Here is a 288,358-nt window from a genome sequence, read left to right as displayed (position 1 = left end):
CCTTTATTTTCAGGACAGAAACACCTTTACTAGTCAGCCTCACAAGGGATTCTGAGACTGTCTCAGAACTTTTCTATAGATTTTCCCATTCCATACTTTTTATTTCTTCTTGAGGAGGATTCTTAAAATTATATACCTTTTCTCGATCTCAGAAAGATAACCTGGGATGCTTAGAGTCTATCTTTCGTTTTTCCTAGGGCAATGCCTTATTTGTGTGTCTTCTAATCCTGCAGAGCCAAGTTGGTTGTGCATGCTCATAAACTGTCTGAAGAGGCTCACTCACTGTCCATGGAGCCATATGCACAGGGCCAGCCACCACAGTGGTACAATGAGATGCAAAGAATGTTGAGAGTGCTCATGGGGGAGGGGCCCATAAGTGAGGCCATCCAAGCACGCCAGAATTCCTAATGGGGCCTCTTATCTGTTAGTAAGATCTGTGACCCTTGGTTGAGTTCTAACTCCTGATTCTTGTGAGTCTCTGCCTCTCTTCCAAGCTCAGAGTTTCTCCTAACCACTAGCTGTACTGCTCATATCTATTTTCTGTGTGAGGATAGAAGTGGCCCTCCTGAGCAGCATCCTGTATGGCTGGGAAGCAGGTTTGCTCAGTAACTGTGTTGTCACTGTCCCCTTGTGTGAAATAATGGGCCCAAGAAGGTCTCTCTTGGCATTGAGCTATATGACTTTGGGAGGGAGTGGCACAGGTAAATGAGTCAGCATCTCTCCGATTTGCCCCCCACCCCCTCTCTTCAGTGGCTTAGTGGTGGGCTGAACCTGGGTATTATCATCCCCATTTTATGAATGCAAGAACTAAGATTCAGATTCACTAGTTTGCTCAAGATTGCACATCTTGAAAATAATGAAACAAGACTAGAGCCTAGGTGTTCTGATCCCAAGTTCAGGGCTCTATACACCAACAAAAGAATTAATAGGAAACAGAATGAACCTCCACTTTTTCTGTATTTCCTTCTATCATGACTCTGACTTTCTGGCACTCTACATAAAAGGGAAATGACTTCTTATGAGTACTAAACCATTTCATGCAGAAATAATCAATATTATCTGCGAATGATTGTATGATCAGGCATCCAGTTGCATTTGGAATTTTATGAAATAATGCAAAAGATTCTTTTCATATTCAATTTTCCAAATTTAGTATCTTATCAGAACAGAGGATTATAATAAGTTTGGTAGTGAGATAATAAGAAGGCCACAGCCCCTGCCTTGGAGAGTTTGAGCATGTAGTTAGGAGAAGGCACAATTAAATGGTCCTGGGCAGGGCAACACATAAAAAACCCACACACACACACAAGCTAATGAACTCTGTATGTGTATACTGAAAAAATGGAATAAAAAGAAAAGGTGGAAGATTTCTAAAATTAAGTTAGTAAAAGAGATTAACTTTAATTACATGGGGAAGAAAATGGGCAAATATTCTAGTATGTGAAATGTCAAGGAAATAGAATCAAATGCCATATCATTGTGCACTGAATAAGGCATACATTATTGGTGATTTGTATTAATATTTCCTTATGATTATGGGAGATGGTTACATATTTAAATCAACTTGCCCCAGTGAGTGATTGGTACTGCTAAAATAAGTGATATTTTGAAGACAGTTTACATCATGAAACACTAAATCAGTATATTTTTCTATAATTACAAGCATTTTTGGATTCTTCTTGGACAAAGAGTAGAAACTAAAATATATTCTTAATGCTGGCTTCACAAATAATACCATAAGTAAGGCAAGGGACCTTCTCATTCCTCTAGTAAAGAGTACTTATTAGGAGGAGGAGGAGGAAGAAGAAGAAAAGGAAAAGAATTATTAACAGTATTTGCTGAAGGAGAATATGTAGTTCCAATTTGCACAAGACTTCCAAATTTTTCTCAAATCAAAGATTAAGGGTGTTATTTTGCCCCACACCATAAATTTCAGGGAACATAAAAGCTCAGCCATTATGTAAGATCTACTGAGAAGTAAGGTAACTCTTTTCTTCAAAGGTGAGCCCTTATTTGACCATATGTATACATATAGTTTTTAAATATATGGGCAAAGAGTAGAAAGTAAATATATTCTTAATGCTGGCTTCAATAGTCCACTAATATATCTATATCTATATCTATCTATCTATAGATAGATAGATAGATAGAGGTAGATAGATAGATAGATAGATAGATAGATTTTTTTTTATTTTTTTTAACCAGGGAATGAATCCAGTGGTACTCAACCACTGAGACACATTTACAACCCTTTTTATTTTTTATTTTGAGACAAGGTTTCACCAAGTTGCTGGTGGCCTCACTAAATTGCTGATCTTATGATCCTCCTGCCTCAGCTTCCCCAGCCTCTGGGATTACAGGCATGCACCAATGTGCCCAGTTTTATATATATATATTTTTTAAATGCATCTAGTCTACTAGCACATATGTATGTGTGTGTATGTATATATGTATATACACACACATATTATATGCCATATGTGTGTGTGTGTTTTTAAATGCACCTAGTCCACTAGCCAAGATGACAGACTATCACTCAGATTACCACGCATATATTTTTCCCTACAACTACCACCTCCTATAAATGGTAGCATTTACATGAGACAGAAGCATCTCTTAGAATGACCAGAATACTTGTTTCAATAATCCACAAAGCCACAAAATGAGAAAGACTCTGAAGAGAGGAGTAGATTCAAACACTATTTAACTTTTCTCCCAGATCACTCCTGGGAGCCTAACACACTACCATATAGCACGGGCCTTTGTCCAGGCTTCTGTTTCCCACCTGTACTCCTTTTTCTTTTTCCAGCAACAGTCTGCCTTTGTGCCAATTCCTAAATAACCATAAATTTTGCTCTTATAAACCTTAATGAATGCTTGGCCAAGATGCTGTAACTATTGGCTTCTACATGGGAGCATAAATGGAATGGGGGAAAAAATGTGCACTGTGAAAAACTGGATAAAATGGAAAAAAGATCACAGCAAACCCAAAGTCGCAATTTGCCTTTAATGTGAAGGAGGCCTTGTTTTCACGGTGTGGCAGCTTTCAGGGGTTTTAATCTCAAAGTGGCTGATCAATTTAAGGTAAGTGGCAGGCATTTGGCCTGGTTCCCAGGCTTTGCTTTGCTGCTCTGAGAAAAGAAAGGATTCAGTCAGACACACAGACAACAGGCATCATCAGCGGCTCCCACATTCCAAGCATTTTAACACAGATTAGGTTGGCATGATTCTACTGTTTACTGAAATCTCCTAGGTGTTGCATTTTCCCTTCTCCTGGCCGTGGTTATGGTTATCCACGATGGTTTTCTCAGGTCGAGACCTTCATATGCCAAATAGCTTGCAGGGCTGTGAAGGGAAAAGAAGAGCAGAGGTCAAGACTTCTGACTATGATGCGATTTCACTTACTCCCTGCAAAATATGAGACTTCAGTCAGCAGGTAATTGAGCACTGAACTTTTAGTCTGAGGCATACATCAAGACAGGAACTGTTTTACATGCATGCCTGAGGGGGAAAAAAAGAAGATAATTTCTTTAACAAGGACAAACTTAATTCAGCTAGGAATGCCCAGCGGATTAACAGGGTGATTTGTAGTTGTTTTCTCTTCAGATTTCAGAAGCAGGAGTCTTACACATATGTTAAACAAGATTATAACCAATATGGTCCTTTTTTTTTTTGAGGAACATGTTCACATCATACACTCTATTTTTTCAAAACAGCTAATAATAAATGAGTTCAAACAGGCCCCTTATCACTGTTTCATGTGCTTAGCAAAAAAGAATTTTCTTAATCCATTTGACCTATTACCTAAGTTAAATAAAATATTCATTCCGTTGATCAGAACCAAAAAAAAATGTATAAATTGTCTCGTGTATTTTGGCTATATCATTCTTTATGGAAATTTTATATTTTTAAATGTTTTTTTTCATAATTTTTAAAAATACGTTGTCTTACTTTAATATACTCATGTACATATTTCTCTAGTCATCTTCATGACAGATTTCCTATTTTTTCCTAAGAATTTTATCAAAAACATGAAACTACTGTAGATGTTTAAAATAATTTTTCATCTATTAAACTTTTCAAAAGCAATGTCGAAATTATTATACTTACTATAACCATAAATGCCTTCTTAACATTTCATAAATTTACATTGACATACTTTCTCTAAAACTAACACATTGTTGTGTTCAAGCAATTTATATTAACAGTACATATTCTGTTTTGTAAGGGTTGATTTAGAAACTAATTATATGCATTTCTTTTCATTTCAGTTTTTACATATTCAAGTGTGACTTTAAATCATATATATATATATATATATATATATATATATATATATATATATGTTTAGTCAGCAAAGATATATATATATATCTTTGTTGACTAAAGAAAACACGGAGGTAGGTGAGAAGAAGCCAGCAGCAACCTTCAGCGGCAGCAGCAGATGTCAACATGTGATGTCTGGAACTCCAGCAGCCATCCTGCAACCATTTTCTTTTTATGTTGTTAGAAACACATGTTGCAATACTACCATTCCCTGGCCTTAAGATCCTTACTTGCTTAAATATTCTTAATTATTTGTTTGTTAACTCACTTTCTCTGTTCCCTATGGGTACTCTCTCTTCTCAAGTCTACACACTACTCTAAGCTCTGAAAATACTAAAATGAATAAGTCCAAATAGAATTCTGGCTTTACTGCTTACTTAAAATAATATTACCAAAATTATAATTTAGCTCCATTTGTGTACACTGTGTCAAAATGTATTCTACTGTCATGTATAACTAATTAGAACAAATTTTTTAGAATTTATAATTTATTGTGCCCCAATATGGCAAGATCTTGTATATCTCACTGAATTCTTGCAACAATCCTACAAGGTATTCTTAATGTCATTTTTACAAGTAATAAAAGGGTAGCTTAGGAAGATTCATTTTCCCCTTCTACAGATACAAAGGAGTGAAGCACAGATTTGAACCCAGATCAAAGTCTGACCTCTTAATTCTTAGCTACTATGTCTGTTTTATATCCTTAGAGCAATAACAGAAATAGCACTGCCATCAGACTGCTTGCAAAAGAATTAACTGAGACTTGAAAGTGATATTAACTATATATATTACCTACTTAAACATAATACCTTCATAAATTTTTGCTACTCATTATCTTAATGTCTCCCAAGTTCAACTATAAAGTATAAATATCACCTACTTTATAGAGTTGTTACCAGTATTACTTGAATTATGGCCTCAATGTAGGTAAAGTGGTAGTAGACACCCAACATATATTAGCTCCCTTCATGATTTCCTAAGCTCCCCCTAATCAATTCAAATATTTGCTGCAACATCTGGATTGTTTTCATGTAATGCTCTCTCCGTGGGTAACCTCTTCCCCATCGTGGTTTCAACTATTGTCTATACACTGACTCAAAAATCCACATCTCCTGCTCACATCTTTCTCCCAACTTCAGCTTCCTGGATATGTCTTGAATGTTCCATCAATTAAAATGCTTTTTGTTGCCAGAAGACAGAGAATTCAATTCCAACTGGCTTCAGCAACTAAGATTTTACTTTCTTGCATTAATGCATCACTGAAATGTCCAGCGCTACAGCCCCATTTTTATTTATTCATTTGTTTTTTTAATTTTTCGGTGGTGCATTGTGCTGTCTTCCTATAACTTAGGGTTTCACTGTTAGTCCTGTTTTCCTCAAGGCCAGAGGAGAGCTGCCAGCAGACACTGAGTTCTATATTGCCTTATTCACAGGTAGAGAAAACTGCTTCCCTCACCTCTGGAGCCCCCGATATTCACTGTCTGAACAGCCCTGTATCAATCATTGTGATGAATAAAAAGGAAAGGGGAGAGAAGGATAAGATAACATCAAGAACCAATCAAATACAAATTAATAGACAAGCAAAAGAAGTCTAGTAGAGTAGAAGAAGGAGAATGGGAGAGGGGCTTGAGGACTGGACGGAAAATGAGGAGGGAAAAGTGGGGGTCATGAACTGAAATCAATTTCCATGCAATGTATGAGTTTGCTGGGATGAACACAACTACTGTGTATAACTGGAAAGCTCTGATAATACTTTCAAAAAGAAAGGAAGAAAATGACAGATACTGATTGGCCTGGTTTTCTTCTTTTTAATGTTATGGTATTTTTTAGACCTTTATTTTATTTGTTCATATTTGTGTGGTGCTGAGAACAGAACCCACTGCTTCATGCAGGCTAGGAAAGCACTCTCCCAACTGAGCTGCAGCCCCAGCCCTTTTTGGCCTGGTTCTGAATCGCATGATGTCCCTGAACCTATTGGGATAACTGGGAAATGAGATTATCCTGATTGACTTAGCCCATCCAGGGCTGGCCTTCCATACTGAGAGTCCCCTAATTCTGTTGGTCTAGAGAGTTCCTTCCCTTAGATAAAAAGTAAAGAAAAATCTCTCTGTGCAAGGTGGGATGTTCCTTCTATTTCAGGAGCACAGACTGTGGCCCTCCTGTTTATATATTTATGAGGTTGCTTCCTAATTCCTCCTAACCACTGTAATAACCTAGCTTATCTGCAGAACTTTTTTTTTAAGATGGACACAATATCTTTATTTATTTTTATGTAGTGCTGAGGATCAAACCCAGTGCCTCACATGTGCGAGGCAAGCTCTCTACTGCTAAACTATAACCCCAGCCCAGAACTTTTTAATAAGAAAGAAGGAAATGGAACTACCACCTCTTTTTGCCCCCTTACTGTTAATTTTAGCAAGAAGAATATATGTATAGGAGCATATATATATATATATATATATATATATATATATATATATATTTATATATGTATATGTACATGTATAATGTTATGCATATGTATAAAATTATTTCATTAATCCCCAAAACAACCCAATGAATTAGGTGATATTATCCCCAGGTTACAGATGAGGAAACTGTCTATGATAGGATAGATAAAAGTTGAAAATCTTTTGCTAAAGGAAACAAAGAGTAATTATTTTAGCCTTTTGACCACACATCCTCTGGCATGACTACTAAGATCTGCCATTATAGCATGAATACAGCCACAGATAATATGTAAATTCCTGTGTTTCCTTAAAACTTTATTTACAAAAATAGATGACCATGGACCTTAATTGCCAATCCCTCACATGGTTAACTAGATTTTTTTAAAAATCTTACTAAGAAGATAATCATTAAGCTATAGTTTACCAAGAAAAAATGTCTAATTAAAAACCATTGTTGATTTTAAAGCATTTTAATGAATTATGTTAATGGATTCCCTAATATTTAAACACATTTTTTTCTGCAACAAACTTCATTTGGTTGCATCATATTCTTCTTTTAATATATTTTTATGCATAGGAGAGAAATTAAGGCACAGGATTAAAAGATCTAGATGCAGGACAAAAGGGAATTGTAAGTAATACTCTGCATGTGGTTTTGCTATGGAGCATTTCCTGATTTCTAAATGAGCATATATGGGCAAGAGGGCAGAAACGAAGCAGAGTGTAGGTGTTAAAAGGCGAGAAAGCTAAACAGAGATTTAGGCAATCTCAGGGAACCAAGGAAACAAATATTGGCATTCAGGGACCATCAAGGAAAAGAGGGGCTAGGAAACTCCAGGCTTTCAGTTAAGGCAGTAGAAAAGATACACCCTAAAAGTGGGAAACTCAGAAATAGATTAAGATGCTAGATTAAGGTGTTCTGCACATTCAGTATCTTCTTTTCAGAAAAAAATTAAATCTACTCTGGAAAAGATTACATCATCCAGAGAATCCACAATTTTTATATAAATTTCTGATAGTAAATTGCTTCCATGAATACCAGGAATCAGGCCCCCCTCAAAAAAAAATCAGGGAAAAAAACCAATAAAAATAGAATCATAGGTGATTCAGACAATGCAGTTATTAGACATTGATTTCAAAATCATAGCTATGATTAATATTTTGAAAAGGAAAGAGATGAGAAGATAAAGAGTTTCATGAGGGAATTAATTGAAACCTATTTTTTAAAAGTGTCAAACACTGCAACTGAACTTAAGGAGCTACTGCTTTGTGTACTTCAATGTAGTATCAAAGATGAATATTCACCATTTTCTGAAAAGACTATTAAAGCATTCTTCTCTTTTAAATTACACATATGTCTGAGACCAAATTCTTTTTTCAGATACCTCAATCAAAACAATCTAATCATGGCAGATTGAATACAGAAGATGTATGAGAATCCAGCTGTCCTCAATTAAACTGGGCAATAAAAAGATCTGTAAAAATGTAAAACAAGGTTACTTTTTGCACTAAATATTTTTTGCTTTAGAAAACAGTAGCGATATTTTCACTTAAAATACATTACTAAAACACTTTAATGTATGATAGTTTGTTATTTTTTAATGAATTAATAAACATTTTTAAAATTTTTCTCTGTTTCCAGTTTCATTATAATAAATATCAAGTGGTGTCACACACATTCATAAAATCTCCTTAAAGTCCTCAATATTTTCTAAGAATATCAAGGGTTCCTGAGACTAAAACTTTTGAGAACAGTCATCTACAGATTTAAGACATTCACAATGGAGTAACAGCAGGTTTGGAGCTTGTTTGTGTGTGTAGATCAGCAAGCTGTTTTTAACTTCATATGGAAATGCAAAGGATCGAGAATAGCCAAGAGAATTGTGAGAATTAGTTAACAGCTATCAAGTTTTATTTTAGAGTTACAGAAACAGAAAGAGTGAAATATTGATTGACACAAGAAATAAAAACAGATCCAAAGGACAGAATAGTCCAGAAATAAACTATAAATTATATAAACACCTAAAATCCCAGCTACTCAGAAGGTTGATGCAGAAGAATCACATATATATATGTTTGTTTACATATTTATTTATCTGGATTTTCAATAACAATGCTACTATAATACAGTGGAGAAAGGATGGGTTTTTCAACAAATTATACTAGATTAAATTGGTCTACATCTTTGTCAGTCTCTGATGTGTTCAATGTTTTGAATTTTAACGGTTCTAACAGATGCATAGTGATACCTTACTGTAACTTGAAATGTTCTAGTAACATATGACATCCAATAAATCTTTTTGCATTTTATTTGCTATGTGTACATTTTGTTGTTGAAGTGCCTGCTCAGATCTTTTGCTTACTTTATAATGGGATTTTTGTTTTCTTATGAGTTTTTAGAGCTCTTCTTATATTTTGGATTCAAGTCCTTTATCAGATGTTGTTTTACAAATATTTTCTCCTAGTCTGGCTTATCTTTTCGTTTTCCTTAAGCTAATACTTTTTTAAAAATCTTAAACAGGATATTCTCCTATGTGATTTTCTGGAAGTGTTAGTGATTTACCTTTCAATTCATCTGGAATTAATTTTTATATATGGTATGAATTGGGTCAGGTTTCATATGTATTTACGTAGATCTCTCATTCATTGCTGGTAAGTGTACAAAATGGTGCTGCCACTTTGGAAAACAGTTGGAATTTTATTACAAAGGTAAACATTGTCCTACCACATGATCCTGCAATCACACTCCTAGGTATTTTGCCTAAATGAGTCAAAAATTTATGCTCCAACAAAGTCCTGTATGTGAATGCTTAGCACAGCTTTATTTCTAATTGCCAAAAATTGGAAGAAAATTAAGCAAATGGATTAATAAACTGTAGTATATGCCTATATATATGGAATATTATTGACAATAAGAAGAAATCAGGCACAAGCAGATGTAGAAGAAACCTCAATACATATTGCCAAGTGGATGAAGCCAGCTTAAAAAGGCTACTTGTTATACAATTTCAACTATTTGACATTCTACAAAAAGCAAAACTACAGGAACAACACAGTCAGACCTGTGGCACACACCTAAAATCCCAGGTACTCAGAAAGTTGATGCAAAAGACACAAGTTCAAGGCCAGTCTGGGCAATTTAGTGAGACCTTGTTTCAAAAGAAAAAATAAAAAGGAATGGAATGTATCTCAGTGGTAGAGCACCCCTTGACTCAATCCCCAGCACCAAAAACAAACTATGGAGACAGTAAAACGATCAGCAGTTACTGGGGTATATTAGCATTCTCCAGGGAAAAAGACAATGGAATATTATATATGGGTTTATTATGGCAATTGGCTTATGCAATTATGGAGCTGGGGAAGTCCCATGATGTCTGTAAGCTAGAAAACCAGGAAAGTCAGTGGTGTAACTCAGTGTGAGTTCAAAGGCCTGAGAGCCCCTGATGTAATTCCCAGTCCAAGTCCAGGCCTGAGAACTGTCAGGGCTACAGGGTAAGTAAGTCCTGCAGCTTGGAACTCCAGCCAGGAACTGCAACATTGGCAGCAGAAGAATTTGGATGTCCCAAATCAAGAAGTGAGAAAATGAATTCACCTTACCTCCCGCTCTCTGTTATATCAGACCCTATACAGATTGGATGATGCCTTTCCATATTGTTGAGCACAGTTCTTTATTCAGTTTATGGATTCAGCTGCAATCTCTTCCTCCAAGCATCCTAACAGAAATACCCAGAAATAAACCAGGCATAGTAGTATGCCTGTAATCCCAGGGACTCAGGAGGCTGAGGCATGAGGATCCCAAATTTGAGGCCAGTCTCAGCAATTTAGTGAGGCCCTGTCTGAAAAAAAAAAAAAAAACGAACTAAAAAGAAAGGTCTGGATATGTGATTCAGTGGTTAACTGCTCCTGGGTGCAAAAAGAAAAAAGAATGAAACACACAGAAATAATGTTTTAACAGCTGTCTCAGTTTCCCTTAACCCAGTCAAGGTGACACATAAAATTAAGGATTGCCCAGGGGTTGGGGACGTGGGGGAGGAGTGACCAATATGTAAAGCTCAAGGAACTTTTAGGACAGTGAAAATATTCCCTAAGATACTATAATGGTAGATACATTATGCATTTGTCAAATCCCAACAAAACCATAAAACACAAAAAGAATCCTAATGTGAACTATGGACCTAAGTTAATAACAATGTGCCAATATTTGTTCTTCAGTTATAATAAATCTACCACACCAATGCATGAGGTTAATAACAGGAGAAATTAGAAAGAGAAGGAGTATTTGAGGATATCTGTTGTTTCTCCTCAGTTTTTACCTTAAACTGCTTTAACAAGTCTATTAATTAAAACAACATGTACTAACCATAATAGGAATGATTGATCATTTTACCTTCTTAAAATGTGAAGCTTCTATTCTCTGAAAGACACTATTAAGAGAACGAAAGGCAAGATGTAAAGTGGGAGAAAATATTTGACATGTTTAAATCCCATGAAGAATTCATATCTGTACCATGCTTTATAAATTAATAAGGGAAGACAAACTCAATATTTTTCCTAAAAGAGAAAAAGACTTTGGGTTGGGGTTGTGGCTCAGCAGTAGAGCACTTGCCTAGCACGTGCAAGGCCCTGGGTTCAATCCTCAGCACCACATATAAATAAATAAATAGAATGAAAATATTGTGTTCAACTACAACTGGAATGGTGACCATTAAAAAGATTGATAGTGAGGCAGGGATGTAGGTCAGTGGCAGAGTGCTTTCCTAGCTGCACTAGACCTTGGGTTCAATCCCCAGCATCATTTTTTTAAAAAGAAAAAGAAAAGTACCAAATGTTTGTGAGAATATAAAGCAGCAGAAATTCATAGAATATTTGTGGGAGTGTAAATGGGTAAAACCACTTTGGATACTTTGTTACCAGCAAAGTTTAAGATACACCCCATGACTTAGCAATTCAACCCACAAGTTTATGAGTTAACCCCAACAGAAATGCATGTTTGTACACAATGGATAGTTACAAGATTCTTAGCACATTATTACTAATAGCACCAAAATGAAAGCAACCCAAAAGTTCATTGATAAAAGAATAAGGTATGATATATATATATATATATATATATATATATATATATATATATATATGGAATGATTGATCATTTTACCTTCTTAAAATGTAAATATATATATATATATATATAGAGAGAGAGAGAGAGAGAGAGAGAGAGAGAGAATTGAATACTATATAGCAAAGAAGAAAACTATTTCTACATGTAACAACACTGATGAATCTGAAATATAGAACATTTAGCAACAAAAATAGTGCATACTATGTAATTTTATATATAAAAGTTCAAAAGCAGACAACACTAATTTATGGTAATAGAATATATATATTATATATTGTATAGTGGTTACCTTTGGAGGGAGTAACATCAGGGTCAAAAGTTTGAGATTGGTCTCAAACTTTTGTAAGTCTTCCAATAAATACTATCAAACTGCTTTACGGTTAAAAAATTGAATTTTCCCAAGATTACATTATCAGTCATGTATTAGTATTCTCTCCATCATCAATAACAAAATACCTGAGACAATTAACTTACAAAGAGAAGAGGTTTATTTTGGCTCACAGTTTTGAAGCTTCTACTCCATGATTGATTGGACATGGCTTTGGGCCAGAGGTGAGATAGCACATCATGGCAAGAATGTGTGATGGGAAAAAAATCACTCACCTCATCAGTGAGGAGGTAAAAGGGAGGAGGAGAAAAGGGCCAGCAGGGTTCCACCATCCCTTCAAAGGCATTCCCCCAAGGACCTAAGGACCTCCCACTAGGCTCCACCTCATACAGGTTCTACCACCTCTCAGTTACACCTCACTGGGGACCAAGTCTTTAACCTGTGGCCCTTTGGGGGACACTTTTCCAATCCATAGCATGATCTTTATTTGCACTTAAAAGAAGCTGATGGTTTTATTAAAGCAAAAGGGAATGTATTTAAAAGGGCATTGGATAACTTCCAGAATTGCTAGGATAGCCTGGTTGAGAACACAGCAATTGTGAACACTATTTCAAATCAAGTCATGGAGTTGTCCAGCGGGAAAATGCTCTTTTGTTATCCCCCTTGGGTGGTGTGACCCATTCTGCCACCCTATCTCTGGAACCCAGATATGACCAGTAGCAGAACTGCCCTGTTCTGTAGGAAGTGTCAGTAACTTCTGCCATTGGCACCACCAGCAAGGATGACACTCAGTCCCCACCACACCAACTATGTTAAGGGCATGGGATGCATGCTGTGGGCCAAAGAAATAATGATAGACACACTTAGAAACCCAAGTTAGAGAGGTGGTTAGAGGGATTTCAGCCCAGTTGGCTTGGTTCCAATATGCAGGGACCCAACAACTAATCAAGCTTCTCTCCAAGCTCTTGGGGTTACCTTACAGTATCAATAACCAGGTAAGACAGGCAAGCTCATCACCACCTCATGCCACCATGTGGTTTATCAGAAAACTTCAAAAACTTCATCACTTGGCTGATTGAGAGAGACTACTCATATGACAAATTGAGTTTCTAAAAATCACCAAGTGCTCTAATGAGGGCAGACAGGGAGGACCCGATGGATGTGACAGCTCATCTGAGAGCCATAACTGCACCATGTGGGGCCATGTGGTTAATGCTGACTCAGAGGAGCGGGGAAGGGGGGCCACTTCTGAATCACCAAGACCACATCCTGCCCCTCCCTCGTCTTTTCCCCTGGAAGCTGCCAGTGTCCTTGATGAGCTCTCCACCCGAAGCACGAAGCACGGCAAAGCTCAGGGATCTGCAGCAAATGTCTGTAGACTTTAAAAGTCCATTTTCCAGGAACATTTGGCCCTGCTTCTTTCGGTGGCATCTATGTGTGAAGTTGACTGTGACTAAGCGTGAAGGCTGTGTGCAAAGACCCGGTGCTCGATTCAGGCCGATTACTTTTCACTGTGTTTGGTGGGTACAAGCCACTCTGCAGCGTCACACACACATGCCTTTAAAAGAATGGTGTTGGCTCGTTTCAATCAGAGAGAACATTCTTACACACCCAATACCTGCTAAGTAACGACTTGGGAGAAACGTGCTCATTCTGAGAATTGGGTTATAGACACACATTTCATGATCATCAAAGACTAAACAGTATTTCATCTTGCTCTGATTCATCTTAGAAAAATGTGTGGTAGGCTATTCAAAATCCTCTCCGTTTACCTTCAAATCAAGAATAAGAGAAAAGGTCAATTCTTTTCTTGGTTAAAGGCAATTTAGTAAAAATTGCCTCTCTTGGGGATTTCTTTTCTATCCTTTCCTTTTTCTTTCTTTCTTTCTCTTTCTTTCTTTCTCTTTGTTGTTTCCCTTCTTTCTTGATTTCGTTCTCTTTTTAATTTCTTTCTTTCTCCATGGAAGACAGTAGGGGAATTTAGGAATAGAAAGTCTGTGGTAGTCAGAATAGTATAGAGAGAAATTTGAAATTCAGACTAGACTATGAACTTCATTTTGTAGGCAAGGAGTAATTCATAAAGGTTTTCAATCTAATTTATTTTTAACAATTTTTAGTCAAATGTAACAAAAAACCATGAGACACATAAGTACATTTAGTAAATAAATAAACAAAGCAAAAATTATATGACCACTGTTCATGTCAAGAAATGGAATGCTGCCAATACTTCCAAAAGTTGCCTGGTAATACTTTTAATTTTCTTAAATTATGAACTATAACAAAATAGAGACAAACCACAAAACATGTACCTTCACATTAGCATGATAGTATCATCAAGTAGATTTTGATCAACAGTACCCTCAAAATCTCTACAGTTTCCCTTTTTCTCTCCACTTCCCACCTTAATATCTGGGGTAATTCTTCCTTATTTTTCTTTAGGTTTTACCAACTAGTTTAGCTTAGCCTTTTTTGAAATGTGTTTGAGAGCAAAGTTGATGTTTTCTTCTCTGGTTTACTTCTTTGCCCAACAATATTTTCTGACAGTCCTCCATGTTGATGCTTATAGCTAATAGTCTATTCACTTTCATATTGCCTGAATATGTCATAAGTTATTTGTGCAGGCCACAGTTGTTAGGCATAGGGTTGTTTCAAGATTGGGGATGTGGCAAGCAATACTGAGGTGTGTGGGGGAGGGGGAGACAGAAAGAGGGTAAGATTGAGAATTAGGAAAAATCTATCTAGCAGTAGTATTCAAAGTGAACTCAGAGAGAAGAATCAGGAAATGTAATTGGAAGACTCCATCATAAAGCATTGAACATTGGTAATCAGCAGTAGTTTGCTGAGTGAAAGGCATACTAACTTAAAATTTTCATAAATACTGATGAATTTCCTTTCTAAAAGATTTGTTATTATACACTGTCACCAAGGTTTATGTGTATAAATGAGAATGCCTGTTCCTCTGCATTTTTGCCAACATTTGATATTACCCACCTTCTTAAATGTTTACTAAAATGAACAGGAAAAAAAGGAGCTATTATTTCAAATTCCACTTTTCTACTCTTGAGTTTTAGCATTTTACTTCATCATCACACTAATTTTTTAAATGAATTACCTATATTCTTTGCCCATTTTTCTATCAGCTGTTTCTTATCTTTCTTGTTGATTTGGGGAAACTCAATACATGTTGAATATTTATCATTTGTCTATTACCTGTATTGTAAATCTATTTCACCCGTCTGTAGATTATCTTTGTGTCTTTTGCTATACATATATTTTTTTTTATTGCAAACTTTATTCAAGTTGTTTGAACAGTAAAATTCTCTGCTGACTAGAGTGTTCAAGAACACATCTTGGTGATATAACTTTTGCAGAATTCTTCTGACATTTCCTTCTTTTCTTCTTTTTAAATTTATTTTTAATTTGTTCTAGTTAGTTATACATAACAGTAGAATGCATTTTGACACACCATACATAAATGGAGTATAATTTATCATTCTTCTGAGTATACATGATGTAGAATCATACTGGTCACATAATCATATATGTACTATATAGAGATTTTTTGAATTTGTACGTGTGATAGCTTTTTTGATGCATCAACTGGGTGAGGCTACAATATCTAGTTATTCAAACACTAATCTTGGTTCACTTGTGGAGGCATTTTGTAAATGAAATTAAATCCCTTAATATCCTTTTAGGTTGCTTAGACAGCCCTAGCAATCACATAAGCCAATCCATATATATAAATTTCAAAGGTCTATGGGACACATAAGACCTACCTACAGGCCAAAGGTGTGTTACTCTTAAAATGGTAAAAGATGGGGTTGTTTTTGAACCAAAATTTGAACCTTAGAGAGATTTTAATAGTCTAATAAAGCCAATAATTTAATAAAAACACCAGCAAAACTATAGATCAATGGTATTGAATTATAATTCCAGAAATAAGCCCTCAGATTTACAGGCAATTATCTGCAAGGGTTCAAAACCACTCAATGAGAAAGAATAACCTTTTCAACAAATAGTGATAAGAGCTTGCCTCGTACCATACAGAAAAATTAACACAAAACTGACCAAACACCCAAATGTAAGAGCTGAAATTATAAAACATAAAAGAAACATAGGCCTAAATCTTTGGGACTTTGAATTAAGCAATGATTTCATAGATATGTAACTTAAATAATATGTAACAAAAAAAACAGATAAAATTGAATTACATCAAAATGAAGACATTTGTGATGCAAAACTTACTTTCAAGAAAATGAAGAGATCATCTGCAAAACAGGAGAAAATATTTGCAAATCATATACCTAATGAGGAACTTCTACATAGAACATATGAAGACCTCTTACAATTTACTTACAAAAATTCAACCTAACTTTTCAATTGGAAAAGGTTCTATATAGACATTTCTGCATAGACAGAATACATATATATATATATATATATATATATATATAGATATATATATTCTGTCTATATATATATATATATATATATATATATATATATATATATATATAAACACAAATGGCACATGAAGAAATCTTTAAGATAACTAGCCATGAGGTAATATAAATCAAAACCATAACGAGCTATCACTTTACAATTCTAGGATGGCTATAATAAAAAAGGATAAACAGTATAAGTACTGGTGAGAAGGCAGAGATACTGCAAGCCTCAAACATTGCTGGTGGGGATATAAAATGATAAAGTCATTTTGTTCAACAGAATGGCAGTTTCTCAAAAAGTTCCACATCCGAGTTATCTCTTACTTGGCAATTCCACCGCTAGATATATGCTCAAGAGAAATCAAAGCATATGTTCACACAAGCTCTTGTACAGCAATGTTCATAACAGCAATATTCATAATACTCAATAAATGAAAATAACCCAAATATCCATCAATTGATGAATGAATCAATTAATGTTATGCACATACAATGGAATATTATTCAGAAATTTTAAAAATGGAGTACAGATACATGCTTTAACATAAATGACTGAAAACATGCTAAATGAAAGAAGGCAATTATACAATACCACAAATTATATGGTTCCATTTATACAAAATGTCCATGAGAGGCAAATCTATAAAAACAAAGTAAATTAGTATTTTCTTTGGGCTGGAAACAGGGGTTGGAGAGAAGTAGGGAATGGCTGCTAGTAAATACAGAGTGTTGTGGGGGTCATGAAAATATTCTGCAATGAGCAATATTGGCTGCCCAACTTTATAAATATACTTAAAACCAGTTAATCATGCATGTTAAATAAGGGATGTGTATGAATGTGAATTATATCTCAATAAAGCTGTTATTTTAAAAACACACACACACAATTAACTTAAAAACTGGATGACAGAGAGACTGCCCAGCCACACCCCCATTCATTCAGTGAGCAGAATGGGGTAACTACAAAGGTGCACTGATGTTGGATATATGGAAAATGGTTAATCCTTACATCCTAGATTTTTCTTTAATTTTTTTGCATTTAAATTTTTATTTTTTGATTGGCATTATTATATATTTTCAAGGAGTAAATGTTATGTTGTTATATATTTTCAAAGAGTAAATGTGATGGTCTTATGTGTCCCATAGACCTTTGAAATTTATGTACATGGATTGGCTTATGTGATTGCTAGGGCTGTCTAAGCAACCTAAAGGGATGTTAGGGGATTTAATTTCATGTGATATGAATGGCATTATTATATATTTTCAAGGAGTAAATTTGATCTATATTACCTGATGGCTAGTGATCTTGTTTTCATTGTAGAACAATTATATCAACTTAATTAACATATCCGTCTCCATGGGTGCCAATTATTTTTTTTTGTAATGAGAATATTCAAAATATATTATTTTAACAATTTAAAAATATATAAGACATTATTATTAATACAATGTGCAATATGTCTTGAAAACTTATTCCTTCTGCCTAATTTGGATTTTTTAATCTTTAGCCAATTTCTCCCCATGCCCACTCATCCCCATCCCCGCCCTCAGACCCTGTTAATAACCATTCTACTCTCCACTTCCACAAGTTCAATAGATTACAGGTTCTATAGATTACAGGTAAAAGTCAAATCATGCAGTATTTGTCTTTCTACACCTAGCTTATTTCATTTAGTATAATGTCTTCCAGGTTCATGCATATTGTAGGAATGACAGACTTCCTTATTTTTTTTTAACTGGTGTTTCATTGTGTGTGTGTGGTGTGTGTATCACATTTTTTTTCTTTTCATATTTTATTGGTGCATTATAGTTGTAATAACAGTGGGATTTGTTGTTACATATTTGTACATGTACAAAATATGACAATATAATTTAGCCAGTATAATTCCCCAATATTTCCTCTTTCCCTCATCTATATGGAATTTTCTTCACCCATTCATTGAATAGTTGGCCATTGGTGTACACTGACATTAATTTCTTATCTTGGCTATGGTGAATAATGATTCAAAGAACATGGGAATGCAGATATCTCTTGTACATACTGATTTCAATTATTTTGGATATATACCCAGATGTAGGATTGCTGGATCAGAATTTTAATTTGTTTTTTGAGGAACCTCCATACTATTCTCCATAATGGATATATTAATGTATATTCCAGTAGAGTGCTTTGGGTAAATGGGCATTTTATAATATGAATTCTTTCAATCCATTAACCAAGGTATCTTTTCATTCATTTGTGTTTTCTCTTATTTTCTTCATAAATATTATATAGTTTTTAGTTTACAAATCTTTCACCTCCTTGATAAAGTTTGCTACCAAGTATTTTCATTTTTCTGTTGCTACTATAAATGGGACCTTATGTCCTTTTTTTTTCTTTTTGATAGTTTGTTAGTATACATTAATGCTAGGATTGAATGTTGATTTCTGACCTGCAACTTTACTGAATTTGTTTATCAGTTCTAACAGTAGTTTGGAGAAGTCTTTAGAGTTTTCTGTATGTATATATAAACTGAAATCAGCAGAGGAAGCTTCACTTCTTCCTTTCCTGTTAGAATACCTTTTATTTTTTTCTCTTGCCTAATTGCTCTGGCTTAGACTTCTAGTACTATGAAAAGAATTGATAAGAGTATGCATCCTTGTCTTGGTTATATTATGGTTTAGATATTAAAAGTCCCCCAAAAGCTCGTGTGTGAGACAATCCAAGGTTTAGAGGAGAAACAAAACAATTGGATTCTTAAAGTCTTAACCCAATCTGTAAATTAATCCTCTGATGAGATTAATTGAGTAGTAACCAAAGGCCAGTAGGACCTGGCTGGAAAAGGTGGGTGTTGGGGATATGCCTTTGGGGTATAGGTATCTGGAGAGTGAAGTCTTTCTCTCTCTCTGCTTCTTGATCATCACATAAGCTTCTTCCCTCTGCCACACTCTTCCACCATCATGTTCTGCCTAATCTCAAGCCCCAAGGAATGGAGGCAGCTGTCTAGGGACTGAGACCTCTGAAACCATGAGTTCCCAAATAAAGTTTTCCCGCCCTAAAATTGTTTTGGTCAGTCTTTTAGTGACAGCAGCAAAAAGCTGACTAAAACAGAAATTGGTACCAGGAATGGGGTCATTGCTGTCACTAACCTGACCATGTGTTTCAGAACCTTTTAGAGCTTTTGGATTTGGTGGGAGGAATTTTGAGATGCTTAGCAGTGCAAGCTAGAAATGCTTTAGACTGTTTTAAGCAGAGTTTAATGGCCTTTTCTGATGGGAGCTTAGAAGACCAGAATGCCAAATAGGTCCCTGGACAGTGAAGACAGGGCTCAAGAGGGTTTAGAGGAAAAGGAGGATACTGCTGGTAATTGGACTAGAGGCAATTCATGTCATGTTCTGGCTAAGAAGTTGTCTGCATTTTTCCTATGTTCTGAGACTTTCTGTGAGGCTGATTTTAAAAGCAATGGATTTCTTAATCTAGCTAAAGAAAGTTCTAGGCAGCATAGCATTCAGAGGATGTCATGGATATTGCTGAAGGCTTTTAGCCAAATTTATTGTGCTATTCAGAAGCAGAAAGTGGAGCAGAAAGACTTGAAAAACTTGAACTTTAAAGGCAAGAATAAAACTGGAGCTAAAGAAGTTGCAGTTGTTAAAGATATTACTGCCACTAAAGAAATATTAAAGACTTCACAATAAGAAAGATGGCTTGAGGTTATCTCTGGAATTGGCAAGATCATATCCATCTCAGACTCAAGGAAGTAAAAGTAAGAATTCTCTTGAGAAGGATCAGTAGGATACCTTGCACAAGGAGACCTAGGAAGTTTTTTCAATGTGTTCAGCTACCCATGCACTCAAAGGCTGATGCGGCAAGGGTCCCTGGAGGCTTGGCTGCTGGTCAAGATGGCGACAGACCTTGGTGCCAACCACATGATGCTGGTTCTGCAGGAATGCGGGAAACTGGAGTTAGAGTGTCATGGATGCTTCCACTAAGATTTCAAAGGAAGGCCTTGGAGGTCAGGCAAAGTGCAAGAGGGTTAGAGTCCCTGAATACAGCGCTTGACAGTATGATGCATAGAGATATAAGGAGGAAGAAAAAGCTACAGTGGAGACCCCTGAGATTAAGAAATGCCAGTACTTTGGAACACCTACTGAGGAAAGCTACAGAAATTGAGCAGAGACAAGCCAACAGAAAGGCCACTTGGGTCACAACAAACAAGGCCACAGGGGCAGAACTACACAAGCTTTTCGGACAATATATCACCTTGCCATGTGCCCCAGATGTCAGACATGGAGTTACAGGACTTGTTTGCCCAGCTGGATTTTGGTCTTTCTTTTTCCTATCCCTTCTTTCTATGCCCTTATTTTGTGAATAGAAATGTTTCTGTGTACCTTTACATATTGGATACTTGTAAATCACATTTGATTTTTATAGGATTTGACTTTTACAGGAGCTCATGATATGAGCTTGCCCTGAGTTTCAGAGGAGAATTTGAACTTGAATTTTCACGCAATCTTGAAACTGTTGAGATTATGGGGACCCTCAAAAGTGGACAAAATTTATTTTGTGTTGTGAGATGGTCATGAGCTTTTTGGGTGAAATGTCCCCCAAAAGCTCATGTGTGAGACAATGCAAGAAGGTTTAGAGGAGAAACATTGGGTTATGAGAGTCTTAACTCAATCTGTGGGATTTTTTGAGTGGTAACTGAAGGATGCTAGGCTGGAGGAGGTGGGTCACTGGGGGTATGCTTTTGGAGTATTGGGTGAGTGGAGTTTCCCTCTCTGCTTTCTTACCAGGATGTGAATTGCTTCCCTCCGCCATGTTCTTCTGCCATCACATTCAGCCTCATGTCAAGTCCTAAAGAATGGAGCCAACTGTCTACAGACTGAGACCTCTGAAACCATGAGTCCCCAAATAAACTTTTCCTCCTTTAAAATTGTTCTGGTCAGTCTTTAGTCACAGAAGCAAAAAGCTGACAAAACAGTTATGTTCTTAATGAAAAAGTTTTCAATTTTTCACCATTGAATATGATATTATCTGTGAGCTAGTTATAGGGTCCTGCTTAGCATCTGGATGGCCATCTTAAGTGACAGCTGCCATTTTAAGGGAAAAGTTTCACTTTCCTGCCCAAGGGTGCTTCTGAGAAAGGCTCACCACTCTCTCATACCAACCCAACCCTTAACCACCCGCATCAGGACCCACCTGGCTCTGATTCTTGAGCCTTCCCCATAAAAGTCTCAGAACTCAAGCCTGTTTTGCCTCTCTCTCTTATAGAGAGATGGCCTTTATTTGTCAGCTCTGACAAATAAACTCTTATGTGTATCTCTGCCTGGTCTTCGTCTTTCATTTCTCACTTACCCATCTTTCATTCCTCGCTTTCCCTTCAGGGCTTACTGTTGAGTTCTCTAGTTAGGCTTGTCTTTGAAATCAAGGGGGACTGCTGGCTGGGCTCTGCTGTCCAGTGAGACCATTTGCTGGCCTCTGCACTCAGGCAGAACACCTAGCTAGGCACTTTAATTGTCTCTGGTCAAGCAGGGTCACAGGTGTATTCTCCACTAGGGTATATAGCTATTTGGATTAGGCTGCAGACTAGGCTCCAGGATTAGGCAGAATGACTGCTTGGGACAATAAAATCCAGAAGCTAAGCAGCATAGAAATGCACAACTGTGACTTGCCTCCCTGCCTAGGTGGAGTCTTTGAGTTGTTTCTGATAGTGGGCCTCATTGTCATTTGGACTCTCAGGTCCTATGCTCTGCAGAAATTGCACTGCAGCAGGCATCTCCCTGCCTGATCAGAGCCTTGGGGTGGGCTCTGAGCCTGGTCAAGGTGGTGTCTAGTGTTTCAAGACTGGTAGAACTTTCTGCTGTGCTTCTGAAAGTGACCAGTTTGGCTCCACGGTAGGCTGTGTTGTTGGCTGACTTCTCTGATCCAGCATCACCTCTGGCAGGAACAGAGCTGCCTCTCAGATCTTCATGTTTCTGGTTGTAAACCCTGCCCTCTTTCTTCCTTTCTACCTGACCCCAGGAGGTCCATCCCTGCCATTACCCTCAGTATTTCCCCTAAGACAAAAGTGAGCTTCTCCAAAGCACTCAGTATGCTGGGGGGGGGGGGGGGAAGGAGGACTGGATGTCTACTCAGGCACTCTTTTCCCACCATAGAAGCTGGAGGTCAGGGGAATCCTCTCTATAGCACTGTGCTGTCTTGAGGGAGGAGCAATGTGGTGGAAGTGATGCCTTTTTTCTTTCTATGTGGTTTTTTGTTTTGTTCTGTTTTTAAGTTCTTGGTCCATGCACGCGTCCCACTCTCATTCCCAAGTTTTGTGGTTTTCACAAACACATTCACTGTGGATAAGTTATGCGTTTTAAAATGGGGACTGGGAGCTTCTATTTAGTCATATTTTTGCCTGTGCTTCTGAAAAGTTCCTAGCTTAGAGAGAAGCAAACAGTTTCACTAGAATGATAGATAAATGCTATAGAAGAGATCCAAACTAAATGCTATGGGAAAGGGGAATGGAGGAGAGAATGACTACATGAGTCAGTAAAGCTAAGAAAGCTTTCTGTAAAGACTGCATTTTTTTTTCCAGTTTGGGGATCAAACCCACGGCCTCATGCCTAGCTAAGTGCTCTACCACTAAGCTACATCCCCAACCCTACAAAGGTGATTTTTTTCAGCTGAGGCCAGAAAAAATGAACAGAAAATGCCTCTATGCCTCCAGGCATTTTTTCTACTTGAGTCAAATTCTTGTTATGTTATTAAGCCAGTGTTTATATATATCCTTGTCTAAAAGCAAAGCAGAATCAAATAAATGCCAAAAAAGGGCATTAAATATGCTATAAAGCTACTCACTGAGAAAATAATAGACATGAATATGTAGTTTGAGACATTTATGGGCATTTTTTTAATCCTGTGTTTTTTATAAGAACACAAATACTTAGGAAAATAATCTACCATTGACCCTAGTTTATCTGGTAATAGTTATGATTTTTTTTTCTGTTTAATTTTGCTCTTTCAAAGAATAGGTTTGTTCTTGCACAAAATACTGGGCTTAACAACAAAATTGTTTAATTATAGGGATTGAAGTGACCTTAATATACAGTCTGTACACCTTGACTTTAGGCTGACTGCTCTTAATTACTACTAATTTAAAATTTTTCTTCTCTTAAAATAGTTTAGCTTTTCCACAACTTCCCTTGGTAATCTGTCTTTTGTCATCCATCGTCCTAGACGTCATGTGTTATGTGAAACAAAGTAGAGTTTTAATGTGCAATTACTAGTAAAAACAAACTGGCAACCCAAAAGACTAAGAAGGGATTTCTCAAAAGCTTGAATTCCTCTGAAGCAGGAGCTTATCAGCACATGGTCTATGAACCAGTTTTGGCCCCCAGATATTTCACTCCATCTCGGAATGAGCAAAGTGCTTTTATCTCAGTATGATTTATCAAGGGATTACCAAGACACCCTACCATTTGATTTCCAGTCTGACCAGCCATTGCTGTGATAAACTGAAATTTCTTCTCTCAGCTTCATGGGAAAGGGGCAGAAGCAAGATAACAGGAAGAAAACATTTATTTTAGGAAAAGAAAGGAAGAAACTCACAGAAGAAAAAGTTCTCTACTCTACCATCCTTGGATTTTATTGCTTATGTCTGAGGAACAAAATACCTTTTCCCACCTTCTATGCTTTTTTATCCTCCGAATTAGCCAAATAGATTTGCTACTTACATTTATGCAACTAACAGTGTTACATGGTTTTGTTAAAAGCACGTTTGCTGTTCACTAAATATGGCTTTTGTTTCAACTCCACTCTAAAGACCTTCTTACAATTTAGTTTTTGCTTTAATTCCTTTAAATTAGAGCTTTCCAGCTTCCCCCACCCACCCAAGAGGATTGGTTTTTAGTATGCTTAATTTCATATCCTTGAAATGTAGGATGAAATTTGAAGGTATCCAGAGGTACTTGGAAGTGTTTTCTCAGAGGAATTTGGCCACAGAAGGGGAGCAGAATATCTTGAACTTAAATTAGTAGTGAAACTTTCCAGATCTTCCACTAGTTGTTTTAGTTATTACCAGTTCATTGAACTCTCAGAGTGGTATAAAATAATTGTTTTACTGGAGGCAACCGAGTCACTCGTTTTGTGTAAGTACTTTCCTAAAAGGCACAAAGCAGAATTTTATTTCTTCTCAAATGAAAGGTTAACTGCATATGACAGTCTAAGCATTGAGCAGAGGATTGGGGTGGTGGTGCAGTATAATTGATATTAGGGATCATGAAGCCCCCATCCACGGCACATCTGTCCCTACCTTCAAATTCTAGCCATCTCTATCCTGACCATTTCTTGGGAGACTTGAAATCAGAGCTTCTCCCTGAGACTCAGAAAATCTCCAGGAAGAAAGAAGAAAGGTAACTATATGAGATGATGGATATGTTAATTTGCTTGACTGTAATAATCATTTTAATATATACATATCTCAAACATTGTGTTGTACCCTTTCAATATAAAAAATAAAAAATCTACATTATTGGTATTTTTGTCATTTTGCCTTGAATCAGAAAAAGTTTCTTCGTCTGTCCTTCGGGAGTTACTAATGTATATAGCAGCACAGGAACCCTGTCAAATTAACCCTAACTATTTCAGATTTGATTTATTTTGAAAACGCTTTCTTCTTTCTTACATATTAGCCCCACTGGTCACGATTATGAACCAGCTGGAGTTATGGAGTATCATCTATACGCATATGGTATTATCCATTCTCCCTCTTCAGTTATGGAGTATTATCACGTGCCAGAAAGTTAGTGCTTTTATACTGCCGGAATGTTAGGAACTCCGTGAAAGTGGTAAGAAAGGGGCAGAGGCAACATCAGGAGCACACACTGCCCTGTAAAGACATCTCCACGCAGCTCTGGGCATGTTCTTCAATACTACCTCCAAATCCTACGGAATCCCCTGGAGTGATGAAGGAACCCCTTCTCTCAGACTCTTCTGAAAGTACACAGCCTTTACCTAAAGAAGACATACCTCTCCCTTGGGAAAGCTACACTTTTTCTACAGGCTCTCAAGTAGAGGTTATGTATTCCCTGTACTCTCTCTGGGATAGAAGGAGAGACTTATGTCTTTATTCCCCAAATGCAATTCCCAGGCCCTTCCTGCTACACCTTTGCATAAAAAGATGATTGAAACACTATCTTCCAAGAGTTCAGGAGCACCCCTCCTCTCTTGGTCTTTCTGTTTCTTTTCAGACTCTTTTTCATAAGATCCTTTCTTCACTATCCTTTCAAACACTGCATTTCTTGTTTTGGCCTCAGACCCTACTTTTTCTTACTTTATAGTCTTTCCTTGATAATTCTCACCCAACTCCATAGTGTCAATTACCATCTACTTGCTATTTGAGAGTTTGCTCAAACTCAGGCCCTTATACCTTCCTGCTTACCTCCCCGCTTCACGTCCCACAAGTCCCTCAAACTTACACAATCACCACTGAACCTATTTTCTTTTCCCCAAACCTGTGCTTTCTATTTCAGAAAATGCACCATCATCTGTCTACTCAATTTTAAAACCTAATGTTCACTTTCACTCTTCTTTTTTCTTTTATCTTCCCTAGTTCCCAGAGGCAAAAGTCTCGTTTTTCCTTAAAGTCAGTCAACTTTGCTTTCTAAACATCTCTAGAAACCGACCATCATTTTTTTTTCTAATCTGACCTCAACTATTATGCAAGTCACTGTCATCTCTTGCCTGCATAACTGGGACTCTAGGCCCACCCCCTAAGGAATTTTTCAACTCTGAAGAACATTCTTTCTAAAACTCAGATCTAAGTACAACATTCCCAGGCCTAAAACCCTCCAATAACTTACACTACCCAGACCTGTAATCATGGTGGCAAGATCCTTCATGATCTGGTGTCTTCTTAGCTCTGCAGCCCATGCTCTCTATCCTCTATCCATGACCCTGAAGGTATTAAGAAAGCCACACTCTCTTGAGATCCTAGGGTTTTCCACTCTCTTGTCTGAAATACTTTGTACCACATACATAGGTCAGCCACTATACACCAACATTTTCCTGGATCATTCTTTCTCCTACTTCAGACCTCATCTTAGGTACCTCATCCTACAGGAAGTTTTCCCCAATGCCTCCACGCACTATTAGCTTCAGAACACCTACCCTGTGCTCTCATGGCTTGCTATCCTACCACACAGAACAATAATTCTTTACTTAATTATCTATCTCGCCATAAACTGTAAATTCCCAAAGACATGGACTCCATTGTTTTCATTAACCACCACATCTCTGGACTCTTGGCCAGTTCTTAATAGACACTCAAATATATTTTGAATAAGTAATTTATTTGATGATTGTCTTGGATTTCAAGCATTAATTACTGGACATATAACATGGATCCAAAGAGGAAATAGTACATTCAAAGCAAAAAAATTCAGGGACAGCTGACTCATAGAGGGACTATGTACAAATACAGAATACAGGAAGACTACTAGTAATGGAACAGTAACTAAAGTTGTTACCACCCATAGGCTTGAGGCAGTTACAAAACAAAGGGAGGGAGTCAGGTAGAGTCTTGAGAGGAGCATTGGCCTTTGTTATGCAACACAGTCAGCTCAAAGCCACTCTACTGGTCAGGGTTCAAACAGAGAATCAGAAACAGTAGGAGCTATGTGTTAAGAGAGAATTGGCTTATATGATTATAAGAGCTGGCTAAATAAGTCCAAAATCTGTCTGGCAGGCCACCATCGGGAAGGGCAAGCTGAAACTCTCAGGCACAGGGTAAAGCAATTGTTCACAGCTGGAATTTGTTCTTCTTTCAGGTGTGCTCATCAGACCTTTCAAATGACTGAGTCAGATCTACCCAAATTAGCTAAAATGATATTCCTCAAAGTAAATTGACTATGGGCTTTAATCACATTTATAAAACATTTTCAGAGCAATACCTAGATTACTGTTTGATCAAATGTGGAAGACTATAATCTAGCCACATTGACACCTAAAACTGACCAGGTCAGCTACCTTGAAGAAGTGAGCCAAGGAATATACATCCTGACCTCACTCTTCTCTTTCCATCTTGCCCCCATTTAGGGCTCTCCCTTGACTGAGCCCAACCAGTAGTCAGAAGCAGAGAGCCCCTTGATGGAATTCTTACAGGGATTGGACTCTATGGAGTGTCTGGAGTATAGGGAACATAGATAGAACCAAGCTCCACACCATAGTCTATGGGGTGCAGGTGAGAATTCTCAAAAACATAAATGAGGTTTCACACTGTACAGTTTTGAAGAAGCTCCTTGAAGAAGAGTCCTCAAATTAGGAGTGTGTAGTAGTCAGTTTTGCATTACTACAACAAAACACTGAGCTAACTTTATAAAGACAAAAGGTTTATTTTGCTTAGTTTTTGAGGTTCAAAGTCCAATATCAGGTGACCTCATTGGTTTGGCCTCTGGTACAGATGGTGGCACATCATGATGGTAGCACATGCAGAAGAAGATGATCCCATCTTGAGCAGGAACAGAAAGAGAAAGGATGAGTGGGCCAGGTTTACTCCTTTGATGACAACTCTCTCAAAGATTACCAAAGGTGTTGCCTGTGAAATGTTTCACACCCTTAATGACCTAAGGACCTCCCAAAAGTCCTACCATCTCTCAACAGAACCACCTTGGAGCCAAGCTTTCGAACACAATGAGTCCTCCAGGGACACGAATTATATTCAAACCACAAGAGAGAGAGAGAGAGAGATTCAGGGATGTGTCCACCTAAGACTTCCCTTTACCAGATTTGTCTTTTAGTGTGTAAGTTTCCTTTGGGCATTGTTGAGTAGACCCTTGCAGTGTACAGTTTCCAATGTTGCTCTTTAAGTCAGAAATCTCATTAACCACACCAAGACTTCTTGATAATTTGGATTTATCTCTACAAGCTCATGTGATATGTTGTGAAAAACAAAAAGCCAGAGCATTATAGAGATGTAGCCTGGCTCATATCTTCTTTCCTATGGCTATTCATATGGGGAAGCTGAAGCATAGTGAATTAGAGCCAACCAGTCACGAAGGGGCAAACAAGCATCAGGTAGACCACGCAGGTCCTATGAAGTAAACCCACCTACCAGTCTTTCCTAAGTTGAGAGGAGCATTGGCCTTTGTTCTGCAACATTCTCTGCTTCTGACTACTGGTTGGGTTCAGTCAAGGGAGAGCCCTGAATGGGGGTAAGATGAAAAGAGAAGAGGAGACATCAGGTAGACAACACTGGCCCTATGAAATAAACCTACCTACCAGTCTTTCCTAAGTTGGAAATTAATAAGGCGACAGTATAAAAGGGCAGTTTGTTGCTTGGTTGACATATACGTTTTACAGTGAAGAATTAAGACTGAAACTAGGCCATTAAGATACACATCTCTACTTCAATACTTGTTGGCTATATGATGTTAGCCTGGTTACTTAATCTATAAAAATAGCATTGGGGCTAGGTTGGGTATTAGATGAATTAATAAAGATTATACAACAATACTTGACACATAATGTTTCCAATTAATGCTAGTTGTTATTATGATAAAAAAAATTGTTTTCAAGTTTTCTAAATATAACAAACTACAAAATCAAATCTAGTCACCTGCTTTATAAATAAAGTTTTATTGGAACACAGTCACACCAAACCATTTACACATTGCTATGACTACTGAATCATTGTCAGAGAAAAGGTATGACCCACAAAAAATAAAACATTTTCTCCTTTATGAAGAAAGCATGCTGATCTCTGATTTAGAAAACAAAAGTGATAACTTGAAAAAAATAAAAAGAAAACATTTTACATTCACAAGAACGACTGTTAATTCAAAGCATGAAAGTTAATTTTTCCCAAAGAAATCTTATTACTCATTTTACAATATTCAGAAACAAGTATAAAGAAATTTCTCCTTTATTCATATCTTTTCATCCTTTTGTTGATTGATTGACTAATTGATGGATTCATTACTTGGGCTAAAAAGGGAAGCCTGAGATAAAATTGTTAAACTGAATTTTGGAGACAGTCTGACAATTTCCTTCCCTTTGACTGAGTATGCACAAATTTGATCACTGTCTTTATCACATTAATTCAATCGATTAGAGAGGGGTGTTATTTGACACCAAAGTCAAGATTTTGACTCCTAATTGGTTTTGCTGTATACAATGACCTTGAATACAAACCCAAATTAATTCCAATCAGCTATTTCATCAAAACATGGTAAAATAATATCTCTGACGAGACTCTGGACTCTTAAAAATTCATTATCATTTTTGGTGCAATCATTCAAGAAACATTTCCTTAAATGGTGGTTCAGAAACATTCTGTTTACCTATGATAGACAACTTGTTTTTATGGAACACATTATTAGGTACATTCATGAAAATACATGAGTTGACCTAAGAGGGGTGTTTTAGTTAACTTTTCATCACTGTGACCAAAAGATTGGACAGGAAAAACATAGAGGAGTAAAATTTTATTTTGGCTCACAATTTCAGAGGTTCAATCCATAGTTGATCAATTCCATAGCTCTGAGCCTCAGATGAGGCAGAACATCATGGCAGAAGTATGTAGCAGAGGAAAGCAGCTCAGTACACAAAGGTAAGGAGGGAGAGAGGTCCGCTTACCAAGGACTAAATATAAACCCCAAAGGGACAACCCCAGTGACCAGCCACACCCAACCTACCTCCTGCTTAGTTAATTCATTTCTGTGGATTCATCCACTGATTAGGTTATGTCTCTCATAATCTAATCATTTCATCTCTGAAAATTCTTGCATTGTCTCACACATGAGTTTTGGGGAGATACCTCATATCTAAACCATATCAAGGAGGTCATATGGAGGAAACTTTCTATCCTCCATATATTGTTTCCCCCTACTTAACTAATTAGAATTTGTTTCTGACCTTGATATGGCAAATCTGCTTTGTTTTCTAAATTTTGACTTAAATATGCAATCTGCGTCTCATCTCCATCTTTCCTAAATGCTCCCCTGGGTTTTTATTTAAACCAGGTAATTGAATGTCTGTTTCTTGATTTAGGAGGGAGGGATGAGTACCTCCCATATACATGAAGAAGGCTTCCAGTGAAAACAGCCTATAGAGCAAAAAGGATCAAATGTGGAAGAGGTCAAATACTCCATATTGCATTTTCTAATATCACATTGCACTCAGTATCCCATCTATGGTTAATCTGTAATAAAAATCTTCATATAGATTATCTTCCTATAAAGTGTATTGAAGAAAATGCTTTCTTTAAAAAACACAACGTCTGTCTCCTAGCCAAGCACACTCATTTTAAAGAGCTGGTATGCAATTAATGAATTTGGAACACATGACTGATTAAAAATAGCAGCACTCTTAAGTTCTAACTTTGTTCTTTTGCCAGTTATAAAACTCCACGAGAGCAAAGGATTTAACAATCATAGCAACCAGATAAAACCAATGCATATGTAGGTTGGTCTGTTTTGTCTTCTCGAATATGTCCAAATCTGAATATGGATTCAAATCAGGTACTGCTACGGCATACATGGTTCCTCAGTAGATCATCCGGACCTCACATGGTTTTCTAATGTAGCTGACATATCAATTTACCTTATTAAATAAATACATGTATTTTTAATAGAACTGTACTTGATGATAAAACAAGAGTTGGTTAACAAAGTCAACCTTTACTCTGTAAGCTCACCACATACTAAACTTTTTGTTTTTCCAAATTTGTTTTAAATGTTGTTCTCTAGAATAGATTTCTTTGTTTCAGAAAACAAGATTCTTCATTGGTTAAATTTTTTATGTATTTTACTTATTTGGGTTTTTTGCCCAGTCTTCAAAAAAAAGTTCTATCTGGTCCATTTCCAAAAATAAATGTATCAAAATATTATTTCCTTTGCTTTTGAGATCCTTGAAAATTTAAATAATTGGTCAATTAAACACTTAACCAAATGTGTTTCTCGTACCCTTAGTCAGCTCCCGATTACACTGCACAGCTGCTCTCTTGGCTGAACGACTGATGGAAACTCCTGCAGAAAAATGTACTTGACATTGTCTCCAACCAACTCCCGACCTTAGTACCTCCAGTCTCCCTTCTCTCTTCAAACACTCCCTCACCAGTCTCTTCCTTCAGGCAATAAATAGACCTTAGTTTCTCTGATTCTATAAAACAAATTTTTTAAAAAATAAAATAAAAATCGAACCTTGTTTCCACTAGGCATCCTTTCAACTTATAATCCTTTTTCTTACTTCTTAACTGCCAAATTTCTTAAAAGGGACATCTATGAAGATCATCTCTACCATCCTACTTCCAGTTAAGTCTCCAAATCTGATTTCTTCTCCACCATTCCACAAGTATTATTTTGGCACTCTTCCTAGCTGATCTTCCTATGGTATTTAACATGATGGAACACTTTCCAACCTTGTGGGTACATTCATTTTTTTTCTAGCTTTATATTTGCATATGGAGCAAGGGTCCCTAAAGTAATGCTTCTTTACCCTCCACAGAGAAGTAAATTTTTGATTGATAAATTTTGGATAAGGAACAAGCTTTCCTTTGCTTCCTCAGTCTCTTCCTTGCAATGAATATATTCTACCTTGCCTTTCCTTGCTGAAGGTAGTTCAAAGACTGCCTTTGTAGAACCATCTAGTTCTCTTCACAAGCCGGCTTAGTTAACAGACCTAAAGGCACATCCTATAATCTTTATTAATAATAACAGTGATTGTTTTTGCTTGGAGCAGAGAGGAAAGTTTCTTTAGAGTAATGTAATCATCAATTTGAATTGTCAACTTGATCGGATTAAGAGATGCCTAAGATTAAGAAGCTTCTTGCTGTGTCAATGAGGGTGTGTCTAGGAATGATTGTATGTGAGATAGCAACTGGAGACCCTCCCTAAGTGTGGGCAGCACTGTCCAATAGGTTGGAGGCTTGGGTGGAATAAAAACTGGAAGAACAAGAAAGCAACAGCAGATGCAAGCTGGATTCTTGAACAGGTTCTTGATTGCTGCTGTGATCATCTGAGGACATCAGATTCTTGCTCCTTCACTTTTCCAAAGTGAACTCTGCCAGTGATTCTCCAGGAAGTTTCCAGAAGCCTTCAGTCTCAGACTAGGATAGCATTGTTGATCCCTCTCATTCTGAGCCTTCAGCATCTTGGACTGCATGGCTACTGGTTCCTACATCTCTCTAGCCTGCAGACAGCTATTGTGGACTATATACTTCTGGCTGTATAAGCCAATCTAATAAATCCCCTGTTTTATAATCATACCTCTTATTGGTTATGTTCCTCTAGAGAATCTGACTAATACAAGCAATGTGTTTAAATTTTTTTTTACTTTTTAAAAATTAGTTGTTTTAATTAACTAATCATAATTGTATGATTAGTTATGGGGTTCAATGTAATCTTTATACAATTGAATGATTAAATCAAGCTTATTAGCATTTCCATCACTTCATTTACTTACTATTTTTGTGGTGAAATATTTGAAATTTACTCTTAGTGATTTTGAAATAGACAATATATCATTAGTGACGATAATCATTCTGTTGTGTTGATCTCAAAATATATTCCTTTTGTCTGACTGAAACTTTGCACTCTTTGACCAACCCTCTCTCTCTCTGTCTCTTTCATCCAGATAACAGCCATTCTGCTCTCTACTTCTCTGAGATCATTTTTAGATTCCATGTCTACGTGAGATCATGCAATATCTGTGCTCCTAACTGTGATTGTATGATTGTTTTGATCTCCATTTGTGTCTCGGTTTAGTACCAAAGTCCATGGTGTAGACAGATTTTTTATTTTATTGGCCCCTCCTCCCAAAACTCCAAAATCCACTTCTTCAAACTCCTTCTATGGTTTTTGTGCCTTTCTCCTCCTTTTGCCCATATCTGCAGGTACTATACTGTGGCACAAATTACACAGATTTTATAACATTTTAGAAATATTTAGAAAACAAAGAGCAGACTAAGACAAACAACAGAACACAAAAACTATTTCTTCAACTCAATTAACAACAATCTAAGAGAAAAATGGGCAGAGGAAATGGAATAGACAATTTACAGAAATAATAAAAATGACACATATGAAAAGGAGTTGAACCTCGCTGGCAATCTAGAAAATTTATAACATTTTCTAATTATAAAAGCAAATCAAGAAAATTTTAAATGAAACAATTAAAAAGATAAAAAATAAAAATGTGGAAGCTTGGAACCCAGAGATATCCATTATTAACATTTTGGAGACTTTTCCTTCTTTGTCTTTTTCTTTTAAAGACATAATAAAAATTACATATATAATCACACATATTTTTCAACACTGAAATGAAACTATATATTTTTGTAAACTGCTTATTTTAAATTTATGGTGATCATTATTCTATGTCATTAAATAGTTTTCTAAAATATGATTTTCAATGCCTGCATAATATTCCATTATATGGATTTGTCATAATTTATTAAACCCACTATCTATTATTGAAGAGTATTCTTCCTTTTCACTATTCATATACTATTATGTATTCATGTTTGTTACATACTAGGAATGACCTTTTGTCATTTCACAAAGGTTGTGGAGTTATTTATCACAACAGTTCAATGAGGAAGTCATCTTATCTCCATTCTATAGAGGAGAAAACTGAGGCTCAAACCTTATTCAGACTCACACAGCCAGGAGAAGAGTCTTGATAGATGCAACCTACTTAAAAGTTAGAAAACAAAGAGCAGACTAAGACAAACAACAGGACACAAAAACTATTTCTTCAACTCAATTAACAACAATCTAAGAGAAAAATGGGCAGAGGAAATGGAATAGACAATTTACAGAAATAATAAAAATGACACATATGAAAAGGAGTTGAACCTCGCTGGCAATCTAGAAAATTTAAGTTAAAACAACATTATGTAATTTTAAAATATAATTAGCAAACGTTTAGGATTAGTGAGATTCGGTATTCATAAGAATATGAGCAATCTCCTTTATACTGTTGGCAAGAACATAAACTAACAAACTTTTTTTGGAAAGGCAATGTGACAGTTGATTCTTTGAAGTTTTAGATATATGCACTCATCAATCACAGATTTCTACATCTAGGTATCTGTCCTTGAGAAACACCCACATATATACCCAAAAACAAATATAAAGATATTTTGCTATAGCATTGTTTCCAGTGGCAAAAATCATGAAGAGTTAAATAAATTATGACAAACTTGTGCAATATTTTAAAAAACTGATGTAGATCTCATATGCTAACTTGGAAAGATATCCAAACATATATATGAAATAAAAACAGATACTTGCTGAATTATGTAGATGTATAGAAATATCCTATTCACATAATAACAAAGACTATTTATGTTGGTAAATACATGTACCTATATTGGAAAAGATCAGAAACAGACTCCCCAACTCTCAGCAGGGGTTGCATTTATTAACATCAAGAGGTCGGCAAAGTGGTATATTCATTTATGACCCTGCACCTTACAGAACATTCATAGCATTTTATCCCCCTCTCCTGCCGTTTTCTACACATATATTACCCAAATATGTCCAGGATTCACAGATTCATAGGACTGTGGCTTCCATTACCTTATTAGTACCATGTGAGAGAATGTAAGAACAAGAAAAAGAGTTACCTTAGTGCCATCTTTGCCCTAGGCCCTCCTGCACTGTGGAGGTCACTAATTTTTGCAAAGTTCTGCTCAGGCCTCAGCAGCCACAATGCAATCATGGCCTCAAGTTTGAGCGATAGTCTATTGCTGCAGACTTGCCACCATCCCCACCTTAGTATCACCTCTTCAACAGCTTTAGAACCACTTCTCCTCCTCCCATTGAAATTATAGAAATGTGGCTCTTTTTCCTGGGCTGGGCTCCCTTAAGGGTCTGTGTTACAGGGTGACTTGGACCCTATGATGTCACAGTTTTTTTTGCTTAATACAAACACATTCTTTCTCCTACCAGGGTGCATCCCCACAGAGAAGACAGCCAAGTGGATGCTTTCAAATAATGAAAGGTACTAAAGTCTCAGAATTACCTATGGAGGAATCTGTCCTGCAGATATTAATGCACAGGTAAAAAGTGGCTTTTGTGCAAAGTTATTCATTATAGTCTGTTTATAATAGCCAAAGACTGGAAACAACTCGAGTGTCTATCAACAGGATCTAGTTAAATGAATGATGATAAAGTTATACCATAGAACATATAGGCAACTTCAAAAAAAAAAAAAGGAAGATTCCTTTATGCTGATAGGGAAAGCCCAAAATATATTTTTTAAAAAAGCAAGGTGCAGAATTGTATATGCAATATTTTACCTTTGTAAACAAATGAAGAAAAATAAAATCTGTATTTTTTTGCTTATAAGTTAGAAGAAACAATTGAAATTCACATAAGATGGTAAGCAGAATAGTTAATTTATTGGGAACTGATCAGAGGAGGACAAGAATAGTAGGGAGGACTTTTATTGTAAACCCTTTTATACTCTGGTTTTTAAATCCTATTTATGTTTTGCCTATTCAATTCCCCTTATGTTCAAATTTCCTTCTCAAAGTTGAATCCTTCCCATGAAGTATTTGCAAATGAAATCTTGCAAGTTATCCTCCTAGCCCAAATCCTTGGTCTGGTTCTCATCACCACCACCACCACCCTGTAGGTTACCCTAGGGTTTTATAAATTCAATCTTTGCAAATGGTATGGTACAGAATACTGTCCTTTAACTTCTGATATTTCCTTTTTAGAGATATACCTAATTTTTTTAAAAAAAGAATATTTATTTTTTTAGTTATAGGAAGACACAATATCTTTATTTTATTTTTAGGTGGTGCTAAGGATCAAACTCAGTGCCTCATGCATGCAAGGCAAGCACTCTCCCTCTGAGTCACAATCCCAGCCCCACTATACCTGATTTTATCTACCCACAAAGACATATGCATATATGATAACATGATCATGTTTACATAAGTGAATGCTCTTTGGGTACTCACTTATACTGAGATATTTCCTTAGACACTAAGGGCAAGAAAACACTTAAACTTCTGGAACAAACTGAAAGCAGAGTTATTAAGCTATCAGGCTGTCTCCAATATGTACTTGTTTAATTTTTCTTTTTCTATTTGGCTCCCTGTGCTTCTCTGATCCTTATGATGATTGAAAGGTTGCAAACATCTCTTGGTGTTTGTGTGTTCCTAGTCATTTACACACAGAGAACATAGTGAACATGGTGTCTCTTTCTTTCTCATGCATACCACTGGTTTTTGTTCTTGCTCTTGCTTTTTTTTTTTTTTTTTTTAAGCTTCCCAGGTGATGGTCTCAATGAGGTCAATCAGCTCTGGTCTGCTACACAATCACATGCCAGCCCAAAGTAGAAAGAGGTAGGTGAATGGGTGGTTTTGAGAAACAATTCATTTGGCATCCAAATCAGAAGGTAGGTGTATGTTATGATACTACGAAACCTATTCAACTTTGGCTTTTGCTAATTTTATAGCAATGAAAACCTTTATTAATGCATTCCTGCATCTTTATCAGATAATTTCTTTGGGTCAAACATATTGAAGAATTTTGACTCATGAGTAAAAAATTATTTCCCAGGAAGGTGGTTTAAGTTTGCAACACCAGAGCAAGATATAAACCTGCCTACATCACCATTCTCAGCATACTTGACATTGCTAATTTTCTTTTTTTTTCTAGTTGCAAATTCAGTTCTAACTTTCATTATTTTGTATTTTTGGAGCTTCTACCTTGTTGGTTCTGTGATATCTTTTAAGTCCCTGATATCTTATAAGTATATAATTATATTATTATTAAGATCTTTAAATTCTCTATAATTTGCAAAGCCCTTCTTTAATAACCAGTTCAGTTCCTATTATATTATTTTCAGCTCAGAAGTTAAGTTTTAATCAGCTCTGAATTCTTTGTGACACTATACTCAGAATTCTGCATGTAGGCATATGTTCCATAAATATTTTGTTGAATGTAATTTATTTAGATTGTGTCTTAGTCTATTTTGGTCACTATCGCAGAATATCTGAAATTGGTAAGTTATAAAGAACAGAAATTATTTCTTACAGATCTGAAGGTTTGGAAGTCCAAGTTCAAGGTTTTGGTGTCTGGGGAGGACCTGGTCTTTGCTTCCATGATGGAACCTTGAGCACCACATCTTTTGGAGGAAAGGAAGGCTATTACCATATGGCAGAAATGCCAAAAAGCAAAGAGGCAAAGGGGGCTGAGTTTGTCTTTCTTTATCTGCATTAAACTCACTCATAGATCAGATTCCTCATTGCCCAATCACCTCATAAAGGCCACACCTATCTATCTATCTATTTATTTATTTATATTTGTTCCGATTATTGTTATACATGACAGCAGAATGCATTTCATTTCATTGTACACCAAGGGAGCACAACTTTTCATTTCTCTGGTTGTACATGACGTAGAGTCACACCATTTGTGCAATCATACATATACCTAGGGTAATGATGTTCTTCTCATTCCACCATCTTTCCTACCCCAAAATCCCTTCCCTAAGGCCCCACCTCTTAATACTGTGGGAATGAAATCTCAACATAAGCTATAGAGGCAACACATATTCAAACCATAACAGACTGTGAATAAAAATTCTGAATCTTCTGTTTAAGGTTCTTAACCTCCAAGATCATTTCTGTAATAGCAAAGGATAGTAAGTGCCTGGCCTAAGAGCAGCCCAACCTTTAAGTGAAAGAAGGTGATTTGTTAGAATCTACCTAATCTGTAATATTATCCCCACCAGTATACAGTTGTCCCTCAGTGTCCCTTGGGGATTCATTCTAGGACTACTTAGGAATATCAAAAACACCTGGGAAAATCAAATGCCTCATATAAAATGGCACAGTATTTGAGTATAACCCATGTATGACTTCTCATATACTTTAAATCATGTCTAGGTCACTTATAATACCTAACACAATGTAAATGCTATGTTAATAGTTTTTATACTGGATTATTCAGGGAATAATGCCAAGAAAAAGTCTGTACATGTTCAAGACAGATGCAATTTTTTCAAGTATTTTGAACCTCAGGTGGTTGAATCTATAAATGCAGAAGTTGCAGATACGGAGGGCTGACTGGAGATAATGTTTTGTGTTCATAGTATTACCAATATGCAATTAGTCCTTGAAATTTCTCTGCTATCTAGCCCTTCTTTTTTATTCTACTCTTATTGTCATATTCTCCCCCAGGTTCTGATGACATTCATCTACACATTGAACGGTGTTTGAGTCAGCTTTTTCGCTGCTGTAACTAAAGGATCTCACCAGAACAGCTGTGAAGAGGAAAAGTCTATTTGAAGGCTCAGGGTTTCAGAGGTTTTAGTCCATAGAAGGCTGGCTCCATTCCTCAGGGGCTCAAGGTGAGGCTGAACATCATGGTGGAAAAGTATGGCAAAGGGAAACAGCTCACATCACGGTGATCAAGATGCAGAGAGAGGGATCTCTACTTGCCAGATACAAAATATATACCCCAAAGCCACGCCCTAATTTCCACCTCCTCTAGCCAAACCCTACCACTTCAGTTACCACTCAGTTAAGCCCTATCAGGGGATTAAATCACTGATTGGGTTAAGACTCTTACAATCCAATCATTTCTCCTTGGAACCCTCTTGCATTGTCTCACATGTGAGCCTTACATCCAAACCATAACAGAAGACATAAAAATGATATACATTTATATGTTACACATAAATTGTATATAATCCACAAAATCATTATATTATAATATGCCTTATTATATTTATATGTCTTATGTTTATTTATGCTTGTGTATTATATATTCACATCTTTTCGTATGTGTAGAGGGATTACATGTGGAGATGTTAACCAAGACTTCTGATGTTGTCCTGGTGATCACCCGCTCCAAGTGTAAATATTATTCAGTAGTACTCAGGGGGACAGTTATTTCCCCTAGAGAAAGCAAGGCAAAAGTTAACCCAGGGAAGACAAGAGGCAATAATATTTAAAATAGCCATAGCAAAGGCTTCAGTCTTGAAAAATTTTGATTTGGGGCTTTTGATTTGGTATAGCCCAGTTTCTTTAAAGAAAAGTATTTTTTGAGTGTTAAAAGCTTGACTTTGAGGGCTGGGGATGTGGCTCAAGCAGTAGTGTGCTCTCCTGGCATGCATGGGGCGCTGGGTTTGATCCTCAGCACCAGATTAAAAAATAATAATAATAAAGATGTTGTGTCCACTGAAAACTAAAAAATAAATATTAAAAAAAAATTTTCTCTCTCTTTCAAAAAAAAAAAATAAATAGATAAAAATTTAAAAAGGTTGACTCTGAATATAAAAAGTCAAAACCCTAAAGGACTTGGTTCATGATATATATACCATCAATAGAGATAGGAGTGTACCTAATGATTAAGGCTGAGTTCTCCTTCCCTGCAGAAGAGATTTTGGTGGCTCTAGGAAGGATAGGTGAGTAAAAAGCTAAGAAGGAGCCATGCCCAGCTCCTCTTTCTCATCCTGAACAATGAAGCAATAGTGAGGTAGGATTTAGGAACAGCCTCAAGCACCTCCAACATGGTACCCAGGAACAGCTGACTATCCCTGTACTCCAAAGAAAGGTGTGGATGCCACTGACAGAAAATCATCAGATCCCAGAGTCCTTATGTTTAAAATAAGGAGGAGACAGAGTTGGTAGTCTTTGTTATCAAGGGTTCCCTGGGCTTAGGGTCTTGTGAGCGGAGGCCAAAGGGATAGAGGTGGACAACAAAAGTCATACAGAATTTGTCTTCCCCACAGAGGCCAGCAGAGGGTAAAGGACAAATGAGGAGCAAATACCCTCTTACTGCTAGTTCTGTGATATAATCCAAACCTCCAGAAACTGAGAGGTAACTTAGGGAAAAAGCAAAGGAATAAATCCTGATTGAGTTTAAAATATTAAATAACTGAGCTTCCTTAAAATCAATAAGATTAAGTTTTCTACCAGTAGGCAGAGTGGAGGTTTACAATAAAAATTAAAATAATGGCAAAAGGCTACAAATTTAAGTATATAAACATGCTTGATATGCTTAGATATAATTGTATATATATTAAGTATAAATGTAATATCATAAGTATATACTTAAATATTTTATATACTACACTTCAATCTTTGCAAATATCTCTATTTATGAAAAAACAATCAGGGGTACATGTTCTCAATACCAAAAAGTATAATTGAGACCAAAAGACTAAACATAATATGAGATATATATATAGTTGGTAGGGATTCATCTTCTCGTGAAAACATGATATTAAATAAATGATACCTTTGATGGTGGCTTAGAATCAAGATGCATAATAGTATTTGTTTTATCAAACTCACTGACATACAGAAAGATATTCTTGGTTAGGCAGAATGACAAAGAAAGCAGGAGTGACACTAGAAAATCCCACTTCGCCACTTTGAACTAACTAGGACAGGATCTGTAACATTTTGGGGACTTACATTAAAATTTCTAATGTCTGTGGTTAATGAAAAGATTAATAAATTACTGCACAGGAAGAACTTAGTCATGTACCTACCTCCTCCTGTAAATAGAAAATAAATGTCAGTTATTATTATCACTGTGGACATTCTAAAGCATAATATTTGCTTTTCTGTGCCACGACTGGATATTATTTATAAATGTGCGCAATCTATTATACAAGTTACAAAGAAAGTCTTAGGTTTTAAGGTTAGCCTTTTATTTACACATGAAAGTCTCTATAGAGCAAGGAAAAAAGTTCACAACCAATTCTGAACTCTAAATTTTAGAGTAGTTAAATAAACTTCATTCAAACTGCCAAGTGTAATTGAGACTAAGAGTCTCTGAAAATGCCAAGCAAGAGAAAATAGGGAATTGTACACTCCTTCAATACCACAAATACGTATGGGGGGGAAGATGAATGATTTGATTGGGCAGCAGTTATTGTTAAAGGAAAATAAAGTGAAAAAAACTGAAATATTTATCAAGAAGTGATGAAAGCCAGCTGTGGAAAAAGATTCTGTAAGGGAGAGTTTCTGTATTACAAAGGAAATAGCTGTACAATGTCAAGAAAGGAATCGGTGAGACAGAAAGCTAGGAAACCCGCCAGAGTAGGATGTCATATTCACAATAGCAGTGTTCACATTGAAACTTGACATCTTGCTCTGTGGTGGTTTGAAAATTTTGCTCTGTGACTATTAGGAATTTCCTGCCAAAGTTTTGTGGCTGTCCCATTAATGGTACCATTTGTCTTTTAAAATATCTTGTGGAAGTCCATAAAGTACTGTGCTGTGTGTGTTTGATTCCATGTGCTGTCTTTATTTCACTCGGATGAGGATAGGGGAAATATCTATGGCAATTTTGAAAAAAGAATAATACTTTGATGCTCAAAGCTGAATGTCTGCATTCCCATGCACTTATGACAACAATAAATCAACAATTCTGAATTAGTCTGAACTCTTAAATGCTGAACAGTATTTATACACTGGCAGATAGACCTGTTGGCACCATCTCTCTTGGTAATAGAACTAATAAAGGTGATGATGTTGATGATGGCAACGTTGGTTATCACAGTCTAAAATGTTTCTGTTTTTAAAACTTTTATTGAGGTTTAACTCTAAGAAATCCACTGAAATTTTTTGCTATAAAGCGTATAAAACTGGAAGAGGAAACTGACTACACACGTAGCTATGGTTGAGATTTGTGTTCCTTGAAACTTCAAATGTTTTAAAGCAGCACTGTGGCCTGGAAGGCCAGTGATAAGCAAATTGAAAGTAGCTGATTTCAGATGTTCATCAACATGAAATACTTCAGGGTCTTAAAATCAGGCTAGACATCTTAAAGGAACAGAGAATCTTGCAAGATTTCCAGGACTTCCTGTGTTCAGTTAACCCAATGATGCCACGAGATGAGCCTTTCTTGTTTATTTTCGTACTTCCACTTCCTGCCAAGTGCTGTTAACCAGCAAATTCAAAGGTGGATGAACATTTAAATAAACTCAATGTGCACATAATTACATGCTTAATACCCCCACCCCCAAACAAGTTCAATTTCTTTGGAGATTTCTGTGGTTTGCACTGGGCTCAAATTGGTTGGCATAATTTTTACTTTAATTCCAAGGTGATTACCATTGCTTCTCCATTTCTCTAAGGGCATGTGTAAAGGTACTGTTCCTTCCTGGAGAAAAACTACAGTGCCTATGGCTTACATGGTGTTTCTCAAACTCTTTTCACCAGACTGGCAGCATCAGTTATTTTAGGAATTTATTTGAAATACAAATTCTTGAGCTCCATTCCAGAAATTCTGGGCCTGTCGAGTTCAGTATTTTAACAAGCTCACAGGTGATTCAAATGCATGATGCAGTTTGAGGACCAGTGATTGACACAATCACTTTATTATCTCATTAAATCCTCAGAGGATGGATTTGGTATAATTCTTTCCATGCTCAGAAAAGCTAACATGGCTTCCAGTGACCACACTGGTAAATGGCATGACTGAGGCTTGAACCAATTTCTTGCAACCCAACGTCCTTCCACAAAATTGTTACCTTCTCAAATAACTCAGGTGTGTTCCTCAAACACACACCCACCTCTGTATAAACTTTGAATACTTTACATACTGATGCCACAGAAAGGAAATGTGCCTAACCTAATAAACCACAGTAGGTGGCCCTCTCATGGATCTCCCCATGTTTACCTTTTATTTATCCATGACACTGAGGCACAGAGAGAACCGAAACCTATAAAGTTTTGGTTCATGTGAAAACAGTGGTTCATTTGGCCCAACCCTGCTTTGGCCCTCCCATCAGAAGCTCTTTACCTTGTTCTCTCTGCTCAATCATGATGCAGCTCCTATAGCAGAAGAGGGCAATCTAAATATCAATCTGAAGAAAATGATTAATCAAGTTTTGCTGTCAAAATACATCCCCATTGTAAACACATTTATTTGTATGTGTTACATATTAGGCAATTCTGAGCTCCCAAACATCCCATCTTCCCTAAATAATCAGTTATGGTTTCATTTCCAGGAAGCTTCTTATAATTTTAGCCTAAATCACCTCTATGTAAACTTCCAAATTTCATCTCCTTGGGTGAAGCTGAGTTTGTTCTTTTTAAATAACTTAAAGCACTGCTTCCTACTTCCAGTTCACTAGGAGTGCATAGGAAGTTGTTCTTGGGTCTACATTTCATGATGTTACAGAATGCATAAGAAAATCTACTATTTCATTAACAGCACCTAGTACTTCACTGTCTCCTTTGCCTTCCCCTGTCCCTGAAAATAAAAGGAAAGTCTTCACTTCCTGAGCATCAGTGAGCAAGGATGATTCTGCTAAATAAGGAGGTGATCTGGATTCTAAAAATACCCATTGAATTGATTTTTGTCTGTCTACCAGGATGCTCCCTTTCCCCACCTCTCTCAGCTGTGAAAACCAAACCCTCTAGCAGGCCAGTCATCTGAGCCTAGGGCTCTCCATCTAAAAAGTAGACAAATTGCGTCCCACCCTGGCTCTTCCAATCTTGCACCTCCATCTGCCATTTTTTTAAAAAACTGGGGATTGACCCCCAGGGGTGTTTTACCACTGAGCCTCATCCCCAGACCTTTTAACTTTGAGTCTTACTAAGTTGCTTAGGGCCTCACTAAGTTGCTGAGGCTGGCCTTGAACTTGCAATCTTCCTGCCTCAGGAGCCACTGGAAATACAGGCATGCACTACCACACCTACCTGCCTAATACTCTTGAAATGAGCTAATGATCAAGAGGTAATTAACGAACTATGAAGTGCCCTCACAGCCAGGTGCCGCCTTCTTCCTATCAGACAACTCTTCCCAACTCCTCATGCTCTGGGAGAAGTGAAAAAATGAGCAAAGGAAATAGAGTACAGATGATCAGTCAAATTGAGATGAGCAATGGCGAGCTCATCTAGCAGGGATGTTAAAAACATTTCAAATAAGGGAGGAAGAGTAGCTGCTATATACTGAAAAGAAAATGTGTAATTTCTGAAATATGTAAAATTTTGAATGATTCATAAATGAAGCTTAGCAGGGTGTAGGAAGCAGGATATGGGCTAAGTGGAGATATATACACATGGGTTGGTTAATATTGGGAAATACCCACAGCACAGCACAGCATGACTCAAGGTTAAAAAAGAAAAGAAAGAAAGAAACAAAAAAGTGAAGGGGAAAATACAGAAATACAGTAATAGTAGGTGTATTTGGTTGACTGAAGCAATCCTCTTTTGAGAGAGCTCACCAACCTAAAATGTAGAGTTATTTAACATAATTACTAATTAATATTACTATTTAAGTCAGCTAACTAGGTAATGAAGAGTTCACAAAATAATTCTACTTCTTAGCACATGGAAAATGGGGGCTCTGAGACTAGATTCACTCAGATCAATATTCTAATTGATAGCCAAGGGGAGTTATCTGTACTGATCCACTCCTCTACAATGGACCTGCATTACCTGTGCAAAACTGCAAGGATAGGGAAAAGTAGGGGAAGAGGGAAGAGCTGGTTCTTCTGATCTCTTCCCCTACAACTTTTCCCAGCTTACCCTGAAGCCCACCTTTGCTGATCAATACAACCATGTTTTCCTTTGTCCCATAACTCGATGGCTACAAAGAGAACATCAGTAGAAGATACTCTACAGAGACACTATGGTTATTGGAATAGAGGGGATTTTCAGTGTCATTTTCTCTTGGTTCTTAGCATAAATTTGTTAAGCTACTTCAGTTGCCTTCTCTTTGATTCTCTTTTCTAATAAATGGGGTTAATAATTATAACAAACTCCAGGGTGTGGGATGTTACACATTTATTGGCATTCCAATGCCATGAGTTAGCACCATATATCATTCTATGTATTCACTCCTCTCCTTTTAATTCTCTCAGGCTTGGTTTCCCACAAATCAAGATGGTTTTCTGCCAACTTAATATGATCCTTCTCTAACAATAGCAATTTTCCCATTATCTATACAGGTGGTGGCTACTGTGGGTGGAATGTTCATAGCAAAATAATAATCAGTTAATAAAATGTATCCTACTTATCTATCCAAAAGGAAGCACCATTTGACATGTAAAAATAAATAGTAAAAGTAGTTAAAATTACAAATAATGGAGGCTTAAGGGATTGACAGTTTATTTAACAGACATTTAGTCTCTTTTGGGTGCTGGGACACTAATCACTTGGATGGCAATGATAAATAAGGTAAACCCCTGCTCCTGGGATGCGCTCATTCTAGTTGGAAGAAATGGAAAAGTAAACAGATAGCCTTAATAGACTAAGTGCTAAGATAGACAACATAAATAGAAAATTGTAACGGATCTGGGACTACTAATTTTATCCAAGGTTAAGTCTTTCTATCTTATCTTAAATACAGTGTTGAAGCTTAGGGATGCATTCTTCACAGGGGAAAAGAGAAGTGGTTTATAGTACCTAGTGATCTGGAGACAGAGGAAGAGGGGCACACAGCCATAATACAATGAGACAGGAACTTTAAGTGAAAGCATGCATAAAATTCTCTGGGGACAGCAAAGACAGAACAATTAATTTTGTGAGAGGTGTGGGAGTGGAGTGGGGGCAGGGAGCAGTGAAGACTGGCAAAATAGAAAGAGGTGACCTCTGGGCTCCGATTAAAGGGGGAATAGAGCTATGGGGGTGGGGGGGACAGAGAAATAGAGAGGGAAAAGGAGCATCTTGAGCCTAGCTGTGAAGGCTCTGATGATGAACATTCTGGAGTGTGTAAGTGTGTAAGGGGTAAGAGACCAGAAAGTAATTAGAAAAGTGGGCTTGTCCACATTATAAAGGTGATCATGTGCTACACTGAAGAATTTGGGCTACAGAAGATCCTGCAGGCAGTTGGAAACCAAAGGTCTTTAATCCTGGAGATGACATGATCTGACCTCAGAAAGAAGATTAAGGGAAAGCCCATATGCAATCTTGCAGATGATGAGTTCAGATCTAGATGGAATTTATGGAATAAAGAATGGAAAGGCAGAAGAAGACTTCTCAGGAGGTAGGACCAAGAGGAAGGATGGTCATGGTTTACTGTTGGGCATCTGGAAGGGATAGCAGGGCTCTGACTGAGCCAGGAGAATAGGAGAAGGAATTCGTGAGTAGTCCACCGACAGGGTATCTTGCCAATTCTTTAAGCATGTTGAATTTTGAGGTGCCTTAAGGAGAATTCCTATGAGCAGTGGGAGATGTAGATCTGTAGCTGGAAGAGAAGTCAGGAGTGTATGAGATTTCCTAGGGATGAGGAGAGGAGAAGGAGGAGGGAAGGGTGAGGAAAATCCCAGGGAAACCCAACTTCTAAGGGATGAATCAAGGAAGAGAAAATAGAGGAAGAGACAGAACACTTAAAAGGACAGAAGGGAGAAGAAGAGAAGGAAGGAAACAAAACTCAGAAGTGAAGATATTTTTCTGGTGGAGGGATTAATAATCATTAGTGGGAAATGGAGAAGGGGGGAAGCAGAAGAATGGGAGATTGTCCATTGATCGGTAAATCAATGTCCTAACTCACCTTGGGGAAAGCAGTGAGATGGGAGCAGAAATCAGCCAGGGGTGAATTAATAAAAGAATAGGAACCCATGAATGGAATAAATCATGCAAATGTCTCTTTTAAGAACTTGATGGTGGGGCTGGGATTATAGCTCAATTGTAGAGCTCTTGTCTAGCACATGTGAGGCACTGGGTTTTGATCCTCAGCACCACATAAAAATAAATAAATAAAATAAAGGTATTGTGCCCATCTACAACTAAAAATTTTTAAATGATTTAAAAAAAATTGATGATGAAGAAAGGTAAGGTGTTAGCCCAGTAAGAAAGAACATGAGCTAAAGGAAGAGGGATTGTTTTGGTTGGTCACGGCTCTTTATTTCTTTAACATCTTGAACACATGCTTAACCAGAAGAGAAAGGATAATTCAAAAACAGGAGCACATAGGAGATATCTGAGGGATCAACACCTCTTGGGTACAGGTTAAAAGCTGTCCTAGTAGCGGGTAGAACTTTTTCTCATGGGATAATAGAGAAGTAGGTAAGAATATGTTTAAACCTAGAAGTCTGAAGATAACAAGAACAGTAAACTCATGGAGTTTATGTCTGATGGCCTCGTTTTTTTTTCTTTTTTTTTTTTTCAAAAAGCAACTGGCAAGATATCTCTGAAAGTGAATAGGGAGGAAATATGCTAAGAGAATGTTGTTAATAAATACCGGTGTCTTATTTGTTCTTTTTAAAACACTGCTTCACTCTCTTAACGAGATAATAAAAGTCTTAAGAAAGGTGGTTCAATATGGCTGTGGAAAACTTAGGCTAGAAACTTCTAGATATAAAGTTCCTAAATAGGAGAACAGTGGCTGATGTGGTTTTGCACAGTTGTTGGGGCACAATAACTATTTTTGACAATGTTTCCTTTAAGCAATTTTGGGATGAATATTGGGAATAAGATTTAGCATTTATTTGGTATATTCTAGTACTTTGTGTGAACCCTACAGAACAAAAATTAAACAAAGAACAGCAACAAAAATAACTAATGGGGGCTGGGGTTGTGGCTCAGCAGTAGAGAGCTTGCCTAGCACGTGCGAGGCCACTGGGTTTGATCCTCAGGACCACATAAATAAATAAATAAAGGTATTGTGTCCAACTACAACTAAAAAAAAAATTTTTTTTTAAATAATTAGGGTCTTTCTCTAGTAAAGGAAAATGTCAAATGAGGAAAAAATTGATGTGTCTCAGAAGCCTTATTAGAAACCCAAACCACTGATTATCAGATCTGGTGTGTGCTGCATGGTTGCCCTGAACAAATGAGCCATAGACACAATCATTGAAGAAAGACTTCAGACTAGACAAACTATCCTGTAGAAAGAATGAAGACAGCCATGTTGTATGCTGACCATGAGCTCCTCTACCTCCTGCCTGGTGTCTCTCCTCTCCAGAGGCTACTTAATCTCATTGAGACAAGACAGCCAGCCTAATTGATACAGAAAATGGAAAGCCCTTTGATCTCATATCAAACAGAGTCAGGCTAAGAAAAGAATCCAGCAGGCAAGATGACCATCTTCCAAAGAAGAATTAACACCGCAGGAAGGAAAGTAGGAAAGCTGCAGTATCTTACTTTGGAATTTCATGAACTCAATTTGCTTAAAGAATGATTGAAAAGAATAAGTTCATCTCAATGAATGAATAGGGTTTGTTTGCTCTTGAGTGATAAAGCAAAAACAGTATTGCAGCTATGAAATCTTTCAAATGATCAATTTTCAGATAAGCATTATAATAGTGATGGAAAGCACAACAGAAGCATCATAAATGTAAGAACACCTGCCTTTTAGCACCTAACTATACAGGACAGGTGTTTGTTAACGTCGGTTTTTACTGCTACTATATACTGTGCCCCTAAAGTATTTTCCTGGAAGGGACTTGCTGTATTGTGATTTAAAGGGCATTTGCTGTGCTTTAATTAAGTACTTACAAGGGCACAAAACTGGCACTGCAGTAATCAGAATATCGGTGAATATACTGGTATGTCTATGAAGTTAGAGACCATTATTTATGTTAGGGGAATTTATGTTCCCCATTCTAAAGCAAAAGGTAATTCAATAATTTTATTAGTTACTGCTTACATTTTAATACAAGGGTGGTTTTACAAACTAGTTCAAGACTATGATTATATGAGTAAGATTAAATAAATAAAGTATGGTCTTCAGGGGAAAACTATTAGCCATGCTTTCCTTTTAGATTCAGAGGATTACTTTGAAAAATAACATGTTCTCCAGTTGAGCAGTTCTGCCAAGTAGATCTCATACTTGATGTATGTTAAACCTAAGGCATATGATATTTGAGTAAGTGTATTCTCCCACTATTTAAAAATTTTAAGGTTAGGAAACTATGGAGAAATACTTCAAAAACAGTGTCAGAAAGAAATTGAGACAGAAATTTTTATTAGAGATTGAACTGTAATGAAAAATAATCAAATCAACAACAGCAAATTAACACTGATTTCAATGCACATAGGGAAAAAATTATGGTCTTTTGATTATATAGCATATGTGAATATCTTCAAAATAAATTTTGATCCATTTAAGATTCATCTTCCAGTCATTTACAAGCCTAGACTTTAAAACTTTGGGCTACTCAATTGCAGACTTCTTTCTCCTTCTCCTTGGAAATTTATACCAGTTCTGTTCCATCATCTTCCAGGTACCATGACTGCTGTTTACTGAATTCTTATGAGACGCATTTCCACTCTTCTGAATGAAAACGGCACCTGGCTTATGTTTTGATTCCACATCTTTATTCTCCATCATCGCCTCTGTCAATTTCAAAATTCATACTAAGAAGCCATGAATACTTCAAGGGTGTGTTCCCATAATCCTGACACCTCCTGCCCCCGCTACTGTAGCCAGGCACTAACATGATCACTCCTGACTTTAAGCATTGCAAGTATTCAGAATGTCCATTCTCCACTTACAACCCTCTTATTGCTGCATCCCTCCGCATTCTCCCCTCCCTCCCTTTTCTGCTTACCAAATGAACCCTGAATCCCTTGCAGTTGAATGGCTCTATTAGTTCTCTTCTCATTTCCTGGTATTGCCCTTTCTGACTCCAAGACTCTAGCCATGTCAGTAGTGGGCAGACCCACACCATGCCCACTATCTTTTTGTATTTATATCAAGAACATTGCCTGAGAAAATCTGGGGCTACTCTGTCTCCCTGGAACTCGCTCATGCCAACTTCACTGTGTTGGAAATACCGACAACAATCCCCTGATCCACTTCTGGAAACACTCTAACTGCTCTACATAAATAATTTTTGTCTGTGTACCTCAAAGCCTCTCATAGCTTTCCTGTACCATTGTGGCAAAAACTTGAGGGAAATATAAAATATAACTGGTCTCATCTCCCCTTCATTTATCCTCAATACACACCTGTCTTTTCACTTCCCTCCATTTCCAACTGCCTAAGAGGTACTATCCTCACCATTCACCTACTTCCAATGTTATACTTTCAACTTCCAGCTGGCTGCAGAAGCTCAATACCACATTAACAATTTATAACATGTCTCAATGCTTAGTCTAGGGCTGATACATTGTTGGCCCTTCTTAGATATTTATTGATATTTATTGAATATATGAATAAATAAACGAATATTTATATTCATATAATTATATGATTTTTATATAATTATATGATTATAATTATATAATCATATGATTATATAGATATTCACATATACTATATAATCACATACATTCATATGCATCTTCCAATTCAATTTTATATGAGTGGAGTTTCTAGAGAAGAAAGGAAAAGGATCATTGAAAAAGTCTTTTCTTTTAGGATGGAAAGGAGCTTTCTACTTTTCTACTTTCTACTGTTAACCTTGACTGTACTTGTTAGGTATTCTATTGATTTTTCAACAGACTTTCTCTTTTTTTTTTCTGGATGTATCTGGAACATGAACTCGGGTACACATAAAATTACTCTAACTGAAATGAAAAAAAAAACTTGATTCTATACACATTGTTTTTAAAGGCAAGTTATTAGTTTAAAACACAGTATACCTAAAGTTAGATGCTTATAAAATCAGAAGGGGCATAACATCACCCCCAGATCTTCCTGACCACAAGCATTCTTTTTATTATTTTTGAAGCCTGGTGGCTAATGTACTTCTTGTGTTCTTCAGTGCATAGGATCTTGATGATAGTATAAAAATGTCCTTACCACATTGTCCTCTCTGCTGTCCCACATGTTGTTTCTATTATGTATATGATTTTAAAATTTCTTATGATCTTGTTTAAAATATGTGTTTATAAATTGTAAATTCTATGTTTCTGGTTTCTTAATCTATGATTTCCCCCTCTAATGTGGATGAATTCCAAGAAATTCAGAAATAATATCTAACAAGATCTGAGCAGAGGAAAGAGAGGAATGGCAAATAAACATTTTCCAGTGTCAGAGAAAGATATTCAATCTTTCAATGTGTTCAACAAATGGGTTTAATAATGCACATTTCAGAATAAAACAGTTCAGAACAGAAATATTTGCTACTCAGCCCATTTATCCTGGGAATTACACAACATGGACCATTTTCAATAACTCTTTTCATTATAATGATTTCCTCCTGCTTAGGCAACAGAGATGTGCAAACCAGTTTCATCTAGAAATGTAATATGTGAAGATACAAATGTATTAAAGAAATATTAAAACAAAAACATTCTCATCACTTTGGCTCGGCATTATAGCTTCTTTCTTGAGGTAATTGAGCTTTCTGAAAACTTCCAACCAGAATATAAAATTGCTTTTTATTCAGAACTCATACAACTAGAGAACTTGAAAATGCAGCTTTCTTTTAAAGGCATGGTAAAGTGCTGGTAGATCAAAACAGAAGATGAAAATTTATTTTTAGGAAACCAGATTGTTTCCTAATTTTGTAACTTAAAAATCTTGAGGTGTCTTTGGAATCATAAAAGATCACTTTATTTTTCAATATAATATCGTATTTATTTAATTTTATGATATGTTGATCTATATAAATTCCATACTTACTTTTACTTAAAAAGGCACTTCACTTATATAAAACCTTTTCTACCATTCTGAATGATATAAATATAATGTCATCTATTTAACTATTCTTTCATAAATTCAGCAAATGGGTCTTGAAGGTATCCATAGTAATAGCTAGTTTCCCAAGTAATAGAGAAAATTAATATAATTTCCATATGACTATAATTTATAATAATAGTTGCCACAAAATAGAGGTCTGTGATAATTGTTCTACTAGTACAGGAACTTAGTACTTAGAATTAAATATTTTACAAAGTGCCTGAATTACAATAGCATAAAACACTGCCCTTATTCATGATTTAAGGCTTTATATTTTCAGGATTTTTTACCATGTTTGTGTAATTCTTGAGAAGCAGAGCTTCAGGGAGGGTTTATTTACTGAGAAAATATTGTAAGGTACAAACCTGGGCACCAGCTGTATATGTTAAAAACAAATACAGCATACATGTTTCCTTCAGTCAGGGAATCCCTAATCTAATAGAAGAAAAGAAAAGCCCCAACCTATTTGCATTGAACATGTCTTTCATTCCTTTCTACTTTCTCACCACCACAGGAGTTGAACCTTATTAGACACCTGAGCAACCCTGTTATTTCATGGATACCCTCTAGGAGCAATAAGCATCACAATTGGTTCTGGCCAATTTTTCGGTTAGCCCATGATTGTTGATAAGACAAGTCAGGGTTTTCTAAAGCAACAGAGGCTACTGGTATAACACATGGGTTAGAAGTGCTGAGATGCATTTCTGATGCACTTGAGCAATGCAGTCTTTGATAAAATGACCTCTGATCTCTAAAGTAGGAGCTGCTTGAAAGAGCAAAATTCTACCCAGAAACAGAGCTATGAAAGACTTGTTCTGAGGTCTCTTCCTGGTGACAGGATGGGTTGTTTGCCTCCAACTCTGACTCTGTGAATGAGGCAGAAATAATAGAAGGAGGGGAGGACAGAGAGAGCTAATATACAAGAGACTGGCGCATATGAGAGAGGAAGTAGAGAAGAGAGTCAGGGAAGGAGAAGTTTATAGAAGTGAGGGAGGTGAAGAGGGAGGAAGGGAGGGAGGGAGGAAATAGAAGGAAAAGACTGAGCATATAACACAGTGAGTGCTAGAAAGGTGTGGTGGCTGTACCAGGTAGACACAGAGTATCATGCAGTAAATCTTGGGCCAGGAGCCCAGGAACCAGGATAGTAAAATGCTAAGAAGCAACAGCTGTTTTGTTAGAGGGGGGTATTAGTAATAATCAGAACTAATGTGTAGTCATTCCTCTAAGTGCCTTACATGCATTAACTTATTAAATTCTCAGGACTCTCCTATAAACTGGGGAAGCTTATCAATTATCAACTCAGATAAATAGAGATTCAGATAAGTTAAGCAACTACTCAAGGACACAAAGCTAGCAAGTGACAGAGCCTGGATTTAAACCAATGCAATCCGGTGTCCTTAATCTTAGGCAACTATGCTACTCCTCACTGGCTCTCATCAGGCCTGAAAGAACCTGGAGCAATAAAATGATGGACTGAGTCTCGAATCTGATCCCTTCTTGTTTCCAAACTGTTTCCTGCTCTTCATCTGAGGATAGACAAATGTTTTAAACAAAACTGAAACTTGCTACACACACACATTGTAGTATAAGAATAATTTTAGTGAACTGAATACTTACTTTGTAGTCTTAGTCATTTTAGATCTAATTTTTACCTGTACAGTGGGAAACAAATTATCCTTAAGCAATACCCTTAATAATCCCAGCTGAAAGTCACTAGAAGGAAATTGGTTGGATATAAATATACCTAAATTTAGGAGGACTCAAGAAAGCATATAATATCTTATAGCTAGTTTTCTTAATTAATACACTGTCACTCAGCCAAGGATAGGCTAGTTTTAAGTTTTGGTAATAGGAGGAGAGTTCACTCATTCATTTATTCAACAAATATTTATTTAGTGCCCACTATGCTCCAAATGTTTGTTTTAATGATACAAGAGTATATAAAACAAAGTTCCTGCTCCTCAGTAGATTACATTCTAGGGAGGTTGGGTGGAAGCTGATACTAAACAAATAAACAAATAAGCCTATAATGTGTCAGATGTTGATAAGTGCTAAGAAAGAAAAATAAAGTGAAGTAAAATGAAGCAGATGCAATTTATGTAGGGTGATCAGAGAATGTCCCTCTGGTGACTTTTTTCTTTTTTTTTCTAAATGCTGGAAATCAGACCAAAGGACTCAAACATGCTAGGCAAGCATTCTATCAATAAGCCACATCTCTAGTTCCCTCTAATGACTTTTCAGTGAGACCCCAAAGAATTAAGAATGACTGAAGTTGTGTGGGTGAAGAGCATTTCAGCCTGAGAGAACAGCAGTGCAAAGGCTCAGAGGCATGATGAGCTTAGTGGGTTTGAGGGACAGCAAGGAGCAGTGTGGTTGTAGCAGAAATAAGAAGGAGCATGATGAGAAACATCAGAGCAATGGTGGAGTAGGGTAAGAGCATGTAAGGCCTTGAAAGTTGTGGAAAGGACCTAGATTGGACCCTGAAACTGGAGGATCTTGACAGTGGAAGGAATGAGATGATATGACTTCATTTTTTTAAAGTATCACTTCCACTACTGGGTAGAGAAGGCAGAGAGACCAGCTGGGAGTCCTTTGCAATAGGTAACTAACTGGTGAAGGTGGTTGCATTAGTGGTCCATCTGTGACTGTAGGGCTGGCAGGATTTGCTGGAGGATTGCCTATAGGGTAGGAAAACAAGACAAGAGTCAAACTTGGTTGCTAGATTTTTGGACTAAGTCACCAGACAAGGCAGTTTATTATGTAGTAAGGTGGAGAAAATTGTGGGAGGATCAGACTTGAGAAGAAAACAAAGAGATCATTTTTAGATGTGTTATATTTGAGATGTCTACTAGACATCTCAGAAATACTTTTGTAGGCATTTGGATACCTGTCTGGAATTCAAAGAGTATGTCTGAATGGAGATATAAATTCTGAATTACCTACATGTAAATGGTATTTAAAATTACAGTACTAGAGGAACTCACAAAGAGTTTGAGAGTGGAGAGAGAGAGTAGATGAGTCTAAGGACTAAGTCTCTGAACACACCAACCCAGAAGTCAGGAAGATGAAGAGAAACCAACAAGGAGTGTGAATAGGAGTAACTGTGAGGGAGGAAAAGCAGCCCAAGAGTGGAGTCCAGGGGCAGCCAGCGGAGAAAGCAGTACCTGAAAGGTGAGCAGTGAAAGAGTACAGACTTTTTCCCCTGGTTTCTTCTGTTTTCTCAGTGAAACCAAAGAAGGCATGTCATGACAATTAGCACAGGAAGATGTTGGAGATTTGAGAGGGCGGGAGAAGGTACAACATTATCTTCCAGAAAGCAGGATAAAGAATGACTAAGGAAAGAGAGTAGCACTGTCCACAGGTAGTGGACTGTTCAAGGAACCAGCTCTTTTAGCAAAGACATGATGAGAACCCAGGTGGATAGGATGGCCCTGAGACAAAATACTCAATGTCACACTTGCTCAGCTTCAGTATCAGGTGGACATAAGTAGGGGAAAGGACACTAACAAAGTTAAAGAAAATTTCACAGAGCATCAGTCTCTAGTACCTGGTCAAGAAGAAAGACCAGGGAATAGGACTGGATTAAATAAAGGATTTCTAAAGGAAGCCTAAAACAATTGGATTCGAGAAACTCCTTATAACTGAGTGGTGGTTGAGTAGAGAAGCCAGAGATCAAGGGTATCCAGAGTGAGAAGGGCCCATAAATTTCCAGAAAAGAGTTCTGAAGTAAAGGAAAGATGAATGAAACATGGTTTGTGGTTAAGGTAGAAGCAATAAATACTACAGGAATAATGGAAACTCATTTTTTAAAATGTTTTTATTAATGTATTGTATTATTTTATTAATGTATATTTTATTAATATATTAATACACATAATAATATGGTTCATTTGGATATATTTACACACATTTGTGACATATTTATAATCTAATTCTCTCCACTTCAATCCCCTATACTCTGAAAACTCATTTTTATGTGCCTAAAACAGGAGATGGTCTGATGACTTTCATGGAAGTAAATGGGTCTACAGAGCGATTCCATTGCTGATTGTTGAATCTTGGAAGGTATGTGCAGATGTTGGGCATGACCAAGAGGAAAAACTGGCAATGCAGGACAAAAGAACATTAAATCAAGAAGTGGCAGAAGCCATGTGTCATGACAGCTAAGAGAGGAAGAATTTTGAGGGGAAAAAAAAACAGTGTTAGAAGTGCTGTCCCTAACAACTATGGGAAATCTGGCACAAATGTCATCAATAACCATGTTGGAAAGAACAGTTTCACAGAAGATGTCTTCCCCAGACCTTCCTTAGGTAAGCATGGCCCAGTTTAAAAAAAAAAAATGTGGGATTCCTAGTTCAAAAATCATTGAGATTGTATCTTAGTCTGTTTGTGCTGTTATAACAAAATACCTGAGACTGAGTGACTTATAAAGAACATAAATTTATTTCTCAAAGTTCTGGAAGCTGGGAGTCCAAGATCAGGGTACTAGCAGTTTTGATGTCTGATAAATGGATTAATCTCCACTTCCAAGATGACCTATTGCTGCACCTTCTAGAGGGAATGGTTGCTGTGTCTTCCCATGGCAGAAGAGTGGACGAGCAAGAAAGATGAACTCTCTAAAACCCCTTTTATAAGGGCATTAATTCATTCATAAGTGAATTAATCACTTCCCAAAGACCCTACTTCTTAATGCCACTGCAATGGAGATTAAGTTTCAACATGAATTTTAGAGGTAACAGACATTTAAACCACAGTAGATGGCAATGATAGAGCATTCTACCAAACCCAGGGCCCTTTTGAGCATGGAGCCCTGTGCTGCTAAAGGACCCATGAAGCTGCCCTACCAGTAGGAAAGAAGAAAAGCAGAATGTCATTTCAAAACAGCAGTGAGCTTCTCTAGTATGATGGGTCTATCTTAAGGCAGAACCAGACAGCAAGTGAAAAGTTCTCTAAACCATCTGCCATTGGATATTTTAATTTGGCTGTCATCTCAAATTCAGAAGTGGAACTCTTAGCCTTCTCCAAGTCATCTTCTTTTGCCATCTTTCTCTCTCTTATGGGCTGCAACATGGCTTTTTTAGCCTTGGACCCAAAACCTGGTAAGAAGCTAGGTGCTATGCCTCAGTTTCATTGTCTGAAAAAGGAAAGTAATTAGGAGATTTAAAGAGGCTAAATAATGTAAAGTGTGTACAGATATCTTAACAGGCTATATGCATGTTAGCTTTCTCATTATTCTTTTTGTCTCGTTATTAACTAAATCCTATCAGATGTTTACTTTGAATTGTCTCTTATAGCCACTCTTCCTCCCACCCCACCTTTCCTAGACTATTAACTGAGGTCTTTTCACCACTGGTAGGAGGCATTGGCCTCCCAGATTCTAGACTCTCACCCTGCTACTTCCAAAGTCCTCTTTCTTGCACCAGCTTTTGCCCTATGACTGCTCACTGTTCCAAGGACCACTTTCTCTGCTCCCAAATCTTAAATCAGTTTTATTTTTTGCATAATGATCAAACTTAAAACTTCCCTGTCATGGCTTTTCTTAACCTAGTATGAGCCCAGCTGGTCAGACCGACTCTGCTTTGTGAGCTTTCCATCACCATTCTTTGTGTTCCTTTTGAGGAAAGCCATGGTATTGCAACCCAGAGATGAAGACTAGGAACACTGGAACAGCCAACATGGAGGCTTTTATTTGCCCTGCTTAAAGGTTCAACCTTCAAGAGGATAATATGGAATCCAGGACAGGGAAGGGAGGACGTAGGTGAGAAAGATGTGGCCTAGAAGAGTACCAAGTGACTTCTAAGGTAGAAATGATCTGATGACACCTTTGTTTCTCAGGACCTTTCATTCAGGAAACACTTCTTCTTTACTGCTCTGGACCAGGACTTATATATTAAGAAATAAAATCCCCCAGACCCTTCTACAAGGAGTCTATCATCTTTTCTACTCTGAGACATGTAGTCCTTCCCTTGCACAGTACCTCACAGTAGGAGACAGTGGAGAACAGAAGTCCAGGAGCCCTGCAATTAAGGTAACTGAGGGCAAGGCTAAGGAAGCCGTGAGAGAAACAGCTGGAAAAAAAAAAAAGTCTCATAAGACAAGAAGCCATGGAACTGCGGAGATAGATCTGGGAATCAAAAATGTGGGTGTGGAGAGTGAGCTAGCTCCCCTCGAGTGTTTCTAGGGAGAGAGTATGGGGTAGGAAATTGTGATGCTATTCTAAGCCAAGAAGATAAGGCAGAAGGCTAGGGAAGAGACTGACTTGATGACAAACTGGGAGACAATCAGACTCCAAGCAAGAAAAAACGGGAGGGGACCTGGGACTGCAAACGAGACCTTGCAGGGAGGCAAACAAGTGCAGGGTTTTAAAGACAAACATCAGCAAATACTGGGGTTATAGATAGAAAGGGCAGAATGGGGTAGTCCCTGGGAAGGAAGAACAAAGCCATGTGGAAGGAAAAGGGTAAGGAAAACAGTGAGGAACAGAGTAAAGGGATGAAGTGCTACTGGGTCAGATCTGAGCCAAAAAAGAGAAGTCTCAAATGAGACAACCCACCCTCTATAACATTCCTCACACACCCAGAGACATCAGTTGTTTTGCAAAGGCCCAAGATAATTTGGGTGTGTTCTGTTTCTACAGTTGCTCCTCCTGCAATGTGCAGATGTTCCAACCCAGCTAAAAAGAAAGGCATGTCCATGAAAGAATTGCTGTCCCTAGAAAGAGAAAGAACAGGCAATGTGATTTTGTGAAAGGGATACTGATTGCATACCAATACTCAATAAGTGTCTGCTAAATGCAAAATGTATAGTAGGCACTCATTTATTTGACTTTCATGCCAATCTATTGTGGCACTTTATAGCATACCTATTTTATGGATGAGGGACACTGTGGATCTGTAAGGAAACTTCTAATCCATGACTATCTGTTTCTAACTCCATGTATTTCCCTTCCCTGTACATCTAGGTAGGACCTTAAAATCATGTGCATGGCCTGATGTGGTAGGAAAAAAGAACACAGAGACACAACCTCTTCCTCTACCTGTTTCAAAAATGGCTTTTGGTCAACTCTAGGAATATCTGATGTTACTGAAGTCCCTCAAATTCAAATCATACTATCTTTGGCCATCCCATCCATTGCCCTTCCAACTGCCTCAGTGGAATCTTGCTGCCTCTGATACATTTAATGATTTAGAGATACGTCACATCTCCCTAAGTTATGCTTGATGATGTTTGAAGAATTCCTTGATTACCCAAGAGTTATAATCTGGGATCTGGATGTGGTATTATAATTTACTTATCATTTTTTATTAATCAGGATTGATTAATTTACCATATTTAGCCTTAGCCAAATAATTAAACCTGGCTCTTCCCTCTCTATCTCCAATGAAAACACGTTTCCTAATGCTTTTCTAGAAGTCTTTCTATTTCCTTTTTAAAATCCAGAGACTTGAGCTAGAGAGAACCCAATATAATTTGCTTTTGAAATGCAGACACCTCTCTGGGTTACTGACATCAAGAGTCTCATCCCTGGTATTATTTGAGTTTGGGGGATTTATTAAAGCAGATGCGTAATGATGGCATTAGGCATAACATGCTGGACAGGACCCCAGCATTTTCAAGCTGCAACAGCTATAGAAATCATTCCAGTCTAATCATCTCTTTTATTGCCAAGGACCTTAAATCTTGGGGACTTGAATGTGTTGCCCAAGCTCACACAAATAGTTTGTGGCCAATTCCAGATTAAACTTTAGGTCTTCTGATAGTGAGACCAGCAACCTTCATTATACCTTCATACTTCCTTTGCAAAGATGAAATTATTTGATGCTTCTTTCCAAATAATTTTCATTATATCCTTCTGAATGATTAGCAAACCCATTTAATAGGCATAGACACTGAGTCCGAAAGGTTAAATGACTGGTCCCTGAGGGTACAGTGAGTGTCACTGACAAAGAACTAAGAATAGAATCACAAGTCTACTAACTTAGAAGTCAAGGTTTCTATCTTTTAGGATATACTCATATAGATATTAAGGATACTGGCAAATAAAATGAGCAATATTTCCAGATTCTGGGCTACACAGTGTTTAATTTACCTCTCAGAATTTTGTATCTGCTTTTGTTTAAGAACATTGAATTGGAATTTTGAAAAGTAGGGAATAGAGAAATTTATCTAAGAACATTTTCTTTCAGACAAAAATGTTTTAAATGATCAACATCTATAATCCAAAAGAAAACATACCTAATCCACCCAAAGTAGCAGGATGACCTGGTTCTCTCCTGTTTAAGCGACTTGCAACACTGATTTCTCATGTTTCAAATGTTATTCTGGTTATGTCACAATGGCTCCAGTCTATTCTGTGTCTGCTTGATTCAGTAACACTCCTGGAAGATGACAAGAACCATTACTGCATTCACCGGCCACCTATTACAGGCAGGGGACAAAGCCAGAAGTTGGAGGACTGTTAAAGGGAACAAGTCCTGGTAGGTGCTCTAGGGGGGAGCTCGGGGTGGTGAATAGCAGGGCATCAAGCTTTCAATGAGGTGGAAAGTGAATGGTCTCAAGATATTGGAGCAAAGAGGGGTATCTTCATGCTGGGGGAATTCCAAATGTTTTATAGGATCTGGGCATTAAAAAGATGATAGGATTTAGAGAAGAGGATTAAAAAGGAGAACTGCAGATAGAGAAGATGTGCTTCTGAGGTCCTGACATCAGCACACTGATCTTTAAACTTTATCAAAATTCTCTGCTGGCATACATTTTAAAAATTCTAATATATCCCCCTGAAAGAAAGAGAAAGAAGTTGTCCCAAAGACAAGGGACTGAAAGACACAAAGCCAATTTTTCCATACACAAACATTTGTTGGACATAAATTACATGCCAGTTACTATGCTAGGTACTGGCAATACAAAGAGAAGAGTAACTTTGTATGAATTTATAATAGAGTTTAAAAATTAGATGTCTCTGTAATCGGTGGTAAAATGTTTGCTCCACAAACATATGCTACTGTATACTTTCTTCTAGGAATTTAAAGAATTCTGCAAAGAATTCCATTCTATATTATTTTCAGGAAAAATCCAGAATAAGACAACATAAAATAGAATGACATGAATATGGACACACACACCCTATACAATCTCATTCAATAAGTCAGATTTAATTGCATAATAGAAGAGACACAGAATGCCATTCACTCTGAAAGAATCAGGTTGCCTGGATACACCATACCTAGGGCACTGGGGCTGCATCTCTTAGCCCCAGGACCTCAGCATGCACCTCCTTCACTTGCCCCTGCTGCCAGGCCATTCACAGAAGTTTCTCCCCAGGTGGCTTCTTTGTCTCCTCCTACCTCCCAAATCCCACTTTATCATTATTCTCCCCTAGTTTGTTGTACCTTCCCTGCTCCATCTGAATGGTCTAAGAAGTCTACACACCTTTTAGCTCAACCAAAAGCAACTATAGCAACACAATTATTAGGCCATGTGTGCAGTATCATCTCAGAAAAGAAATGTTAGATGCCAGTGAAAATGATAGGTCTTTGTAAATTGGAAGGAAATGTAGGTATTTCAATATGATCATCACCACCTATTTCCAGAGTTATTTTTCTGATTACTCAGAATTCTAATATAGATGACGAAAGGATCTTTAGGACATGTTTTGAACATGTCATAACAAAATGCCAAGAACATACAGGTATTTGCGCACAAACACATACACGTACACAAAGGAAAAAGAAAATATGGGTATTTATTGAAAGGAAAAAATAGAAAAGATTATGACAATTATACAAATATGAACATAGTATAGACATGTTGCACAGAGTTAATTATAGAGTAGAAGAACCCATGGAAACAGAATGTTCCAAAAGATAATAATGTCTGGTTTTTTTTTCTCCTTATATTACTATATATTTCTTTCCATCACAGCAAACATCAACATCTTTTCAACTCTCGGTGTTCAAATGCAATGCATTAGACCACATGCAACAATAAAAAGAGAAAAACCCAGATCATTTCCAAATCAACTGGCAGCAATTTATTTAGAAGACTGAGCTTTAAAAATTATTTGAAGTTCAGAAATTTAAATTTGAAAAAGTTGATAATATAATTGATTTTTCCTAGGGTATTTAGAAAATTTTCAATATTATATTTTAGGAGAAAACCCAATAAAATATCTTGGAAATGCCTGGGGAGGGTCAGAAGAATGCACTAAAATGCACTGTACAATATTATACTGTTTCTACCAAAAGTGCGGTTTTTTGTGGTAATTATTCAACATTTTTCATATATATACAAATCAGTTTAAAACACAGGGTAACTTGTTTTCAAAGTTATTAAAACAGAAATACTTTTATCAAAATAGCAAACAGGAGAAATTTATAAACAAAAATCATATGAACCTCCAATTAAAATAATTATAAATTATAGCAAAATTTCATTTCTGAGCTTTTGAAAAGGCATGTTAGAAATTCAAATAGCCAAATAAATCAGAGATGATGTAGAATTAGATATCCATTATATGATTCCTAATTTCTAAAATTACTCATTTCTTTAAGAAGGTTAAAATTATAAACCAGAACTTTACATTTAATTTCCATGTAATGGAAAACATTTACAGGTATTTGATGTAAAAATGTTCCCACATGAAATACATGTTATATGACACTAGGGAAACTTTTGTTGTAAGTCACAACACAATAGAGATAAATCCATGAACTCTAACTTTAAAATACCTGTAAGATTATTTTGAATTGTAACTACAGAATATCTGATATGTGGTATGAAAATACTGGGTCCCGTCATTACTCTCGAATACTGTATTTTTGTTCATAGAAGATTCCTAAACAAAGGAGTCGGAATTTAGTTCACAGTTCATAAACTTTGTAGAAATTTTGTTATGATAACCTGTATCCACAGAGGAAGTTATCCATAAACAAAAACCATCTGATATTTACTAATTTTGTACAATCCATTGTAAAACTTCCTTGAGTCTGAATTTTTTACCAACTGGGATTTAAAGTGAACCATAACCAGGGAGAGAGAACAATGATAAATTAGCATAAAACATAAACTATGCCAGGAAAAGAAGAGGACAGAGAGTTAACACCTGCTATTACATACATAATTAAATAAAATGACATTTTTTTACATTGCCCAAGAGATGTAAAACCTAACTCATCGAAATTTTAATCTAGTAATGATTGTTGTTAAATCCAGTAATTAAAAATACTACCCAGTGTAGAAAAGACACTCTTCTGTTAATTTTAAAGATTTTTACAGCTTAATGTTTTTAAAACAAGTTATTTACTCAAATAAATTCTTGCCATCATGTGTTGGTTCCTGTAACTATTTATTGGTCATTATTTCTTGATATATAAACATATTAATTACTAGCAAGCAAATCTTGTTTTAAAAAGCCTTAATAAGTGGGCACAATTATCAAAATGGAAGATTCCTATCTGTATCTCTAGTTTGAAGTCCAATTAGTGATTTGTAGTCATTCAATATTTTATGTAAAGATAAACTCTAATTTGCTTTCTTAAATGTATAATATAAAATGATAGACAACAAATGCAAAATTTATTCAGAAACTGGATTTTATTTTAGAAGATATGCTCTTAAACACAAATGTATTTTATAAACTTTATAACTCTTAAGCTTAAAGATATAATTATTCACCTTTATTATTTAAGAAAAATTATTATAATGCATTGCAAAATGTTTGTTAGTGGAAATGCATCAATTCTTATTTCTGTAACCTTTCTTCACACTGCAATACAGAATTAATTTTATAAAGGCAAAAATTTGATCTACAATGAAATTGGTGATGTGGTTTATAATTCAAAAAAAGCAAAAGATTTATACAGAATGTTTCCAATTCAAACAAAATTTTGTTGGGTTTTTGTTTTTCTATAAAGCACCAAAATATTTCTATTTTCTTCTTGCTTTTTTTTTTTTTTTTTAGTTTTGCTTTAAGATGTTTAAAAAGGGTTTCAAATATTCTACAGATACAGATTTTGGAGAACACTGAATTATTTCCCCAAAGATAGCTATTTTACTTTATTGTAGAATGTTTTGAAGACTTTTCCCCCCTTCAAAATCTCATTTTCACCTGAAATAATTGCATTCAGGTCTTCTCAGCAGGTACAATATACATTTTTACAAGGTTTCACATTTCAAAATTTCAATAATGCACTTAAACTAAGCACTCCTCTTTGTGTGTGTACACGTGTCTATTATCTTGCAGTTCTGTTATTTACACTAAATTTTAGTCTTTTTAGCTCCTCAAAAATACCTTAGTGAACCCTCAGCAGTTGCTAACCACTTAATAATTGTGACCCCGCCAGCCCCTTCAAGTAGATCGTTAACCACAAGAGTCCTGATGATTTCCAAACCATAGCCTCTGTCCAAAAGGAAAAGATAGGGCTTTGTGAGGCCGAAAGGAAGCGAAGGAAAACAAAACAAATGTAGTTCATGCTGAAAGTGAAAAGTGCTTGGACAGATTAGTATTTTCTTTTCTACAAGGCATCCTGCCAGACTTTTTTTTTTTTTTTTCTTAATAGAAAAGAGTTGTTTTTTGGTCTGATTTTTCGGTTTCTTGGAAAGTGTTGGTATTTACCACCCCCACCGGCTCCTCATAATTATTGTTGGTTGTTTTGTGTTTTTTCCATCCGTCCACATCGCAGACCGCCGATACCCCCGCCTCACCCTGTCAAAACTCCAACTCTGGGCGACCCTGGGTGTGGAAACTCTGCCGACTCCCGACGACACCTCCCACCCTTACCCACTCACGCCGCTTATTTTAGTCGCGGGATCCCCCACTCCAGTTGCAGTGAAAACCGGAAATTTTCATTTACCGCCCCCCCCCCCCCGCCTCCCTTCTCGCCCCCTATTCGGAGCGGACTGCTGGGGAGCTGGGAGGCTCCGAGCACGGCCGGGGCTCGGCCGCCTCCCCCCTCTCCGGAAGGCTTTAATTTGCACACTTGCTTGCCACCGCGCCGCGAGCCCCTGGCCCTGCCGCCCGGTGGGTCTCGGGCAGAGTACGCGTCGCGGGTCCCCGCCTCCGCCCCTGCCGCGCGGCCGCCCCCATCGCCTCCCCAGCTCGGGCCCCCAGCCCCGGCCGCAGCCCCGAGGCCCCCGTCCGCCCCCAGCGAGCTGCGCGGGCGGCGCCCTCCGCGGTCCCTCCGCCCTCCGCCGTTGTGCCCACCCCCTCGCCCTCGCCGGAGAGAGTGCTGGTAACTCCTTCCCCAGTCTGGTTACCTGCTCCGCGCGCGGTGGACACGTGCGGAGGTCTGAGTGACACTCGTAGCCCCCTCGGGAGGCCCGACGCGCCTGGGCCCCTCAGGTGAGGAGCTTTGGTCTCTGGTGGGTGGGCTCGGGGTGGGGGGTCCCAGGGGACATCTGGGGGATTGCTAGGGTCGGAGACAAGAATGTGGGTGGGGGCGAGTGGGGGGTGGGGGGAAACCGTGTGTCCTCGAAATCGACTTTGGTTAACCCCTTACGAACTGAGATGGGGTAAGTTACGGGGGCCGGGTTTAGGGAGCTAAAAGGAGTTTTATCTAATCTGGCGGGAGGGGGACATCCCGCACTAGGACACCCCGATACCAAGATCCTGTGCCAGCTCCCACATATCTGTGCGCACAAACACCCACACATACACTTCTCATCCAACTTCTCCAAACGGAACTTGAACTCTACTCGGACATTCACATAATAATCTACATTCACCGTGTAAAATGCACTGCCTCTGGGGACTCCATGCTGGAGAACGTGTTTCCGTGCCCCCCAATTTATTTCCCCAGGAAAGCTCTCTCTGCAGCTTGTTGAGGTGTGGGTGTGGGCTCCATTTTCCCCACCATGAAATAAATGTTAATGCGGGCTTCCTGCTGGCAACCCCGCGGGCGTGTTATGCACAGAGGAGTGCTCGCAGCCGACCAGTGCCCAGGCTTTCAGCCCCGCGAGGACGCACGTTTGCTTTAGTTTCCAAGTTTATTTTTATTAAAATATCGAAGTTAAAACGCACGCCGGCAGCGAGCAGCTCTGGGCCCCGCAGCGCGCTGGTCGGTGTGCACGTGGGCGCATCTGCATGTGCGCACACGCGGGAGTCGCGGTCCCCGGTGCGGCCTCTTCTCGCTGCGCTGGTGGCGACCCTTGCGGTGCTTGGCAGGCTTCGGGAGAGGCACATGAAGGATTTCATTGAGTGTGAAGACAGAGAGCAGAGACAGAAAGCAGAAGGAGGCGGCTGCAGCCTTTGTAGTCGCGGAGGAATGCGGAAATGTTGAAGCACTATGTCAAACTTTTTTGAAATGGGGTCAAGTCACATTCAGCCAGCGTGGGAAAGCAACAACAACAACAAAAAAAAGTGGAGGAGAGGGGGGGAAAAGGCATTGCTGCTCCCGTTTCCCTCTGCTGAAGCCGACCGTCCGCGAGCGAGGGGGGAGAGCAAGCGCGGGTGGTGCGGGGTCGGGCGGGGGCAGCGGGCGCAGTTCCCTGCGGGGGTGGGACGTCCCCGACGCTTCCTTTGCGGCGGGGCCCAGGGCTGGACTCGAGCGGGAGGGGGAGGGGGACGTGGGAGGGGAGGACTGGGCGGCCGCCGGCTGCTCCCCCGCTACCTGTGTGGCCCTCGACCTGGCTCATACCCCGGGGCAGGCTCTGGGGGCTCTTTCCTCGGCTTTTAAGGAAAGTTTTGAAAAGAGTAAGTGTTGAGAGGCCCTGCCCTCGCTGCGGTCCGCTCCGCCCGCACACCGTGGGGGTCGCGCTATTTGTTGTTTCTTTAATTCCTGGCAGAAAGCGAGCGGCCCGCGGTTGCGGGGCAGGTAACTCCGAGGTGTCCTGGGAATTCTGGACACGTTGCTAGCGTGGCGAATGTCCGGCGGTGGCTGAGGCGCCCGTGGGGGAGGGAGTTTCCTTACGTCCTGTATAGGGGAGGGAAAGTTAGGGTACCCCTTTCAGGCACTTTCTTGTGCAGAGGGTTCTGGGGATTGGGGGCGCCCAGCTGAAGATAGGACCTGGCCCAAAGGGCAGTGGAGCAGCCACCCGCGCTACTTCTATCAGGACGACCCTGGCAGTGGGGAAAGGTTCCTGAGTCCGGGTACCCTCGGCACAGCCCCCTCTCCCTCACCCTAGGAGCCATAGCCTTTACTACCTCCACCCCCACCCTTTTTAGGGAGGTGGCGTTTTGCTCTGGTTGAAATCAGAAAACTTCAAGTCAAGACACGGTTATGGTGTCTTCTTCCTTAAGTTACTCTTTTAAGGACACGACAAGCGAAAGTGTGGCGAACATCCCTTTCTCCCACTCTTGGGCTCCCGTGGGGGACTCCCCCCCTTCCAGGGCCTCTCGTCCTCCCACCCCAAGTAGCCCCAGCCCTCCCCAACCGGATGGTTGTCTTCCCTGGGTTTCCACCAGGGAGGTCCTCCGAATCAGAGGAGAATTCCATTTCCCACCAAGACTCCTTTACCCCCCCAAAGACCATTTGCGTGTGCGAATCGTTTTTAAATGTCTCCTCGAGGAAAAACTGAAAGTAGAAAGAAAGGAAGCAATTTCCAAGCAGATGTCTGACCACCCCTTCTCGCACACTCCTAGCATCGGATTACAGGGTCCCGAGAGCCCCCACCCACATTCTGCGGCCCCAAACGGGTGGACCCTCAGTCCGTTCACACCACATTGTGCACGGTCCCTGAAGGCACCAGGACCCCCACCCCCTGTACGTCCAGGTCCCAGGAGGCGAGGAGGGTAGCCGCGCATACAATCATGAAGGTATAAATATTAAGCCGTGACATTGACGTCCCCGGCGCCTCCCTCCCCCCCGCGCTCCCAGCACACTCTGGGCTGCTCGGCACGCCCCCTCCCGTTCCACTGCGTCCCGCGCGGCGCGCTCATCCCCGAGGGGCCCCTGCAACCTCTCCGCGCGAAGACGGCTCCAGCCCTGCAGGGAAAGAAAAGTAACTTCGCTTTTCTCGGTGAAACCAGGAAGGATTAGGAGGCTTGGAGAAGGCCGGAGCTCGCGGAGGGTAGCGACTCGGGCTTCATGAAGGAGGAGGAGGGGAATCTAGAGGAACCCCGTGGAAGGCTCTTGGGATGTCTGATTGCACTTTCTTGTCTTCCCGTCTTCTCTTTTAGGTGCAAAGATTGTGGACCGAGACGCGTTCGGACAGAGACTATGTAATCGGTGCGGTGTCTGTGTAGAGGACTTCGCTTCGGGGAGGGAAGAGGAGGGATCCACTCGCTCCTCCGGCGGCGACTCGGCAGGCGGAGTTTCGCGGCGGCACCAGGGTTACGCCAGCCGGCGGAGAGGTCGCTCCATCCAGTCCAGCGACTGCGAGAGCCCCTGAGTCGGAGCGCCGGAGCCAGCGGGGGCGAGGGCGAGCAAGACCGAGCTCCGGGAGCACCGGAGGAGACTAGCAAACCAAGCGCACACCCGCCCGCCCCAGCGGCGCCGTTCCGAGAGGCGTCCAGGCGACATGGAGAAGGACGGCCTGAGCCGCGCGGACCAGCAGTACGAGTGCGTGGCGGAGATCGGGGAGGGCGCCTATGGGAAGGTGTTCAAAGCCCGCGACCTGAAGAACGGAGGCCGGTTCGTGGCACTGAAGCGCGTGCGGGTGCAGACGGGCGAGGAGGGCATGCCGCTCTCCACCATCCGCGAGGTGGCGGTGCTGAGGCACCTGGAGACCTTCGAGCACCCCAACGTGGTCAGGTGAGCTGGGTGCAGCGCCCGCACTGTCGGGGGCAGCGCTTCTAGTGAGGCCGGGCCGGGGATCCTCGGACTTAGGAAGGTTCCAGGCAGGGGGGCTGGGGAAGGCCAAGGCCACCCGTCGATCTGACCGAGTAAGTTTTGTTGCCAGAGCCGGTGACCTTACCAGCCAGAAAGACCAGTCAGAAAAAGAGACCTACGCAGGCTTCCCCCGCTGCTGGGCAGTTGCGAAGCCTGTCCTGAAGGAGTTGGGTGCCTTTTAGGGACGTGGAACCTACCAACTCGAGGCACTCCGCGCCAGCCCCCACATATTTTTCTCTGCCATGGAGAATTTTTGAGAAACTGAAAATGAGTGAGAAAGATAACAGGTTGCAGGTGATAATTAGTAGGACGGGACTTTAAGGGTGGAGCCTAGCGTAAGTACGGCTTTAAAGAAAATGAAGAAACTCAAGAATATGTTTACCAATCACACCCAGTTTCTTTTTGTTAAAGTTTCATAATAAAAGTGGGTTCTGGTGGTCTAAGGAATTTCAGTGTTGATGATCAGTGTCAAGCAGCGTCATTTTAAAAATGTCTTCCAAAAACTGTTACCTGTTTGTCTGACTTCATATCTCTGGGCTGACACAGTCCTTAGATTCCCTTTCCCAAGGGTTAGATGTGAGTCCATGTTATGGTATCTTTAAATTCCTTGCTTTCCTTGGACTGGTCCTGCAAGTTGGTGGGAAGACAGCAGTTAACAGTCTCTCTTGTGAGTAGTAACCAGTATTAAAAGAAAGTGTGTGGACTTAGTATAATGGTGTTCTCTTAGTGATCCTGGAATTTCCCCATTGTGTGGTTGTGTCATCCCTTTCTTTTTAAACAGATGCATAGCTTCATAGCTTCAAGTCGAAAAGAAGTGGACAGAAGCTTCTTCAAATTGGGTTGTGATTTTACCTTTTTCAGCTCTTTACCTTCAGTGTGTTGGAGAAAGGAGATCCTGGGATCTTCTTGTCTACTCATCCATCTAGGTATCCTGTTGAGCGACTGCATGCCTACTGTGTGTCCTCCATGAAATTATGTAAATAAACACAGCTAAATATTCTTGTAAAAAGTCAAACAGTTTAACATTAGTCCTCAAAATGGAGAGACCCAAGTCTGACCTTTGAAATACCAAGCCCTCTGTGGACTTAGGGAGACCAAGTGTCTACGGAATCTCCCTGGGAGGTTTTAACTTGTCTCCTCTTATCCTGGGCTGGGTGATTTGTGTGGTGTTTTGTTCCCCACACAGTGAGAATCAGGGGGAAGGACAGCAAAGAATCATAAATACATAAATAAGGTAGTCAAGGGCAATAGAGAGAGGACCCCCATTATACTATATTTTAGCTAGTCAAGTGGTAGGAGGCAAAAGATAATGAGACTGGGAGGAGTGTTTAGGAAAATGGAATTTGTGTAAAAGCAATAATTACCTTTTGTATATTTGTTAAAAAGCAACAATAACCCTCTGGGGGGTGGTCTTTGTGCCATTGGAGGGAAAGAAGAAGGGTACCTTTAGCTCCCTATAACTTAGTTATCTTCCCACAGGAATCACTGGAGCACTCTCAAAGGATGAATTCTACCACTAGAATTTTAAAATCAAAGTTCTCACTTTATTGCCCGTTATCTATGGAGTGTTCAATTAAAGTCAATCATCATGTCTACAAATAAAGTACACCCTACCATGAAAAGCGATTAAAGAGGCATTCCTGTGTATTCCTATAGTTTACAAAGTGCAGTCCATTCTTATAACAGAGGAAGGCTGCTTTTCTATTGTGCTGGTAGATTTGGCTGATCTATCCCATTGTGATTTATCCAATTTTAAGTGTGGCTTTGTTTTTAGAGAGTTCTGACTGACCCATGACTTGGATTCTGAATTGTGAATTTTGGAAGGATGTATTTATAAAGGCATATTTTTCTAAAAATATGTTTACCTGTTATGTGATAATGATGACTGTTACTTCTTGGAGTTGGGAGGATAAAATTGAGATAATGTATGTGAAAGCACTTTATAAATTTTAAAGTACTTTGAATATCTGAGCATTTGTATTCCAGTAGGTTAATAGGACCCTTACCCTTAAACAGATTCCCAAGAAGGCCTCAATTTACCTTTTTTTTTTTTTAAAGAGTAAATCATATTCAAGCACAGACTTTATGGGCTTTGGAACCAAGAAACTACTTAGCCTGAAGCTTTTCAGAAAAGGCCATCAGTCATATGCTATGAAATCAGTGACACTTGAAATTATTGATGAGGTCACTCTCACGAGCTACAGATCTCTATTCCCTTTTTGTTTCCTTCCTGTTTCTTCTCTTCTGCCTTTGCCTTGGGGTAACCACTGTCCCCAATGACTTGCTTGGCCAGACTAGGAATTCCGAATTTTAGAGGTTGCTAATATATTTTCAGGCAGGCTCAGGAAATCAAGAACAAGTGACAACAGTCCTTTTCCTTCCAAGGCAGAGTGTCAAAGTTGGCCTCCAAAACTGTGATTTGTTGTTGTCCTAGGATAAGTTTTACAGCCTTATACTTGGTTCTTTAAATGTTGCTTAAAAAGGCAGATGCCTTTTTAAGTGCCTTCAAGTCATAAGTAATTGATCATAATTATAGGCCCTTCCCACAGATAGTTAAGCCTCTAAGCTTGAAGGAATGCAATAAACATATTAGCTTTTTTTTTTTTTTCCCAAAAGTTTAAGATTCAATTTTGGTGGATTTGCCAGAAAAACTGACTTGTTATTGCTGGCACTGGTACTCTGCGCATGCACAGGGATAGTGATTTGAAATTTTTGCTTACCTGCACTTGATGTCTCCCAGGTCCATGCTTGATCAGCCAGTGTCTGAGATGTAAATTTATTCTTAATTTTATAGCTGATAGTCCCTAATTCTGGAGCCTTTGCCAGAAGCAGACTTCAGTCTGAACTTATATTGAAGCCTCTGCATTCCACAAATGAGTTCTATTTTCGATCGTGAACTAAAATATATAAAGAGATAAAAACAATAGTATGTTTTATCAGCACTCTGTTTATTCACCCAATATTTATTTAGGGCTTACTGTGTGCCGGACACTTGCAGAAGCTGGGGGTATAACTATGAACAAGTCAGAGGAAGCCTCTATGTTTGTACAAGTTGCGTTGTAATGGATGAGAAGCTCTTTTTTTCTTTAAAAAAATTTCACTTGTCTTTATTTCAGTTGCTTTGTTTTGCTATGTTTAACCTAAACAGTTTTATAAAGCAACTAATATTTGTGATAATTTAGCTACCAGAAACTGCTGATTGAGTAAGCAAGTTAACAAGTTAACCCTAATCAGAATCAAACGCTTTTTGAAGATTAAATTTCAGCCTACAGATATACAAATGAACTTATATAAAGAGGCATTGACATGCAACTAATATAGGTGAACATTTGAGCTCCATTTATTCAACAAGTGTTTAGGAAGGACCTTGTCTTTAAAAACCATGGGTCTAGGTGCTGGAAAGACACAGAGTAAATCACACCTGGCTGTCCTCCTCAAGTTTCCCCTGTTGGAAGAAATAAAAAGTTCATCACAAAATGGATACATAATAGCATCATGTGCCATAAGTGAGGTACAGGTAAGTGCTACCTGTATTGTCCTCAAACATTAAGTCTATTAGTGTAACAGCCAAATGATTCAAGTTCAAGTATTGGTTCTAGAAACTAAAGGTTACTACATATTAGTGGTTAGAGTGTAATATTTAAATGTCTAAATATGTTAAATTATCTTTCTTAGAATATTTAGTCACTGCTTTAAAACAAAACAAAGAACAAAGTAAAAGCTGTGCAGCACAATGATTATTCAAGGAAATTTTTCAAAATTTATTTTTTTAAGTATCTCAATAATATATTGTGTAAAAAGAGTAATAATATATTTTTTGTGGTTTTGTTTTGTTGTTGTTGTTGTTTGTTTTTTAGAAAAAACTTGATCATTAACAGGGTAGAAGAAATATGACATAATTTGACTCAGAGTAAAGACAGGTCTTTGGGTCTTTGGGTGAATTAGTTCATAAGACTCATGAATTAAAATGTTATTTTTGTGGGTAAATAATAATTTTATTAGATTTTATTTCAGTGAAAACGGGAAAAGCAGTTTAAATCTCCCTTTAAATTCTAATGTTAAAAGTATATTTGTTCCTTCATTCTCTGAGTTTCTTGGAAGTTTCCCAATTTATCAAGGTTGCTTAGTAAATGAACATTTTCACAGTGAATGGAGTTCTTCTCATTCCTTGTTTCTTCAGAGGAATTTGATAATGCTGAATATTTTTACTTGGCAGTTGTATCCTTTTTATGTAACTATTAACATCATGGAATTATTAGAATTTCTCAGTGGAATCAAGGAGAAAATAGTCTATCAGAAGAAACTTGAATATCTTCTGGGACACTTTCCTGTGTTTAAGACTTGGGTAAATGACAATAGAAATAGACTCCTTGTTAACAGTACATTATTCTGTTTTTTGAAAAAAAATATGCCTTGCTATTAATGATTCCTTGGGAATTTTGTTTTAAGAAGGAAACACCTAGTACTAGACTATATCATTGTAAAATCAAGGATATTAGGGTTTAGAAGACACTTGGTAGATCTTTTAGTCCTTTCATGTTACAGATAGGAAACTAAAGCCTTAGAAGTTTAAAGCCTTAAACTTTTCCCGACTAACCATTTTTGTCTTTAATACTAGCATTTGTTTTGGTATTTTCTTGTGTTCTTTGTGTACCCTATAGTCAAACAGATTCCTCCATGTCCCCAAATGTCCTTCTTGCCTTACACTTAACCTCTATGATTTTCATTTGGATCGCACTTGAAGCCCCTTCCTGCACCACTGTTTCCACCTATTGAAATGCTACCTATCCTTCAGGGCCAAAGTTTTATGCCACCTTGTAGTGCATTCTTGGGTGCCTCCATTTGGATGATGTTTCTGCTTCCTTTGAACCTGTCAACTTTGGACTTCCTTGGTGGCACTTAGTATATATATGCTCTTTTGTATAAAATCTGTTATGTAAAATATAGTATTAATCCCCTTCCCTCATGATTACCTTTCTCTGACTCGCTGCCCTTTCACACCCCTGTTGTAAGCTCCTCTAAGCAGGAAGTGTCTTGAGATCTTGTTCATCCATTGGCAATAAAATGAATGAATAGCAAATGAGTGAAATCATAAAAAAGGGTCCAGTTATTAAGGAGGGAACCATATGGGTTATTTCCATTACATGAAAGAATGTTGATATTAAGGAGTGTCAAACAAAGAGGGAGAACAGATCTGTGTATTGGATTACACTTATAGGTTTCCTGGGAAATGATTTTAACAATACTGAAAAAAATAAAGTTTCATTTTTGTTTAACTGCAATCTATATAGTTTATGTCAAAGTGAGTTTTGGAGTTTAAGTAGTTTATTCTCATAGTTAGCTTTGCAGATGAACTGAATTTATATTCTGTGAAGAAGATATTAACTTTAGGAAGTGAGCACATATTCAGTAAAAATTGAAAATGCCTTGAAAAATGTTTAAATGTAGGAATGTAAGATATTATAAACACATTTTAATTAATTGCTTGAATTTTTTTTACATTTGTCTTTTCCCATTAATTTAAATTTCTTTGACTTTCTGTAGTAGAAAAAACTGTTAGAGCAGAATTAGGTAAATCATCTTAATAATTTCCCAAAGGTGATGATTCTGGATTCCCTTCAGACCTTGTCATCTACTTCTCCACATAATTTATGTCAAGAGAATTTGGATTTCACCTTGACATATCAGTAGGTTTAGCTAAGAACTGTTCCTCCATCTTGAACTAATTCCAGTTCCTTAAGACACATATGGCTGGTGTGTGTGTGCAAATGTGCATGAGATACACATGCAGAACAATTGACTGCAAAGTTTCTGGAAGAAGAAATTGTATTGTGTTGTTGGTTATTGTATCTCAAACACTTAGCATGGTGCTTGGCATTTTGTAGCCCAAAATAAATATTTGTGAATGGAAAAATGAGTGTATTTAGGAATTCAGAATTTAACTTTTTTATTCAAAAATGGATAATGATGTCTGAAAACATGGAGTTTCTAGCATTCAACAAGTATTTATTGAGCATCTATTATATTTGATTCTTTGTTAAATTAAGGTAATTATCACAAAAGTATCTGCACATTGAAATGTCTGTCCAACAAAAAGGTTAGGAAGTCTGTAATTTGTATATGTTTAAAATTTTTTCATTATAATAATTTTCGGGGGTGGGAGTTACTGGGGATTGAACTCAGGCGCACTTTACCACTGAGCCACATCCCCAGCCCTATTTTGTATTTTATTTAGATACAGGTTCTCACTGAGTTGCATAGTGCCTTGCTTTTTTTGTTGAGGCTGGCTTTGAACTTGAAATCCTTCTGCCTCAGTGTCCCGAGCAGCGGGAGTTACAGGAGTGCACCACTGGACCTGGCTCATAATAACAATTTTAAAAAGTGTACCTACTGGTAGACTAGGAATCAGGAAACTTTGATTGTATTCTGACTCTACTTATTAGCTGTGTGGTCTTGGTTCAATTCCTAATGACTGTTGACTTCCATTTCTCCACAGTAAAAAAGGAATTATTCCTACGCTTGGACCTTAGTAGGTTATTATGATCAGATGAAATTATGAAAACGAAGATAAAATAATATACAAATACAAGGAACTATTTAAAAAGCCAATTCCTCCCCTCCAGGAGTTTAATGTAATTTTCTTAAGGAAACTGGAGTATAACAATATCTCTATTATTAACAGTTAGTATGTATTTTCTTTCCCCCCAACTCATGTAAAAGTATGAATGGAGTTAGGTATTTCTGAAAAGATGTATTGAATTTATACTTGTTATAGTAAAATATAACCTTTCATCATGGTATTGGAAATTGGTGTCAGGTTTACTTAATGCTGCATCGTATTCATTAATGAATTTTTTTGTGTGTGTGGGAGGAGTTGTGAACCAGATGCTCCTGAGAACACACAGGAGCATGATTTCTTTTTTATTTCACTGTCCAAAATAACTCAAAGACAAGTTGGAGTCTTTGCTTGTTCTTTCTCTCTCTTTTTTTAAGGTCAAAATCTCAAACGGAATTACTCATTTTTGTGCCACACATAGGAATTTCTCTATTTTCTGAGGCTATTCTTATGGTATGTCTGTTTTTATGACATTTAAAATGTACTGTGTTTAAATAACTAAGAAATTCTATCTGAAGGAAGGAAGCTGTTCTCTTTCAGGGGCACTAATCTCTAGTGAATCCTCTCTTCTTCTTTGCTTCCTTTCATTGCTAAGTAATCTCATAATTTCTATGTTAGGTATTCCTAACGGTTAGAATAGAACACTTACTTTTCCTAAAATGCTTTTATTTTTAGAAGGCATAAAAGTATGAATTTGGGAGCATTGATATTTATATTTATTCAACAACAGAACAAGGAAAAAAAAAGACTGCATCTCAAGCTCAGACTTTTAACCTTTAGGACTTTGGCTTTGACCAATATATGTAAAAACGTTTTTAGTGGAAACCAAGAGATTATCTGAGTAGTTCCAAGTTGGGAGTTTTAGATGATGTAGTAAACATTCCAACCATGTAGAATCACTTAGAGAAGTTATTACAAAATCTTGAGTAAAAACAGGGTATTTTCTTGTTGAGCCATGAAAAACCAAGAGACAGATTTGGCAAAGAGACACATTTAGAAGGGACCCTAAAGCTAATTATGAAGTCCATGTAAATTATTTCCTTCAGGGAACCTGTAGAGCACAGGTTCTTCTAAATAACACCTTTTTTTTTTTTTTTTTTTTTTTTTTTGGACACAAAGACACAAACAAGTGAGATGCTGTGGTGCTTACCTGTAATCCCAGTGACTAGAGGCTGAGGCATGAGGATCACAAGTTCAAGACGAGCCTTGACAATTTAGCAACTACTTCAAAATAAAAAATAAAAAGAACTGAGATATAGCTCAGTTGTAAAGTGTCCTTGAGTTCAATCCCCAGTACCAAAAAAAAAAAAAGGCACATAAGAAAAGTTGTGACATTCCAATAGTCATTACAAATGATTTTAAACCTATGAGATTTAATCAGTGGTTTTTCAATAAACTACTAGATTTTTCTACTGTAACTGATGTTAGCTGGATTCTCAGATATACCAGCTAGTTTTGCAAGGGGTAAAAGCCTTTTTCAGAGGCATTACTCTCTACTTTTTTTAAAAAATATATTTTTTAGTTGTTGATGGATCTTTATTTTATTTACTTATTTATATGCAGTGATAAGAATTGAACCCAGTGCCTCCCACCTGAGGGGCAAGTGCTCTATGCTGAGCTACAACTCCCACCCCTACTCCACTTCTAAATTGTTGGCTGACTGAAAGTGATGGGTTTGATCTCATGAACCATGAATGTGGTTGAATCAATGATGTCAATTCTAGTCCTAGAAACACAGGCTTTTGAGATGGATCAAGAGAAATATCTTGGGGCTGGGGATATAGCTCAGTTGGTAGAGTGCTTGCCTCACATGCACAAGGCCCTGGGTTCCACACAAAAAAAATAAATAAATAAAGCTGGCCCTGGACAGTGGCACATGCCAGTAATACCAGTGGTTCTGGAGAATGAGACAGGAGGACCCCGAGTTCAAAGGCAGCCTCAGCAACTCAGCAAGGTCCTAAGCAACTCGGTAAGGCAAGACACTGTCTCTAAATAAAATGCATTGAGAGAGAGAGAGAGAGAAGCATCTTTGTTTATGAAAGACAGCATAGGGTTTTATTTTTATTTTTTTACTTTAGTTGATGAAATAAAGAGATGATTCATCATTAGGCAAATAGAGACTGGTTTAGGATATATCCATGTCTCAGAAAAGACAGCAAGCACATTCATGTACTTGGAATAGGAGAAGATGAGCTAAGTTGAGGTAGAGGTGAGAGAATCTGAGATAGCAAGTAGGTCTGAAGTTTCTTGGTAGACTTCAACATCTGAAACCTGGTGATCTGAAAAGAGGTGAAAATTCTAGAGTATTTAGAAGGCCCTAAAGCCAGTGTTCTTGAATGAATAAATTCAGAGTATCATTCTTAGAATACCATTATGATAAATGGCACAGTTTTTCTTGGGAACTTTATTTTAATCATCTTTACTTTGCCCACTCAAATATTTATTTTCATGAATTAATAATGAATGTCTGCTTCCAATTAGAGTAGAATCTTCTTCAAGGCAGGGATTTTTGCCTGTTTTATTCACGGATGTGTTTTTGGTATCTAGATCAGTACTTGGCATGTAGTTGGATAAGTATCTTTAAGAAGTCAACTGAATAAATGTAACTGATCACTTTTCTTTTTATGGTAATTTTTTTTCAGCAATCAAAATGTAAATTAACACCAAAATTTAGCAGATGTCTTTATTTCTCTATCCACACATTGAAAGTGTTTTAATAATAATTATGTAGTGAATTGAATTTTGACACGAGTTATTTTAATAACATGAAGATTAACAAGTAGATTGGACCCTGAGAGAGATCCCTTCTAAGCTATTTTTTCCAATACTCTTTTCATTAAATTATGAAAATAGTTTTTTATATCAGTAATATTAGTGATATTTAATGATATTTTAGGTGGTCAGATCAATTTTTGCAGATTTGATTTAGATATTTTGCGGGAAATTTGAGGATATGGTTTCAGATTCTCTGGGCTGTGGATTCATTTAAAAATATTGACATACATTCTACTAAAGGGTTTAACATAAATTATAAACCTTTGTAAAAATGTCTATAGCTTTCCTTACAAGTAGTGAGGCTCAAGTGGCCAGTCCCACGATGAATCTTGACTCAGTACTCCTATTTTGTGTTGCCATTCCTTCTCTGATTATCTAATGGGTTGTGACATCACTTGGTCGTGACTAGCTATAATGTGTGTGTGTGTGTGTGTGTATATATATATATATATATTATACATATGTGAATATATAATACACACACACACCTATGGAAGAAGGAAGGAAGGGAGGGAAAGAAGGAACAATAGACTAGAAAAGAAAAATGTGTGGTGTTCCCAGTCAATTGTCAGATACTTAGCAAGGATGTGGTTCCTAGAGTACAGTACCAAAGTTTGCAGGGAAGGAGAGTTATTTGCAGTTTTTTTTAATTAAATTTTTCTGTTGAAGTAACTGTTCTGGTTAATATTGCTATATAATGTCACCCCCAAATTTAGAGGTTTAAAACAATGACTTTCTTATGTTCATGGTTGTAGTAACTGGGGAATTCAGACAGTACACAGTGAGAATGGTGTATCTCTCTCCAAGATGTGTGTGGATTTTTAAGCTGGAAATGACTCAACATCTGAGAATGTGATTGATCTACAGGTGTTTTCAATCTTGAGTCTCATGATTGATAGATGTAGGACAGAACCTGCACTGGAGCTCTTGACCAGTGCATGTACACTTGGCCTGGGCTTCCTTTCAGCATCAAAAACTTCAGAGCACTTGTATTTACCAGGTAGCAGCTCATGGCTTCAAAAGTCAGCATATTAGGAAACAAGGAGTGTTAACCTGTGTCACATTTTGTTGGTTTCAAGTAAGTTCAAAGCCCCAAAAATTCAAGGGGAGGGGACAAACACCATACCATAATGGAGGGAATGTTACAGAATTTGTACCACCACTACCCTCAGCATTTTTTGTAATCATGACATTAATACTTGTTGATCAATACAAAGCAACTGATAATTTTTAAAAAGCAAGATTTGTGCCCTGACTACCTCTATTTCCAGTACTCAACTTCTTTTGACTGTTTTTAGTCCTGCTGGTAGTTACCTCTATAAATCTAGATAACATGCTATACTCTGTTTCATGATATTTAAATTTCATACAATATCTATTTACTTTCTACTCACAAAGATGAGAATTTAGCTCATTATTCATTTCCTTCACCTTTTGCTTTTTTGGATGTCTTTATTTCATATAATAATTTTAAAAGCATTCCTAAACATCAGTTTTATGTTCTTTTCTTGGACAGTATCTCCTGATTTAGTAAGAGGAGCATATTTTATCTTCTTAACCTTTCCTCCACCTTTGTCTTTTCGTTAACAGCACAATGTCTTTAGCTAATTTGCTGAAGTTGTTAAATATTTGCATTCTGTTCAACAACCATAGCAGAACCTTCCCTGCTTTATTTAAAGGTTGACTCTTTGAAACCAAATGCTAGTAAACAGTGCTTACATTATTCTAACTATAGAATTCAGTGCTGGATCAAATAGTTGGTTTTACATTTCTTTCCTGACCGACGCTACCAAAAAAAATAAAAACAAAAACAAAAAAACAACCCTATGAGGCTTATGGAGTCCTTCTTTCTTAAATATAAATATTTTATTTTTTTATTCTTCATCACTTGTTTAAAATTATGCCCTATTTTAGTGTACTTATTCGTGCCATGATTTTCTTGTACCATTGTTTTTCCTGGAGTTTATAATTGCCTTTTTTTTTTCCTTGTCCTGTTTGCCTTTTCCTAGTCTATGTTTTTCAGAAATACTGTCTAGGTTCGATGTTTTGTTTTGTTCTATTCACTCTGTTGGGCATTCTGTGAAATATTCCTAAGTGCAGATGGCTTCATTTTACTTGTAAAAATAGCTTCTTTCTCTCTGTTCTGTTCTCTTTCTGAAGTTCTCCTATTAGTCAGATACTGTCTTCCAGTTGGGATTGCTGTGTTTCTAAAAGATTCATCTTTTAGGTCATTATTCTCTAACTTATTCTTTTCCTCTATTTTCTAATTAATTTATTTTATTTGACTTTTTTCTCTGTGTACTAAAGAAATTTATATATTATTTTCCACATGTCTCTAGAATTCACTCTTTTGGCAATTGTTTTTTGACTTAAAAGCATCTTTTATGTTGTTTTTCTCTGCCTTTTTTTTTTTCTTGTCTAAGTTGAGTTTGTTGACATACAATATATAAACAGTACAATGCATTCATTTTAATTATGTAAGATTTATGAATTTTGGCAAATTTATACATCCATATAACCACCACCACAATTAAGATCTAAAATATACTCATTATCCCAAGAGGTCCTTCAGTCAGTTGTCTTCCCTACCTAAACTCCTAACAACCTAATCTCTCTGTTGTAATCGTTTAGATTTGTACTTTCTAGAGCTTCATATACACAGTATCAAGCAGTGTTGTGGGTTGTTTTTTTCTGGCTTTTACAGATAATATTGTTGATTCATTCATGTTGTTGACTATATAAGTAGTTGATTCTTTCCTATCTTATGGATTTACCATAGTTTGTTTATTTCTCTACATGCTGATGTGTTTCCAGTTTGGTGCTATTATAAATAATGCTGTTATGAATATTCATGTATAGGTTTTTGCATTGATATGACATATGCTTTCATTTCCAAGGTAAGTACTTAAAAGTGGGTTACTGACAGGTATGGCAAATGTGTTTTCCAAACTAGTTATACATTACCACTAGCAATGTATGAAGGTTCCATTTGACTTTCATCCTCTTCAATCCTTGGTATTGTGTCTTCTTCATTTGTGAATTGATTTCACAGTGTGGTTTTAATTTGCATTTACCTGATGACTAATTTTGTTGAACACTTTTTCATTAGCCATTCTAATACCTTCTTTGGGGAAGTATTAATCTAAATATTTTGATCATTTTTATTAACCAAGTTACTGTATTCTAAAAGTTTTTTTTATATATTCTAGAGAAGGGTTTTGTAGGTTATAAGTGTTTTGTAGGTTATATTTGTAAATATTTTCCCTAGGTCTTTGGCTTACCTTCATTTTTCTTAATGGCATATCCCAAAGAGATGATTTTAATTTAATCAAAATATTATTTAGTTTGTGCTTTTTGTGTGTGTGTGTCCTAAGAGATCTTTGTTTACCCCCAAAAGCACATAGAATTTTTCCTGTTTTCTTCTGGAATGTTATAGTTTTTGCTTTCATGTTGAGAGTGTAAAATACTCAAGTTCTTTGCATGGCCTGGGTTAACCACTGAGGTTCTTTTTCCTAAATAGATATTGAGTCGTTCCAGTATCATTTTGTTGAAAGACAATCTTTTCCTCATTTGAATTTCCTTGGCAGCTTTGTCAGAAATCAGTTGACCATATAAATTTGGGTCTGTTTTTGAATACTGCTCTGTTTTATTGATCTGTGATTTGTCCTCTAGCCAATGTCGTGACATTTTGATTACTATAATTTTATAGTAGGCCTTGAAATCAGGTGTAGTGTAAGTTCTTCAACTTTATTCTTCTTTTTCAAAATTGTTTTGAATGTTCTTGTTCCTTTGCATTTCCCTATGAATTTTAGAATCAACTTGTAAATTAGTATAAAAAGTCCGAGATTTTGATTGGGAGACGTCGATATTGATACTGTTGAGACTTCTGATCATGGATATGGTATGTATCTCCCATTTATTTAGGTCTTTAATTTTGTTCATTGTTTGGTAACTTTTAGTGTAAAAAATAAATGTTTCCCTATGCATTTCATGTTTTATTATGCTAATGTAATTGAAACTGGTTTCTCTTTTTAATTTCAATGTCCAAGTGTCCATTGCTACTACATAGATATTTAATTATTTTTTGTATATTGATCTTGTATGTTGTATCTGAAAAATTCATTTATTAGTCATGTAGCTTTTTTTTACATGTTTTAGTATTTTTACATATATCATCACATAAGAATAAATAATTGTCTTTTTTTCCCCTAGATGTATGTCTTTTATTTTTTTTTCCTCTTTTGCAGTGTTGAAAACGTGGCAAAAGCAGATTTATTGGCCTTGTTTCCAATAATGAGAAAGCACTGTCTTTGCCCTTGAGACTTTAGGTTTTCCTAGGCATACTTTATGTTGGTTGAGTTCCCTCATATTCCTAATTTGCTGAAAGTTTTACCATGATTGAGTTTTGAATTTTGTCAATATTTTTATCGGCAACATCAAATTGGTTTTATGGTCTTTCTTTTACTCTGTTAGTATGAGGTAAAGTACACCATCTGAATTTTGAAAGTTAAGCCAAGCTCGCTTGGTTAGGATGTATATTTACATATATTGCTAAAATTTTGCTAAAGTATTTTTGCATATATGTACATATAGGATCTTGATCTATAATTTTCTTTTTCCTTAATATCTCAGATTTTGACTTGGAGATAATGCTGACCTCATAAATGAATGGAAAAGTATTTCCACCTCCTTTATTTTCTGAAAGATTTGTGTGGGGTTGTTATTATTTCTTTCTTATATGTTTCATAACGTTTACCAATGAAGTCATTTTGGGCTTAGCATATTCATTATGAGAAAGTTTTTAACTATGAATTTTATTTCCTTAATGGATATGGGTCCCTATAGGATGAATCACATTTTATAATTTATATTTCTCAAGGAGACTATGTCTATCATCCAGGTTTTTTAGTCTAGTGATATAAATTCCTTATTCTTATTCTCATCTTTTTAATGTTTATAGTCCCCTCTTTCAATCCTGATATTGAAATTTGTATGTTTCCGCTTTTTTCTTTGTTAATACAAATAGAGATTTATCAATTTTAGTGCCATTACACCAGCTTGAGTTCATTAATTTCCTCTATTGTTTGGTATCTCTTTTATTGACATTTACTTTTATCTTTATATTCTTTTCATACTTACTTGGGGTTTAATTTTATTTTTAGTTTATTAAAATAAAAGTATGAGTCTTCAAATATAAGCACTTATGGTTTTCATTGATTTCCCACAAATTTTGAATATGTTATGGTTCCATTTCTAGTCATTTAAAATCTCTTAAGCCTTTTTAAACCTATTTCTTCTTTGACCTGTGGATTTTTAAATTTCTGAACACATAGGGGATTTTTCAAATACCTATCTAATTAAATTCTGTAGTAATTAGAGAAAACTCTATATGATTTTAGTCCTTTTAAAATTTAGTAAGAGTTGCTGTGGTCCAGCATATAGTCTGTCTTATTAGTTGTTTTGTTTGTTTGTTTTTTTTATATTCCTCATTTTTCTCCTCATTCTGTTCATGTTTTCCTTTAAGTCTTTGAACATATTTGTAATATTTGTAATAATTGCTTTAATGTCTTTGCTGTTCCATAAACTGTCATTTCTGAGTCTATATCTATTGACTGATTTTTCTTCTGCTTATGAGCTAGACTTTCCTATATGCCTGCATATCTGGTAAGTTTTTATTGAATGCCATACATTGTGAATATTACATTGTTAATTGCTGGATTTTGTTCTATTCCTTTAGAGAATGCTAAATTTTGTTCTGGTAGGCATTAAGATTACTGGTGGTTTAGTTTAATCGGACCAAGGCTTATTTTTAGTGTGGTGGTGTTGTTAAGGAAAAGATGTAGTGTCCTGTTTAAAGACTAGCTTAGCCTCACTAACGTTATTCTTTTGTGGTTTTTCCTCTTTGGTAAGAACTTGAAAAATTCTCTGTGAACTCTAGGAATTGGTAAACTCACAACTCCTTAGTGATCTTGCTTCAAAAACTCTTCTTCACATGCCCTCATTCAGTTCCACATGCACAGTTTGATATTCAGCCCAGATCTTAATAGATTCCATATAGATTTTTGAAGCTTTTATTATAACTTTCAGTATTCTGTTCCATGAATTTTTAGCCACTTTAGCCTCCTTTTCTTTTCAAATCTTATCTCCATCTACTCAACTCAGTGAGGCTGTGGACCTCTGTTTGAGTTCCTCCTCCCCATGCCTGTGTTCTAGAAATTGCCTTCAAGGAGAAAGTTGGGGTTCAGCTAATTTGTTTTCCCTATCCCAGGTATTACAGTCCTACACTGCATGAAGTCAACATGCGAAAGCAATTGTTTCATATATTTACCCAGATTCTAGTTCTAGATGAGAAGTCTTGACTCTCTTGCTTTCTTCCTGCCTTGTACATCCATTAGTTCTTATAATGAGTATCTGATGTGGCTGTTAAATAGACCTTTTCCTCCCTGCTACCTCTCATTTCTGAGTAAGATTTCTGGGAAGCTTGTTTGGAGTAGGGAACTTGGTATGGCAATAGACTTTGTAGGCTTCACTTTTGGGTGAGTGGGAAATTTAGCTAATCTCGATGTAGAACTTCCAAATGCCACAGTAAGAAAGGTTTTACTCCAAAGTGCCGGGTATGGGGCTGGCAGTGGGGCTGTTAACCAGCTCAGTTATCCTATATCAGACCTACAACTGACTCTCCTGTGTAGCCTGCACTTCCTCCTTCTCTTTCCCATTGCACCTGCTAACTCTTGGCCCATCTCCTCCTTCCTCCACAGCTTGTTCCATGGTATTGGATTCCCTTCAATAAAAATATTTCAGCATGTCACAGACACTCACGATTTATAAAAAATTACATACACAGATACAATACACTAAGATGAGCAAAAAATAATGATGTTGAAATGAGGAGATAAAAAATACCTATCAGTAGATATTTTCGGAATACATCTGACGATATGTTCTCCCCTTTGGTGATTCCCTTTTGGTGACTTCCCACCATCAACTTGCTGATGTTTGTTTTCATATATGCAGAGAATTTACTAACTCCTTGTCTTTTTTTTCCTTTCATTCTGATGATACCTTTCTTTTTTGAGTTATGAGTTTATTTCTTTGACTTAATCGATATCCTAGAAAGATTGGAGGTAAATATTTTTGATGAGGCTGCTATTTTGCAATTAATTTTGCTTTCCTGGTGGGAGTAGAAGGATGTGAATTGCTTATTACCTGCAGGAAATTTTTTTTTTTTTATGTGGCAGTCCTTAAATTGGGGTATGTCAAAAAAAGTGTAAAGGAAGGAAATAGTCTGCAGATTTCTTCAGGGAAAAAAAAGTTTAAGAACATGTGCTCTGGAGAAATATGGGGATCATGCAAGATACACTTTTGCCCTGTTTACTCCACATTATTTAGTTTGGGGAACAGTAGAATCTTCTTGAAAGGGGCTATAAAGAGAAAGTACATTCTCATTCTTTACATGCACCTGGCTATCTGAATTCATTGTCCTGTGCTAGCCTTTCATACTGTTAATATACCACCCCTAAAGACAACAGCTGGTATAAACTGTAACATGCAGAATCTGATTTGACATCATATTGAGAATGTTAGCCAACTGATTTTTCTTGAGGGAAACAAACTGGAAAAGTAAGCCCACTATAAATTAATTCTTTGCATGGATTTCCCATGTCTGATGATTTAAAAGAATAAATTCTTCATGCAAATGAATCATTCCATACTTAATTGAAGCTTGTTGGATACTCAAGTTTACTCACTGTGGTGTGTTTTTGATGGAGACAGGAAATGAAAAAGCAAAGTCTATGAGATTTTTTTTTTTCTGTGAAGTCTCAACCAGTCTTTTAATGTTTCCCATTGAAGCTTCAGTCGCTAGGGTAAATGACTCAAGGTATCTATTGCTGCCTAACTGTTTTTACGGGGGAATTTCCCCCCTACATTCTCCCCTCCCCAAAATAGCTAATTATATACTGGAAGTTTCAGTACATTGTTCAGAGTTTGTGAAGTCAGCATATTTCTGGAAGCTTGCTGTGAATGTAATTCTTAGCTGTACTGATGCTTTTGTTTCTCCATCTCTGCAGCTAGCACTGTACTGTAAGGACACAATTCTATCGCTATTTTTTCCCCTCACATTTGATGTGGTAGTTTGCATACAGCTGCAGAGTAGACAGTTACCTTTGAAAGGAACATTTGGCTGCTCTAATTTGATTAAAGAAAACCACCTCAATCATTTCTAGACTGAGAACGTTTTCATTTTAACTTGGCAGGAGGAGTTGGGAATGTACTCACTGCACTTAGATATGTAGGGGGAGCAGTTAGGGAACAAAACCAACTGCTTGAATGAAGAAAGCTTTGGTGGGTTGTTTTTTTTTTTTTAAGACAAGCAATATTATATTGAACTGGTTCTTTTTTTCCTCCCAACCCTGATTTTCACCTCCATCTCCTTTTCATAGTTATTTACTTAGTAATTCCAATAAATGGATTTTGGCAGGTATAGGTTACTACCCTAATGTAATCTGAAGGACTATGAGGTCCTTAAAAATTATCCTGTTTTTACATGGAAGTAAAATCCCAAATCATAAATTACATGTGCTTTCTTGGCCACCATTGGGAGAGGTTAAAAGGGATTTTATGGCTACACAGACCACAATTGGGATTTTGAATGCAGCTTGCATGGGATTATATTGCTTCCTATCACAAGCCTGCAGTTTTTGTGCTAAGCATTAGCTCACATATGTGGACTCCATTCCCAAGATAGAAAATCTGATCATCCAGTTAGTGTGACAATTAAGAATATATTTTGTTGATTGTGGGTTGGCATCAACTTCATATATATGTTATTAAAAATGATTGAACGGGGAGTTAAGGTCTGTCGGGTAAATTATGAACACGTTCACATTCAGTAATTCACACACACAGTGTTCATGTGAAGAGAACTATTTCTGGCACCTTAAAGTTGGAGTGTGGAAATTTAAAAGTTTGAGGGTGCATGTGGGGCCCCAGAAATAACAACTACAGTATTATTTATTAGTCATTGAATATTGTGGATTATCTCAGAGTGGAAGTCAAACGTGGATTTGCCTTCTACTTCTACTATGTGCTACAGCTTGGCCACAGTGTGCTTGCTCCTTACCTCTAAGCTTCAGTTTCCACACTTGTACTAAGTGATGTTTCTGAAGCCAGGTGCTTTATACTAGGTAAATATGTAGTGACCTAATTGCCTCTTCTTCTCCTCCTTGGTGTACCCTCTCAAAATTAGTGATTTGAAGCGGGTAGTTTGTTCCTAATACTTGACAAAGTCCTGTTAAAATGCCGATTTTTTTTTTTTGCGTCTTTGTCAAACTATTTGATAAAATGATTAACTCCAGAAGAAATCTGTGAGGTCTGCCTAGTTTTTTCCCCCTGATAGGCATGACCCTGTGTCATGTAGTGGCTGCCAGGCGCAGGCACCACGGACATAGGAACTATCCGATAAATGTTTGATAGAGGTACATTGTCATCTTGAATACTTTGCAATCTTCAGGTACTAGTATTATTCCCACATATAATCTCAAGATTTATGTACTAGAAACCTCTCTAATCTGCAGCTGAGAGTGAAGGGTCAGAAGGAATTTTTGCTTTTACACACAGTAGACAGAGTGTAAATCTTTTCACATCTGTGTCATCGAAGTGTTTAAGGACGGTAAAGGGACTGAAAAGATGATTGCCCAAAATGCCCATTATATATGGAGGTTAGGAGACTCCCGATTTCTAGTAGAAACAATAGTGTAATTATAGGTGAATCCCAGGCTAGTTTACAAGGCTTATTTATATAATAATATATGAATAATATATGATGAATAAAATATTGTAGTAAGTAATGCTTGTTATGACTTAGAAATTAAATGCTAATGATTGAGTAAAGATTGCATTAATTTTGAATAAAGGGGATTTCGTAGGAAATTACTAGGTACTGATTCTTTATGTCACTTAAAACTTTCTTTTTCCCTAAAGAAGTATTTTTGTGATATCTCTCATATAAAATTGCCTTTTTAAAAAGTATGCATTTACATTGCCCAGTACTAGTGAATTCAGTCTTACTAGTACTGTTCCCAGGTGTATCTTCTTGCATTGCTCCTAAAATAAGTGACAGAGATTCATTCAAACCCCAGTGAAGTTGTTTCTAGTGAAATTCATAGAATGCATTTTTTTAAAAAAATAATTAATAGATGTGACATTCTTTTTTTTTCATGGCAATTGTTTATTGAGGTGCTGTTCTCACAGCAACAGAAAAGGTAACTGGATTACGGTTTCCATCTTGCAGATAAAGAAATAGATTTCAGAGAATTTAAATGACTTGCTCGAGTTCATCTATCTGGTGGCAGAGTCAGGACTGGACCACAAGTCTTGACTCTAGGGTGTTATTTTCCCTATTTTATTTTATTTATATATATTTTAATCCTACAAGTGTTTTAAGTCATGCAAAGATCATTTGGATTTCACTTTTTTTTGTTAAGGTCTATTTGGAAAATTAAATGCATATAAAATATGTATAAACTGCTGACAAAATCATGCTGAATTATTTGAGATAGAAACTTTTTTTCCTTCTGTTACTGAATACTAGAGGTATAATTGCTCAGTTCTGGCAAGTATTAAATACTTTATTTACTTATTTATTTAGGGACTGGGGATTGAATTTGAGCATGTTAAGAACCTACTATACTAGTAGCCACACCCCCAGCTGTGTGTGTGTGTGTGTGTGTGTGTGTGAGTGTGTTGAAACAGTTTATTTTAATAGATATATCTAGAGACATGTACATGAAATCCAAGTGTTATTTGGCCATGCTGCTCCTCAACTGGGTGGCATTCAGCCTTCCATCACCTACCCTAGGCCAGTGAAAAAAGGAAGTAAGAGTGGCAGGTTAAGGGAAGTAGGCTCACCTTTGAATCTGGCACCAAAAGTGCTGACCACAATGTTGCACGTGCTCCTGATGACTCAGCACTTCCTGGTTGCTCTTTGCAGACACATGGGATAATATTATCAAATGACCTTGGTACAAACTGAGGGTTTCAGGGAACCTTTGGTTTCTTCATTATCAAAAATTAGTGATCTTCTTTTATGTTTCTAGTTAATCCATAGTACTAAGGATGCACCATTTTATTTTGTGTTAGATCAGTTACTTTTTTGTTTTTGAGATGTTCACAGTCTTAAGGAAATAGCTTTGGTCCTGGACTATAATAAATGTGTCTTTACCTCTCAAGTTGAGGCAGTCCTGCGGTAATTCATTTGGTCTTTGCATTGTTTCTGTGAAATCCCTTAACTAAGGCCAAAGTGGGAGATGGTAGAGTCCAAACCATTGTGGCCACATTTGCCACTTTACTTTCAGGAAAGTTCAGTGACCATTAAGGCCAAGTGAGCAAGGGGAATCACACATCTGCTCCTCATGTCCTTCATCACTTTCTGAATGATCCAGAGTAGGCCCACTATGTGAGTAAAACCAGAGTACTTTAGCTCTATGTTTAGGATTAGCCACATTTTCCAGACCCTTAAATTATTAATATGGAGCCCAGATGGAAACGAAAAATGCCAGAAAACCTTGACACTTCCTTACCTGAGCTCTTCTAGGTTCTCATAACATTAATTTCAGGACATGGTTGAGAGTTTCTCAATGCTGACAACTAATTTATTTAAAAATTCATTAAATAATCTAAAAAGCTATTTTAAAGCTGTTCCCAGGTGTATCTTCTTGCATTGCTCTTTTTTTTTTTTAATGCTTAATGATTTTTTTAAAAACTAAGAAATGGAGATAATGGTTTCTTTAGAAATATATTTTTTTTTGTTAAAGAATATCTTAAACTGGTAGTTTACAGTGAAGAAATAACTGTGTTATAGCAAGAATATGCATATACTTAAAACCTAAATAAGCATGTATCATTAAGTATATTTATGTGTTTTCCTCTTTGCAGCGCTCTAATAACAAGAATGTCTGGCGCTTTACTTCCAAATAAGCAAAAGTACAAATTCCTACAGAAAACACAGCCTTGATTTTTTTGCACATGTAATCCAAATGAAAGTTAGCTTTGAAGTGGAGTGGTGTTACATAAGCACACTGAAAATATGTGGTAATATGTATTCCTTTGAATGTCTTTCATTCAGAAACATATTTTTGTTTATTTGCATATCCTACTAGCTGAAAATGGATTATGTTCTGGTTGTTCATCTAACCACCCAACCTCAAAATACTTGAGAAATTACATGAAGATTTTCATTCCAAAGCATAAGATTTTTAGGCAGTGGGAAATTGAAATTTCCCTCCATTGATGATTAAAATTTTAAAAAATAATGATAATGGGTGAAAATAAACAGAATTTACAGACCCAGTTTTTTAATAGGCAGAATATCTGTCTGGTCAATAGTAAGATATTTAAACACATCTACTTTCTTGAAGCATCTCAAATCACTGAATATAATGATGACCTGTACATGTAAAACCAAACAAACAAGAAGAAACCTTTTTTCTTTTCTTTCTCTGAGACACTGCTATAGAAAGGTGACACTTTGTACCATGTGTGTGAGACTGCAGACTTTTGAGGCTACCCTGCAACATCAAAAAGCTGACATTCTGAATCATTTTGGGTTTTACTTCTCTTGTGAGTAGTCTTGTGTATTGAGCTATAGCAGAAATGTCTACTTAGCATTGCTAAAAAAGAAAGATATAAGTCCTATTATCAAATAATTAGAATATGATAAAATACATTTAATACTAAAACTCGTAATTTAAGTTTTTGTTGAATATTCATTCTTCAGGATTTAGCCTTTACTGTATTCTTAATAAAATGGCAGTTGTAATGAACAATACCTTGCCTGCTACTAGAGAATCACAGTGCATAAGTTTTCACTCGGTGATACATTTTGGTTATTCACAGTAGGTGAGCGGAGGGCTTCTGTCCTGTTGGAAAATCAAAATCAACTGCTATGTTGTGTTTTGATTAGTTAAAAAAGTTTCACTCCTTAAATCCTTTTATTGAGGGAAAAGTTACAAGATTGAGATAGTTGTAAAAGGCAACCAAGAAGTTTATATGGAGAATAAAATAATGAAAAGTGAGAAGAAAAATAAAATATTTAGAAAGAAAGAAATGACCCTCTCAAAATGAAGGAAGATCAAATTTTTTAAAAAACAACACATGATTTTAGTTTTTAAAAAAATCATTAAGCGTTTAAAAAAAGAAAACCAGAATGGCAAAACTTTCTGATTCTGAGAGTATCTCTAGACTCAACAGAAGAAATGAAGTTAAAAGGAAGAAAAAAACCCCAAAAAATCCAAAGGAGTAATACAGAATTAAAATGAGTTTGGCCCCCAAATTGGTATAAAGTACAACTGTAGTATGGTTTATCTTAAATTGTTGACTTGTGGCACAAAATCAAAATAAACATGCATTCGTTCTCATCCTCTGTGTCTCTTGTGGGAAGCATAAGGTAAATTCATATTGCATTCATCCAGTTTTGGGTCTTATTGTAGGAAAAAAATATGGTTTAAAAGAGTTGTACTTGACATGCCAAAAAAGAGTTTTTGGTCAGTTCTACATATTTCAAATTTTCTGTTGGTTTTTATCATTCACATTATTATACAAGGTATACTATGCCCATTATCTAGTTAGACAGACATTAAACTGACTACATTAAACATAGATAATTGGTAATCAGTTTAGGAAATTGGGTTCTTCATTCCTCCCTCACATCTCCTGAAAACTACCCCTCTGGTCTTCTTCATATGGGGACATGTGCATGTCTATTTTGAATTTAATTACACATTTTAATAAAGTGGTAAGTATGACAGGAATGGTGGGGGCAGGGAGACCATAAAAACAGAAGGTCACTTCGTAGCCTGCAGTTGTCTACCTTTAACAAAGGCATTTTTAAAAAACAGTCCTAGATACATTTTCAAAATGCTGACTTTTGAGAGAGTTTGTAACATATTTTCACGTGTGTGTGTGTGTGTGTATTTTGTAAGCATACAGGGAATCCCCAAGGTTTATTTCATGTTGAGGATTAAGAACCTTCTGTAAATAGAATATTTCATTATTCTTTTTTCAAGAACATAAATTTGTTTTTCTTTTTTTTAAATTGTGGTAAAATGACCATAACATAAATTCACCATTTTAATCATTTCGGAGCATATAATTTAGTGACATTTAAATACATTAATATTGTTGTGCAACTGTCAGCACCATCCATCTCCAGAATTTTTCTATCATCTCAATGTATGTGATCCCCACCTCTCCCTTCCCCACAAGAGATTTTTAAATGGCATTTTAAGGCCAGGAGAACAGAACGAGTCTGCCATAGCCAGCAGACTGTCTTCAGATCGCAAGTAACAGAGACCCACTGAAGGTCACTCAGGACAGAGTGATCTCATTGTAAGAGAGCAGGGCTCTCCTGAGAATCATTATACATCTGGCTTCTGGGACAGGGCTTCTGGACTCCAGGGCTTCTGTCTGTGTTGCTCCAGAAAATTGTCCTGAGATGTCCACTGCTGCTTCCTGTGTTTCCCTGCCCAAGACTCCCCCATGACCTCCTCCTTCCCTGAGCCCACTGTGGTCTTCACAGCACTTCATGATCTTGATGTGGTACCCCACAGCAGTGTGCAGTTGCTTTTAGTTTTTAATGCTGAAGCTGAGATATGGTGTGGTGAAAACATCCCCTATCTGGGAAAGACTGGCCTTTGGTTCTGGTTTTACATGGTTAAGAAAGTTGGTTGACATTCGTAAAACTTCATTTTCAGCGGTAGCTCATCTTTAGAACACTGAAGAAGTTCATGATGTGTAGGTGGCTTGGATGAATATTACCAGTTCTTGGCCACATTGATGTCTTGAATTCACTCATTTTGGTGGGAAAACCTTGTTCTTCAAAGTGAAAAGTTGGAACATCATGATAGATAACAGATTTTTCTTTTAAACCATTGAGAGGAAATGCTACTTGGCTTTATAATGGCTGGAAGACACCTTACATATAATTAACTCACTACCGGATGCTTTTACCAACAAACCCCAAAGCAGCATGTCTTTGACCCGAATGATTTGAGCCAAGGGAAGTGGCAGCATGGTTGGGATGGCTGAGCGGACCGCTACATGATTCAGCCTCCTACTCACCCCACATCTAGCCATGCCACCCTTAGTTTGCCTACTCAGGGGACCTAGGTTATGTGACCAGTTTTCTTTCCTTGGGACTTCAGGCACTTTGAATCCAAAGAAGGTCGACTTAGAGGTGGAGAAATCATAGGGCTTTCAGAACTACTATATTATCTAATCCTTCTACTTATTTGTTCAGCCTTTGAATCTGGACTGATACTAGTACTGTATGACCAGTGTTTGTCCCCTGAGATCACATTACAGGTGTGGTCTTTGAACCACAAGTCATTTTATCACCCCACCCCCAATCTCTGGATACATTTTGCTTGTCACAACTAGGAAGGAATGCTGCTACTAGCATTTGATAGGTAAAGATCATGGATGCTCTTCAGTATCCTACATTGCACAGCACACAGCTCCCTACAAGCAAGATTCAAAATGTTGATAGTGCCGTGGCTCAGAAATTGTACCGTAAAAGAATACTCTTTAATATCAATTTCTAGAAGGCAAAAAACATAGGAAGGCCTGTATCATAAATTGGGGAAAATGCACAGGCCCAACCATCTAGCATTAATAAGCAAATATTCATGTAGTTAGCACTCACAGTGTTGGTACTTTGCATTACCATCAATAGGTGAGAAGAGAAAAACCCAGAGCAGGGAGAATAATTTTTCCCTAATTGTTTAACTGATAACAAGGTGAGATGACTGAGATGGAAAATTTGAAATTTCCTTTGTGAGTCAAAAGGTTGAATTTTTTGTTTATTGAATTTTTGAATTAGTTGAATTTTTAGTTTGTCGGGTTTTTAAATTTGGACCCTCCTTCGTGAAGGGAACCTGAGGTGATTTCAGGCCGTGAAATAGAGCTCAGATCAGAGCTCCCTTCACATCGTGGGTACATTGCCTCATCCCTGTTCTTTATTGCCTTAATGTGTATCATGGTGGTTGGTATATCATGTTTTTATTGTTTTCCTTTTAATGCCTCCATTTATAAAATGTCATTAATCTATGTGAGATAAATAGAAAAATCAAAAAATGGACTTACAATTAATTAATGTGGGTAATACAGAGATCTATGAATGTGGTAGATGGTTTACGTAGCTTGAGGCTTCACTTGTTTTTCTAGTCACCCTGGCTTGAACCTTGAAGATTAGTTTCTCTTCTACTCAACATGCTCTGGTATTAACCAAGTCTGATGGATATTCCTGTTGAAATGTCCCTGATGCCCATCTTTTCTTTTTCATTGTCATTGTTACTGTTCTAAAGTCCCATCAATATAGAGCTATGAGACTTTTGTTTTCTATCTTCTAGTTCGTATTATGCCTTCCTCCCATATCATGTATTTGCTCATAAATGTTCTGTTATATCTACCACCTCAAGTCTAGATTTTTCCATCTGTTATCAAGGGCTCTGGGTAATCTGGATCTGTCTTTCATGTTCATCTCTGCCATCCTTTAAGAGAGTAAGAGTACTCTTAGAGGGCCAGAGTCAGATTGTTCTCTCCAGCCATCCTGCTCATGTGACTCCCTCTGGAAAGCCTGCTCATCTCCTTACCTAGTTGAAATGTACTTACCTTTTTTTTTTTGTTTCTGTTTTTTTTTTTTTTTTGGGGGGGGGTACTAGGGATTTAATCCAGGGGTGCTTTACCACTGAGCCACATCCCCTGCCCTTTTAAAATTTTTGTTTCTTTCTTTCTTTATTTTTGAGACAGGATCTTGCTAGGTTGCTTAGGGCCTTACTAAGCTGCTGATGCTGGCTTTGAACTTGCCATCCTCCTGCCTCAGTCTCCCAGGTGGCTGGAATTACAGGGATGTGCCACCATGCCTTAGCAGTACACACTTATCTTCAAAGTTAAGCTCAGCTCTCATCATCTCCATAAGAGCATTTCAGGAACCTTGAGAGCTAACATTGCTCTCTTCTTCCTTGAGAAGCATGTATCACCTGGTTTAGCTCTGAACTATATCTTAGCCTTCAGTGCCTAAGGTTATTGGGTCTTCTTTATTCAACTATGGTGAAAGTTCTTTATAAGGAGAATCCACATTATTTAGTTGTAGATGGACCGAATACCTTTATTTTATCCACTTTTTAAAAATATTTTTTGGTTGTTGATAGACCTTTATTTTATTTATTTATATGTGGTGCTGAGAATCAAACCCAGTGCCTCACACATACCAGGCAAGTGTGCTACCGCTGAGCCACAGCCCCTGGCTATTCACTTATTTTTATGTGGTGCTGAGGATTGAACCCAGTGCCTCACACATGCTAGGCAAGTGTGCTACCACTGTGCTACAACCACAGCCCTCACGCTTTTCTTTCTTTCTTTCTTTCTTTGGCAATTAACATAGTGCTAACCAAACTTCAATTATTCAATATATGGTAGATTGTGTGAGATAGTCTGGTTCTTTTTTTTAATTGCATTGGGACACTATGCACAAATAAATAACAATTGTAGTTGAAGACTAATTACTACCAGTCATCTGATTGCATGGGAAAACTTTTTTTTTTTTCAGTTGTCAATGGACCTGTATTTTATTTATTTATATGTGGTGCTGAGAATCGAATCCAGGGCCTCACACATGCTAGGCAAGTGCTCTATACCACTGAGCCACAACCCCAGCCCGGAAAACTGTTTTTTAAAATTATATAAGCAAATACCCAGAGTAAACTATCTTCTCCCTCAGTAATAATAATACTCCACTAAGGGTAATTTTGCCCCAGGGGACTTTTGGCAATATCTGTAGATATTTGGGGTTGCCACAAATGGATAGGTGCTATTGGTATCCGTGAGTAGAAGGTAAGGAAGCTGCTAAGCATCCTACAGAGCACAGAACAGAACCCCACAACAGAACCATCCAGTCTTGGGTGGAGTTGTGCCAAGGTTGAGAAACACTAATTTATAGCCCTGTGTGGGCACCACCATTAACATAACTTCACCACCTAATGGAATGAGAACATGCAAAAACTTAGTGCATTTTTATATAGAGGAAATGATCACACATTTAATACACTCCTAAACTGTGGGAACTGCAGCTATGCACACAAGCCAGGATAATCTGACAGTTTAAAAGACATGTGATATAATGCTGCTTATATAATAAACAGGCACTTCATGCCTTTAGACCAGCCTTTGGTAGTAATGGATGATCAGAAGAGAGAATTCTCTTAATGCCAAATGCATGTAGCCCATGATTTTTTAAAAAATGAAAGGCATTTGCTAAACCAGGAGGTCATATTGAAATATTGGGTTAAATTTTAATACACTGTAATTCCTCCAAAAGGACTGATAAGAGATGTATAGATGTATATTTCAGTATTTTAATTGAACTGTTCACCCAAATATTTATAAAACTTTCTTGAAGAATAATTGACAGTTTTTAAGGTAAAAGCATGCTTTAATTCTTGAAATTAAGTATGGGAGGTACCTTTGCTGCATTTGGTGGCAGTGTGGTATAGTAGAGAGAACAGTTTGAGGAGATGATCCTAGGGAGGTCATCTTAACCACCTGCCTCACTTTCCTTATTTCGAAAAAAGGACTAAGAGCTGATGATCTCTAGCTCTAATATTCTGTGTCCTTGTAATTTCAATTTCAAAAATATTTATTTATTCAAGGTTGATGAATCTTTGGAGGCAATAATTATTCTAGTTTGTTTCTTAGAAATGTCAGAAATATCCCTTTTAATAAAAGCTTAATTTCAGTGTTTAAAGAAAGGAATTCCTGTTATAAGCAAAAGTTGTTCCCTACAAAAAGTTAATGAGATTTATAACCAATTCAAAAATGCCATTGTTAGCTAATTTTGAAATTTTTGTCTATTTTCTCATGTATTTATTATGAATAAAATCTTAGTAGTACTAATAATACCAAATTTTTTCACACAATTAATTTTATGCTAGATGCTTCCAAATATGAGAAGTTTCCTGTTTTTAGGGTAAAACAGATTTAGAAGTTTCATTAAGGCTTTAAATCCACTATTTAGTTAAGTGTTGGACTTTGAACACATGATGAAGCTTTCCTGTTTGCTAGATGGAAAATTAATGGAGCTTAAATATCTGTTTCCTTTTCCCATTCTCCAAAATGGCAGTTTGGATATGTATACAAGGGTGAAGATATATCCCAAGAAATGAAACTTGTTTCTGTGGTGCCTCTATTCTGAAGAAACTGGAAGATTGGTTCTGGCATATTCAAGGTTGTTTCCCTAATGTCCATTCTAGAACTTGGGTAATGACATTGCCTTAATGAAGATGTTTTTAGGAAGGACCCAAAGATGCTAAAGGAGTCCAGCTGTAGTGTGAATCTTCCTTCCCAGAGTTAATATTTCTATAGGGAACAGCAGTATGTGGCATGGGTCATGTTCATAAATTAGTGTCTTGGTGACTTATCATTTAGTGGGTGTTGAGTCAACCAGTGTGCGGGAGAAGGAGAGGAATGGAGAAATGATCAAGTGATGGGGTCAGAAGAGTTGCAGAGGGCAAACCAGCTTGAAATAGAAGGAATCTAGAGATGGAAAAGATGGACCAATCCCTGGAGAGAGAGAATAAAATGGTGGCTTAAATTAGGCTTGAACCCTTAAAGTGAGAGGAAAGGTTGACTCTGGGAGAGTTGAGTGCTGGGTCTTGGTAGCTGGTTGGGTGTGTGAGTGAACAGAGCTGTAGGTCAGGACATATTGTGATTTTAAGCTCAGGTGAGAGGATGGTGGCGCTGCTGTTGAAAATAGGATTCACAGGGGAAGGAGTAGGTTTGATGGGTCAGTGATGAGCTCAGTTTTGAACTTGTCCAGTTATATGCTCTTTCAAGAAATAGCCAAGGCAGAGTTATAGTCAAAGTTTAGCAAACTGACAGCTTGAGAAGAGTCCAAAAAACCTATAAGACATTTTTTTGACTCCCCCTCTGCAGTACTAGGGATTGAACTCGTCAGTACTCTACCACTGAGCTACATCCCCAGCCTTTTTACTTCTGATTTTGAGACAGTGTCTTGCTAAATTGCTCAGGCTGGGCTCAAGTAACTTCTATCGTCCTGCCTTAGCCTCCCAAATATGTGGGATTACAGCTATGTACTACCACCCAGCAACTATGACTTTTTTTTCGATAATGGGGACTGGAACCAGTGGTGCTTTACCACTGAGCTACACCCACAGCCCTTTTTATTTTTGATTTTGAGACGGGGTCTCATTAAGTTACTTATGGTCTCATTAAGTTGCTGAGCCTGGCTTTGAACTTGTGATTCTCATGCCTAGTCTCCCAAATTGCTGGGTTTATAAGTGTGTGCCACCACCCATGATATCCTTAAAGGAGACATATAGAGATCCTTGAGTCCCACATTGGAAATATCACTATTATACATAATTTGTCCCAATAAAGACCAAACACTATGCTGACCATAGATACTGAGCCCAGGACTAGGCTCAGTTTCCAGCTAAAGACTTGTTCACCCACTCCACCCAGGCAGCTCAGGTGGTTCAGATTGTGCCTCATAGTTGCTGTCTTGAGGTAGATCTTCTGGGTCACTGGCAGCTAACCCCATTTGTTAGATAAATTAATGAGCAAGACCCTTTATATTCTGAGAAGAAGAACATGGAATCTTTGAGATTACCTGCATTTAGGATTGAAGCAGGGAGAAGAGAGAACAGCAGAGACATGAGAAGTAGAGGAAAAAGTAGAAGAAAACCGTGAGGGAAGCCACGGAAGGGAGCCTTTCAGGAGGTGGCATCACATTTGTGGGTCCCAGGTGCCGCCAAGAGGTTGAAGAAACTAGAGGAAAGGGATCGTCCATTACCACTGAGAGACAGACTGTGATGGAAGAGAGGGAGGGGAAGAGATGGTTTATCATTTTTGTTGTTGTGATACAAAGGAAATATGAGCTGTATGAGAAGAGGAGCCAGTGGGGAGAAGCAGAAGGAGTAAATAGGTATGAAAATGAGGACTTAGCAGAGAGAGGAACGCCTAAGTCAGGCAGAGGAGGATGCATCCCGAAGAGGACACCTCTGTGAATCATGAGGGATGCAAGATCCATAGAAGGAACGAACTGCTTGTCTTCTATTTTCTACAAGAAAAGACCATTTGCAGAAAGAGGAAAGGAATTGGGAGACCTAAAAGTCTGAAAAAAAATGTCTGGAATAGACAGAGAAGGTGGAGGAAAGAAAGCCAGATGCTGAAGGCAAAGAAATGAGGAAGGGACCGTCCCAACAGGGAGAATCTGAGGTGGTCAGTGCCCTGAGGTCCCTCAGCCCGCGGAGACTCTCCCTCATTCATCAGCAAATGAAGATTTTATAGAGTGCCAATGGCATGCGTCAGGGGAAGTCTTTCGCTTTCAAATATATAGCTCTAATAAGTAAAAATTAAAATTCTTAAGATTAAGTTGTAAATATCATCTTAAAAAGGATTTTTAACTGATCACTTGACTGGCCTCAAGCCCTGGTTTGCCTGGGGTGACTCATTTTTTGGTCAGCAGCCCTACTATACGTACGTGATTTACCTTAACATTAAAGAACTTCTTTGTCTTGTGTTCTTTGTTTATTATTTAGAAGCCATAATATGTGTGTGTGTGTGTGTGTGTGTGTTTTAACTTCTTTGGCATATACTAAGAGTCGATTACTCCACTGGTGTGCAGACATTTAAAATTATTAGGATGATGTCTTATAAAAATTAAGAACCCTTTCATGTAGCTGTCTGTAAAAACCATTTTACTTAACTGAACTTATAAAACGTTGGGCACACCTTACCTAAAATACAGCTACAATTTGGTGAATTCTTTTTTTGTCAAAATGTTAATTTAGCCCTGAGATGCATAAGAAGAGATTTGATACAGCATTTTTATGTTTGACATTTTTAAATAATTTCATTAGATCATCCAGCTATGAATTATTGTTCTACTATAAGCAGTTTTTTTTAAAATTATCTTTCTTTCAGTTAGAAACAAATTGCAGGCCATTTGTTTAGAAGAAGATGGATATATTATGTGCTAAAATATACAAAGATTTGACACTATTTTCTCTGCTTTATATTAATGAATACTCTTGTTTAGTTTTACATCAAATGAATAGAACAAATTTGAAGTCTGAATAGCTAAAGCCAGGAACAAAATTCTCTTAACAGTGTTGACAATATTCACTTGAAAAGTCAAGTCATCATTCAGGATGAGTCATTTTCGGTTTTATTTCCACCCCAACACACTTGAGAAAGGAAGTGGGCTCATCAGAGTGGCTTCCCCCATAACAGCGATTCCAGTAACTTCCGGAGAGGACAGTTTTGCTCACTGGAGTATCTCCAGGTGTCCAGGAAACCCTGTTGCCTGACTGATTCACAGTGGAGGGTGAGTTGGTGTTTGACAAGGGCCCACAGGAGATTCTGGTATTATTGTGTCTGGTCCTTACACTTCAGTATTTCCCATCCCGTGAAGCAGTTCATAAACAAAACCATTCAGTATAAGCTAGTCTAAGAATTAACCTTTTCCAAAAGTGCTCATCAAGCTGTCCAAAAAGATGATCTGTTTAGAAGTTCTTCCAACAAACCTGTGTAAGTATGTCCTGAGGCATTGTCTTTATTCTTAATAGTTTAATTTTGCTGTGGGAGTTAAAAGTAAAAATGCAGAAGGAGGAAAAGGTATATCTGAATGTCAAGATGACCAGTGCTGCCTTTTCGGGAGGTAGTCAGAATGATGGCTGGCTGCTCACACATGGGGACCCACTTCTGTGGTGTGGTTCCATGTTCCAGGATCTATTTGGCATTCAGGCTGGAAGCCTAGATTTATTAGTACACCTAGAGGTGTTTAGCCAACAGGATGACAGATTCCTGCCAACCTCACAAGAAACTGAGTTTGAATCAAAATGTTCCTGCATTCTTTTCCAGTAAAAGCTGAACTTCTCCACTGTTCTTGGATCTACCAGTGAAAGCATTGTCTTCCTTGTGTATTTATCAACAGGATAGCCAGATTATAGTGGGATAGTGGCATCGTGAATGTGGAACCTGCAAAACGAGTTAGGGATCACCTTAATATCCTCTGGCCTCAGACGCTGGTGCCGGATGCATCCATTTGGACTGTAAGAAAAGAAGTTCCATTTGTATCACGAACTCCCTCATCTGTGACAGAATTAACCTCTTCCAAAATGGCCTAACTGTACTGTTTGATTGTGTCTTTCAAGAATTTACTTTTAGGTGGGTAAAATATAGACTTTGGGTAGAAGTGCAGTTTGATTAGTTACATTGCTGCCCATTAGTTGCCTTCATGGTCTCCTAATGTTAGATTTGGGGTGATCATAGTGTTTTGAGCTTTTTCTGCTGCTGACTCCCCCTTATCACTTACAAATTAATATTTCCTTACTTACTTAGATTTTATCTTTTTCAGTTTGGTCTCAGGGCTACCGTGTTTTCTGTCCCATGTTGTGCTTCTGGACACTTTTGTGTTTGTTTATTGAAATGACTTACAATAAGCTAAAAACTAACCACCTAGAGATAACTTTTTGGCACACCGTTTGATAATGATATGTGTTTTTTAAAAGTCTAACTAATGTAAGTGGAGTATTTAGAGTTTCCTATTATTTTATCTGTCTCTATGGTTAAACAGGTTCTTAAATATAAATAGTATACTTTGAAGTTTTAGATTTTGATAGGTTATTTTCTTTTGAATATCAATGTATTTTTCTTTTGAATAACTATGTGTATATAGTTAAGAGGGGAAATATCCTCTTAACAACCAGGTTTCTCTTTAAGAAACTATTTGAATTCTGAAATGGAAATATACTGTACGTCTGAAAAATAGAAAAGAGAGGCGAAATATCAAAGAAAGCAATATTTTAAAAATATTTTTATGATAAATATATTATGTATTTAGCAAATATAAAACAACTTTCTCAAAGTTTTCTGTGACAGTGATCAGGAAGACTAAAAAGAGATTGAGTAGACTACCTGGCTTATTATCATTTTAGTATCTCAAAACAAGTCAATAAAAACTGTAGTCTTGTAGGCTCCTTGTTATGTAATTTTTCTGTCAAAGGGAGATATAGATACTCAAATATTCTTTTCTATTTTATTTCTAACAAAGTAATACAAGTGAGGCAGGTAGTAACTAAATGTCCACATCTATATCTTTTAAAAAGTTGTACAAATGTACTTATTCCAAAGCTTATATTTTTCAAAAATCTATTGTTTGTTAAGCAAAGAAACTGAAATAGTCTGTGTGAAATTCTTTTGGTGGGGTGTTTGGGGGTGGAATTTCTTTATTCAGTTAACTCCAGCAGTTGACGGTGTTGCCTTTCTTCTCTATAAGATAGCATTGCAGTGGGTTTACAGTTTCCCATCCTCTACTCCTGCATGTAGGTGGCTTTAGTCGAGTGACATTCTGTGAACAGCCAACACTTATAGTTGATATTAGCAGAGATGCAGTTACACTAGTGCTTGGGTCTAATCTTCATATATAATTCCACATGCTTAATGTAAAAATATACAAAATTCTGACAAACCCTGGTTAAATTAAAATATGTGAATAAAGAGGGTTGGACATAGTCTTTGAAGGACATTAGATGGGCTTATTGGGTGTATCGAGATTGGGACTCTGAAGAAACAGTGTGGTTGAATGTATGCTATGGCACAAGTGGGTTCTCTTCTGTTGTTTTGCCAGTGCCCTAAATCCAGACTGGGGTGAGGCCTATCTAGGACGTGATTTAGGGTATGAAGTTCTTTCTTTTGGGAAGCCTTCTTTCTGTGGTTCCTTGGAAGTTTCTCAAAATGTTGGAAGAATGAAACACGTTGCCGTTCTAAAACATTTTGTGACCTAGTTTTGGTCTGAGTATACTTTGTACTGGCGAGATCCACGGAGCATTTAGGCTGTACTCTGACAGCTAAATGAACTCACATGTATACTGAATGTAAATTGCTTTGAGGGCTATGGATCACAAGTTAATAGATTCTGGACCTGGTTTTTCCTTCCATGAGCCAGACATTCCTTGGATTTAAGGGTAGGTTTAAATTAAAGAGTAGCAAATTGCTTCCCTCTTTGGAAATAAGCAAAATCATCCTTCCTATAATAAAATATTTCTTTAACATGTCAGGACAGTTACTGAGGAGAGAAAATATGAGGGGAAAAAATGGGGATAACTTATTCAAAAACTTGCTCTTTAGGAAATGAAATATGTTTAATAAAAGGACAATTGCCTTGTACCACATGACTTGAAAATAATGAGACAAAGGAAAAAACGAAAAAGGCCATACTAGTACTTATACGACCAAATAAATCTCATCCCAGGGGAGGCAGTCCAGTTTTTCTAGCTTTACTCTAATTGAGCAAAACATTTTCAGACTCTTTTGGAATTGTCTTCGGAACTGTTTCATGAGCCAAACTGAAAAAAAAAAAAAAATCAACATCTTTACTTTATTATCACACCTCTCTTTGGACCCAAAAGAATATTACTCAAACTGATCCTCCACTTAGTTTATCAGACTTGGCTCAGGCTCTTTCCAAAAATATAGTGCCACTCTGTTGTAAGACAATTGAATGTTTTATTCACTGACTTATTCATTCAGCAATCATGGCTGAGTGCCTCCAATGAGTCAGGTATGTTTGGTAACCCAGAGGAGTCCTGGCTCTAGGAAGGGAGGATGGGAGGGAGACAAGGAAGGATCCTAGGGAATATTCCGTTCACCATGGGCAGAATCTTTGAGGAAATGAGTGGGAGGTCACCGGATGGACAGAGGAAAAACAGCTTTCTAGGCAGTAATAATAGCTTGTGTCAAAGTATAGCACAAACCCCAGGAACCGTTGGTATCTCAGTATGGGTAGAATCCAGTGAAAAGATGAGGATGGAGTCATAAGTAGCCGCAAGATTCTGAGGGTCCTGATAAGCCATGGAATAGAGCATGTTGGGGTTCAGTTTTACTGAGATGTAATTGATCTGCTTTACAATTCATCAGTTAATCCATTTAAAGGGGTCAACTCTGTGCATGTGCAGAGTTGTGCAGCCGTTGTCACAATCTAATTTTAGAACTTTTATTCTCCTAAAAGAAACCCCATCTACATTTTTTTCCTAACCCTCTTATCCCTTGCCCTGCGCAACCACCAATCTACTTTCTTTTCCTGTGGGTTTTCCTGTTCTGTCTATTTCATAAAAATGAGTGAACATTTTTAATTTTGATGAATCTCAGTTTATCTCTTCTTTCTTCTGTTGCTTGTGGGTCTTTTGTTCTATCTCAGATGTCATGGCCTAATCCAAGGTCACGAAAAGTATTCCTGATTTTTTCCTTTTAGTCTTTACACATGTGTTTGTGATCCATTTTTATTTAAATTTTGCATACACTGTGAGGTTGAGGTCCAACCTCATTCTTTGGCATGTAAATAAACAGTTATCCTAGCATCACTTGTTGAAAAGATTCTTCTTTGCTCAGTGAATGGTTTTGGTACCCTTGTAGAAAACCAGTTTAGCATAAGCATATCAGTTAATTTCCACATTCCCAGTTCTCTTTCATGGATCTACAGGTCTCTGTTTATGCCAGTACCACACTGCTTCAAGTATACAGCTTGTAATAAACTTTAAAATTGAAAAATGTATGTCCTTCAATTTTTTATATTTTCAAGATTATTTTTGCTATTCTGAATCCTTTGCATTTCCATATTAATCTTAAGATCAACTTGTCTATTTCTACTAAAAGCCAGCATTGAAGACATAGATTAATTTGGAAAATATGACCTCTTAACAATATCAAAGTCTTTCTTAATATGAATATGGGTAACTTTCCATTTATTTGGGTTGGGTCTTTAACTTCTTTCAACATTGTTTTATAGTTTTCAGTTTATAGTGAACTTCTTTTGTTAAATTTATATCTAAGTATTTTCTTGTTTTTTTATGTTGTTTTAAATGGAATTGTTTTCTTTTTACTTTAAGTATTCTTTTTATATCATGTCTTCAGTTCTTTTCTTGCCTATCCCTGATTCATTCAGGGATGCTGTGCTGTTTGCTGCATGTCATTATGGCCTCTGAGATTCTGGATGCTGGTAACTTCACAATTATTACTTGATCTGTGTCCAAAGCTCTAAGTATATGTTTATTATGGACTGGACATTACCAACTGAATGTTACAGACATCACAAATTAATCTCTTTCAGAGTAAACTCATTAATCATTTCCCAAGTCTTGTTTTCTTTCTTCTCTTCACCTTTGGAAATAATACCACCATCTATCTTGTTGCCTAAACCTGAAGGTCATTCTAAAACTTCCTGTCCCCTTCAACTTTTCCATCCTGGTAGATTACCAGATCCTCTGAATTTTACTTTATGGATATCACTAAGGACATATAAATTGGTGCAATCTTCTGTCAGTTGGTTTGGATCAAGAGCTTTTAAAGGGTCTATATATTTTGATTCAGAAAAAGCATATACCTTTTGATTTTTGCAGTTCCACTTCTAGGGATTTATCATAAGGCAATAATGAGCTATTGTTACAAAAATAGAAAAATGGTTTAAAAAATAAATATAGAATATAAGTACAATTTAAGAATAAAGATCAGTATACGAAAGCAGTTGACATATTGTTAAATTTTTTAAATTGTAAAACATCATGTAATATATAATTATAGTTTTGTTTAACGACCATAGAAAATAAACAAAAAAGTGGTGATCTTGTCTCATGGGCCTTGATACACTACTAAAAACACTATGTACTTAGTAAATGTTGGTTGGTTGATCGGTCTTTCTCTGCTATTTCCCTGTCTGTGTTTCTTACCTGTGCTTTCACAGACATTTCCTATTTGTTTTCCTCCTCTCCAGTTTTATTCCCCTACAATCCAAATTCTATCCTGTAGCCGGAGTGCTATTTCTAACTGGCACATCTGCCCATGGCATCACCCACTGTAAAATCCTTTGGTTTTTTCCCAGTGCCCATAAGATAATTTCTAGACTTCTAAGCCTGGAGTACCAAGCCCTTTATAATTTTGTTTCTGTGTACTTTTCCATTTCTTCTTTGCCATTTTCCAAGATAATCACCAAGTCATGCCAGAGTATCCACAACTCCCCCAATACAAATTTTCCTGCGTACCTACACACCTTTGGACATGCTGTTCCTTCTGCTAGGACGATGCAAACTTTCTTTGTTTATCTCATAAATTCCAGACTGTCCTTTGAGACTCAGTTCCCCAGCCACTTCCCACTAGGCATAGTTGAATACCCCTTCTTCAGGGCTTCCAACAACTCTCAAACTTTTTTTCAGCCCTTAATGTATGTGAGATACATGTCCCTGTTACCAGTTTTCCATTATCTGTGATGCAATTAGAAAAATAAGAACTCTGTGGTGAATTTTTCAGAAAGCTAAATGTATTCACATTTTGGGTGTTAAAATGTACTTTCCCTAACGAAAGGATGGTGATAGTAGATGGTAGGGTATATTTATGTCTTTAGTTGGCAGCTTTCTGCTGGAGCTCTAAAGTTGTTGGAAAGTTTACAGTTCCCTGAAAAACCAAAGGTCTGGGAACACTGCTGTATCTCATGAGGTGGCACCAAGTCCCCAAAGTCAAAAGCCCATGAGTCATCCTTGGCTTCTCCTCCTTTCCCATCCCTCCACCCCCGCCACATTCAGACACTTAGCAAGTCCTGCCAATTCAACCTCCTAAATATTTCTGGAATCTGTACTCTCCTCTCTGTCCTTGCTGCCAATTCCTTAGGACAGGCCCTCTTTATTTCCCCTGTACCACTGCAGCAGCAGTCTCCTTTCTGGTCTTCTTGTCACTATTCCCCAAGAATTATCCATGTCTTCAGATTGAGCTATTTGAAAATTCAAACGTGGATACCCATTTTCTAGAGGACAAAAATTTTTATGGCGTACAAGATTCCTCTCTAGTGGGACTTTTTGCTGACACTTCCTCTTGGTTTCAAATGCCCTTTCTGTACTACTTGCTTGGGTACCTCCTGATACTCTAATAAGACAATTCAGTTTTCATTTTCTCTTCCTACACTTCTAGGTTGGATGCCCCTCTTTGTCTCTCTCAAAATGTCATGGGTGAGACTTTGTATATTATTTTAACACACACACACATACATCTCAGCATTTACAGAATAGTTGATATTCGTCTTTTTATGTCTGCCTTCCACACTAGAGTGAACTACTTAAGAAAGTTTTATTTTCTCCTTTGATTCTTCTATCCCTGTCACTCAGGACAATGCTTAGAAATAAATACTTAATAAACATTTGTTGATAAACATTTGTTGGTTAAATGCATTAAGATCAGATGTTAAATGTAGAAAGTTTACTGACTACAGAGAGGGGTGCAAACAGGGGTCTTCACAAGGCAGGGAAACAGGAGAAAGGCCCTCTGTAAAACACCAGCCAAGAGAGATGGATACCTGAACTTAGGAAGTGGCAGTGGATAGAGAAATATTTCAGTGGTGAAACTGGTAGATGAGTGGATGTTGGGGAAATGTTAGAATCTAGGATTGCTGGAAGGTTTCTGGGCTTATAACGTCGGTCAGATGGTAGTATGATTCAGCAAAGAAGGTGAGCACCGTCCCAGACACTTTGGAATTGAGGTCTTTGGAATACTGATTGAAGTTGTTTAGGAAATAGCTGGATGTAAAATTTGGACATAGAGCTGTGTTGGAGGAACAGATTAGAGATTCCCCAACCTTGAGGTACTCTTTGAAGCTGTGGCCTTGCAGGCGATAACTGCCTGCTGTTACTTATGTTGTGGTGGCAGTGTACTGGGTGAGAAGACAGTAGGACCATGAGACACTAGGTGTTGAAGTCCCGGTCAAGAGCAGAAAGAGCCGTGGAAGTCTAGTTTGAATCTTGGTTCTGTATCTTCTCTCTACTCTATGATACTGAACAAATTATTCTCTGAATCTATAAAGTAAAAATAATAATGCATGCTTTGTAAGGATACTGAAAGGATTCAATGAATTTGCATATATAAAGTCCCTGGTACAGTCAGTCCTAGGCTCATGCTAGGTTCTCTTAAGTGATTAATTAGAGAAAACATATCACTTAGGATATGAAAACATTTTCAAAGCAAAAACTTTCCTAATGGTTACCCTGGAAATTATAATTAACATCTTAAATTTATAGCAATCTGGTTTGAAAGATTATTAACTTGCATATTATATTAAGAAATTCCCTTTATGTTGTCACTGTCACAAATTATGTATTTATACATTGTGATGCCATCAACATAAATTTGTAATTATTATCACATGCATTTGTCTTTTAAATCATCTAAGGGAAAAAGTTTTTATTAAACCAAAATACAGTGATATCGGTTTGTATTTACCTATGGAGTTACCTTTGTTCTTTATTGCTTCATATGATTTTGAGATTCTGTTGTCCTTTCACTTCAGACTGAAGGACTCCCTTTTATATTTTTGTTTCTCCAGACACCTTGATTTTTGTCATGTAGTTTTGCCAGATGCAGAATTCTTCATTAACAGTATTTTCTTTGAGTATTTTAAAATCGTCATCCCATGCCTTCTGCCCACTGTGGTTGCTGATGAGCAATTGGCTATTATATGTGATTTGCTTTTTTGCTGTTTTCAAGGTTCTCTGTGTTTCAGCAGCTCTACTGTAATGTGTCTGGATGGATGTGGGCTTTTTGACACACGTACATTCCTACTAAGCCCTCAAATAAATGATCATTATGAGGGTGCTTAATTAAATGATAAAATTTAATGATAATAATTATAATTAATCATCTATTAGTAGAGCATAACAACATAGTATATGTGCTTAAAAAGTCAAGAAAATGTTCAGTGAGTACTACAAAGAATTCAACTGAAAAGTTTAATTTTTAAAAACAGTTTGGGACTTAAGATGAGTAAGAATCAGATATTCAAAATATTCATTTACATGTAGTAACTAGTTGTCTAATAGATCCTAATATATTAGGTGTTGTTCTTTGAAAAAGTAGCCTGCTGTGGAAGAGATAAAGTTGGAGGTAACATTTACAAATTCTTATCTCCCTTAGTTTTTGATTCTATTAACACCTTGAAATATTTACCTTGTTATTTGAAATATTCCTGGAACAAAGATCAAACTTAAAAATAAAATTGATTCATAGAGATATAACAAATCGCAATTTAAATTTTTTTTCTTTTTTGCTTTGTGATTTTTTGTGATGTTAGGATGGCACCCAGGGCCTTCTGCATGCTTGGCAAGCGCTTTACCACTGAACCATACCCCCAGTCCCATATTTTAATTTTTGAAAGATTTTTACACCTGAACAAAACAACCCATTTCAATATCTTTATGTTTAGCTATCTATAGAGGTAACAGTTCTTTTAACTTTTACAGCTATATTTTTTTAATGTAGTTTTCTCTTAGTGTCCTTAAAACGTAGAATTTGTTTTAGTTCTTTACACAAAAATTCCTGAAGTTTAGCTGAAATAGATCTAATTTTAAAACATATTTAATAGATATTAATTTTATAAGGATTTTTTTCACTACATTTCAGTTATTTTTCTTGCTTGCATCTTACTCCATTAGAAAGGACACTGGGTTCTCAGTCATGAGACCCAGGTGTGTTATTGGTTTGTTTAGCTTTGCCATTCTGCTCTCCCTTTGCTGGTGTTTCTTTATCTCTAAAACAACCCTACAGGGGCTGGGGATGTAGCTCAAGCGGTAACGCGCTCGCCTGTCATGCGTGGGGTGCTGGGTTCGATCCTCAGCACCACATAAAATAAAATAAAGATGCTATGTCCACCAAAAACTGAAAAATAAATGTTCTTCTTCTCTCTCCTCTCTCTCTTTAAAAAAAAACAAAAAAACAAAAAACCCTACAGAATTAGGCAATTGCTAAAGCTCCCTCTACTTATAAAAGTCCATAATTCTGCCCTGCAGGACTTTTTCTTTGGTTTTTGTAATCGATATTAGTAATTTGAAGACTTTTCAGCTATCATTGTTTCTCTGTTGTTTCTTGGTAATTCTGTTAACTTTTCAATTTTAAGCCAGGAATCAGTAAAATAACTTCATTTTCCCCACTTTTTTTTTTTTACAGTAGTCTATGCCTTTAGTGACATAGTAATGAAATGTATAAAATTTTTTTCCTACAACAAAATCAAGAATTTACATTGCTTACTTAAGTTTTAAAATTACATTTTCAGGATTGATGATTAAAATTTTTTTTCTCATAAACTTGGAAGAGCAAGTTGAAGAAAAGTACATGAGTAGTAGGAAGAAGAAAACAGGAAGGAGAAAGGAGTCTGTCAGAATTCTCATTTTTAAAATAGTGATTTTTCTTGTTAAAAATTAATAGTACTCATTGTATATAGTTCAGTGAGTGAATAGCAGGAAACAAAAATTTCGTAATCTCATCACCCAGAGATCTGACTTGTCCTCCTACCATTTTCTTTACATATATGGAATCACATTGTACACACACTTTGAAACCTGCATTTTCTTTTAATAACATTGTGAATTCCTTTCCATGTTCAGTAAATATGGATCTGTAGCATCATTTTTTAAAATTCTTGTTTGTTTGTTTGTTTGTTTTGTGGTACCCAGGGCCTCATTTATGTCAGGCAGGTGCCCTTCTGCTGAGCTACATCCCCTGCCCTGTAGCATCATTTTAAGTACAACATAATGTATATCCATGTACACGTGTGTGTGTCCAGAAATTTTTACTAATTTGCATTCCCACAGTGATGTGGACCCATTTTCACAAATCTTCACAATTGCTATGCAGTTTTATCATTATAAAGTTTTAAATAATTTAATTACAGTTTGGAAGGTTTACATGATTTTTTTTTTCATTTCTCTTTCAAGTTACTACCAAGGTTTAACATTTTCTCATATGTAAAGGGTCATTTGTGTTTCCTTAAAAAGCATTAAAGTTCATTGGGGGCTTCGTTAAGCAAGAAGCTAATCTTTAGTACCTGAGTGAATTTGTGCTGGGGTAAAGTTAAGCACCTAGTAAGGATGTGATTATGAAAGACTTCTGGCCTGTGGCGTAGGTAAAGCTCAGCTGGTTTTCTCCTAAGACCGTGCAGACAGTCTTCATCACAGACGGCTGCCTAGTTTTGGCTGCTTCATCGTTTTTCCTCAAGAGAGGCCCACGCTGGAGAACAGGGCTTTTACAGGTCAGAAATGGAAAGAGAACGAAATGTTGAAAGTTGTCCAGAATGTTCCGCACTCTATCTGACTCAAGCCAGAGCTGTTCACTTTGCTTTTAAAAATATCACTTAACTCATATATTCTTGAGATCAGAATATCTTTTTTAAAGTCTGTTTGGTAAATTGCACTGTGTTGTTTTTCTCACTAATCAAGGGAAAAACATAAGAGAGTTGGAGATCTGCAGTCTTCAGATTTTTTTATGAATTTTCTGAATGTTTATCCTTCTTTCAGCCAAGTGTATGGAGTGTATATTGACATCTCCAAATTTACCAGACATTTTAGGATTGGCATTCTCACTGTGCCTGTCAGCCATGGAGAGGTCTCAGCATTACTGGCCCCTGCTCTCCTGCAGTCCCAGTGTTGTGCTACATAAGGAGTTAGCATGGCAGAGGTTAGAAAATTAGATTTTTAAGCCAAACAGTCTGACTTCCCATCACATCTCTACCATTTACTGTCCCTGTACTTCAGGCGAAGTAATGAACCTTTTCAACCACTCTGCTGCTCTTTCTTTCTTTCTTTACTTTTTTCTTTTTTTACTTTTTGGTACTAGTGATTGAACCCTGGGGTGGCTTGCCTCTTAGCCACATTGCCAGCCCTTTGTATGCTTTATTTTGAGATGGGCTCTCACTGAGTTGCTTAGGACCTCAAACTTGTAATCTTCTTGCCTCAGCCTCCTGAGTTGCTGGGATCACAGGGGGCACCACCATGCCTGGCTCTTGTTTGCTTGCTTTTAAATAGCTTTCTTGAGATACAGTATATATCCCATGAGATTCACCTGTATAGGCAAGTAGTTTAGTGATCTTTAGTACGTTAATTGAGTTGTGCAATCATTACCGTGGTCTATGCCTCGAACATTTCACCACCCTAAAAAGAACCCAGTACCCATTAACAGTCATTCCTCATTCCTCCACCTCTGCCTCCCATGCAAGTCCTAGGCAATTACTAATCTATTTTCTATGTCTTTGGATCTGCCTACTTCTGGACATTTCATATAAATGGAATCTTGCAGGCTTTTGTGATTGGCTTCTTTTGCTTAATATTATCTTTTCGAGGTTAATCCATGTGGTAACAGTATTCATACTTCATTTCTTGTTATTACCAAGTAAGATTCCATTGCATACCACACTTGGCTTCTCCATTCATAAGTTGTTGGACATTGGGTTGTTTTCACATTTGGGCTATTATGGATGGTGGTTCATTTGTTTACCAATTTTTTTCATCTCTAAATGAGTGCTATCTCATAGAGTTGCTATGAGGTTTGAAAAAATTAAAAATATATAGAAGCAGCTAGTAGATAGGAGCAAAGTAATAATATTAACTAATAAATGAAATATATTATTAGTGCCTCAGTCTTTATTTAACATCAGCCACCAACTCCAGCTTTGAGTGCCATGCTTCCCTGGTGACATCTCTAAGGATCTGCTCCTCTACTTTGCTCCTGACTTTCCCCTAAGTTATAATTTTGGGAAATTTCATTTGTTGAGTAAACATTTATTGAATACCTACTGTGTATCAGATACTGGACTAGGTACCATGAAGAGTTATAAGAAAAGAATAAGCAAAAGTACAAACAGGTGCTTCTAGATTAAAGTTATTTTTAATTGGCTAATCTGTTATCTCTGTCCTGCCTATAGGTTTTGAGTCCTCACCCTGTTCCCAGATACCACAGGTTTGGGGGTCTCTTAATCCATTCACTTTCATGGGGCCTTTAACATCTGTGTGACCAATTAATCTATGTGATTAATTAATGTGTTATATAAGGAAATTGTCATATAATACTGAAAATTTAACATCTAGACAGAGACCTCGAGAGGTAAGAGTGGTATCCCATTCCTAGCTATAGCTAGGGTTAGTGAATTGGTGTTTATTCTAACCTAGTGCAAATAGTCCCTGGTTTCTCAATTGGCTGGTTTCTTTTTTTCTTTTTTCTTTTTCTTTTTTTTTTTTTTTTTTTTTTTTTGTAGAGTTGGCTTTAAATTTCCAAAACTGTTTTACATTGAAACTACACTTAGCAAAATATCAACTCATCATTGTTTAGTTTGCCTGTGTTTTCTTTCTCATCTTTGATGAGATAGTGATTCACCTGGTGATTCAGAGTTCACTTATTAAATACTTTGCTCCTGTTACTGTTCCCTTCAAACAACAAATGTGTTTTTATAATATTCATTTGTTTCAACTCTAAAGTAATATTTTCCTTTTTCTCAGAACAGACTGAGGCTATAACCTCATTCTTCTTCAAATACATGAGCAATTTGAAGAATTGTGTTTAATAATGGAAGAGTGGATTTAGTGCCTGCTGTGGCACAATGGAAGAAGTCTGAATTGTGTTAGTGTCCATTTCAAGAACTCATCTTGGATAAATTAAAAATACATAAATATTGATTAATTAATTTAAAAAATAATTCATCTTGGATATGAGCAGAGCAGTATATAGGCATTCCTATATTCATTAAGTTACCCTAAATAGCTTATTTGGGGCCTAGCTAGTAGTACACCAGTTGTGTTGCTGATCATGTGGTAGGACTGTTTCCATATACAGAGATTTTACTGTTTGCTTTGTTTTCAGTATTTACTGTAGTGCGAGTCACGTCTTGTAAACTTGCCCAGTTTAGGGGATTCCCATTTCATTTGTAAAACATTTTTTGGTTAACAGATCCAAAAGATATAAACTCACAGAGCCACAATTACCAGGTGTATGTAAATAGAAATGGAAACCAGATTAATAGCAACTCTTAAAGATGAACTGAAAGATGAACTATGAAACTTTCTTATGGACACACTCTTTAAGGCTATGAAAATAAAAATGATACAGTAAATAAAAGCTCTTGGTTTTGCAATCTCTGACTAATTATGAACACAAGGGGTTTCATCCTGCTTTGGAGTTATTGTTAATTTGATATTCTTTGCATTTCCACTTTTTCAGAAATAGCTAGTGGGGAAGGGGTTGTTTAATTGAGGGTTGCAGGAGAACATGCCTCTGAGAATCTTTAAATTAATGGAACTCTGTATCTTTGTATCATTTTTAGGTACTTCGCCTTCCCCCCTCACTTCCTCTTACCTATGGAGTCCTTTCTTGTTCTGGCTTCCGTGTTCCTGTTTCTGATGAGCTTGTCTGTTTTCTTCCTTTCTCTGCATTTTCATCATAACTTGTCTCAAGTCAGACCAGGAACCTCAAGTAGGAATTGTGGGAGGAAGCTGTATGGCTCCTTAGAAGAGAGGGATTCCTGTCTGCTGCTGTCAATTACTTCTGCCCCAGGGACGTGCAAATGGAATAGTGAATAGTCTTCCAGGGAGTCAGAGAACTGGTACAGTCTCTTAGAGGACAGTACTGCTACTTAAGTGTCTGAACTTAGCTTAACATTTTGTCCACTAAATAGGACTTAGTTAAGATCAGATACCAACATTTTGAAGTCATTTAATCATTTCAAAATATGATGATAATTTTTTTGTTGTGGTAATGAAAACCCAGCTCAAACTGGGTAAGCAAATATGTGACTTCACTAGCTTATGTAACTAATAAATCCTGTCTATCAGATGAAGACCTATACAGTAGATCCCAAATAGCAAAAAAAACTGACAGAAAAAAAAAAAAAAACCGACAGCAGATAGATCAGGCACAAGGGGGTTCAGGTTCTGGACTGAGAGTCTCTCACCTACTGTCTCTTTTCTCTGGTTCTCTTCTCTATTGGTTGCATTCAGTGGAGGCTCACTAACATGGTAGCAAAGAGAGCCACTAGCAGCTGCAGGCAGGTGCCTTGCCAGTTTGGTAATCTTGTTATAAAGAGAGCTTTACTCTTCCAGAAGTTGTAGCAAAGCTCCTGGGACTAATTCTCATGGTTCCGTCTATTATCTGAAGCAATCATTGTCATTCTGTTTGTCCAGGATTGGTCACATGCCAACCCTACCCCTATCCCCAAAATCAAATGACCTGAGTGTGGGGCTGGAGTGATTTCTCAACAGGAAATAAGGATATGGTATCCAGAAGAGGTAAACAGATGCAAGAGAGGCGGAGACCCACTATGGGATACTGTGATAGGATGCAGAGGGAATTTACTTTGTTATGATACATAAAGTTGCACATAGTGTTTATAGAATTTATTTGGTACTGATTCATCCTGACTTGTATTTTTGTATATGAGTCTTTTATCCCACATCTGGTTAGTAAAACTCTCAAAGATGACTCTCTTGAATCTGTTGTTAACTATATCAAATATAACACCTACACATGGCAGATAGTGCTAAATATTTTGGGATGCTGCTGAAATAGTGATTTCCTTCTACCAGCATGCTCATCATTGGTGGCAGATACCTCTGGAGCTATACTATTCAGTGTTGGTGGAGAATAAGTTCACACACAGTCCATATTTCATGAGCAAAAAGAAAATGTCATGGCCAGTAGCCATTAGTGTAGGGCTGGTGACATATGTGAACAATAATTTTGGTGCATTCGAGCTATACCCACAGAATGTGCTTCATGGGCTTTCAAGGAAGAGATTAGATATAGGAAAAGAAAAAAAAGTTCTTCTCAATTCCAAATGTAGTTCAAATAGAATTTTGTTGTGGCCCTTAGTAGCTATGCCAGACATCCCTCGACTCTTAAACTGTTTAATGTCCAAACATTCAAGAGTATGGGGGAAAAAAAACTGACAGGAAAAAAAAAATCCTCATAGAACTTCCTGTGACAGGTCAAAGTGTAATTACAGCAAATAATACAGATTTCCCTTTTATTATAACTACAATTAGAGAGGGCTGGTGTTTTACAAAGCATGTTGTTGGGAGACCTTTTGTAAATTGTAATCTGTGAAAATCCCAGGCCTATTGAGTGTAATCCTATCTATCAGATGAAGACCTATACAGTAGATCCCAAATAGCAAGTTAAATTGAGAACATGAACAGGAAGCAGTCATTAAGAATTACAATGGGTACGATACAGAGTTAATTCAGGGAGATATTTTGTTATGAGATAATTACATCACTGGGACAGCTGGAAAGCTGAACACTGTGCTAGGCTGTAGGGCTTGTTCTCTGCCCTGCAGCTGGAGGGTCAGGACAATAGAGACAGCAGAGAACTAACTTTATGGAATGGTCAGGGGCTTGGCTGACTTAATTGTGCAATAATGACCTATCTTCCTTTTTTTGGATTGTGTTTGTGCAGCTAAACTGGATACAGAGCTTTAGTAAATGCTGAGAATCACTTTTCACTACTTTTTGAATAGACATTCACTTGGATCGCATTAACTGAAGCTTTAATGGATAAATATTGAACAGTAATTTTCCTCTAAAGTATCTGAGAGGTATTTTGTTCATATTCAGTATAGCATGATTGCATTTTTTTATGGAACTGCAGTCATGTAGTCATTGAAATGGTATTTTTGTCAGTTTACTGAATATCTAGCCAAAAAAAAAAAAAAGACATTTTAGGAAGTTGTAAGTTGTTGGTCAACACAAAGAATTATATAGTGGAAGTTATTTTCAGTGTTTATATCCAAATGTTCAGACATGTCTCAGACTCTTTTGTTTTGTAAGTGTAGAGGTTATAGGTGGCCTAGCCACATTCCTCATTGATTTATATAAATATATTACAGATTGTTAATCTCCAGCCAAATACTCGGGACTTCAGTGTTTGTTTAGCTTGGTTGGTTTTTGTGGAACTTGTTTTTTACATTAAAATGTCTATCTTTTACTACCTCTCAGAACGACTACTTGATTTGGGGTAATTCTAGAAGGAGTCAATGATGAAAAAACTCATAAATGTTATGTTCTACAACTTATAAGATTAATATTTACAACTTTTAGCTCAAAGTGAATTTGCTGCCCATTATGACTAATATAACTTAATTTTATTGTACTCATGTTTGTTAAACAATAAATTCAAAATTTCATATTTACTCATGAGAAAGTACTTCCTCAGATATTTTCCCTGAAGTAGTGGGTTTCTGGGATGTTGATGACCAGCACTGGATCCAAAGGGGGAGTATCTTGTAGCTTCTCTTAGGACTTTCACTTCCCTTGATGCCACCTGAGAATTTCGAGGGAGACTATCATGCATGCCACTTCCCAAACAAGGTTGATAATAACACTTTATAAATTTTAAAGGATTATCTCCTTGAACCTAATTGAGCAGCTTCTACTAACATCATTCTTTTGGTAGCCTAGAATATGTAAGTACACACATTAAAATTCATACAATAATATTTTGGTGTATGCAGTGTCACATGTCTCTTTAAAATTCATTCCACTCTTTAAATATTGGCAATTTAAATGAGTGCCTTTTCTCCAAAGTTTAGCATTTAAGGTGATTAGCAGTGCCTTCAGTGAGTTCGCCTTTTCGTATGTTGAGCATCCTTTGAAAGTTCATTGTTGAGTTCAATTACTGTAAGTGGCATCAGTGAATCTTAATAGATTTGAAAGAGTAGTATTATATAATTTTGAGGAAAACAACTATGTGGATTCGATGTTATTCATGGATTGTGTCATACAAAGAGTGTTTGAAAACGGTTTCAGTAGATGAAGCAATGTAGCATACTGTTAGGGCTCTTAGGTAACTTCTAAGACAACAGTTTGGGAAACAGGTGACCTTTGGGTTGTGTATTTAGGATCCTTTCATTCTTCTCATTTCATTAGGTCTCTATCTGATTTATTTTTTCTTTTGGAAATTACTGAAATGTCATTGATATAGCACAGACTTTAAATGTAATAAGAACTAGAACTGCTGAAATCAGTTTTGACTCTGCATGGTGATAAGCAGTGTATTTTTTCAGTATGATATGTATTGATTATAATGGGAAACAGTTTAAAAGTAATGTTTGAAAAGCACAACTGTAGTGGATGTGGTTAAGACCCAGTTCTTGTGCTCATATTTGATTTTAGTCATACCACTTTTGATTCATTGCTGTTTTTGCAAATAAGGAGGCTGATTCATAGTGGGATAGGGAGCAGAAGCATGGGAGGAATGGACGAACTCTAGATAGGGTAAAGGAGTTGGAGGGGAAGGGAGGGGGCATGGGGCAATTAATGATGGTGAAATGTGATGATCATTACTATCCAAAGTACATGTGTGAAGACATGAATTGGTGTGAATATACTATGTATACAACCAGAAATATGAAAAATTGTGCTCTACATATGTAATAAGAATTGTAATGCATTCTGCTGTCATATATAAATTTTTTAAATTACATTAAAAAAATAGAATCTGGATGATTTTGGAACTACTATGTCTCCTTCAAAAGGAAGGAAAAAGTGAAGTTGCCCAAGGACGTGGATTTAATAAAAATAAGATGGCTTAAAGGAGTATATGCATAAATGGTAGTTACCGCATTATCAAGTTCAAAGATCAGTTTTGATAAACTTCCCCAGTATTATACCCATGCATGATAGCAATCATACTTTTCATCATAATGGAACTTAGAAAAATTATTAAACAATCTTTAATAAATTTAATTAGGAGTTTTTATTTTATCAGAATATTTTTCCAGAATAGATTAGCTAAGGGAAAATAACAATTGTAGAAGTATATTTTAAAGCAAAAATTAGAAAATTTGGAATTAGGGAATATGAGGGAAAGATTCCATTGATTTTGGTTAATTTTAATGTAGTTAGAGAACTCACTTCAAACTGCCCATAACTGAACAATAGTTTGAATCTGGCTGTGACATGTATAGAGTTGTTGGTATTCTCTTGTTTGCCCCACCAGATTTAAATTAATTGCAGTCTTCTTTAGATACTTTTAAATTTTAGTTTAGATTCACAGAGAAATACCAAATGTTGTGGGGCCTGTATCGACCAGAAATGTAGTAGAGTGCATGTTGAACCAACAAGGCATTGGAAATTTAATAAAAGCAATATACAAACCACACAAATAGGAGTATTTTCGTAATTTGGGAGATATATAATATTTAGTTTCTTTGAAGAGGATATTCAAATTTTTTTTAGTAGTAATTGGACACAATACCTTTATTTTATTTATTTATTTTTATGTGGTGCTGAGGATCAAACCCAGCACTTCGCACATGCTAGGTGAGTGCCCTACTGCTGAGCCACAACCCCAGCCCCAGTATTTGTTCAGTATTTTTAATGAAAAATAATATGAATAGCATTTTATTAGCTTTTCCTTAGTAATTATAATTAGTCCTGTTAACTGTACAAATCAGTAGGTTTTGTACATCATGCATGTATCTGTTTGCCTTCCCTGGGGCCTCTCTTCCTCCTCCCCCATCCCATTCTCTTTCCCTGATAGTCTGACTTATGTTTTCAAAAGCCCTTTTTGTTGTTTTTAAAACTTAAATTTTGAATTAGTTGTAAGGTTTTTAATGGGAAAAAATGGATGTGTTTATCCAAACAGATAATTAATTATATTTGTTAATCTGTGTTTTTATCATTTAAGGGCACTATAGTTAACCAATGCAGGTTTTTTCCTTCAAAAATAGAAATTTTGAAATCTCACATCGTTTATATTGTGGAATGATGTAATCAAGCTAATTAACAAATCCACATATTTTTCATATGTTGTGGTAAAAAACATTTAAAATTTGCACTTTCAGTCATTTTGAAATATACAGTGCATTACTATAATTCTCTGTTGTGTATAATAATTCACCAGAATATCAAAGCTTCACATTATTCCCTATTAATATATACAATTATTATCTGTAAATTGAAAACAAAAATTTTAAAGAGTGACTTTTTAAAATTTCAGTATTGATTAACAGGATATTTGAATTTTAAGACTTTTAAAGAACTTATGCCCTTTCCAGGGAGATAATTTGAAGGCTCTCCATATTCTATCATACTTGTTTTCCCAGGCATGGTTGTGTCACTATCACAAGGAACAATCAACACTGGCCTTTTTTTCTTATGAGGTGAAACAGGAATCTGTGTAAGACATACAGCTAGCTTTTTTGCTCATTTCACTTACTTATGTCTCTTCCTTTTTTCTTCTAGGCTGTTTGATGTGTGCACAGTGTCACGAACAGACAGAGAAACCAAACTAACACTAGTGTTTGAACACGTTGATCAAGACTTGACCACTTATCTGGATAAAGTTCCGGAGCCTGGAGTGCCCACAGAAACCATAAAGGTACAGAGAATCATCTTTCTGCCTGGTCAGGCAGTCCATGGTTATAGTCTATTTAGCAATAACATTCTCTCCCTCTGAAAATTGCTACAATTAGAGCTCTTGGATCTCAGTATATGATTAAAATATCAAGTAAGAGAGTATTTCAAGAGTATACTTGATATTAAAATATCAACTATATATTAAAATATCAAGTAAGAGAATTATTAAAAGAATGGGATATAATCTGATTCTTTGAATATCAATAGAGTGGGATATTCAAAGAATGGGGTGTAATCCAGTTTATTAATTTTAGGATGAAGTGAAATTAACCCTTCAGTTTGTTGTTGCTGTTTTAATTTTGTTTAGTTGTTGATGGATCTTTATATTTTATTTATTTATATGCAGGGCTGAAAATTGAACCCAGTGCCTCATAAACGCTAGGCAAGTGCTCTACCACTGAATCACAACCCCAGCCCCATAATCCTTCAGTTTTAATGCATATTAAAATTATTTAAAATATCTATTTGTACTTTATCTGTGTAGTGTAGTAAATATAGCTCAGTCTTTTTCTGGTGGTCCATGGCCTCTGAGGGACATAATTTAAACATCATTCATTAGCACATTGTATGTTATAGTTGTATACTGATTATAGGACATACCTATGTTATGTAAAGCTGAATTACTGGTTTGGGGCTCTTTTTTTTTTTTTTTAGTACTGAAAAAACACTTTTTATTTATTTATTTGTTTATTTATTTTTTATTGGTTGTTCAAAACATTACAAAGCTCATGATATATCATCTTTCATACATTTGACTCAATTGGGTTATGAACTCCCATTTTTACCCCAAATACAAATTGCAGAATCACATCAGTTACACACTCACATTTTTACATAATGGCATATTAGTGACTGTTGTATTCTGCTACTTTTCCTATCCCCTACTATCCCTCCTCCCCTGGGGCTCTTTTTTTCTTTCATATTTTTTCTCATTCAGAGAAAGACCAAGTGCCAGGTTATATGCCAAACTCCTAGAGTGTAAAGATGAATAAGACGTACTTTCTGCCCCTTCAGGTCAGCAAGCCAGATGCAGTGTATTGACTACAAGTTTCTTTTTCCCTTATGACTAATGGGAAAAGCTGCTTATAAAGTTTTATTGGCCCTAACTTGGGTTCTCTGTACCTGACTTTCCCAGTAGATCTGTGCACATCATGGCGAGGTCTGCATTTACACCTTTTTGTCTATGTGAATTAGGTGGCTTCTTTAAACAGACTCCCTTAGACATCATTCATTGTTTAAAAATGAGTTATAGAACTCAGCATTATTTTATTTACTTACTTTTAACATTTTTATTGGTGCATTATGGTTATACATAATGGTGGGGTTCATTTTGACACATTCACACGTGTTTAGAATATAATTAGCTGCATTCCAATCCCCAGAACTTCCACTTTTTCTCCCCTCCTTCTATCTCCTAATCCCCTTCTTCTGCTCTACAGATCTTCCTTTATTTATTGTTTATTCAATTGGTGTTTTATAGATATACATAAAGGTGGAAATCACTGTGGTATATTCCTGTATGTACGTAGCGTAATTTGGTCAATTTTATCCTTCAGTTCCTTCCTTTTCCCATTTTTCCTCCTTCACCCTCAATATCTTTCCTCTTCTCTATGATTCTCCCTTTTATTTTCTTGGGATTCCCCACCCACTTTTTAATTTTTTTTTTTTTACTTCTTTCTAGCTTCTACATATTCGAGAAAGCATTTGACCTTTGACTTTCTGAATCTGGTTTATTTCACTTAATGTAATGTTCTCCAGATCCATCTATTTACCAGCAGATGCCATAATTTCATTCTTCTTTATGGCTGAGTAATACCGCATTGTGTATACATACCACATTTTTTTAAAATTCATATCCGGATATCTGGGCTGGTTCCATAACTTGGCTATTGTGAATTGTGCTTTTATAAACATTGGTGAGAGCCTATATCACTATAGTATGCGGATTTGAGTTCCCTGGGATAAATACCAAGGACAGAGATAGCTGGGGTATATGGTGGTTCCATTCCAAGTCATTTAAGGAATCTCCGTAAAGTTTTCCACAGTGGTTTTACTGATTTCAACATCATTTTAGATAGGAGTTGATATATGGAAGTAGTTGTTGTTCTCAACAGAGTAAGAAATGTCTTTGAGTGACAGCTTGATGATGTTCCCAGAGACTGATACGTCTAGCATTTAATCTAATAAATGACTTATTCATTCGATTTTAGACAAAGGAGTAAGATACATTCGTATGCTTTCTTCAGATATAACTTTCTTCAGATATAACACAGAGTATATTTTCTCCCATCTGGCATTCATAAAAGAATGTGGTGCTCATCAGTGGTCCTGTTTCTTCCTGAGCAGTTGCAAGGATATTAAAGCCTCTTGAATTTTGGTGTTCCTTGTCACGTGTTCTTGGCCCCTTCTCTCTCTGCCACCCCTTTTTTCCTCTGGTGGTCTGTGGCATCCCTGTAGCTTCATTTCTTTCCTCTATGAGCTTGTCAAAAATCGGTGTTCAGCATGCAGAGCAAGCCCTGTCCCTTCTTGTTTTCTGTTTTCTGATCACATTGGACTAATCGAGATTCTCCTAGTGTGTGATGCGTGACTTCCTATCTCAATGGCCCTCTTTCTTATGACATTTCTTTTGCTCCCCCCACCAATAACTGTCTGCTTAAATTTTTCAAGGCCCACCCCAGATACCATTTGATCTGGATGTCATCTCATGTGCCTTATGACACTTGTCCTGCATATGTCTACTTCTTTATTGTTTTGTACTTTTAATTGTGATTACTTATGTACACATCTTACCTATTCATGCATTCTTGTATCATGACTATGCCATTCACAATGATTTATACATATAGGTACTCAATAAGTAAGAAACATTCTGAAGCTTTCTTCAGATATAACTATTTAAAAATTATTTTTAAAATGACTTCCAGTAGTTTAAATAGACTACCAAAATAAATAATATTAGCTTTTTGATACATTTCTAAGTTATTTTTGGCCTGCCATTTATATTTTAAGCAGCAAGACAAGATAACCATATATTTATACCATACATTTCCACCTTCATGGATTTTTTTTTTAGCTTTACATTAAATTCTCTTAGGATATTATAAGCTACTGAGGGGAATTATTTGCAGATGTATTGTGCAGTTTAAATGATTGATGAGCCAAAATGATACATTGATCAGACAGGAGTAGAAATTAAGTGGAATAGGAATATTTTCAACAGTCGTTATGGAGGGGCAAGCAGGATAGGAATAGGAACAGGCAAAAGGGTGGTCACCAAAGTGAGATATAGGGGAGGAATAAGGGAATGACTGAGCTGGGAATTGGGGTGTGTATCAGGAGGTGGTTATTACTGGAAGCTTTTGAACAAAGTGACTTGTTAAACGTTTTTTGCAAGTTTTTTTCTTCTATATCCAGGGAAAGGGAGTGTCACTTCATTCAGTGTTAACAGAAGATTCTCTTGGAGGCTGTTAAATTTCTTCTGCCATCAGGGTCAGTACTCCCACTGATCCTGTGGAGACCAAATTAGCTGGCCAGAATGGTGATGAGGGCAAGGGGTTCTGGTTATTTAAAATCAATAGTTTATATTTAATAATGTATTGATGTTTTTAAAATAAAATATAACCACGGTCCAATAGTTCCAGCAATTAATTTGAGTGTTAATGATTAATCGAACTTTTTTTTTTAACTAACTTAAGGGCTAATTAATTAGAAGTCCTGTTTTTGACAATTCTCTTTGCATTAATATACCAAAATACTTCCTAAAATCTTTTTCAAAGGATTCAAATATAAGTATTGACATTGTCTTGCACATATTGGAACATCTCATGTTGTCAAAATAATTATAAGAATGTAAAATATGTTAACACAGCTAAGGGAATTTTCTTCTACCAGCTGTGTTTTCTGTGGCACTGTTTACCTGTTAACTGGCCACTGAAATTCAGGATATTCTAGTACCCATTCAGGGCCAAATTGCATTAGAACTTGGATAAAACTGGAATGCTCCATAGTATGTATAATACAAGATACGATAGGGGGAAAATCTTTTGTTTACCATTTCATCCACATGTTTATTAGTAAGAATAACTCATGGTCGGCTTACAGATTATCATCTGACAGTTTCAAATGCTTTAATATCAAAAAATAAAAAGACATAGACATACCTGAAGCCCTAAGTATTTGTGGAGGTCGATAGCTGAGTTAACTCATCAAGGAAATCCCATACTGCACAGTCCTCATAATAGACTTTGATAAAACAAGTTAAGGGTGCAGGACTGAGCTGAACATTGTTGTGAAGAAGCTCCTAAAAATAAAACAAAATCATTTTTGAAGACACCCATTCTAAATAAACAAACACATGTGCACATCCCATTCATACTTCATCTTAAGGTTCGCATCACATTCTTTGATCTCTGTTCGTGATGTCCTTGAGGTTCACCCATTCTTGGTTGACAGTGACATTTGGATAAAGGAGCCTATGAAGTCAGCAGATATTCTCATGCTGCCTCATAGGCTGATTATTGACATATCTTGCTTTCTTCTTTTTGATTTAGAATATTGTCTTTGGGTTTGTTCAATTATAGAGGATTTCAGGGCCATCTTTAGTATTTTTATATCACTTGAGGTTTAACACTGTTTCCCATGATTTCCAGTCTTAAACTGATAAGGTAATAAATGACACCTTAACAACTGTATTATTTTTTCCTTTTAGAGTTTATGATAAGTTTGGAGTATCTGCTTTTAGATCACCTTCCATTTGTAAGGGGCTTTATTTTAAAAAATTCTAAAAAGCTTTCATTTTTTTTATTTGCCACCCTATAAGAAAGGGTCAGAAAGAACTGTAAATTTTTTCCCTCACCGTTTTCCTTAGTCATTTGGAGCTGCTACCCAGAAAAAGAACTACATGACAGATTAAATCTGAGGAGAGGCTGCCAGGTAAAGAACAGAATGCCCCTGTTTACTGAACTGCTCAGCTACCCATACAGTAAATATGGTATCTTTCCTAGGGTGTAACCTGTGCTATCAACCATCTCATAAACTCTCTGGGAACCTACCTTGGACATTCTCTGCATGTTACATGTTTGATAAAACTGGCGCTGTAATTTCACAAGTTTGAAGCACTGAAAGGTCACACAAATCAGAGGCCTCTCTGAAATAGGACAGGGCTCTTTCAGCTCAAAACCATGTGGTCTCTTTTCATGACTCAATTTTGAATAAAAATCATGTCTGTGTAGCCCTATGATAAATTACTCCATAGAGCTTGAGAGGGCCCAGAAGGCTCAAGGTTCATGTGTCTGTGTGGGTCGTGTGCTCTGTAGATTAGATTTCATTTTATCTTCAATGGAAATGTTTCTTCGTGATTTCTGTTGGTTCTGATATTTTCAGTAAGAGATAAAATGTACTATTAGGTTTGTTTTACAAAACCCAGATAGCAGAGACTGACACACACTCTTAATAGCACCTGTTTTTTGCCTCTGGGAAATATCTGCTTTCATGACTAATATCTGCTTGCAGTAAACAGGGGCTCTGATGTCAGTATGGGATGCCCAGGGCCAATTCATTTTTCTTGATTTGACATAATGCAAAGTGACTGCCCTGTCCCCTGTACTGCGGGTGAGGAAAGTCTCCCAGATCCTCCCTTCCTGTCACTCCTAAAGTAACCAAGCCACGGGCCCCCTGGGCTCCTGGTGGTCTCCACTTTGCCTGAATTAGGAGCAGGTGATTTGTCTCATCTTTGCAGGACACAGAGCAAATTAACATGAAAATATCGCTTCTCAGAAAACAAGGCAGGCTTGAATGCCCTGTCACTGCTGGTCATTAGCCATCTGCCACCAACACTCATACTCTGTTTATCACATTTGAAATTCAGAGCAGATGTTGCATAATAAGGTGATCCCAAAAACAAGGCAAGAAAATCAAAGAACAAATACTCCATAATAATGATAAAGATCTTGGAAGGAAATTTTTTCAATCTAATATCATGACTGGATTAATTGACTAGACCATGTTTTTAGACACACACACACACATATGCACACACACCTCTTTCCTGGTGCAAAGTCCTTTTCATAGTAACAGAAAAATTTCAAAGAAAATATATGTATAAAAGATGCCTGATAGGACTGTTTAATAAAATTTCTTTTAATAGTGGAGCATTGTAATAATACTAGTTAACCACACTGGTGAGTCATGCCACTTTTACTGTAAGATGGGCCTGGGTTTACAACAGTTTTATTTAAAATAACTCACTCCTGCAGTACATTTGGATCTCCTAAGCCTTTTATCTCGCCACCATGGTTTCCCAGTTTCTTTCTTTCTTGGTTCTCAACAACCTACCTTCCCTATATCCTTTCCCCTCGCTCTCCCCCTGCCACCTGCCTCCCTGCCCCACTGTGCCCACCATCCCCACTCTTAATCTCTGCCCCTCTCTCAACATCCCTTGGCTGTGCCTGCCCTGCTATTCTTCTTCAGTCCTCAGCTTTAGGCTTTCCCTCCTGAGTCCCAAGATTCTTTCATCTTATTTCTACTGCCCTTCTACATGAATGTAGCATTTTATAAGATTGTCTATTATAATCTTTTTTTGGGGGGTGTACCGGGGATTGAACTCAGGGACACTCAACCACTGAGCCACATCCCCAGCCCTATTTTGTATTTTAATTTAGATACAGGGTCTCACTAAGTTGCTTTGCACCTCGCCATTGCTGAAGCTGACTTTGAACTCGCAATCCTCCTGTCTCAGCTTCCCGAGCTGCTGGGATTACAGGCGTGTGCCACCGTGCCCGGCTATCTTCTTTATCTAATGCATTTATGCACATTCTATATTCTTACAATGCCTTATAAAAAGTGTATTATTAATGTGTTTAAAGACATTTTGATTTTTTAAAAGCAGGCATCCAGACTTTACCAGGAATAGGACGGATGTTTTGTGGAAAGTTAATTTGAATATAGTCTTTTGACTCAAAAGAAATGTTTTCTCCACACAAACCACAACCTTGCCCTGCTACCCCACCCTGCACATACTCCAGTTTTGGTTTTTGTTGTTGTTGTTGTTTTGGGGAAGAAGAATATCATATTTGTAACTAAACAAAAAAGTTCAGCAGTTAGTCTGAGAGTAGATCAAGTTAAAGGAGTGCCAACACTGGGCCATCAACTAGAATAGGAAAGGTGATTAGAAGACCAGCAAGTCAACATTGAGTTTACTTCAAATTTAGGAGGAAATATAGAGTGAATAAGCTGTAAAAAAAAAAAATTAAGCTGTAAAAATTGCAATAATTAATACTTCCAAATTCTTAAGCCCAGAGAGAAATAAACTCCCAGTTGTGTAATCTTTCAGTCACATACTAGCAATTTCCATTTGTTCCCCCTACCATCAGAAACAAGTATACTGTATTTTCTAGTGCCTTTCACGCCAAGTGAAAACTTTCTGTAACTCAAGGGATTTATTCAGGGCAATCCAGAGTTTGAGGACTCTCCCAGAAACAAATGTTATGCAAACTCCCTGCTCTTTGTAGTAGCTGAAAATATCTAGAGGGAAAGAGAACAGAATTATGCAAATACATGATATTCTTATTATAAACCATAACAGAGTTATTTAGTGGTTTGTTTCCCCCCCAAACAGGAAATAAGGGTTAAAAAAAAAGTGTCTTTCTAAAGGTGCCATAAGACTGAGTCACTAAAACAAATACTGACTCACTAAGGAGACAAATGACACTTTGCAGATTAAACTAATAGCAGATAAGTTGGGCTGCTTTAGAAATTGCCTCCTCACCTTAGGCATTGAATCTTTTTATTGAGTTCATTAAAAAGTTAGAGGCAGTGTATACTCCATCTGTATCACCATGGTGACAGATAACAGAGGGGTGTTCTGCATGGAAGAGGGCTATTCCTTATCTGAATTCAATGTGTCCTTAAGCTCCCTGCTTGCAGTCTCCTTTTCTTGTGAACATCTGAAGCTTTACCATCAAACCTCTTCTCTTCCTTGGCCACACCTTCATGCCCAGCGTGTTAATTCAGGGAAGAATCTTCAGACATTTATCCTCCATCCAGCCTGGTGGTTTCCCCACGCTCTCCCTGTGTAGAGTTAACCCACCATTTGACACCTCACTCCCTAAACATTGGCCAGGAATCCTCTCCCCAGTTTGAGGCATCGTTCTTGGTTTCTTGCTTTCCTTTAGTCTTCATCTGTTCCATCAGTAAGTACTTTTGGTTTTATCCTCAAAAGATAATCCCCAATCCAGCTACTTCTCTTCTTTCTTCGTTACTTAGAACTCTAGACCAGCCCATCAAACAACAAGCTGCTTCTGTTCCTGCCCTTTCGTGGACCATCCTCCATAAAGCAACCAGGGGGACCTGGTTAAAGCACAAGTAAAATTGTGTCACTCCCCTACTGAAAACGAGCTATGTGGTTTTTCCCGTGGCCTATAGGATAATGTCAGAAGTCCTCTTTCATATAGTGTTCCCCTCCCCCTCGCCACTCTGGTCTACCCCTGTCCTTCCCCTTGTTTGCTGTCTTTCAAGCACACTAGTCTTCTTTCTGTTCTTCCAACATGCTTCCAGCTCAGACTCCATATTCCTATTGTTCATTCAATTTGGAACGCTTTGCACCTCCCAACTCCTATTACATCCTCCCCATTCCCTCTCTGACTTTCTCAGCAGTACCTTCACATCTAGTTATACTTTATTACATTACACCATATTATCCTATTTTATCTTCTCCATAGCTGAAAATTATATTGTTTATTTTTTAATGTTTGTTATTTACCTTTCCCAACTAGAAAGTAAGAGACTCGAAGTCAGAACTCCAATTTCTTGCAGAATCCCTAAGATCAGCACACTACCTGGAACAGAGGCTTGTGTTCATAATTACTAGGTGCTAACCTTGTCGTTAACTCTGAAATGTAGATCTCAATATCCCCAAGGGAATGGTACTTTTTCATGGGCAAACTTTTTTTTAATTATATTAAGAAAAAATAAGACAGAGGACGTCATACCTCATCACATCCACTTTGCTCTTGCACATTCAGTTCTTTAGAGTGGGCAGGGTCTCTGGGATTATCCATATGGTAGCTAAGAAGTTCCTTGATTGACTTGGGTTAGGTATAACCTAGGGGCTGAGGAGTTAGCTCAGTGGTAGAGCTCTCAGCACCACAGAATCAAAAATTAAATAAAACAGATATGATCTAAAACCAATAACTACTCCCCACTAGAACTATAAATCATTTTGTTCTTTAATATAGTTCTTAACTAAATTCTAAAAATTATTTTTTCAGGATTCATGTAAAAAACATGTTTTTTATTAAAAATGGGAAATCAACGCCAATGATGAAATGATGCTGTGAATCTTGACCTTATTTCTCAGAAGTATATATCTAACAGATAATCTTGTTATTTACACATTTGTTTTTGTACTAGGGATTGAACCCAGGACACTTAACTACTGAGCCATATCCACAGCCCCTTTTTATTTTTTATTTTGAGACAGGGTCTCACCAAGTTGCATAGGGCCTCACTAAGTTGCTGAGGCTGGCTTTGAATTTGTGATTCTCCTGCCTTAGCCTCCTGAGTCGTTGGGATTACAGGTGTGTGCCACCATGCCCAGCTTACATTTTTTTAATAAAAAGATTACTTTCCATACATCCACCATTGTATGCAAAGATATTCCCCCTCTGCACCATGAGAAGTAGAAACATCAAAAGGTTGATTTATTGGTTTGGGGTTTTTTGTTGGTGGTGGGGGTGGCTGTACTAGGGATTGAACTCAGGGGCACTTTACCACTGAGCCATATCTCCATGCCTTTTTATTCTTTATTTTGAGACAGGGTATTGCTAAGTTGCTTAGTGGCTCACTATAATGCTGAGACTGGCTTCAAACTTGCAATCCTCCTGCCTCAGCCTCCTGAGTTACTGGGATTACAGGCATGCACCACCATGCCTGGCTGAATTTTTTTTTTTATCTAATTTAAAATACTATTCTATAGTTATTCATTTGGATTTTTATCATCCTTGCCCAGATATTTCACATATGTATTGTGAAATTTTGAATTTGAAAAATACCATGTTACTAGACAATTGCTAACAATTTGCAATATTATCATTACTGAATTTTAAGTTAAGAACAGACATGTATAAGATGAATCTATCATTTACTTAAAATCATATCTATTTCTCATTTCTAAGCAAGGTAGAAAAGATCAATCAAGTCTTTTCACTGCAATTAAGAAAATAATTATTGATGGTATATATCTGTTGGATGAATAAATTCTTTCACAAAAGTTTGTACAGTGGAGCCTTGTAAACCAGTGGTGCCAATTAGAAGAATCCGATGTCTCCAGCATGAGATGCTGTTGCAGTTACTATCATTCTGCTCTTTCTCTTCTTCACTGTCACTATGTAAGAGTAAAATTCTCAAAATTATTGACTCCCATGGTAAATCAAGTGAGGAGAATTTGGCCTGAATTGGGGTTTATATATTTAAACAGGGACTCTTTGCTAAATATCAGGGCACTGTGACATTTAAAGTCTTAGATAGTATGAGTTGAGGTTGTGGCTCAGTGGTAGAGTGCTCGCCTAGCATGCATGAGGCACTGGGTTTGATCCTCAGCACCAAATAAATGTAAAATAAAAATATTGTGTCCACTTAAACCTAAAAAAAAAATTTTTTTAAATAAAGTCTTAAATAGTAAAAGAGAATTCCTTGAATACTGGAAATGACGAAACATAATTCAAATCTCTGAAAAACCGGGCAGCTGCTGTCATTGCATGGTTTAATTAGAAACTGGGAAAATATAGTAAACCTAATAGATATTGAAAAAAATGCACCACTAATAAAAGACTGATTAAGACTCAGGTAAACATTATGGTCTGTTTCTACAGCTGTTTCTCTGCCATGCCACATTTCTTCAAATGTGGCCAGTGAATCCCCTGCATCTCAAAATGACTGCCCTGCCCTAACTGATCTCCCCTTCCCAAACATAAATCTCAGGAGGGAGTTTCTAAATAAGTACCCTCTGGTGACATTTGTAGACAGTGAGTTCAAGAAATACTCCTCTACATTTTTACATAGGACACAACTTGGAAATGGAAAATGCCCACCTTATGTTCTGAGGTGACTCTGAGCACTTGAATATTCTCTGTGCACAGGCTGCCCCAGATCAGAAGGCTAACATCTCAGCCCAGATGAGGTCAGGTGTGGCATTTTAACTAAAGTCATCTGCATCTATGAAACTTGTTCCTTACCACTGAAGATTTATTACTTAAGATGTTCCGTTGGAAAATTTTAACTCATTAGTAGGAGATGTGAATTAAAGAGAACATTCTTAGAAATATGAGAATGCCAACTAAAACTTCTTAAGCCACCCAGAAATCCATCCTTTAAAAAAAGCATTCATGATGTATTATGATTTGACCTTTGAAAGATGTTTTTTGTTTCCTATATGCTTATGTTTTTACAGTTCCCTGTGGTCTTAATTAGTAAACTGTTACCAGAGTTGCAAGTGTGATTGGTCAAAATTCTTACCCTTTTTTTAATAGGTGGGGAAAAGAGTAGTTATTGTAATTTATGAAATCTAAGTGAATTGTTGTCGTAGGCTTTAGTGCTGACATCAATGTGGCCAAACACAGTACTCTCTTTGAGGCTTATATATTAGAAGCCATGAGTGCCCAAAATCTAGTTTTCTCCTAGTTGTGATTTAAAGCCTTCTACAAGTACATAGCTTTGTTGATTTTTTTATATTTACCATTTTTCACTGCTATCCCTGACCATAATTGTTAATTTTTCCTTCTTTGGACAAAACCAAAGAAAATATTTATCATTCTCCTGAAGTATAGTCATACCACTTTTAGATTAGAAAGCTAAAATAGAACACAGCAGAGATTGGGGATTGCAAGGCATGGGTCTCACTATGAATTAAATTTAGGAACTACATCATTGAAGGTCAAGTCTCCCTTTAACAGTCAGGTATAGATTGATCTTGAAATAGTTAACCTCAATTTAAGATAAAGAATTGAAAGCAGAGTCTTAAAGAGACATTTATACATCCATGTTCCTGGAATCATTATTCACAATGGCTAAAACATGGAGCAACCAAGCCTCTATTGCAGGTGAATGATGAACAAAATGTTTGTATGAAACCATGAAATAATACTCAGCTGTGAAAAGGAAGGAAATTCTGACATACGCTGCAACATGGGTGAACCTTGAGGACATTCTTCTAATACATGAAATAAGCCAGTCACAACAGGACAAATGCTGTATGATTCTGTGTATGTGAGAACTTAGTCAAATTCATAGAGACAGAAAGTAGAATTGATTACCAGGAGTTGGGAAGGACAGGAAATAGGAAGTTACTGTTTTAATGAGCATGGAGCTTCAATTTTGCAAGATGAGAATAATTCTGGAGGTGGATGGTGGTGATGGGTGCTCAATAATATAAATGCTCTTAATACCACTGAACTGTACATTTAGAAATCATTAAGATGGCAAATTTTTTTAAGAGAGAGAGAATTTTTTAATAATTATAATTATTATTATTTTTAGTTTTTGGTGTACACAACATCTTTATTTTCATTTTTTTTGTGGTGCTAAGGATCGAACCCAGTGCCCCGCGCATGCCAGGCGAGCGCATTACTGCTTGAGCCACATTCCCAGCCCAAGATGGCAAATTTTATCTTAGGTGTATTTTACCACAATAAAATATTTTATTTAAAATTAAAAAAAAAATTCTATGAACACAATTTAGTATGGAGCGGACACTTGAAACATTCCTTGTTGACATTTCAATCTTCTAATATATCACATGTTAATATTCAAACCTGGAGCAAAGAAATTCACCACCACCCATACCTAAAGGAATTACCCCAAAGTAATTTAAGTTAACAAAAAGCACATAACTGTCTCTGCCTCCTGATTGCCATGTCTTGAGCTGTTTCCTTTTCTACACCCCTTCCCCATGATGTTCTTGGACCCCAGGGATTTGGAGAGAGACTTCTGAAACTGTCTCACCAAATTACATGGAATATGACAGTGAAACCTGCAAACCACCAAATACAAAAGAGGAAACAAAATATCATTAAATAAATAACCAATAACAAAACTTCAAACTCTTCAGATGTTATAATTATCGGACACAAGTCATACAATGCAGCATGTGTAATGTTTTAAAGATATACATGAGAAAACAATTAACATCAGCAAAAAAGGAGATAACACCAAAATGAGTTAAAATATAAAGAATAAAATTTACAGAAACAAAAATGCATACAATGAATGAACGTTAACAACAGAACAAGGATGAATGCTAACAACAGAAAAAGAACCAGTGAAAACATGAGTTAACTAGAAAATAGCTTACAGGAAATTACCAGAAAGCAAGAGAAGAGATGGGAAGAGAAGGAAGGACAGAAAGAATTAAAGAGAAAAATGAAAAGTAAAGTAAAGGAAATAGAGGAGACTGAGAAATCTCACTTATCTAATTGGAGTTTCAGAAGAGTAACATGAAGGATAGGTAGTTCAAATAGATAATGGCTGAATTTTTCTTTCTTTGTTTGTTTCCTTTGTTTTTTTTTTTTTTTTTTTTTTTCAAATACTGGGGATTGAACTGAGGTTCACTTTACCACTGAGCCACATCCCCAGACCTATTTTGTATTTTATTTAGAGTCAGTATCTCACTGAGTTGCTGGGGGCCTTACTAAGCTGCTGAGGCTGGCTTTGAACCCAAGATCCTCCTGCCTCAGCCTCCAGAGCCGCTGGGAATACAGGCATGCACCACCACTCTGGCTTGAATTTTTCAAGATTTCTCCAGAATCTGGAAATATAATGCCTCTTGTTCAGGGTAAATAAAATCAAACCCACAGTATCTTCAAAAGGTTGAGGAAACATATACTTGCATTCATGTGAAATTCGCTGCATGAATTTGACTGACAGAACAACAGCTGAAGAATGCATTTGAAAGAGAAGGAAGGTTATGCCAGAAAGAAGGTCTAAGAAGAAACACAGGATAAGAATAGAAAATGGCAAATGTAGCATTAATGTAAAGAATACATAAAATAAAAATGAAGCTTTTTATCTCAACTGTACTGGATATCCCGACAATCCAACTGAAAACTATGGAAAATGTGAGGAAAAAATGCATTTTATAATGTTTAAACATGTATCAGTGAACTGTGAAGAATCTCACTGGCCAAAGCAAAACAAAGAAATAAAGAGAGAAAGAGTGAAAGGGAAATGTAGATTCTTGATTAGGAATCTGTAAGCAGTGTGTCCAATAAAACAATGGCCTGCATTGCACGTATCAAGGGCCAAGATTAGATTTGTGTGGGTTTTAAAGAATTATGAGACAAATTAAGAAACAAAAAAGGTATGGCAAACAAAAACCATGTGCCCTGCAGGTCATTATCTGCAAATAAGAAATTATTTACCATTATATATCTTGAAAGAAAAGGATCTCCATGCTTTACCCCCATAGAGTCCAGAACATAAGTGAAGCCATAAATTTAGTATTTCCTCTATGGACAGTTGCCCAACTCAATACCCATGACTTGCTTTTTCAGAACCTTCCATGGCCTAGAGATGAGAAGATAAGTCCAGATGTTACCCAAATTGTAGTATTAGGTGGGAGAATCGCTAATCCAAAAGATAATGACATCAGAGTAAAGGATTCTTAGAAACACAGATGTATATCTACTGTACTGCAAGGAAAATGATCTGCCTTGAAAATTGTCAATAACCAAAGGAGGAAAAAATCCACCTAAGTATTTGAGACTTCAAGTTGTTTCTCAGGTAAATTCTCATCCTGAATCCACATAATCTGAGAGATTTGAAAAATCTCAAGTTGAGAATTTGATGCAAAGTGGCCCTAAGATAGATAGCAATATCCAAGTCAAAGAGATTTCAGATAGTAGAATTATCACACAAAATATAAAGTAAGTATGCTTGCTGTGTTTAAATAAAAGTACGAAAAATATTACGTAGACGAAGAAGTTAATAAGATGGCTCAGTATAATTAATGTTAATTGACTTCAGGAAGTACCTCTGGGACTAATCTCTACTAATGCATTCCATACTACTTGCAGAACTTGAAGCTGTGCACAAATAAAATTTGGAGCCGTACACAAACTTGGAGCTGTTTTGGGTATACAAATAACCTGTGTATTGCCTACTATTTACCAGACTGATACTGTTGGTTGGTGAAAACTCTACTGTTTCATCACACTAACCCCAAATTCCTGTCCAATTGTTTAACAAATGATGTGGCTTTAGTGATCTGTGGCCCCAGAAATCATTTATTTAATTCACTATGGGGAAAAGAAAGAATTCTAGATATAAAAAGTAGTAACATATTTATGACAGGAATTGAAGTGAAAAGAAGAAATTGTACCCAGTTTTTATCATATAATACACAGAGCCAGGTAAAGGATATTTTAAACTTCTTAGTTTTGAGAACTCTACAGTAGAATCTGACTACATAACTAAATGTTTTCCTAGCAGAATCCAGCTCAAAATGCTACTTCCCTAAGATACATGGCCTCAGCCTTTCTCATGGGCCCTTCAAGTCTCCACTGGGATGCTCCCATATGCAAATCACAGAGTTGGACATACATAAGCACCTAATGAAACAGAAGAAACTTGACTTAACTCCCTTCTCTGCCCAGATAAAAATGTTATTTAGCTTTTCATCCAGAATTTTGTATTTCAAAATGTTTCTAAATCTGGCATTCACTTCCTCTATAAAAGAAAAGTATACTGCTAATAGGTAATTAACACCATAGTTCAATCATAAATGTGAACAATAAAGTACCCATATGTTCAAGAATTATGCCCTCTGAGGAGATCAGCCCAAAACTAAAGCCTTATTTGTATATTATTTTCTTCTTTTAAATTTCTATTTTTAAAATATCAATAATATAAATAGTTACAAATGCCAAGAAATAGACATCTATGTAAGTTAATTAAAAAATATCTTGCATATGCTATTGGAACAACTGTTTCTGTTAATTTTCAACAATTGTAGAATTGTGGCTGATAAATAATGTTTAAAAAATCCATTAAATTTTATAATACTTATTTTTCCTCCATATGTATCACCAATGCTTCTCATAATATGACAAAAATCATTCAGCCATGCAATGCCTTGAACAGGATATTACAGTAATATAATGTGTTTCTGTTAAAAAAAAAAAAAAAAAAAGCACATAACTGATGTATAAGTATCTGAAACACTACATTACATTAACAACTCTTATTCTCCCCCTTGTGATTATTACTCTGATCGCATCAGTTTATCTTGTAAACTCCAAGTCCTTTAGTATTTCAAGCAGACATTAAAGATGGGTTCATTTATACCTTTGGTGCAAAACTATATGAATCCCAATTAACAACACACAAGGACATAAATGTCAGTTGTCTTTCGACATTATCTGTTCTAAGCATTGCCACTATACTGACAGCCCTTGATAGGCATGTCATCTCTGCTGTAAGATCTTGATCAAAACACTTAGGAACTTGGAAGAAAGTAAAATACAAACGACATGAGAATGAATTAAGAAAAGAATTGCTTTTTGGTATCCTCCCAAGGGGAGAGATTTATGAAAGCATCACACACCAAGAGAAAGGACTCCTTTCCTTTTCTGTTTCAGCTCCACCAACTCTTTCACCACCACAGTTTCACAGGACTTCTTACTTTATTTATCACCAAGTTCCATAATTAACATATGGTTCATGTTATTGATTTCTCAGGTTTCAAAGTAAAAGAAATTGAGCTTTCTTCCACATTTAGAATATACAGTTTTTTTAAGGAACTCTAAACAAAGACACACATTATTTGTAAGTTGGAGAGCAGCTGCCAGAAAACAGAAAATTAGGAATGGAGTCATGGGTGAAATAATGGAGATACTGTTCAGAGGTAACCCTTTGTACAGCAGGAAATTTTCCTTAGAAAAGAGACAGCTGAGTTTGCTTGTAAATTTTGCTAGAAACAGGCCTGATTTAGCAACATTTAGAGCTGGTTAGGAGGTTGAAGACAGTACTTTCAGCTTTGGATACCAAGTAAGTGCCCTCTTTTATGATTTGTACAAAACCCAAATACTTATATTTTGAAAAGATAAGTGTGTATGAGAAGGCTACTATTTGTTTTTTTTTAATGGGTAGAATAATAAAAGCAATTTTTTTAAACCAGATCTGAGAATAGAGGCTTTCTTATGTGTAAAAAATAAGATATCACAAAGGAAAGGGCTCATAGGGTAGATCATTAAAATATTTAATTTATAATATTATAAATAAAATAAAAGCAAATGACAAAATACAGAAAATATGGCAAAGGCTTTATATCCTTAATATATAAAAAGCCTTTACAAACTAATAAGAAAAGAATGATTACCCATTTGTTTAGTTTAACAGATATGCATTTCTAAAAACTATCCATGTAATGAAATTCCATAAGTAGTTTACCCAGTTATGTAGTGAATAAGGAACATAAAACAAATTCACAAAGACCTACATATGCACAGAATAACTGGAGAACTGCAGGGAAGATAACCTCACAAATAGAGACACATGTTAAAAATCAGAATTTACCACAATAAGAGATGAGTAAATGAATTATAAAAGTTCATGTAACAAAGTGAATACATCTCCACCAAATGATTGTTTAAAAAAAAAAACCTTCAATTTGAAGAATAATTGCCTAAAGAAAGACGTGATTCAAATTATATACATATATAGTACAATCACAATTTGGAAGTATATTTCTAATATTTGTATACTAAAATACTAATAGTGTGTATCTATTGAAGTATTTTGGGTTCGTATTTTTGGTCTAGATTGAGCATATACTATATTAGACCATGTGAAATTCCCAATAGTGAAATTTTTTTTGCCCTACAAACGTAGCCATTTCAGATGATTCAGCCTAATATCTTTTTAATCCAAGAGGGTGTTTTAACACACATTTTAATGGGTAATGCCCTCTATTACAGAGACTTTGATGTTTTTTTTTCTTAGTAGCCTAACATAAGAATTAACAACTTGCTATCACTTCTTTGGTGGTGGGCAACACAATAGGAAAGATTTTGTAAAATAGTCGATGTGTGTACATTAAAAATGTCCAGCACATGTTTGATGATGATGATGATGATATTGATTTTGATAAAACAGCAAACATTGAAGGACTAGAAATAAAAAAAAAAATGTGATTCTAAGACTTACTGACACAAACAACTGTTGTTATCTCCTTTAATCTTCCTGGCCATTTACCATAAGATAATGGAATTGGGCTATGGGATTGATTATAAATGGATGCTATTGTGGGTGCATAGCAAACTTTTAAATTAATTGTCTGCATGTAAGATAGAGTTACAAGCCTATTTTTACTACAATGGCAGGCACAGGTACAGGTTTCTTTAACCGTCTCTAGGTTTCCAGTATTTTTTATTTTAATTAACTTTTAGAGTTCTTGTTAAAGGAGCTCATACAATTACACTATATATTTGAGCAAAAGCTTTTTAGGAAAGTTTATGTTATTCTGTGCCTGCCAAAACCAGAACATTTCCTTTCAAATCCTGGATTGGCCAGTCCAGGGAGATTTGCCCATGAATAGACATTATGAATACAAATTTCATTCAATAAAGGAGCGTCAGATGCCTTTCTGATTTTCCTTGAAGTGAAATATTTGAGACTCAGCACCCAAAGAACCTTCATAACATATGCACGTGCATACAGGAACACATTTGCATACAACTGCACAGTCCGCTCAAAGGCAACCTATATTCTTCAAAACTAAAAGGGGATAGTGATGCCAAACAAAGGGAAATTTGATGAATGTTTGTTATTATTTAAGGTGGGTTTTTTTGTGGGTTTGGTTTTTGTTTTTTTGTTTTTTGTTTTTTGTTTTTTTTTTTTTTGGTTTTTGCCTTAAAGTCTATTGTCCCTCTCCATTATGGCCTTTTGAACATAAGGAGATGAAAAAAGGCCACTGTGGATAACGATAAATGAACACTGCTGAGCACATGTCACTCACAGGAAGATATATACCCACAGCTTTGGTAGTCTCCCTATAGCATTTAGAAATTTGGCACCACAAAACGCATTAAAAAATAGCTTTTATCCCAGACTGAATCATGTCCATAGTAGCGAAAACTGCTGTGTTCTAGGTTAGCACTGGAAACTTGTTAGCAGATACTCTTAGGATGGATGGACACAAACCCCTGATGATAACCTGAACTGTGGGTTAAAGAAAGTCCCATTTCACTAGGACAGAAACCACTGGGCTTTCTTTCCTCCAGCCAAAACAACAAAGTCGTAGCCTCTGGTGATTGATGAGCTTGTTGCCAGAGGAAATGAACTGGAAAATCATCGCCTTGTATTTTACTTGCCACAGGAAAGCCCTAACAGAGATCTCCATTCTTCTTATCCTGATAAGAGGCCTAACGAAGCATCAAGAGGAACTGTAAAGTCTGGAAATGTGCTCTATCCAGCTGCTTGCTGAATTACCTTTGCAAATGCAATTCATGGTTCCCTATCTCACAAATAAAACATGTGGGTAAATGGATAGCCTTTGACAGGCCAGCCAGTTTTTTGACCACTACAGTGTGGCATTTGAGCAGGAGAAGGCTATTTAATAAGTATATAGTATCCCCAGTTTAGTTTAACAAATATGCATTTCTAAAAAGGATTCATGTAATGAAATTCCATAAGTAGAATTCTTTTACTCCTTCTGGCATTTTTTAAATTGAATGTTTATAGTCTGGAAAAACTTAGGAGCTCAGAAATGTAAACTGCAGCTAAATTCATAAATGTAAATAACGTTTTCACTAATCAGAAACAATGTGGGAAGTGCCTATTTGGGTCACACAGCTGGACCAGCTCTTCTAGCCTTTCCCCCAGTACAATGACTTCCCTGGATGCCTGGGTAGTGTGCTCACCAGCTTCACATGGCAGATCTCTCGCCGGAGCCATTGGAGTGGGCTGCACATCCACCACAATGCTGTGGGCATTACACCTCAAGCCAGGAGTTGTTCAGGATTTAGCCTGCACATGCACTCGGTAACATTTGCCAATAATTTATTTTTTTTTATTTTTAATATTTTTAAGTTGTTGATACACCTTTATTTTATCTATTTATTTATATGTAGTGCTAAGAATCAAACCCAGTGCCTCACACATGCTAGGCAAGTGCTCTACCACTGAGCCACAACCCCAGCCCATTGCAGATCATTCCTGAAAGATCTATATTCAGACCATCCATTGAGTTATCACATAAGAGCAAATGTCTGGAGTTGAATGGGTTTTCTGTTTATTAATGTTTCCACATTGATCTTGAGCCAAAAGGACCCATTATTTAGACAGTACATTCTGAGCACTCTTCGGAGTGTTTGAATTTTCATTGAAGTATTCCTTTGTTATCAGAAACCAGAGATCATTAAAGACTATATTGGCAGTGAACATTTTAGAAGGCTCAGGTTGCATTATTAGTATATTTTAGAAATATGTTTAAGAAAAGAAAAGAGTGTTTCTATTTCCATGACTTCTTCCTTTGTGTTTTTTTTCTGGACCTATGTTTTGGTTCTGAGTTAGAAGTGTTATTCAAACCTTTTATAAATTCGGTAGATCGCTCACAAGTTATATTTACAGAAATAACAGCTCATCCACCAAAGCTATTCACAGACTCTTTATCCAGTGGAGGTAGGCGGGCGCAGTCTGTTTGATTCCCTCTCTAGACTTGTGCTTCTTGCCTGAGTAAGTTGAAGACTTTTTTTAATTCCATTTGGTGGATAGGTGAATTACCTTTCCCTAGAGCTAATTCTTTGTGGCCAAAGAATGACCATTCTGAGGGCACCGCTCAGATGTTGGCTTGGAAAAGTCACCTCGGAGTTAGAAGCACTTGTCTTCTTTCTCCCAGGAGTCCACCTGGCTGCCCGAGGTTTTGCATTCCCCTTCCTCTTGCTCCCCAAAAGAGAGGCCTACCTAGGCCTACCTAGATGATTTAGACCAAAATCTACAAAATTGTGTCTTTGCTAGATTCCCAAGTTGTTGTTTCCTTATTTTCTCTAAACCTGGCTACATCCTTTTTTTATCAGCTCATTTAAAACTGAGCAGGAGAAAAAAACCAATCAAATAGATTTATTGTTTATACAAGAGTATCCGTTACTTCAGCACACCAAAATTTCACCGCATGCCACACTCAGCCACAAAATTGAGGAGCCTCTTTGTTGTGCCTTTTTAAAATGCCCTTAGAGTTTTCTAAATTTGTTATAAAACTCTTCCAGTATAATTTTCCCATTACAGCTTTCCATCTTTTCTCCTTAAATCTGACTTTTGAATCGGATACATGATCATAGTTAGGTGACTTTTCTACTGTGGTTTCTTTTTCTTTTTCTTTTAATATGCCTTTATTTGTTCATCTGTGCTGAAAATCAGCAGGACCTAATCCATAACAGAGCCACTGTTTTAAGTGACCACCAGCCAAAGTTGATTCCTGATTATATTAAGAGGAGAAAGTAGATCTTGCCAAGGTTGGGGCTTACTCCCCACAACGTTACAGGCAATTAAGGAACTTGAACTGAAAGTCCTTTTGTGTGTGTTCTCATATATGCACTTGTATGTGCAAGAAAGAGTGAAAGAGATACCCATGCATAGAATTTCTAAGCTGGGCAGCACCCTGGTAGTTAGCTAACAGCGAAAGACCTTTTCCTGGTTCCCAGACCTTCCTGGAAGTGCCTGTTGGGAAAGCCTCCTTGGAGATGACTCTCACCCGGCTTCCTTTTGCCTGAATGATGCTCCTTTCCTAGCATATACCTTAGGGTCTTGGGAAAGGTATACTTCATATATCTCAAGAGATTTGGAGATCAGAGTCCTGCACTTTGCCACTTAGGAAAATAAACGAGCATATTAACTCCTATCAAATGCCACCTCCTTGATTTGAATTGGTTTGTAAAGCATTTTCTTCCTGGTTTGTGCGCACCACATTGTTTCAGCTCCTCTCATCACTGACCAGCTGGCTTGTTGGTGAATAGAGCTGTGGGCCCCTCGCCATGTTTCATGTGAGGTCTTGGCTGGGTGGCAAACAGGCAGCCTGTAGCCAGTGTCAGCAATTCAGGAGGAATTGGCACAGCAGTGTCCCCATTAATTTCTGCTTGTCACATACTGTCATGCAAGTTACACCAGAGAGGAAATGACCGTTAAAAAAAAAAAGGTACCCTTGTGGCACTGGGTCCCCTCCAGACGTTCCCTGAGGTTAAACAAGTGGATACAATTAGCTCTACACAGACAGCTGCGGGGAAGGGAAAGCCTAGACGTGGGCCCCACAGCAATGTGTCTTTCCTGTTAGCAAGGAGTGTCAGCTATCAACATCTGCCATATTTTAACCCTTCAAAGGGACCGGTAAATTAAGGGGAGCTATTATCCCACGCTCTGCTGATCATTATCAATCATAATGCCTTGGGAAATTACCACAGTACCACCGCCTTGGTGGCAGGTTTTGTCCTTTGGGGATGGTTTTTATGTTTTTGCTGGGAGCAGAGAAAAGTGGTGGGGCAGAGGGTGAGGGGAAACGGGCTCTTTAATCGTTGGTAATTTACTGCCATAGGGAAGGGGGACTAGAATGGCAATAAACTCCTCTTCAGTTCAGACTGAAGTAGTTAAAATTGGTGGGCTCCAGACGGCTTCCATTTCCACAAAGGACTGTCAATCCATCTTCCACCAGGAGCTATGGTGGATTTTAGAAAGCACAAATGAGAGCTTTGGGAAACATGGACCAGTGTCAGAGGACAAAGTCCATCCAAAATGAGAAGGAAAAAACCTCTTAAGTACATAGAAGCTTCTAAAACTGTGATTTTATTTTTTGAAGACAGAGATGATTTAGCTGCTGCTATCCAAATTGTGCTGTAGGGTAAAATTGTCTATTGAAAATCTGAACAGATGAATGAGATGGACTTCTGTGAAATTGCTTGTTGAAACTTACTCATACAAAGCAATTATTAAAACTGTTTAGCAAGTGGGGGGTAGATAAGAATGGTTCCTCACCATGTTTTAACACGGACAGGTAATGGGTTCATGATTGCACTTGGAACTTTCTTTTCTGAAAACATCTTTTTTTCCTTGAGGGCATGAAAATGGCAAAACATCTAAAAATGATCAGAAATAATGGGTATAGGATATAGATTTGAGTGACTCTACCAAAAGGCAAGTCTGGAGGGAGTAATCATACTTGAATTTCATTGAGTTCTTTCTTAATGTTACTAAGTTTCTGGCCTCATTTAAAATAATTTTAAATGAGGGGGCAGAAGTAACTATTAGGACAATTAAATCGCAGTCCCAGGGTGTCGTATTAACTAGATTTCAACTCATCCCGTATGGAAGAATTGGTGGTATGGCCACCAAGGAGATCTTGGAAATGTTGTCTATGATGAATGTTAGGGCTGCTCCCATCCTGTGATATCTTCTAATCAGAGATCCTCATTACACAGACTGGAAGACACAAGCCTCTGAGAGTAGCAGCTTCTCTGAGATTTCACAGTGAAGCAGAGGAGAATACAAGGCCCTATCCTTGTTCTTCCGTGGGCTGAGTCAGTACAGGACTGTGGCCAATCCAAGCAGCCACCAAGGATTCTCCAGTCTTAGTAACGGTAGGAAATAGGAAGGAACCACACATCTGGGGCAGAGGCAGCTGTCTTCACTAAGAGCCTCCGTCAGTTTCTGCTGTGATGTCAAAACTGCAAATCTGAAGTTTTAGTTGGCCCTATTAGAATAAGATACGCCAATTTCAAAGGATGGCCTTCCTGTCTTCCTACAAACTAAATCCTACTCACTTTGTGTTTAAACGGTGGTATTTTCTCAAAATTGTTTCTTATGCCTGATTTCAGGATCTGTCATGTAAAATCGTGCTTCATTTGAAGCACTTACCTGAAGATCATGTAGACTTCAGAAGAATAGCAGATGATTGGAAACGGAATAGCAGAGAAAAACCAATTTAATGAACAATGATGAGCCAATTAGACAAAAAACATTGGCTTGAACTTCATGGGAAGGCACCGAATCATTACTAACTACTGTGGTATTCCGAATAATAACATCCATCATGATGAGCTGCTTGGGTAGTCATGTGTCCCTATGTAATTCCATAAAAATTCTTAGTTTTGCCATTAATTAATAGTGACTGTATTTTACAAAATGGCCTATTTCACTGAAAACACTTTCGTTTAAACATGTCAACTAAAAGCTTGAAAATCTTTCCCTAGCATTCATTAAAATTATAATTGCTGAGTTCTCATGGGAAAAAATAGCTTCTCATTTTAAGTCCTGAAGTTTCTACAGGATTTGGTGTAGCATTTCATTTCACTTCAACTCCTAATGACTCACTGCATTCTTTTCCCAAGAACTTATCCCCTGTTTACCCTCAGAGTTCTCTCTCATGTAGACACAAGCCTAGTGAATCAATAAGCGTGACTATTTTCATGAACAGTGGAATAGTTCAACCTCTGTAATGCCATTGCAAGACACTGTCTCATCTGCACGTTTAAGGAGTATTAACATTTTCCCCATGCTTATGTATTGATTTGATTTGGCTTTTTTAAAAAGATTTAAGTTTTGAGGGAAACTTCTCAGAGCCAAGCTGGGAATTCTTGTGCAGTTGGGAAGGAGCACTGTCCTGGTTTTACAGATGGAGGCAGCTGGCATAGCTAACTAATGACTTGCCCAGGTTCACACAAGTAAAGAGCCAGGAGGTAGATTTGTGACTCTTGAACAATCATCTCAAGTCACTACAGTAGAATTAAATATAATTTATATATCTTTGTCAGTGCTTTTAAATGAGTAAGTCCTATTTATATAAATGTTTTCACATTTCCATGCCCTCTGGGTCATTAAAATAATTTATTTTTATAATTTGAATTATCATAAGCCTCTTGAATATATAAAATAAATCCAGAAGTGGAATTAAGACAGATACATTAAATTTTATTGTTATTTGGAAATTAAAGCTGTGCATTAGATATTGGCTGTGTATTATTACATATGTTGTTGTTTGCCTAGTACCTCTAAAATTATACTCAAGAGTTAAAGAGAGTATATTCTTTATTTATACAGATTTTCTGTACACTCAATCATGCATACATGCAATATACATACAAAGATACAGCCTCTTTTCTCTGTAAAAGGTTAACTGCTTATGTGATTAAAACTTGTAATATTCACTCACAGATCTTTAAATTTTCACCTACTTATGATTGCTGTTGCTGTATCCTTGTCACTGAAAAAAAAAGAGTCCTTATTAGGATAGTCTCCCTCTAAGTTCTCTTTTCTCTGGTGGGAGGATCCAGCCCCTGCCCCACAGACTTTTTTAAAATTCTGCAAGAATAACATCAAATTTAATGCAATCATGAATTAGAACCCCACTTAGATTAAGACAAAAATTGGTCCTAAACATCCCTTTTCTTCTGAAAATATGAGTAATAGTCTATTATCTAAAGTAAGAAATGCATCGTTACCTTTAGACTTCTTAGCAGTTTTTCTTGTTTGCAACTAGATATTTTATGCCTTTATTTGAGAATCATTAAAGCCTACCAGAGGCTACTGGAAATAGAATGTTATATTTTGAAGAAATTCTTATTTTACATTGTTCTTGCAAGCAGCCCAGAAACCCCTTCTGAAATGTTTTTTGTTTAGTGTTTTATAAATGTTAGAACCTGTATCTGTTTCTTTTGATTAAAAAAAAAAATAGGAAGGCCTCACAACCTGTAATTTTTACTGTTGACTTTTGTGATGATCAAGCTTGATATCCCTATAGGAAATACGTCTTATGGTGTTTTAGCTGGTTTTTCACGTGCTGCCTCAAAACCTAGGAATGGTTATAATAAGCCATTATAAACTCTATAATTAAATATTATCAAACTTTTTTTTCTTACTCCATTTATGCCAGGTAAATTTTTACATTGTGAGAGATAGATTAAGCCATAGAAGGTCTTATAAAAACCAATTAGAACACACTTGAAATTCACATTGCAAATGTAATAGGACAGGTTTTCCAAACCAGCATTGTAAGTGTTCCATCAGGTTCCCCAAAATGACTGGAGGGTTGAAAACATCCATCCCTCACAACGTGACATAAATACATTTCTCCGTTTTACTTTTATTCAGAAATGTCTTGTGACCATAAGGTTTTTTATCACTGTGACTCTATATATTTATGGATTATATAGGTTCAGCTCATTCTCATTTCACTCATTTTTGTCAGTTTCTAAATACAGCGCATTCCCAATCCAAAGCGATATCTTTAAAAGTTGACAAGGTTTATCTAGTGAGATCTAAAAATTAGAAATGTAGACAAAACTGGAAGAATCATTTTTTAACATTCTTTGGAGGAGGGCTTTGTGTTATGCGTGTGTGTGGTGCCGGGGGCCTCCTGCATGCTAGGCAAGCACTTTACACTGAGCTATATCCCCAACCCAGAGGCCATTTTTAAAGGCTTGAAAGTATGACTTCTAAAGAACTGTACTTAAATTTTTGCCACTGGTTTGAATGAATTACCATACTTACTGTGCATATTCCTCTAAAAACAATGTTAAACTTTACCCTCATTTTCACTGACCTAACCCCAGAATCAGTCATGTTTTCTTGGGTAGAACTTGGAATCTTAATATTTTCTTGTCTTCACTGGAGCCTTATTTCAAGTATATTTCTTTTCCCTGTGAAGAGCTGTAATGCTTTCTGTCCACCTCTTTTTCATTTCAGTAATGCTCGTGTACTGTCCAAGTTCATTCTCCTTATACTGTTTCCCTGGTAATTTTCAGCAGTTATTATATTGGTCAAGTAAGGATATAGATCACATAAACATACACTTTTATTCACTTTAGCAAATATTTACTATACATCTATGTGTGAAGCACTGTGCTATCACAGCACTAGAGGTCTAAAAATCAGTAGAGTGCCTTCAGAAACTTCCAGGACGCATAGCAAGTCCCATGTTCCCTAGGAAACATAAGGGAGGCTCAGAAGAGGTTCGAGGGATCAAAAATGTAAACAGGATTATAGGAATGAGAGTTTAGCATGCCTGCCGTGAAGAATTTCAGGTTTGGTTTTGGACACTGTCATATATTTTGTTTTCTCAGTTGTTCTTAGATTACAAAAATCTCCTTGCAATTTCCTACTAAGTCATTAATTCTGTAGGTCTGGATGCAGAAGGGATGATGGGATAGAGTAGTTATATGGTTGCCTTCTATTTGGGGAAGTACTACAATAGCTAACAGATCCAAGACCCAGGAGACACTGTTTATTTCATTTTATTGATTTGATGGTACCAGCATCCCTGGCAACCAGAAGCCTGGTTGTTATCCTGAGCAAGACACTTCGCTTCTCTGAGCTTCAGTTTTCTTACCTATAACACAAGATAGTCAAATAATGTGTAAAGTATTTTGTACAAAGTCCAGTGTTCTAATGACATAAAGGAAGATCCTGTGTGCTTTTTAGTTATCCCATCTAATTTTATATGCAAAGACCCAGTATGTCACAGTACTACAGAGGTCTCACTGGTGATGATAGTGGCTTATTGGTATGGCCTAAAGTGATATCAGGTAAATGTTGCACAGAGGCCTTAATCACCCACCAAGGCCACTTGATCTGTTTGGTGTCTCTAATGGCCTTTCTTCCTTCTGGTTTGAGCCTTTGTTGACTATAAGGAGATCTTTTGCATTTCCTTCCATAATTTCCTTGCTAATAATATAACAGTTGCTTGAGGAACTTAATCTCCAGATTTTCTGGAAAGTCATGTCTATCAACTTTTACTTGTAAGATTTCGAAGTATAGAATGCACATTATGCCGTTATAAGTTTAGGGAGCTGATTTTTTTTTAACTACTTGATAGACCTTTATTTTATATATTTGCAGTTCTGAGAATCAAACCTGGTGCCTCACACATGCCAGGCAAGTGCACTACCATTGAGCCCCAGCCCCAGCCCAAGGGAGCTGATTTTTAAGAATTTTCCATTGCAAATTGGAACACTTAGAAAGCAAAAACCCATGAAATAATAGAGTGTATTTAACATTCGTGCGTTTTTCTCTCTAATCTTGGTCATCATGTTTTCTGGATGGCAACTGACCAAATTGAAATGCTGATTTTTAAAAATATTCTAATATTTCATGTATTTAAACCACAGCAACTTTTATTGGCATGCTTAAAATGGAGACAAGAAAGCCTTGTCTGACAAAGAAATATTCTAGTTTTATATCTGACAAAGAAATATTCTGGTTTTATATCTGACTTATTTCAGTAAGTACTTAGGCAGCAAAATTTCAAGATACTAAGCTAAGTAAAAGGAATGTACCACACAAGCACAACTTACAGATAGTTTAAAATCTAGAAGGGGAAAATACGGTGTGTAGAGAACTAGCAACCACATAAGACAGTATTTGACAAATGCCATGTGACCATTGCCGATGAAGAGGAGAGGAAAAAAAGACTGGCTTCATGAAGAAAGTGGCAATCGTGTAGGACTTCAGAGATGTCACTCTGAGACATGAGTGACACAAGCCAGCAGAAACTGGGATGTAGAAGCCTTGCTCCAGTTTGCCAGTTTCCACATAGGGAAAGACAACTTTAGGCTGGGCGCATCCAGAGAGATGAGGACAAAAAGTTAGTTAAACGGGAGAGAGATAGGCTTACCTGGGTAGCAACTGGGAAATAATGTCTGACACTAGCCCTGTGGGGTTTTATTTTTATTTTTTACATTTATTGGTTCTTTTTAGTTAAACATGACAGCATAGTCCGTTTTGATATAATAATACAAGTATGGCATATGTTAGGGTTTTAAAACGATTAATCTGGAAGTACTCTGGTCATTTAGGAGCAGTAGTAACAAGAGATCAGTCAAGAGACTGACCCAGTTGTTTGGGAATGAGATAATCAGGATCTATACCAGAAACTGTGGCAGTGGTACTAGATGGAAAGAAAGATGAGAAATTATGAAGAAGGACTGGACAGGACCTGGTTACTCCTGTCCAGAGGAAAGGAGAGGTTGCAGTAGTTGTAGAGTAGGGAGAAATGGGATTCATCACTCTGGGGACCTGCAATGGGAAATTATACCTGACAACACTGTGAGAGCGTGTGGTTGCAACTGCTGAGCCCCAAGTAATGTTTGAGGAATCGGGGGATATGGGAGAGGTGCCAAAATCCTGGAAATGGGAAATGTTCCATGTTTTTTGTTTTAAATAAACACAAGATAGATTCTTCAAAATATACAGCAAAATCAATATTAGTCGTGGGTTAGTAAAAGAATGAGGCTGTGACTGTAGAAAAAATAACTGATTAATAAATATGAAAAGATATCCAAGCTTGGCAAAGAAAGGAAGAGTAAAATGATAGTGAAATATTTTTCCCATCAAATTAAGGCAGGCAAAAAAAAAAAAAAGCGCTTACTAATGTCACCTATTGGTGAGATTATTAAGAAATGGATAATCTCATTTTTTTTTTGCAGTTTAGATGGACAGAATGCCTTTATTTTGTTCTATTTGTTTATTTTTATGTGGTGCTGAGGATCAAACCCAGTGCCTCACGTGTGCTAGGCAAGCACTCTGCCACTGAACTATAGCCCCAGGTCGGATAATCTCATATTTTGCCAATGGAAATATAAACAACAACATTTGATACAACATTTTGGAGGCAATCTGACAGTACCTATTAAAACTAAAAATGGGTATATTCTGTGATCAAAATTTTTCACTTCTCGGGGCCAGGATGTGGCTCAGAGATAGCGTGTTTGCCTATCATGCTTGAAGCACTGGGTTCAATCCTCAGCATCGCATAAATATAAAATATTGTGTCCACCTATAACTAAAAAATAAATATTTAAAAAAGTTACTTCTCAGAGAAATTCAATAGGTGTCATGAATAATTATAATACAAATTATGATGAAAAAAATGGAAATAACCTAAGTGTTCATCAGTAGGGGGCTGACTGAATAGACTCTGACCCTGCATAGAAAATTATGTGACAATTAAAAAGACTGACAGATCTATAAGGAATTACCTTTAAGAAGGCACAGTATTGAGTGGAAAAAGAGAGTCACTTTTAGAACTGTGAGTACATCTTGGTTCATTTATCTAAAATACATGTATATCTCATATAATTCACAGAACGAATTCCACAAGACTATACCACAAACTGATAAAAAGAAGGAGACTAAGAGTGGAGTAGGTTATAAGTTTGCCAGATTTAGCAAATTAAAATGTAGAGTTCTTAGTTAATTTAAATTTCAGAAAAAAAAAATTAGTGTATGTTCCATGCAATATTTGAAACATGCTTATGATAGAATATTCATTATTTATCTAAAATTCAAATTTAACTGAAAGTTCCATATTTTATCTGATAATCCTAGTTGGTGGTAAAGTAGAACTTCAGCTGTTTAAGTTTTATAGTTTTTCATAACAAATATATTTTGATATTTGTGTAATCAAAAATAAGATTCAAGTGTATATTAACAAGATACAGTAAACACTAGAAGTTAGCTTTGCTTCACTGAGAAGTGGTCCTGTGTTCTAGTCTCATTTTCATGTCAGATATCATTTGCTAAAGTAGATTAAATAATATTATGGCCTTAAAAGATTTTTATTGAAAAAGATGCTTTAAATAAAAGAGAATAAAATCATGGCATTTGCAGGATGGATAGAGTTGGAGAATATAATGCTAAGTGAAGTAAGCCATCCCCAAAAAACAAATGCCAAATGTTTTCTCTAATATAAGGAGGCTGATTCATAGTGGGCTTGGGAGGGGGAGCATGGGAGGAATAGACAAACTCTAGATAGGGCAAAGGGGTAGGAGAGGAAGGGAGTGAGCATGGGGGTAGAAAAGATGATAAAATGAGATGGACATCATTACCCTGAGTACATGTATGAAGACACAAACAGTGTGAATATACTTTGTATACAACCAGAAATATGAAAAATTGTGTTCTATGTGTGTAATATGAATTGTAATGCATTCTACCATCATATATAACAAATTAGAATAAAAAATCGAATATAAAAAAAGGAAAAAGATGCTTTAATTTAGGATGCTCAGCATTCTGTTTTTCTGTATATTCCTGAGTGTTACTGAAACTGTGAATGGTTAAGTGAACTGTAGGTTGAAAGCAAATTTCAGCCCAAAGAGAAAAAACAGCAGACTGTCAGCAACACGGCTCTGGGAAACAATGAAGCTACATTTTAGTATTTCTATGGTGGGACTTATTCTCAAAGTCTTATACTTTACCCTCAACATTATCTACTTCAATCTCTATCATGCATATAATGATAAATATTGTTTTATTAAAAAGGAAGCTGTGGTTCAAAAAGTGGAAGGACCATATTTTATCAGTTTTCAGATGCTCTTTTTTAATAACGTAATGCCTGTAGGCACTGTTCCAAGGTACCAGTCATGACTCAGTTTCTAAAGCCTGTACGGATGCCTGAGAACTTACAGAATTAGTTAGTGTCCTGTTTGAAAATCCTGGGTATAAAAGTGGAGTTCTGTTGCCTAATCATCAACACCACTGATAGTACAGAAGACAAAATTGTGTGGGACATAGAAACAACAGCTCGAAATAGAAAAGGAATGTAAAACAAAAAACAGGATTCTTTTTTTAAAATTTTTTATTCTTATTTGTTATGTGTAACAGCAGAATGCATTACAGTTCATATTACATATAGAGCACAATTTTTTATATCTCTGGTTGTACACAAAGTAGAGTCACACCATTCATGTCTTCATACATGTGCTTAGGGTAATGATGTCCATCTCATTCCACCGTCTTTCCTACCCCCATTCCCCTCGCTCCTTCTCCCTCCCTTTTGCTCTATCTAGAGTTCGTCTAATCCTCTTATGCTCCCCCCACCCAAACCTCATTATGAATCAATATCCTTATATCAGAGAAAAGATTTGGATTTGGGGTGATTGGCTAATTTAGCATTATATTCTTCAACTCCAACCATTTACCTGCAAATGCCATGATTTTATTCTCTTTTAATGCTGAATAGTATTCCATTGTGTATATTTATACCACAAATCATTGTCCATTCATCTACTGAAGGGCATCCAGGTTGGTTCCACAGTTTAGCTATTGTGAATTGTGCTGCTATAAACATTGATGTGGCTGTGTCCCTGTAGTATGCTGTTTTTAAGTCCTTTAGGTGTATATCAAAGACTGGGTCAAACGGTGGTTCCATTCCCAGTTTTCCAAGGAATCTCCATACTGCTTTCCATATTGGCTGTGCCAATTTGCAGTCCCACCAGCAATGTATGAATGTGCCTTTTCCCCCATATTCTTGCCAACACTTATTGTTGTTGGTATTCTTAATAGCCGCCATTCTAAGTGAAGTGAGATGAAATCTTAGAGTAGTTTTGATTTGCATTTCTCTAATTGCCAGAGAGATAAAACAACAGGCTTCTTGAGGGTAGAGAAATTTTTGGACTATGTTAATCAAATTATTTTACTTAAACTTTAATTTTTATAAATATTCAAGAATGATAAGAGATAAAAGTCCAAATCTAAAGAAGTCTGCAAGAGCCCCTTAAATGTATATGATTGAAACTTTTAAAGGATAAGAAAGTGCTGTGTCATGGTTTAATTGACAATCCTTTTTTTCTTACTGATACATTAAAATAATAACTCTTAAAATAGAAGCTATTTTAGCATCGATAAAATAGTTACATTATTTAGCCTAACTTAGTCATTCCACAGTGTATGCATTTATAAAAACATTACATGATACCCCCCAAAATAGTATAAATATGTATATGTACATAAACGTATATTTATATATAATCATTTGAGAGATAGTGAAGCACCTGATAGCTAAAAACTTTTAATTTCCAGTGTATATTTTGCCTACCAAGCGGGGGGGGTGGGGGTGGGGAGGTGGGGTCAAAAAGAATTTATAAACTGTAAATAAGAAAACCAATTTTACCTTATTCATTTGTGCCCATTGTGAATGAATGTAGAAGGCATGTATGTGTGTGTTGAGAGGGAAGGAAGGGAGAAAAGGAAGGAAAGAGAGAAAGAAAGACTGGAAGGTAGAGAAGGAAAGAGGGAGGAAAGAGAGACAAGCAGGCATTTGCAGACCAAGTACCTCTGGGCAAATCAGCAAGCATCATGTCTGAGATGCCTCAAAAAGCTAAGTTAAAAACTTGCTTGATCACAGCCTCAGAGACAAGATAAAAAAGCTTCAGAACCCATTTGAAAAGACTGCATGCTTCTTCCAGCAAGTAGGGAGGAAGCAGGGCTTGAGGTAGTCAAGGAAAAATAAAGTTCTATCTTGTTTTTAATGTTTTTATTAGTACATTATAATAGTAGGGTTCATTTTGACAACAAAGTTCAATCTTTGTTGTGAGAGGGGATGCTTAGTGTTTTTATGTTGATTGTTTTGCCTGTAAATATTCATTCTTTTTATTTTCAGCCTAAAGAAAGTTCAGGGTTGTTCTGAAAGGGCATTATTGATTTTGCTTTCATTCTTAAATATTTGAAAGAGTTAAGAAAGAGTCTAAAAAACAACCCAATCATATTTGTAGTATTACCTCTTCTCTAAAATGAATTGTTTTATTATTTTTCTGAATCACCTCTAGGGTTTTTTTCAACATTATACTTTCAATATTGAAAATATGAATTTTATTGTATTGTATTCTTGTAGATTGCCAAAAATAACTTTTAAGTGTTTTCACCACAAAAAAAGATAATACATGCATCATGTTATTTAGCATGTGTACATGTTTCAAAACATCATATTGTGCACAATAGTATATGTAATTTTCAGTTGTAAATTTAAAAATAAATTAGGAAAAAATAACCTTATAGAGGGACTGTTCTTCCCTGGAATTTATGTCATCAAGGAATGGTTAAGAAAGAAAGAAAGAAAAAAAAAACCTGTACTTATATCCTTATAAATAGCTATAATCTGCGGAGGATGTAGACCAATACTATTTAACCATAACTTAGAAAATGATGTTTCATTTCTTAGAAAACTCTAAAGCTTTCTGTTTCTATGGAATAGTATTTTAAATAGTCTTTGTAGGACTTTTCTTATTTCACAAACTTTATCAGAGACCTAACAAATTTTATATTTTAAAAAGTTTGTTGGTGGGGATGGGGTTGTGGCTCAGTGGTAGTGCACTTACCTTGCATGTGTGAGGCACTGGGTTCGATTCTCAGCACCGCATATAAATAAATGAATAAAATAAAGGTCCATCAACAACTAAAAAAAATATTTTTTAAAAAGTTTGCTGTCTACAAAATTAAAAATCATGGTTGGCAAAAGGACTTTAATATACATGTTTAATTTTAACTGGCAAATTTAAAAGAACACACACAAAAGTAACAAATTACCCATAATTCTACCACTTTTAGCATGTGACATAAAAAAGCAAAAATCTTTTTTGTTTCTCCATCCCACCCCCATATCTAGAATTAACAACCTCTAACTGTATGTTTGTGTCTGTATATATATATATATATATATATATATATATATATATATATGCATATATGTATGTATACGTGTGTGTATTACATATGTATCTTTTCAAACATTTCTATATGTATTCAGACTAGGTTTAACAAATTTAATAAATATATTGAGAATATTCAGTTAAATTTCAGATAAATAACAAATAATTTTCACATAAATATATCCTACATATTGCATGGGACAAACTTAAATTTAAAAATTATCTGTTGTTTATCTGAAATTCAGACTTAATTGTGTCCTATATTTGATGTGGCTACCCTGGTGCAGATGTAGCTACACATATATATATATGTATACGTTTCTTTTATCATGTTAGAATCAGGGTGTTCTGTGTCCCTCTAAGTCATACTCATTTCTCTGTCAATTTATTTTGTGTGCATGTTAGAATTATCTCTTTTGAGGATTAGCATTCAGAATATATAAAGAAATCAGAAAAATTACCATCAAAAAAAACCCTAATTAATAAATGAGCAAATGAACTAAACAGACATATCCCAAAAGAAAAAGTTACAAATGACCAACAGATAATGACAAAATGTTTAACATCATAGCAATTAGACATAGCAAGAGGGTTGGGAACCAGTGAAAGTGAAACCAGAAGTTGTTAGAGATCAGGCAGTAAAGTACCATAGGTAGCAATGTAAATTTTACCTTTGTCTCAGAGTGAGCAGAAGGGGACTTTTGTATGATTCAGCTTTACATTTAAGAAACATCACTTAGTCATCATAATGGAAAAAAGATTAAAGATAGATTAAAGAGACATAAATCTAAAGACAGGAGCTAATGTGTTGGAACATTATTGCAGTAATCCAGGCAAGACATGCTGGCAACTTGATCCAGACTGGAGATGGGAGAGAAGGCAGGTTGCCTTTATTTGGGAATTGTAATGACCAAGACTTTGGTGGCAGATTAATTATGTGGTTGGGAAGAGAGAAGGAACCTTAAATGTCTGTCAGATTTCTGAATTGATCATTTGGGTGGATGGTGGTACTGTTATACAAGATAAATACAGACTGAAGAAGAGGCTTTGATACGGCTAAAAAAAATTATATGTTTTTTTGGGGATAGATTGAGATTATCACTGCTGTGGAATATTCTGGAAAACTGCAGGAAGCACATCTTCACTAGTTTGCACATCTGGAGCTTTGGAACAGTTCCAGCTGCTATTATGAGTTGAGCTATTTCAAAATATGACCAACATTAATGTTGAAGCCATAGATGACGAATGATGAGGGTAAAGGCAGAATTTAGAACTTAACTTTTGAGAGGCATAATGGCAAAGCAAAGGGACAGGGAACACAAAGTGAATGTTTGTGGTAGTCATTGTCGGCAACAGGAAAGGGAGCTGTTTTAGTCAGCTTTTTTGCTGCTATGACTAAAAGACCTGACAAGAACCAACTTTAGAGGAGGAATAGTTTACTTGAGGATTCACAGTTCTGGAGGTCTCAATCCATAGACATCTGACTCCATTCCTTGAGGCTTGAGGTGAGGCTGAACATCATGCCAGAAGAGTGTGGTGGAAGGAAGCAGCTCAAATGATGATCAAGAAAGCAGAGAGAGAAGTCACTTGCAGATACAAAATGTATACCCCAAAGACACACCCCGAGAGACTCACCTCCTCTAGCCACACGGTACCTGCCTGCAGTTACCACTCAGTTAATCTCATCAGGGGATTGATTCACTGATTGGGTTAAGGCTTTCATAACCAGATTATTTCTCCTCTGAACTTTCTTGCATTGTCTCACACATGAGCTTTTGGGGGACCTCACATCCAAACCACAACAGGAGCTTATCAAAGTTCCAGAGAAGGCAGAACTAAAAACCCCTATGAAATCAGACCATGATGCATGACCACTCCATCTTCATGGGGGTGGTGGTGGGCGGGGTGGTTCCCAGCTACCTTGACTGTAGGAGTAAAATGGGCAGATGGCTTCTGAGGTGAGGCCTTGGAGACCCAGGGTAGGGAGAAGTGGAAGATGACTTTGATGCCCATAAAGAGAAAGACCCAAAAAGTTGACTGGAAGCTTTAGGTAGGCAGGAACAGATTTGAAGGAAAGAGGGCCATGTTTAGGAGAACAACCAGTTCAAAAAGTTACAGAGCCCTGCATCTTAGGGAAGGGTGTCCCTAAACCTCAGTATACCCAGTACATTCATGCCTGTGTCTGTACCTGGAGGCTTGTACCCCTTAACACTAAGATTTTCCTAGCCACAGCAGTGCCCTTCTCCCCCCCGCAGGGATTCCTATTGTGATGCGGATGTTACCTGCTAAATTCTTCTTTATAAAATGCATTGTTATATTGTGCCTGTGTGAATATATAATAACATTCCATCATTATGTACAACTATAACGCACCAATATAAAAATGTGGAAAAAGAAGAAAAAATTGTCATTGCATTGTTAACCCAGGTCTCATTTTTGGCTCAGTGGTTAGTTCTTCAGTTCCATTTGGCCTAAAGATCCCCCTTTTTTTGGCCTCCATGCTTTTTCTGACTTGATGTGACCACCCAGAACCTCTTCCTGTAGACTGAAAAAGTTATTAGTGAGAAGCATATGGTCCTCCTCTCCCTGGAGATGCATGTGCTGCCTCTGTCCTAGCAGGCTTCAGCTTCAACATTCAGGTCTTGCACCAACATGAAATAAAAAGTGTTCAAGTGCCGCGTCTCAGAGTCCCCATAAACAGCTGTGCATGCAGCTCTACCCAAAACAGATAATATGCATAGATGTGTTTATGGGAGGAAGGCACGGGGACTCTCAGTGTGTTGTTTTCAGCTTCTCACCACTGCAAGGGTTTCTTTTCTTTTTCAAGGAAGAGGTACATTGTGGTAAGCAGTGTTTTATGACCCATAATAAAAACCCTTGTAAAGACCATTTTTTGACCAAATGAAGCTAAGTGTTCTTTTCACAGTCCTCCTTTACTCCTCTCCCCCCTCTGCACTGGAATGCACACAGTTCAGCATTAATGGATAACATAAGGAAATAGTGTCACAAATTCTAGTTCTTATTTGTTAAGCTGGGAAAGCAGCCAGAGTTAATTACGTAAAAATAGTCATTAGTAATTTCTCCTGTTCAGTAGCAGCTTCTGAATATACATGTCAATTAAGTAAATGTTTATATTACATTCTTATAGTATATCATTATTCTATAAAAGCACTTGAAGGACAGTATGAGGGAACCTCAGAAGTTGGAAGGCTCTATAGAAAAGTCTTTCCAGATAGGTTAAAAAAAAAAAAAGGTAAAGCCACCATAGAAAGTTGGTTATTTTTTTAAAAAGAGACATATAATGTGTTCAATAAATATTAACAAGATTTCCCATGATCCTTCCAGATCTGAAATGGTAGCAATCTTTTAGACTTTCAGATTTAAGAATAGGTCATATATAATATTTGATTTAATTAAAATAATAAGTATTTTAAAAACTGTGTCCTCCAGTAGGTGTTTGTTATGAACATAGTTGGTTCATTGATCTTAATAATAAGCGTTAGGGGAGATGGGAGGGTGTCCTGTTCTAACCAGAGAGAGCTAGGTGAATCTGAACTCGGAGCATTGCCAGATGTCATGACTGATGGTGGGTACTAGAGCCGCCTCTTTAAGTTAGTGGCACCAGTTCTGAGCCCATTACCCATGGGAGGTACACTCATTATTTTTAGTCCTCACAACCACCCTACAGGACAGTGTTGCCCCCACTTCACAGATGAGGAACTTAGGGCTAGATACTGGAGAAAGGGAGGTTAAGTAACAAGCCCAATATCACCCAGTGTGAGATACAGCATTTCCCTCAAAAGGTGGCCTATCATAGTTGACCCATGACAACAAATATTAACCTATTGTCTCCTGATTATCTTTCCCTTCTTTGTTTTTCTAATATTATAGCTAGCACCCATACTACCTTATGTACAGAGTAAAATAATAGCCTCTCTATTCCCCATCCATTCTGTGTGCCAAAGCATCAATAATAACATGCCATTCTTGGATATTACTTACCCACGGACTGTAAGATACTGTGAACTCCCTATACATGCCCTATGCAGTGTGGTGCCACTTAGCAGTGTGCTCTCTCCAGCGTCTTGCCTGTTAGGGCTATGGCTTGTCTCTAAACTAAGCACATGCCCTCCTGCAAGCTTCTGCTGGTGTTGTCTCAATGGCAAACTAACACTAGCTCACTTACTGATTGGCTTAGATGCTCCTCCTTCCCCCATGCTCACTCAGTACCTGTAGAACCTGTGCCATTTGTGGTCCTAGCTATGTACTGTTTGAAGTGTGGAGGTGGACAATTATGTCTCCTCTCCCTGTTAAAATAGGAGCTCCTTGGTACTCTGTCTTCAGATGCTTCTATGTTGGTAACATAAGCTAACATAAAGCTTTATACATAAGAGATTTCTTAGTTCTTTTGAATTAGATGATAGCAGATTATTATGTATGTACTTTACAATACATAAACTACTGAAGTACATGATATCTTACTTAATGTTATATTTAACCATAATACATAAAATTGTATGTAAATGTATGCGGTATAGTATATCTTACCACCTAACATCTCTTTTTTGAGCTTATTCCATCTTATAAGCATGGAATCCAAGGCCCACAAAGGTAGCAAGTGACCTACCTACCTTAGATTGTAAGTAGTATACACCAGTTCATAACCAAAGTTTTTGGCTACATCCAGAGATTTTTGCTTTAATTGTTCTGCCCTCAGAAATGGAAATTGACATATCTCATGCAGGTTTTACATTTATTCTTTTCAGTTATGATCCAACACCAGGATACACCTTGACATAATCACAAAAGCATGGAACCCAACCCACTCCCATTCAGTCCCCAGCACTTCCTCCCCACACCTCACCCCGCTTCCCTCCCTTCACTTCGCCAGTCTCTCTTCTCCTTTACAATTTCCTTTTTTTTTTTTTTTTAATTAGTGTCGTTGGATATACCAACTGCCAGAACCCACTGCCACATCCTTGTGTGCACATATGAAAATTCGGTCAGATTCATTCCACTGTTCTTTCCTTTTCCTGTCCCTTTCTCTTTCTCCTCAATCCCCTAGGTTATACATTTCTGAGAGGAACATTTTTGTACTTTTTTGTACTGCCTCATGACAAGCATTCAGTGAATTTTTAATAAATAATCAGTGAGGCACAATGCATGATCATGGCCTTTTTCCTAAAGAAAGACTCAGTGCTGGGCATGGTGGGGCATACCTTGGGAGGCTGAGGCAAGAGGATCATGAGTTCAAAACCAGCCTCAGCAACTTGGTGAGGCCCTGAGCAACTTAGCAAGACCCTGTCTCAAAACATAAAAAGGAATGGGGATGGGGCTCAGTGGTTAATGCCCCTGGGTTCAATCTCTTGTACCAAAAAAAAAAAAAAAAAAAAAAAAACCTCAGGGAATGGGAGAATGTTCTGTGACCCCTATACGTGGAGCTGAGAGCTAAAGTCATTATACTTCATTTTAATGCCTGCCAAGTCAAACCAACAGATTTTTTTTTTTTTGTATAAGGAGTTTTGTTAGATTTCAAGGAGAAAATACAGATTATACTACATTTCTGTTCCTCAAGGAATTTATAATCTAATAGAAAATCTCGTTGACAGTTTGAAAACAAATCAAATATATAGTATAAAATAATCAAATGTTTCAGTTATCTCCATAATCCCATGGCAGAGCAAGGAAAAATTTATCCTGATGTTTATTAAAAAAAAACTGAGACTCAGAAAAGTTGAGACTGGCTTAGTTATGTGGTTAGTAGCTAAGATGAAACGGAACTTGTTTAGTAACACTGGAATAAAAGATCATACTTTGTGAAACACTGCTGTAATGAAATGAAATTAAGACTGAGCAAAAAGTCCAACTCTGCACCCAAGTGAAGACTTAGGCAAAGTGATCCCTTGAATGCAGCTTCCAGGGTTAAGAGGCTATGGGTCTTTTTATAGTCACACCCCTACGCACGGGTGCTACAGTGTGCTAAAATGCATGTCTCTTGAGACTGGGCAAGTTGCTTCTAAAAGACAGGATACATCAGAAAGGAAAGGACTTTCACTCTTTTCATTCTAAGCTGCAGTGTTCCTAGTAGGCATTAAAACATCTTCTTACATGTGTTAAGGCCTTTGGGTCATTCTTTGAGAAATACAATACCCCCAAACCTTTAGGTTTTATTGGCCACTAATATTTTTCCAAGGGAGGAGTCAGTGAGTTCTTTTTAAGGTAACAGCCTTTATAAATTTCATGGCCATTTCCCATTTAGTTTAGGTCTAACTTTTCTAAGAAAAACCATTGAACATTTATTGATACTCACTAATGCAGTGTGCTGGAGGCCAGTGGATCTAGAGGAATAGTGATTGAAGTAGAGCTCACTCTCCAAAGATAAGGCAGTGAGTGAGGGAAGAGTAGAGGAAATCTACTACATACCGAGAAATGGGTCAAGAGGTAGGTGGATTTTATCTGAGGGCTTTGAGCAGGAGAACCTGATTTGATGGAGTCAGGTGAGCACATTAAAAAGAGCAGGCTATCTGAAATGTGAGAGATGGATTGAAGGAATGAGATTGGTGGAGAAACAATCAGTACAGTATGCATGAAAAGGATAAGGACCAGGGCCACACTAGTGGGACCTCAGAGGTATAGGAATTGTATGGAAAACATCACATAACTTTCCTGAGGGACCCAGAAGAAGCCCTGAACAAATGAAGAACCACACCATGTTCTGAAGAGGAAAGATTCAATATTATGAATGTATTTATTCTCCCCAAAGTATCTATTAATTTTTAAAACTTAGCAAAAATACCAAAGGGGTATTTGAAGGGCACGGGAATTCAATAAAATAACTTAGAATTCAGTCCAGAGAAAAAGCATGGAAGAATATCCTGAAATTGGCCTGGGGCTGGGGCTCAGAGGTAGCGTACTTACCTGGCATGTGTGAAGAACTGGGTTTGATTCTCAGCACCACATATAAACAAATAAAGGTCTGTCAACAACTAAAAAAAAAGATTTTTAAAGAAATCCTGAAATGTTTTATAAGGCATGAAAAGAGAAAATTTGCCCTGCTTAAACATGAAAATATTCTGAATATTTAATAATTAAGAGAAGTACTCTAAAGAGATCCAACCAGAGGCAGAAGAGTACATGTCCAGAAACAAACTCAGGTAATTTAAAACATGATAAAATGGCATTTAAAATTGATGGGTAATTTTAATAAATGCTCAAAACGTTTGGCTAAAGTTATTATAAAAATAAAAATTAAGTAGTACATGAGGATGGAAAGTTGAGTAATAGATCTCAATTGCCAATAGCAATAGATCTGTGTTGCAGATAGATCTATATGCAAATGAATTCAGTATACATTGTGGTGTGGAAAGGCAGTTACAAAATTGTAGACAATAGCATTCCATTTGTAAAACCGAGTTGCCGTTTATATGAGTATTAGGTGGCAAAAATGGAATTAAGTTAAAGAAGTCAAAAGTTCTCTGAAGTTGAAATATTAGCTGGAGCTAATATTTTTGAAGTATGTTTGAAGGCTTTCAGAAAGATGGTGGGTGTAGGGTAGAGAAAATAAGCCCTAGGACCTGAGAAATATGAGAGGTTGAGAGTCAGTATTGTTAGGAAGAACATGAACAGTAATGGAAGAAGGAACAGGTCTCAAAGAGAAAAATATAACCATCTGAAAGTGATCATTGGCAACAAGATAAGAATGTTGCTATGGGTACTATTGGGCAGGAGGTGAGGGATGGTGGTTGTAAATGAAAGGTAATGACTTTAATAAGGTTTAGTTAATACAATTTTAGTCTAATAAAATTTTTAGAATGATTTTCAACTGCAAATGGTAAATCATGGGTCATGTATATTTTACCACAATTACAAATAGATTTATTGATAATTACAAATTTTCATGGAATACTCCATGAAAAATGACTTTAAAGTTAGTACATTATTGTCTAAATAACATAAGGGTGGAGATAGGCAGCCCCAAAGTCAATTCAGCTATTTGTTAATGTCATCAAAAAACCCATACTCTTTCTCTTTTTACACTCTGTCCACTTGTGTGTGCAGATGATGTCTCCTCTTGTGTTTCAAGATGGTTGCTACAGCTGCAAGCTCTTGCACTTGAGCAGTAGCATTCAGTATGACACGGGGGTTGGGGCTGGGAGGTAAGAGGAAGTGCAGCAGAGAACTTTCTACTGTGCTCCTCTTATCAAGGAAGAAAATGCTTCCTGAAACTCTGTAGCCAGCTTGCCCACACAGGCCTCTGTCTCATGGATGTCCCTAGATCAATTCCTAGCAAGTGGAAATGTGATTACCTTGATTGGTTTGGACCAGTCCTTCCTGTCTGGCAACCAACATGGTGAAAATGAGCTGTTATTCTTTAATTTCTAGTCAGTTGAAACTGATTCTTTACCTTCTCAGTATTATCATCACTTCCCAGAATGAATAACACATGGATTTTTTAAATTCACACTTTAGAATACTTAATTTGACTAATAAAAATTGTACACAAAGTCAACCACCTATGTTATCCTTTTATCCAGTCGCCTGGAAGTAGTAAAATAGGGAGCCAGCACTTCTGGTTAGGGCCCCTTTGTTTCTGCTGCGGGGCCCTAGGGTGACATGCCACCTTACTTTGCTGCCTCATCCTCCTCATACCCCGTGGCAAAGTGACAGGCAAGGTGGTACGGCTTGACTGCACTCTGCTTTGGAACAGATCTCACGTGTGATTCTTGTCACTTCTCTCCAGGTCCTTTGGTTAACTGCTTGATTTAAAGTCACCAGTTGTACATCTTACAAGTGAACAGAAAGTTAGGGAATCTGCTTTAATTCTCCTGCTTCCTCAGAATGTGGTATTTTATTTATGTTGGGGTTTTTTTTCTTTTTCCCCTTTGTGACTTTGAGTAAAACATTCTTTGGGTACTCCTATGGTTACCAGAGCAAGAAGTAGGTCCTCTTTATTCCTATTTTATGTTTATAAATCAGCCTTTAAAGGCCATTGTTATCACTGTGAATTGATCAGGGGTAGAGCCCTCCTGTCCTGATTTGAAGCAGTGGAAGGTGTGCACCTGCAGTAAGCTCGATTGGTGGCCACAGCAGAGATGCTCCCTGAGAGAAAGGAGTGGGTGAAATCTCCAGGGAGTGTGTGAACCCACCTGGCTGACCCTCTGGGACCTTAACATGGCTTTGGTATTCAGTGTTTCATTGCATAGGTAGTAATATTTTACCACATTTTATGGGAGAACTATGGTTTTAAAAGATTCTGGGACTAGATCCAGCAATTCCATTTCTGAGAGTTTGTGTGTGTGTGTGTATTTTATGGATATGTACACACACACACACACACACCCCTCCAAAAGAATTGGAAACAAGTTTACAAAGAGATTACTCATGTTCATAGCAACACTGTTCATAATAGTCCTTAGTAGAAATAACTCATGTCCATCAATGGATGAATTGATAAACAAAATATTATACACACACCTGGAATATTATTCAGCCTTTAAAAGGAATTTCTGACACATCAAACATGGGTGAAACTTGAGGACTTTTTGCTAAGTGAAATGAGCCACTGTAAAAGACTAATATGGTATTGTCCCACATATATGTGGTACAGAGTAGTCCGATTCAGAAAAACAGAAAGTAGAATAGTGGTTGCCAGGGGCTAATAGAGATAAAAATGGAAAAATCATGGTCTAATGGACATAAGAATTTCAGTTTTGCTAAATGAAAAAGTTCTGGAAATTGGTTGCACAACAATGTGAATACACTTAATGCTAAACATGAATTTAAAATAGTCCAAGATGGTAAATCATGTGTCATGTATATTTTACCACAATTACAAATATATGTATTGGTAATTAGAGGGGAAGTAAAGATCCTGGGACTGGCCCTCACTGCTGTCTGTGGCTCTCTGTTTTCTTTATGACTTCACCACCATCATCTGTGTGTAGGCTCAGGTGACCATGTTTCTATAATCATGGCCTCTTCCTTAATTCAATACATTGTTATCAGTTTAGTATGAAAAACCCGTTTTATATATTTTAGGCTGTAGACTCCTCTACACCCCTCTTAGGAAACAAACAAAACACTATGAAATTATTTCTGTGAAAACTTCAATAGCAAATTTGAAAAAAGTGTGGTTTATAGGTCATAAGGAGACAAAAATAATGTTTATCCTTGTCTATAAGCTATGCATGTCTTATTTTTAATTTTTTAATAGAGAAGTTATGGTACATTTTTTGGAACTAAAACTTTGACGATCTGAAGGTGTTACTCAGATTAACTAGATATATTCAAAATATCCAGAATTGTCCACCTTAAAGCTAACATTTCTGTAATTTACTACATGGTATAAGTTGGGTATTCTTAGTATCTTCAAGGAACTAATCTTTGTTATGTGTTGGAAAATAGACTCTCTTGATGACTCTTTTTCCCATAGAAGAGCTCAAGGTCAATTTTCAGTTTGCTTGTTTGTTTTGGTTTTAGAGGAATAAGAGGATTACCGCTCCAGAACACCTAAAAGAAACAGTTGTGACATTAAAGGTTTCTAGTACTCAGACTGAGATCCAGGGCTTCGGGGGAGAGTTGCCAAGGTCCAAGCCCCACCTAGAAAGTCACTCAGAGTGAGACTTCACAATGGTGTCCTGTTGAAACATGCCTCCGAGTCACGTGTTTTAGAAAGATAGGGCCCCAGGTGACGACTTATCATAGGTATGACTAGATGTTCAAACCTTTTGTACCGGAACTGCGCTAGGTAACATAATAAGGAAAAGTTTTAAAACTGGATTTAACTAAAAGAGCTTTAATTGGCATCATGTCTAGTTTCGTTGCATTACATCACTTGGATTCCTGTGAAGTATTTTGAGTCTTCTATAGGACAGATTAATTTAGATTAAAATCTCAAAGAGCTAATTTAAAGTATGCCTCATGATATCATAAATTGAGATGTTAGAACAGATAACAAGTTTAAGGAGAGAATCCTTTGAGTTGTGTTTGATCAAAACACTTCTTGTGATTCGAAGCAAAGGTGTTTTTTTCTTACTTGTTTAATGTAGTTTATTCATTTATATCATTCTCTGGAATTGGGACCTATATTCTTGCTTGGGACCAGAGTTCATAATGGTAATTCTTATATATAAAAACAATTTGTATCTCTAGGTATTATTAATGTGGAATCAATGTTAGTGCAGTCACGTGGACTCATACTGCTTAACCCATATTTGTTATTTTAATCTACTCCAGCCTTTAAACAAAAGATAACTAAACCCATAGTGTAAATGCCACAGTAACACAACTAAAACCAAATAATAATGATTTTGGCATATCCCAAGCAGGAAAACTCTGTGGCCATTAAAAATCACATTGTATGAACAAGTTCTGCATTGAAGAATTTTATTGAAATAGGAAAATATTCACAATAAATTGTTATTTCTAAAAGGCCACAAAATAAAGGGTTTAGAATAACCATTTTTATTTAAATATATATTTAATTTAGTCATACAAATATGACAACATATGTAATTTTTAAAATGCAGAATAGAAAAAAACCTCAGAAATTGTTATTTAACGGTGAAGTTTTTTCTGTTTCTGAGTACTATGGAATTTTGAGTGACTTTTCTTCTTCCTCTTGATGTATAGGTTTCTGCTTTAAGCAAGTATATGTTCATTTTATAAATTTTATTATTAACGTGCTATGTTAATAAATACACAAAAACAATATACACTTTTTATATTTTCTGTAATTCAGGCTTTTGTAAATTTAGATGGGTCTTTTAATAAATTACTTCCAAGTTTTTTAACTTTCACACTGCTAATTGGATGCTTAAATTGTTTGAAAACTGCATCATGTGCCAAGCAGATTTGTTCACTGTGCTTTTTTAAATGGGTGATTCTTAGCATATAGGAAGCTAAAGATGATGAGCCAGCATGATATTACTTTAGGTTAGTCATGCTTTCTAAAATCCAATGCTTACAAGTTGTGTGCATGTGTTTCCAATAAAGACTTATTTACCACAGCAGATGACTTTCTTTAACATTCTATGCTTCATTTTCACACTCCTGTTTACTCATTGCAAGTTGTTTGACCGTACGTGGTTCTCAAGTCTTGAAAGACCCTCTTTGCCATTGCAGCCTTCTCCAGAGTCTTCACCTTTTGAAGCTTAGAAGGCAACCCCTGCAAACTCACAGGATTCATTCAGGGGGATCACAAATGTGATTCCCACACACCTGTATCATTGCATGCTTGGCTCATACTGACTTTGTAGCACTGTGTTTGTGTGTCTCCCTGAGGAAACAGGATGCTTACCATGGTAGTGATCATCCTAATAATTACCATCTGTTGAACACATAACATGTGCCAGAAGCGGCACTCCCGCTTTGCATATGTTACTTCATTTAAACCTCCTACTATTACAAAAAGTAAATGCCACTTTCTCCATTTGATAGATGGGAAAACTAAGGCTTTGGTTTTAAACAAGATATGATAAAAAGACAGAACTTTGAATTCTAGAGGAAGAACCAGAAGTGGAATCCCATAACCCATAACCCCTTTTTGATGCAAGGATTTAGTGACCCAACTGATGAACAGGGCAACCTCATAGCTCCTGGACTCCTCTGAAGTCCGGGATGCTGTTTAGTCATTTTTCTACTCTTTGTATTAACAAAATAGCTTTATCTTCCCTGTGTGCACTATTCTCACAGTGTTTGGCAGGTGGAGAAGGCATAAGCCACTAAATCCAGATTTGAGAGGGTTATGATAATCTGGTCAATGTCTTAAGTTCCTACTTTAAGACACTGTTTCTGAGTTTTACATCTTATATCTTGTTTTTTGGACCTAAAATTTAAAAAAAAAAAATTGCGGTGGCAGAGTACCAGTGATTGAACTCAGGGGCACTCCAGCACTGAACCACGTCCTCAACCCTATTTTGTATTTTATTTAAAGACAGGGTCTCACTGAGTTGCTTAGCGCTTCACTTTTGCTGACGCTGGCTTTGAACTTGTGATCCTCCTGTCTCAGCCTCCGAAGCCACTGGGATTACAGGCGTGTGCCACTGCACCTGGCAAAATTTTGATTTTGGTTGATTTTTCCAAATGTTCCTCTGCTCCATGCTGGTTAATAATGCCAGCAATAATAACAGATAATAACAGTCGTTTATTGAATGTTTACTGTTGTGCTAAGTGCTTTATAAACATTGACCCTATGAAGTAGGTTTTGTTACTTTTCCATTTTATAGATGGAAACACTGAGACTCAGAAAGGTTAAATGGCTTGTTTCACTTTACATTCTTATTCATGCATCAATCTGATAAAGGAGTGCAGTGAAGATTTGTATCCAGTTTTTCTGGACTCCAGTTTGAATGAAGACTCTGTCTCTTGCTAGTATTGTTACTTTGGGCTAGTTACTCAGCCTACTTCTGTGTATAGTTTCTTGACCTGTAAAATGGGTGATAAGATATTTACCTCAACATTGTGATGTGGATTAAATGGATTACTGAATGAAAGGTGCTTAGAATAGTGCTTGACCCATAATGACTGCTTAGTATTAGGTATTTAAAATGATAATCACCCTTAACAATATTATTAATATTAACCAGATTTTAAATGTTGAAATAACATATTAAACAATATAAAAGTGTGTGAAGGGACTTACATCCTCTTCTTGCCACCTCTGACTTGTCCTCCCCAGAATTAACCAGTTTGGTATATACCCTTCCAAAATATTTCCTGTGCCATTGAAAGCTATTTTAAATTGTCCTTTCATTAATGAAGTACAGGTTGAGAGAAAAATTTTATGGTGTTCTCGAGAATGGGAAAATGGAGAGATAGGGAGATAAATTCATTCATTCAATTAATATTTATCAAACATCTGCTTTGTGCCATAGGGCTTAACAGAATGCTGAGGATTTAGTGTCACATGTGGCACGTGTTGAATTTCTGTTTTGAGCATTTATTGATGTTGTGTTTTGGTTTTATTTAGGATATGATGTTTCAGCTTCTCCGAGGTCTGGACTTTCTTCACTCTCACCGAGTAGTGCACCGTGATCTAAAACCACAGAACATTCTGGTGACCAGCAGTGGACAAATAAAACTGGCTGACTTTGGCCTTGCCCGCATTTATAGTTTTCAGATGGCCCTTACCTCAGTGGTGAGTAAGAGAATACTGTCTTTTCGTTGAATTATCTTTCCTGCTTCAAATAACAAAGTGCCCCTCTTCCATGCTCCTAATGTTACTGCTTCCTGTGGTCTTTACTACTTCCCAAAATGTCTTTGCAATCTTCTGGATAGCAGTGGATAAGAGGAAAGCATTCTGTTTACAGCCACAGAGACATCTGGGTTGGGTGTATTGTGGCAGGACCCATTGCAGAAACAGCCTGTTGCATCTTAACCACTAGAAAGGAATCAGTTACAAGTTTCCAAACACTTTTTGCCATAACCACTGTTTTCAGAGCTACGTCATGATGAGCTCAGGGTCAGGAAAAAAAGAGTGGGAGGAATGTTGACCTATCTACAGCGTCCTGTCTTGAGAAGCAGCAGGAGTACCAACCCAGGTATGTTAAAACACTTCTGAAGCTGAGGATACTGACTGTGAAGAAGAAAGAAATTGACATTGAACATGGATGATCCTTGAACAAGTAGCCCCACCCTGCCAGCTCTAAGCCAGAATAGAAAGAGTGAACCAAAGGTCTATTTTGGCAAAAAAACGGCAATTATAATATCCTGTTCTTTGTCTCACTCACTGAGGTGCAAAAGCATAGTAGTGACTTTGATTAGTTTCTATTCCTCCTTGTAGTTCATTGTTTCTGAGATGAATTTTTTGAAATTCTGTACCCAAACTACAAAAAGAACAGCCTGGAAGTGAGTATTAATAACCCTTTTCTTTGAAAGATTTGTTTTATATATAGTGAATTCATACATAGATAGAAAAGCCAGGGAATGTCCCCTTGCCTTGCAATTTATTTTGGAGTTGTGTGCGAAAAGGTTCTCAAATCAGGGGCAGCACTGCCCTGGATGGGGGGCACTGTTGAGAGAAATATATGGTGGCATCTTTGGTCATCACAGTGACCTGGGGCAGGGTGGGGGGATGACTGCTTCTGGCATTTAGTTTATATTCTTCAAGGAAGCTAGCATTCTCCACAACAACAACAACAAAATGTTCCCTCGAATTCCAGTAATTCTTCAGCTGAGAAGTAGAAATATGAGTGAAATGTAAGAAGTAGAAATATAAGAGAAGTTGGAAATTCTCTGAGACAGGTAACTTGCCTTAAGAAAAATTCCAACTTGCAGAAGTATACTCCACCTACCCTTTCCCCCCACTCAAAATATGAATACTACAACCTTCCGTGTAGAACTCCTTACATTCCCAGCATTAAGTACTTTGACTGGGCATCAGGATTTCTCCAGAGGATTCCTTGAAGTATGTTGCAGTTGTTAAAAGATAAATCCTGCTTCTTTCCTCTTTGCCCAGCATACACCAATACTTTTGAGAAGATAAAACAACAGCTGTTGTTAAAAGGCTAGGTCTCCGCTTTGGGCAGGGCCAAGTAAGCTCTTCTGTTCTTACAAAATCGGACCAGAAAGGGCGGAGTCTGTGTGTTTCCCCAGTGGGAAGGGTGAGGTAGGCTTTGGGCTTCCCTAGGAAATTATTGCACATGTTGTTTTGGGGCCCTGGGGAGAAACTTGAATAGACTTTGTGATCAGGGCAGTAATAGGGGAGCAGATGAAGGAACTGGTCTCCTTGGGTACATTAATTGAGGGAAGGATGAGCTGTAACTAAGCCGGACACGATTTTAATCCCCCCAAGTGGGCACTGATAACCATAAGTAAAAGCAGGAAACCCAGTTGGTTTTATTTTGATTTTTTTTTTTTTTTTTTTTTTTTGCTTGTTAAATTTGAGGAATGATGGCCTAACTCATGTGTAACATCAATTAACATTCCATTCATGCTGGAAGTTGGTATGTTTAAACAGGAAAATGCAGACAAAATGTTTTATATTCAGAGAAAACAGGAAAGGCAAGCATAAAACATGTTTTTTTCTGTATCTAGTCTGTATGGTGTACTGTATATTCGTGTGGTGGCATTAGTCAAAGATGTTAGCAGCTGGGAGAGACTTGATTTGAAAGAGTGATAGACGGAATTTAATGGCAGTAATAAAAGGTACATTTCTGTAAGCTGCTGCATTTAGAATTTTCCTGTTTAATATTTTTTGTATGAAAAGGAAAAATCCATTTAATATAGTGATGCTTTGATTTGCCTACACTTAGTAACATATAAAAACTTAGAATCACAGTTTTTCAAACTGAGCTGGTGTGTATTTTTAGTATCTCTAGAAGAGACTACACTCCACTTCCTGAAAATGCACATTTTTAGTAGATTATGTCATATGGAACCTGGGAATCAACTTAATTTGTGGAATGTTAAAGGGATTAAAAGTTAACTGATTTGAAACTGACTTTTTACAGCCGTGAGAAATGCTAATATATTACTTATCTTTCAAAGATTGATCACGTGTCCTTTTCTGGTATCCCTCCAAAAATAGAGCCCTATCACTAGAGTAACATCTTACTAATGTCTTTCATGATACCACTTTCTAACTTGTTTGTAGTTATTTCAGGATTTTATTTATCAGGCTGCAAGTTCCTTGAAAGTAAATGCTGTGTCTTATTCAGCCTTGTTTATTTTGATAGGTTTTCAGGAAATATTTTTAATGAATAAACTGACAAATGCCAACATATAGATATAAGTAGCTAAGTTGTAATAAAAATAGGGAAGAAATTACCTATACATTTAAAGTCTCAATATTCCTAAATAGCTACCCAGTGATACTAAGCCAAAGGATTTGCTAGAGCAAATACCTTAAAAATGTCTTGAGTACACTCTGTACCTTAGTCCTGATTAATTCATTGACAAGTATCTGTTCAAAGTCAGGAAAGCTGTATGCTGTAGCTCAGTTTCATGTTAGGAGTGTAGGAATGATTTGAACCCAAGTTCATAGTTTGTGCCTTATGATTATGGTAATCCTCTCTGCTGGCTCATTAAAGAATTTCCTGTATGAATTTACCTTCAATCCTGAACAGAAAGCTATAGAGATTCAGAAATATGGCATTGCTATAATTCCACTAGAAGTTGACAATGTAACCCACTGTATTTTGGTGTTAACTTTAGAAGAGGTTTAATATTCTTCACAGATAATTAGTATTCTCCAAATGAAAGAATGAGTGCATTATTAGACAAATTTTTTTCTATTTAGTTATTAAGCTAACTAACTTCATTAATATATGTATATTTATATAATACATGGGATTTCTATGTGGACCATTGACAATAGCTTGCATCCCTACAGTCTTTCTAAAAGTTTCAGAATGTTCTCACATACATCCTAGATCTTTACAGGGGCAGCTAGCAGTATTTATTTCATTTTAAAGTCTCACATGATAGAACTGGAACTGCTGCTTTATAATATCTGAACTATGCTTTCTGCCAACATTCAAGAAGAAACATATTTTCTGAATTAATTGAGAAATTAGCTGTTCTAGACAGGTGAGCTTTTCAGCTGTCTTGGGGTGTAACACTATCTATACTCTGATTTTTAATATTTAATATTTTAATGAAATGTTTCTGTTGTTCATACTCAGTACATAGGCCTTTTGGGTAGAAATTAACTTAGGACAAGCATTATGAGTCTGGACTATAGTTTTAGCTGTCGTTGGTATATAACATAGGCCAAATGACTTTGCTTGTAACCACCTAATAAGTTGAGGGCTAATCTCTAGGGTTACGTGCCCTTTAGATCCTAACTGTACCGGGCTGTCTCTAGTAAGACACTCGGGTGTCTTTAGGGGATATTAGATTCTTGCTGCTGAGTATATAGTCACACATGTACTTGTACCTATATAGAATAAAGATTTATACTATTTTTAAAAGGCTGAAGGATTAAAATTTGGGTGGCTGCAGTGTATGCCTTGGACCTAGGCAGGAGGGACCCCTGGCTTGAGTCTCATGCTCTAGAGGAGCCTGTTCTAACCTGCTCCAGCCATGTCTCCCTTCATGGGGCACAGAACCTAGTGTGCAAGGAGACATGGCCAAGACCTCCATCCCACCCCCAGGACATTGAAAATCCCTGACAACATGGGACTTCATGGGCTCATCCTTCCCCCTAATAGCAGATTTTGCCACTTGTATGTTGGCGCTAAGCCTAGGGACAGGTATTTGCATGCATATGGGCATAGCCTGGACAGGTGGACTGGAGTGTCTGATGCACACCTGTGAGGTCCCTTGTGGTTCAAGAGAAAGCCAGAAGTGTGAGGAGAAGTGGAGCCCATTATATCTGCACCCGATGTACATTATTTTTGTCAAAAAAGTTTCCCTGAATCCCTGAAAAATGAACTTCTGTGAACCAATAGATTTGCAGAAAACCAAAAAGAACTGGTTTCAGGGAGGTTATTCCAGTTGCACTGAAGTGATATGCAAGAAACGTGACTCATATGCTTATATAATATCTGTAGCAAATGTGTTTGGAGAATATACACATATTCAATAGAATGACTATTAAGACTTGCTAAAATTATGTTTAAAGTCATTCTAAAGTCAACATTTCCAAGTACTTCCCATGGTAGTATATGGTGCCAGCACATTTTTTTGTCTTTCAGTATAAATCAAGACCAATGACTCAGCCAGCAGTTTTAGTCCTACATGAGAGTATGTCCTGGTCTGTCAGAAAGTGTCTCAGAGCAAAGCCAGGGACATCACCAGCAGGTCCGCTGAAGTCTCTGATCATCATGAAGCCTGTGACCAGTAACTCAGGGAGGAAGCAATCTCTGATTATGATGCAAAAATCTTCATTTTTTTTCCCCTAAACCTAACTATACAGTATTCAAGGTGATCCTGTTGCCACTGGATTGGTGTTTTAGGAACTCTTTACCATTTCTTTTTGGAAGTAGGAAATGGAGACTCAAACCAGATTAAACCTGAATTTGCCAGATAGATTATAAAGAGATGGGAAAACTCTATTGTTTACATTTCAGCTCTCACCCATGATCCCCACTTCCCTTTTCTTCCTACCAAAGGCTGTAGTACCTCAAAGAATTTCAAAGTGTTCTGTGGAATTCTCAGGTTCTATAAGGGTATCTAGAGGTTCCAAGAATGTTCAAGAGTTTGTTTTTTAAATTAATTTTTTGTCTTATTAAAATTGTAATTAAAAAAGAGCTAACTGGGTCCACATTTTGACACAGTGGGGAACATTGAGGCATGAACTAGTGCCTCCCAGTTTTCTTTTTTTAATGTAGAATTCAAAATAAAACTTTGGACATACTTGTGTACCCGAATATTTTGTATATACATTGTTGTTTTGGGAAAAAAAATCAAGCATTCTCTCAGTTCACTTCTGTGTGTTCATGTCCTTACAGTCACCCAACTGCATCATCATGACAGTGTGCATGTGCTGTACTCATTTAACAAGAGACTTTTAGATGTTTTTATACCCAGATGTGATTGCCAGTACTCTAAGCACTAAGGACCAGTCACTCCCTAAAATAGTCACCATAAAGCTATATGTGGATAGAAAGAAGTCTACATCCTAATATAAGCTCCCTCTTCTGGTACTTCATCTAACTTTACCTTCTGAGATGAATTCCAGGATTGGCCTGCCTTAATCAATTTCTTCTCTGGAATAACAAATGTTAACCATGAATTTCCAGGATCTTTTTAGGACCTTTATGCAATCATTCAGTGCTAATCACTAAGTTAGCATTTGTCTTTTAAAAGTTTGTGCCTAACACCTAGTTAGGAGGAAAGTTTCACTTTGTACCATAATGAAAGAGTGGGAATGTTCTCCTGTCTTGTTAGTGACTTAATAAATTCTCAGTGAATTATATCCCTCTTCTCCAAAGGGATATAATTTTTCTTTTATATCTTTAAACTTTTTCTTTTATATCTTATAACTTTTTCTTTTATGTCTTTTAAATTTTTCTTTTATATCTTATAACTTTTCCCACATCATCTTTCCTTTTTAAAAAGTCATTCATGTCCTGAAAACATCTTTCCTCTGTAGAAATGAACAAAAGACAGTACATAAATAATAAACCTGTTGAGACTGTTAGACAACTACATAGAGTAGAAAAATTATTTGTTTTTTTTTTAATGGAACTGGCAAGATTTTAAAGATTGCTTTATTTAAGGTCATTAATTTATTTAATACCACAAGTATTACAAAATTTGATACTAATATCCCCTCTTAGGCCTCTGAAAATGGATAGTTTTTTACTCTAACTTATCTTAGTGTTGGTAGCATTTAGTAAACACTAAAGGGACTTTTTGGATTTAGACAAAAAAGCTTTCCTATAAGCCCAGGGGAGAAAATTAAGGAAATAGAGTGCTGGCTTTCAGTCAACAATTATCACTGATCACTTTCCTTATAATGGAGAACCTGAGAGAGGATGGTGAACAAAAATGGACAAGTCTTTGCTCTCAAGAGCATAGAAGCAAAATGATAGATCTGAATAAAATCATCACATGGGAGAGTGTATAGTTAGAAACAGGTGAGCTCAATGAAGTTTCACAGAATAAGGTTCTGTGAGGCCATGTGACTCAGGAGCCTTCAGAGGCCGAGGTCAGGGAAACCTTTTCTGCATACCCATGACAGAATGTGGAATGCTCAGGGAGGTCTCCAGCACCCTCCTTTCCGAACCTTCTGGATGTGGGCCCCACGGATGTGCACAAAACACAGTCCATACCTGTTTTCTATGTGTGGATTTGGAATAGCTCATCATAGAGCACTGCCAGGTGACAGAGTAAAGCAGAACCAGAGACTGGAGAACAATGTCATCTTTTCAGGGGAAAATAAATTGTTGATGCTTGTTTCCTCTTCGTGCATGTTGTATTTACTATGGAGACCTGGCAGGGTTTGGGCCTGGGCTTGGGCAGCCGAGTTGCTCCCACAGAAGCCTCCAGACGCTGCCAGTGCATACTGAATAAATCAAACCATGAGCATTACATGAGTATAATGGAAAAAACCCAAGCCCTGTCGCCCCAGCACCTCAGCGAAAGTGCAGGACACACCTCGGAAGCAGGAAAGGCTCCTGTAACTCCCTCCCCGCTAACATCTTGCCGTGACACAACCAGGTCTGTTTTGTTAAAACTTCCAGTTGCCAGTACATATTTCATAGTTAACAATGGAGTGTTTGTGCCGGTTTCGTTTTCACTTTCACCAGTGAGGGAAATGGAACACAATGGGGGCAGCACACAGAGCTGGGAACAGGACACGTTTTCTCCAGGATTCCCAGGGCTGGGTACGTGGAAAATGCCGGAGCCAAAACAAACACACGAACCCATCCAGATCCTCCGTTGCACATTCTCAGTGGTAATAAAACACATTTTGAGTTACCATCTGATAGGTTAACTCTGCCGCCACAGGGAAGGCAAACATTGGTGACCACTGTGAGACTTGTTCCCATGTAGAAGGAGGATGAATTCCATACCGTACAGAGGGCTGCTGTGGGTCCGTGTGTACGTGTGGGCATCTGACTCCACCAGCTGTACTTGGGAGGTGAATCCAATGACTGCCCTCCTTGTTTATAAAAGATAGCCATTCATTTGACTCACCTAAATCTAGCTCCTTCATAAGTGGTCACTGTTGCGAATTAGTTCTGGACGAAAGCAGTTTAATGCTACTGCCTGGAGGACATTTTCCTCAGAGAGGACTGGACATTCCTCTCTTCCTCCATTCGTGTTCGTTCTGCACGTCCTATCAAGGCGTGCTGTAGAGAGGGTCTGGTTGTCACCTGGATTTTTATATCCTACCTTTCACACTTCCTGTGATGTCATTTAAATCTCAGCCTCCTGAGGCCAAATTTAGGTGTAAAGATCAATTTTAAATTTAAATGTAAAGACCATTTGGTCTTGTCTAAATGCTTTAGAGAGGTTTTCTTTAATAAGCAAAGGTTTCTCAAGGATCCGTTAAGATGACAAAACGTTGTTACCATTAAGGTTCTTAATGGAAATGCACCTTCTGTGCTGAGTCCTGAGCAACTCTGAAGAACTTCAGTTAAGCAGATAATCCCATCTCCTTAATTTGCTCAAGCTAGGGAGGCATAGTCCTTGGAATCCTTAGCTTGGATTTTTGTGTCCTCTTTAATTCTTTGGATGTGGGAGCTTCTTGTGTTTTACAGCTGTCACTTCTGCCTTGTAAGGAAGGAGAAGGTGCCATATCTTCATTTTTCTTGGACTTCAGTGATCTCATAGTATAAGTTTCGTCATTGAAATTCCATAACGTTGGACATACCCATTTTTTTACAGTCAATCTAAATTTTACACTATTTTGCTGGTTCCCGTGGTGCCTTCCTCGCATATTGTAAGTACTTGAGAAAGAGCGGTGAGTGAATCCTCATCATTCTCCAGCACCCAAAGAAAAAATTCCAAACTCTACAGCATGAGCATACAGAATTTCTTTTCTTCCTTTCTTTTTTTTTTTTTTTTTTTTGGCAGTCCAGCCCCAACCTCTTTTTCTAACTTTCCATCACATCTGTCCAAAGACCACGCCCAAGCACATACACACCGATTGCTCATCACGTGACACCATCAAATGTCTTACTGTCTTTGAGTCTGTCTCGCAACAACCTGCTTTCAAAAAATGAATCTGGATGATTTTCCACTTCTGCATTTTCTGTGTTACTGTTTATGTCATTGTATCATCATTTATAAGATCTGAAAGGTTTGGGGTTTTTTTTCATTTGTTTTAGACACAGCTTTCAGCTAATCTTCCCAGTCTCCTGCGTCACTGCCTGATAATAACTTGAGCTCCAAGGGAGTAACAGTTACTCTTTGAACGTGTGTCTGGGCAGCCATTTCTAACCTTCGGATGATCGCTCCTGTGCTTCATCCTTCCTTATTCAAGACCACAAACCTCCCTCCACCTCCCAAACTTGTGTTCGTTATTTTCCAAATGATATCCTCTATTTAAAAATTAGGGTTTCTTGGCATCTCTGGAAGAACCATAGTGTCTCAGGAAAGGATTGAAAGTACCTGCATTGTAGTTTCCTTTGGGTATTTTATTTAGTCCACTTGGGTCCTTGAGAAGATTGGGCATGTGTTTCTGATCATCTGTACAGGTCTCTCCAAAAAGTGAGGTCAAACTTCTAAATGATTATTTTGTAGTGCTATATTTTCTGTCTAATTTTATTGATTTGATTGCTACTTTTCCAAATTTGTTTTTAAATGATAGTCTTTGGGCCACTGAGCCCTTCCTTCTATTATGCCTGCTTTTGGCTTTTCTTTTCTCTGGGGATTGAAACTCAGGGTGAGTGATCTTGTTGCACCCGGCATCTGAAAGGATAGTGATGATTTTTAAATCCCTCATAAATGTGAATGTTAAACTTGACAGTTGGCTGTGCAGGAATAATCTACCTTCAAGTCTCAGGGAAACATCCAAATGAAAGAAGGGGAAAGCGTAGGAGAATTTACTTTAGTGCTGCTCATATATTTATTTTGAAGGCTTGGCAGAATCTAAAAATGGGGCTGTAAATTTAACAGCTCAACCATAAAAACCCCAAAATAAGGAATAAAAAACCGTATGATTTCTAGGTTTGGATACTAATATAAAGTTCCAAATTTTTAGTTTCCTTTGCTGTCTTAATTTCTAAAAACCCTCCTTCCCTCTCTCTTTCTCATTTTTATGTTGATTAATTACTTCTTAAAGGTTAACGGTGCTTTGAAATGTGTGAAAGTGTTTTCTGAGTCCTTGGCTGATATACTTCGGTTGATAGATTTCATGGTGGCATTAAAAACTCTCCGCACCTTATGTAACGCTGGGTGATTTCAGTGAGGTAGGGACCGTGCATGGTATCAGTTCTTGTGGGAAAATATGCTTCAGTGGCTTACTGGCACTGGTTTTGGAATGTGGCATTTAAAAGTACCTTTTTACAGTGGGAAAGAATTCTGTCAAGAATAAACAGTCTGACCTTGTTAAATGCGCCAAAGTCTGTCTGTAACCTAGTTCCAGAAAACTAGCTTTTACTAGTTTAGAAAAAGCAGATTAGAAAAAAAATACAACTGAAACTTTTGTAAAGGATAGAAAAAGTTACTATCAAGAATGTAAACCAGATTCCCAGGATGAAGGTCTTCGTATACATTCGTGACAGTTTCTTTACCTGAGTGGAAAACCCCGTTTTTGCCAAGTGGAAGACTACAGTTAGTGAGAAACAGCAGATTTTTTTTTTCCTGGAAAGACAAGACCAGCTTATAGGAGGGAACAGTGACAGCAGCCATGCAGCATGGCCACTGTGGGAAGCCAGCAGGCTTGGGAGACAAAGGAAGAGTGCAGATGCAACAGTGGCTAACCTCCCTTGCCATTCCTGCTTTCCAGACCCATCCGCAGCCCCATGATCCAGCTGTCCAGGCCTTTTCCCACTCCTTGAAACAACATGCCATAGATTTCGTGTCTCCATAACCATTAGACATTCTTCCTGTCTGCTTAGATTGCCTTTCCCCTTCTTTTCTTTTTTTTTTTTTTTTTCTTTTTTGGGGTACCAAGGATTGACCTCAGGGCACTCGACCACTGAGCTGCATCCCCGGCCCTATTTTTTTTTTTAAGAGAGAGTGAGAGAGAGAGAGAATTTTTTAATATTTATTTTTTTAGTTTTCGGCGGTCACAACATCTTTGTATGTGGTGCTGAGGATCGAACCCGGGCCGCACGCATGCCAGGCGAGCGCACTACCGCTTGAGCCACATCCCCAGCCCTATTTTGTATTTTATTTAGAGACAGGGTCTCACTGAGTTGCTTAGCACCTTGGCATTGCTGTTACTGGCTCATGAACTTGCGATCCCCCTGCCTCACCCTCCCAAGCCTCTGGGATTACAGGCATGCGCCACCATGCCCAGCTGAGAACATATTCTTTTTTTTTTTTTAAGTTGTCAAAGCATGTTTATTTTATTTACTTATATGTGGTGCTGAGAATTGAACCCAGTGCCTCACACATGCTAGGCAAATGCTCTACTGCTGAGCCATAACCCCATCCCTGAGAATGTATTCTTAAAGACTGCATTATAGTGCCACCTGGCCAAAACCCACCTGATTCCCTGGGATAGCTGGGCACGTCCTCTGATGTGTGCTTTTGATTCACCTGTAGCTGTCTCATGATAATATTCCCATTGGTTTCACATCTGTCATCCATATAAAAAGGTTAATTTTGCAAAATGTGCTTTTCAGTATTTCAGGTAGCACACAGGCTGATTGCTTGGCGAGTGTTTATGGAATGTGTGTGTGAGATGAAACGGGTTTTGGAGTGGAGGAGTGGAAGGAACTGAGCTCAGAAAGGATGCCTACCCCTAAACATCAGCTTCCCTGAAAGGTGTCATTACAGCTTCTATCTGCATCTGTCTGTTGGTGCTGAAATTTCAGCACCAAGAATCCAATTTGTTTCATTAATTATATGTTCATTGATAAAATCTGGTGTTTATATTTAGATTATATTTTTAAAACCAAAAATTGTAAATAATAACAATAAAATAAAACCAAAATTGTATTAATTTTACCCAGATGCATGACTAGTTGGTGGGTTGGATATTGTTGTAGAGTCTGCAAGAGCTCATTGATGCCAGTTCTTATCACAACCAATTTTAATGTTAAATGGCCAATTTGTCAATATTAACTTGAATGGGGGACTTAAATACAATTATAGTACATACCAAACCTTAAAAGCAATATAGCTTTAAGAAAATTGCATGATTTTTTAAAAATCAAATGGGTAAAATAAATAAGTATTTTATCAATGGGCTTATGGCAGAGTTTTTCCAAAGCTGCATGGACTTTAAAATATGTAAAGGGCTGGGTTGTGGCTCAGTGATAGAGCACTTGTCTGGTACTTATGAAGCACTGTGTTTGATCCTCAGCACCACATAAAAATAAATAGATAAAAATAAATAGATAAAACAAAGGTATGTGTCTACACTAAAAAATGTCATATATATTTTTATTTTATATGTATATATATATATATATATATACACACACACACACACACACACATATATATAAAATAGATTAAAATGCATTTTCTTAAGCCTTTCCAGGATTATATATTATGTAAAGTAACTACATAATATCTGGTCTTTCTAGTTTTTACTGGGTATGTGTATAAAGATATTGTAGGAAAAGTCAAAACAATTCATTGTGAATTTAAAAACATTAAAGTCTAGAGGAAAAAAAGACTCACATGTTCTTCTTATACCTGAACACAAATTAGTCACTATCATGCTTTTTACCAGCAAGAAAAGGTTAAAAATGTGGCATAGTATTTAAGGTGTTCAGACTGAGTTAACATTCCACTTGAAATAGGTAAAGTTTCTTCAAGAGTGACCTTTCTTTTGTAATTGTATTCAAGTCGACATATAATCTTATTTGGTTTTTTGTTTTTTGGATTTTTACCTTTATTTATTTTTATGAAGGGCTGAGGATCAAACCCAGTGCCTGACATTTGTAACACAAGCGGTCGAACACTGAGCCACGACTCTAACCCCTATTTTTTGTTTTTTAACCAGGGATTGAACCCAGGGTTGTTTAACCACTAAGCCATATCTACAGCCCCTTTTTATATTTAGAGACAGGGTCTTACTGAGTTGCATAGGGCCTCACTAAGTTGCTGAGGCTGGCTTCGAACTTACAATTCTCCTATCTCAGCCTCCCACACCACAGGAATTACAGGTGTGCGCCATTGCACCCAGAATTTTTATCTTTCTTTACATTTATTACTGTAGCTTTATTTCTGTAAGAGCTCCAGGATTTTAGGATGTGGGACTTAAATGCCACGCTGCTGCTACTATACCCACAGAACAGTCCAATTTGTGTTCTCCATCAGTTTCTTTTTCATTTGTGCTTTTTGTGTTCCTAATATTTGATGATAGATCTCAAGTATTATTAGTCCTATAATATTTTAGAAAAATGATAGTCATCAACTGTTTTATATATATGTGTGTGTGTGTGTGTGTGTGTGTGTATTAACCTTTATTTTTATTTCTTTATGCAGTGCTGAGAACCCAGTGTCGTCTCACACATGCTAGGCAAGAGCCCTACCACTGAGCCACAACCCCAGCCCCTCATCAACTGTTTTTATTTTACCTAAGAATTATAGAATTAATTTACTCTGTAATTTTATGTTTAGAAATTTAATATCAGTAGACAGTTATTAAGAGAGAAATTACACTATTTATAATTGTAGTTTCACCAAATCCAGGGGCATTTTCTGCAATTTTTTCCAATATTCACTCTCTAGCATTTGTTTACATGACTTTCCCCAGGCACACATATACTCCACCTCTAAACTCTCACCTCTCTTTAGGCAATGTTTTCAACATACATTCTTTTTTGATTGCTAAAATTATTTTTGAAACTGAAACATTACAGACAGGTAAAAAAAATGAAAATGGAAAAATCCCCATTAATCCTCCTCGCAGAAAAAGTCACTGTTAACAACTTGGTGAATGAACCTTTATAACTTTTTCTATTTATGTAGAATTCTCAGTATGGGTGGGTATGGGTGTTGGGTTTATACTACATATACATATAGGCTTTGTGTTTGCTTCCTTGGGGATTCTTTATTTATTTACTCTTTATTTATTTATTTACTTTTTGTTTATTTACAAGTTCATACTACCCAATCCAAAGTGGCTGGAACAGTAGGAATTATTTCATCTGACATAAGAAGTCTGAGGATGGATAATTCTATAATTGGTGCAGTTGCTCAGCGGAGTCATCTTGCTTCCTGTAACCAAATTTGGGGAAAATTTCAACCCCTCCCCACCTTGTCGAGTAGATTTTGTTTTTCCTAATGGCCTCACGATGGCCGCTGTAGCTTCAAGCATCAGATCCTGATACAACAGTGTTCTAAGCAGTGTGTTTAGGAACCAAAAAGTGTTTCATTGCCTCTTTGATCAGGAAAGACAATCTCTTCCCAAAACTCTCTGCAAACTTCCACTTGGGTTTCATCACCTAGAACTAGATGACACACCTACTCCTAGCCCAGTTATTCTGTAGATAGGCAGCAGAAGGCTACTCAAAGAAAACCAGGTTGTACTAGCCAAGAAAAGGGAAATGGCTGTAAATCATGGTAAATAACCAATGACAGGCCCTTCATTGATCTAGGAGATTCTCCAAGACACAGGACCACTGTGAGGTAGAAACTTGTGCTATTGGTTCCTTTCAGAAGTACATGGATATACTCAATGATTCCAAGTCAAATGTTATATGAATTACAGTACAGCTTTTTTCATAAGTGCTCCACATGTCAAGAGCCGAATTTTATGGAAATATTGATTAGGCAGAGGATGAATACTTAACCACTGTGTACCTTAGGTTCTTTAGTAATAATAATAATCACCAAACTGTCTGAGCGTAAGCAATCTGAGTAATTAAAGATAATATCTTCACCTGCCAATTCAATTAGGCATGTCAGAAGCTGAAGTTGTTTTCTAATTGTGAGGTAGCAAAAAATTTTTGGTTAAATGCTTTTTTAAAGATGTTGATTTCAATTATTTGTGTAACTTATATGATTTAAATACTTACCATCTCTAAATATACTCTTCAAAGTAATACCAATTACTTCTGTATGCACATAGGAAATACATATGTGTTTTCATCTGAAGATATGTTGCCATCCCCAATAAATCCAGGTGAATCTGGGAGCCAGGCACTATTAGATCTGGGAGAGTGAAGGAAAGCTTCACAGGGGAGCTGATTTTTTAGCCAAATCTTTAAAAATAAGGAGTTTGCCTGGCAAACCAAGGAGAAGATATGTTAGGGATAGAGTTGAGAAAAGGCAACATGTGTTCACAAAACAGCAAGAAGTGTGTGAATGAGCAGGTGTTTTCATAGAACATGATCAAAACTGTTTGGTTTTGTTTTTCCAAAAGACAAGATGTGATGAATGGGTTGGTAAGTGAGTTTGGTGTGAGTTAAGAAGTTGGTGTCAGGCCAGGTCCAGTGACACTCAGATGCCTGTAATCCCAGCAGCCCGAGAAGCTGAGGCGTGAGGATTGCAAGTTCAAAGCCAGCCTCAGCAAAAGTGAGACACAAGCAACTCAGTGAGACCCTGTGTCTAAATAAAATACAAAATAGGGATGGGGATGTGGCTCAGTGGCCGCATGCCCCTGAGTTGAATCCCCAGTATCCCAAAAAAAGATCTTCATGGAGGCTGTTTTATGACAGATGTGTGATAAGGGGCTCTCTAGGAGGAAGAGGGCACACAAACTGGAGATAGGTCCAGAGAAAAGTAGGGAAAAAACACATCCTTGGCAAAGTTTGATATGAAACATACCTTATGCAGAAAAAAAATAAGAAAATAAAAAATAATTCTTCTTTAAATCAGATGATTGACGTGATCATTACTCTTTTTCCTAGCAGTGGACAAAAACATACAGTCATTTCTTCTAAGAGGATTAACAGATCCAAATGGGAATGTATTCTATCATGAAGAATCTGCATAAGTCATCTTACTAGTAGTTGTGTAAATCAGAAATTTTCTAATGGTTTAATGTTTATCTCAGTTGGAATTAAGGATGACTATCATAAAATGATTTATTTTAAGAGCCTTTTTCAAAAAAAAAAAATGTTTCCCTCTTCAGGACTTAAGTGATAGATACTTTACCTTATTGGGCCCTAAAGTAGTATGGTTATGTTCTATCTAATTAAACACCTGTTTCTCTGTTCCTCCTTTTTTTATCCCCATAATCCAGCTATTGCTAAAATTGGCAGATTATATACTTCACATGTGATCATTACATGACTAAACCCTAATGAGGGCTGTGTAATGTAAACAGCCACAAAACACTATAATTTACTCTTTTCATTAGACAACAAGCACCTTGAGGAAAGAAACAGAGCATCATATATATTATGTTCACTAAGTAGTAATTGGTAATGAGGATGCACTTTTAGGATGTTTATGTCTATTATAAAAGTAGTATAGACTCACTACAGGTAGATTTGTGTGGTCTTGGTTTATCTCCATTCGTGGTTCAGCCCATCCATTCGTTTTAAAAAACAGTGACATGGATTTGATTCTTTAATTTTCAAAATAAGAAATTTTAAATAGAGTTTGAAAGAAGGATACAAATGGATAAAGAAAGGTATTAAATATTTTTGCAGCCCTTTATTAGATTTTCTCTCCTTGGAACTAAATACCTTTACCTTTTTTGCTTTCTGCTTCTGAGGAGTAGCTAGTATAAAAACTAAATATTGGTGGTTGGGGGGATAGCTCAGTGGTAGAGGGCCTGGCTAGCATACGCAAGGCCCTGGGTTTGATCCAAGTCCCCAAAACAAATAAATAATTTTAAAAAGGATATTGGATATATAATTCCAGTAAGAATCTTTTCAGTTTTAAGATTATTTTAAAAACTAGAGCTGGGTTGTAGCTCAGTGGTGGAGTGTTTGCCTAACACTAACATGTGTGAGGCACTGGGTTTGATTCTCACCACCGCATATAAATAAACAAATAAATAAATAAACGTTTTTTTTTAAAAGAGTGTATTTTTTAAAAGAACTGAATATGTGTCCAAACTTCACCATGATGTGCTCCTCCCCCACAACGTCATACTCTTGCTAATAGCTGTGCCCCTTCAGAGAAGCCAGCCACCTTCTTGAGTCACTCCAGATGTTAGGTTGGAAAGATCTGGGAAGACAGCAGAATTTAAAACATGATACACTTGGTGTTCTTTCTGATATTGCATTTGCTTATCTTGTGAAAGAGAGAACGCATGAGTGAGAGAGAGAGAGAGAGAGAGAGAGAGAGAGAGAGTGAGTGTGTGTGTGTGTGTGTGTGTGTGTGTGTCTATATCTCATCAGGTATTCGTGAATAAATAGTTCACACCCTCCCAAGAGAATAAGTCTTTTATTTTCTTTGAACAGTGACTCCATTGATCTTGTTTTAGAATTTCTCCCCTTGTTTCTCTCTTCCTCCTTGGCAACATTGTTTTTGAGGTCTTAAATTGATTCAAGTGTTCCTGGAATATTCCTTTTGTTCCTATCCTTTTCTACTATAGGCAGAGAGATAATTTTTGGATGAATCTTGCTTCATTCAAGAAGTAATGCAGCACAGCACATTGGTGAAGGTGACAGAGTCAAGAAACTAGACCTTTTATTTGAAGCTTATCTTGCTACTTACAAGCTGTGTGACCTTAAATAAATTACTTAGATTCTCTGTGTCCTGGGTTTATTCTCTGTTAAAATGGAGAAAATAACAGTGCATGCCTTATAGGATTGTTGTGGGGATTGAGTAAATTTAGAAGAAAAAGAGGAAGTACTCAAAGATTCTTATAATTGAATTATGTAATGATAACATTGCTCTTTGCATTTAAATATGAAAGCAGGTTAGGAAATTAGCAAAACCAGTTACTACCAGCCACTTAGGGCCCACTTTTTTTTTTTCAATTCTGCATCTATTTTTTTTCTTTTTTTTATTAGTTGTTCAAAACATTACATAGCTCTTGACATATCATATTTCATACATTTGATTCAAGTGGGTTATGAACTCCCATTTTTACCCCGTATACAGATTGCAGAATCACATTGGTTACACATCCACATTTTTACATGCTGCCATACTATTGTCTGTTGTATTCTGCTGTCTTTCTTATCCTCTACTATCCCCCCTCCCTCCCCTCCCCTCCCATCTTCTCTCTCTACCCCATCTATTGTACTTCATTTCTCTCCCTTGTTTTTCCCCCCTTTCCCTTCACCTCCTCTTATATGTAATTTTGTATAACTATGAGGGTCTCCTTCCATTTACATGCAATTTCCCTTCTCTCTCCCTTTCCCTCCCACCGCTCATCCCGGTTTAATGTTAATTTTCTTCTCATGCTCTTCCTCCCTGCTCTGTTCTTAGTTGCTCTCCTTATATCAAAGATGACATTTGACATTTATTTTTTAGGGATTGGCTAGCTTCACTTAGCATAATCTGCTGTAGTGTAGGGCCCACTTATGCTGGAGTTTAGACCATTCTCACTTTTAAAATTTTTATTTGTTTCTCAGCATGTGAAAATGTTTCTAGTATTCCTAAAATGAGAATATTGAGGAAATTTTTCTGTTATCACTATTATTTAAACAATAATAAAGTTTTGGAAAATAAAATATATTCTATACATATATCTGTTCTTTGAAAATAAGAAATTGAAAAAAAAGAAATTGAATGTGCAAATCTAGACAGCTGCAGAATCTTCACTAAGAGATGAATGGATGAGTGTGTCACTATGAATGAGTGTAAGACTGTGCACGCTTCCAGCTTCGGGCTCCATTCCCCAGCGTGAGGTCTCAGGTTCCAGAATCCAGTGCCATCTCCTCAGTCCTTATTCCCTGCTCACTTTCACCTGTGAGGCAAGTAGTTAAGGGTGGCTGAAGAGGAACTGAATTTTGGCTCAACCACAAACCTACTTGATTATACTTCTCTTCTTTACCACCTACTGGACAAACCCTAGAAAGATAAGAAAAAATATTTTCAAGACAGAGCTTTTGGTAGTTAATCTCCATAGGTTAGAAGATAGTTGACCAGTTCATAAATCCTAAAAGTGAAAATATTTCCTTTCTATAGTCAAAATGAGCATTAAATCTTGTCTCTATTCTAGACCATTTTGTATTCCAGTTTTCACTTTCTCTTGAGGATAAGTGGTAGTTAATATTCAGAAAGTTTCATTTCCCAAATAGGTGAGATTCTTCTCTGGTGAATAAGTGACTCATTGTACCATGGATTAGGAATTAATGTCACAAATGACAGACACTTCTTTCCCATAGTCTACTTACAGTGTGTCACATAAGAACTTTTCCAGCTATTAACCTCTGGGGGGGAAAAAAATCAGTTAAAAGAAATTCCTGAGGCTTTCAGCCCAGCCCTGTGAAACCTGCACTGTCTTGTTTTGTTTTACAAAGTCATGCAGGAATGCCCCCCATTCACAAAAGGAGTTGCCACCTAAACCAATAACTCAGTGTCATATTCATCCTGCTATTCTGGAAATTGTGTGTGGCATTTTATACAATTGCTTGGCCTCTAATTTAGTCTTTAAAAACATTTGTCTTGGTATTGCTCTTACCTACCTAGTGCTAAATTCACAACTCACATTAAACCACAATACTGTCTCTGAAGAAAGTATTCTCTGGCTTTTCTGAGATTCAGGGTAAAGGGGTGGTTTGTCCACATGAGCAGCGTTGTGTGGAAATGTAACTCAGGAGCTTCTGCAGCATGACCTGAGGATCCAGCTTTCCTTGGATACTTCCTGCTCCAAGCTCACACAGCATTTCTTGAGCCACCACATCAGTCTTTACATGAACCCTTTTATTCTACTTAGGTTTCATATGATTTCATTTTTCTCATGCTGCTCAAAGCTCTTTTAGATCAGGAACCTTAACTTGTTTGCCAAGCATGACAAAGCACCATTAGTGTGCACCAAAAACTTAGTAGATGGTTGGTTACTTGGTGATTAACTGCTTGTTAGCAACTTTTTCTCTTGGTGGCTAAAGGACATGATAGTAGAAAAGCCACTACTAAACCACATGTTTTGTTATTATCTTTGTGTATATGTGGAATTCAGGTACAGAGTATACTCATGGAATAACAAAATCTTCACCATCAATAAAAACCAGTAGAGTTTACCACCAACAAGACTTTTCACTAAAGGATTTATATCAAAAATTAAGACAATAATCCTAAAAGGAATATCTGATGTGTAAGAAAGAGTAGCGAATACATAAACTGGTAAATATACCACAATATATCACAATATATCACAATAAGTGTAAATGGACAAAATTCACCAGTTTAAAAAAATACAGAATATTAGGATTCAAAAAACATTTATCTAAAACTCACTCTCTGCTTTATCAAGTAATATTTGAAACTCATCTTCTGTTCATGGAAACATAAAATAGTTCTCTATTTTGGGAAATAATTTGGCATTAACAATACAATTTAACATGCTTGTCCCACAAAACTCTAAAATTTCATGTCTAGTTACATGTCTCAGAAAAATTATTACACCTGTGTGCCAGCAGTCATAGTTAAGAATATTCATGGTGCCTTTGTTATTCAGACAACCCAAAGATTCACATATAAAATAAAGTGTTAAATCATATCTTTTATATTCACAATGAATTATGCAACACTGAAAATGGAAATGAAGAATTGTAGCTAGCTATGGACAATTACATGGTGAATCTCAGAAACAATATTGAGTGAAAAAAATTGAAGAAAGTTGTAAATATTTATAAACAGTACTGCATATAATATAGACACATTTATGTGATATATTTTACATCTTTAAAAGGAAACACAGGTTTTAAAACAGTGGAGGCAGAGAAAGAGCCAGGAGATAGAATAAGAAGGAGTATGAAAGAACAAGAGAGATTTGGGGGGATCAAATAGCTGTGCCATCATTGAAGCCTTCCACCTACTTCCCTGGGCTCTTACTTAACATAAAGTCTTGCATTATGGTTTCTGTTGGCCAGGCATTTCGCTGAGAGTGTAGATGCTGATGAGACGAGATAACTTCTCCCTTCATTTTTGTGGGGAAGATGGATAATAAACACAAATTACCGTGTTACATCGTTTCTTATAGTGCTAAGTTCTATGGGGGCTGGTGAGCAAGAGGATAAAGTATAACACGTTGGGAACCTATTTTAGAGATGGAGAATGGTCAGGGGAGGTCTTTGAGGAAGCAGATGAGGGACACACCATGCCAAGATTCAGGAGAGAGCATTCCAACAGAGATTTCAAATCAATTCAGAGTCCCCAAGGCAGGAGGGAGTTTTTGAAATGTCCAAAGGAAATAAAAGAATATTTTGTAACTGAGGCAGAGTGAATGGGATGGGACTGGTCAGGGCTGAGATCAGGAAGGTAGCCCAGAGCTTCTGCTGTTGACCTTGTAAAAGTATTAGTTCATTTTTAAGTTTAATAGGAAGCTGTCAGAGGGCTTTGAATAAAGGACCCATTGCATTTTAGAAGTAATTAAATAATTAAGCTAATAAACACAGCAGGAAAGCAGAAAAAAAGAATGATAGTAGGACACAAGGAAAAAAATTTAAACAATGAAAATATGATGTACTTTCAGAACTGGAAAACCTTAAGTAATCTGGGAAATTTAGTTGTATCTAAATATTCATTCATCTTACCAGGCACATGAGTGTGCGTGTGTGTGTGTGCGCTCGCACGCATACACACACACACACACTCTCTCTCTTGTCATAATATATTCGTGTCATAAAAATAGGACATTTTTATCCAAAGAATTGAAAATACTTAGTTTTCCTTTAATTACTAAACTGTAGATAATACTGTGACAATTAATGAGGTCATTTGAAATGTACTTGCACCCAACATGACATTTGCAGTATCTGTGTGAAATGATCAGTAGTATCATTAATTGTTATGTGGTGTGAAAAGAGAATTAAAAATGCCGTGCTTATAACTACATTGTCTTCAGCTGGGATTTCCCATAACTGGAAGTGGATTTACTGTGCTTGTGAGTTGTAAGCTCTGAGCCTCCACTTACAGCTTATTTACCAAGGACAGGGAACAAGCTCTAGCAGTATGTTCATGTGGTCTATTTTGTTAATTGCAGAAGTAAGCTGTTCTGAGTACAACTGATTAACCTTCCACCCCATCCAGTCACACTTCTGCTCTCAGGTGGCACTAGAGTGACCACAGGTATTTTCAAGATCTGACTCAGGGAATGTTGAGTTATTTTGGGTGTTGTAAGCTTATTGTTATGAGGTTCTCCATTGTTTCATGTTTATTAGTGCTTCTCAACTGAAAATGATTTGGCTGCCTCCAGGAAACATTTGTCAGTGTGCAAACACATTTTGGGTTGTCTCAGTGGGAGGAAAGGATTGGTTGCTACTGGCATTTAGTAGGTGTAGACCAGGGCTTCTGTTAAACATCCTACAGTGCCCAGAGTACCCCCCTAGAGTAGAGAATTTTTTTGCCCCATCTACCAGAAATGCCCAGATTGGGAAACTCTCTAAAATCATGACTGGCCCTAGGTCCAATGTAGCAATGGCTTACAAAGACACCCTTCCATAACCACTGCACTCACTTACCTGGAGGTCAGAGGTCATCCCACAATGTGAACATGACCCATAGTATCTGGCACCAGAAGCCTGTGGTTGGTGGAGGAAAGACAAAGTTTGAAACATATGGGGGCAGAAGCTAGTCTAAGGAAAATTTTGAGGTACTAGACACATAAATCATAAAAGATTTTATTCTCATTGAGTGCCTAGTCAAAATGGAAGTTCTTTCAAGATAAAAGATACTAGATAATGAAACATTTAATTATAAAAACAGCCATGCACTTTTTTTTCCATTTATAAGGAGGGGATCATCCTTTTAAGAATTATTCTTACACGAATTATCTAAGCGCTGGAGTTGTAGCTCAGTGGTAGAGTACAGAGGCCTTGGGTTCAGTCCCCAGCATCAAAGGGAAAAATAGACTTTATCAAAATTCTATAGAAAATATTTCTAGATAGACTTTATCAAAATTCTATAGAAAATATTTCTAAAGTCATTGTCAAATGAAAGGTAAATAGTATGCAGTCAAAAAGAGTAGGATTAGAAAGTTTCCTAGAGGACATGTCTGTTTATTAATCAAAATGTGATGGTTTTATTCCTGTGTTTTGTGATGTTTGAGGCATTTGACAACTTTTTGAAAGTGTGTAAGCTTTAGGCTTCACAAACCAGAGATCTGCTTCTGTTCATAATGATACCATCTCATATTTTTATCAAGTAAATAAATATTTGAATGTGAAGTACTTCATCTCTCCTTTCCTGCTACACACACCTGCAAACTAACCTCTATTTATCTGGGCTCCCACTCACTTCCGCATCTGAAGCCTTGGAGGTAGGGGTCTTCTAATCTCACTACCTGAGGGCTTGAGTCTGTCTGCTTTGATCCCCTCTAGATCCTGTTTGGAAGACTGAGTGTGGGGCAGCAGACACATACAAAGAAGAAACCTTTAAAGGGTTTGGAAGTTTGGGGCAGACTTAAAGGGCAGGTAGAAAAAGCACAGTGAGCAGAGAGCAGCTTCAGATGGCTCTGCCTCTTTTCTTCTATAACCAAGGAAGGATGGTTTTCATTCAGGAGGCCATTAACACTTTGCTTTCCTGCAAGCAGTCTCCCTCAACTTCCTCAGCATCTTCTGGTACGTATATGCTTCTCTCTTCTTTATTTCTCATGAATACCCAACATGGCTTCTGTAGCATCATAGTGTCCACCTGTGTTCCTGCCTGACCTGCATCTCTTTGTTGAGGGCCCTCTCTCTTCCCTGTAGGTTCTGTCCTATGGCACGTAGCCTACATGTACTCCCTCCCTCAACAATCTACTCTTTTCTGTGGGGACTATCCTGAAGGCAGGGAATTCATCCTATGTCCAACCCAGTTATTTCACTTGAGTCCCAAACCCAAATATCAACCTGGACATTATCCTAATTTGCAAGTCTTCCTATCATTCCCCACCATCCTCCTCCACATCCAACAGAAATGTGAGACTGATTTAGAGATTCATTTTCCTTTCTGCCTGATTTGATTCATTATTCCTTCTTAAGCTGGGGATGCAACTCAGTGGTAGAGCACTTGCTTGGCATGTGCAAGGCCCTGACTTCAATCCCGACACTGCAGTCAATCAATCAATAAAATTATTCTTCCTGCTTTCCCCTCTCCTATCCTTACCACTGTAGTTCCACAGGTCTTCCTCTGAGTGCCCCTGGATCATTGCACCCTTTTATGTATCTCCTGCCTCCTTGATTGTCTGTTGGATCCTCCACAGTTACCAGAATGTGTTTTACTCAGAATATGCAAAATGACACACCCTGCATAAGACCTTCAGTGCCCCCTTTCCCTTTATGATAAAGTTTAAGCTCCATCCCGTGGCGGCTGATCCAAGCGGTTCCATACTTCTCAACTTCTGCTAGAGCTGCTCCCTCTGACAGCCGTGCCTGCCTTTGCAGATCCGCTCTGAGCCTCTGACGCTATGAGGTGTACCCCCATTCTGCACCCTGCCCCACCTGGGTGTAACATTTGCTAAAAACTAAAATTTATAGGAAAAAAGGCACCTTATGTCATATAATTCTTCAGTTGCCCTCTGAAGTAACTGCTGTAGTTCTGCATTTTGCAGATGAGGGAACAAAGGCACAGAGATTTTAATATATTTAGCCAAAGTGATATAGCTTATAAGAGAGGACCCAGGATTTTGATCCAGGCTATTCAATCACACAGCTCTCCTTGACCTAGAGCAGATGTAACCAGTAGTTACACAGCTGCCCCCTCTGCTCAAGAATGTTTGAGCAGATACCATGTTTTCTTTGTATCATCTTTGCAGCTGGGATCCAGCGCTTTTCACTTCTTGGTAGGCATATTAGTACATGTGTGAGTGAATGAATGAATTGTTGATGTGGCACTGTAAATATCTCATAAAGTGGCATCAGAAGTAATACTAAGAATATGCAAGAGTAGTATTTTACCCACCATATGCATGGTCCATGAGGGCATATATCAGCTAAATATGCTGTTACTGCCTTTGAGGAGAATTTGGTTTGGTTGAAAAACTTAAGTAGTTGAAAAAAATTAAATATTGAGCTTTAAATGCCATTCTTATGCCTGTTACCAATGAATAATATTAATATTTATTAAAAAATCAACTTATTTTTTAAGGGGAATCATATGCTAAAACTAAAGGCATCATAGTTTAATTAGATCTAGGACAGACAGACTGCCTGGTACTTTGAGAACTTCTTCCCACTCTCCATGTCAGACTTGCTTTGCAAAAGATCCTCAAAATGTGAAACTTTCTGCCTATCTAATGGTGAACTAGTTTATCAGTTCGGATGGACACAGGCTTCCCAGCCAAGTTAACGCTGGCAAAAAGATAGCTCATCTTACATATTATCACACATGTAAAAGAAGAAGACTTCAGGTATAGTTTAAAATGCAAAAGCAATATGCTTAAAACATAGCTCAGGCATACTGTGGTTTCTGGAATTGGTCCTCATGAAGAATCTTTGAAACCTGGTGTCTGACATTCTTTGTAATAGTAGCACACTTATTTCATAAACCAGAGCCCATATAGGATAAAGCCTTTTCCCCCCACGCAAAGGTTTATAACTGAATGAGGGAAAAAAATTAATTAATTACATGAATATTAAGAGGTTACTTATCTATTATAACATTGGGCCACAAGTTGACTAATTAAAAGGAATGCAGGTTGGAAAGCTGCCACAAATCTGCTCCTTTCATTTAGAGGGCCACAGGCTGAAGCCAGCGATTGTGCGTGACAGACTCCAGGAACAATGGTGCGGCGCACAGGCCTTCCAGATGAAGCATGCTCGTCTGAATTACACCGACGACAGGGTGGCCTACAGGCAAACAAAATGGTTAAACAATACATAATCAAGTTTTTATTTGGTATTTCCTGCAAGGCTGTACCAGTTGCCAGGGAGCGTACTGTATTTTTTTCTTCGACTGTATTAATTGTTGACCATAGCTGGCAGAGCCCCAAACAGGGACAGATAAGGGGGAAAATGGCATCTGGACATTAAAGCCCCAAGTGTACTGGGGGGGAAAAAAGAGCACAAAAAAATTACAGCATATATCAGGAATTTTCCAACTAACGATGTGCGGATGTGGTAGCGCGAGGGAAAAAGAGCCAAACTGAGCTTGCTTTGTTCACTGAGAGGCCCCCCTGTAACATTCCTTTTAGCTGTGCATATTTTGGCTTCATTTGTACAGTTTTAACTTTATGCTGCGTGTGGAGAAGCTCAGTTGTAACTGGTTGTGCCTAATAATTCTATTGCAATAATTAAAGTTCACGGATAGCTGTTATGTTGTTAGTTACTTAGAAGCAGCTTCAAACACCAAATCTAAGCTGAAAACTTTTTGTGCTATATCATTATTATAAAAGATGGCAATGGTTATTTTCTTTGAGTTTACAACAAGTTTTTTTTTTTTTTTAAGACAACATTCACTTATGGAGACATGTTTTTAAATATTTTTAAAAATCCTGTAGCCAGTAAATGAAAATATACTCCAACTGGTTTGTAGAACTCAAAAATTTGTGATAGGGATGATCCCATATGCTACTTTTTTTAGATTCCATTTAAGAAATGAATAAGTATTAGTAAATCAATTGCAGAGAGAAAGTACTGTAGCTTTGTGATCTTATTTTAATTCAGTAATACAGGGGAAAACTCCATCTGAATGCAACGCCTTTCTTAAAAGATCTATAAGCCTTGGAGTCTCCCCTACTAGTAGTAGTAATTGTAATATCTGCCAAATTGTGAGGGCAGTAAAATAGTTTCCCCAGGGCTTCTCCTGGAGTGGTGGAGACCTATCTGCTTGCATAGTTGCCTTGCTTGGTGGTTGCACATGCAGGCTGGGGTCACACCTGAGTTTGAATTCTAACTGTAACACAGGTACTAACATATTCAGAACATCTACTTCTTACCTAGAATATGGGCAAAAAAACACAAAGCCTACCTCACAAGCTTTTACAGTATTTAAATGATAAGAAACATGTCAAATCCTTAGCGAAATGCCAGGCCCTTGGAAAACCTGTGTTAAACTTAGGCTGTGTTATTACATCTTCTCTGTTGCGAAGCTCTGAAGTTTCTTTAAGCTTCTCAGAACATTCTTTCACTTCAGTGTCTGCATTAGAATTGAATATGTTTACTTAATCACCATCGACTTCTATAGTAGACAGCACAGAACAGGTTGTTTGGTCTGTAGTGAAAGGCGGAGCAATATTTTGATTACTTTTAAGCTTTCTTTGAGAAGCTAAAATTTTAATAACTCTTTTCAGAAGCACTTAAGACCCAATTATTAGTCGAGGAAAACTGAAAAACAATACTCTCAGATAGAGTCGTTCTTCTGAGATAGATGGGCTTCCAACTAGAGGACACACATACTTTATGACGTTTGAACTGCTGCCTGGTAACAAAGACCAGGGCTTCAACTCCAAATGTGAAGGGAAAATCCTCTTCTTACAGTCTTGTATTCAATTGAATGATTTTTCCTAAGACGTATTTTAATGACTTTTATCCATGTCAGTTACACTTTCTGGTGTATGTTGTTTTTCATTTTCTGCTCCAGAAATCTTAACCCTCTCAAAGGCAGGGAACACGTTAAGGATTCATAGGCTCCAAATATAGCATAGAATCGCACCCTTCAGCATCCCAGAATTCAATTGCTGTCCATTCAACAAAGGGGTGCTGATATTAATTATAACCAATGTTTGGTTCCAGACATCTTTGAATCTGCAAGCCTTCTCATAGAGTGAAGCATTCCTTTAAATAGGCATGAGACCCTAACATCAGACCAGTTTCTTTTAAATCTTACATTCTGAAAACATTTTGAAACCTCGAATATCATCACGATTGAAAAATCTCTTTTGAGTAATTTAGTAACATCTATAATAAAACATACACATGTGGTGAGTTTTTATGAGCCCTTTACTTCTTAGCATTAGGAATAAAAGCTTACTAATTTGCCCCCACCAAAACAACAGTGGTCATAAACCAAATGTGGTCAGCTTTGACTTCACAACTGGAAAGCTTCCTTTTCGTTTCTACAGTTGGCATTTTCTCTTCAGCTGCTTTTTAAGTTGGGCTGTTAGCAATTTAGCCTGTCTTTAATTTTAAGCACCGTTCTTCTGGTCAGGAGATCCCAATAGGAAGCCCCACTCCCATAGCCTCGCTCCTCATTGGCTAGCTGGGAAAAGAGCATTTCTGCATAAATTGGATGCTTCCTTCTCCCCTGGAGACCAAATATGCTCATGTTTCACAATCCCCTGGTTTGTAAGCTTGAGTCCATTGCCTGAAGCTGGAAACTTTCACTTTGTAGAACACAGCACTCATCGAAATCCAGATCCAGTGCCCCCCAACATACCCGTGGGTCTGACAGCAGATTGAATACATGCTTTTTTCTTAATCCAGTGTTTCTGAGCTGCTCCAGCTGAAATCAGAAACCGATGTGCGTGAGAGAGGTGTCCTTCAAAGAAAGGTATTTCCTTTGTGCAGCTCCAGTGCACACAGAATCCAAGGGGTTAACCTGAGAGCTGCTTTGAAAACAGAGGCGAAGGTCACAGGCGGCAACAGCAAAGACTTTTAAAGCCTGCCGTCCTGAGCCTTTCAGCCTGCCTTCCCCACCCAGGGGATTGTAAACATTGGCTCCCAGCCACCGCGTCCCACAGCACAAAACTTCTCTGTGCTCGCAGCATATACATTTATGCTTTTTTATGGAAACCGAAGCAGAGGCACATTATTGCTGTGATCCCAGAAAACATGTCTCTGTTCAATGAAAGGGGAGGAATCCTGTCCTGCCAGAATGTGAAAGCATGCAGATACGCTTATTTAGCTGTGCTTCACATGGAACTTAGCTGCTGCTCTTAGTCTGACTTTCTCAAGTCAAAAGAATGTGTAGAATGCTGTCACTTAATCAGAACCCAGAAGAGCTCTTTTATCTGCCATTTGTTAGTAACTAGCAATATTGCCCTTATCTCTTTGTCCTTTAGCTCAATCCAGTGCCCTCGGATATGAGAACTGGTAACATGAAAGCACTTATTACCTTGAGCGTTCCTTCTTGTTTTCCTTTTTTTAAAACACAGAGTTCCTTATAATACACCAACAAAGACTCTGGGACCTTTTTCTTTATTTTCAATTAAGTTGTCTTGGTCCTAGGACCAGAATTATTTGGTAGTATTTAAAAGAAACCAAGATGATTGAGGCGTCTGTGCTGCCATTTATTATGCCTGATTCTTCAAAAGTCTTGTTATCAGCATAACTTATTATCATAATAACCTTCATTGATTCAGTTGCATGAGAACAGAACGGAATTTCCAGAGATATTATGTGTAGCTTTGATATTATGTGTAGCTTGAGCTTTTTACTATGTTGCAGAGGGTAGATATTCTTCTATTTATATAACTTTATGTAATTTCAGTCATTTGATGTGATTTTTTTCTGTGATTTCTGAAGACAATAATTCATTCTGATTCACATATTGTAGTATATAGGGACAGAAAAATATATCCATATTTTTCCTCTTTGCTGTGTTCCTTTTCTTTGAAAATGACTGTATTTTAGGGACAGACATATAAACTCTTATCCTTTCTTCTGAAATGGCTACTGTGAACATATTTGTATAATAAATTGTAGTGCTTGCCTACAGAAGGTACACCCAATCACTGTATGCTACTGCTTAAATAAAAATGCTTGATTCTGAAAAGACAGCAAGACGGACCACAGCCCCTACCATATTGCACAGACATAGACAAGATTGTTCTCTAGTCTGTAGCTGCAGTTGTAAAAGGTAAGAGGCTTTTCCTGTTGTCCCTATGTCTAAACGATTCCTACAGTTTCTTCTGTTGTCTTTTGGAATTCCAGTTTTGCCTTATGAAATCACAGATGCTATTGGGTATTGATTGACATCCTTTCAGTTTTTCTGTTGGTCAAAGTTCCATTTCTTTAAATGTCAAATTTCTGTGAACAACGTCACTAACCTGATGTGTTGGCTGGTACACAGTGCAATGTCCAGATGATGTCACTGAGCATGTAGAATTTATTTATTATAGGATTCTGGGGTTGAAAGGACTTTAGAAATGATTTAATGAATTTCTTGATTGTATAGTTGAAACTGGGGCCCAATGATATGAAATTTCTTTTTTTTTTTTTTTTTTTGGTAAGATAATAAACAGAGGTTATTTTTAATAAATTTACAGAAGTTTATCTAAAACTAAAACCCAGTTCTTCAGATTTCAGTACAGAACTCTTTCCCTTCATCCATCCAGTCTTATACCCCCTATACTGTGTGATAGTTATGTCATGGGTGTATTTTGCAGATAGAGGACCACATAATAATTATGAGCAGGTATTTTGTACACTGAGCAGGTGGTGACATGAGGTCTTTTGGTCTTTTCTTGTTCCAAAGCACTGGTGACCAACATTTCAACCATTCACTATCAACTTTCCACACCTCAGTTTCCTTATAAGTTTCTCACAGTTTCTGTAGAATCCCCTTTTCTCTTGCCCATTTAACATGTAAGAGTGACCTCACATTACAACAGTGAACTGTATGTCAAAGCTAACAGTATGACCAAGGCTATTTGCAGAGGCTGATTCATAGCACTATATGCTTTTATGGCTAGATTCACTATAAATGTAAAAGCCTTTATTCCAAAGAGGGACAAAAGAAAAAAAATCCTTTTCTATGTGCATCTGTTGTATTTGTTTTTTTAAAGACTAATGTTATGTATACTCATGACAAATAAAAAAAATTATCAAAGTATATAGTGATAAATTAATTAGGAAAAGAGCTGTTTAAACAGGAAACAGGAAAAGTTCAAAACATAAATTAATGAATTAGAATACAGAATAATAGTAAAATGAAAAAACAAACCTGAGAGTTGGTCCCTCAAAAACTGACATCAAAGTCTTCTGGCAGAGCTAATGTTGAGGGGGATTGTGTTTTGGAGCACTTCAGTCTTTGCTACTGACAGAGTTTTTCGAAGAACTTATGGTTCAGGAGACAGGATCAGACAGGGCAGGAGAGAGTACTGATCCAGCCTGCTGTGTGAACCCAGCCCATTCCCAGACATAAGCTTGGACACCCATTTCTCCCAGTGGTGCGTCTTTTTGTGTTAACTCAGGTAAGAAAAGTAAAGGTCTCATACTTCATTTATATGTTGTAGGTTCACATGCCAACAAAAGAACAGGGAAGGGACTGGGATTATAGCTCAGTGGTGGGGCACTTGCCTAGCACGTGTGGGGCACTGGGTTCAATCCTTAGCAGCACATAAAAATAAATAAAGTAAAAGTATTATGATCATCTACAACTTAAAATTTAAAAAAAAAACATGGAAAATATATCCTGCAAAAAGAAAAAAAAGAGGATGGGACCATGCAAAACAGATACGCTATTAAGCTTTTCACAGTCTCTTCAATCATCATAAGCAAACACTGTGCGTGACCTGTGTTATGCTCTAAGTGCCAGGTATGTGCAGATTTCAAGGCATGGATTGTGCTCGAGAGATTTACAGTTTGGTAGGTGAATTAAAGGTGGTAAAAATACCAACTGAGAAATGTATGAAAAGCACCCAGTAAGAAGCAATGATGATTAAAAAAAAAAAAAGTACCAGAAATGGAGTAAAAATGCTTGGTTTTCATTGATAAAACTTTTTCCTCTCACTACTCCCTATGAGGAAAGTCATAGAAAGGCTTAGCCGTGTGTAGCTGTGTTAAGCAATGAATTTTTTGTAATACTCCTTGTGAGAGTTACAACACACTTAGGATCTCAAGGTAGGAGCTTCATAGGTAGCAGCTTAGAAATTGAAGCAGAAATGTAATGTAATTGGTGTGTATGGATTTATCTTTGGAATGCAATAGATACTTAGCTGATGGTAGCTCTGACTGATGAGCAAGTGCTTAAGTGAAGTTCCTTCCTATTGATGTGAATTCGATTTTGTTGCGGGACCTGTTTTATAGAAGTTTCTATTGCCCTGGTTTTCAGATGAGAGAGTTCATGCTTTCAGTCCTGTTCATCTTATTGGAGCAAGAAGATGCATCCATCCTCTGCTTTGCTCAGTGATTGCTGGTTACTCTATTGCACTTATATTTAACAAATTTTTGAGTTGTAATTAAATTACTCCCCTAGATTTTGAAATAGGTGTCTCTGCAGTCAAGTTTTCTTTGGCCAAAGGCCTTCTTTACATCTGAGTCTTAATTTCTGTCTACATACTTGAGGCTTTTCTTTGAAGCGGTTTACTCCCTCTGCTGGCTCCAACTATGAAATGTATGAAAGTAGAGTTCTGATCATGAATTCCGGAGATTACATGCATATCCTGTTCTTTGCTTTCGACTATTTCCAAAATGTAAAATTAAACATTAGCTTGGCTCCCTCTTAATTCTAGATATAAAATTGGCCAAGAATCTGAGAGATTTTATATTCCTTTTGAGAACAATATGAAATTCTGAGACTAGTAGTGATATGATAATTAAAAAGTCTGACGTACAGATTTATAGTATACAGTAGGTGCTCAATAAATATTTATTAGTTTCTTGATTGCCATCATATTTTATTATATGGAGGCATGCCATGTGTACTTTACTGTAGGAGCAATAAATCACCCGTTCTGTGTATGAGGTCATCTTGAGTTTCCATAGTACTTGCTCAATGCCTTATTATAGTTCCAGCCATACTGTATTAATGTTGTGTCTTTTTATATTTGCCTCACTAGGCTATGAACTCTTCCAGGACAGGCACAATCTATTATTTGTCTTTTTAGCCTCAGTCTCTATCAGGGTGGATTTGTTGCCCAGTAAATGTCAGTGAACTTCAAATCATACTATAAATGTCTTCCTCAATGGTGTGCAAACAGCCAGGAAGTTTAAGTAATTAGAAATGTTCTACATTCTACTTTTACCATGAAGAAGTAACTAAAAGTAAATAAGTCATTTATTTGGAGCAGCCTCTACCTAAACAAGGGTATATCTGTGCTCATAGAAATAATACAGTTAACATAGACACAGCAAGATGCCCTCACTGTCTTCATCTATGGTAATGTATAGTGGCAACTGAAGCCTAAAATGGTTATATCAAAACTCTGAAGGGTACTTTATAACTTTTATGTTCACTTTGTGCTTCCATTTTTTGACGCAAACCACGTTTTGTCACATATCTTACTTTGTGTGTATGTATGTATGTGTTTCCATATGTGCACTGGGGTTTGGACCCAGGGCCCTATGCATACTAGGTAAAGTGCTCTACTACTGAGCTATACCCCCAGCTATATTGCTTGCTTTAAAGCAATATATAACTGCTCTTATTTTTCAGGACTATATTAGTTAATGATGTTATGTTACATACTTAGATACCTTTCAAATTTTATTTTTGAGTACTTGCACTTCCAAACCTGTACATTGTCATAGACTAGTGCTTTACAAAGCACTTTCCAAGGGTTCTATAAAATGGTAATAGATGTTATTTGAGAGATAAAAATCATTTAGCTTGGTAAATACTGAATTAAATAAGTTTCTTTTAACTGCAGGACTTCTCAGAGCCTGTGATAGATCAGTGTGCAATGTGAATTTAAAGGGGGTAGATTCAGCATATCCCCAGATTTGCTCAATTTGGAACCATTTTTCATATGTAAACTCCCTTTGGGAAACAAGCATGTTACATAATCAAGACTTAGTATAGCCAAATCAATTCTTCTAATATCATCTCCAAAATATGAGTAACATTCCTTTTGATTGAAAGTGACTTTATTAATGGAAAATATTGATGGAATTACTTCGCCTTTCCCCCCATTGATGGGATTACTTTTTTCCCCTTAAGTTAAAAGAAGAACCTCGCGTATTCAGTGTGTTTACCTTAAAATACAGAAGAGCATTTCTTCCTTCTTTGCCACCTCAATTTTGGAATCAGTCAGACTATAAGCCCCACAGAGTTAGGAAACAGACCCTAGCATTCACTAGCACCTAAGGTCAGCCACCAACCAGGTAGTAGGACCCTGCAAATGTTTAGACCAAGAAATAACAAAATCATTTCTGCAGTCATTAAGTGTGTAAATGACACAGGAAAATGGTACCTGTGTACAAAGTTTATTGTCCTTCAATCCCACCCCCAGTAGTTGCCTTGGTTCCTCATGTTTAAATTCCATGCCTGGATGCCTGTGATTGTAGGTTCACTACAGATGGAAACATAACTAAATGACATCTTTAGAGGGAAATGTGCCAAAAGGAGCAGATAACTTCACTGCCTTTAGTTTGGCCCTTAACTAAGCTTGGGGTTACATAGTGACAAATGAACTTGTATATTTTAGTTTATAATGATATTTCAAAATTTTGTACATAAAAGAAATCCAATAAAGACAACAATACAACAGCATCTGAAACTTTTACATTATTAATATTCAAATATTTCAGTAGCATTCAGTTTTGTTGGGAGTAACGGCGATGGAAGTAGATTCTTATGGTCATACCGCACATTGGCTGGGTCCATAAGAGAGGAGTACTATGGAGTATAGAGCAGGGAGCTGATCCTTCTCTCAAAATGTCCCGGAAGGCTTACAAGAAGGACATCCCTAAGCCCTGCTTCTATTTTTGCCATATTTGTGGGTCTTCTGTATATTATCTACATGGTGATTTAAGAGTACTTTAAGTATCACTGTGATCACTTCTTAGTTCATTTGTCAAAGTCCCAACAGAGCTTCAGGGATAAAAACTACCTGCCACAGATTTCTAGAAAGCAGCAGCTTTCTTTGAAATGTTTATAAGTGGAAAGGCAGTGTTTCTTTGAATTAGTTCTGAGGTTAAAGCCAAGTTTTACCCAAACATGGAGGGTTACTTTTCCTTTCAAGTTCTTTTTGCATGCAGCAACCACACAGCCCTGAACACGCATGCAGTGTGGCCCCGAGTCTAGGTGAGAAGCCTTCCGCTGGTTTCTGTGTTCACACATGTCCCTCTCTTGATGGCGGATGTACCTAGAAATACTATGAAAAGTCCTTGGTATTAGTGTGGTTCTTCCTAGAAACTGAGACAGTTTAAAGAGAAGCATTGTGGCTCATCACAAGCAAATGAATATATAGATTCCATAATCATCTATTTAACTTACAGAACTATATTCCTTATCAAAGATCCTTCACCTCTGCTCATAGAAGTTATGGGAAATGAATTTTAAATTTTAAAGATACATAAAATATGATAAGTATAGAAAAGCATTTTATATAGAGAAGGGAAAAAATAAAGACCTAGACACATATTACATATCAGACTTTTTTTTATAGCAACTTCAAAGTTAGATTGTTAACTCCAGGGGTGTTATCATGACATCCACCTAATCGTACTGTGTTCAAACCTGAAAAATTCTTATGCCTAGTGTTGTGATTTATTTTTTCTTTTTTTTTTTTAATTATGTTTCTCTTTTGGTAGCATTGTGTTATAAAATGGCAGGTGATAACTATTCAGATTCTTAACCTGTTTCTTCTTTGTCCTGTTTTCACAGTTGTAGTCCTCTGTGCCTTTTTTTTTCCTGTTTTATAAACAATAGGCAGCCTTTTATACTGTCTGTATAAATGGGTGAGGGGTGAGTTTGAGGAAGAGTCTGACTAGAGGAACTGGTTAGAGGGTGATTTCGTTTGCAGAGATAGAATACAAAAGGAGAACAAGTTTGGGAGGACGGACCATGCTGCGGTCTCTGGGAAGGCATGTTATGGAAGGAGAGCAGAAATTTGCCCATGCACACAGCCCCAGACTTCTGGCCCTGTGGGTAGGCAGACCTTCCCTACCCTCCATCCTGGATCCCGCCACTTACATGTCCTTGACCCTGGCCCCTCAGCTGGTGGTTATCTTGATGAAATCCTTGGCAATACCCCATCCTAGAAAACATGTTCTTTTGTTCTTCAGCTTTTTGGTAAAACTGCATTGCTGTGGAAATTTTGAAGGGGGTTGGGGAGGTGGATAGCAAACATTTTTTCATTGTAACTAGGCTAAAGACCAATAAATAAATAAATAAATAAAAAGAACTGAGGTCATTTAAACACCACAACAAAGAGAATGAACCTGAGTCAGATAAGCCCTCCTTCAACTCCTGGTTCTGCCTTTTACCAGCTGATTGGTCCTTGGCTTCTGTGAGTTGCCTCTTCCTTGTCTGTAAAAAATAGAGTCATCAATACTTATTTTACAGCACTAAACCGAAGATTATATAAAGTAGCAGACAGTCAATCCAGCACAGTACTTTACATCTGTGATTTACAAATTTTTTTCTTTCCCTCTTTCCCTAGCCTACTTCTTTACCCTTGCATAAGAATAAAATGAAAAAAATCAGAGAAGAGATCACAAAATCCCCCATTAACCCATTCTGATGTTTAATGGGGCTTGTCTGAAAATACTTCCTTCTGTCTAACTAAAATTCCTAAGGCTTCAATCTAAGCCCTCCTCTTGGTTGAGCCCTTCTCCTTTTTGTTTGCAGTTTTAATCTCACTAAATGAACAGCAGGAAACATCCTAATCTTCAGAAGCATATTTTCTTTTTTGCCTGCCTTTCATAGCTGAAAGCATAAAATCTAGTGGGACCCCCAGAATTCTTGGTGCTTTAAACTTACTTCTGGCAGCCCAGGTTAGTCGGAAATGCACAGCTGGTTTTCTTTTCCTGCAGGCATCTCTGTGAACCTTTTAGATGGAGGTATATGTGAGAAATAGGAAGGAAGTATACACTACAGAGGAACTTTACCTTGGAAGTTCTTTAGAGCGAAGGATCTCTAAATCCTTCCCATTTAAGGAAGGCATTCCCCACAGAATTTTAAAAATGTTGAAGAATGTGTGTTCCTAAACTTAGTTATTTTTTTCCCCTGTGATACAACACTATACTGTACTTTTTGTGTGTCTGTGTGAACCCAGCGCCTCACACATGCTAAGCAAGTGCTCTGTCACTGAGCTACAACCCCAGCTCTTTTTATTTTTTATTTTGATACAGTCTTGCTGAGTGACTGAGGGTCTTGCTAAGTTGCTGAGGCTGACCTCTAACTTGGCAATTCTCCTACTTCAGCCTCCCGAGTACTGGAATTACAGGTGTGCACCACTATGCCCAGCCCTGAATTTAGGTTTTTAAACTATGCTTCCATTTCCCTCATCACTTGCACTAACCATATAACCTGCTTGGATTCATGCAGTAGATTTGCATGCAGCCTGTATAAAAATGAACCTAGCAACTAAAGAGAAATAAGAAACAGACTTTAGAAGCATTTGACTATTTTTCATAACAAAAAAAATCAGTTTTTAAATACTATCACAAATCTGAGTAATGACATGACCTCCCAAAGCATATAGATTCCCTTAAGAGTTAAAACAACTTGAAGAGGAAATGATGAGCTATGCAGCCTGCCATATCCTGTGTTCAGAACAATTTTCATTTCTACTTATCTGTAAAGGTTGAAGGAATGTCTACAAATATTTGCTTGGTTTCTATGGTGAGGGCAGAGAGAGATCAAGTGGATGATTGTTTAGTGTCAAAATCAAAACTGTGTTATACTGTACTTTTACAAAGAGAATGAGTTTGTTACTTGAAACATAGTAGACATTTAGCAAATGGTATTTTAAGTTTCACCAGTGCAAGATGAAATTTAAACAATGCAGCCTGAAGGAAAACATGGTCCCCTCAGGCATTTTAAAACTTCATTTTACAAAAATAAAGTGGCCCTGGCACTTTATTAAAAAGTCATCTGTTGACTAAAGATAGTGTTGGTAGATTCTCAGAATGCCTGGCATGGGTCTGGGGATACAGTCATGGTCTATAAATTTAAACCTGTGTACTGCCCTGGGTTCTCCCTCCTAACCCTAGAACTCTGCATTCTCCTATCTTTTGGTTACTTGTACATTCATCGAGAGATGCATTTATTTTATGCCTATGTACAGTGTTCTACAAGGTGCTGGGGTTAAAAATTCCCCCTAGAAATGGTCTCTACCCTCAGAAACATAATCTCAGGTCTAGGTGGCTGTCAGGACACCATATAGGAGATACAGGGTAGTCAGTGCTGTGATCACTAGTGTTTGGGGAAGACCAGGCAGGACAGGATTCACAAGAATTAAGAACAGAGTTGTGAGGAGGACCAGAGAAGGCTCTCAGCATGTGGGAAGGCCACAGCCTATGACCACAACACGTGTATTTGAAGAGCCTCTTAAGTCTCTGAGCAGGTTGAGAAAAACTTCCTGTACAGAGGGGCAGGTGATGAAGCCGGAGAGGATGGGAGCCTAGTCATTAGGGCCCCTCGGGCAAGCTGGACTCGACATCAATCTGGAAAGCCATGGAGAATGGATGAAGGATTTTTGAGCAGGACAGTGGTTGAGAAAGCAGAGTAGAAAGAGGCAGACTGGTTGGAAAAGACCCCAGAGGAAACTTCTGGAATCACCTAGGAGAGGATGGGTTCATGATGGAGCTTTCATTGATGAAGACGAATAGGAAACTGGATAGGTGATGGCTTTGCTTTTAGAGAGGGAATGTAAGAGGAGAAACAAGCTTCCGTGGAAAGACAATGCATGCATTTCTGAACCTGAGGTTCCTCTGAGAAGACTAAGCCATGGTTCCAGGAGTTGATTGGAGTTTTAGGTCAGTTATTCCGCAGTGTTGTGAGTACAGTAGGGGTTTTGGAGTTCTTTTGATTCTTTGTTTATTAGTTTTGAGACAGGATCTTTCTGTGTACCCAGGCTGACCTTGAACTCACAATCCTCCTCTCTCAGCTCCCAGGTAGCTGGGGATTACAGGCACAGACCACCACACCCAACACAGGTATATTATGGATTTAAGATACATCCCCATATGATGTACTACAGGAATTGTGCATCATATGAGAAAAGTGACTGCCTGAGGTGGTAGCCTTAGAGGAGACCATTATTTAAAGAAATCTGGGATAACACTGGGACAGAACCTTAGTGTTCTAGTATTCTGCATCACTACACAGCATTCCCGCCCCTGGCCTTCAGCCAACTCCTTTGATTTGCTACCTTCCTAGTTTATAACCACACTATCTAGTACCACTACAGCGCCTCACATAGAGTGGGCAGTCACATAATGAACCTAATGGAAGCTCCCTTTGGGGTAGATCTGCTTAGACATTAATAAAATGAGAAATATGAGCTCAGAAGAAGAAAACAAGTACCTCTAGTATCTGTACCTCTTTAACCTTCAGTGGGTCATGGTTGTCTCTCCCTGGACACAATACACAGGTCTCTGTTGTACTGAGAAGCTCTCTTCCCCTGAGATACCCTTGGTCTATACTTGGAGGAAACACTCATCTCAGCATTTTGCTGTGTTTTCTGTTGCCCTCTGAGTCCTTGTATCCCCTGAGTCAAATAGGTTCATCCCCCTCCCTCCACAAGTCCATTTTTGTAAAAGGTACATGAGTATCAATGGTACTAAATTATTATTAGACAGTATTGCCCTCATTATCCTCAGTCCAGGGGATTGCCTCTATTGGTCTTTAATATGCCACTAGCAGTTTTCTGAGGTTCATTTATGTATCCAGCACCTTCCATACACGGCATTATGTATGCATTGTGGCCAATGAATCATGACTGCAATGAAAACTAGAAAGCACCAAGTGCTACAGAAGTGAAATAGAAGCTCAGAGGACAGCTGTCGCCTCCAGCTGAGAAATCAAGAAGGGCTTAGTGGAGAAAGCAGTAAGTGTACAAGGCCTCAAAAGATGGGTGGAATTTGGACCTCAGAGTCTTAGGGAAAGAGTGTGCCCCTGACAGAACCACAGAAGCAGGTGGTGGGAAGGTAGCACATCTAAACAGGAACCACAGTCTCAGGTAAACCAGGGCAGCTCTGGGTCTCAGGAAGGACAGCCAGACTTCGAGATGGTGATGGAGGCATCAGAGCAGAAATGAGAACAGTTATTGCACAGTACTCCCTGCCCTGAGGAGCTCATCTTTAGACCTTAACCATTTTTCATCATATGTCAAAACATTTCCTTCTGGCCCTTAGATTACAAACAAGTGAATTTGAGAGGATTCCATTGTGTTTTGATGCAAGGTATAACACTGTTAACTTTTACTGGTGTCTAATTTCCATATAACTGGCATTATAATGAGAAGACTGGCCGAGTGCAGTGGCACACACCTGTAATCCCAGTGGCTCAGGAGGCTGAGACGGGAGGATCCCAGGTTCAAAGCCAGTCTCAGCAACTGTGAGGCTAAGAAACTCAGTGAGACCCTGTTTCTAAATAAAATACAAAATAGGGCTGGGGCTGTGGTTCAGTGATTGAGTACTCCTGAGTTCAGTCCCTGGTACCAAATAATAACAACAACAACATCAATAATAATAATGAAAAGACTGCTTGGCAGAATTCAAATTATGATTCTTTCTGATATTCTTAATTTAAATGTATAATTTTAAAGAACTGGATTTTTAAAATCATTACCACTATTCTTTATGAATATGGACAGTGAAATTATCACTAATTTTTACTTTGCAAAACCATACTAATTTTTGATAGGGAAAAAACATACATATTAGAGAGTTTTGTATTAGTATGAAGAAAAAAGACAGATTTGGAAACCTTCACTTTGAAAAAAGTAAAAATTTTGAAGTGTGTCAAGGATTGTATCCAAAGTCTTCATTATCTACACTGGTGTTTGAAACACACTGAAGCGGGCCCAGAGGAGAATAGCACCACACCGGTCATATGGTGCTACCAAACAAAAAAGACAGCAAGGGTATCCAAGAGTAGAGTTCTTGGGTCTGTCTGTACAGTGTGTCTGTTTTTAAGTCTTCATTACCACTGCCACAGCAATTATGTATGCTTAGGATGTTAACAGGGAGCACCTTATGGTCCCCCATGCAGATGTCCTCATTGATAGATGAGAAAGCAGGCTTGGAGTTAGTCAGGGTTCCAACAGGAATTAGATGGTGCACAGAAAATAAGGAAATTTGGGGAGATTTGTTTGCTGAGACACAATTTACAAAAATGTTGGTTTAGGGGGACTCAGAATTGTGTCATACCTTGAGTCTTAATGGCAGCCAGGCTCTCACCATTCCCAGGCTCAAAGGGAAGCAGTGGTTACTGGAATCCAGAGGGAAGGAATCAAGTAGAACCATCTGCTTGCTCCAGGTAGACACTGACTTTGCAGTGGCAATGCAGCTGGCTCTAGGCTACCTCCTGGGAGGAAGTCAAGGAGTTAAGGACCTGACCTCTCTTCTCCCTCTCCCTCAACTCATGCCAAGGCTTCTCATTGGCCAGACCCAGTAAGAAACAGGAGGCATATGGCAAATAGAGGTCTACCTGCAGTGCAGAGACCATCCAGAGAAACAAAAGGAAGACACCTAGCACTGTGTTCACACCCTGCTTCTCTGCTGTTGCAGCCATCAAATAAGGATGAATCCACTGGCATTGACAGCTTTTCCAGGATCTTGGTGAAAGGGTGCGTAAATAACAGACTGTTCAGAATATTAAGTGAGAGCAGTTTATTCTGACATGTATTTTGAGTCAGAGTTGGCCTTGGCTCTACTTTATCTTATACTGTTATTGAACTGGTTCAAAAAAAAAATTGTGAATAGAGATCAAAGCAGTTTAAACAGATACATTCACTTGTGTAAATATCCTTGAACTCCTTCCCCCCTTCCGCTCCCCCTCCTGTTGCCAAATCCATTCAGCACCTCTAGAGGCTGTTAATACATGTAATGATTGTAATAAACATCGTATTTGCTTTTGTTCCAGCTGGCTCCAGCCTCCAAACTCTGTCTGTAGTTCCTATTGTTATCTTTGCTTACTAGACAACTGCATTGTGTCCACTGGTAGCTACCTTTGTCACAGATTCCTAAATGTTGATCTTTGTGTATTGCACTCCGTTTCCCACAACATGTTTTTAAACTTAATTGACCACTCTACTTGGTTTTTAAGGACCTTTAGAATTATTTAACATAGCGTACTTCTAACAAAAATTGACTGTGTTCTTGAATGTCCTTGCTTTGTGCACAAAAACCTTGAAACATTTTTATCAGTTCTGCTCATTCTTTATAAAATTTTAAGTAAAAATTAATAAATTTCTACTTATGAGTGACAGAGTAGTTATTAGTGATGGGGTATTCCACTAAAGATTTAGGGGCACAAATATAATTCCTAAGAAAAAAGAATTTGTAGTTTACCATTAGGAAAATATGTTGCACTTTGCTCTCAAAAGCTTAGCGTTAGATTTAGTTGTGGTACATATTTTGTATCGAATACAATTTTTAAAATTTTCATCATTTGAGATATTTTAAATTACAGTGACTTATTGTAAGAATTGAAGGACTCTAGGTTAGAGATTATAAAACAGCTATATGAATTAAGAAGTTAAAACTAGGAAAGATCTCTTGACATATGATATAATACATAAACCAGGGAACGACTATAAGAAAATGCTATTCTTTTATATCTGTTGAAAACAATAGTAATTTGTTATTTTTAAATGCAGACCCTCTGGGATTATTTTATTAGGGAATTAAATAGAAATGTAAGACTTGTACAGTTCAGAGGTTTTGTTTCTAGTTTGGGGATTTAAGTATGATCAAATGCACAGAGATAAACCAAAAAGATGTCTCCTTAGGAAAATATTAATATTTCAAAATACAGTATAAATATAAACTTCATCTAATTTTTCTCTTTGTTACAGTGAAATCACAGAGATTAAGCACCAGTCTTACTAATACAAATGAGATCTTTTAACTCTTAGCTTTCATTGAAACCATTAAATGTAAATTGGGGAGAGACAGAGCACAAGATGAGAATTAATTCATTCTTTTCAGTGGCTCGATAATGTTCCCTTATTGGTCATTACTGTGGCACAAACATCTGTGAGAATATCTGTTTCTATACTAATGTGAATATTTCTATAAAACAGATATTCACAAGTGGAATTCCAGGTTAGGAAGATGTGCACTATGAATTTTAGAGATGCTGTCAGTTTGCACTCTAAAAAGGTTGTGCCGATCGATTTGCAGTTTCAGAGTTCTTTCAGGGCTATAGGAATGTGGTTACGTGGTAGAGCACTTGCCTAACATGTACAAGGCCCTGAGTTTAGTTCACAGCACCAAAATAAATATCTCAATAAATAAATATTCATACCATGGCCAACTATTAATATTGTCATTCTGTTCATTTCTGCAAATCAGGCAAAAAAATGATACTGCTTCATCATAATGTGTTTCTTTCCTTACTTTTCTTTTTTTCTTTTTCCTTATCTTTCTGTCTTCTTTCCTTACACGAGATTGAGTGTCTTTTTATAATTTTCACTTCTTGTGAATTGCTTTTTTCATATATTTTGTCTGTTATTCAGTGGTGGTGCTTTATTCCTTACTGACTTGTACAAGCTCTTTATGTAATACGTATACTAATTCTTTGACTTTATATATATTTTAGATGTTTTCACCCAGGCTGTCATTTGCCATTTGCCTTTTTTTAAAAAAACAGTATTCTTTGCTGAAGATGATTTCAGTTAACATTAACATTAAACCCCATAAATACATCAGTCTCTTCCTGGATTGTATGTTGTGTTTTTAAATCTGTTAGCACCTAGTAGTTTGTTACTTACTGTACCTTAAAGTATATTAAGAGAAAATCTCCCTCAACCTTATTTCTCCAACTATCTTGTCTTAGTATTGAGTTTTGTGTTTTCTTTTTAATGCTCTTTAAGCATTATTCTACCAGAGGGACTATTTGATCAAAGTTAAAATTTCTTCCCAAAATCATTATCCTAATTTTTTATGCCTGGGATGACTGTTGTCTTTGTAACATGACTTTTCCCATTTTAGTCTTTTAGTCTCACCATTTACTTAGCTTTAATTTTATATTCTTCTTTAGCAGCATATCATTTTCTTTTATGTAAATTTATAGTTTTTTATTTCTCAATATTTTACATTTTTTTCTTACTATTATGAATGGACTCCTTTTTCCATTTTATTTTGTAGCTGACTTGTGTATTTATTCTATGTCTATAAAAATTCTCATTATTTTGATAATATTTTTGTTATAATAAGTTTTACTTACCCCAAATATAAGGCCAGTTTACATAAGGCAGAAACCCTTAGGCTTACAAAGGAGATACTGGGGAAAAGAAAACAAAATTCAGTCCTCCTTCAGAGTTCGACAAAGTATAGAATAATGTAAGTAAGAATTTGTATGAGGAAAACTTTCGTTGTTAAAGAACTTTACACTTTGAAGATAGTACCCTCTCATACCCCACAGAACAAAAAAAAAAGGGTATGTACTTCATCATAAAGAAAACAGAAATAAACTCTAAGAAGTAGACATTTTACAGGTTACATTGTCTAGTTGTAATGCAATAAAACTAGAAATCCAGTAATTAAAAAATAACCATAAGCCAGGCACACTGGCACACGCCTGTAAACCCAGTGGCCAAGGAAGCTGAGACATGAGGATCAAGAGTTCAAAGCCAGCCTCAGCAGTGGCGGGGCGCTTAGCAACTCAGCGAGACCCTGTCTCTGAAATAAAATACAAAATAGGGCTGGGGATGTGGCTCAGTGATTGAGTGCCCCTGAGTTTAATCCCTGGTACAAAAACAAAACAAAACAAACATAAATAACCTGACCATATGGAAAATTTAAGACATTTTTTAAAATAAGTAATTCTTCAAAGTATAGTGTACTCTTGGATTAAAGATAAATAACATTTCTTAAAAGATGAACAAAAATGGGAAAATTTATTTGAAAATAATTATTCTGTTAGTAATCAGAGTTGAAAATAAATAAGAAAAGTTCCAAAGAAAACCAAAGAAACTAGGAGGGAGAATTTAAAAGGATAAAAATAGAAATCAACAAATTATAAAATAAAACAATAATCTTCCCAAAATGGCAATAAAACCTCACATGAGGGTTTTTTTTTTTAATTGATAACATAGCTAGCCAAACTCCTGACAAATGTGACAGATATAAAGAGAGCAAAAATACATATTGGGAAAGGGAAAATCAGTATAATCAGGAAACAGATGAGCTTAAAATAATTATAATAAATACTATGTTCAGATTTAAGCCAGGACATTCTTAAATCTAGGTTAAGAATTTTCCATGTATGAAGACACAAATGGTGTGACTCTACCTTGTATACAACCAGAGACATGAAGAATTGGGCTCTGTATGTGTACTATGAATTGAAATGCATTCTGCTGTCATATATAAAAAAATTAGAATAAGTAAGTAAATTTAAAAATAGAGTAGACAATATAAATTTTTAAAAAAGAATTTTCATAGGAGAATCCTTTACCATAATCAGGATTGATTCAAAAAGAGATTAAACCCTGAACAGACTAATTATCAAGAAGGAATTCAAAAGATTGTTGGGCACAGCTAACAGAGACCCCGACAGTGGTACAGGTCAGTTTAACCCTCACATAACTAATTATTTTTATGTCATTTATATTGTTCAAGAATATAGAAAAGGCCAGGCACAGTGGCGCATGCCTGTAATCTCAGCAGCTCCAGAGGCTGAGACAGGAGGATCTCGAGTTCAAAAACAGCCTCAGCAAAAGTGAGGCACTAAGCAGCTCAGTGAGACCCTGTCTCTAAATAAAATACAAAATAGGGCTGGGGATGTGGCTCGGTGGTCAAGTATCCCTGAGTTCAATCCCTGGTTCAATCCCCCCCGAAAATATAGAACAAAATACAAAGTTTGCATATCCGTGATATCAAAACATGAAAGATTAGCAAATAGAATTCTGAAGCATCTTAAACAAATAATACGCCAAGTGGGCTGGGTTGTGGCTCAGCGGTAGAATGCTTGCCTAGCACAATCGAGGACCTGGGTTGGATCCTCAGCACCACATAAAAAATAAATAAATAAAATAAAGGTATTGTGTCCAACTACAAATAAAAAATAAAAATATAAAAAGATTTTTAAATTTTTAGAAAAGAATAATAATTAGGAATGATTTATTCCAAGAAAGTATGGATGGTGCAATTTTAGGAAATCCACTAAAATAATTAATGTCATTAATTAAATAAAGGAAAATGATCATATGGTCATTAGTAATAGACATTTTTAAAGCATTTGAAAATTCATTCTACATTTTGAGTAATAATTACGTTTTTAAAAGAATAAAAGGGAACTTCCTATACATACCAATATTGTTCTTGTTGTTTTTACTATTCAGACATTGATTTGGTTATCATAATAGGTATCAAATGCTAAAGTATTAAAAATGAAGGTAGTCTGTCTTTCCAAAGTTTTTTTAAGATGAATAATCAATCAGAAATCCATTTCCCTAAAATAGCTTCAAATAATGCTGTATTCAAATTAAAATTTTCATCTCTTATAATGTTGGATTTTATTCTGAATTGAGGTAAAAAGATAAATGTGTGCCTTCACAATATCTGTGAATGTCTATAAACCATTCAAGTGGAACTTTATGGACAGTTTGCACCTGTGCTTTTGTTTATAGTATGACAGAGAAATGAAGAAGTGTGCCTCCAAATTGAAATATTAATAAAGCAGAAATAAATCATGGAAGTAAAAACTGGAGCCCAGAATTGGACACTCTTCTTAGCAAAAGTAGTACCTTCTCTTTGGGGAATGACTAGTCATTGAATTTTGCCCAGTCATCTTTCTAGGATGAATTGCCATAAACTAATCATTATTTTCATCTTTGTTACACTATTATTGCAATGGATACAGTATTGTGATAGGCATTTACAGACATATCATATATAAAGCCAGGGCTGTGCACCTCAGCCATGAACAATACATACTGTGAACTGTTACCACCAGTGATTTACAGGTAGCAGTGAGTTCAGGAGGGTAATGGCATTCAAACTGGACATGTGGAGTAAGTAGAATTTCTTCATGGTGAGGAGAATGAAAAAGAGTTGCCCAGGTTAGAACAGTAAAGAAAATCATGGAGGCAAGAGCTATAGGATATGTTTGTATAATCCAGTAGTACGCAAACCTATTAGGGTGAGCGTTCCCTGAAGAACTTAAAAGAAAAAAAAAGGAACCCACTCATGGAGAGCTAATTCGGTGGAGACAAAAAAAGGTTCAGATACCTAAGTTTTTCTAAAAGCCCCATGGATGATTCTGGTCATAGTCAAGGTTGAAAACCAGAGATATAATCATTGTGTAACTAGGGCATAAGGGATGTGTGGAAGTCCTGTAGGAGATGATGTTCGAAAGATATATTGGCATCAAATGATAACTGGGGTAAAAATTGTTCTGGTATTGTCAGTTTGTATTTTGAGTTTTATTTCTGTTACATCATCCTTCATTAGATATCAATTAAATAATCCCTAAGCAAAACTTAACCCCTGGGTGAATTTGAAGCAAAACATGTTAAATGAGATGAATAAGTCAATTTACCATATAATCAACCCAAAACTTAAAAACAGCAAGCATTTTATTATTCTCAGAGTCTTGTCGGTTGACTGGACTCAGCTGGCCAGACCTGCTCTGTGTGACATTGGCTGGGGCTGCAGACATCTGGGAGATTGGTGGGTCTTGAATATCTAAGATGCCTCACTCACGTGGCTTTCAGCTGACAGCTCAGCAAGGTATGTGGACCAGAGAGTCAAACTTCTCATAGCAAGCCATCTGAATTGCAAGAGGAAGCATCTTGAGAGCAAGCATTTGAAAGGGCCCAGGCTACAGGACTTCTCATGACCAAGCTTTGATAGTCTTAGACCTTATTTCCACCATAAACTATAGTTCAAACAAATTGCAAAGGCCAACTCAGATTCAGTGGAAGATAAATGAATTCCATCCCTTGATGGGGGAAGCAGCACATGTATAAAAAGAGACAAGGAAATTGATGGGAGCCATTTTTAGAGACTCTCCACCTCCATCTTAATGCATCAAATAACATACTATCAAGATACATGCGGTGGTGCATGCCTGTAATCCCAGCAGCTCAGGAGGCTGAGGCAGGAGGATTGGGAATTCAAAGCCAGCCTCAGCAAAAGCAAAATCCTAAGCAACTCAGTGAGATCCTGTCTCTAAGTAAAATACAAAATAGGGCTGGGGATATGGCTCAGTGGTTGAGTACCCCTGAGTTCAATCCCTGGTACCCCCAAAAAATAAAATACATAAAACTGAATGACAGTAACAATACAGTTAGATCAATAAAAATAAGGGGATCTGCTTAATGTAAAATGCTTATGTAATAAATTTATGTATTCCCAATTCTTTATTTGGCAATAATACATCCTCATTTCAAGTCTCCATAGAATATCTGCCTCTCTCCCTAAAATAAGAGGCACTTGATCCCTGTACACACAGAAATCTGAAGCCCTAACATGATGTTTTCTTCAGCTGTCAACCTGGCTGAAATAAGTACCACTTTGTTTGTTTCATCTACCTTATACTGTTCAATACTAAATGGGTTCTCCAGTTTGGGGAGTCTGCTATGGATGACCTTTCTTACACATGGTATGAATATTTGGGTTACATCTTTTAAGTTCTTCCCCATTTTTTATTTGTTTTCTGTAAAGAGCAGCATGGAAGGGGGTTTTATTTTGATTTCCCACAAAGTCATGATAAGAGCAGTTTTGACTCGCCCTGGGTGCTCTGTAGACTTCAAGGTCGCCATCTAGCAGCCACTGGAATCTTCTGATTTTCCAACACTGACCTCGGAATTGAGCTGGAGTTGTTGCCATCACCTGTTTTTCTTTTTTTTTTTTTTAAGAAAAAAAAATAGTTTTAAGATAAGAGGGTTTTATTTGCTTGCTTTGTTTTTGTCTTTGCCTTGCTTTCTGAAGCTTGTTATTTCACCATCCTGTTAAGATAGCATTTGAGATGGGAACCCAGGTGGTGGGGATGATGTAATTTCCTGGCCTGTGACTGATGAGTCCTATTTACTTATGCATCTATCAGTGTCCTCATATGATTTATAGGGGTTCTTTCTGAACTGGATCTTGTCATTAAGCCACCTAGAATCAGAAGGTTAAGCCCACAGCCATCTTCCTCAGTAATGCTGACATCTGTTTGTCATTGCAGGTCGTCACGCTGTGGTACAGAGCTCCAGAGGTCTTGCTCCAGTCCAGCTACGCCACCCCCGTGGATCTCTGGAGTGTTGGCTGCATATTTGCAGAAATGTTTCGTAGAAAGTAAGAAATATGTTTTCTTTTTGAATCTTCAGTAGTTTAATTGGCAGCATGGCGTGCCTGTCTCAATGAGGGTCATGATGTGGATCTGAGGTTCCTAGGTGTTCCCTCTTAGCCTACCTAAAACCACTTTCTCATTCAGTTTTGTATAACTGTAGTTTCAAGCTCTAGGAAACCCTGTTTGGAAAGGAACACACCACTTTTCTTTCCATTTCCATTGTCTTTGTTGGTGGTGATAAGACATGATGAAAGTGGGGCATGCTGGAGTGTTTTTTAGTGAAGAAATATTCTCAAGGTGAACTTCAGCCACAAGCAGAAGACAAGGATTGTTAAGTTCATGGGAATGTATTAACAGAAATTTCGATGGTGGGAATTATTGAAAAAAGACTAAGTAAGCTGAAAAGGAATAGGCAAGGAGGATGTCAGTGCTGTTTCAGAATATTTTAGGTGCTGCGATGTAGAGCAGAGGTTAGATGTATTTAGACACTATAGTGGACAAAAATGGGACCAAGGGACACAGAAATTAAAGAAATAAAGATATTTGCTTAGTGGGGGGAGCAGTGTAATAATTAAACAATTATCTGAAAAGTAGATTGGGGGTTGTGTGTTCCCATTGGGTGTCCAAGGAGAGTCTGGACCACTATCCATTGGAGCTGCTTTCAGGAGCATTTACAGGGCAGGTGGGTAAGCTCAGTGCCCTCCAAGGCTGCCCTGATTCTGAAAGCCTGTGACTCATTTGTTTGATTTTCAGGTCACAAGAAATAGCCAAACAATATTATAAAGATCTGCCAGGAAAATAATTCACACCTGAGTACTAAATTCAGCCTGGTCAAAATTAAACAGAGAACCTAAATATAACCTAATCTCTTTATTTTCTATTTTTGTTTCCATGGGAAAATGTGAGTTGAGAAGCTGAGTATATTCCCATTGTGTGTGATATGTTCAAAATGTAGCTACATGAGATCTCATCTGAAAAAGTCAGCCATTACTTTGTCTGTTTGTTTTAACAAAATCAAGTTTTATGCAGTGAATTTAGGAACTCCTTCTAGTACTCAGCAAATTCATCTGTAGCTCATAGGATGGGAGAGTGGCAGGGAGGTCAGAATATGCAGGTGTTTCATGGCAGCCGACTCTGTGTCAAGTACAGTGCCAACACAGTTCCTTTGTGTTACCTTTTTAATCCTTACAATAAGAGGAAACTGAAATGGAGTAGTCAATTTATTTGTCTAACATCATGCAGCTAAGAAGTAGGGGAATAGGAATCTAAAGGAAGTCTGTGAGTTCCAGTCCAGCATTGTTTTTCTGCAAAGGAAGAAAGAAAAATAGTAACATTCAGCCTAGCCACAGTATTTACCAAACAGGCCAGATAAGTGGTTTGGGGAGCATGGTCCCTGGATGGCAGCATTAGTATCACTTGGGACCTTGTTGGACATGCACATTCTCAGGCATCACCCCAGACCTAGTGAATTAGAAACTCTTGGGCTAGAGTCCTACAAGCTATGTTTTAACAAACCTCTACTTGACGTTTCAGCCTTAAAAATACATGGACCTTGGTTTCTGGTGTTACTTCCTCCTCTAAGCAATTATTTCCCAAGTTACTATCTTTCTGTAAGGTTCCATGAAGGAGAAAGCGTGATTTCTTATGTGCACACATGAAGAGCCAGCGGGTCTCTACCCAGAATTTCACTTTTGCAGCACAACAAAGCAAAATGTTGCCACTGTCATCAGTGGCAACTTCATGGATGACAGTAGTACCAGGGATAGACAGTCTTTACAAGTGAGGCTCCCAGGCCACTCCTTGAGATTCTGATTCATTACTGAACTAAGGCCAGAAATTCTTATTTTAAAAAGTACTTCAGCTGGGCACAGTGGGGCTCCACTGTAATCCCAGCAGCTTGACAGGCTGAGGCAGGAGGATCGTGAGTCCAAAGCCAGATTCAGCAAAAGCGAGGTGTTAAGAAACTCAGTGAGACCCTGTCTCTAAATAAATACAAAATAGATCTGGGGATGTGACTCAGTGGTCAAGTGTCCCTGAGTTCAATTCCTGGTACCAAAAAAAAAAAGAAAAAGTACTTCAAATAATTCTTTTCATCCAACAATTGTAGAACACATTGGGTTCAGGCTTTTGGTCAGAACTGATAATAAGTGCCAGGCACAGTAGCCCATGCCTATAATCTTAGTGACTCAAGAGGCTGAGAGGCAGGAGGATTGCATTTTGAGGCTATGGTCAGCAACTTAGCAAGGGCCTCAGCAACTGTCTCAAACTAAAATAAAAAGGGCTGGGGAGGGCTGGGGTTATGGCTCAGTGATTAGAGTACTTGCCTAGCTCGTGTGAGGTACTGGATTCCATCCTCAGCACCACATAATAATAAAAAAATAAAATAAAGGTATTGTGTTCAACTACAACTAAAATATTTTTAAAGAGGGGGCTGGGGATATAGCTCAGTAGTAAAGCAACCCTGGGTTCAATCCCCAGTATGAAAAAAAGGGAATAAGTTACTATCAATATAGAAGAGCAGGCAGTCATTCCAGGTCATCCAAGGAGTAACTTGGTGCAGCTAAGAGTTGACTAAAAATGTGCTTATTGGAATTACCTACATGTGTCTAGAATTTTCATCCTCAGTGTAAAGATGGAGTCCTTCTTTTGGTGTGGAGGGGAGGGTAATCAGTTGTTTTTCAGCAGTACAAGCTTGAATATTAGCCATGATCCATAGTAAAAACTGTTAAAGATAAAACCTAAGATATGTAGAATTAAGAATTCACTAGTAAGGAATTTGCTATATTTTTAAACATAGGCAGTCCCTGCCTCTTGAACAATTGCAACTCCAAATTTTATTTGCTAACATTAAAAACATTTTCTGCTAACATTAAAAACATTTTCCACTAGCCGGGCAAGGTGGCACACACCTGTGATCCCAGCAACTAGGGAGGCTGAAGCAGTAGGATTGCGAGTTCAAAGACAGCCTCAAGCAAAAGCGAGGCACTAAGCAACTCAGTGAGTCTCTATAAATAAAATACAAAATAGGGCTGGGGATATGGCTCAGTGGTTGAGTGCCTCTGAGTTCAATCCCCAGTAGCCGAAAAAAAAAAAAAATTCCACTAACATGATAATGTATTTGATAATCAAGTTCTCAGCCTAGCTTGCAGAATTCTGTATAACCTGGACAATATATGAAACATCACTTTGTACTAATTCATCACATCTTTTTTTCTGTGGGAAAATTCATATAGTATTCCAGTCCAATGTGACAGGAATACTCCTCTCTCCACCTTGGCACTGGGACTGAGAGGAAGGACTCACACACTAGAGTTTCCAGGAAAGGCTCCTTTTGAGGACAGCAGCAACATTCTGCTTCATTTTGCTACAAAAGTGAGATATTGGGTGAAAACCCACGGGCTTTTCACATGTACACATAGGAAAGCACCTTTCTCCTAGATTACAAACGTAGTAAATGAGAAATAATTGGTTCAGGGAGAAAGCAATGCCAGAACCAGGGTCCGTGTGCCTTAAAGGCTGAACGAGAATGGATCCAGGACAATCACATGTCCTTCCTAGGCTGGGTACCCTGTCCTCTAGGTAGTTCCTGCTGTGACCTTGAATGTGGCCATGAGGTCTGAACTTTATTCCTGCTCAGTCACATTTTGGTGTTTCCTGTGATACCTCCCAGATGGCTAAACACATCGTGCTTCTTTCTTGTGGCAGATGTGTCCTGGGGTCCAACCTCCAATTTGATCTGGATTCAGCTTGGCTCCAATTCAGTGTTGTCCAATTGAAGAGTCACAAACCATGGATTCTAAATGCAGACCCCTCCTTACTTTAGGCTAATCCTAAATCAGGCAGTCCCTCACATGTGTTCACTTGGAGTTCCTATTTGTCAATAAGTAGTAATTCCCAGATTGTGGCATCTCTTTATCACCTTCATTGTTTTGGCCATAGTCTTATGACAACTGTACTTCTACTTATCTAATCTTTTACTACCCTGAGTCAGTTTACTTTTTTTATTTAACTTCATCCTCAACAAAAAATATATAAAATTATAGGCTGTGGCTCAGCGGTAGTGCACTTGCCTGGTATGTGTGAGGCACTGGGTTTGATTCTCAGCACCACATATAAATAAATAAAATAAAGGTCTATCAACAACTAAAAAAAATAAAAATAAAAAATTTTAAAAAATAAAAAATATATATGCATATATATATGTATGTATGTGTGTATATATTATGTATGTGTGTATATATATGTATAAATATATGTATATATATAATCACAGACTTGGTAAGTCAGTTATTAATTTGTTTAATACAAATTAGAATATATAAAAACATTAAAATTATTAAGAAACTTTGTCCATGTTCATCCCCTGAAATCATCTTACCTATCACTAGTGGTCTATGTCACCCACTGGAAACCCTGTCTTTCAGTCTTCAGTAACTTATTGAATGGCTAAAGAGATAACAAACCCTAGTGGAGGAGAAAGTCATTACATGCATTGAGTAGGCTCAGTGCCAAGAAGTGTGGGGTACTGTGAATGGCTATAGTAAGAAGACTGTTTTAAGGAAGTAAAGGAGATTGCTCTGTGAATGGCTATATGTCAGGATTAAACTTTCATAAAGATCGTATTCTAATTTTTATATAAAATCTTTGCATCAATAAGGCTCACCATTATCCATGACCTAGGGGGAAGAAAGAAACAGGGAGTTAACACCTGTTACGTTACAAGTGCCAGGCCAGGGCCCTTCACATACATTATTTCATCAAATCTACATTCTAAGGGATATTATCCAGAGTTTACATACATTGAACTGGGGCCTTCTGCAGGCAGGATGAATAGAAGCACATGACTATTAAATGGAAGAGACAAATTTTAACATAGGTCCACCTCACTCCCAGAGCCTTTGATTTTCCTGCTCTGTCATGTTTCTTCTCATGCTGTTGTTTGACCCACTAGGCTATATTTTTTTCCTAGAATGTTTTATGTATTACTGCAGTCTAGCAGCAGTGTAATATCTTAGGCCAAGAAGCAAATCACACATATAAAAGCTTTGATTTTCAGTCTATCTACAATGGAAAGATTGACTAATTCTCTGTCATATTATTAAGAAGTATATGCCTTCTATTCTAAAATTGAATACCTAGGAAATATGAACTCAGTAAAGAGAGTCTTGGGGCAGATGGTTGACAAAGAGCCAGAGAGTTTAAATACCATCTGTCACTATTATCTGGGTTTAATAATCGCCTACACTGACCTATAGAAGCATTCTGCAAAATGGATTACAGCTAGATTTTTATCTTCCTCCTTTAACTTTTCGCCCATGGATAATCCATCTTTACCAACATTCAGTTATATTTTAATACTAAAAGCCCTTGTTATGAATTTGGTCAGTAGCCAGCCCATTCAGCTTAGTGGGAGGGGATGGATGGATGGAAGGGTATGATAGATTGATTTTTAACTACATGGCAAAATAAATTCACACTGTCAATTCTCCAGATGCCTGTCTGTTGCTATCCTGGTCAGGACCATAGTTTGTAGTTTGAAAGTTATGGGGTTTTCCAGCTTATAGCAAAGTCATAAAAAGAAAATGCATATTTCAAAAACAAAACATCCTACTAATTCTTTGAATATGGAGATTGTGGTAAACAGATAGTAATTCTTAGAAGTTCTGAGTTGCCAGCTCTGATGATCCCTAGCTAAGAAGTGCCAAATGCCACCAGGAAGAATATAACAAACACAGTCACTGTTAGAAGGAAACAAACAAGGCTTCATGGTTATATTCCCCCTTGTTTGGTGGCCTCTCTAGGCTTGTCGTCATTGATTTCTATGAATTAAATACCCAGTATCTGGGAAACTAACAGTGAAACTGTCCTTTGTGGCTCAGTGGCCAGTGAGAAAATGTCTAAAATGTCACTGAATGCCTTACCAGTCTTCCTATTGGTTTCTGCGTTGGTGCTTCTTCATATTTGAGTGCTTGCCTAGTGATATCAAGGAAATGAGGTCCTTAGCTGGCTGCCCCAGACCCTGAGGCACAGAAAGAGAGCCCTAGACTATGAGAAGAAGCCCACTACCTCAGCTTAGGTCAAAACGTGTGTAGATCCCAGGGCACTCAGCTGGACTTGCATATTTCCTGTCCCTTCTGGGACATTTTCCTAGACCTTTCCCTTCCCTTGCTTTAAAGAAATAGCCAAATGGGGAAAATTCTAAAGGAGCATGTTTTTGAGTGAGGAAATACCCAAGATGGTACCCAGGAAAAGGACCAGTCTTGGTTAAGTAATATATACAGGATAGTTCTGCATTAGACCAAGTGAATATTTTTATAATGTAACCAATAATGACTTTTTAAATTCTTACTGTGTAACTTGCTTTAATTATGAATTTGAAAAACATCTGCTACTGTGAAGCCTGTCCCTTCCCCATTAGGGCAGCTTTGTAGGTCTCAGCTCCCTGGTCTAGTGCCCCTCCACTCTGGCACCTTTGTCTGCTGTTGGGTGATCTTCTCCACAAACTAGGTCTTAGTTGAGTACTCTTCCAACCATTCTGCCGTCATATGCTTTTCTCCAGCTTTTTGTTTTCCCGTCCCTGTTCTTAGCATTTAGCACCCCCCTTCTTTGGCTCTCTCTACCTCTGTTAATCTTTCTACTCTGCCTCTTGGAATCCTTGTTCTGTGGCAACAAGTAACCCTTGCTTCCCTGAACTTTTTCACTTGGTCTCCTTCTTCAAGGTCACTACTGTCAACCTTTCTCCTGTAGATGTTGTGTCCCCTCTAGAAGGGAATTGCAGTATTCTTAGTCATTTGCTGCTTTGAGAGCATGATTCTGCCAAAGCCCAGTGCCTTTCCTCTCCCCCCATCCCTTTGTCATCCTCTTAGACTCCCAACTTCATCTTAACTGCATCGCCTGGGGACTTTCAGGACCAGTGGTTTTTAGCATAGTCACCACAGAGTAAGGAGAAATGTTCCTGGTAGAAGTGCTTTGCACATTGGAAGAGACAGAACACTTTGAGGGTCCAGATCAGCTCAACAACTTCGTCACTCTGCCCACACTCTCCTTGTCCCCCTGGCTTGTACTTTAGCTTTCAGTGACCCTGTGATGAGCTTAGGTTCTATGCTTATTTCTCAGGGACACTGCACCTTGGGAATACCATTATCTAAATGCTTCACCATTAAAAAGAGAACTGCTGGGCTGGGGATGTTGCTCAGTGACAAACAGTGTGGACACAAGTTGTACTGACAAAGTGCAGAGCAGTGTTCTTTCTCCGGAACTTGACATCTAAGTCTGTTCCAGCCCAACCAGCTTTGTGACAGAGGGCAAACCTTCAGCATCTGGAACCTAGTGTCCTTTTCTGGACTTCATTGTGCTTCACAGAGTTCTCAGACCCTCTCCTGTGTATGGTCAGAGGAGTTCCCATTCCTCTTTTTTCTATATTGAGATTCTGAGATTTAAAAAGGTTCTAAACTATTGGAGTAGATAATACCCAAGATTCATTCCAGCTCTGGTATACTTTGTAGAACCATGTCTTGGTCCTTTCTGGAACCCTTAACATATCCAGCACAGCTCATGCTCATTGACAGGGCTTATTACACATCCTTGTGTACTGTCCTGAGCACTTGACATAGATTATGAAGTTTAATCCTCCCAAGTGTCTTGCCCAGATCCCATATCTGGTCATTGGCAGCGCTGGGACTTGGGAGTTCTATGACCTACAACAGCAACAATGAGTTATAAATGGGAAATTAGTCAGGCATAAGATAGCATGTAATGAATATAAATAATATAAATGAATCGGGTATTTTAAACTTTTTTTCATACAAAGTCTTCAAACTCCAAACTTCAAGCACATCTCAGTATGAACTAGCCACATTTTAAGTGCTGGTGACTAGATGTACTCTGTGGGACAATGTAGATCTAACCCACCAAAGAAATGGATAAAGAGGAAACAGACAATTTGATGTTTATTGGGAAGGAAGAAGAAAACAACTCAGTGCCCTTTTCCCAGATGCATTGATTTTTGCATTCTTCTGTCTCCTATGTTGTCTTCTTTTCTAGTTTGGGTGGGGACTATAGATAGAAGTTGGGGTTCTTACATGTAAAACCAGCAGAGCTGAGGTTGATGCAGCCACCTGGCCTTCTTCCCCTGAATTAGGGATGCTTGAGCGCCAACTAACAAGTATAAAATAGTGTTAATCGGCACTAGCAAATCTTCCCCAGTGTGTCTTTTTTTAAATTGCTTGCACGTGGGGAGCCACATTGTCTCTGTGACCTCTCACTCCATATGTCACTTTCAGAAACTTAAAATTGCTAAGGAAAGGACCAAGATAGAAGATCTAGATGCCAGTTAGCTTCATTTTAAAAAATTTAAAAATCTGGTTGTAAAAATGCCAGATGTTACAGAAATGTAATCTTTCCAGTACTCCCATACAAAACCCTAAAGACTCCCTGAATATACTTTCATATCTTCTTTTTTATAAATTCAAGAGTGCATGCATACATTTATGTTTAAAATATATAAATACATATGCACACATTGCTCTTCAGTAAATTTTTTGTACAGAAATGGGTTTACACTATGTGCTAACTCATTTTTAAACTGAGGAAAAGAAATCCTTGCATTTATTAAATAGTTTAATTTCCTGTTGATAGATATTTAGGATTTACTTGTTCATTTCATTTTAGTCCTATTATAAATATTGTTGCAGTAAAATCCTTGCATTTATTTTTTGGAACATTTGTCCAAGTATGTCTCTACGGTGAATTCCAGAAGCATAATTATAGGTTCAGATAACATGCATATTTTTTAAATTCTTCTAGCTAAACCAATTTACCCTCCAAAAATCTTAAAGTAAAAATCTGTTTTTAGCTTAAAGTGAGAGGTAGGATGAGATTCTTGAAGATAGGAAAGGTAGACAAGAGTAAATAAATCAAAAATTCTTACATAAGTGTTGGCTACTTCTTCTACCCTTATGTAAAAATATCAACTGGAAAACATAAGTGAATGTGGTAATTTTGTAATGCTGTTGTTAAGCTTGGTTTGATGCATAAGAGACCTCTTTCAACTGTAAAATTTACTGTGGGTTTCCTTTTTATCAGTTGGGTAGCAATAGGGAAGGAATCGACCTCATTTTGTCAGTTAAAAAAAATTATCTTAGATAAAGTCACAAGCACTTTTTTAGACTGTTTTTTTCCAGTATACAGCAGACCCAGACATCATTCTACAGAGTTCCATAATGCCTGAATTTGGAGAATATCATTTCTTGAGTTGTGATCTTCCTTCCAGGGAGGACCTAGACCCTGGCACTCACTCTCCACCAGTTCTTCCTTGGTAGCTGCCAGAGCTCATGAATGATGTTTTGCCTTCTGGGTCTTTGCCTTGGAAAAACTCTGGAACCTCTTCTATCAGCCATTTCCTCAGATTAGGAAAAGAATCAGACTAATAGTGTCAAGTCATCTGGTCAGAGTCTCAGGTCTACATCGTCACATCTTTCAAGCTCAGATATCTAGTTTGAGGCAAGAAAACAGATACTTTTTAATTATAAAACACTGGCAGAGAAAGAAAATATTTGATAAGTTGAAAGCCAGTTCTCACCAATCTAATTTTAACGGGATGGCAAACTTACCTCCTTTTTATCAAGAGCAGGAGGGTAGTAACTACTTCCTTGCCCTACAAAATTTACTTTTAGCTGGAATGTGGACCTCCAATCTAAGTCTGGCCATGGTAACTCTTTCAAAACATGATGTAACATTTACATTTGTTGCTTTTTTAACATTCATACAAATTTATTAGACAAAAAGTGCAAGTAAATGATAAAAGATATTTCAGACAAATGTAAATTCATGCTATTTCATTATATATGCCTACATAATTTCTCTCTAACAGTGCATAGGTGCTAAATTACAATAGTAAAATGTAACAAAAGATTCTACTAGATCTTGTAGTAAAGTGAGCTGCTGTAGTGGCAATCTGTAGGACACTCCGTTTGGCCCACTGCTACAGGTTGCTGTCTGTCTGCCTGATACCCAGTTCCACCAAGGGTTGGCCTCTCATCTGGCTTTCCCATACTGGCTAGAGGAGACGCTGTCTGATAAGACCACTGCTTAGTTTAACTGAGAAGCAATGGGGATTTCTCCTCTTCTTTCCCTCTGTCTTTTCCAGTGACTCTTCTCATTTGCTTTCTACCCCCCTCTTCCTCCATTTTAACCTTAAGAAATAGCATTCAGCATGATCCTCCATATTGAGCTTCTCTGATAAAACATGAGTTTGTGATTTATTGCTCCAGTTCTGTTTGCTAAATTAAATTTATAAATATTAAAGCTTACTCTTAGCAGTAAGAGTTGGTGCTAAGGAGTGTGTGTGCATCTGTGTATGTTTGTATTTGTGTGCACTTCTATGATTTGAGAGCAAAACCTGACAGAGACAGCTACAAACATGTGGGCTGTACTTACTTGTGAATTGAAATATTGCAAAGAACACTTCAAAATGGCAATGTCCAGTGGAAATTAGATTTAGCTGTCAGCTGAGTTGGATGTTACCAGCTCTTCTCATATCACTACATATTTAAGAGTTTATAGGATATTTTCTGTCAAAAACCTTGGGACAGGAGCCCACTGTGTTGCCAATTCATTTAATTGGGAATAATTTTTTCTTTGAGAGAGAGAGAGAGAATTTTTTAATATTTATTTTTTAGTTTTCGGTGAACACAACATCTTTTTAATTTTATTTTTATGTGGTGCTGAGGATCAAACCCAGCACCCCGCGCATGCCAGGCCAGCACACTACCGCTTGAGCCATATCCCCAGCCCAAATTGGAAATAATTTAACATACTAATATTTCAGTATTCAGAAGAAATTTGGAAGCCAGCCACTCACTATATGTTCTTACTTGTCAGAGTCATACTGAATTCTCCAGGTATCAGCATGTAAGAAAGTTATTTTCAAAAGGCACTCACTTAAGTGGGATAGACTACTGGTTAAAAAATGGCACTGAACTTAGTGCTTAGACATTTCTCAGTTTTTCCCTCTAAACTGGTAACCTTATTTTACAAGTAGCGTATTAACAGCCTCTTGATTCATTAACTTTGTGAGCTCTCTATCAGAATTTATTAAAAATAGTAGGAGCTTTTAATTTTAAATATTGACTGTCCCTGCTTAATTTCTTAACTGAAAATCACAAAAACATACAACATGAAACACTAAGCTGGCAATGAAAAAATTTTCAAAATTATGTGGAAGAATTTCTATTTAGCCAGAACTCTAGAATTAAAAAATCATTTGGGGGCTGGGTGTACCGGCGTATGCCTATAATCCCAGCTGCTCAAGAAACTGAGACAGGAGGACCACAAGTTCAAGACCAGCCTAGGCAACTTAGCAAGACCCCATCTCAAATAAAACAAAGGGTTGGGGTTGGGGGTATAGCTTAGTGGCAGAATACCCGTTGGGTTCAATCCCCCAGTACAAAAGAAATTGATGACACAGGTTTGTTATGTGCACCTGGAAATAGGTTGACTATTTTTGCCTCCCTCACTCCTCTTGTTTCAAAAACACAAGGTTGAATTCAGTTGAAAAAATGATCAGCTGTTCCAATTACTGCTTCTGTTGAGACCCACATGCTCAGATTTTCCTTGGCCATCACTGGCCATCAGTTCTCTCTCACTCCCCACCCCACCCCCAACTACAAATACCAGAAAAACATACCTGCCAAAGGAACAGGAGGGTGGTGTCTGGAAGTAAGAAGAATGGGGCATCTGTAAATGGGGACAGCCATCAGAACAGTATTAGATAAAAATGCTAGAAATTAAAATATAAGAGCTACTCAGAGAGCACTGAGTGTTTACAGAATGAGTCTGAAGTAATATCTCCATTATGTTAACAAAAAGTTTTGTTGGGCAGAAAACTTCTTTTAGAAGTACAAGAAAACAAGCAGAAAAAAAAATTTTGTAGCTTTTGCAAAAAATACTACTGAACAAGGCAAACTAACATTCCAAAAGCTTTCCAAAAAATAGAAAATTCTGAAAATGATAATTAAATATAAGCAATATCAGAAAAAAATTTTCCAAAAATTAGTAAACTAAGTCAGCAGAAGGCTAGAAGACATGTTCTCTAAAACAGAAACAAAGAATTGAACATCCTAAAATGCAAAACCATCAAACAAAGCTGTAAAGGAAGATGAACAAGATGTGGAATTCTAAGGAAACTCAAGTCAAGCACTTACTTAAATTAAGAAATTAAAATCTGACAAGAGGGAGTAAGAAGTAGAATTCCTACTGTTGGAATCATCGATATAAAAGACAATACTAGAAGTTCTCACAGAATGTGAATGAAAAGGACAGATGGTGAGAAAATGACAGATATGAAGGGTAGAGAATGGAAATTTGAGCTAAGAAGTTGATGGTCTTTGAAATACAGTAATCAAAACCATGACCAAAGAAACATGTTCCTAAGCCGTGAACAGACTTGGGTATGCAGAGCAGTCTCGCAATATTTGGAGGCAAGTCATTGAAAAGAAACTCTAATGGGCTGGATGCTCAGGGCTGTGAGTGCAGAAAGCTCAATTTGGATCAACTAGATTATACGGAAATTTTTGGTTCTCATAAATGGCGATTCCAGATATAGGTGAGCTTCAGGGCTGGCTTAATCCAGAAGCTACAGCTCCCTTTCTGTCTTAGCATCTTCGAAGACTCTCTTCACCCAGGGCAAAGTGGTTGCAGGAGTTCCAGTTTTCACATCTGTACACCACGATACTAAGAATGAATCATTCATTCTGTCCTAGGATTTCAAGTGGGATTCCCAAGTTTCATCCTTAGAACTGTTATAACACATGCCCACACTTGAACCAGTGACTGAGACCAGAGAAATGGAATTTGCTAATAAGCTTCAAGAGAATTTGAAGAACATCAGAGTCCTGTTAAAATGAAAAGGAAAAATGAATATTAGGTGGACAATCTACGGAATCCACTCCAGAGACTGACTCAGAGCACATCCTAGAAAAAATGTTGGAACTGTATAGAGAAAGAAAAACTCAATTTGCCATGTCTGGCATTTTTCTCATTTTTCTTTAACACTGAATTTCTCCTTTTAGAGATGATCAAAAGGTAGAATTAATCAAAACAGTTGATATGCATGGAATTACAAGTGTTCGTGCTGTAGTGTTCCTCCCTAGACGTAAAGATCAAACAAACTTTGTAGCTTTACAAAAAGGAAACAATCAGGCTGACCTCAGACGTTTCTTTTGTTTAACCAAAAGCCAGAAGAGAATAGAGAAATAGTGTTGTAGAAGAAAAGTCTGTAACCCAAGAACTTCATAATCAGCTGCATTGCCTTGAACTTGTGAAGGCAACAGAAAGCTTCAGATATGCAAGGATCACCTGTGCTTATTTGTTAAATATCAGTTGGGTATACTTGAGCTAACTGTATGGTATGTCCAAACGAGTGCCTCAAGAATGCCTTCCGCTGTCATATATAACTCATTAGAACAAATACATACAAAAAAATAAATAGAAAAGAATGGGATGCCATGACATGGAAGGACTGATGGGATGCTCCATAGACCCAGCACCCATCTCTTCACAGAAGCTCTCAGGAGAACTGTAGACCTCACCTGTTTGTACTGGCCACACTAATGACGCTATAGGAATGTGGTTGGGTTAGTATATTTTTCAAAACATCGTCTGGATGAGGCTTAAAAGTAAATAATTTCATTAGGAATTATTAGTCCTTATTATGAGAATGGTCCTGTAATTGGACTTCAGAAATTCCCCCTGAAAAGCCTCAGGCAAGAGTGTACCATCAGATTTGAAAGTGTAATTAAATATGACTGAAATTATGTTTCATTTTAGCCCACCTATGACTAAAAAAAAATAGTCTCTAGACTTTTTTTAAGACCTTTAAAAAAAATAAGAGTAGGTCAAAGTGGAACACTGAAGATGAAATGGAAAGGGAGATGAGTGAGATAAGAAACTATTAAAAAGACAAAATGGAGGAGGCAGCGTCGAGCAAAAACTGACTCTTAGGATTGAGGAAGCGATGCAGAAGGCAAATTGAGTTGAAGTTTCAGGGGATGATTTGTTCCTTCTGATAACACCATGTCTGGCATTTTTCTCATTTTTCTTTAACAGTGAATTTCTCCTTTTAGAGATGATCAAAAAGTAGAATTAATCAAAACAGTTGATATGCATGGAATTGCAAGTGTTCATGCTGTAGTGTTCCTCCCTAGACGTAATGGTGCCCTCGTGTTAGTGTTAGTAATGTTGTTCTGTCCCTCACACACTGCTCAAGTACTGAGGCACCTCCATTCCCACTGGGAAAGAGCCACTGCCCATCTAGGCAGCTCCCTAGATGCCCCTGCTCTTCTTCAGAGCCTCCCTAGGATCCGGCACTGGCATTATTACCAGCTGGCATACCAGGTTTGTCCAGAACCTGTGTTTTTTAATATTATCTCAGGCTTCGGAGATACCTTCTTGGGAACATACATTGGCTGTGAAATCTCTATTTTCTTTAAGTCCCCTGTATCATCCTGTTCTTCCGGCAGTGGTTTCTTCCAGCTACCATTTGAACAATTGCTGGTCTTTATGCTCTTTATAATATCAGAGACCTACCACTAGTTCCTAACTCCCAGCAGATCTTTCTCATGTTTCCTGGACCTTAAAGGCTTAAAACTTAAAATTCAGTATCTATCTGTGAAATTGTTCCTTTGTTTATTTTGTTATTGTTGCTGTCTGTTGTCTTGTTTTAAGGTGGACTTGGTATTGCCACTCACCACCAGGACTGGGATGTCTCAGTGGTAGAGCTCTCCCCTGGTATAAGGAAGGCCCTAGAAAAATGGTTCCCAAATATGTCTACATCCTAATCCTTCTGAATTTGTATTTTTTTTTACATGGTAAAAGAGATTTTTTTAGATTTAAATTAATGAAGTTTTAAATAGGGAAATGATTCTGGATTAACTGGATGGGCCCAATTTAAGTATCTGAGAGCAGAAAAGATGTGGCAGAAGGGAAAGTCAGAAGACTGCATCCAGCCGTGGAGCTGACCTGCGGTTACTGGCCCTAAGAAGTTTATGGAGAACACATCAGGAACTAGAGGAGAGGCCTCTAGGAACTAACAGTGGCCCTAGCTGACAGCCAGCAAGGACCTCAGTCCCACAGTGTTATAACCATATGGAACTCAATTTGGCCAACAACCTGAATGATATCGAAGCAGATTTGTCCTCGAAACCTCAAGAATAGAGCACAGATCTGCCAATACCTTGATGTCAGCTTTGTACAAGTCTAAACAAAGAACCAGCTGAGCCACGCCATACTTGGACTTTTCACCTACAGAACTGTGAGATGGCACATAGATGTTGTTTTAAACCACTAAATTGGTGCTAATTAGTTAGAGCAATAAGAGGAAATTAATAAATCAACATTAAAAAATGGCAACAACAAAAAGCCCAATAGGGTACAGTGAAATGAACGATAAACATGGCAGAACACACAATCCAGAATGGCTGTTGACTTGCGCTCTCTCTGGCTGAGTTTGTCTACACAGCAAGGGGCACACCAGTTCTAAAAGCCAAGCAGATTCAGTGGGTGCCTGTGCTCAACACCCAACTAAGAGGATCAGGAATTTTGGGGAAAAACATGAAAATGTATGTGTATGTGTGTGTATTTTTATGTAAGAAAAATATTTTAGAGATGAGCCTTATTAACAAAAGGGCATTGCCCAGTGCTGAAATCAGAGTGTGGGTGTAGTGTTTGCAGCTACTTGTTTGTTTACTTGTAGTCAATATTGTGTATAGTAACAAATTGGTAAGAGGAAGAAATTATGCAAAAGAGAGATTGTTTTGACAGTGAGTACACACTGTTCCATTTGTATTTTATTTCTTCTGGTACAACCATAAAACTTTGAAAAAGTTTCTAAGATGTGTTAGCACAAGGTCTGGGAGAAGGCCACTTCACCCCCACTAGAAGATACTGAGTTGCTTTGCAATGTGAATTACACTAATAATACAAAAGTTTACTGATATTTGCTGTAATTCCAAAGTAGACAAGCATAGGGATTGACCCTGTGGAACCAGACTACGTGGGTTTAAAATCCTAGTCCTTTCACTTACTAGCTTTGTAGCCATGGACCAGTTACTTAACTTCTCTGTACCTTGGTGTCCTTTTCGATGAGAATACATAATAAGATACCTCTATCATGGTTTGTTAGAAGGATTTGATGTAAATACATTTGGAAGCAATAAATGTTAGCTGTAATTATTATTACTGTCCTTTCCTGAAACATGCCATATTCTCGCACCCCGGACCTAAGAAACAGTTGATTCCAAGGAGTGGAAATGGCCTAACTGGCCTTTATAAAAGCCAGACAAGGACATCTAGTCACCTGTCCGTCCTTTCTGCACCCCTCCTACTTTTGTTTTTTGGGGTTTTTTTGGGGGGCGGGTAGGGAGGGAGTATACTGGGAATTGAACTCAGGGACACTCAAACACTAAACCACATCCCCAGTCCTACTTTGTATTTTATTTAGAGACAGGGTCTCACTGAGTTGCTTAGTGCCTCGCTTTTGCTGAGGCTGACTTTGAACTCGCCATCCTCCTCCCTCAGCTTCCCAAGCCGCTGGGAATATAGGCATGTGCCACCACCCCTGGCTGCACTGTTATTTTCCACTTCAAATTAATGAGACTTTGTAGGTAATACTGGCATAATAGCAGTATTTTCCTTACCATATAGATCTTCATTTTCATAACATTGTATAGAACATTTCTCTGTATTCTTTATCCATCTTTTTCTATGAATAGTGCTTCATGAGGTGAAGTAAGCATGCTGTAAAATGATCTGTCAGAACTAAACTAATTTGGAAAATGATGGGTTAAACAAAGTTTTCTGGACAGGACTTATCAGAGCTCTTATAATTAACATACACATTGAATTTCCACAGACAAGTAAATACATTGCTCCCAAACATATTTGAGCCCTGAACATTTTTTTTTTTCAATAAATGCCTCAAATTTTCCTAAAAGTATTCTGCATATACAGTTTGGGAAACAGCCACTCTATTGAATCAAGATTGTTTAACATGTATGAATTATGATTATTATGAATTATAGCTGATGGTAAAGGAGATTTTATAGCTACCAATCTCAAATATATTTATTTTGTATATTTAAAATGGCCCTTATTAGGTTACATTAATGTCTTTTTACCCATATTTGTACTCTGACAGAGATAATGAGATCATGATTCTCCAATGAGCAAAATCAAGTCATCAAATACATATTGAGTTGGGCATTCTAGGTCTTTAATTTGGACCTTTAGTGAGTCCTTTTATAAAGCAGTTTATATTTTCAGCCAATACCACTTAGATGGTGAGTTCTATAGGGTTCGCCTCTGTGTGAAGAAATTCCTTTCTGTTGTCCTAAACTTACTTTTCAGATGTTAGTGATAGACCCTTGATTTCCTAGTCAGGATTGGTAAACATGACCATGTTTCCTCTTTCTGACCTTAGATATAGAAAGCCTTATCCTCCTTATTGGTGTTTGTCTTTCTAAACTAGAAAGTCCCCATTTTTTGGTTTGTCAGTTGACTCATGTCAAGAAGGCGGTGAGTTTTTCCCCTACTTGCAAGCCAGCAAACTAGTTCTCCCCAGTTTATGCATACTGGCAGAAGACACATAACTCTTGGGTTAGTGACAAAGGACTGTTTATTACTCCCTGCAACAGCAGTAGCCAGAGTATCAGCATTTGCACCAGATTCTCAGTTCTCATAGGAAAATGAGAAGAGGGCCAGGTGATGCCTCCACGTACAACCAGTGTGTTATAGAAGAGAAACCCCTAGCTTAGGAAACTTGAAACTTTCATCATGGGCAATAAGTCAGCCAGGCCTTGGCCCTAGCAGGAGACATTATTATGCTGAAGAGTAAACAAACCTATTTATGTACCAGAGAGAGACACTATCTCTATCTTCCAAGGCTGTTTACTCAAAAATCTAGTTCAGGACACATGTAGTCAATGTCTCTACTCACAAGAGGTACAAAAACACTAGGAACTTGTAGAATTATCTCCAAACAGTTGGCAGTTGTCCCCTCTATTCCCTATATCATTTTTCCTTCTTTTGAAATGTTTTATTACAAACATCCAAGTTCTGTGCCAGACCTGCATTAGTTAGATGAGTGAAAGTGTATGTTTTTATTTCTTTTCATACAACTTAAATTTCACAGGGGTAGAGACTTTGTTTACATAGATATCCCAAAGGCATAGAACTGTATCTGACACACAGTGCACATTCAATATGATTTACTGGATGAATATATGGATTTCCTATCTTCATATTGAGATCAGTAAGTTACTGGCTTTGCTGTGCAGAAGGAGCAATGAATGATATTCAAACCTTCAAGAAACTCCCAACAATGGTTCCAAGAATTATCTGCATGGAACTCTCCCCGCCCACCTCCTAACTCACCACCTAGCTGCTCCATCCTATCCAAACGCATCACAAGTATTATTTCCTCAAAGAAACCTTCCTGTCCAGAATAAAATCAGTATCTCTGGTATTCACTCTCATAACACCCTGGTATTTTTCTTATAGCACTTAATACCATTTGCAATTACATTTTTTTAGTGTCTTCTAGTTTACAGTCTGTTTATCCCATCACTTACAAAGCTGTGGACCTGACCACCTCTGCTTTTCTCACCACTGTATAGCTAATGCTTAACAGCATGGCATTAAGTGGCCACTGAGTAGCTGAGTGACAAATGAATGAACATCTTGCAAATTGTAGCTTAGAGCCTGTGGTTCTATGAGAAGCTTTGGCATAGAACAGACCAGAGGCATTACTTCATCTCTTCTTTCACAAACCAGTTTTGCCATGTTTCTTCTCCAGTTGCAGAGTCTCAAGATTTTTAAGTGGAATTTAATCATGTTTTTTATTGCTAGAAAGCATTTAATTTTAATTTAGAACATCATTTTATTGTCTAAATGATATAAACATTAAATCAGCTCATATCCTAGCATCATTCCTTGGGTAATTCTAATGTTTACACTTAATATTCAACCACTTTCGTCAAAAGGAAATGAGACTTACTAATTCTTTGAAAAACCTATCAATTGTCTAATATTATTTGGGGCAACAAGGAAGATAAAAAAGAAGCAAAAAATCAAGCCTCAAGAAGTTATTTGCCCATCTGAGCAAATAAGAGAAATGTGCATGAAGCATTAGCATATAATAATTAGCAAACATTAGGCCATGCCTCTGTAAGTGTTAAGCTACATGGTACAGATTTTTTAAAACTATAAGAATTTTAAAAGTTTAAAAGTATCATGAACTGGACTAGAATAATATGGGTTTCATGTAGTTAGTCCTGAGGTGAGTTTTGGAGATGTTTAATTGGGTATTTAGCAAGAACTTCATGAGACAAGCCAAGAAATAGTGTTTTCTTGGAAAAGTAAGACCTGGCTAGAGTGGAAAATAGTGGCTTGAATGCAAAATCACTGTTAGACTGTAAGAATTGCACAGTATTTATGACTCCTTTTCCATTCAATTAAATAACATACAGAAAGGAAGCCACACCTTCAGGCAAATACGACGGGTGAGGGAAGCCAAAGATGGAGCCCTGCTAAGGCGTCTCAGTGAAGTAAATAAACTCTGAAGGAAAGACTTGGAAGGTCATCCAGTGTACTCATAAATTCCAGCTATTACCAAGATGAAAGGGAAGTGAGAGGCATGAAGAACAATAGGAAGGAGTGTTCCCCAGTCCCCCCAACTGCCTGTTTACAGTAGGGGAGGAGCAGCAGGGCTGCCCAGATGGCAGAGCCAAAGTTAGAATGAGGCTTCCTCGCCCCAGACCTCTTTAGGAAATCCTGTTTGTGACGGTGGCTTCACTGCAAAGTGATCAGGAGCCCTCCCGGTGCTGGAGAAGCACACTTCTGGACTCAACTCTGATTTCTAATGCAGTTTAAAATCTTATTATCATGTGCACTCAGCAAGATAGAAACTCCATATCGGGTGAAGCTTGGGTCAGACCTTATTTTGCAAGCATTTATTTATCTTGCTTGTCCCATTGAAACACTGGTAACACAATAGCTTAAAAACAAGATAAGCCTCATCTTTTTTCCTCTATGGGTATGTTAGGGAATGGTGGTTTTAAAAAAGCCCGGTGATGACTACTTCTTTCACATCACATTACTTCTTAAAGAGAATTAATTTAAGACCAGAGAGCTGGGTGCAGATACCTTAGAATCCAAACCAAGAAAACCAGAAGATTCATCCCCGGAGATCCACTTTATGTCCGCACTTGAGGTCTGTACTTTTATTTTCCCTCTGCCACTCAAGTGCTTTTGGATACGGGGGGGGGGGGGGGGGGGGGGGGGGGGGCTGTTTGTTTTCCATGCCAAACCTCATGAAATGAGATTTGTCTTCCCTCACAGACAGGTGGCCAAGCAGTTACACAGAAAGGGATCTGCCTGGCTGCTGGCCTCTTTGGACACGCAGTATTGTGGCAGCACAGCACCAGGTCCCAAATCTGACCCTGTGGCCTTACAATCTGGAGGCCCACACTGGCAGCCTCGGGGGGGTGACAGAGCTGGTCAGTTGGTATGGATTTGCACTGGTGATCACTGTGGAGAGCCAGGCTGCTCCGTGTCACTTGCTGTGGTCCTGGGAATGTGTGAAACAATAAGATGATTGCTCCACTTAGAGTACAAGCTTCCCTCTCTCTTTTTTAGGGTGGACCAGGACTTGGGGAAAGAATTTTGGCCTTTCCAGACTGTCCATTATTCAGTGTGTTCTTCTGCATTATTTACATAAATCAGGGGCAGGTTTCACAAGCCTTTTTACCTATGAGACTACGTTAGTCATTAGGGTTAATAACTTAATAGTTAGAAGAAATAGGATGAAGAAAAAAATAGATTTCTGAAAACCCGAGGTTAGAGGGTCCCAGAACTTCAAGTTGTTCTGTGAAGAGAATTTACAACCATTCTATTGTAGCCTTTGAATTCAAGAAAATAATCATGATTTAAATTCTCTGACCATCAAGAAATATTCCCCTAGCTATAAATGGCCACTGATCCCAACTGCACACATCCTTAAGGAAACATCTGTTCTCCCTGAGAAAATGCAGTCTATATAACAAAAAAAGGACCCAGTTCTTCCATGCTGTTGCCTTCCATAGACCCTCAGTATCTCTGCTTGTGAGATAATAAAATTATCATTTTTCAGAAATATGAGAAAAATAGGTCAGGACTCACCATTGCTGGTTGAAAAGCCTTTGGGTTTTAGTTTGAGTGACATCCAACCACTGCACAGACAGCACTGCTGGGGAAAACTGGACCCAGTTCTCAGCTTTTGCCTTTCACTCCCCCTTAAAGGCCCACGTGAACAGTAAGCTTAGCATTGTTTCCATTGGGTTCTCTGGGCCCATTTCTTTCTTTTTTTTTTTTTTCCTTTTTCCGTCATCCTTCCCAAAGCTGATATGTCAATTCCACAGGGAAGAAACAAATAGTACACTTGGATGACCTCTGTGAAACACAAAGATCTTTCCTCTTAGCCCTGATTCTGTAGTGATTTTTCTATATTAAAACAAGAAAAAAATGACACAGTCCTGGACCAAATAGTGGAAATCTCATTTATATTATATTTGTGATATTTTGAACAGGGTGAAGGAAAGCACTAATGATAAAGCCACATGCATTGTGAAATCATGGTGAACTGCAACCAGAGCCCATAGTCATAAAGCACCCTTGAAAAACATCCAGTTATTACCAAGGATGAAAGGGAGTAAAGAGCACCAGTTAGCCCTGCCTGCTTCATCATCCTTCAGATTAAATGTCATCTCCTTAGAGACCCCACCATGTCATTCTCCACCAGAATAGCTTATTTTCTTCATAGCACTTACCACTTATTTAAGGATGTTCTTCCTCCCTAAACCATAAGCTCAGCATGGGCAGAAACCATGTCATTCTTAACCATGTTAGTATATCCTGCACTCAGCAGAGTGAAGAATGCATCACAGGTCCCAAATGTGCCTAATGAATGAATGAACAAACTACTGAAGTGTTATTTGGCCAACTTGTTCTGAGTTCTTCATGGACTCTCAACCTCCTTGGATCACCTCTTTCTTAGTATCAACTGAAGAATGCTACTTTGTCTTGACACCAAGCTTCCCAGTGTTGTTTCCATTCAATGACTTTTCTTTGAGAGAAAAAACCACCTGAATTTTTGTTCAGTCTGAACCTCACACCCACTAACAGTTCCACAGTCATATCTGAAGCAAAGTGGACCATCTAGTTCAGTCTCTGTCATTTCTTAGCTGGGTGATGATGACTCATTATCAACCATCCCTCAACCTCAGTTTCAGTGTAAAATGAGGATATTGGTCTGTAGCTCCACATAGTGTTACTCTGGGGTTAAGTACAATTATGCATGTAAAGCACTTGGCTTTGTCCTGTGTATTGTGCATGCTCAGTAAAACTTATTCATATTGCACCTCCGTGTCATCATTTTTCTGGAGCAAGATGAGGGGTGGCTTCTTGTCAGAGGTAACATCAGACATGAGAAGAATTCACAATCAAAAAGTGTAGGGCCCTGTGGTGCTAGGATTCTGGGTAGCACCTCAAGCTTGAGTACAGAACTTAATCTTGGGTTACAGCCGGCTGGGCGGCATGGCCAGATGACTCAGTGGTGAAGTAATGACTAATCGTTGAGGGGCTCCTCGACTCTGTTCCCCTCCACCCCTCCATAATCACTAATAAGACTAGAACTGCTCCTGGAGTCTGGCAAGAGGCTAAGTATGCAAGTGAGTGTCAGGAAAGCCATCTGAGAAGAGTAAAGAAACTAGGCAGAGCTCTCTGGGGCCAGGGGTCTACTCAACTCCTGGACAAGGAGGAGTTGGGGGCTCCTGCCCGGTCCTCTTGTTTCATAGTACCTCACAGAGTCCAGAATGCAGCCCCCAGGGCCCTCAGAGAGTCTTGTTCTGAGCCACAGGAAGAAGTGCCTCACACCAGCTCATAGGGAAACTCCAAAGAGTCAGCAGGAAGAAACTCAAGCAGGATGGAAATGACTGTGTGTCACCATTCTTCTATGCAGTGTTCTGAGTGGGGAGTGAGGAGGCACTTGGCTTTGAGACTTAATTGAACAGAATATACTTTAACTGTTTCTTTCTCATCACAGGCTGTGTGGCTGGCTCACTGGTTCAGTCAAGAAGAGAGCAGTGACTGGTGCCTGTAGTGATCTCTCAGACACCGTTGGCCCTCTCGTGGGTTTATAAGGCAGATGCTCTCTTCTCCCATCTCAAGTGGAACTCGGGAGGAGCCCCACTTGTCTTCAAGTTTCTAAACCATGAGTCAGCAACCTGGCCTTTTTAAGATGATCTTACATAAAATGCATACATTATTATTACATGTTATGTAAGATTATTTTTTAATTTATATGCAGTATTTGTTTTTCCACTTAACAAAAGTAATACATGGTTATTTTAAAACACATTTTTAAGTATGGGTCGAGTACAAGATAAGCCTGAAGCATCTTATTATACCAGAAAGTAAGAAAAAGTTCAAAACTGGTGGGAACATATTAGAAAGGCACAGAATTTTAGGTTAGTGGAGACACTGGACAAATCTGGATATTTTGAGCCTCAAAATATAGAATTATGTTAAAAGATTATAACCTACAAAATAAGATTTAAAAATCTATGAATGCAGGCTGCAGATGTAGGTCAGTTGGTAGAGTGCTTGCCTCACATGTACAATGCCCTGGGTTCAACTCCCAGCACCAAAAACAAAAACAAACCAAAAAAAACTATGAACCCTTAGTGGTAAAAATAAATAGGAAAGATGAGAAAGCTTCTTCTTACAATAGAATACAACTAATAAATACTGAAGGAATGAGAGTTAAACACTCATCAATGAATGCTAAAACCAGTCAGTGAAAATTTGAGGCAGATCAGGAGATATCCATGGTCTCAAAACTGATCTCTTTAAGATGCCTATTTTTTTAAGCAAGAAATATATACCATGAGCCAGTGACCAAGAAATGATCATTATTAGTAGTTTAATTGGTTTCTTTCAACTGTTTGTCCTATGCATTATAGCCTTTTAGTTTTCTTATGAGATCATGCTTTTTTAATTAAAAGAATCATGACACCATTTATTTGTATTTAAATATTCTGGGCTACATGGTAGGCATGTAGTAAATATTTGTTGAAAGAATGAAATTTGCAAGACTTCTTTAAATCAGGCTGTCATAACATTTTTGTAATCAAAGTTTTTTGCGTTCTCACAATTATTCCCTTGGAACTGATTCCTGGAAATAGAATAGTGAATTTTAAGAATATTCGAAAGACTTTGATCCATGGAGTCAAATTACCCTCCAGAAAGATTTTTCAACTGTATTTACCCACCAGGGACATACCGAATGCATGTTGCTCTGTACATTCTTAAGGGGGAAGATTGGGATTAATGTGTATGAAACACCCCGAATAGCCTCTAGCAGTTATCAGTGAGAAAACCATAGGAGCTGCGCATGGTGCCATGTGCCTATAGCCCTAGCACCTGGGAAACTGAGGCCCAGATGAGCCTGGACAACATAGCAGGACCCTGTCACAAGAAAAGAAAAAGAATAGTCATTCAATTCCTCTTCCAGAGGAAAAACCTGGCTCCTGTTTGTGATAAGTTAGCACAGAGCACCACTGTTATCCAAGCTTCCAAGAGGGCCTGCTTCCATCTGGGCTTTGGATGCTGGCTCCTTGACACTCAGGAGCATCAAGCATCCTGTGAGGTTCCCCAAGGTGGGCAGGGCAAGGTGCAACAGCTGAGCCCTGAGCTCTTTAGGCTGGCTGGTGCCCATGGCAACCTTACCAGCTGACCTAAGCCTCCTGCTAGTTGGAGCAGGAGGTATATTATCTCCTGATCGACTCAGTATGCAGATTGTCAAGGAGAACCCAGAAAGGGGCATTCAGAGAGATACCCTTGGATTCAGACGATGAGCAGTTGGTAAAACTATACCAAGCTTTGGATCTTGCTTGCATTTTCCCTTTTGTTTTTCACTGGGCAGCATGTTCTCAAGTGATGACAGTTGGGCTGATGGAGAGCCGTTAGTCAAATCCAGTAACAGTATTAATCTGTGGTTGGAAATGACTGTTGAAGTAAGTGCCAGGCTATTCAGTTGTGGTTTTTCTTCCAACTTCCAATCATGCCAGGCTTCCAGCCGGAGGAATAGAGGCTGTGGTAAAGGAAACCGTTGGTAAACGAAAGAAACCAGAAACTGTCACTACCCATAACAACGAAACAACAAAAAAATTTGCAGAAAAGGAGGGGGGAGACAAAAGGAAATTGTACAATGTGGTTTAAGCCTGCACAGTCTGGTTGAGGCATGAGGCTAGCATGGTGGTGTCCCAGGCACTGAGTCCAATTTTCCAGTGAGGACAGGAAGGCCTTAAGCACCAAACAAACCATGCTCCCCAGTAATATGCTGAGCAAGAAAACTTTTCTTGAGGAGAATGACTAGTATTTAAGTGAGACTATTTTTGTCAATTTCCTAACCTACCTTCTCAGACCACTGCTACACAAAGGAGCCTGGGGGGTCTGGAAATCAAATTATGTCAAGGGAATTTATCCCATAGTCCTTTACACTGAATTTTCTCAATAATGCTCAATAATGTTGCTCCCATTCCTCAGTTATCGAGAAATGCATCCTGTACCTGCGAAGTGCTTAGCAAAAAGAGTCTATCTCCTGTTTCCTTATTTTATTTCCAGAACTTTAGACTGGCAACTCTCCATGAGTGTTCGCCAAAGCTCTAAGATATTTTTTAATACTTTAAGGAGAAAAAAATCCTTTCAGTAAATCTATAGTCAGTGAACTGAAAAATTATATGGACATAAAAAGGAACAGAAAATATAAGTACTATATACCTGAAGTATTTCTTCACCTCCTAACAAGAGAGTAGCTATTTTACCAGTCTACCAGATTCCAGTGATTCTGAGATATTCATTTTTTTCATGTTTGATTATTTCTAAAATCAAGATGTGAATCACAATCAATTGATGACATCTTAGATCTTATAAAATATGGTAGTTTTGCCTGAAAAGCAAAATTTAATCATTTTCTGCATATCATCGATATCCAGTGGTCAGTTTGGAGGGGATCAAAGGACATTTTCAAGCACAGGTAAAGAAAACATTTAATTCATGGATACTTTTATTATCATTTAGTAACTAATGTCCTTTTGAGGCATATAAGGAATCTCAACCCTGGAATAGATTAAAGAAACTGAGGTTCAGAATTCGTGTTGCCCTCGAAGGCAGATGACATTTGGTCAGGGGCAGAGCAAGACTGGGGTTCTTGCCCAGGCTGGAGGGTCAACACAGGCTGTGTTGTCCTGCTCCCTTTCAGAGCAGGACAGGCAGACGCCACATTTGCTCTGAAGCATCTTTCTATCTGAGCATTGGCAGAACTCCCAAACAAGTGGGTAAAGGTACCAGGAAAGTTCAGCCTCAAATAAGGGGGTCAGTAAGACAGGAGACAGTAAAACTTTGTTCAGTAGTGGGACGTGGGATTGGTGTGGACTGTCATTCAGCTGCCCATTGCTCAGCTGGAAGCCTCCTCCCTATAGCAACGGAGGTTCCAGGTGCCAGGCTCATCTTTTACAATGGTTTCTTTAAAAAATAGTATTGATGCTAATAAAATAATGCCAGATATACTAAACACTGATTTTTTTATACATTTTGGTAAATTAATAAAGAAAAGCAGTTCAGTTCCCAATTACAGAAAATTAAAATGTCTTTTAGACTTTTTAACATGTAAAAAAAAAGGTAATCAAGGGCTGGGGCTGCAGCTCAGTGGCAGAGCGCTTGCCTAGCACATGTGACACACTGGGTTCGATCCTTGGCACCACATAAAGAGAAACAAAATAAAGGCATTCTGTCCATCCATGACTACACAAAATTTTTTTTAAAAGTAATCAAGACTATATATAGTTATGTACTAACATTACTCCATCTGAAAAGGCATTTTAATGAGTAGTACATACAAATTAATTATCAAATTATACCAAATTTTGTTTGTAATATAGTAAAATACTTTGGCTTTCTAAGTTTTAAAGGGCTCTAATTAATTAGCTGAGTAGTATGAATTTAGAAAATTTTTAATTTATCTTGAAACTCACTTTCTATATACTTTCCTCAAATACATAATTGTCCTATGAATACCATTGGATGTGCTCTTGACAGTCTGATATTTGATCTCAACTGAGCTCTCAGTTCCTGTCTTTAAAATGAAGACAATAGTTACTTAGCAGAGTGTTGTTAAAATTAATTGAGATAATATATGTAAAATAAAACAAAGCAGCTATAATAAGCACTTGGTAACTTGTACTTGCTGCTGCTGTTGAAGAAGTTACTTACCCAACATTTTTTAGGTTGCACTGGGTCTTTTGTTGTTGGTGTTGTTTGTTGTTGTTGTTGTTTAATTTTTTTTTTTTAGTTGTCAATAGACCTTTATTTTATTTATTTATATGTGATGCTGAGAATCGAACCCATTGCCTCACACCACTGAGCTACAACTCCAGCCCTGGTTTGCACTGGTTTCTTGTTTGTTTGTTTGTTTGTTTGTTTGTTTAATATTTATTTTTCAGTTGTAGTTGGACACAACACATTTATTTATTTATTTGTTTGTTTATTTATTTATTTATTTTTATGTGGTGCTGAGAATTGAACCCGGGTCTCGCACGTGCTAGGCAAGTACTCTACTGCTGAGCCACAACCCCAGCCCCTGCACTGGTTTTTAACCAGATAATTTTTTTTTCTTTTCTCTTTAACACCAGGTATTGAACTGAGGAGCACTTAACCACTGAGCCACATCCCCAGCCCCTTTTTTTAATTTTTTTATTTTGAGACAGGATGTCATTAAGTTGCTTAGAGCCTTGCTCATTTGCTAAGGCTGGCCTCAAAGTTGTGATCCTCCTGCCTAGGCCTCCCAAGTCTCAGGATTACAGGTATGCACCACCACATCCAGATAACTACATAATTCCTTTTTTTTTTTTTTGGTATCTCCATAATTTCTTAAAAATAATGACCTTAAGATTAAGAACTATATACTCCCTTAAGATTTCTTTTAGGATTATAATTTAGCCATAGGGGCCAATTTCTTTTATAAATTGAAAAGACTCTAATTTGATTTTCAGGGAAAATGTGTCCCTCAGTTATGTATGATTCCAGAACTACCAGTGATGATCAAGAAATTAAACTGGTCTGTGGGTAATTAAACGTCATATTGGAAATAGACATTTATTTTCTTAATATCTAAATCCAGAAGCAGTTTTTGAGAAAAATAGCAGTTGCCTTTAAAATCTTCAGTTTGGTCAGAGGCCTGTGAAACCCCATGGAATCTGCCAGTCCCCTGTGGCCAGAGAGATACTTCTCATAGCTTTTTAGTTTGTTTGTTTAACACCTACATATCTATCCTTTTCTAAGACCCCAGCAATATGTGACTGCATTTTTGCCTTTTATTTTTAACAACTTTTATTGTATCTTTCCTATTAAAAAGTAATACGTTACCAAAATTTGGGAAATTTCGATTTAGGAAAATACAAAGAATCAAAGGAAAATTAAATTAGATATCTATAAAATGTATGGATAGCTATAATATATAGATATCTATTATATATGGATAGCTTTAATTTAGATCTATATTATAGATAATCTGTAATATCTAAAATTATATATAATAGATAAATAATATATCTTAACATTTTCATTATATCCTAATTTCTAGAATTTGCATATAGTTAAACATAATATGCATATATTTCCAGTCTTTCATATATTTTTTTACCAAAATGTGTTATCATACACACAGTTTGTTTGTTTTTTAACTTCATTTTCCCCCCTGAACTCCTTTTATTTATTTACTTATTTATTTATAAATTTTTTAAGTTGTAGATGGATACAATATTTATTTATTTGTATGTGGTGCTGAGGATCAAACCCAGTACCTCATGTGTGTGAGGCAGGCACTCTACCACTGAGCCACAACCCCAGCCCACACAGTTTGTTTTTTCACAAAATGCTGTTTTACTTATGAGTAACAAACATTGGATAATTACATCTTTTTGTTATAGTTGTAAAATCAAAAATATGTCAGATAGAGTCATAGGTCTCTAGAGAATGTGTAATGCAAATGCATCGTAAATATGAACCATATGCTCTCAACCTCCTTATTCTTATAAACTCCTTTGTTTCATAAACTAAATTTACTGAGGCCAAAGATTGACTTTAACATTTGTCTTAAGTACGCTGTGATACATTTCATTTAAATATTTGATAAAATAGAATCAGTAAGAAATAATAATATACATCATCAATTCCAGCTTCTACTCTTACCACATGTATAACTCTGCCTGAGACCTAGGTGTTTCTCCTAAGGACTGCAATGCTTTTATTTCAGGGTTGTTAGTATAGATTGGAAATAAAATAATTACTTATCCCATTTCATTAAGCCAAATCATCTGACCATGCTAGAACTTGAGAAGTAGAAATTCATAGAAATTTTACTAGTGGTAAATAAACATGAATGAGAATGTTCATACCCACTTCTAAGCGGAGCTACACATTCTCATGACAAGTTATTAATGCATTCCAGGAGTGTGGGGTATTTCATTTACTGCTCTCCTCCTAGCATCCAGAACCACATCCAATACTTCAGTGTTTCTCTCTTGTTCTAAAGAAGTCTCTACAGCAAACAACCCTGTCCTAGTCTAGAAATAGCATTGTTACCTGACAGACTGGTCTGCCAGCATGTCCAGTTTCCTGTGTTTTAGGGAGCTAGGATTAATCCCCATCACCAGTAAAGGGAAGTTGCAATAAATCATGAACCAAAAATAACCCCTTAGCTACTAAATTCTGCTTAGTAGGTGATTTCCCAGGGATGCTCCAATGCAATGAGTCATCACTCTGAGCACTTATTAGTGCATCATTTCTCTTTTTTACTAACCGTTGGTGCTTTGGGTTGCATGTTTTTTAACCTTGGGAGCCCTCCTGGCAAATTGAGTCTTCTCATTATGAAATGAAACAGACTCTGCTTCCTACCCTTTTCCTTTGGCTTCTACTTTTCCAATCTAAAATAATCCAAGATTCAGGAGAAAATCAGGATTATGACCTCAGATAAATGAGTGACATCTAAATTTCTCTAGGGTTCATAGCAGCACCAGCTCATTCCCCACATAAAAATAAAAATGGAGACTAATATAAACCAACCTATATATTAGGTGGGATCTGTATCAAGAAAACTACGGCTGGGGTTATGGCTCAGCGGTAAAGTGCTTCCCTAGCACAGGCAAGGCCCTGGGTTCGATCCTCAGCACCACATAAAAATAAATTAATTAAAGATATTGTGTCCAACTACAACTAAAAAATAATTTAAAAAAAAGAAGACGACGACAATTATGAAGGGAAATTTCTACTACCAACCCAAAATGCATCATATAGCTACAATAATAAAAACAATGTACTACCAAGCAAACAAGTGACAGAAATTAATGGAATCACATAGCCAGAATGAAGACCCCTATTCAGGACAAGATATAATTTATCATAAAGCACAAATTGAGGAGGAGAGAATAGCTTGTTCAAAAAGTACACTAGGGCAACTGGTCAACTCATTGAAGGGAAAATGGTATTCTGAGTAAATTTTCACTGTTCCTTACTACAGAACAAGCAACATGGCTTAAAGAGTCACATGCTAAAATGAAACCATAAAAGGTTAAAGAACTCATATTTTTCACCCTAGAATGGAGCTAGACTTTGAGAGCTTTAAAACAAAAGGATTTGTATATTTGACTATGTAAAAATTGAGAACCTTTGTCCATCAAAAAATAAAAATACTACACTACAGAGTTAAAAAGCATATGATAATCTCAGGGAAAATATTTTCAGTGAATATAGCAAAGGTTGAATCATCTTAATGAATAAAAAGCTCTTAAAATTAATTGGGAAACCACTAGCACAGCCCAGTGTAGCTACACCACTTTCATGTCCACATTATGTAAGTCACAGGGAGAAATAGGTTTTATAAACAAAATGCAGCTCAGACAACATGGAGAGTGAAAGAAATTGAGATCTATTTTCCATTCACATGTTCTTTGTTCAAAGGCAGTTTAGGGAAACTACACATTTATGCTATAAATACTTCAGGACAGTTTGTCTACACTGACACTTCCATTTCCTAAAATGAAACCCTGACTAGCCCACAGGGGAAAAAAGGCTGGCTTTGTTCAACAGCTTTATTTCAACAAGCACATCCATATGGTAAGAACTTCCTCTGATGACTCATCCACAGTTGTCAAACATCAACTTTCCTTTGTTTGACCCGTGCAGAAATAAGATCTGTGGAAGCACAGCACACGAGTCTGAATCATTTAATTGTGTTTTATTCGTATCTGAATTTGCATCTGTCACAAACCCAGTGTGGCCACCATGAAAACTCGCATTCTTCAAATATTACTGAAAAAAAATCCCTTTCCAATGGGTCTGTTCCTTGTAGATAGTCTGTGAAATTTCTGAGGAATGTTGTGGGCTTTGTTTCCTGTGCTAAATTGTTGAGTTATCACACATTATTGGATTCCACCCAAAATGTGCTGGATACGGATATTATATTCACACAGGATACCAGTTGTCTTTACCATTCATAAAGGGGGAAAAAATTAAGCTCTACGTCATAAGCTATAAACTCTAAAAGAATAGGAGAAAATTTGTGTGCAAGTAATTTTTAAAAATGTGTCCTTGGCTCTTTTCTTCATACAGGCATGAGTCAACTCAGTCACAGCTTTGTTATGACTGCTAACCACTTTCTTGTCTCTGTACTTTTCACACCAAGGCTGCATAGCCAGGGTTCCCAACCTGCTTAGGATATGGTGCCATCTTAACTTGTTTGAGAAGAAAGAGATCTTTAGAGATGTCAGCTCTTCCATTTGTGTATAAAAACAGAAAAGAATGGAAGTGGTTTGATTTCTCTCCTATTTGCTTTCCTCTGTCCCAAATTTTCTACAATGCTTATATATTTACTGTCAGCAAAATAATTCATTTTTCAAGAATCCACCCAGCATTAATAATATAAATGCTTTAAAAGATGAATCTGGCTCTTGGGTCAATGCAGTTTTATCCTGATTAAAAAAAAAAAATGCCAACTTTGTTGATTGATCACCACACTAGTCTCATAGTACTAGAGACAAGTAGATGATCACTGATATCCAAGGGCCAGAACTCATTTGTATGCTAAGCAGATTATAATTTTTTAAGGAAAAAATGAGAAAATCAGTTTTCCACTGTTCAGAGTATTTATAACTAATGATCAAGTCCAATTTGAGACTATTTTTAGATCATTTGTAATACTCTATGAGTGATACTTTTGGTTCCCTTTTGAGCAAAGCTACTTTAAAAAGAAAAAAAAAATATTAACCAGTCACTCCAACTAACAGACATTTCCATTTCAGAAAATTTCTAGTGATTATTTTCCCAAAAAATCAACATTAAAATAGACTTGGAAAGACGTCATCTTGCTTACAGCTGGCTGATGTCAATATTAGAGTTTTTGCAAGAGAAAGCATGTGGGTATAAGCATAGACGTGACCATGCCCACAGCAGAGTTTATGAGACTGCCTTTGGCAAAAAATAAAAAATGTTGTGTCAAAGACAAAACCAGTGGATTCACAGAATCAAAAATGTGGTTTCAAAAGTCTCATTTTTGGTAACCATTATTTGTATTATATAAAAATTTATATTTATACAATATTTATATTTCCTATGGAAATATATTTTTATTAAATGGACTTACTTTTTTAAAAAAAAAAAGTAGTTTTGTAGTTGTAGATGGTCAATGCTTTTATTTTATTTGTTTATTTTTATGTGGTGCGAAGGATAGAACCCAGTGCCTCATGCATGCTAGGCAAGCACTCTGCCTCTGAGCTACAGCCCCAGCCCAAATGGACTTACTTTTGCATTTTTCTAACCTTATTCCTGTGTATTGCTTTCAAGTCAGCCTGTTAGGGAGAAAGCTGGCTTACTTGGCTAATTTGTTTTCAGTGGTATATGTTCCTGATGAATCACAGGACTCTCTCTTGCTCTACCAACGTAGCACTCCAGAATCATTCTCAACCCAGATCACAGCTTGTCACTATCAATCAGACTGGACAGGACGAATTCTCCTTTTCATCATGTGTGTAGGTACCCCTACCCCTGTGACCTCCATTGGTGGCTGCTTCTGGATCACACACATACACTATGTCTTCAAAAGTGCTTAAAGCCATAGGCAAAGCTCTTTCCCCTGCAAAGACAGCAGGGTGCATATAGGTTTACAAGGTCCTTTGCTAGAAGAGAAAAGTAGCATTTCAATTTGGGGTGCAAGAGGAAGCTTCTCCTTGTTAGTCCTTTAGTACACAGGACCAGTGAATTATTAGGGGAAAAAAGGAATGAAATCCCCACCTCGACCACTTTCATTCTTAATTATTTTGAGTGACACTCATTTTAAATAGCCCACTCCAGTGAAACAACAAAGAGCTTTTACTCTTTTCTTCTCTGCACCTTCAACTGCTGGTTCTGGGTCTCCTGGATAGGGTGACAGTATCCCAGTTTGCCTGATCAGGGATGTTTCCCAGAATATTGGGTTTGCTATGCTAAAAACCAGGACCATCCTGAGGAAGCTGGGCTTGTTGGTCATCTGGTTCCTGGGACCTTCCCTATCCAAATAATCAGATATTATTTCTCACTCATGTATAAATTCCCTATCAAAGGTTTTCTTTGCCTCCTAGAAAAGCACATTATGAAGCAAGGCAGGGAATTGTGAGACAGAATTATTTTATTATAGGGTGTGGTGAGGATCCTTCTAGTTTGGTTGAGGGAAAGTCTCTAATTCATACTTCTTCTGTACAGTGGACAAGCTCTGAGCCCAGTTAATAGCTGAAACCTGACGGCTTAAGCTATGGCACCGATTTTGCCAGGTGTCCATGGTCATCTCTGATAATCTATTCTGTGTCTCCGAATACCATCATCAGTGTTGTCCAAATGGTCTTCCAGCATTTCATCAGTAAGGTTGTTTTCAGTACCAAACCCAACTTAAAATACCTATAGAATTATAGTATTATAAGTAGAATTCCACAAGGAACAAGGAGGATCATCCAAACTGGTTATAAAGAGAAAGAAGACAGTCTTTCCCAAAACATTGAGCCTGAGATTTCTAACTATTTAAATTTCATAAAAACAAAAAAAAAAAACCATAGTGAGAGGGTGATGCCATGGGGACACCAAATCCTTGACTTCCCTCCGGTTTCTTAGTAATACTGAGGTTAAAAATGCTTCACACTCATTATAGCTTCCTCAGAATTCTTTTCCTGGTTGTTTTGGTCATCTTTTTCATTATTGTAACCAAAAGGCCTGATAAGAACCATTTTAGAGGAGGGAAAGTTTATTTGGGGCTCACAGTTTCAGAGATCTCAGTCCACAGATGGCTGACTGTTCCTCTGGGCCTGAGGAAAGGCAGAACATTGTGGAGGAAAGGTGTGGAGGAGGACAGCATCTCAGGACATGACAGGAAACAGAGACTCACACTCACCAGGAATAAAATATAAACCCCAAAGGCGCACCCCCAACAACCCACCTCTTCCATCCACACCCTACCTGCCTTCAGTTACCACTCAGTTAATCCCTATTAGTGGATTAATGCACTGATTATGTTAAGGCTTTCATAACCCAATCCACCTCTAATCCATTGTGTCACACCTGAGCTTTTGGGGGGCACCTCATGTCTAAATTTTGCATTCTCAAATGCAAAGTCATTCAGTATTTACTAGTCATCTAACTTCAGAGTTAGAATGAGAATTCCAATCTATTAATGTAATTAGGAACCCAGCCTTTAGAGAGTACTCAGTATGTGATGGTTGCTTTTTAAATTTTAATTGTACAAAAGTATGGGATATAGTGTAAAATTCAGTACATGTATACTTGTATTTGTATGCTAACACAAATTTCAAATCAAATGATAAAAGCAGGATAATTAATATTTCATCCCCTTAAACATATTTTAAATTTTTGTTGAGCATATTGTAATCTGTACTTACTGAAGGGGTACAGTATGATATTTTCAGTACATATACATAATTATGTACTGCTCTGATCAAATCAGGGTAATTAATATTTCTATCTCCTTTTCATTACTGTTTTGAGCCTTTGAGTTCCTGCCACTTAGTTATTCATGAAATATACAAGAGGTTATTGTGAACTGTATAGTTCCCCCTCCTCTGTTGTGCGGAACATTGGAAGATATTCTGTCCAACTGTATTTGTGTACCCTTTATCCAGACTCTTTCTTTTTTTTTTCTTTTAATATTTTTAGTTGTAGATGAGCACAATACCTTTATTTTATTTATTTTTATGTAGTGCTGAGGATTGAACCCAGTGCCTCATTTGTGCTAGGACAGTGCTCTACCACTGAGCCACAACCCCAGCCCTATCTAGCCTCTTTCTACCTCCTACTCTTCCCAGCATCTAGTAATCAGTATTACACATTCTGATCAACTGCTTTTTTTAATATCCACATATGAAAGAGAACATGAGATAGCTGTCTTTCTGTGTCTGACTTACTCAACATGATGTCCTCCAGTTCCATCTGTTTACTACAAATTATATGATATCTTTCTTTTTATGAATGAATAGTACTCTATTGTGTGTATACATTACATTTTCTTAATCCATTCATGGGTTGATGAGATTGGGTCTGTATCTTAGCTATTGTGATGATGAAAGAAATGGAAGAGGTCACAAAACAATGGAAAGACAGAACTGTTTATGGAATTAATATTGTTAAAATGTCCATACTACACAAAGCAGTTTACAGAAGCAATACAAATGCTAACTACATAATCATCCCTTACCATGTCTTAAGAATTACCCTGAGCCCTGTAATTGGAAGGCATGAGATAAGGGAGGCTTTGAAAGAATACTACACTTGTAATTTGGTATATATATATATATATATATATATATATATATATATATATATATATATATATAAAATCAGAAAATACTTAAAAGAATACTTGGATTCTATGGGCTAGAGTTCTGGCTCAATAGTAGAGCACTCACCTAGCATGTGTGAGGCACTAGGTTCAATTCTCAGCAGCACATTTTAAAAAAAAAATACAGATATTGTGTCCATCTACAACTAAAAAAAAAAAACGGGAATTGAACCCAGGAGCACTTAACTACTGAGCCACATCCCCAGTCCTATTTTTATATTGTATTTAGAGACAGGGTCTTACTGAGTTTCTAAGTACCTTGCTAATCTGCTAAAGGCTGCCTTTGAACTCAAGATCCTCCTGCCTCAGCCTCCCAAGTTGCTGGGGTTACAGGCATGCGCCATCACACCTGACAACAACTACAAATATTGTTTTAAAAAAAGAATACTTGGATTCTAGACACACAAGAGACCAATTATGTTTGTCTCTGCTTTTGGACAAGAACATGCCAGCCTCACTTTCTAATGGTAAAGGTAAGGAAGGTGTATTGTATTTGGTACTGTGAGGAAGGAAGTGTTGTTGAACTTACATTAGTATCCCCCCAAAATTACTGTGCGAAGCTCTGACCCCACAAAGTGATGATTTTGGAGATAGGGCCTTTGGGGGGTTATTAGGTTTAAATGAGATAAGGAAGGAATTGCTTCCGTGATGGAATTAGTGCCCTAAGACACCAGGGAACTTGCTCTGTCTTCAGCCAAGTGAACAGCACACACAGAGCAAGAAGACCCTGAGTGCAAGCCAGGAAGGGAGTCTTTACCAACACAGGGACCAGGAAGAGATGGCACCAAAAGAATAGAAATACAATTCTTTAATTCAATAAGTATAAGAAAAACAATTATTTATAGCAAGTATGAGATGCTCTTTCAATAATTCTTGCAATACTTAGAAATGACTTTTTTGACTTAATGACCTCTTAGTCTTTTTTAGTCATATAAAGTGGACTCCGTAAATATATTAATTTGTGAGTTTTGCAGTGATTCAGCAATCAGATGGTTTGGTGAGCTCTAGTTTAATTCTCATTGTGAACTGAAAACTAGTGACTGCTTACTACTACTGCTACTAGTTCTCCTTCTTCTCCTCCTTTGCTCTCACATTATTCATACCTCAGTAAATGTGAGCCCACTATGGAGCAATAAAGTATTAACATCTGGTAACAAGAAGAAATTAATTCAGCTATTTATTTTTAGGGAAATTACCAGACTCATGGTCCTTCCTAAAGACAGATGCCCCACACTCTAACTTGTTAGAGACCTGAGTCTTTCCTGTAAGTGGCACCTCCTTTCCCTGGTAGAGGATTTTCTTCTCTGTGTGCCTGTCTTGGAGACAGAACTTAGTCTCAGATTCTTCTTTCTGCCACAATCCTTCCTTTCCATTACTGGGCTTTTCATTTTTCTTCCATGGTCTTTCTCACCAGCCTTTCTTCCTTTCTGGGCTATTTCCTTCAAGGGCCTCTTTCCCTTCCATGCCCTCTGTCATCCTTTATTCATTTATTTTACCTTTGCTACACTTTTTCTCAAGCTACCCTTTCTTGTCCTAGGGAGCCCATCCCTTAGGTGCAGTAAGGGCAGAATCCCCATCCTGATTGCCTCTTGCAGCTTCTGTAATAGTTTGGGCAAGATTGGGGATTTCGGAGAATAATTGTCAGTTTTTGAATACCCATTATTTTCAGGCAGTATTGTCTGGTACCTAGGGCAGACTGGTTAAAGCATCAATAGGCACAGCAATATAAATCAAATCCAGGGGCTGGGTGTATAGCTCCATGGTAGAGCACTTGCCTAGTATGTGTGAGGCTCTAGGTTCAATTCTTAGCACCACATGTAAATAAATAAATAAATAGAAATTTTAAGAAATCAAATCCTGTTTTGGTTCTCAGTATGTCTACATCTATTCAAAAAATAAAATAAAATTATATATATTTGTGCACATGCATGCTCACACTTGAATTACCCAGAAATAGGTTTTGAGATAAGGAGCTGAAATCAGTAGAAAGAAGGGAAAAAAAGCCTTCTTCCAGGGAGGAGCAGTAACCACTGAGTATGTATTAATATAGTGTCAGTTATGGACAGACGGGGCAGTAAATTGTGTGCTCTGGATACAGAAACAACTGAAGGTTGGCCCTGTTCTCAGAGAGCCTCTGGTTGGTCTGTAGAAATGAAGAAGTCAAGAAGTAATAGAAGTGGGTTACTATTGGAGAATTAAGAAACAAGGTGAACAGATCACAAACACGCAGGTAGCTGTGCCGTTGGCTTTCTTCTTTCTGGTTGTAAAATAGTGCTTATAAAATGCTTAGAAGAGATCATAAGGAGTTAGTTTATTATTTAATCCTATTTGATAAGTCAATAGGAAAGTTTCAGGCCATATTATTACTTTATTCCTAACTTGCAAAGCACAGGTCTTTAGGTGTGTACTTGATTGAATATATGGTAAAATAAATGTCATTGTCCTTCACTACCGTGTACTAAGCCTTTCATATAATTAGACCTAAAGCAATTTTCTTAGTATTGTTTTTTATTGTCCTGATTCTGTAAACTTCACTTGGAAAAATAATTTCTTAAATACTTTTTTTCACAATTTGATTGAGATATTATAATTCACATATCATGCAACTCAAAATAAATAGTGACAGTTCAGGGGCTGGAGTTGTAGCTCAGTGGTAGAGGGCTTGCCTAGCACGTGTGAGGTACTGGGTCGTCCTCAGCACCACATAAAAGAAAATAAAATAAAGATATTGTGTTCATCTACAACTAAAAAAATATTTTTTAAAAAATAGTGACAATTCAATTGTTTTAGTCTAACATATTCAGAGTTATGCCATCAACACCACAATTAGTTTTGAACTCTCCACACTCATTAAGTCTGTCTTTATTCATCTCAGTCTGCTGTAACAAAATACTATAAACTGGATGCCTTCTGAACAACTGAAATTTATTCCCTACAGTTCAGGAGACTGGCAAGTCCAGGATCAAGGCACCAGCAGATTCTCATCCACTTCTTTGTTCCTAGACAGCCCTCTTATGGCAAAAGGATGAGGGAGTCCTCTGGAGCCTCTTGGAAAGACACTAATCCCATCTATGACCTAATCACCTACCAAAGGCATCACCTCCTGATACCATCACGTTGGGGGTCAGGATTTCAGTATACAAATGTTGTAGGGACACAGACATCCAATCTACTGTAGAGTCACTTCCTGCCTAATCCCCTAGTCCCAAATGACCACTAATCTACTTTCTGACTCTATAGATCTGCCTGTTCTATATAAATAGACTCACACAATTTGTAGCTGGCTTCTTGTACTTAGCATAATGGTTTTAAGGGTCATTCGCATTGCACCAGGACTTCATCCTTTTCATGACTAAACGAATCCCTTTGTAGGGCCATACCCAATTCCATTCATCAGCTGATGGACATTTGGGTTGCTGCTACTTTTTGTTTGTTAAGAATAATGCTATTATGAACCTTCACACATACAAGTTTTTTTGTGGACATAGGTTTTCAATTTGCTGGGGTATATACCTGGGGGTGCTTGGGTATTATTCATTCTCTATACATTTTTAACTATATTTAAAGTTAAAAAGCATATTTAAAGTCAAATTATCTTCTAATCACACATACACACATGCTCTCACACACACATGCAGACACATCTCATTCTTCCTGGCTGTATTAAAAGTACCAACTTAAGATCATGCTCCTTCCAAGTCACGTTCAGTCTTTCTTTGGATCATCTTATCTTAAATATCTTTTTATCTCTTCCCATTTCCTCATCCCACCTAGTTAGATCCTTGTCATCTCTTTGCACTGACCTCCTAGTTGGCCCCCCGGCTCAATCTCCAGCCCCCTTGATTCACCCCTGCTAAATTAATCTTTCTTAACACTGCTTCTATTTTGCTATCCCTTGAAGTCAAACAGAGAAACCTAGCTACTTGCTCAGCTGTGTTTCCTCAGATAAATCACTTCTCATCTGTAAAAAAGAGGTTTATCAGGTACCTCCAAATATTCTAGTAAAGAGTAGATGATTTCCTCAGCCTTCTGTCCCTCACCAATAAAATGGGGTAAACTCCTCCATGTAGTGATGTTGCATTTGTTCTTGTTGTCTCCTACAGGGACAGGGATCAATATATTAGAGTGTGTGTGTGTGTACGTTTATAAATTTATATTTTAATAAATTTACTTACATAAACACAAAATTGTGATATAATTTCAATACCTATTTTGTATGTATATTACACATTATATATGGACTATATGTAATATTACGTAATATGATCTATACTTTATATACCTTTTTCTTTTTTGAATCTGCCAGCTTCAGTTGCAGCCCTGTGTGCTTAGTGGGTGATCATTCATTGTTTACTAACTAAATCATTTAATTGATTTTCTGCTAAATCCCATTATTTGACTAGGTGGTAACTGTAAGGTGATAAGTTAACTTTTTTAACTTAACAGATAACAACTCTAGAACAGAACAGAGAAGCAAGGATAAAAATGTAGAGTTATATTTTTCAAAAGGTCACTTCGTGAACATGGAAAATTCCTCTACTAATCAAAAAAGATAGCAGCTATAGTATAGCCACAGGTCAAATGCAGGTTACAAAGGTGCTCCATAGGGTGACCCATGACTTCCTTGTCTTTTTAGTACAATGAATGTATTATAAATGAAGTTTTTCATCTTCCATTATGCATGAATCATTTCCTCATACACACTTCTCATCTACGGAAATGTACCCCACTTTTAAGTGCTATTTTCCACTGTTCATTGAGATTATGAATGATATTTATATGTTTGTTTAGTTGCCTGTTTAAAAAGACACTTAATCTGAATCATGATTCCTTTTGTAATTTGACCTGTAAAAATTCACCTCACTGATAACAGACTTTACTACATGGTGATTGATATTTTAATAACATTACCAATTCAGATGTAAGTAATCCTCACTGGAAATTTTAGCGTCCACCCTTTACAAAAATACTTTCTTTCCTTTATAATGTTAAAAGAGCTGTAATGTATAGTGGCCCAGAGAAAGGACTATAAAGCTTAAATATGATTTGGAGTTCACCACTTGGTGAAAAAATGGCCTCTTCTTTCTTGTTCATCCTGTGAAATACTTGTACTGTCAACTGTGTATAATATCAGCTAGGAATAGGAGAGGGTGTGTGTGTATGTGTTTAGTCACCACTTATTGAAGGTCTGCTGGAAGCTGGGTATTCTCATAGATAATATATATTCATAATCTCACATAGTTGATCCTATGAGGTAGGCATCGTTACCTCCATTTTACAAATGACGCAAATAAGGTGCAGAGAGGTGAGTATGGAGACAATCTTAGGAAGCAAAGAGGATCATAAGACAGGTGCCAGGAAATGCCAACATAAAATTGTAAATGGGATTCGTGAAATTGAGAGTTAACAAAGGTCTTTAGCAAATGAAGTTTGAGAAAGGTTATCCTAAACTACTGGAAAATCATTTAAAGTAAGTAATTGTAGTTTTTGATATAGTAAAATAAGTGAAACTCGCTGACCTTATGCAATATCCTGTATAATAAAAATATTTTCCTTAAATGTTGCTCTAGGAAAAGAATTTATTTTTAATTTTTTTTTAGTTGTAGATGAACATAATACCTTTATTTTATTTATTTACTTTTTATGTGGTGCTGAGGATCAAACCCAGTGCCTCTCACATGTGAGGCGAGCATTCTACCCCTGAGCCACATCCCCAACCCTGTTTTTAAATATTTTTATAGTAGGTGGACACAATATCTTTATTTTATTTTTATGTGATGCTGAGAATCGAACCCAGTGCCTCACTGATGCTAGGCGAGCACTCTACCAACTGAGCTATAATCCCAACCCTAGAAAAATAATTTATACAGTCTTAATTTTAAAATGTTCTTGGTAGATGTTCTCTTTCCATTTTGTTATTTAACATCCCCTTATGCACTGTATAAAGCAGAAACATTTTTAAAAATACAAAAACAGCCTTCAGATTTTCTATTCTCTATTGCTAATTTTATCTTTAAATAATTAATTAAAAAGAATTGGGTTTGTCACCTAAAAGGTTTATGTCTAAAAGCAAGCAAGATGGTTTTGCTTAGTGGATTCTCTTCTTGAAAAATAAATTGCATAGCTTTCATTTTTTATGGGCCTTTGTCTCACTATATAAAGAGCATTCCTCTTTTATTTTGGTCTCCAAGCATGGCAGCATGGCTTCTCTAAGTATACACTAGAGTGTCCAGGAAGGTAGATTTTCAGGCAGTGGGGAAGAAAATAGAGTTCAACATGGCTTTGGACCTCTTCAGGTTGTCTTTGTTATGTCTCTTTCAGCCTTTTATTTGCTTCTTCAACCATATACTTCCTTCCAGCTATGTTCTATAATAAAGATCTAGTTATAATAATATAATAAAGAACTAGTATAATAAAGTCCAATTCATTGTATGTGTTAACCAAATTATTCCTACCATTATAAAATTATCTAAGGCTGTAGAAATAAACTCTCCACAAAACCAAAGATTATGTTCATCTCCATCTATCTAAAACATGCCATAAATTATATGAATTTAAGGATATTTAAGTCAGCTAACCCAAGGAGGGAATAACTATACATAAAGACACCTGATAGCCCCAAGATATTTTTTTACCAGACAGCTTGATTAAAAGACAGATTATATCATATATACTTACATCTCCATATTCTACCGTGGCATCTCAAGATTTCACCATGATGAAATACTCCATCCTTCCTCTGAATCCCTCATACCTCTTCATGTTCCTGATGTACACAGCATCCTCTCATATGGAAAAAATCTCCCGACAAACTATTCAGAATTTTCAGCCAAAGATCAAATTGTTCTAAAAGTTTAGTCAAATTCAAAATTCACCTCCTGGACTGTTCCTTCCTACATAACTCATTTCCATTTTCTTGTTACTATGTATTCTCATCCAGAAATCCATTTTAATAACTGATTGCATGCATTCAGGGCTTAGTAGCTGTATATAACTCATGCTGTATATCTGCTGCAAAGCTAAGTTAACAGAGCTCAGAGTCACACTCCCTAAGGTGGTGACCTGTACACCACATTGCTGTTCAGAGCTTCTAGCATTCTCCAAGGCAGGTTTTGCTAAGTGTTCACAGAATAGTGGTCAGGATTCAGACCTCTGCTTCCTGTACTCCTTATTAAAAGAAGCAAACTGATGGGCCAGTTCTAACTCAAGGCTGGAAGAAGGCAATCATAACTGGGGCAAATTCCAGCCAATAAGTAGAGATAAGACTTTATATCCTGGCTGTATGGTAAAACATGACTTTGAAAGTGCTCTACTTGAACACCTACTTAGGGGCTGGGGTTGTGGCTCAGTGGCACATTCGAGGCCCTGGGTTCGATCCTCAGCACCACATAAAAATAAATAAATAAAATAAAGGTACTGTGTCCAACTACAATTTAAAAAAATAAATATTTAAAACACCTAGCCAATGTTAGCTTAAGCATAGCACACATTTGTTTAAAGGCATAATGGAGCTAACAAGAAATTTAGAATGTTGCCAGGGAACAAAATGAAAAAGGAAATGAAACCCAAACAGTAAAGGAATGAACCACTGGTGCAACTGAATTTCAGGTCCCTGTTTCAGTGCTCACTGCTACAAACTAAAGATTTGTGTCCCTCCAATTTGATATATGTTGGTAAAGTCATGTGAAGTCCTAACCCTCAAGGTGTTAGGAGATGGGGCCTTTGAGAAGTGATGAGGTTTTGAGGGTGGAACCCTCACAAGTGGGATTAGTGCCCACGTAAAAGAGGTCAGAGAGGTCCTTTACCCTTTCCACAATGTGAGAAAGCAAGAAAAGAGCCATCCATGAACCAGGAAGTGGGCCCCCACGTACACTTCCCATCCTCCAGAACCGGAAATAAATTTCCGTTTTTGCAAGTGCCTTGGCCTATGGTATTCTGTTTATATTCTGTTTATCAACGCAAACAGACCAAGACACATGCCCCAGAACAAGAGTTAGTCTTATACCTTTGCCTAGGAGAAACATCCATTCAAGATAGTCTGGTTTGTTTGCTTCCCAATAGCCATGGCCTACATATGTATTTTAAGCTGTCCATGTCACTCTATGGGCAGTTTTGCCCTGCCTTTGTAGAGAACAGCTTCCTTCCTGAAAGGTGAGGCTTGGCATGTTTGCATAGACTTCACCAGCTCATCAGTTTAACTGATGCCCTCAATTTTGTCTGTAAACTTGCTAAGCTGGCACACCCACCACTCTAGCCATTCAAGATGTATGCTTAACCAGGAGGGGTCAATTGTGTGTGTTCCTAAATCTCATAATTCCAGTTATACTTATTTTTTGTAATTTCATAATTGTTTTATATTAAGGAAATAAATGGGTATGCAAAGAAAGAAAACTGTTGTTTCTATGAAACACAAGTTCGGTATTTTGGATAGAATGAAAAATTGTGTCTTGAGTAAGTGTGGGTAAAGCAACTCTTCAAAGATTGAGCTTGATGGGGAAAGACTTTAAAATCTAATATCCTAATACTATTGCATTGGGTATTAGGTGTCAATCTAAGAATTTTGGAGGGACCCCAATGCTCAGACCATAGCTGCCAGTCACTAAGTTACAGAGAGTATTAGTTGATCTGGTGGATTGCTCGGTTCCCTGTTATAGTAGAGAAAGAATTTAAAGACACTTGCAAAGCAAACTGAGTATAATACAGAATCCCACAGGCACCAGCTTGTGAAATATCAGGTCTCTGAAGTGCTCTTCAGAGTCCCATGCTGTTCTCTCTAGAGGATTAGCTGAGATGACTGAACTAACAGAACAAAATAAAAGTACTGCAACATAATAGTGGAGTATACAGGCTTTGGGCAAGACAAACCCAGTTTGAATTTCATATCTGCAGTTTGATATGTATTAGTTAAGTCATGTGACTTAACCATCTCTGATCCCATTTCCTCATTTGAAAATCGGGACAATAATAATACTACATTTCTCCTGAAATTTTTGTGAGAATTACGAAGATCATATTTGGGGAGCACTTGGCACCATGCTAGATACAACAGTAAAATATCCCATTGTTTTCCCTGTTTTTATGGGCTTGTGTGTGTGTGTGGTGCTGGGGATTGAACCCAGGGCCTTGCACATGCTAGGCAAGTGCTTTAAAATCGCTGAGCCACAACCCCAGCCCTATGGTTTTGGGTTCTTTTTTTTTTTTTAAATTCTGATGTCTCCCTCTACCCCCAGTACTGAAATTGAACCCAGAGGCACGTTACCCAGTATTTTTTTTTTTTTTAATTTTGAGACAAGTGTCTCACTAAGTTGCTAAGACTGGTCTTGATCTTGGGATCCTCCTACCTCAGCCTCCCAATTTGCTAGGATCATCCACATGTGCCATTGTGCTTGCCTCACTGTGCTTTTTTTAAGGCTTGTGTAGGAGATGGGGATGTAGCTTAGTGGTAGAACACATGCAGAATTCTGGGTTCCATCCCTAGCACCCAAAAAAAACAACTGTCTAGATGTCTTTTAGAACCCAATTCTATAATTCTTCATGAATTTGACTACATAAGTGGTGTGCAAGCTGCCTGTATTTGTTTTCTAGGGCTGCCACAAGAAAATAGCAGACTTAATAACTTAAAGGACAGAAATGTATTCTCTCAGTTTTGTAGGCTGGAAGTCCAAGATCAAGGTGTCAACTTGATTTCTTCCAGGCCTCCCTCCTTGGCTTGCCTACTTGCTGGGTTCTGAGGTGGTCATTTCTCTGTGCACATGTATACCCCTGATGTCTCTTTGTCCAAATTTCTTTTTATGGACACCAGTCAAATTGGATTAGGGCCCACCCTAACTACCTTATTTTAATTACCCTTTAAGGTCCCTGTCACCAAATATAGTCAAACTCTGAGATACTAAAGGTTGAGCTTCAAAGTATAAATTTAAGGGGGACACAATCCAGCCCAAAGTATTTTTCATCACATTTTGAAATAATTATCTTCAGGAATACAAAGTAGGACTGAAGAATTTTTAGGTGTCTTCTAATGCTATGATTCTGTCGGACTCTCTGTATTTGACCTATACAGCAAGTGCATTGATTGTGCTTAGAAAATATTTAAGAACTCGAGGCTTTATGAATTTATATCTAGTATAAAATGAAATATGGTTCCTGATAATAGGCCACAAATATTTTACAATATATTAGTGTTGAAAATACCTGCTTCTGATGAGCTAGGAATTAGGAGATAATATACTTGTGGACCATAGGTATATACAAAGTCAAGTAAAATATTTGGTAACCATGTACCTGTTAAGGTAAAGCATTAGGACAAGGATTATGGGGAAACCTAGAGAAGTCCCTGACCACTCTCAAGGACCTATTTGACCTGTTTGGGAAAACATCAAAAATATTACGAAGTTTAGCTTATTTAATTGCCAGTTAAAGGCTCAGTGCAGACAAGGAGGGCTGTGTGTGCAGAAGAGGACACAATTATCTCTGAAGCCTGGAGTAAAGATTTTTGATCTCTTCACGATTAGCAACCATAATATTAGGAGAAAGGAAGAGGGCATCATCAAGAAAACAGACCCAGAAATGGCTAGCTGCAGATTTAGGACAAATAGGAGAGAGGCCCATGAGGAAGTGGTGTAAATCGTGCTCTGAGAAGCATCTCATCAAGAATAGCTTCAGAGAGTCTCATCTACCCCTGGGGTGAGAACAGGACCAGGATGTGTTCTGCCCTGTCACAAAGTGAACACCAACATCACAACCTGAGTTGATGGTGGGAGGGTTCTTGTTGCAGTGACTGCCAATAGAATACTCATGACATGAAACACCCAAGTCAGGTATCACCAGCTGCTTGTGAGTGATCCTTACCATAAGTGAAAGTAAGGGTCACTTCACTGGCCAGAGGAAAGACATCACAGTTCTTTCCTCCTTTTCCCACTCACAGAGAATATTTTGCTTCCTACTTAACAATGATAATGGCAAATATGATTGAAATGTAATCTGAGATAATTCCTTAAGATCTATCTTTTTTCTTCTAGGCCTCTTTTTCGTGGGAGTTCTGATGTCGATCAACTAGGAAAAATCTTGGAGTAAGTAATCACTGTAATCAGTGTCTATATAGCATGGAAACATTTACAATGACTTTTTCTGACTTTCATATAATATGTTTATCTCTTGTCTTTCTTACCCCCAAGCTGCTGCTGCAGACAGTATTATTTGTGTGGTGAGTGGGGACAGGGTATAAGTACTGTCTTATGAGTCCACCATGATGTGTGGTCTGACTGCTGTGCTTTGGAGGCTTGTGTGCTGCTTGTGTGGATCTTTTTGCTGCCCCTCTTTCTTCGCTTGGCTAAGCTCCACCTCTTTGGAGCAGATGTGTTGTCTGCTCATGGTCATTTCAAACATTCCCATCAGAGGTAAGGCACTTGGTGGCTTAGTAACCCATCCTTGTCCAGGGGCTTCCTGTCCCTATCAAATATCCTTGGTCATCCAGGTTGTTTTGCATTGTTTTTTGTTTGTTTGTTTGTTTGTTTTGATTTGATTTGATTTCCTGGGCTATGACTGGGATGCTACACCATCCTGTTTTCTTTGGAGCACCAAATAAGAAATGAGAATCCTAGGTTCTCATTCTAGATCTGTGGCTAACTAACTGCAACCTTGAGAAAGTCATTTAAAACACCCTTACAAAGTGTTTGGCACGTAGTAAGTGCTTTAACAGTGTTAATGATTGTTGTTGGTATTATAATTCATCACTAATTATTCGGTCTTTTTGTTTCTTAACTTCATTTGGGAAATGAAACTCTAACTTGAGTTCTCCATATGATCCTTTCTTGGTCTCAAAATTCTGGGTTCCAGTTGTTTGTTACATTGCTCCTTGATGGTTTGCAGAGCTCCGTTCACAACTGCATGTTGGTGCCTGTGAGGGTCTGTCTGCTTTAATGTTCATAGAGTGTAACCAGGACATTTCTTCTCACAGCGTGTAGCATGGCATCTTTTTGGGGTTTGTGCATTTACTAAACCCCATCAGCATTGGGGTGGAGTAAAGAGAAAGTGGGTGCTCTGACTAAAAATAGCAGTGACCCTTGCTCTGTGACATTTTCTAGGAATCCTGGTAAATTTTATGAAATCTGAAATCTGTAAGAACAGAAGTTTATGTTAGCACTATCTATTCAAGCATAACTGCTTAAAAGAATTGGAATAAAAATGAAACCAGACTTTGTTCTGGTGACTGGAAGCACCTCTGATAGCCCTCCTCTGGTGCCAGTGCTACCCTGAGTCAGAACCCAATGACTTTAAGACCTAAAAAACATTTGCAAGTTTTGTCTGGTTTTTGGTTCTTGGTTTTATCTGGGGGCTTCCCAGGTCTGAGGCTGCTGCCACTCTTTGAGATGGATAAATTCAGCCTTCAAGTTGCCCTCCTTCTAGATATCAGGTCCATTGATCATTTAGTGGTGAACTTGCATCTGTTCTGCCCATGGTCACTGGACACAATTTGTGTGCATGTGACCCTAAAGAGGGAAATATGAATCCCAGCTGCTCAGGAGGCTGAGGCAGGAGGATCATGAGATCAAAGCCAGCCTCAGCCAAAAGCAAGGCACTAAGCAACTCAGTGAGACCATGTCTCTAAATAAAAGACAAAATAGGACTGGGGGGTGTGACTTGGTGGTCGAATGCCCCTGAGTTCAATCTCCTCTACCTGCACCCCCCCACACACCACAAAAAAAAGAGGGAACCATGAAAGTCAGACCTTCCAGTGCCCCTCAGTTGAAAGGAAAGACACTTTGTACTGAACTCAGCTTGCCAGGCTCAGAAGACCATCACCTGCTCTCCCTTATTTAAACTTCCTGGGGTTTCTGTCCTCCTCCAGCACAGCCTGCAATCTTGTAAGCATTCCCTTAGTACATGAAGCCAGTGCAATGGACCAGAAGGAACATTTGACCAGCCTGTCTGACGTACTTCCAAGGGAAAGCTGGTTCCACTTTTGGCAAAGGCTTGACAATCCTAGGTTGCCAGGAGAAAAGAAGCTGTAAAGTTCGATTGTGCCTTTAGATTTTATTTCTCAGTTTCTGGCATTGTTTCATCAAAATTATTATGTTTTATTTCCTCTGAATGCATTACCTTGCCAGAGAAAATGGACAATGCTGCACCCTAGTGTCACTGTTAAAGTACTTGAGAAATTTTTCCTATCAACGCCATTTATAGATTTTGTATCCTGTCAGTCTTTCCAGTATAAATGTCAAGTTTTTAAGGCTTATATTCAGTGGTTCAAATGGTGGAATGTGATGCAATTACTTCTTAATGAACCTATCAGGATTTCACAATGCTCATATATAGACCATAAAAGTTCATACTGGACATGAGACTGAATTTTTTTAAAAGGAAAAGCTATATTTGCATAATCTTTTTTATCTTATTTTTATTCTAATTTGTTATATATGACAGCAGAATGCATTACAGTTCATATTACACATATAGAGCACAATTTTTCCTATCTCTGATTGTATACAAAATATATCCATACCATTTATGTCTTCATACATGTTATATTTGCATAATCTTAAAGAGAAATGTTTGTGTTTAAGGAGATTTGTACTTGCAAAAAAACAAGCACTAAAAAAAAGAAGGCAAAAAAATAAACACTTTAAAAATGAAACCGTGTTTTTAGCTTGTAACATGACATTTTATCACATTTTTAAGAACAGTATCATCGTTAAATGGAAATAACTAGATTTGTCTACATATATGTGTGTATACACATATATTCAAAGCTGCAAATCAAAAGAATTTTAATTATTTCTAAAAATTTCTATAATCAATTTTTAGCAAAAATGCTGCTATAAAAGAAAAAGCTAAAAAGGAATTAAAGAAAATTTCAAACGATTTTTAATACACATTCTTGTTTGCCACCTCTGCTCTATCCCATCTATCCAAATATATACACATTCATCTCCTTTCATAATTAATAGTGGCATTTTTGTTTTCTTCTTTTTTGGTGAGGGGTGGGATGCTGGAAATTGAATCCAAAACCTGGATTCTGAGCTTATTCTCCACTACTGAGCTACATCCCCAGCCCATTCTCTTTTTCTTACTCTTACTGTCGACCGTGCTATTAAACTTTTGGATATTGCTCAGGTTGGTTCCAGTAAATATGTCCATGTCCTGTCTTTGCCTCAATAATGTGACTCTTTCAGTTGCCCAACAGAAGCAGAATTAGTGTCTTGCCCCAGACACCCAGTGACAGGTGCAATGATTCAGGGTATATATGCTCCTCTCTAGGTGAGGTCTGTTACCTGGGCTTTGTTTAGGTCAGGGTAAGAGAAACAAAGCCTTGCAGATCTTGTGACATTACTACCTTATCTTCCTGAAACCTGGAAATCCTTTCATGAGGTCACCCCTTCCTAGGCCAAGTCTTAGAAAGTACAGACCAAGGAGAAGACTCTAAGATGAACCATGAAATTGTGGCATCATTTCTAACTGGAATAATTCAGTTTAACTCAGAATTTGACTGTATATCCTGTCCACAAAACTATGACTATTTTTTAGTTTGGAGTTAGCCATTTTTTTGTGAGATATAAGTTCTTGCATTCTCTGATTTCCCTTATTCAAACCCACCTAACCACCTTTACATAAACTGTAAATAATATCTATATAATGTATAAATTATGTAGGGCCACTGGCTCATGAAATATCTCTGAAGAATTTTAAGTTTACACATAACTAGGAGTCAAGCAGTTCCTATTTGCAGTGTAGTAATGATATATTTCCTTTATTGATGCACTTCACATTAATAACATTTTTTAACTATGATAATAATAATGAATAATTATATTGACTGTGTGTTCTATGTGTGGAGCACTGTATTATATACTTTTTATAAATTATCACTGACCTTCATTGCAGCCATAAATTACCATCACTGTGTACATAAAAATACCAAGAGTCACAGATGTCAAAACAACTTGGTTTTAGTACTAGTGAGTGAGAGGTGTGGAATTTGAACCCAGATCTACCTCTTTCCAAAGCCTATGCTCTCTTTATCACTTATTATTCTCTCTACGACTCTGATCCCAGAATGGTTTTCAGAGAAAATGTGAGTGATATTCTTATGGTTTATTGTTTTCTTGCTCTGGAATACTGTAGAGTTCTTTATAAAATAGTGTTTGCATAAAATAGAACATACCTTTTAGCCATTTTTCTTTGTCTGATTCCAATGTGTGAAATCTCTGTTTGGGGAATTACTCTTTAACCAAATGGATGTATTAATGAAACCATGACAGAAAGCATGTCCTCACTGAGGTGTTCCATCAGAACTCAAAGAACACTCGTGGGCATAAAGGAAGACTTTTTATACCCATCTGGTCTCCTTTGAATCCAGCAGGTCCTGCTTTGTCAGTATGTTAGGGTTTGCCCTTAATATATCCCCCATTTCTACATAATCTCATATATTTTATACTGCTGCCAGAGTAATCCTTTATCTCCTTCCTATGAATTTTACAATTTTCCTATAAGTTTACCTATCCTCTCCTGTTAGATGATCACCATATTGCAATAGGGCAGAGACAAATAGTCATAAAGTGAATTTCTCCTGGGGAATCTCTGTCCCTAGTGCCTCAAGAGATTTTGCTTTCTTTAGAATTTGGTGAGGAAACAACTTGGCATAGCAGCTAATGCCCACATTCACGTGTTCTTCCCTAGTGTAATTGGACTCCCAGGAGAAGAGGACTGGCCTAGAGACGTTGCCCTGCCCAGGCAGGCTTTTCATTCCAAATCTGCCCAACCCATTGAGAAGTTTGTATCAGATATCGACGAACTTGGCAAAGACCTGCTTCTGGTAAGTTCATGCAGTTCTGTGCCCTGGTATTATTCATACTGAGCTCTGGGCACAAGAATCAGTTCAGCAAGGGCTACAGCCATCACAGCTGGCTGCAGTTTCTTCATGGGTTTTGTGGATTTTGATTCTGGAATGTCCTTCTGATCCATACTCTGAATAAAATCTGCCATCTTTGAATGAAGCCTTAGAAGCTTCTGGATTTGCTTGGGCATATACTTGTTTAGAAGTAAATATTATCTTTCCTTGTTTAAACTTCGTGCTGCCTTAAGTAACTTGTTTGTCATTTTAAGGTCCTTTTCATAAATAGTAACATCTTGGGGGAATGTTTTTCCAAAGGAACCAAGTAGTAAAACTCCTTCTGGGACCAATTTCTTAATTATTAAGTATTTAACATGCCATGCACATGTAAAATCCTTAAGACTCAAACTCATAATACTTGGTGCTTTACCTAAGTTTCTGTACTCAAAGGCCAGAAAAATAGGTACAGAAGAGTATACTTATTGGGAGCTATTCTTGGTGACAGAACCCAGTCAGTAATGGGTATATCCTTGACCTCCTGAATTAAGAGCCTCTGACATCTGCTTCAGGCTGTGGTCAAGTACAGGTCTTCTCCACAAGAAGCAGCAGCTCCCTGGGGCGTGTTTTCCTCATGGCAGTAGGTAGACGCTCCCAGAAGGCAGGCGAGAACATACAGTGCCCCCAAAGGCCTAGGCTTAGAAGAATCATCCTGCCTCAGTCGTCTTTCCACATTCTGTTGTCCAAATCAAGTTACATAGCCAAGGCCAACTTGAAATGGAGGAAGGATTACCCCTCCTTCGGAGGGAGAAGAGAGAAGAAAGGGAGTATATGCGAAAAATTATCCAGTCTATCACAGTATTCGAGTCTTTGCTAAGTTATGATTCTAAAACCTCATTTTGTAAGTAGTTATTTGGCAATGAAATTAAATTTTTGTGCAGAAGCAATATTATTACACAAGATCTTAGAGTTAATTCTCATGCCAGCCTTGTTCCTGAAATAGAGCAGTAATAGAACTTAACTCCCTTTTCTAACTATAATTCTGTAGGACAGAATGTATTAAGAGTTCCCTTTGGAGTTCTCACACACACCCTTGTTTGAGTAAGGAGCTCTCCTTCCCTCCATTCTCTTCCCAGCTCTTAAACTATCAGTGCAGCTGCAGGAAAGGGCTTCCCCCCAGATAATCCTCTAGGGACATCTCTTCCTATCTCACACATATTCCCACAAAGCTTTTCTCTTCTCTCCTATGTCCTAGGGGACTGCTTTCCCCCACCCCCGCCCCTAATGCCATTGCCCTATCTTTTCCCCCTTGGACTGCAGAAAGAGAGACTCAGGCTCAAGAACTTTGCCCCTGCTTTTCTGTCCTTTGGAAGGGCAGTCTTTGCAAAGCTTTTCTAAAGTTGTCTATTAGAGACAGTGAATCCATTCTACACACAAGCGCCTTTCTGGATTGTACTTTTTTTTTTTTTTTGGTGGTGGTGCTGAATATTGAACCCAGGGGCTTGTGCATGTGGATATACCAACCAAGCTATATCCCCAGCTACAAGCTCCTCTCTCTGCCTGCTATTTAGCTCTTGATTTTTCAGAAGACCCAAAACTGAAACTGATATTTGCAGACTGATAGGGAGCTTAGGATAAATAAGATTTCAGGGGACTAGAGAATTTGCCTGAAATTATATATAGAATTTTCTATTTATATGTACCTTTCTTTTTTTATTATTTTTAGTTGTAGATGGACACAATACCTTTATTTTATTATTCATATATTTTTTATGTGGTCCTAAGGATTGAACCTAGTGCCTCATACATGCTAGGCAAATGGTCTACCACTGGGCTACCCCCCCAGCCTGTATGTGCCTTTCTTTAAGATCAGTAGCTTTCAACTATTAATGGGGTCCGTAATCTAGTCAGAACATAATGAGGACTGTGAGCAGGAACCCCAAATGAGTGGGAAAGTCTGCATAACCATAAAAATATTAAGTCTTTGGATTACATAGAGGTCTTGAAATTTATAGGCATTACAGAGGCCCACTTCCCTTCAGTGGGCATTGCCTCAAATGGTATGCTTCTTTGTAGCCTGTGGCTCCTGGGACAATGGGCAGGTCCTACTCATGGTAATTAGTGCTTGTCACCAGGTAGGTGCTCAGCTTGGTAAAAGGAGAAAGGAGTGGAGGAACAAGATTACATGTGGTTGAAGTGGAAATGAGACTGACATTGGGGACTTGGTTGACAGTTTGGGAGCAGAGGTTCACCTGTCCCTCCTTTTACCTTCTACCTCAGTTGCCTAGCCAAACTGACCAGACCATTTGACTCAGACCAGGTACTACTTAAGTGCAGGGACCAGCTCATTTGCTATAGTACTCCTGTGCTTGAATCGTCCACCTGGAATAGACTTTAGAGACTTGAATTGAATCTTACGGGTTCCTTGAAGGGATGCTGCTAACCAATGGGGCATCTTGCTGAGAGTTAGAAAGAGGGCATCCTTCTCCTGGGTGATGCAGTCCTAGGGCAAGTAATAGGACTAGGCGGGGCTTGTTCAGTAATTACCTTTTACACCTCCACCACCTTGTTCAGTAATTACCCTTTACACCTAAGTAGGGCACCTCATCTGTTATCTGCACATTGACAAACCCTGGGAGAAGGCAAGGCGATAGGGTGAAGTCCCTGGCTATAGAACTAAGTTTTCTAGAAGAATCTCAGCGTAAGTAAGGCTATATACATACTACAAATATAATATTAACTTTGGGGGTGCTGGGGATCAAACAAGCTAACAAGCACTCTTCCACTGAGCTACACCTCCATTTTTTAAGGAATCTGGAATAGTCTGGAGAGAAACCGTAGGTCAGCAACATACCACAGACAATCAAAGGATGTTGTCTTTTCCTTCAGGGCAATTTATGCATTAGGGGCATATACAAGTAAAGTACTGTCTACATATTATGTAGTGTTCCTTGAAATAAATATTCATTCTTATTATAGATATATTTAATACATGACAGTGAATAGAGGAATAACTATGTAAAGCATATTATTTACACTAATGTTTTATATCCGTCAATCTCTTTTTCTTTATTACAGAAGTGCCTGACATTTAATCCAGCCAAAAGAATATCTGCCTACAGCGCCCTGTCTCACCCATACTTCCAAGACCTGGAGAGGTGCAAGGAGAACCTGGATTCCCACCTGCCCCCCAGCCAGAACCCCTCAGAGCTGAATACAGCCTAAGGTCCCCGTGGCTATCTTGAGCTGATCATCTGGAGAATACCCTTAGTGGCTGATGGGTCCCCCTGAGCAGAGCTATTGAAGGTCACTGTCTGGAGGCCTTCCAGCTGCCATCTTTTGGATGGGTTCTGCTTCTTCAAGGAAATCGCCTAGTTTACTGTTTTGGAATCAATGCAAGAGTGATTGCAGCTTTATGTTCATTCATTTGTCTGTCTGTTTATTTCAAGAACCTGGAAAAATTCCAGAAGAAGAGAAGCTGCTGACCAATTGTGCTGCCATTTCATATTTCTAACCTTGAATGCTGCCAGTGTGAAGTGGGTGATCCAGGCACAGCTGAGTTATGATGTAACCTCTCTGCACCTGCTGGGCCTGATTTGGTACTTTTGAGTGTGTGTGTACATGTGTGTAAGAGAGATTTTGTGATCTCTTAAAGTGTTACTTTTTGTAAACGGCAAGAATAATTGAATTTTAAAGACTCAAGGTGACCGATAAATTCCAGGCGCTGTCCACTGAAGGTGATTCACCAGAATGATCTTCTCAAATTAGAAAGTTGAGCCTATGTCCTCAGCATTTCTGTTCTGGCCAAAAGGAGTAAATTTGTTAATAGTTAAAGATGAAGTTTTAGACACACAGCAAAAAGGAAGAAAAAAAATTCTAATATCCTTTAAGAGACCTGTTTTTTAAAGCATGCATTCTGTTTACTCTTTTGAAACTGAATTTACTTGTTGTAAGTCTATTTTAACCTTCTATATAGTATCATGCTTTACTGTTTCTTTTGAAAATATAAGCTTTTTATTACTTGCTATAGATTTAGGGATTGTACCTCGAATAGGTTAAAAAAGAAAAACTAGAGAAAGCCTTTATTTTCTGGTTTGAAATGTCTTGACTTCTTTTTCGGTTTTCGTTTTTACTTAGTTTTTGTTTTTAGGAATTTGTCAAAACTGTTTCCTGTTTGGATTTGGAGAGTAGTTCTCTCTGACCAGGGACAGAGATACCATTTAAATTTTCTGTATCTATTACACTGTACTTTTCACTATGCACTGCCTTATTTGCAAAGTGTCCATCTTATCTATCTCCCAGCACCTCTCATATATATTGCTCCCATTTCATAACTCATAACAGATGCCAAAGCTGTTCCATGCACCACCTGCTTGCTTGCTTTCAATGAACCTTTCATAAATAGGCAGCTTCAGATTATGGTTTATGGCCTTGATTCTACAATCCTAACAGGGCCCCATATGTTCTTGATGCAGTCTTCCTACCTGGCATCTGCTTGAGTTACCTAAGCAATGAATAGGATACTTGTTCCACTCTGTCACCAGCACACAGATTGCTATAAACTGTTACTTAGTGTTTTACATTTTTGTAGAATTTATGCTTAGTGTAATTTCTAAGGGAATGTCTTTAACTGTTTTTTAGAGCTAGCTGTTAATATTCTAAATAATCTTTGTCTCCCTCCTCCAGGCCATGCTTGTTTCCAGTGCCTTGTGCTGACTCCTGCTGTCTGCAGGACCAGCCTGACCTGGGCATTATAAACAGCTCTACTTTTTCTCGAGATGCTTTCTCTCTCATCCTTTGTATCCCATACCACCTCTGCCTTCTCTGTAGTTTGGTGCTGAGAGAACTTGAGTAACCAGAAGACACAGAAAGCGTCTTTGGAGAAGTTCAGCTTCCTGTGCTTTCTGACTGTTTGAGTACATGCAACAAACAGCTAGATTGTGTTGAGAGTTAGGCTTTTCAAGGACTGGCCATTGCTTTGCTCAGTAGAAAGTGTTTCAAATGATGCTTATGCATTATCAAGCTCACTGAATTCTTCCCAGCTTCATATTGTTATCTCATAGCAAAGGGTAATGATAACCTAAGCTTAAGAACATAATTCCTGAACAAGAAGAAAATTTAGGAGATGTTTTCTTCTCAAAAGCTTTTTGGGGATAGAACTGTTCTTTTTTAAAACATACATTGTTTAACATTGTTCTAGTTCAGTAGCTTTAGGAACAGGAATGTTTTCTAACGCAAGGTAAAAAAGATGGGCTAAGCATGTTTTATACTTCCTTCCTGTGACAGCATTAATGATGTGTTGTCACCACTGTAAATGCTTGAGATATAATGAATCTAGGAGCATTCTGAGCAAGGTATATTCTAAGTCTTACCTGGAAATTAGTTCTGCCTTTGATTGAGGTTCAAAAGACAAAAGACATTTTTTTTCCCCTGGGGCCTAGAAATTTAATTTTAAAATTCACTGCACTGATTCACCATGACCTTTTCTTGGTTGGTATCCATGTGTTAAAGTGAACATAACTTGACTCTTTGCTTTTGCAAAAGTTTTTTCAGTGGTTCCCTCAAGAAAAATGCAGCTGTTCTTAACTGGAATTTTTCAGCATTTTTAGAATTTTAAATAAGTTGGTGAGCTCAGTTTTTATTTCTAGCATCTGCTTTGGGCTTATTTATAAGTAATGTTTGTAAAGAAAAATTCAAACACATTTTGGCACTAGATGCTTTGCCCATCACCCTCTGGTGGCACAGAATGAAAGGGCATCTCAGCTTCACAAACTCAGTTAAGTCTCATAGTTCTTCCATTGCCATGGTGGTTGCATTTAGGCAATGATTCTCTTGTTATATGTCTTTACACCCAGGCTCACCACTTCTAAAACCCAGGTACCCCATGAGCAGCTTTGCCATTAGGGCACTTTTTGAAGCATACAGTAGAATAAGAACCTAGTGAATATCGCTTATTCTTCTGTAACATGGCTTCAGACTTCTTTCCCAAAAGCTAGGCAGTGGTTAACTGAAAAGATCATACTTCCCCAAGAAAGAAGCTTATGGCAAGAAAAAGTATCAGATTTGAAATCATGTTTGAATATATTCTAGAACTAGTGTACATATGTATGTGCCTTATAGCTTCTGTTTGGGGCGTGGTTCTGGTGGCCCAGGCCTTGTGGGCTGTTATGGAGTTATAACAACCTCAGTATAAAAAAAAGGAAAAGAAACATATCTGTTTATCATAAGCTATCTCATGGCAAAGGGTAACCTAAGCTCAAGAACATAATTCCTGAGAGCTTGTAAGAACTCATTGGGTTGGAGCCTCCCACTTTGTCCCTCTGAAGAGGCTGGAAACTCAAAGAGAAAGAGCCTCTCTGGAAGAAAGCTTGGGGCCATTTCAGCCCCCTATATTCTCAGATTTTTCCCTCAGGAAGCACACACTGTGAATGGCAGGTTTTTCATTTAGCCCCAGGTGATTTACTAAAAATAGTTTAAAATTATTCAACTGAGAGTAGAATCTCGGCATATTAGTTTCCAGTACAAATGAAAATTTCAGAATGCACAGATGTTAAGATCTTAAAGAAAATGTGTTCCTTTTAATAGAAAAATATATAGTTTGATTCTAGAACATGGTACTATCCATTTTGTTGAAAAAAACCAATAGTACCAAATATTTTGAACTTTAAATTATGTATTTAAATTGATTTTTTAATAACAATAGCTGCCTCTCTTTAAAGTGGTGCCTAATTAAAGTCAGTAATGCAATTCTCATTCCATTGTGGAAATTAAATCATGTGAACTTCATGATATCATAAGCATATTAAAATTCTTATGTTCAAAGAATGGCTTATCTTTTAAGTGACAACTTGACTATTTTTATGATAAGCACATGAGAGTGTCTTACATTTTATTTTCCAAATACAAACTTTTGTTGCATAATTGGCTCTAGGAACATATTGACAGAATTCAAAAGAATGCACGTTTGATGTTGTGACATAAGAATAAAGATGTGGCATGACTTCTTTTTTGTGGCATGACTTCTAAATCTTTAAAAATTATTTATGAAACATTGGACAGTGAATAGAGGAAATTCTGAAGAAACTGAACATATTCAAAGGGTAGTTTCAAAGTTACATATATTTTGAAGCATATATTTTTTTATCCTCAAGTATATTGTAAGAATTGATATTAAAATCACCTGGCAACTATGGACTTGACATGTTCAAAAACATATCTTATGGAAAAGCTATCCCAGGCATAAATTAACATATGCCTTAGAGTATTCACTGTTTAAAAAAAAAAAACATTTTTTAAGGCATGTGATTCCTATGCCATTGGGACTTTTGAAAAATTGTAAATCTTACAAACTCCTTTATCATGTACATTAATACATTAAGTACATATGCCTTCTCCAAAAAACTTCCTGAGACTACCAAAGCCTGAAAGCAATGTAAATCCTGGGGAAAATAGTAATGGTATTTCCTCAAAAGCATGAGAAAATAGCATTTTCATTCCTTACTGACTTCATTATTATCAATACAATTTTAGTCCAATTTTGATACATACTTATATCTCAAGCATTTCTAACTTGTTCTTTTTTAGAAAATAAGCCAAATCTATTCCTTTGGCCTTCTCTGTCTTCTGATCTTTGTAAATAACAGAACTGTAGAAGTAGGAGGAAAATGATACTCTTAATGTTTTTTTCTCAATTAGTTTTTATTTTGTTTTTGTTTTTTAAGTGGAGTACCAGCTTTTCAAAGTATTTTGCATTTACTGGTTTGCTGGTATTCTCGGGGAGTTAGTTTAGATTAATAAATGGACTTCCATTAGAATCTTGGTTTCCTTGATCCTGGTGCTCTGGCCTTTAAGAAGAAAGAGCTACTTGAAAGTACACGCTTTCCCGTCCCCCCCCCCCAAGCATCTATTGAGATACTATTACAGAAATTTAAAGTTAATGTTGTAGAAATTGAAGGTAGTTTTTTGTTTATTTTTAATGGTAGGTATGAAAAGTAGTTAAAAAAAAAAAAAACTTTTAAAAAAGGTCTGTTAATTCACAGTCCTAAGAGCTGGACTCTTCTGTTTTATTACAGTGTGTTCCACAAGGTGGCGCTTTCAAAAAAATAAAAATCTGGCCAAGGCTGAAGAGGTAGTTCTAAGGACTTTATTCTTTTTTTCTGCACATCTTTAACTTCTGCCTAGCACTTGTTCCTAAATATAATTAATAGTGTTCATAATGTTCTGTAACTTAAGATATTTTAGTTGTTTATCTAGGTTCTGAACGATTGTCTGAAAATTAATTGTGCTAGATGACTTTATGCCTATTTTGATCTTGAGTCAAGAAAGCCTAGTCACTTTTATTCAGGACACTTTTTTTTTTTTTGAGGTACCTAGTTACCTCACTTTTCTACTTTGGGCAGACTCATTTATTAAAAAGGCAATTCTCATTTTGTGAACAGAATAGTTTTGTTAGGAGTATAAAATTTAATCAAGAAGCCCCAGTTAAAACACCAACACCCCAGTCTACTGGTTTCACATCCTCTACATGGTGACCTTTTGACCCTGATTCCACTTTAAAATTCTAATTTAAAAATCAGATGAGCAAAATAAGTAGTGCATCAATAATTAAATAGACAAAATCTTTTCTAAATAATTGCTATACTGAAACAGCACTAAAATGCTAAAAGACCTGGTAAATTTTACACTTGTATAATGACTAATGCAAATTCCTAAGAAATTCTAACTCTTAGGTATTGTCTAGGTATATGAGCATAATTTAGCAACTCTCCACATCTCTGGTTTCTCCACTTTTAAAGGTTTTTAGCATTCATGATATGTTTGTTTTAATTTACGTTTCTGCTCAGAGACCCACTTTCCTCTTGCCCCTCCCCTAATGATTAACAAAATTTAGGAGGAAGGAAATGACAGTATTCTTCGTTTTCTGTAACACAGTACAATAGGCCGTGTACTCACTCTTGAATGGCAGAAACTCAGTGGTACCTGCTTTCCTCCAGAGAGGCAGGCAAGAAAATCTCGGTGATTCACACTGAATCAAAATGCCACACACACACACACACTAGGAACTGTCAAAGTTCTAAGAAATCATGACCCCGCGCACCCTCAGCCCTCCCCGAAGGGGAGCCCAATTTAAGCCCCCAGAAAGGTCCACTTCAAACCCAGGTCTGTTACCTGGGCCAGAGCGAACGTCACTGGCTGGCGTTCCCAACTTGATCCGCACCTGGACGCCTTCCGGGCGCGGCGCCCCGCCCCTCAGCAGGAGAGTGGCAGGGGGCGAGCTGCCCGAGACCCACCAGGCGGGAGACCGCCCGAGGTCCAGGCTCTGCTGCTGTCTCAGAGGCATCCGTTCTGCAATCTAAGGAAGTAAAATGACGCAGGAAGTCAACGGGTGTCTTCTGTGCATAAATAAGTACAACATAATTCTCCGAACGTTCGGGTATGAAGGGATGCGGTAGAAGCTGCTCTCTGCGAAGCTCTACCAGGCATCCCAAGTTGTAAGCTCAGCCTTTTTTTTTTTTTTTTTTTAAGAGAAGACGTATAATTGCAGGAAATGCTTTTTCTTTCTTTTTTTTTTTTTTCTGTCATTCTACATTTATGATGGCAAAGGAGATTCCTGGAAAAGTTGTTTTGAAAAGTTGTTTATTTTCTACTCCATCTTCAGTTGGCAAAACTTCCTCTTTAGTTTCCAATTTTTCTCCCCCTCCTCCACCCTTCAAGTAATTACAGGCATGTAAGTTAATTATCTCCTGTAAGAGGGGGCTTTCCGTTGAGAGGAATCTTTTGTGTGAATAATCTGATCACACCCACCAAAAAAAAAAAAAAAAAGAAAAGAAAAAAATCAACCCCTTCTCTACTTTAGAAGTTTGGAATCAAAAGTAGATTTTCCTAAAGGAGACATATAGCTGTATATTGACTGAAAAGAACTGTGACTTTAGCACTAATCAGTAAACACAAAACGACACCAATATTTAATTTCAGACTGGTTTTTAGTCAAATTCCCTCTGTGTTTAGGTCAAAATTCTGATGGTACCTTGGAGCCCTTACTTGAAAATTTCTAATCTTAAATTTTATGAAATGAATAACATGTATTAGCTAACAATACTTCTGTGGTCACCAGCAACTCTGAGTTTGACCGTTAAGTCTTTGAATACTTAAAATTGGTCCAACAGTAGTGCATTTTTTGAACCCGCAAGTGTACCATGTCTTTTCACTCTTGGCCTTTGTTTGCAATCATATACACATGTAAGTTATAGCTCCTTACTTACTTTTTATTCATTTATTTTCCAGTGACCATTAATTAATGTGTTAGTATTTGGAATTAATAGCAACCTAGATACAGCACTTAGCAGGTGGAGAATTTTTTTCAAGTTGTTCTACATTTGCATAAATTATTTCTATTATTATTCATGTATATTATTTATTTCTGAGTCACACTAGTCCTGTGAAAGTACAACTGAAGGCAGATTTACTAGGGCTTGCATTTGAGGTTCATTATCATGGTCTTGAAATTAAAAGTTAGATGAAACCCCCAAGTAAGCTGCATGCATTTTTATTTTGATTAGTAGATACAAGTCTATAGATGTAGTATTTTTGGTGTTTTATCATTATGTAAACAAATTAAAGCAGAGGTCTTTGTAGTTGTTGCTTGTGTTGAATATGCATATAGTATAGGGTGAAATTACAGCAAAAGTAAAAGCTAAAGGTAGAAAAGCATTTTAGAGATTGCCTTCATTTAGGAACTGGGCCAGGTGGCCAGCAGAGTAGATAGATGCCAGGCAGAGACAAGTGTCTGGGCGGTGCCTTCTGTCTGGCCTTGTGAAGAAGCTTCTCCCCAAGATCTAGTGTGTACTAGGTGTCCTGTGCAGAAGTGGGAACAGGTAGTACTGCTGAAAGGGGAGCAGTGTGAAAGCTGTTCTGTAGAAGCAGAACTGGCAGCTTGTGCCTTGAGGCTTCCAGAGCAGGTCAGATGAAGAAGTCCAAGTTTCCATGCTTCGGGCAACTTAGCTGTGTACAGAAGCAATCCAGCCTGGTAATAAAAAGCAAGGGTTGTTCATACAGTAATTGAAAAAGGGATTTTAGCAACCAGCAATTCCCAACACCTCAAAAGCTTGCTGCATTTCTGGTATTTTAGGTATTTCTGGTATTTGATCTGAAGGTTAAAGGGCAAGTGTTTTGTATAGAAAAGCAGTATGTGTTAAGAAAAGCACAAAGTCAGTTCCTATAGAGGGCAGATTAGAACTAGAGAATTTTGTAGGATTATCATTTCTAAGATGCGCATGTTTTCACTGTAAAATGTATTAGTGCTTCAGCATTCCCATAGTAAAAACTTTCTTCCAAGTTTCAGCAAGGCTGCCATACACAGTAAACTTCTTTCTTTTTTTACTTAAAAGAGAAAATGTTTTAAAAGTTTTTAAAAAAAAAAAAATCTTAATTTGGACTTTTGACTTATTGGTTTCTATATGTGAAATCACAGTTCTTAGAATGGAGAGACTGTGCACATCAGATACAAATCTAGGCTATGAGAACAGCCCAGGATGACTATTACCTATCTCCACAGCCTACATCCTGACCCCATCCCTGTAACCATCTCTTCCTCTCTCCAACTAAGGTGCTCCTTGCCACCACCCTGACCTGTCCAAGTGGTGCTCTCTGTCCTCTGCTCATTTGGAGTCATCAAGGACATCATGAGATTAGATACCACAGTGTGCCTGCCTAGACCTGGCCACCACTCCTACTTAACATTTGGCTGGCCACGGTCATCAATAGATGGTTCGTGATGCCAGGCACTGAATGTGCCCATGACATCAATTAGACATGCCCTCTAGCATCTTTGTATGCATCTTGATCTTTAACCAAGTTGTTCTAGGAAGCATTCAGTTTTGGCTGTGGTACCAAGAGAAAAACTAACCAAGAATATAAACCACATTCCAGGCTGCTGTTTTCTATCCATTTGCAGGCTATACTTCTACTGTATTTCTTCATACTTGAAATTCATTCTGCTATTTAATATCAGGGTACAGACATCAGGGTGCATGTTCCCTAAAGGTGCATAATTACTCTCATTCCGTTTGCTCACATTGCTACAGAATGCTCTGTTTTGGTGCTTTGGACCCAGCAGGTCAAAAATGCAGTGTGGAAAATCACTGCCAGGAACAGTCTTACAAGAATGTTGGCCAATGACTTGGTGTTAGATCTGTTCTTTTCTCTGCATACAAGGTTGAGAGTAACCACACTGGCCTGTCAGGTCCACCCCAGCGTCCTTCCTATGTTCTACTCAAGGGTGGGTGTAGCACAGCCCCGGGAAAGCAGGGATTTTCTTAACTATATGGACTATCAGCCCTCAAAAAAAAAAAAAAATGACCTTGGGTACAGACAACATCGGACAGGGCCAAGTGGGCCATATCCTGTTCCACACGGAAATGTCTTTAGAGGGCCCTGAGCTGAATGTTCTCGCTCTCTTCCCTTGAGGCAGATAAAAATAGTGGTCAGTTTATCTAAGCCCATCCCATCAGAAGAGGAGAACAGAAAAATAGGTGTTTGTGTCAGGTAAAATATGTCATCCAAGGATCTCCACAACTTCCATTAAATACCCCACCACTAGAACTCTGTTTTTTTAAAGTAACTTAAGTAAGAGATGCTTTCTGACCTGGGATCTCTGGGGTAGCCATTCCTGTTTGCATCTTACCCTGACACTTAATTGGAGAGAAAGAACTGCAGTGGCGATTCTGTTGTCATGGCAAAGGCAACAGGTCAGGAAATTCAGAGGGTTACAGTCAATAATCCTTTGGAAACTGGATGTCTTACTGGGTGCTAGAATGCAAATATCGGTATTTATCGTCAGATAATGGAATTCGTTGTTTTTTCAAAATTAGTGTTGAAATGTTACTGTCCATTGTGTTCACTTACACAGAAGTGAAATTGAAACAAAAAGAAAATGCTCTGTTCATTTGTCATACCTTTTGTATTTCTTACAATAAAAATATTGGTAGCAAATAAAAACAATAAAAAAGGCAAATTTAAACTGCTTTCTCGAATTTGGATTACTCTCCTCATCATTTTGTTTGTTTGTTTGCTACAATACTAGAGACTGAACCCAAGGACTTACACTTACTAAGTAAACACTTTATCACTGAACTACACTCCCAGCCCTATTTAAAAAAAAGAACAAAACAAAACATTTTTAATTGAAGATGGGCATAATACCTTTATTTTATTTATTTATATGTGGTGCTGAGCATTGAACCCAGTGCCTCACACATGCCAGGCAAGCGATCTGCCACTGAGCCACAACCCCAGCTCCCTCCCAGCCCTTTTTTTAAATTTTATTTTACACTTTGAAACAGGGTTGCCCTAACTCACCCAGGCTGGCCTCAAACTTGTGATCCTCCTGCCTCAGCCTTCAGAGTAGCTTTTACTTTAATGTAAAATGAATATAACTATGGTAAATAACAAAGCAGTAAACTGCAAAAATGTATTCGCAAAATGTATTTTATTTTGAAGGATTCCTTTCAGTCTTCCAAAGCTTAAAAATGTAATTAGAAGCCTACTGAGTTTAGAGTTCATTCCACAAATACTTATTGAGCCCTCATTAGTTGGCTACGCTAAACATTGAAAATGCAAAAATGTGGACAGTCCTTTCCAAAGTTTACAGATGAGAGAAGGGACTATGCAGAAGAATTTTTATCAATAGCTGATAAACTGGAGATCAGTAAAGCTTTTGCATCCAAAATAAAGCTGGAGAGGACTCAAAACTAAAGATTAATGTTTGCAAGAGCAAGGCCTGCAATTATGAAAGAGAAGGCAGAAAAGTGCAGGAAGATTGGTAAGACTATGCCTGAGAGAAGCTCCTAAACATCTGGTTCATAATCTGTAGGAAGGACTATGACCTAACATCTTGATCTGGTACACACATGCATATATTCTGGATCATTTTCTTCAAAGTTGTGCCCATACAAATCCTTCAGTTGTCTCTGTTATACTCACAGCCACATTCCATGAATAGTCTACCAGCTCTTTGTCACTCATTTTACCCTCTGCAATGTCAGCCCATTTTCCATTTCCCTGTTCTCTAGCTAAGAATTAATGGTGGGGGTGAGTCCATGTTTGTTCAGCAAACTTAAGTTTCACAAAATGAAGCTGTATGTTTCACACGTTACCTTTTATATTGGTAGCTAAAATTGATTTCAGAGTCCCACTAATAGGCATGACTTACAATAATAACCAATAATCCAGTTCTTTAAGTGGGCAAAACATTTCAAATGGCCTCTTACCCAAGAAGATGAATAAATAGCTGATATGATGACTTACATTTTTTCTTAGGAGAATACAAATGAAACCACAATGAGCTATCACTATAGAGCTAGCTAAAATTTTAAAATTTGACAACTCCAAAGGTTGAGGATGTAGAAGAACTGAAATTCACTATCCATGGTAGGAGTGCAGTATGACAGGACCAATTTGGAAAGAGTTAAGAGTTAAGCATATTCTTAACATTCACCTAGTAACCTCACTTCTAGACATTTAGTAGAAAGAGATGAAAATGTATACACTAATACTTATTTATAAATGTTCACAGTAGTTTTACTTGTAATGGGTAAAGACTGGAAACAACCCAAATGTCCATCAACAGGTGAATGAATAAACACTTGTGATTTATAAACACAGTGGAATACTACTCAACAATAAAAAAAGAAGAGCTATTGATATGCACAACAACAGAGGTAAATCTCAAAGCACTTAAGATAAATGAAAAAGGTCAAATACAAAAGGCTGTTTAATTCCACTTATATGAAGTTCTAGAAAAGGCAAAACTATAATGATAGAAAATGTTGGTTTCCGGGGACTGGGAAAGCAAGGAAGGGGAGATTAACTGCAAAAAGATACAAGTGAATGTTTTAGAAAGATGGAAATGTTTGATAAGTGATTGTGGTCATGATTACATCACTGTCCATTTGTCAAAATCATCAAACAGTCAATACATTATAAAATACATAGTGTAACATACACTATACCTCAATAAAACTGATTCTGAAAAAATGTAAAAAATGTCCATTTTCAGTGCTAACAATAGCCAACCTGAAATAATTGGCAAAGAACTTTTCAAGCTTGTGAGTCAGCTCAACAAAGATGGAACAAGAGGAAAATTTTAGTGAAACTATAACCCATTGATTCAGCTGAAGCTTCATGAGCACCAGAAATTTTCCTTTCTGACTCATATTCCTGGTAATTTCCTTATATTCACTAAAAGTCTCAACCTGAGATTTCCAAAAGGTGAGTTAGTCAATGGCTACTTGCTTTTCAAAGTTTGAATTCTTTTTTTTTAATATTTTTTTAGATATATGGACACAGTGTCTTTATTTTGTTTATTTATTTGTATGTGGTGCTGAGGATCCAACCCAGTGCCTCACATGTGCGAGGCAAGCACTCTGCCACTGAGCTACAGCCCCAGCCCATATTCTTTATATATATATATATATATATATATTTGTTTTAGTTGTAGTTGGGCACAGTACCTTCATATTATTTATTTTTATATGGAGCTGAGGATCGAACCTAGGGCCTCACATTGCCAGGCGGGCGCTCTACTGCTGAGCCACAACCCCAGGCCTGAGTTCTTTATTTTAAAAAAGCCTTTGAGTGGGATAGGGAGCAGGAGCATGGGAGGAATAGACGAACTCTAGATAGGGGAGAGGGGTTGGAAAGGAAGGAAGAGGGCATGGGGTTATAAATGATGGTAGAATGTGATGATCATTATTATCCAAAGTACAGGTATGAAGACACGAATTAGTGTGAATACACTATGTATACAACCAGAGATATGAAAAATCGTGCTCTATATATGTAATAAGAATTGTAATGCATTCCACTGTCATATATAAATAAAAAAATCTTTGAATATTTTTTACAGTGAGAAATATAACTCTTAAGTACAAAGTGAACATGTAAACTGGTCATTATTTCCACTTTTGTGTAGGCAAAATTACATCCACAAGTTAGATAGTAAGTGTGGAATCAGAGGAAGGGGAATCTATTTAACTGAGTAGTTCTTTCATAAAATAAATCAGAAAAGAAGGGATATGGCATATAATAAAAAAGTCCTTTGTCCATACTTTCAACCCACCAACACTTAGCAGTAACCACCAGTAAGAGTAGATTGTATAAACTTTTTGGAAACTTTCCTGGACATATTCAAATATATTCAATAGTTTCCTACACATACTCAAGCTGAACAATATGAAATCTCCCATCTTGTTGGTTAGAAATTGCTGAATATCTGCAATTTCATAATGCCAACTAATACATCCTCTTGTTTATACATAAGTTATCATAATCTATAAACTGTTTTATAATCCTCTTTTTCTCTCAATAATGCATAGTGGTCAATTTTCCATATCAACACATATGGCTGGCTCTACATTACTTTTTCAATATCTGCCTAGTTTGGCATTGCATGGATGCACCATCCATTAACCAAATCCTTTATATAATGGTTATTGAACTTGCTACAATGGGTCTTCAAACATGAAAGCTTCATGCTTCTATTTCCAGTCTAGGGACATGCCAACATCAGACACTGTGTTCATGGATTAGGTTTCTGTGCTTCTCTCCATTGTTGAGATTCTGAAATGCCCACACAATAATGAGAAATAGAGGAAAATCAACTAATATGTTATTAAATTTAATACAAATTTAATAACATATTAGTTGAATATTATTCCAGTTGAAAATTTCTACCCTAAAGGCTTATTAGCATTGTTACTATTTACAGTTTTGCCTTTCATCCTTGTATTGTTACACACACACACACACACACACACACCGCGCTGCTCCCACAGACACTAGTATGGCAGTATGTAAAAACGTGGATGTGTAACCAATGTGATTCTGCAATCTGTATACAGGGGAAAAATGGGAGTTCATAACCCACTTGAATCAAATGTATGAAATATAATATATCAAGAGCTATGTAATGTTTTGAACAACTAATAAAAAAATAAAAAACAAAATAAAAAAGTTTTGCCTGCACAATAAAGTAAAGCTTATTCCCCTGGCATTCTAGGTCCTTTTCCTCCATCTCCAGGGACTTTTCCAGTCTTGCTTCATCTCTACCACAGGTGTTCCATGTTACCACACCTGGCTGCATCCCCTCTCCTTCTACCCAGGCAGTTCCCTCTGTTTGGAGTGTCCTTCCCTCTCCATTTTTCTGTGAGAAGTTGGCCAAGGATCACAGGCCACCTGAAATACCGCTTCTCAATCCTCCTGGGTTCCTTACCCCTTCCACTTCTGAAGGTAGCCTTACAGCCTGATGCTGTAAGGAAAGCACATGCTTTCATGTTTTCATGTTTAATCATGTGCATTTGGTCCCCAGCTTCCCTGCTTTCTTGCTGTGGGACCTGGAGCAAATTATTTGGTTGCTCTAAGCCCCAGTTTTTCTCATGTGCAATCTCTTCATTACACCCAGAATATTTGAGAGATCGTGTAAGTTCATTGCTAAAAGGAAAGTGTTTATTCACAGATCACAGGTATAAAAAGATGTGTAAACAATTCTTCCCATTGAGTGGATGTGAGGTATATCTTGAGAAGATTTGGTCTGATCTAGACTTTATCAACTGCTGAAGCCTTAATTATCTCCATGGCTCTTCAGTCATTTTCCTCTTTCTCTTTCCTCCCCTGGAATCCATGCTCTATCCAGGAGGGGCTAAGTACCTTGCCAGAGGGGATCTATGTAAAGGAAACACAAAATTTTGTGTTAACTAATAGCATCATTATATGTTTTAAAAACCTCTGTATCCACAAAACTAATCAAAGGGCAAGAAAGTGAAAAGTAAGAAGGAGCTTAGAAGGGAAAAAGTTTTCTCCTACATGTATTATCATGCTCTCAGGTTGAAATGCTGGAAATAATATCTGCCAAATGCTAGAATAGAAAAACAATATAAATGAGCCATGAGTAAAGAAGAATTTAATATTCGAAGATTCTCCTCTCCTTCTTGTGCAGAAAGAAAAGTGTGTCTTTGGTCAGAGTCCTCAGCTTACATCTGCTAATGGAGTTAGACAAATGAAGACCATAGGCCTGATCTGCACTAGGAAGCAAAGTGGGCTACTCCAGTGGAATAGGGAGAACTGCCAAAGACTGCATTTGAGAGAGTTTGGGGAAAGTTTTGAGAAAGAAAGTAGGAGTTGGAAACATCTGTTCTACAATGCAATATAAGAGAGAGAGGGAGAGAGCCAGAGTGGAAAAGATGATTTGAAAGCCTTTTAGTGAATGTAATGAAAATAAGTCCCCTTATGCCATTTTCCAAGAGTCCAGAAAGGATCCTAATTGATTTTCAGTTACTTCCTAATACTCTTTGCTGACATGAAACCTAAGGAGCCATTTTATCCAAGACTTAATATGTAGTAATATCCAATACTTAATACGTAGTACCCTTCTCTGGAGCCTAGATCGTCTCCCTTGAAGCTACAGTGCTGTGCTAACAATATTATGGCACATCTCCTGTTCCTCTGGATCGCTCAGAGGATCGCGCAGTAAGTTGGTCCTATATGTGTTTATCTCCCTTACCTGTTTATAACCACGCTGCTTGAAAGCAGAGATTGTGTCTTAATTGTCTTTGTGTTTGGTCCCAGCTCCAGCTTAGGACACCTAGCTAGTGAAAAGTAGATGATGGAAAATTAGTGTGAAAGGAATGCATGGATGATGGATGAATGAAATTGAATTTATAGGGCGATTTCGTTAGCAACATCTGTGACAGTGTTGTCTTTCTCCTCCAGCAGCTGATGGACTCTGAGCAACCAGTGGGCCCTCACTTTATCCCCAGCACCTGCACCATGTCAACCACACAATAAGCGTTGG

At 37.4% G+C, this 288,358-nt stretch overlaps 1 protein-coding gene and 1 long non-coding RNA gene across 4 annotated transcripts; one reads left to right on the top strand and one right to left on the bottom strand.

Moving 5' to 3' along the window:
* Positions 1-65,378: 65,378 nt before the first annotated feature.
* Cdk6 (cyclin dependent kinase 6) lies at positions 65,379-282,533 on the top strand. 3 transcript variants are annotated; one of them, XM_058582886.1, is made up of 8 exons: positions 65,379-65,533; positions 68,309-68,882; positions 120,462-120,597; positions 169,059-169,226; positions 217,559-217,668; positions 264,704-264,754; positions 269,361-269,496; positions 272,590-282,533. In XM_058582886.1, exons 2-8 carry the CDS (start codon positions 68,650-68,652, stop codon positions 272,734-272,736), a joined length of 981 nt encoding a protein of 326 aa, XP_058438869.1. In that variant the 5' UTR covers positions 65,379-65,533; positions 68,309-68,649; the 3' UTR covers positions 272,737-282,533. The 3 variants fall into 3 exon arrangements, with proteins under 3 accessions (XP_058438869.1, XP_058438870.1, XP_058438868.1); XM_058582887.1 differs by lacking the exon at positions 65,379-65,533 and adding an exon at positions 68,000-68,130; XM_058582885.1 differs by lacking the exon at positions 65,379-65,533 and adding an exon at positions 68,038-68,199.
* On the bottom strand, positions 225,596-239,145 carry LOC124099927 (uncharacterized). Its single transcript, XR_006854136.2, has 3 exons — positions 238,877-239,145; positions 229,350-229,399; positions 225,596-227,154 (listed from the first exon to the last, which is right to left on the bottom strand). It is a non-coding gene; the product is annotated as an uncharacterized LOC124099927 (long non-coding RNA).
* Positions 282,534-288,358: the final 5,825 nt, after the last annotated feature.

This window comes from Marmota monax, unplaced genomic scaffold (genome assembly GCF_021218885.2).
Source record: "Marmota monax isolate L192 unplaced genomic scaffold, Marmota_monax_Labrador192_F-V1.1 WCK01_AAM20220418_F8-fsc00264, whole genome shotgun sequence".
NCBI lineage: Eukaryota > Metazoa > Chordata > Mammalia > Rodentia > Sciuridae > Marmota > Marmota monax.
The sequence above is the reverse complement of the archived record's forward strand: the minus strand, read 5'-3'. Positions and strand labels throughout refer to the sequence as shown.

Bases quoted from the DNA above. Each gene is read 5' to 3' on its own strand.
- Cdk6 (XM_058582886.1), top strand. From the start codon at position 68,650: ATGGAGAAGGACGGCCTGAGCCGCGCGGACCAGCAGTACGAGTGCGTG. The intron at 120,598-169,058 runs GTACAGAGAATC...GGTTTTATTTAG, and splicing joins TGCCCACAGAAACCATAAAG to GATATGATGTTTCAGCTTCT. The intron at 264,755-269,360 runs GTAAGTAATCAC...GTTCTTCCCTAG, and splicing joins CAACTAGGAAAAATCTTGGA to TGTAATTGGACTCCCAGGAG.